This window comes from Elgaria multicarinata, chromosome 10 (genome assembly GCF_023053635.1).
Source record: "Elgaria multicarinata webbii isolate HBS135686 ecotype San Diego chromosome 10, rElgMul1.1.pri, whole genome shotgun sequence".
NCBI classification, from domain to species: Eukaryota; Metazoa; Chordata; class Lepidosauria; order Squamata; family Anguidae; genus Elgaria; species Elgaria multicarinata.
In genome coordinates, this window is record NC_086180.1 from 78,954,428 (window position 1) to 79,242,785 (window position 288,358).

Sequence of the window (288,358 nt, forward strand, 5' to 3'; positions counted from 1 at the left end):
ACACTCTCACACACACACAGCTATGTGACTGGGGAACACAAATATGACTGTGGAGTGGGAGACAGGGAGGCAGTAGAGCAAGTCCTGGTTAGCTCACCCCGGCCTCAAAAAGACCAGAATATGGAGAGCCAGGCCAAATCTACACCAAGCAGATATGGCACTTTGAAAAGGTTTGAAAATGTGTCTAGGGCCCCAACAGTTGTCACTACTGTTATAAACTGTTTTAAAGCAATAGTGTAGATCCTGCCCTAGTGACTCCACACAGACAGACAACTCTCCTAACCACAGGAAGACAATGGGCATGTCTAGACCTAGGGATGGGAGGGGGAGGATCTTGCAATACGGTGATCGCGAGATCCTCCCCATCAGTCGACACATGGCACGCGACATCCTGGGTGGAAGAGGATGTCGCACCCGCCATTTTGGATTTTTTAAAAAATCTAAAATGAGTACATAAGGTAAGGTGTTTTTTTAAAAAAAAGATCCCACTCCCCCCAATGGTCACGGAGCTCCTGAAGAGCTCCGTGCCCCATGCCCGGTTCCCAGCTCCTCACGTTTACTCGTGAGGAGCCAGGAAGAAACCAGGACAGCTGCCCACACATCCTGTGGTCTTGGGACGATCCCAAAACGGCAGGAAAAGTCAGGATTAAAGCCATCCTGACTATCCCAGGGAAAGGGAGGGATCATCCCTCCCTGTCCCTGGGATCCCCTGTGCATCACGTGGACACACAGGGATGATCCCGGGGCGATCCCTGGGATAAGGCATGGTCTAGACATGGATACTTCTCTCTAAGGTCCTCTGAGGGGGCTGCCCGTTGGACTCAGTGCCTCACTCTGAGGATGGGCCCCTCAGAAAAAGAGTCTCCCGGCTGTTTTCCTGTGTGCGTCAACACTTCATGATGGGCAGGTGGCAGCAGCAGTAACAGCAGCAGCCAGGGAAATACAGCTGGTGGATCGAGTGACATACCACACATTGCCCCTCCCAATCTGCTGCCTGAGGCAAGGTTCTTACACACAAACATAAGAAGCTGCCTTATACTGAGTCATACCATTGGTCCATCTAGCCCGGTATTGTTGACACTGAGTGGAAGCGGCTCTCCAGGGTTTCAGGCAGGAATTTCTCTAGCCCTTCCTGGAGTTCAAAATATGGCAGCCAGGTTGGTCACCAGTACATCTAGGGGTGAGCATATTACCCAAACATTAAAATCACTCCACTGTCTGCCAATTAGTTTCCGGGCAAAGTACAAAGTGTTGGTCATTACCTTTAAAGCCCTACATGGTTTGGGTCCAGGTTACCTGCGGGATCGCCTTCTCCCATACAATCCACCCCACACACTCAGGTCCTCTGGGAAGAATTTACTTCAGTCAGCTAAAACTAGGCTGACATCATTTTCCCAGAGGACCTTTTCTTCTGTCGCCCCCAGCTTGTGAAAAGGCCTGCCGGAGGAGATTCGTAAAATTAACTCTCTGTGTGATTTTAAGGCAGCTTTAAAGACTAGCCTTTTCCGGCAGGCCTATCCAGATCAATGTAAAATCAAGAATTTTTAAGATGTATTGATTCCTGTTCTAATGTTGTTTCCCGCCTCGATCCAAAGGGAGAGGTGGGTAAGAAATAAATATATGATGATGGTGGTGATGATGGTGGTGATGATATTGGGGATCAAACTTGGGATTTTTTTTGCATGCAAAGCAAGGACTCTACCACACTGAGCCACAGCGGCTTCCTTCACCTTGCCTCATACAAGAGCTGGCCCTGATCTAGGTCCGGCTGGCAATTTTGTCCTAGGCAGCAGTGGTATGAAAGCAGAATATAAAAGGCAGGAGCCACACTAATGCCTTATAGCAGTATTGAAGTGCACTGACAACTGTTGGGGCCCATTGACACATACCATATACCACTTTCTTGGTGCTATATCCTGCTTGGTGTGGCTCCTGCCTTTTACATACCACTTTCATACTGCAATATCCTACTTGCTGTAGATGAGGCCTCTGATTCAAGTTGGGCTAAATGTCTCCCCCACTTTTACAGGGCAATTTGGGTGGGTGGGGGGAAGTATGCAGGAATTTTCAGAGGGGTTGAATTTTAAGAATGTTCATTGTTTGCCTTTAAATATGAGATGGCCAAGGATTTTTTCCTATCCTTTTAAAAAAACAAAAACAAAAAGCCTAGCTAAGTTTTTTTTTTTTTTTTCCGCATGACAATTTTGACCTAGGAATTTCATTGGTCTTCTGAGAATGGCCAAGCTGCTACATGAAAAGGCAGCAAGGCTTTTTTTTTTCATTTAAAAGAAAGGAAGGAAGAAAAAAGGAGAGAAATTCTCAGCCACCTCATATTTAAAGGTAAGAAATTAAAACTCTTAAAATTCACCCACGACCCAATGTTTAATCCAATTTGTCCCTTGAAAATCCAGCCCTCCGTGTATGCTTTTAGCCCACACCAATTGGATAAAATTTTTGGGCTGGATACTTCTGATGTAACTAATTCTGAACCAATTCTGATGTTGAGAGCTAGGCCTTGGCTAGACCTATCTGAAAGTCTGGGGGAGAGGAGGGGAGACCTTGTGTTGCAATTAATGCAAGATCTCGCCCCTGTTTACACGTAAACAGGCACGACGACCTCAGGAAGAGAGGCGTTGCGCCTGCCATTGTTTTATGTTTTAAAGGGGATGGAGTGCAAGTACACTCATGCACAAAGGTAAGTTTTAAAAAAATTAAACTACTTTCCCCACTCCCCTCCCCCTCCCCCCGATGGGCGCAGCTCTGCGTGAGTAATCGCGTGGAGCTGGGTAAACCCACAGAAATGGGCCACACTGTAGAAAAAACAGGCCCAAATGGGAGGGCTGTATCCCGGGGCAAGGGAGGGATGATCCCTCCCTGATCCCGGGATCCCCTGTGTGCCATCTGGATGCACAGGGACGATCCCGGGGTTTGCACCGGGGTATAGCCTGGTCTAGCTAAGGCCCTAGTGTGGTATGAGAGCCAATGTGGTATAGTGGTTAAAGTGTTGGACTGGGAGTCGGGAGATACAGGTTCTAGTCCCCACTTGGCCATGGAAACCCTCTGGGTGACTTTGGGCCAGTCACAGACTCTCAGTCCTACCTCCCTCACAGGACTGTTGTTGTGAGGGTAAAATGGAGAGGAGGAGGTTTATGTATACTGCCTTTGGTTCCTTGGAGGAAAAAAGGCGGAATATAAATGAAATAAAGAAAGAAAGAAAATAAAGAAAATATGAAGACAAATTATATTGGGAAGGTATACCAAATTAATTCTGAAAGCTTTTAAATTTAAACTTGTTCTGGAAATCCTTATAAATGCCCAAAGATTATCAACTGACTTTAAAAAGGTCCTCAGTGAGATTAAACTGGAACGTAGGAGGATGTAATCCATTTCAGGGGAACAACAACACACCAGAACATGTAAGCACAATTGACTTTGCAGTGGGATGAAAACTGATTAATTTCTTCCTTCCAGTGGATTGCATTTTCTTCCTGTATTACTGGTAATTTTTTACCTGAAAAGGATGACAGTCTTTCATGGCTGTTAATCTCTATTTATTAATGGAATGTAAAGCTCCACGAGCATTTGAAATTACTCAATTTCCTGGAAGGGAATAAAAATGTATCTGGAGATTTTGTCAGATGACTATTTTTGATAGAACTCCCTGTGCACCCTGTACGAACTGAGTTACAGTTTCAAAAAGGTTGTCAGGCTGCTTCAGAAATCTGATAACACAGGGCATGATTCAGCCAAAATTAAGTATGTTTAAAGACGTGTTAATAGGGGAGCTAATTGTGTGCATGAATCTATGAAGCTAAAATCCGTAGACTTTGGCTGGGTATTGCCCATACTGTTGGATCTTTTTTATACTGGAACCACAATGAGGAATGCCTTAGGGATGCATGAGAAATCCATTTCAGTTCATTTTTTAAAATCAGGATTTACCCGGTTCACACTTTACAGACCAGACACAAAAACCTGCAGTTTTTCCCCTGCGGGCTTCCGCCAGATAATCCCCATGCCAAGAAGCAAGTGGGGGTTTACAGCAGCAATCCACCCCTCCCTGAGACAAGAAAAGACTTAAAGCAATGGAGGAGGTGGCAGCAGCAGCTCAGGGAAGAAAATAATTTGTTTTCCTGAAAGGTAAACTCTTCCTCCCATGGCAAGGCAGCGTAGGGAATTCTGGTAACCATTCCGCTCACCGGCCTGTTCTCCTGCCCTTTGTCTGGGCAGACGGCAACCAATTGGGGGTCGCCATCCACCGGGAATGCCCCTGGAGCAGCTCGAGAGCGAAGACAGACTGCCAGAAGAGCCAGGCTGCCTTGCTCTGGCTGAAAAGTCAGGGTAAGTCCCTGACTTTTCAGCCACACATCTAACCGACGCCACACAAATTCAGAGCCATCCCGGGGCAAAGAAGACATCAAGACAGCCCCACAGACACGAACATAATCTATGGTCGAAGTCCCTACATTTTTGTATCATTGCGATATGGAGGATGCTAAACTCCAAATCATTCTTTGGACAATTTCTCCCAGCAGGTTCATATTTACCCCAATGTGAGACAGAATGGACCCCATTGGATGTCGTCTGCCACCCCCCAAGAGGGGGATGTTGGAAAAACTCATCATTCGTCTACATGAAAGATGCTAGTTGAATAATTCTCTTAACATGAGTCCCGCTTGGGATATACTGGGCTGGTTCTCCCGTTAGGCAGATAGAGACAAAACACAAAGACAGGGGCAAAAAAGGATTACAATTTCCATTTCAAATATATTCATTAATATAAGCAGTCCACATATCTTGAAAGTTGTAGAAGATATGCTCAAATGTAGCAAGAGCAATAAGATGGTCAGTCTAATGAGTGATGGATGGTAGGTCTTTTTCTTCCCAAGCTTGGAGTATGTCTCTATGCAACTGTAAACATTCAGTATTTACTTTTGCTGTCCATCTGTTAATCCCTACATCACAGGGATGTAATTGACAGAGTTGAGTATGCCATACAACCTGCCCTGCATCACTTAAGCTAGCCGGCTGTCTTCAGATTGAGTGGTGGGTGCTGTGCCTCACCATTGTTCAAGTAAGATTCAAGTGCCAGTCCAGGTGGCTTCTGTACGCGGAATCTAGGTGTGCCATCTCGTCCTTTGCCTCAGGCAGAAAATGTCAATGGACAGACATATTTAGTAGTCAGTTGTGTCCAGCGCATTAATGACACTCTTTTGTCTATGAAATCATTTTTTAAGTTGGCCCCAATTAAGCTAAATGTCATATTAAAAGTTCAGGAGCAAATTAATTACACTCTTCCACACTAATTGGAAATGCAATTTGTTGCAGTGATCAAGGTTAACTCATTGTTTACACAGGTAATTCTTTGACACAAATTAGAAATTCAATTGAGTTAGAAGTTACATTCTACTAGGTGCACATTTCCCATTAAGGCGAGTGCAATCCTAAGCATGTTTATTTAGAAGGCAGTCCTTATGAGGTCACTAAGAACTACCCTTTAGTAAATTTGTCTGGGATTGAAACCTAAGAGTTTCACACATGTCAGCTCTCCAATAATTATTTTGTTTATTTTCTTCTTGTTTGTTGGTGCCCTGGTGACCGAAGACCAGACTGGACCAAACCAGCCAAATGTTTACGCAAAGTAACTGCCACTGGCTCTCAGTAGTCAGTCTTGACTGTAGGGTTCCAACCATCAGTGGTATCAAGGATGCTACAGGGCTGGCTCTCAATTTGTGGCTCCAGAAAGATCCCCCAAACAGTGGGGGAGGAAGACCTCATTGGTCCCATTCTGCTTAAACATGGTGGATGGAGGACTTTCTCCGAATGCTGCCTCTGTAGGAGGCTTGAATGGTGGCAACAAGGGAGAGGGCCTTCTCAGTAGTGGCCCCCCAACTGAGACCTGCCTGCTTCCACCACTGTTATCTTTTCAGCACTAGGTTAAGACTGCCCTTTACTCCCAGGCATTTATGTCAGCTGCCTTGAACACCCAGGGAAAAGAATCCCTGCACATTATCTTAGCTTTCAGTGTTTCTTCAGATAGACTGGCCCTAATTGGTTTAGGTCTTTAATGGTCAAGACCAACACTTTGATTGTTATACTTCAAAGCATCTGGATGGCCCCAAGTTGTTTGCCCCAATGTTTCAGCCTAAAATTGCCATCAGCTCCAGCCTGCATAGCCAGTGGTGAGTGTTGGTGGGAGTTCTAGCCAAAACATCTGGAGGATTACAAGTTGCCCACCTGAACCCTAGCCATGGGCCTTCAACTTGTGGGTCAGAATCCACTATTGGGTTGCAGCCTGACCTAACATGGGTTCCAACTGGAGCATAAACACCATACAAATATATTGGGGTGGGGGGAGATAAAAATGTCTCAGATAAAGGTGGGTTAATTGTATGAAAAAGTTGGAAACTAAACCCTAGGTCTTGTGGAAGGATAACACCTCATCACTGTCCATCCAAAAAATTGAGCAGTGCATATTGAAAAGTTAATAGGAGAAATAGCCTCTCCTCACCCCCATTAGGTTCTATATTCTGTGCGAGCAAACACTTTTGCTCTGGACAGGGGGGAAAGAGTTCCTAGAAGACTCGGGAACTCTTTGAAAGTTTAATTTGCTCCTCGAGAGGCCTGACGCACTACGAACCTAAGAAGCTTCCAGCCTTAATGCGCTCTCCTTCCAGATTGCCAACTCTAATTAAAAGCAAGCTCAATCTTACTAGCTCCTCTATGAGCTTGCATACAATCAGTTACATTAGCATGGACCTGTCAAAACGAATATTCAAACCTGCCTAGTGAATGAATGAAGCAGTGCATTCTCACCCTTTGTTCCATCCACTTTTGTCACCTAAATTAATTATTCAGGCCCTTTCATGGTGTAACTGGGAGTCTGGCAGGTAATACATTTTCTCTTTAATGAGTCTTTTCCCCCCAGCTAGTTATGTCATGTCCCTACTTTTTCAAGGGAAGCCGGCTGGGGCGATCGGCCCTTCTCTTCTCTGACTGAAAACACCATTGCATGTGCTCTCTCAAGTATTTGCAGGTGTGAATACAATTTCTTTTTCTATAATGTCTATAAAACTATTCATACCTCTTATATCAGGGGTAGAAAACATGGCGTCCTCCTGAAGTTTTGAACGACAACTCCCACTAGCCCCATCCAGTAGGTCGCTTACCTCAGTCCTATATCTTCTATAAAACGTTGTTAAATGTTACATAATATAAGTGGGATCTGCAACAAAATGTTGCAGTGCATCCTCACTGTTGAAAATGTACTCCCATTCAAGGTTCCTACTAGTGAGCCATGTCTCCTCCACCATACATAAACTATTAGAGCCTCAAGCCAGACATTCCATTTCACAAACACACACACACACACCGGGTTTTCTTTTCAAATAGGCAATGAAGACTGTGTCACTATTGAGTATGCTCAGTCCACATTGAGCTGATTTTTTTTTTTGAGGTGCGGGTGGGATTTGCCTCCGATAGCCTTTTAAACAAGATTTTGTGTATTTCTGCAAACCTAGGGGGATACTCCATGGCCTCATTTTGGCTCCATTTCTGTCAGAAATTACCATATGAGTTTGACATTAGAGAGAATGATAACAGACATATGATCTCTTAGTATCTAATAGAAGATGTGCAAATAACCAAGTATAAAATACCATTGCATGCCAGATATCAAATACCCTAAGTAGGCCATTTTATGTCAGATATCAGAGTGTCAGATACAGGCATCAAATCACCCGAGAATACGTGGCAACCATTTGATCATTCAGAGAACATCTGGAAGAATAGTCAAGATCAAAAGTTGTAGAGGGCAATTTATGGGAGCAAATTTGTTTTCAGCATTACCAGGAGGAGATGGAAGGACATTAAAAGTGCAGGTGTAGCTGATAAAAAAACTCAAAACCCTCTTAAGTATACACTTCAACAGCATAATATTTATGTTACTGGCAAAATCTTAAAATGAAATTACTGCCTTATTAAATTCAGAACTTGGCAAGCACTAACCTACTTAATTATGTTTATGAAATAGAACAGTGCTTGTCTTCAACAGCACAAGACTTAAGCAGAGCTCTTGTGCATATATATATATATATATATATAGAGAGAGAGAGAGAGAGAGAGAGAGAGAGAGAGAGAAAGAGAAAGAGCGCTAGTGCAAGCTGGCTCTTTTTCCACTAAAGATTTTGTTCAGTGTCACTGTCTGACTTTTAAAAGGTAGATTTACACACAAAAGGCTGCAATGAAAGCTTCTTCCATTTCTTTCATGAGTTGCATATTTCAGTGGGTTATAAGGATGATATTGGCCCTGTTTCTGAAAGATGTCCAGACAGGGCATGATCCACACTCTCTTCCCACCCCTGTAAAAGAGATCAAGGTTCATAGAGAACAACAGCACACACACTTTGCATGAAAAAGGTCCCAGGTTCAGTCTCTAGACAGTACAAGGAAAATCTCATCTGAATCCCTGGAAAGCTGCAGCCAGATGGTGGGGTCAATATACTGAGCTACATGGGCTGTGGTCTGACTTGGTATAAGGCCGCTTCCTATGTTCCTAAGATAGACTGACCATATGAAAAGGAGGACAGGGCTCCTGTATCTTTTTAACAGTTGTATTGAAAAGGGAATTAAAGCAGGTGTTATTTGTATATATGGGGAACCTGGTGAAATTCCCTCTTCATCACACCAGTTAAAGCTGCAGGTTCCCTGCCCTCTTTTAACTCTGGTCACTCTAGTATAGCTCCTGCACCTTTAACTGTGGTGATGAAGAGGGAATTTCCCCAGGTTCTCCATATATACAAATGACACCTGCTGAAATTCCCTTTTCTATGCAACTGTTAAAGATACAGGAGCTCTGTCCTCCTTTTCATAGGGTCACCCTACCTAAGAATGTGTCTTGCACAGCACCACCTGGGATGAATGTTGCATACTTGGTCTTTCACTGGGCAGGAAAAGGAGACATAATTTCTCTTCAGACACATTTGTTTCTGACTGTTACTGATCCAGGATGGGACTTTCATGAGACTGCAGGTGACGTGTTTGAAGTTGTGCCCATATAGGGAAGGAATAAGTGAGAACCTATAAGAGACGGGCCAAGCTACACAAGCATTTTATCCTGGTATCGTTAACATCTGTTTCACTTGTACAGCATGTGACACGCTCCCCAACTCATTGTCCTGATACTATTTCTGTTTCAATATTCCATTTCCCCCAAACTACTTTCATGATTTGTGTGTGTGTGCTTGTGTCATTGCAGTTTCTATGTGGTACCAAATCATGTGTGTTCCAGTCTAGTGGTATTGTAACTCTTACCAGTAGTGGTAGCTTTAAAGCTGTAGAACTTCATCTTTCTTCTTCCCTTCCTCGCTTTTCCTCACACAGATTTTGATGGGATTTGTGGGTAAGAAATCCATGATTCTCTTTTTCCTTTTCCTTTTCACCTTACACCACAGGGTTGCACAGCTGTGAATAACCACACAATTCATTTCAGACCTGCATTCCTGCACAACTGAAAAGGGTGTGCTTGCAGTTACCAGACTTTTTAAAAAAGAAGGGACCCGAGAGCTAGTGTGGTGTAGTAGTTAGAGTGTTAGACTGGAACTCAGGAAATTCAAGATCTAGTCGTCACTCAGCCATGGAGCTCACTGGGTGATTTTGGGCCAGTCACTGACTCTCAACCTAACCCCACATGGTTATTGTTAGGATAAACTGGAGAGGAGGATGACCATGTAAGCCACCTTGGGTTCCTTGCAAGAGGAAAAAAGTGGGATATAAATGTAATAAAAATAATAATAAAATAAATGGTAGCACGTTCTTCCACATGGTGCTGCATGGTAGCACTATACTAGGGCTTGTGGCATGTACTCATATTATAAAGACAAATGATAAAACATGTGACCTTCCAAACTCTTATTTCTCCTGCAGTTGCAATGCTGTGTTGTGGTGTATGGTAATTGATCACATTATGAACACAGAAGCTGCTGCACTATGCTCATTAACACGTGACCATCAATTGCACTGAAAAATAAAACGAAATGAAATGAAAACAAGTGAAAGGTGCTCCAATTTCAATTGCAACTAAGCAGAGGTATTGCTTACAATATGAGTTCATTTGAAAAGTTATAGAATTTCTGTGACACTCTTGTTTGGGATTATGTTAGCTTTTCAGAAGTTCATGAAAGCTCCAATTAGTTTAACGGTGGTCTTATCTAGACCTAAGGTTTATCCCGGGATTATCCCTGCTCATGTAAATGACACACAGGATATCCCGGGAGCAGGCAGGGACAACCCTGGGACAATCCTGGGATAAACCTTAGGTCTAGCGAAGGCCTATGTTCCATGTATTTCCTCAGATGCAATTTAATTCATGAAAGATACTTCCTTATTTTCTCTATAACTTACGTGATTAATACGCCTTCTTGAGAATCTCAATTTTCAGAGCTCTAGATAGAGGCGAACTCATGTTTAGCAGTCTAAGATTTGCTATTAGCTTATGAGTGTTATTGCAGTTCTAATTAGTTTGCTTCAATCATTTAAGCCATTTTGGGGGCTATATAAAGACACTGATAAATGTAATGTCATGATGGCTAAGGTTAGTTAATTATATTTGGAATAGCAACTTGGCAGCAAAATGTCCTGTACCTATAGAAAAGAAATGAGTCATGCTTCTTGACAATTTCTTTTTTTAAAAAAAATCTAGGCTACACTATATGCTTGTTTATTTGCTTGTTTTGTGTGTATAATTGAAGGATACTGAAAAGTATTCAGCCACTGCTAAGACAATATCCTAATTATGACTTTGTTCTGGATATATAGCAATTTTTAATTAGACCAAGACTCGCTTCCAGCACTAGAACATTTTATGTTTATTTTTAAAAATAGGATTACCAAATATTGAATTTTAAAAATACTGGTTCTCCTCTCCTCACTTGTGGCAGGGGGCAGGTGCATAGGCAATACCCCGGTTCACCAGTGAATCGGGGGCAGGCTAAGTGCAGATATTTTATTGGTGGAATTCATACCGCAAGTCTCCCCAGTAGCAGAAAGATGGAGAACAATCTTATGAATGGATAACAGTCTCCTGTGTGAATAGATCAAATGTGGATGCACTACAGATGCGAATCTGATGCCAATCCATATTTCAATGTGTATCCAGATCTGGATGAATGTCATGGCCTGCATATTTTCAGTAAGAATGTTTAGTCCCATAAATATTCGGTTGAAGATTATAAATGCACATCCCCCTACTTTTAGTAAGAAAGTTAAGTCCCATAAATATTCTGTAGAAGATTATAAACGTACATTTCCATATATCCCATCTTATGCCAAGAAACATACACAATTCCTTCTTGTATGCTAGTTTAGTTTGGTCAAAGCCAGACTTTATCCAACTTCAGTGCAAGATCATCTGGATTATCTCCCCATAAGGGAAAGAAGAACCCCTCTTTAAATGTAACCGCTGTTGGTTAAAAGATTTTAGAAATGATAGGAAAAACACCCTAAAGGCATTCTGAAAACTGCAAGGTAGATTTTTTTCCCCAACTGACATTTCTTTTACCCTCATAAAAAGCAAAGTGCAGTTAGATTTTTATTGCACATTGTCAGTACTTATTGTACAGTACATTCATTGAAATGAAGTTTACAAGGTGGTTGGGGCACCATTCCCAGGTATTGTGTATTTCTGAAATGCAAGAAAAAAATTAATCCTTAAAATGATGCATACAGAGTTTCAGTTGTGCAATTGATATGGCTTTGGAAGTTTAACAGCAACCATTCATTAATGATAAGACTCAAGGCAATACCAGGCTGAAATGTGTAAGAAATAATCATTTTGTAATGGAGTAGCATCAGGAGAGGGAAAACAGATAAGAAGCCGCTCATAAAGTGGTGAATCTGTCGGCCTAAATGATGGAGACTTTGGGAGTTATGAGGAATGAAGGGCTAAATGCTCTTAGAGCTGTCGGATTGATTCCAGACTGGGCATCTTGGGATCTGTTAACTCAAAAAGATTGCACTAGCTCCCTTGACACGGGCATTTTCAATCCTTGCAATAATTTAGGATCAGCTCTTAGACTGTAGATCACATAAAAGTGGAGATGTGCACCTTCTCCCAACTTGAGAAATGTCTCTAATTGGTTGGATCCAGATAACAGAGATGCTCTGCAAACAGCTGGTTTCTTTGGTCTTTCAGACCCAAACCTGACTGGACCGGAGGACACCTTTGAATCACCAAAAAAAATAAGACAAAAGAGAATGCCAATCCACATACCATTTGTATGTGCTAATTTATATGTATTGATGCAAATTTAAATACAGTATGTATTTGGCACCCCGACTGTGGAATGCCCTCCCCTTGGAGGCCCGATTGGCGCCAACATTGATTTCATTTTGACGCCAAGTAAAAACATGGCTTTTTAACAAAGCCTTTGATGGTTAAACTCACTGGCACATTGTTTTAACTGTTTTAACTGCATCTATTGCTTTTAAATTATATATTGTTTTAACTTGGATCATGGTTTAATTTGTTTTTAACTGTGTATATTTATTGTTTTATACTGCATGTTTTTATCTGTACACCACCCTGAGATCTTAGTGATATAGGGCGGGATATAAATATTTTAAATAAATAAATATTGTAAACGAAGGCAGGAGTCAATCTGACCTCCCTGCAAGGTAGGCCTGGGACCAACCAACCGGGGAAGCCAGAGATTCCAGGAATAAAACACACACACACTCAGCGTAAGGGCCAAAGCAAGTTTATTATAAATCAGCTAACACTAACACAAGGCTTTGGCCTGAGGTAGCAGCATGCATGACAGGGGAAACGGATATAAAAAGAAGGGAAATAAGGGAAAGGAATTAAAGGGAAGATTACAAAAGGAGAAGGCACAAATACACAGTGCTCCATTTAAAACTGACAAACATACAGCCCTCCCCTAGCCATAAAAGCGGCCAGCCTTGTCTCAGGAAAACCAGACCTCTAAAACATAAACAAAGACTCTAGCTTACTCCAAGGAACCATTCTAGGCGGCTTTTGATGTTCTTCCTCCAAACCCCGAAGAGAAGACCCCCTCCTAGGCAGGATGCCTCTTTTTATCCCCTGGTGACTATAGGGCCTCATGACCCCGCTGAACCAACCTCTAACTCAGTTTGGCTATTAACGCCCCTCCCTTCTTGGAGAAGGCTTCGCCCTCTCTCTCACACTGAACCCAATTATCCTAACGACTAGGGAGATAACCTGCAGGTGCAAGGCTCAATCTGACCTTGGAGTCTCTTGGAGTCTTGGCGCATAGAGTCCCGGACTCCCACCTCCACTTAGCATACCATTGTGGCTACACAACACATACCAGAACAGATACACAGCAGAAAGAATAATACAATTAAAAGCCCATATACTTAAAGAGCCAGTACATTTCATAAATCAGCAAAACCCCATGTCCTTCACAAATATGTTTCACCATAGTGAGGAAGACTGTGAATAGGTGGCCTAGGTGCTTTGCTCAGTCTGCTGTCCAGGTGTTAACTATTGATGGGCAACTTCAAGGTTCTTCAAGGCTCTTCCTTCTGGTGTTCTTTTTTTAAAAAAATATCTTTGGACCAGACTAGGACTGAACATTCTTTCAAACAAAGGACAGCTCTCTGGCAGCTCTTCAGTTAGAGGATTGTTCTCTGTAAAAGAGGACATGTGGCCATCCTATACTCCTTCATGGAGCCTCTGAATGCTCACTCAGAAGCAAGGGTTGAGCTACCAAGCATGTACCCATCCTGCATTCTTTCAACATGTGAGAAGGTTCAAGTGGTAAGACCCTCCCCCCATCCTGTGAACTTCAGCTTGTATTAAGAAGTCAGTTCTCTTAAGAGAAGATTATTTGGCATTTCCACCTCTAGATCTGAGTTGCCTAGCAAACTGATGCAACAGTGGTTTGTTTTTTTAAGAGGTCCTAATACCTATTATTATTATTATTATTATTATTATTATTATTATTATGAGGTCATAATACCTCTGGAAACAAAGCCCTATGAGGAGAGACTGAAACAACTGGGCATGTTTAGCCTGGAGAAGAGAAGATTGAGGGGAGACAAGATTGCACTCTTCAAATACTTGAAAGGTTGTCACACACAGGAGGGCCAGGATCTCTTCTTGATCCTCCCAGAGTGCAGGACATGGAATAATGGGCTCAAGTTACAGGAAGCCAGATTCCGGCTGGACATCAGGAAAAACTTTCTGACTGTTAGAGCAGTACGACAATGGAACCAGTTACCTAGGGAGGTTGTTGGCTCTCCCACACTAGAGGCCTTCAAGAGACAGCTGGACAACCATCTGTCAGGGATGCTTTAGGGTGGATTCCTGCATTGAGCAGGGGGTTGGACTTGTTGGCCTTATAGGCCCCTTCCAACTCTACTATTCTATGATTCTGCCTAGATCTGGCACAGAATTGTTATAAAGTGAGATACCACAGGTCATAACATTGAGGTGTACCCCCACTTTCTCTTAGTCAAATAAGAACTATTAGCCAGTTGGAATTGTGCTATTGTACGAATCATTCGAAATGCAAGGTTCATAAATGTGAAAGAATGTATTTCATATACATGGCCATTGCTAATTTGTCCTCCATATCAGACCATTATGTAATGCAGAAATCCTGTACAGTCGTTACCAGGAGGCTTTTTAAAAAGGGAATCTATCCCCCAGGATGAGATGTCCATGTGAATAAAAAGTTAATCAGAAAAGTAGACACAGAAAAGTACAGACAGGCTGATGGGAAGTACAACATGTCATGCTGCAAAGCACCCCTACTCAATGGCCAAAAAAATGTCCCATGCCCTCCCTCCCCAAGGAGATGTTCTTCATGTTGCTCTAGAGTCCAATTTCAAACAAAGGGTTACCTCCGAAAAAAAGGATACTAAAAACAACAACGCCCCACCTCTTCAAGGAGTGCAGTCTTTTAGATGGTAGATCTAAATTTATCGGTAGATCTACATTACTGCTTTACGGCAGTATTGAAGTGCACTGATAACTGTTAGGGCACAATCCACATTCCATGTACCACTTTTATAGTGTTATATCCTGCTTTTCACTCCACATTCGTAATGATTTGACACGAGGTGTAGTTCTGGCCTCGGAAATATAAATAAAATGCAGTTAGCACTAATTGGCATGTGTGTTTAATACAGAGGTTTTCAGCTATGGTGGTAAGTATCTTAGGCCTTAGCTAGATGGGGCTTTATCCCCGGGCGATCCCCAGGATTGTCCCTGTGCATCCATATGATACACAGGGGATCCCAGGATCAGGGAGGGATGATCCCTCCCTTGCCCCGGGATCTCGCCCTCCACTTTAGGGCCGTTTTTCCATGGCCTTGGGTTGAGCCCGAGACTGCGGAACGTGCGGCCGGGTGCCGCGGTTTGTCCCGGTTCCTCACGTTCCTCACAAGGAGCCTGGACTCGTGCATGTGGGTGGGGTGGGGTGGGGTGGGGTGGGGTGAGCAGGAAAAATATTTTTTTTAGAAAAGGACTTATCTTTTGCACATGAGTGCTTGTGCACTGCTGCCTCTTTTTAAAAAAAATGGCGGGCACGATGCCTCTCCCTCTGAGGTTGTCGCGTGCTGCGTGTGAACAGAGGGGGAGATCTCATGATAAAAATATTGCGGGATCTTCACCCCTTCGTCCCGCTAGACCGCTGAGGCCTTAGAGAACTCACGTCCAGAGGCAAATTGATCCAACATGCTTTATTCAGGCATTCTCAGCCTGATTCTTCCCTGTTTCAATTTGGACCACATGAAGTCATTGAAGTGGTGGTAAATTTTGAAATGGAGGCTCTCATCATGACAACCCCTTTAGCCACATCCCCAAGGAGCATCCCAAAATGCAGGCAGCATGTTGATCCACATCAAGAAACCAGTTCTAGTAGTTTTATCTCCACCAGGAGCAGGGTTGTTGTTGTTTGGCAAAGATAATTGGTCTAAACTGCCCATCCAAGAGCACGTCACCTGAAATATTTTGCATTGTTGGTAAAATTCATTCTCTACCCTCCCCGTCCCCCAGCTAGTGGGAAAATGGCAGCTAAGGTCAGTTGGATCAGGGAATTCTGAGGGAGGTGGCAAGTGACATCAGCATTCCTGCTAATGAAAAAGTGCCAGGGTAGCATCCCTACAAGCCCCGCCTCTGCTACACATCTGCTTGAGATTCCTTCCCATGAAGAGTTGCCCTGATGTTTTAGAGAGTGACGGAGCAGCTTCAGAACCTTAGGGTTACCGTTTGAAGCTTTCTGGCACCTGAATATTTCACAAATAGCTCATGTCAGGAGGAGCCGTAGCTTGGTGGTAGAAGGTTCCGGGTTCAAACTCCGTTATCTCTTGGTGGGGTTTGGAAGGAGTCCTGCCTGAATACCTGCCAATCAGTGTCGACAATACTGGGCTAGGTATGACTCAGTATAAGGCAGCTTCCTATGGGCATGGCTACACCTCCTGGCAGAGGGGGGAGGATCTCGCACTTGCGCTCAAGCTAAAAAGTAAGTAAAAATAGAAGCCCCAACCCAGCTCCCCTCCCCCGATGGGCACAGAGCACTTGAAGAGCTCTGTGCCCTGTGCCTGGTTCCTGACTCCTCGAATTTACTTGCAAGGAGCCGGGACGAAACCGGGATCACCCCTCCCTTCCCCTGGCATCCCTTGTGCATCATGTGGACGCACAGGGATGATCCCAGGGCGATCCCCAGGATAAGGCATGATCTAGACATGCCCGGAGTGTGTTTCCTATCAGGATTGCAATGCTTTGTTCAATTGGATGTCTTTGCGGGGGACAACTGAACCCTCCCCAACTGAAACCTATCATCGTGACTAAAATTCTCTATTCAGATATATATTTGATTTTCATCTACACTTATTCATAGAATATATATTAGAGTAGGGATTAAACTGTGTAGAAGGGGCTATTCCACTTGTGATTTATATGTCCCGTGACTAGCGGAAATAGATCACGGCAGAGTTTTTACCAAACATTTCCTTTTCACTAATACATGTGAGAGAATGACTCATTCTGAATAGGAATATATTAATGGAGTTGCTATCAGCTTCTTGTCAGGCAAGAGAGCACAAAAAGTTAAATTAGCTGTAACTGTGGTTCATGGAGTACATTGTAAAATTGAACTTTCTGTTTGTACCTTGGCTTTTCAAAGCTTTTGCATTAAAATGTATGTGAAATTGTGTGGCAAATTGCATCTAAAGTACATAAACTTAAGCAAAATGTCCTCATTTAAGACTGCTTAAGCATAGACTAATTCCATCCCCATCTGGGCAAAGTGCCATGTATTTGAAAATGAGAATCATTCTAGAATATTGTTAATACATACAGACCTAAATTTATTAATTTCTAGTATTTCATGTCAAGCTAAGTTAACTGATAAGGAGATTTGAATAATGCAAATTTAAACATGCCTGAACTACAAAAAGGGGAAATGGAGGTGGTATTTGCAAGATAAGTACAATTGTATCTTATAAAAAGCCTTTGAAGGTGGCTATTACAAAGCACTGATAAGAATAACTGCTGGAGCGTTTCACGGAGAAATCGATTCCAAGCATTATGCTAAAAATGTTAGACTGAAGGTTACCCTACTTAGCTTTCATGGTAACTTGGTTTGTTTGTTTTGATTTATATCTCACTCCGTTTTACAGGGCCTGATCAGTGTACATGAATAATATTTAAAGTTGAACAATAAAAAAAAGATGGGAGGTAGAATACTTTTGTAAGTCAACTTTACAGTATGAAGCAGTATGCAAGTATGACTAATGAATAAATAAATGGTGGACTACAACCATCATCTCCAGCCAGCATGATACATCGCGGCCCAGTCAGAGGAGGACCTGAAAGATTCAGAGGGCAGAGATGGCTGGGTCCTTAAAACTCCCTAGGAGGCTGTCTCCAAAGTACAGACTCCACTAGAGAAATCCATGGAATAAGGACCCCATCCCTGGTTCTAGAGAATGTAGCTCTGCCCCCTCCTTGGACACAGAATACTCCTCCTCTGATTCCCCTACAATTCCAAAAGACCCTCCTCCAAACCCAGAAGCCCCAGGAGATGTTTCAACCTGCTGGAGCATGCCACATAATGGAATGTCAGTCCTTTAATTTCCAAGCAGCTGGAGCTCTGTAGGATTGTGGGCTTCTTTAGATTAATGGGAAATCACATTTCCTTACTGGGCCTTTGTTTCCTGTTTCTCTTGCACTGTCTTAATGGGACTGCATTATGCAGCTGGAGAGGGGTGACCACGTGGTCTGGAATCGAAAACTTCCCCTCCTCTTGCTGCTCATAGCCCTGAATAGAACAGCACCTCCTAGCGAATGATTTGTAGTGCAATTCCCCCTGTACACAGTTGGAACACCAGAGATATTTCAGCAGCATCGAGTATCACAGTTCTGTTTTCTTTTTTTAAAACCAGAATTACAGAGGGAAGGCACTTAAGGTGTGCAGGAAGTCACCAACGTCATAAAAAAGACCCGTAGAAACTCCGTGAGTGACCAGTGACGAGCACGCCTTATTTCACTCATGTGAAGAAGTCCTATATCAGTTCTCTGTTATATCAGTTAGCTGGAAGTTAGTGCTGAAGCCACTGATGGTGCTATATAAATAAATAAATAAATAAATAAATAAATAATAATAATAATAATAATAATAATAATAACTGTTACCACCGAATATTGAATCTTTCTCACCAGATAGAGAGAAAAAAACTAAACCATGACTGTAATATGTTGTCACATCTTGGGATTTACTGCAGCATTGGGGCTGTGTTATTTTCTCTGACTAATGAGAGAGACCTGAGTTGCAAGCGGGGTCTCTGCTTGGTTGTTGTTGTTTTTCACATTACAGTTAGAAGTACTATTTCACGACATGTGAAATCCATGACAAGGGATCTAAGGGGCATGAACGCATATCTACTGTAAACAAGGCTTTAATCAGATACTGAGAAAGTAAGCTATATCTGGGGATGGGTGTGTGTGGACATGGTGGAGCATATATTTCTTGCTAAACTACCAAAATCAAAATCTTATTTGACAGTGTATATATATATAGCAGAAATAATAGTCTAGTCAAAAGCATGAAATGTGAAGCATGTCATTTTGCCTCCCCCAACACCCCTTTTTTTCCTCTGCAGGCCATATCTTTTGCTTGCAGCTTAGGCAAAGCATTTAAATAGCTGTAAGAACAAGATTAGATTACATGCAACCTGTCAAAGATGTTCTGGAAATGGCTAACTGCTGTGGATGATGGTTTTCAGTTCCCTTCCCTTCCTCGTGGCCAAGCTTTCTACAGGCCTGATGCTCAGAGTAGCCCAGGAATGGAGGGGCAGGGCCTCTGTCCCAAGGACGGCCACATATGAATTGCCCAAAAGCAGGAAACGCATCATCAACAAGAGCCACAACAGGAAGGGGACAAATGAGGGCATCGATCTGCATAAAATTTGCATATGCTAATTTATACGTATAGATGCAAATTCAGAAATGATGTATCCATGCAAATTTAGTAATAATTATTGTAATTTAAATAGCAATGCAGTACATCTCTCCATGGTGTGGAGGACTGTGACCAAGTGTCATTGTGTGATAACATTAATGCGCCCTATATGCCCTGTCATCAGAGGACAGTGTGGTCCACTCTAATCATGTGGGTAGAAGTTGCACATATGAACAGGCACAGCATGCAATCAACTATGGTTCTAGGGCTCATCTACACCAAGCAGGATATTCCACTATGAAAGCGGTATATAAAAGGCAGGAGCCACATGACTGTTTTATAGCAGTATTGAAGTGACACATTCCATATACTGCTTTCATAGTGTTATATCCTGCTTGGTGGAGATGTGCCATGGGCCCCAACAGTTGTCAGTACACTTCAGTACCACTATAAAGCAGTAATGTGGCTCCTGCCTTTTATATACCACTTTCATAGTGGAATATCCTGCTTGGTGTAGATGTGTCACGGGCCCCAACAGTTATCACTATACTTCAGTACCACTATAAAGCAGTCGTGTAGATCCTGCAGTGCACTTCAATATCAGCATAAAGCAGTCGTGTGGCTCCTCCCTTTTACATACCGTTTTCATACCACTTTCATAGTGGAATATCCTGCTTGGTGTAGATGAGCCTCTAGTAACAGAAGAGCTGAAGCTCTGCTCTAATATGGCAGTTATATATATACACACACAAATTAATTGCTGGGGAGTTTTGTTTTATTTATTTATTCATTTATAAGAACATAAGAAGTGCCCTGGTGGATCAGACCAAGGGTCCATCTAGTCCAGCACTCTGTTCACACAGTGGCCAACATTTCTAAACTGTGTGTTTTGTTTGTATTTTTTAGGGGTGTGCACGGACCCCCCACTCCGCTTCACTTTCAGATCCGCCATTTTCGGATTGGGCCGCTCCGCCACGCCCCCACTCCGCCTGTGCCCACTCCGCTCGGAGCTCCGGATCTGGATCGGAGCTCCGTTCCCCCCCCATAGGGGGGGGTTACCGGGCCCTGCTGCCATCGCCGCCCATGCGGTGACAGCGGCAGAGCCTGGTAAGGGACCAAGGGAGAGGGGGACCGTACCTGCCTCCGTCAGTGGTCCGTCGCCGTCTTCAATTGAGCCCGCGGTTCCACCAGGAAGTCTGGGCCGCAAGCGGCCCAGACTTCCTGGTGGAACCGCGGGCTCAATTGAAGACGCTGACGGACCGCGGACGGAGGCAGGTAAGGGAGAGGAGGGCGGGGGGGTTTTACCGGGCTCTGCCGCTGTCGTCGCATGGGCGACAGCAACAGCGGCAGGGCCCGATAAACCCCACTTACCTTTCCGGCGGAGCTCCGGATCGAGGCGAAGGATCCGCCTTCACCTCGATCCTCTCCGCCACGCTCCGCTGGCCCCCCAATCCTCTTCGCCTCCGCATTAAGGGCAGGCAAAGCCCCCCGCTCCGCTCCTGCTTCTCCGGTCCGATTAGAAGCGGAGCACATCCCCAGTATTTTTGTTTTAAGTTTTGTATATTTGTTTTTAATGTTCACTGTTTTTAACTTTTGTAAACCGCCCAGAGAGCTTTGGCTATGGGGTGTTATATAAATGTAACATAACAACAACAACAAGCGCCATAGCTGAAGCTCTCTGGGCAGTTCACAAAAATTCACAGCCAACATGAAAAATGTGATATGTTCCTCTATCTAGGATCGCGAGGCTTGCACTGACATGTTCAAAGATTTGTTTTTACATACCAAACAGAACGATTCCTACATGGACAAATCAACAAATTATTCATAGAGAAGAAACATTTTGGTTGCTTAATTGCAGATGTTCTCATTTGCTCAGAACTAGCGTTTTCTCTCTCCCCACCCCCCACCCCAAAGGGAAGCTGAAAAGTCAACACCTGCTATCATTTCAATCAGATGGGGGGGGGGAAACATCCATCTAATTAGGACTCCTTCTAAATTACATTCTAATTAGAAAAGGAAGATGCTCTCGGGAGAATAGCTCCCAATGCTTTTGGTACATTTTTGGAATCTGCCAATGTGTTTGCAGATTTCAGAAATAAACTTAACTGGCAAAATGCTGAAATTTGGCACTATAAATAAAGCTACATCTGTTAGAACAAAAACGCTTCACAAATCTGTTCTTAAATCAATCAGCTGATCAATGAGCAGTTTCATAGCCATCAGTGCAGGGTTTTCTGGAGCAGGGATATATGCAGAAAAGGAGGAGCAGGAGTAGGGAACCAGCTTGGAAAAAAAGCAACCTCAAAAGTTTGTTAACTATTGAATAAACTTATCTGACAGTTTTCAGTGAGAGTATCTTTAGATCAAGGACAGGGAATTTGTGGCCTCCTCAAGCTCCAGATGTTGGTGGACTCCAATGCCCATAATCCCTTGCCATTAGTTAGGACTGTTGGGAGCAGATCCAATAATATCTATAGGGTCACAACTTTCCCACCTCTGCTTTAGATGTTACAACAATGCAAAGCATGTAGGAAGCACAAATATCGAATTCTTCCACATCTCCATCTTACGTGAGGATGTGAATTGTTTCTTTATGCAAGGACAGCTCACACATGGTCCCACAGAGAGAGACTGGAAGATCTCTTCCAAATGAAATGGAAAGGCCAAAGAATAGGAAATGAGGTGTATTTGCACTTCCAGTTCCTTTTATTTTTTTAAGATCTGAAAACATCGGTAGCTGCTCTGAATGTAAGCAGCCAGAGATGGTTGTGAGTAATTCAGCTTAAAGATCTAGGAACTCCGTTCCTGTAGCCACGCAGATAATTTCTGCTAGAGTCTTTTGCACCCCTTTCTCGCGTTTGTTACAGGGTTAGTTCCACTTGTAACACTCCTGTGTTTTCCTACCACTTTCCTCTGATTTATTTATTTATTATCACAGAAAATCCATTATGGAGAGAAATATGTCTAATGTCTTCTGATTGAGTGTTAGCAGCCCTCTGTTTGAAGCTTAATCTGCTGGTTTTCATCATGGGTAGATCATTCTCTTCTGCCTTTTTGTAATTTTTGCTATGGTTTCTGATCAAAGGTTTATTTTATTAAGAGCTAAAAAGTTTAACAAAATGATGGATCTGAGAGAAGGGGGAAAACCCAAAGGTTTTCTTTTTTGTACAATTTATTAAAGCAATGGAAATTTCAACCTCTGGGAGCTACATTCTGAACACAGAGTTATGGAATGAAATATTCACAGAAGTTCATCATGCAATCTTAAGACTACACAATTGCGATGCAGTGTGACAGGTGAAACATGCTGAGGGTCCATTTACTAGAACTGATAGTTAGGAACAAAGGGACAGCACAAATAGAACTAGATAAAATTGAAATAGGTAGACGGATTCTTTATATGCTGTTCAAGCCTGTGGAAATTAACTTTATTTATAGAGTGCTTTTCAAACGCTCACAGCAGTGAACAGTGCACTTATACAATGAAATCAATAAAATATAACAAGGACAAAACACAACATAAATCTGTATTTCAAACTCACAAGAGTATGACCATCTTTCCATGGTTCCTGCAAGGAATGATCAAAAAATACTTTAAAAATGTCTTTTATGCCAGCCATTTTGCTAACTGTTGTCTCATTATTAGCTCCAAAAATATTAGCTTGCTATCAAAGAGTTTAGAAAGAAGGGATGTGGGTGTATGTGAACTGATAACAGAATTCCTTCAATAAAGATCACTTCATTTAATGTACAAGACCACCTCCAAGTCTCTGCAGTTTTACAAAAGGAGAAATCAGTAGGTGTTTTTGCAAGTTGAAAAACACGTTAACTTGTTAAGTAGAAAAAGCTCACACTGCACCACTGACATTTACCACATTAATGACTGCTAAATATAATCTCATGCTAGCCTCCTGAAATGGATGACTTAAATTGTATCTGTGTGGGCATTATGGAACATAGCTCTCACAACAGCAACAGCAGAGCAAAAAGCATGTTAGTTACAGTAGGTTAATACACCATGATGCTGATGCTGATGCTGATGCAAAGTAAGGATGTAGGTCTTATGTTCAAAGTGCCATGCGTTGATAGGCAGAGCTGAAAGTATACATATAACAAATGGAAAATACAAACGGAGGACAAGTCTACATCAAGCAGGATATGGCACTTTGAAAACGGTTTGAAAAATGTATATGGAGTGTGTCCTGGGCACCAACAGTTGTTACTACTGTTATAAACTGTTATAAAGCAGTAGTGTAGATCCTGCCCCATGCTCATAAAAGATCTTATTTATAATATTTATAATATGCATCCATTCATGAGTGAAATGAACATACAATTCCTATGTTAGTCCAGTTTGAGAGGATCCTAGACAATAATGTCCTTTAGTTAGAAAACTATGAAAACTCCATAGACAGCACAAAAAAACCCTATTCATGTCTACGTAGAAGTAGGTCCTATTGCTTACAAGGTTGCTTAGTCCCTAGTATGTGGGTATAGGATTAGTCTGTCTAATTTTATCCTTTTTCCTCAGCTACTTCCATTATAATGTCCCAGTAAGACAGTATTTCTCAAGTATTTTGAAATTTCCTGGCCTGCTAACTCACTGTAATCTCAGGATACCTCATAGAATATTGCTTTTGGCTGCAATTCTATTTACCTGGTGCTTGTACCTATTGAACTCAATGGCATATACTTCTGAACAGACAAGTATAAGCTTCCACTCTTGACCTAGCAGTTCTAATGTGCAGTAATCTATTAGTAGATTACGACTCAGGCAGGCTGGTGGCAATATATTCTGAACATCAGAATATACAGAGAACCAGAGCGGGAAGATACTATTGTCCTCATGTTCTACTTGTGGGCTTCCCAATGGCATTTGGTGGGAACAGAAAGCTGGAGTAGGTAGGCTGATCCAGCATGTTTTTCCCCTCATGTCTGCTGCCCCCCCCCCCCCGCTTACTCACCCATTTCTAGAAATACCCCCAAATTAGCATTAATGGTTAGCTGAGCCTTGGAACCCTAGGGCAAGTCTATACCACAAGGGTGTAGGGGGAGGATCATGGACCTACCAGCTTTCACGATCCTCCCTGGGTGTCCAGACGGCTGTGCAACATCCCGGAAGGATGTTGCTGCTGCCATTTTTTTTAAAAAAATGCACATGCGCTCCTCCGCGAAAGGCAAGGAAAAAGAAAACCCGGTCACCCCACCCCACCCCTGATGGGCACAGAGCACCTGAAGAGCTCCGTGTCCTGTGCCCGGTTTCCATCTCCTCACATTTACTTGCGAGGAACCAGGACAAAACTGGGACTGCCGCCCACACCTCCCAGGGTCTTGGGACAATCCTGAGGCCTCGGGGAAAAATGGGCTAAAAGCCATCCCAGTTATCCTGGGGAAATGGAGGGATCATCCCTCCCTGCCTCTGGGATCCCCTGTGCATCATGTGGAAGCACAGGGATGATCCTGGGATGATCCCTAGGATAAGGCGTGGTGTAGACATGGCCCAAGGCTGAAAGGTAGAGTGAAATTTCTAGTCTTGATGGATCAGGTAGAACACTCTTAAAATCCTGACCTATCTTCAATTTACGGGGCAGACACACACAAATGTAAGCCTACATACTTCAGACATTCTGTTTTTCCTTAACTGCAAACTTCCTGACCCATTTCACTGCCAGTGCACACAGTCAAAAGCCACCTCATTCACAAATAGGGTGGCCAAAGGCAGAAGGGGGCAGGCCTCCTGTACTTTTAACAGTAACGTGGAAGAGAGAATTTCAGCAGGTCTAGCTCACTATGCAAACTACACCTGCTGATATTCCCTCTTCTGCGCAACTATTAAAGGTACAGGAGCCCAGTCTTCTTTTGCAGCAGGGCAGTCTAGGGCCTTAGCTAGACCTAAGGTTTATCCCGGGGTCGTCCCGGCCTGCTCCTGGGATATCCTGTGTGTCATTTACATGAACAGGGATGACCCCGGCACAATCCCGGGATAAACCTTAGGTCCAGCTAGGGCCTATATCATGAAGTTGTGTTGGTCCTTACTCACAACTGTAATGAAGCCCCAGTTTGTGAACCTGCATTTCACATATTCGTTTTGCCTTGAATCATCCTCTCATATTTTTCCTCAGCCCGTTTTAAATTTTAAACAGTCTATAAAATGCCATGTACTTTGATGTTGCTATGTAATTAAATACTAATAGCACCACTACTATTATATTGTGTTGTTAAAATACATTGATATTTCCCACTTTTCTATTGTTCTTGGATTCCTTGATCATGTAAGCTGCTCTGATAATTCATTGAAGGGTGGTGTAGAAATATCCACATAAACAATAAAATAAATATTTATAATGCTACACAGGAAATCCCTGTCCATCACAAAATATTTGTGGCAGGAGCTCCACGTGTGTATTAGAGCCAACATATCTGCAACATATTTATGGATCAAGATGGAAAATGATTTCTCAAAATTACACAACCTTAGCCTACCACTGTGAATGATAAAAGAAGCCCTAATAGTAGTAATTGTGAAGAGGCATAGGAGTTTAACACCACATTTGTTGTAAACAGTTGGACCAATTCTGCTTGTTCTTCTTCCTTTAATGAGTGTGTGCTCTGGAGAAGGAAGTTGTAAATTATCTTTCTGTTTTCCCCCCCATCTTTGAAGCCTGCAAGTATTGAATTTGCTCTCATCTGTTCAGCTGAGATCTTATTAACTACAACATAGGACAGATTTGTTGTAAATCCATCTTGCCAGAGATTTGATAAATTCCGTACATGTTGTATAAGAGATCTTTTATTTGGTTTTTCAATATCTTTCTTTGAAAATCGCATGTACCCCCAACTACATAATCCATTTTGATGCAGCCTGTACAGGTAGACTCCACTATGGGTAATTAGTGTGTGAGTGATTCTCCTCTTCTGATCTTACATTAGATTGAGGAGCCGAAATAGATTTTCTAGAGTGGCTTGAACAATTCCATGGAGTAATTTAAATCCTTTTGTGAGAAAATGTTACTGGACATTGAACAATAAGGGAAAGGAAACTACATAAAAGAAAGTAATCTCAACAGGTTATGGTTGTACTGCTTGGATACAGCCATATTTACCTGATTTTTACACTTTCTTGTTTTTTTATCAGGTCAACAGGATTTGCAGGTTTAGATAAAATCTACAAAATCTGTTTGACCAAAGATGATAGTGATGAAATAGGCTCAATAGCTTGATCACACCACCTTCAACTCTCTGAAAATGTTTGCCCCTCTCCAACCTAATTGAATGCCATGATAACAAAGGAATAAGGAGCATTTAAACTTCCTTGGGCTTGTTAAAATACTTCAGTGATCACATACTCTGACAGGAAACGGTAGGAAATGAGGGATGTAGAAATGTTTGGTTTAATATTTACATGGCTCCAAGGGAAAATAAATAGCTAAGAAAATAGATGCTCATAGTAAAACTGATGTTTTATTTTGCTATAGACAGCTAAGTGGAAGATGTGGGCTATTAAGGCAGATGTTAATACTCAATATTCAACAAGAAATTGTCAAGAAAATTGCACAGATGCAAAATTATACATTTCCACCAAAGCATTCTTTTGAGTAAATTTGCAGGGTGTCATTCCCACCAGAGAAGAGATGTAGCATACTTAGTTAGGTTGCAGTCATGTGGGTAGCCAACCCACAGGAGTGCCATGTGGCTCAGACAGGTGATCAGGTCAGGTGACTTTGGGAAGCCTCACTTGTATTGTATTTTGTTTTCATGTTTTTAAATTGTTGGTTGTTTTTATGCTTTTCATGGTTTTAATTTTTGTGAACCACCCAGAGAGCTTCGGCTATTGGGAGCAGGCCCCGATGTTACTTCTGCCTGCTCCTGTCCCCTCGGTCCTTCTTCTTCCCCACAGGGCCAAGATGGCAGTTTGCCCTGTGGGGGGGGGAAGAGTCCAGCAGGAGCAGGCCCCGATGTTACTTCTGCCTGCTCCTGTCCCCTCGGTCCTTCTTCTTCCCCACAGGGTAGGGTGACCATATTTGGGAAACCAAAAAAGAGGACACCTAGTGTGTGTGTGGGGAAGCAGCTTTCTGAGTCCTGCAGAAAGTACGTTATTCCCCCGCCATCTTAAAGAACCCGATTGGAGTGGAGGAGGGGAAAGGATTTCATTCTGCACCACCACCATCCACTCCAATTGGGCCCTTTTCTATAATGTCCACGAATGACCCACTTTCCCCTTTAAGACCTCAATTGGAGCTCGGGGTGGGGGAATGATGTGCCTCAAGAAAGCATGTCATTCTCTCCTGCCATGCTAATGGCAGCCTTAAAGGGGAAGGTGTGTCATTCCAGGACATTATTGAAAATTATAGAAAATCCCCCCTGACACCATGGAAAGAACAAAAACCAGGACAAATCCGGGGAAATCCTGGCAGTTGGTCACCCTACCACAGGGCCAAGATGGCAGTTTGCCCTGTGGGGGGGGGGGAAGAGTCCAGCAGGAGCAGGCCCCGATGTTACTTCTGCCTGCTCCTGTCCCCTCGGTCCTTCTTCTTCCCCACAGGGCCAAGATGGCAGTTTGCCCTGGGGGGGGGGGGAAGAGTCCAGCAGGAGCAGGCCCCGATGTTAATTCTGCCTGCTCCTGTCCCCTCGGTCCTTCTTCTTCATGTGGTACTTTGTCAAAAGCTTTGCATGAGTCAAGATATATTATGTCCACAGCATTTGCTCAAAAACAGAATCTATGGTGGGTTAGCATTTCGTGTGGCAGAAGTCCCCCAACACACACACACACACCTTTTAGCTGAGTTACTGCACCGAGAAAAAAGGCGTCATATTGTCTTGGTGTGTTGATTCTGTCCAGAGGACTAGGAGAAATCTGACAACACCAGTATCTGATCTGGACGAAAGTGGTGATAAAAGCGGCACTGCACCTTGAGATGAGGAACCAGAGATGAAGTGTGTAAAGCACGGTTAAGTGCCTTGCGCCTTGCAGAGAGGATCTGAGGCCAAATGGGTTGCCCACTCTTGTTGTTTTCCACAAAGTTGGTTCTGCAGAGACAATGAAGCATAGATTTTCAAAGAGAACAAGGAGTCTTTTGATGCACAGTGGCAGAAGTTTTCAAAATAACGAAGCTATTCAATAAAGCGGAGCACGAAGAACGTTCACATTAAATTCTAAATGCATAAAAAATAAACAGGAAATTCTGACAGTGGTTGATTCATGCAGACGAAAGGTTAAAGAGAACAAAATAAATCTTCAAATAGAAATATGGTTATTTAGATGTTCACTGTGTTTGTATTCTACCCTTCCTCAAGGTTCGCAGCTAGCCACATTGAAGCTATTGTAGTGCATGTGGGAGGCCTAGGTTTGAATCTTTAATTTTGCATGAAGTTCACTCAATGGCCTTGGGCAAGTCACTAGCCAACAGTGGATCTTTCTTGGAACCTTTCAGCCAGTTAGGCTCTGATAACAGAAGTGAAACCTGATGGGTGAAAACATTCCAAGCTGGGCAGGTTGTGGGCAGGGAGAGGATTCAACCCTCTCCCCCCCCCACCATCAACATGCCTCTTTGGCCCTTTAAGTTGCACCCTTGCAAAGGATTAGTTATGGCACTGTTTCTGCATGTGACATTAAGTATATCCTTGGGAGGACACAAACATGCCATTTCTGGTGAACTGTTTTCAGGTTATACCCCAGACTTAAGGATATGTTGAGAAACATAATGAAATTACGAAAAGGGACAGTCAATATATGAATCATTCTGCCTCTTCTGCCTTTGCTTCGTTCTTGCCTCTCCAATTTCTGTTGGGTAAAACAGACGTGGAAGTGCAATGTCGCAATGAAACTTCTCGTGGGGTATCCAGAGACAGAAATTGGATTCCATCTGTTTGATCTTACCAATGAACACAAAAATAGCTGCTGGGAGAAAATCCCCCACATTCTTCCCATTTAGTCTTGGATCCAGAGATCTGTGAGCAGAGGCAGAGGCTGCACATACACACACGCAGTGGGAAGTGTTCACGGAGACCCTCACCTCCATGTAGCTTCTCACCCTTTTGGACCGTCTTGCCCAGTTCTTGGCCTGGTCTGTCTGGTAGAGTTTTAATAGTTAAGAAGACTCTTCTGCCTGAGGAAATAGAAGGAGACAAGCTCTGGCATCAGCATAAAGGTACATATGTCATATGGAGAAGGTCCCTGGTCCAGATAATGGTTGATGTGCAAGATCTCTGCCTGAAACCCTGAAGAGCCAAAATCAAGAGCAGACAATACTGGGCTAGACAGAGAACATAGGCTGAAATGAGGCACCTTCCTATGTTCCAAAAATGGACAGCAGCAGCAAAAATACAGCAGGACTGAAATGCCTATACAGGTTCCAGGGGAGGACCATTACCTCTTCTCAATCATCCCACAATGCAGGATATGGAATAATGGGCTCAAGTTACAGGAAGCCAGATTCCAGCTGAACATCAGGAAAAATGTCCTGACTGTTAGAGTGGTATGACAATGGAACCAATGACCTAGGCAGGTCATGGGCTCTCCCACACTAGACGCCTTCAAGAGGCAGCTGGACAACCATCTGCCAGGGATTCTTTAAGGTGGATTCCTGCATTGAGCAGGGGGTTGGACTCGATGGCCTGATAGGCCCCTTCCAACTCTACTGTTCTATGATTCTGGACAAGTGCAGCCTGGACACAGAGAGGCCTGGTTTTCACCGCTGCTGATATGTCCACCCCACACCCTCTGTATGAGCAGTTGCTGTGATAATGACAACCTGCCAAGACTTTCTATGCCTGAGTTAATATGGATTTGCCTTAAGCCATGCCATTCACTCATTTTTGACACATCATTCTTTGGAGCTGTTAAGTATGTGCCTAGGCCCACATACTCTGTAATAAAGAGATACGTTTAGACTGCAATGATAAAGAATCTAGGATGATGCTCTGGTCTACAAGCCAATTGATCTGGAATGCTCAGATTGATACAAGCCAATGGTCCTTGGACCTTCTTTTCCCCCTAAGAAGCACAGTGTTCTAGCTACTCTACTGATGCAACTTTAAAAGACATGATGTTGTCCCAGGATTGTAGATCGAGAAGTGGCTATGAAGAAACCACATAGGCAAGGCCAATGACATGTTTCCTTCCAACTTATATGTCATCCCTCTCATTGGGGCAATGTTTTCCTAGGAGGAAATCATGGTTTTGGGCCCTCCCGCATAGTTCCTTCAAGGACACCTTCCTGCAGCAGTGCATTGAACCAGAGGTCCACACCATTGTGGATATGTTGGATGTGAATCGAATGGTAAGTTGATAGCTTTTCTTATCTGCCTTGCAGATCAAGCTACTCCCTTAGAGAATTGCAATACTGCAAGCTTCATGGAAAAAAACAACTCTGAGATATACTGAATTCCCCATCTTCATACATAAAATTAATATGACAAGGCTGTTTCAAAACATACGACCTTCTTTGTTTCTGGAGCAGTCAACTAAAGAATCTTTTTAACCAGGTTCCAATTTAGTTCTCAATTTTAATTTTAAATTTGGAGAAGAGTTGTGTCCCAGGTGGTGGTGGCTTTTGGCATACATTATTATTTGATTATATCATAAATATTTATATATTAATAAATCTAGCAATTAAAAAGTCATCTTCTATCAAGCATAACTTTTAAAATAAATCTTAAGTAAAAAGTGAAAGCACCATCACTGGTATATCTATCTTAGATAATGTTATGTTATGAATTGTACTGAATATGTACATTATATAAAGTCTTTTTTTGTCATCAGTGATTTAGAGAATTTAATTATCTTGTTCAAAAATGTATAGTCAATTCTAACTGGAAGTGCCCACAATCTTTTTTTTTTAGCCTTATCTTGTCAGTTTCAAGTCTTCATATCAATGCTTTTAACGACTACAGATCTCTAAGGATTAGGCACATAAACAAAACTTGCCATGTCCTTTGATGCTGTGAGATAAAGAGTCCACTTGTTGTACAATAGCAATGTACTTGCCAGTTGCCCAGCCTTATCTATTAGAAAGCATAAATCAAATTAGTGTATTTTCAGGCAGAAATTAACTCTGCTCTTTTTCAGTGCAATATAGATAAAGTGAGCTGCATGAGCACTGGAGCTAATGAGATTTTACTGCTCTTCCCTCTTTTGTATCTGGTCAAGAGGGCAGGGCGTCTGCAGCTTTAACTGTTGTGATGAAGAGGGAATTTCACCAGGTGCTACATGCATACAAATGACATCTGCTGAAATTCCCTTTTCTATGCAACTGTAAAGATACAGGATACTGTATCTTTAAAAGATACTGTTGCACCTGTGTCCTGGTTGTGGGTTTCTAGCCGACAGCTGGTTGACCACTGTGTGAAGAGAGTGCTGGACTACATAGTCCCTTGGTCTGATCCAGCAGGACTCTTCTTGTGTTCTTATGAGCACGGTCATATATGCAGCCAATTAGGAACACTCCTCTCAGACTCCACCCACGTCTCCTAAAGTTACTGAGCTACTTTTGTCTTCTCTTCCCTAGACCCATAGTTTCCTCTGCCACCTTTAAATTCCTTTTAGTCCTTCTCCCATCCTCATTCCTGTGGTTGAGCCGGTGTGATGATTCCAGTGTCGGATTTGGACTCTGGATGTCCGGATTCTAGTCCCCCAGCTTGGCCATGAAGTTGACTGGGTGACTTTGGGCCAGTCACTGACTAAGGTGACCATATGAAAAGGAGGACAGGGCTTCTTTATCTTTAACAGTTGTAGAAAAGGGAATTTCAGCAGGTGTCACTTACCTGGTGAAAAGAAAAGAAAAATCTTGTAAATATACCAATGCTAGGGGGTCATAGTTTTAAAAACAAAATGCTCCTTTTGATTTTGTACAACTCAATGTACTTGTTTCATGTGGAAGGCGTGTTAAGCTAGGGTGACCATATGAAAAGGAGGACTTGGCTCCTGTATTGAAAAGGGAATTTCAGCAGGTGTCATTTGTATATATGGGGAACCTGGTGAAATTCCCTCTTCATCACAGCAGTTAAAGCTGCAGGTGCCCTGCCCTCTTTTAAATCTGGTCACTCTAGTACAGCTCCTGCAGCTTTAACTGTTGTGATGAAGATGGAATTTCATCAGGTTCTCCCTATATACAAATGACACCTGCTGAAATTCCCTTTTCTATGCAACTGTTAAAGATACAGGAGCCTTGTCCTCCTTTTCATATGGTCATCCTAGTTAAGCTGAATAGAACATGGTTGCCAGATAAATTTGTCTGAGCATAAATACCAATGGAAGTCATTTCAAAGTTGGGTTGTTGGGTTGTTTGTTTGGGGATGGGGGGCAGGGGCAAGTCCTCTGAGTCATCAAATCAACTCCCCAGAGAAAGGGATTCCACTGCATCTCTAACTGTGTTTGGCAGCAAAGTCCAAATGCTGCTGGATGAGTCAGTTAGCTGATGCACCCATGTGGAAACTTTTCCCGTTAGCAGCTGTGAATGATACTGTGCCACTCTAAATCTGCATCAGAGCCTTAAAGATGGCTGCAGGCTGGAAGAGACAGGAATGATCTCCCAGGCCCAGCCACAAGCCTGGAATGGACTCTTGCCTTTTCTAACTGCAGGCCTACCATGTCCTTTTTTATGGCTTGGCAGTCATTAACCACTGTGGGCTTTTCTCCTTCTTTCTCCACTGCTTTGATAAGTGAGGGAATGGGGGAAGAGCTGTGACAAATATTTCTCCCAGAAGCCTTTGCATCTGGCAAGACTCCTGAACCAACCGGTGGAAAAAAATAACAATTCTATTTGGGATAATTATTTGCAAGGTTATTGGTGTTTCACATCTTTCTCAGAAATTGCTACACTTTCCTAAGCTACGATATTCATAAGGAAGCAATGGAATATTACCATATATTCCTGTATTACGTTTGAATCAGTTTGATCCTATCAGAAACACTTGGGCTGACATGCCATGACTTTTCACTGACCCAAGAGCCTGCGATGGGGTGTGTGGGGAGAGATGACATTGACATTTCCCCAGCAAACCTCAGGAAAAGCAAAAGTTTACCACCTAAAGCCAGGAAAAATATGCCTCAGTTAGGGAAGTGGCAAAAATAGAAAAGATGACTGATTCCTGGACTATTCTACATGTTCAGCATATGATGCAAATAAGTGAACATAAAATATTGTGCAAAGTAAACAGAACTAAGAAACACTTTAAATTATATGGAATAAATACATCACGCCAAATCTAATAAGAAATTATTTAAATATAGGAGAGGCAAAGTATAAGCACTTAAAAACCAAACATCAGTTCTCAACAGGGCAGGCATACCATCAGTCCTCATGAGAGACTGAAACACCTATCTCAGACTGACTTCTCTGCTCCGTTTTGCTTCCAGCTTAGACATGTCACTGGATAAGATGCCTTAATCTTTAAAGGCAATGCTCCTAGAACTAAGAACATTTTTTAAATTGTGTTTTGTTTGCAACCACTAGGTATCCTTGCATTTTTAATGCTCTCTTATGAAATGTAAAAACTACTTAAGATTTTTAAGTGAACGATGACAACCCATGCCTAATCTCAGAGACCTATATTGAAAAAAAAGCCTTATGAATTCCATGGTGCACTTTGTCCCCAGAATATGGCACGGGATATGTTATCTGGAATAAAGCTATTGAATGGCTACTAGTCCTGACAGCTAAGTGCAACCTCCAGTATCCGAAGCAGGAAGCCTATATACAGCAGGTGCTGGGGAACATGGGTGGGAGGGTGCTGTTGCACCATGTCCTGCTTTGTTGGTCCCTGGCTGACAAGCTGGTTGGCCACTGTGTGAACACTACTGGACTAGATGGACCCTTGGTCTGATCCAGCATCAGGGCTCTTCTTACGTTCCTATGTTCTTACCTGCTGATGCATGATCACGCTACATACAGAAATCTCAAATCATAATATCCCATGGCAAGCTTCAGCATTGCCTCTGCAGGGTTTCGGGGCCCTAACAGCTACCCAAAGATGCCAAGTGCTGATGCTAGCCCTATTCCCAGCCCTATTCCCTTAGCCAGATAATACAAGCAACCAGGTTACAAAGTAATTAAATGCATACCTGGGGAACTGACAACTTGGTAAAGGGTTATCTCAGGGAAACCATTAATCATAGTGCTTCAGAATACTTTGGGGAAACCATAATAGTGCTTCAGAATACGTACTGCGAATATTAATAACTATTCATTTGCATTCATCAAGAGGCAGGAGTGGGCAAAGGGAACATTAGGGCCTGCTCCAGTCGGACTGCCCCACCCTTAGGAGATGAGATGGGGAACAGGGCCATTACACCTGCCCTGCTGATAGTCTACTTAATTTTTTCCTCTTCCCTCCTCATCCCCTTTTCCTTGTGTGTCATGTCTTTTTTAGAATGTAAGCCTGAGGGCAAGGACGGTCTTCTTTGCTGATTGATTGTAAGCTGCTCCAGGAGCCATTTTTGCCTGAGGAGTGGGATGAAAATACTATAAATAAATAAATAATATATAAATTCCATGTAAACCATTTAGTTGGCTGATGTGTGTATGTCACAATCTAGGAAGGTATACTGTATGTGGCCACTGGTGCTGGAGGCAGGTTTTAAGACATCCTGTGGCATCTAATCAATGAGATTTGGGTACAAAAGCCCATTTCTATGTACACATTACCCTTACTGGATAGAGGTATTCATATTTAAATGAATAGTTATGAATGAATGGTTAGATTATAAACTACTTCATGCCAAAAGTACTCCAAAAGACCGACAACCCCCCCATAAAAATCCTTTCAAATCTGAAATTGCAACATTTTCAGTTCTTTGATACTGGTTGTTTCACCACTATTGTAATGAATTTACAAAATGGATGGAGAATATCCATGTGGATTTTATTCATTTTTAAAAAAGTAAAGTCAGTATTTTTTTTTTTTTGAAACAACAACGAATAGCATTTTTTCTTTGAAAAACAGACACTGAGGCCACCTTGTGGTTAAACCTAAGTACTTCTAATTCAAAATCAAAGCAGAAATCTCTTCTGCTCCAAAGGTTTCATCATTTTGACCGTATTTAAACCAGGGATGCTTTTAGGATGCTTTTAGGAAGTTTTTTTTTAGGGTGTTTTAACAATGTATACTATGTTTTTAATCAGGATTTTATGTATTTTATACTTACTGTTGCTGCCCGCTTCGATCAAAATGGAGAGGCAGTTAAGAATTATTATTATTATTATTATTATTATTATCTTTATATTTTCAGAAGCTATTCTGTTCTCCTGACCTGACTTTCCCACTCTTGTGCCCTCCACTTGTGTTGGCCTGCAACTCCCATCATTCCCATGGTGGCTGGGGATGATGGGAGTGCACCCCAACATATCAGGAGGGCACAAAGGTAGGGATGGTTGCTCTAGATAGGCAGGGGCGTGGAAGTGCATTTTGCCACATTAATGGACCCTCTCATAAATGGTCAAGCCCCATACTTAGGGTTGCCATACATCCCGGAAAACTGGGAATGCCCCGATTTCCAGAAGATTCTGAAATGTCCCTACCGGCTGGGCAAGAATCCCGGATTCCTGGTGCAGCTGGCCAGAGAAATTCTGACCTCCAAAATGGTGCCTTGAGCCTGCTCAGTGAAGCGGCAGCAGCAGAGAAAAAGACGCATCAATCTGGTCCTTTTTTCCAAAGCATCACTGCTGCTCCACAGGGTCATCTGAGTCACTCACCGTGACTCACCTCATTGCATCTGCGGCTGCGTAGAAGAGGAACAGCAGCGAGGAAAGGCGCATGTGCTCTCCTCAGGCTACCTGAGTCCCATGCCATGCAAAAGAGTTTGGTGAGCTTTGGCTGGTTGTGGTCAGACCTTTAGGGTAAGCCCGGGGCAGAGCTGCTGGCTAATTTGTGGGGGAAGAAAGAGAGTTCTGTGGGGGACAGGAGGGAGCGAGCGAGTGGGGGATGAGGGGGTGAAGGAGAGGAAAGGAGAGAGGGGAGAAAGGAAAGTCACTCCCCCCAAAATCTCCTTTTAAAAATCCACCTCCTTGGATTTGGGTTGCAAGCCTCAAATTACTTGGAAGTAAGTTGCAGTGAATTTAAGACGTCTGCTTTTACAATTGTTGATGTTTTAATTGAAAAATTGGGCTTTCCTTAGACCTTTACTTTATTGCTCAGTTTTTAAAAAAATCCTAGCCCTCCCCCTCCCCCCCACAAATTCTCCCGGTTTTGTGGCTTCAGAAAATGTCAACCCTACCCACACTGGATCATCTAACAATACAATTTTCTCAGTTAATGGAGCACATGCACTTAGAGATAGCAGGAGCATTACATGAAAAATCCACAGAAGAGATGTAACATGAAATATGAAATATCTCTAGTTCTTACAGCTGAAGAACAATGTTCTTTTTCTTGTGGGTGAAACTGTGGGTAGACTCTTTGCTACGCTTCATTTAAAACATGTCTGCCAATAATCCCTTTGGTGACTGGATGTAGCCTTGGGCTTGAAGTTAGTTATCCCTGATATAAGTTAATGATGAGCTAAAGAAACGGAGAGGATTTTATTTTATTGATTGGAAGTTGGGAATGTATCTAGAACATTTATCTTGTTGGGATCCAAGAAATTCTGATCGTGCAAACTAGTTTTGGACAAAAGGCACACGTGCAAACGCGCACTCCTGGACACCTACGTGGGTTGAATTCCTTCCACAGTGAATGTATAGTGACCAAGGCAGGATCTACATTACTGCTTTGAAACAGTTTATAACAATCGTGACAACTGTTGGGGCCCAGGACACACTACAAGTACAGTTTTCAAACAGTTTTCAAAGTGTCATATCCTGCTTGGTGTAGATCTGGCCCAAGTCATTCCACTTGTTACAAACAGTGGAATTTCCTTTTTCAAAAAGGAAATTGAACTGCACAGTGGTGTGTGATTGAACATTGTGCACAGCACTACAACACCACATTTTCCTTGTGTGCATGCACATGCTTTGTTGCTTACAGTCATATTTGTTGACCCTTAGAAAACTACATAGAGTAGCATAAAATGTTGGGAATAAGATAGCACTAATGCAGTATTATGTCAAAGCATCACAAGAAGAGGCAGCATGAACTCCAGCAAAACTTTATTTGGAGTGAGGGATATAAAACAGCCGAGGACAAGAGAAAAAAGGATAGATGCACAAAATAAAGCAGTCCCTGATAAAATTGTCATAGTGGACATTTTCTGGCATCACAACCCTTATCGTAACATAGACTATTACACATGACTTCTCAGGAAACGATCCCCAACGTTCAGAATGATTTCATTATCTAGGAAACACTGGTGAACACTCTGTGGAGAGTTCAGCGGACTCCACAGGTAGTGTCTTTGGCTAGGGGAGGGAGGGCAGGGAGGAATTGGGCATGCTTGAACAGACTTTGAGGTTGTAGTGGAGCCTGGACTACTCATTTTACTTTTCATATTATCATCAGTCACTTTTTAACATCAGCCAACACGTAAAAACTGTTACATGACCTTAATAATGAACTGCACATATGTTCTTTTGGAACTGCGTGAACTGCACATTTTGTGTCTGGTTGCACATTTTAAGAAGCCCTGCTACACAGAGCTAGGGTAAGGCCTTACGCAGAAAATGTAGACATAGAAACTGTGCCCAGCAAATCTACTTGACTGGAGAAGGCCTTCTAGATTCTTCTGAAATGGGGTGGGGGTGAGGGGAGCATATTGACAGAGGCTGCAGGGCAAAGTGGACTTACTCCTCAGCAGTATCCAAAATGTCTTCCCTGAATTGTCCCACTGTACAGTAAAAACTAGTAAACCTGCACCCGCCTCCCAATGCTTTAGCCAATTAGCACCAAGACGCTAGGATGACTGACAAACACTTGTCCAAACATTTGGCACTTCTTTAAACATTTTTATGATAATTAAATTTTGTTATAAAGTTATTTATTACATTAAACCTACAATCCTATGCCCATTTACTTGGGAGTAAGCCCCACTGGATGTACTTCGATGTAGACTTATTGAAGACTAGCTGTATATTTAGGATTTTGCTGTCTTGATGTGGGGCCCCATGGATCCTTAGGCTGCCCCCCTGCCCCCAGTTTACAGGCCTGGCACAAGAATGCATTACTGAGCAAATGAAGAAACAGGCAAGTGTCTAACACTAAATATTTTTTGAGGGATACTATAAAAGTGAAGCGATTACAAAATTATTGTTAAAAAATCAATCATTGAGTAAGGGCAAAAGAAAATAATAATACTACACAGGCTTGGTGGGTTGTTGCTGTTTTCAAGTCAAGAAATTGTGTTGACATCAGCACAGCCTGATATTGTGGGTCTAGCCATGCGTTTTCCTCGCCAGCATTTTGTTCTCCCACTTGAAGCGGAGATCTTCCACGAGATCACTTCTGCCGCTCTTGCCGAGATAGCGGGAGAGGAGACGGAGCTTGTCGGCCGATCTGGGAAGATTCCTTTTCCAGAAGCACAGGAGCTCGTAGATCTGCTCAGTGAGGTTATCAGGGCACTTCAGCTTAATAAGCTGAAGCGTGCTTCGGTGGAGAGGGAGGGAGAGAGCGAGGCGTGAAGCGTTCTCTTCCGACAGCTCTTGTGACAGCCAGTACAGTAAGTTGTCCCACATTGCCTCTGTGAGTCAAAATATTAACTTATAAAGACATTCTTTTTTTTTCCTTTAAAGAAGACAATGAATCGTATTTCAAAGGGTTCTAAGAATGATAATTGTAAAAGACTGGATAGAAACGAGGCCTAGTCATTCATTCCAGGAAGAAAAGTGTACAGATACAAAAGAGATGTAATGACGATCATGTAACTGCCATGATTAATATTTGTTTTGCAAATAGCAACCTGATTTGGAAGGGCCTGATTTGGATCAGGACTACAGAGGTCTCTCTCTCTCTCTCTCTCTCTGTGTTACATTTTCTTCCCCACCCCACCCTCCAGATTCAACAACAAAAATCACACCACTGTCAGTTCCATGATTATTGCCACATCTGTTTGCCCCCCACCCACCCCCCATGTTATATGGTGATGCTTTTCATGGCAAGTCCTTAGCAAGCCAAAGTCTCCATCAGAAGGAGAATCCACATGCAGAGTGCCTCCAGAGGCTCAGACAATGGTAAATCGAAACGGAGAGGGTTTTGGGCAATGAAGACGAGAATGATCCTAGCAAAGGCTCCTCGCCTTTGCCTTGACTTAAAAGGAGAAATCGTGACTATAGGACACTTCCTCCAGACCCCTTGAAACGCAAGATCTTTGAGCCTTTCAGCTAGGCCCCTGTCCAAATAGGGCATCCCTGTTTGGCCCTCCAGCACTGACAGTTCAACCTGGGTGATGCTTCTGCAAACCCAACCCCACATCTGTCAGGTTTTCATAGAAAGCTTCCAGCCTTCCTCCTTACCAAGGCCAATCCTGCAGGTGGACTCCCCACTGTTCTGCTCTGAGAATGCTGACGGAGGTCGACTCACCCAGATTCTGACATTCCACAGGCCCGGACCCTTCTAGACTACTTCTGATCAAATCCTAGCTATAAACTACAAGGCCCATTGCAGTGCTGAAGCTAGGCCCTGACATTACCCATGCCAAGTGTGGATGAAGCCACATAGAACCTCCACAGAGAGGAAAACATGGGACAAGAGATGGGATAAAGATCATGCTCCTACCTGCCATTTTTCTTCCAGAAAACGTGCCTTCCCACTTTGCAGTTGAGAAGTGGCAAGTGAGATTTGAAAGCATGTGCTAGCTGAGTAACGTGTAGCTCCTTTCTGGGGCTGCAATGTTAAACACTCATAGGATCACACTGCATGCTGATTGCTGAGGTGGAGAGGGGAATCTTCCTTACCTGATGAGTCAGTTGAGATTCTTTTCGTGCTTTGTGGGCGGCTGATCAGCTTTTCATTCTGTACAAGGAGAGATATTCAGAGGGGACAACATATGACTGAGATCGGAGGAGTGAAAGTTAAGCAAACAGTAGTTGAATTTACTTTCTGTAAAGAAAATCAGGGCAAACGCCAAACCTTTTCATGACCATGATGAAGCTGGCAGAAGAAGATACACTTATTTATTACATGTTTATCTCACTCTTTCCTCAAGTAGCTCAGTGTAATGTGACTTGATCACACGATATGTGTGTGCATCCCATTTTATTCTCATAACAGCCCTACAGGACAAGTTAGCCCAAGGTAGAGAGACTGGCACAAGATCATGCAGTGTGAGCTTCCAGACTGAACAAGGATTTGAACCCAGGTCTCCGCAGTATTATTATTGTTATTATTATTAATTTACAAAATAGAATAAAAACAGGATAAAAACATATTAAAAGTACATATTAAAAGAAACAAAGTGCAAAATAAACTTGTTAAGGGAAGGCTTCCTGGAACAACAACATTTTCAGGAGGCATCAGAAGGAATACAAAGTTGGCGCCTGCCTGACCTCCAGAGGCAGAGGGGGCCACCACACTGAAGGCTCTTCACTTGGTGGACTCCAAACGGGCAATAGGTCTATGTGGAACCACCAGGAGCATGCCCTCAGATGACCTCAGTGATCAGGCAGGTTGATAGGGGAGAAGGCTGTTCTTTTTTAAATGGATACTGTTGTTTTTATGTTTCTGATGTTTTTTTTAAATTTTGTATACTTTTTAATGTTTACCATTTTTAACTGTTGTAAACTGCCCAGACAGCTTCAGCTATGGGGCGGTATATAAATGTAATAAATAAATAAAATAAGGCGCTCTCTCAGGTATCCTGGTCCCAAGTTGTTTAGGGCTTTGTACACAAGTACAAGAACCTTAAACTTGGCCCGGTAGCGAATAGTCAGCCAGTGCAGTTCCCTCAGCAGAGGAGTTACATGCTGGAAAAGGGCAGCTCCAGACAACAGCTGATCTGCAGCATTCTGCACTAGCTCCAGCTTCTGGAGCAGCTTCAAGGGCAGCCCCACATAGAGCACGTTGCAGTAATCCAAACTGGAGGTTATTAATGCCTGTATCACCATGGCCAAGCTGCCTCTGTCCAGGAAAGGCCGTAGCTGGTGAACCAGGCGAAGATGGTGAAAAACCCTCCGAGCTGTACCATCTCTTGGAGCTCTCCCAGATCCTGATCAAATCGATTGGTGGCATCCAATAGGGGGCCCATGGGCACGTTCAGCCAGCCCCATCAGGCTCCAGTCCGCACACGCCCAGTTCCACCAGCCCAGGTCCACAGGTGGCCGTGATATAGCGTTTCCAGGGGCAAGGCCCAGCATGAACAAAAATGTTGGTTTAGATTGTGCTTTTCTTCCAGAAATTAGTGTTTTAACTTGCAATGGGGCTTGTCCCTGGAAGCTCTATTTTGTGGCCGTGTGAAGACGTGGGCTGGTGGGGACTGGGCATGCGCAAACTGTTGGGGCTGGCTGCACATGCACTACTCCTGAGAGCACAGTAAGAGGTGGCATCATGTAGAAGTATGAACATTTTTAAAATTGGGTTTTTAATCTATTTGTTTTTACGATTGTTGAATTAAGCTTTTACTTTAATCTTGGTTTGCTAGCTGCCTTGAGCATCATTTTTTTTAGTAGAAAGGTGGAGTGTAAATCCAAGAAAGAAAGAAAGAAAGAAAGAAGTTTTGGATTGTGGCTGATGGCAGCTGACTGGTGATGTGTATAAAACATAAAAACGTTTTCTCATCCCTTTGTTGAGAATGGAGGGGTACTTCAGAATATAATAACTCGCATATATCATTGCACACTACAGGGTAAGCATGTGAGTAAGTAACTAACCTTTGGCAAGGTTAGAGCCAATTTGCAGAGGGGGGCCTGATGCTGGTAGTCTTCTAGCAGAAGAGGTTGTTCCAAGCTCTTGGCAATGTCTCCTTTGCTCACTTTGTAAAACAAGGCCGTTCCTTTGTAATGGGGTGAACTGTAGTTGCCAAATTCATCCACTTCCTTGATGTGGAGGGCAAGCCGTGGCTTCCTTTGTGCATGGAAAGTAAGCTTGTAGGTTCCCCCAAAGGCCATCCCATCATCTGTAGGTATGCAATGCAAAAAGGACAAAGTTGCTGAAGTTAATGCTATTGATGGATCATTTTTACTTATTCATGTGTTTATTAACCACTGTTTCATGAAAGGTTATGTGCAAAAACTAATAATTTGTGATGCTGGTTTCCCTAATGGAAAATCATGATGGACAATCCCAACATGACGAAGCATGGAACACAGCTCATTTTCTTCACCATTATAGTGGGAATATAATGGATTATAATGCTATCTAGAAGTGCTTAAATTTAGCTGGATTTCATCTCTTGTCTTTAGGAATAAAATCCAATCAGACTTTTCAAATTTACATCATGGGGACAATCCAGTATCACCAGCAACTGCATAGCTGCCGCCATCTCCTTCACCATTTCAGCGAGGGTAAAATGGTTTCTTGTTTCACAAGAACTCTCGCTGTGCCCCTTCCCATGCTTCCAGTTTAATACACTATCATATGAAAAGCTATTGTACACCTATGATCTTAGGGCCAGGTCATGCATACGTGTCCATATGTAACTCGACCCTTCCTCAGTTGCTTTTGCAGTGCTCGGATGTATGAACTGTCTGCCTTGAAAAGTATGATGCCTCAAGTGATACAAAGCTTCTTACAGAGAGGTTGGAAGCATGCTGGAATCAAAGCAAGCTACTTCTTCAGAGCCTGCGAAAAGAGGCTTTGGCATGTTAATCTGCACAGGTCAATTAATAATAATAATAATAATAATAATAATAATAATAATAATTCAGACATCTTCTTTAGATATGTGGTTAAGGGCCCTGTGCATGATAGAAAAGAGCCCTACCACTCACAGCATGCCCCAGTAATAATCAGAAAATAATGTATAGTAAAAATTATTATGGTCTTTTTTCTGCTGCTGGTTTTGTGTGTTATGTTATAAGTTGGAGGGATGTTTTTAATAGTTTTGAGCCATGTAGCTGTTAGACTTCTGTGGGAAACTGATAGAGTGCTTTAGAAAGGTGGGGGGCCCTTATGGAAGGAGTCACTCAGATTGTAGTGTCATCTTGGTGGGCTGAGCAGTGCTGCCCTGTTTGGACATGGGCATGAGTTACTGGCTGAGCCCCTGTCTGTCAAGTGGCTTTTAACAGGCTTATACCTCCCTTTATAACCTGGAGCAAAAGCGAGGCGCCTTTGCTAGGATCATCTTTTGACTCATGGCCTGAAATCCTTCCCTATTTGGATTCATCATTGTTCGGGACTTTGAAAGCAGTCTGCGCATGGACTCTGTTGTATTGGACATTGGATTACTAAGGACTGTGCTAAGAAAAGTACTGTGAGGCTTTTCATAGACTTGAGCTGGCATTTGTTGTGGATTGTGTATTTATTGTCAGCTCAGTGTATGGCAAGCTGGGATTGGCCATTGGACAGTTCCTCTGCCAGTCTCAGGTGGCAGGGAGTTCCCCGTGCAAAAGTATGTTCACAGGAGTTCTTGTGCCTGAGATTTTTACCCACCCCATGATCTTGTTTAGGCTTTGGCCATGTTCTCTGAGTTACCAACATGTGGCGCGTTTGGACTAGTAACCCTTCTCCCATTTATTTCAGAAATAATATATTTAGGATGGAAGTTTTAATCTTAGTTAACTTGGATCTTAGTTATCTCCAATATATTTAGAGGTCCCTCATAATATGAAGACCTTGGCTTGTTCCTAAATCCGGCACTGGGGAGAACTGTTAGAAAAGCTACCGATATCAGGAATGAGGAAAGATTTTTTTAGGTTGGCTCCATTATATGGAATGTACGTATATATTCCGGAACACTTTACCAATTGACATTAAACAGGCTCCAGAAGTTCTGACATTCAAACGTCTTCCAAAAACTCATCTCTTTACAGATACTTTCCCTAAGATGTGACCCATCCAGCTATGGGTTGTTGCACACAGTAAAGTGTGCGGTTTTATTGCTGATGAATTTGTGTTGTGTCATTTTTATTGTTATATTTATTGCTGGGTTTTTCTTTATGCCATTGTATTTTATGCTCACCACTTTGATACCTTTGTTGAAAGTGCTGAATACATTTGAATAATAAAATAAATAAATAAATAAATACTGATTTACCTGAAGCACAAATATTTCCACTAAATTTAAAATAAACCTTCTCTCCTTCTCTCATGAAGAACTGCTGAGAGGGATCTGGAGGCCCGGAATATCCCTCTTCACGCAGACTCTGCAGTTCCACGTTCAGTTCCTTTGATGGAACCAGTAAGACAACTATCTTGTATGGGTCCTCTTTTCCCCGATACAATACCACTTTCACCATGGTGTTGTGGATGGCTTGCTCTAGATTCCGAATAAACCGAACCAGATGCATGTTGTCCATGGCAGAGGACAGGCGAATAATAATAAAGCTATGGGTTTTTTAAAAAAATAATAATAGAGAGAATACTTCCCAATGTTAATAGCTACTAAATAGAACTGGAAAAAAATTAGACTCTCTGAACTTTACTTTCAAACACTAAGCAATTATATATGTAAAATAAGTGAACAACAAAACTGAAATATCTAGAATTGTTTCGTTAAACATTTCAGCATCCATCTTCCTCCGTAAAACACCTGGAATTTCTGATCTCACTGTTTTGGTTTGATCATTCTCACAATCTTGTTTTGATCAACATTCAGTCAATACAGTGGACAATAAATGGAACAATTGGTTCCAAAACATTTTAGTTTCGATGGCCCCCAACCTCCCTGACTTGGCAATATTTCCCATGGAGCAGGGTTGGGCAGCCTACAAGCCTAGGGCCATGTGTGGCCCTCAGCTTAATTTCATGTGGCCCTTGGCCTAAGTTCAAAAGCTCTCTCCAGATGTTTGAAAAGCATGTAGGGACCACATACTGGGTGGGGAAAAGCACGCTAGCTTTGCATCCTTTCCATCACCTTTCTTAGCACCCTCCACATGCAGAGGGCCAGGTGAGGAGTGATGGGGCCATACCTGGCATGCAGAAGGTCCCAGGATCAGTCCCTGATATCTCCAGGTAAGGCAGGAATATTCCTGCCTGAAAGCCTGGAGAGTCACTGCCAGTCATTGTCAACTATAGTGGGCAAGATAGGCCAATGATCTGACTCAATATAAGGCAGCTTCCTAGGTTCCTATGACTGTCTCCAGAAAGGAACTTCCTCCATCTGTGGAGGCTCTGCCCAAGATTTAGAACTCCAGACAATCAGGCTTCCAAATCGCACATAGAGCTTCTATGGCTAGAGGAAGCTTCCCACTGTTAAAGTCACCCTCTACACATGGAGAGTGACAAGGACAGTGATGGGAGTGATGGAGCTAGCATGCTCATCTTCACTCCCCCTCCTTGCACCATAGACTCTACAGGGTTTTCAAATGCCTGAAGAGGGCTATAGACACATAGACTTAATCTGGAAACTAACACATTTTCTAGCAAGCCTTCGATTTTCATTATTTAGAAATTGCTTGCACATGCCACACCCATTGAAATTATTCCATCCTGGATGTTCTTCAAACTGTAACCTTGGCTCACAGCATTCCTGTGAAATTCTAACTGTAGTAATCCAGAAGGCAGAAGCCAAGTGACACTACCACTAACGGAAATTATGCTGTGCTGGCGTAAATGCAATGCCAATCCCTGGAAAACCCATTGCACCAGCAAGAACAATTGGCATTGCGCTAGCACAACGTAATTCATGTTAGTGGTAGTGTCAAATTGAATACCGGATTGTGATCTATAACTACTGATTCGCAATATTTATATACTGCTCCCCTTTCAGAATTTTGGAGCGGTGGGCAAATAAAATAAGAATAAATCCACACATGACCTGTTAGCTGGGCCGGATCTACACTACTGTTTTAAAGTGCTAAGCACTTTAAAGCAATAGTGTAGATCCAGCCCTGGTTCCTAGTCAACTGCTGTTTGGCCACTGTATGAACAGAATGCTGGACTAGAAAGAATCTTGCTCTGATCCAGCCTGGTTCCTCTTTTGTTATTATGTTCATAAGTTTACTGAAAGCTTTTTTGGACTGCAGAGTGAGTCAGTAATTTCATATTTGTCTACCAATTTGATTTTGTTCTCACCTGTCTAAGGGCTCATCCAGTTCAAATGACACAAGTCCATTCCGCGCATTTCTCACCGTGATGTCATCCAGCAGTGCCCATTCCTCGTCTCTGTATCCCAATAATTTCAAAGATTCATTGAGATTCTCTCCATGTTTTCTTGAGGGGGCACTTATTGCTCTGGATAATCACAAGACACTATTTATTTATTTTAGTTATACCCCACCACTACATTTTTTTTTTAAAAAAAAATCCCTACTGCTGAACCACAACATCACAACAGTGTGGTCTGGTGGTTAAAGTGTTGGACTGGAACTCAGGAGATCTGGGTTCTAGTCCCCACTTGTCCATGGAAGCTCACTGGGTGACACTGGGTCACTCACAGACTCTCAGCCTAATCTACCTCACAGGGTTGTTGTTATGAGGATAAAATGGATTATGTATGCCGCCTTGGGTTCCTCAAAGGAAAATAGGCAGGATATAAATGCAATCATTCAATTCAATAACCAAATACAAAAGATAAAAAATATTTTAAATATATTTTAAATATTATGCAAATGAAACCATCGCTAGACTTTCAGTTAGGAAAAATATGTTTAAATAAGAATGTCTTAAGCAGATGCTGAAAACAGAACAACGTTGCCACATGCTGGACATAAGTTGTTAAGGAATTCCGCAGAGAGGAGGGTAATACATTAAAGGCGCAATCCTATGCATATTTAGACAGAAAAACGTCTGCCTTTTCCCTCCCTGTCACAATATGTGTAAGACTGCACCATAAATAAATACAAAACAAACAGACATCAAACAGAAAACCCTATGCCAAGTGGTCTTTGGGGAACTACCAAGAGTCCTTCATCCAATGAACTCAGTGACCAGACTTATAATTTAAAAACAAAAGTTGGAGGAAAGTAAAACACTTGTGTTCAGCTTTAAGAATCTCCTTCTATTGAATGTTGGCCATATTATTCTTTTGACCCAAGTGAAAAGACAACTATTTCTTAGTAGGTGCTTGTAGCTCTTAGTAGTTTGTGGTGAACACTAAATATCCCCTTAATTGATTCTAATGGCCTTTTAGGCAAGTATCTATTTTACTGAAAACCCATTCTGAAAGATACCTGATTCCACAGCTATTTATAGGTTGGGTGCTCAAAGCTTTATTTTTCAGTTTAATTAGAGAAAGAGAAAACAATCTGAATTTGGCAGCTGGTTGGGAAAGGTTGCTAAGAGATTTCTGCCTAGCTCTTGGAGGATATCAAAGTCCAGAACTGATGCTAGATTAGCATTAGCAATGCTGACTGTTCTTGCTTGCTTCCCACCTGCTCAACATGTATTTGTGTAAATAAACAGATTCTAAAAAACAAAAAACCACATGCTTCTACTTTCGAGAAGACTGACTTGGTTTCGTTGCCTTAATTTCATCAAAGTGGTTTTCAAATAGTACTGCAGAGAACACTGTAGTTCTTCGAAAACTTACCAGGGGTTCCTCAATGAGAAGATCAGCAGAGGTATTATTATTATTATTATTATTATTATTATTATTATTATTATTATTTGTATCCCGCCTTTTGCCCAATACTGGGCTTCAAGCATCTCTTTAAAAATAGCTTGTTCACCAGTACCAATGTCCACCCCCCACCCTGCAACATATAGTACAGTGGAAGCCACTCAGTTCACGTGGGCAATGATGAGTCTAAGAAGTCCTCCTAACATATCCCAGAACCCTTTGGAAAGAGCAAGCCATGAAAGATAGTTAGGTTTTCCTTGGCAGTAAAGTCAGCATGGAACTCTTCCTTGAAGTTAGATCCTTTGAAAACCACCATTTAAGGACCTTTTACAAAATGGGTCCTTCCTGTCTACAGTGAGACAACAAAAGCTTGCACTGTTTCCTTGCCCTTCTGTGTTGCCCATGAAGATGACTGTAAGACCCATGGCACAAATGCTATCTGTTCCCTTGAACGTACAGAACGGCTCCATCATATTGATCTTATATTTCTGGAGACCATTCCCACTACTTTTCTATTACTAGAGCATTTTGGTTCCAAAAGGTCCTCAAAGTAACTTCTAACTATAGTGATTTTAACTACATTGAATAGTATGAGGCTCAGGGAGGAACTATACATTATACTTAATATAGAGCTGATGGAAATCAGATGTTGAATTTTATCCTCTATCCCCTATACATTGTGGGTTCATTTGCCCCATGGTGAGACATTATCATCTGTGCATTGTCCCACCTCTTCTCCATATCATTGACTGCTGCTGGCAGGGGTGGGTAAATGCACAACCTGATGATATCTCAGTATAAGATGAATGGTCCTACACTTTCTCCGACACTCAACATGAAGATGTTCTTTGATTGGCCCTCAGAGCAAATGCCCACAAGAATGGTTGGGACTAGAACAGACACATCATTTTCAACCAGGTACTCATGATCATTTCTCACCGAAAGTGATGCGCAGTTGAAACCCTCTGTATAGAAGCACTCGTCGTTCTCCCACAGTCTGTCTCATCGCCCTCTCTCTTCTTCTCTTGTTTTGGAGGACAAGGCAGAATAACTGTGATGGATTTGTTGAATGGCTGAGATGAGGGATGTTGCAGATGCACCAGGGGGCTTGTAGACACTACCGAATGATACGTATCGTGCTTGGTTTTTAATATGGAAATGGTTGATGGCTCAATGGGTTGCACCTGTGTATAATTGTTATTGTTACTGTTATAATGAACATGATCTGTCATTCAATGCAATCAACCAGGCCCGATGTCAGGGGTAGGCGCTGTTGGGCAGCTGCTGATGGACCAAGCCCTCTGGAGAGGCTACCAAAATACTGGAACACAGGTTGGTGTGGCTGGCACCCACCATTCAAATTTCCCCAGAATGCTCAGGAAGCCCTCTTTTGTATCTGGTCAAGAGGACAGGGCTCCTCCAGCATTAACTGTTGTGATGAAGAAGGAATTTCACCAGGTGCTGCATGCATACAAATGAGACCTGCTGAAATTCCCTTCTCTATACAACTGTTAAGTATAAAGGAGCCCTGTCCTCCTTTCCATATGGTCACCCTAGCTCTGCAGTCCATAGACGTGGTGCTTTTACATAATAACATACACAAAAGGTGCTGCTTGCCTCAAAGGAGTCTACAGTCTAAAACCTGTCCAGTGACTAGGGTTGCTTTCAGAAGGGAAAGAAGGTGGTGGGGCAATCCCTAATCCCATCCTGCAAAGCGGCCAGCTTCAAAGTCCTTCTGCCACTGCTTATAGTGGGGTTGTGATTCCATTGTGGGTTTTAGTCAGAACTTTAAAGGAGCTATCTGGTTCAGCACCTTGGACAGATCCTTTAGCATTCTGGCTTATTCTGACTAAACCCCCACCGGAATCTGAACTACCAGCCTCAACTGATCCCTCTCCTTTTTGCCTCTACATGTAACTGAGGCCAGATGACACCCCAGAGATCTGGATTTGGACCAGGGACCATCAGCTGCCACTTCCTAACATAAAGTTAATGCCAAGTTAATATTGATATGCACCAACAAAAATGATCACCTTGCAATGTTGCTGTCAGGGTTCCTTCCTATGACTTGGACCCCCTGACAAACTCCTTAAGGGTGACTTCCTTCTTAACCATCCCACCTTCCTTCTTTTTATCTTCCCCTTCCCAGTAACATGGGGTTTAGGCTGTAGACGTGGGGTGAGTAGCACTCCAGACACTTGTGGCTTAACAAAACAGTTTACTAGTGAACTAAAATAAGCAAATTGCAATTAAACATACTTAGTCAATAGAGCTGAGTGATACAAAAGGCAATAAAATAAAATAAAAGTTGGAAAAATGCAAGTTCTTTTACCCTAAGTTGCACCTGGACATCTTCAAGCTGCTTCTTTCTGCTCTTTCCTTATAGTCTGGTCTTTCTTTGGCTCTGGCTGTCTGGCTAGCTCTCTTCTTTTATCCCCTCTTTCCCCAAAAATTGAAAGTGCTGTTTCAGTCTTGACGAAATGAAACTTAACTGAAGAAATGAAACATAACTAGGGAATGAACCTTAACCAGAGAAATGAAACTATTCCTCTTAGGGATACTCCCTCCAAACAGAAAAACTCCAGGCCTCTAAGCCTGACTCTATTACCTTGTGTCTATAGGCCTCAAACCTTCACAGTTGCACTCTTGCAATGTTGCCAAATCTGCCCTTTCCTGTAATTTGAGACAATCATATTCTTGAAATAAGTCATGATGTAGTTCTCCAGTTATGTACGATAAAGCTCAGTAACTGAGCAGAATTGTGGCCATGGGCCATGATGACCCATCACTCTGATGCTCAGCCAGGGCCTTCCCTTCTCTCCAAGCGAGGACATGGTCTGAGCATGTCCAAAAGGGAATCCCCCATCTGTGTACAGTGCATTTCCTTCCATACTTATGGCAGATGGGACTAAGTTCCTGCAGGGGATCTGCTGAATGGAATGAATAGCAAACTTCTGCTCTCTTTTCACTGCCTACTGTAAAGCAAAACGCAAAGAAAATATGCAACAGTGAATAAGAAGAAAATGCTACTGCACATTCAACTCAAGGATTAATTTTAGGAAAATTGTCTGTAATTGTTTTGCTAATGAAATGCCCACCAAACAATGAGAAGATCTACAGATTATTGCTTACTTCTCTACGCCAATATTAACTATGTTGCCGTTGCTTCCAGTTTTTTTTAAGCAGGGAAGTCGTAAGCCTATGCGGCAGGGCCTTGCTATTTACTGTTTTACTCTGTACAGCACCATGTACATTGATGGTGCTATATAAATAAATAATAATAATAATAATAATAATAATAATAATAATAACAATAATAATAAGTCTTTCCTCATTTTATTAGATGTTGGTGGGCTTAGAAATTGGCCTGATATGTGGGTTGGAATTAGTGATGCACGGATTTGATTAAATCCATTCTGTCTGTACTTTGTGGATTGTTGGGCGTCCTTCATTCCATTGTTGACAGAATCAAATTTTTTAAAGGGATTTCGTTCCACTTGTGCAAGTGCACATTAGTGTTAATGTGCATTACTGCAAAAGCACATCTGCGCTAATGTGCATTAGCCCCAATGCACATTTGGCTGCCTATACGTTTCCGAGCCCAATTCAAGGTGCTGGTTTTAACCTATAAATCCCTACATGGCTTGGGACTGCAATACCTGATGGAACGCCTCTCCCAACATGAACCTACCCGTACACTGTGCTCAACATCTAAGGTCCTCCTCCGAGTGCCTACTCCGAGGGAAGCTCGGAGGATGGCAACAAGGGAAAGGGCCTTTTTGATGGTGGCCCCCCGACTGTAGAATGATCTCCCTGATAAGGCTTGCCTGGCGCCAACATTGTTATCTTTTCAGCGCCAGATCAAGACTTTTCTCTTCTCCCAGGCATTTTAACAGCATTTTAACAGCATTTAACAACATTAAGTTTGTTTTTAATGGACCCCAGAATTGTTGTTTTTAAATGGATACTGTTGTTTTTATACTGTTGTTTTTATGTTTCTGATGGGTTTTTAAATTTTGTATACTTTTTAATGTTTACCATTTTTAACTGTTGTAAACCGCCCAGAGAGCTTCAGCTATGGGGTGGTATATAAATGTAAAATGTAATAAATAAATAAATAAATAAATAAATAAATAAATTTGCACTCATATAACAAGTGCAAATTTGCACGAATCTCCCCACCACCACCACCACAAAGGACAAACCAGTCTGCAATTCCACGATTTGGAAAAAGCTGCTCTGCTACATTTGAATCTCTTGCAGATTTCCCAACATACCTAGTATATTGTATTTTGTATTTGTGTTTTAGATTGTTGGTTGTTTTTATGCTCTTCATGATTTTAATCTTTGTGAACCACCCAGAGAGCTTCAGCTATTGGGCGGTATAAAAATGTAATAAAAAAATTAATAAATAAATAGTAGGGACTGGTGTAACGGCTGCTGTTGTAACTGAAGGCTCCTTGAAATGAGCAAGGTGTGGGGAGCTTATTTCCCACTGTAAATCCTGTTGGGGTGTGTGTGTCAGCCATTTGGAAACACAGTTGACCTGAGTTAAAGGTTGTAGGTTAACCAAATGCAGTACATGATCAATGTCTTGGTTGCTGACATTACCTCTGCCACCTACGCCAGCAAATAGTTTAAGAGGAGATAGCCGTCAGACAGACAGACAGGCTCACAAATATGTGGGACATTATCAGAGAAGTTTGCTCATTTGAATAGAGGATAAAGAGTTGCTTTTCTCCCGGGAAGAATTCAACCATGCAGGAACTGAACATTTGACGTTCTCTGGTTATAATATATGTCCAAGAATTCTTTCCTAAGCTTTTGCTGCCACCCAGGGATGAAGTGAGTGACAGCCTCTGTTTCTCAAGAATCCTTTAAACAGAAGTACACACACACGCACAGCTAGCTGCTATGCAATAAAGGAAGATGAGCAACATATTAACAGCAGCGGCTTTTAAGGTCCCCTTCAGACATCGTCTGAAATCCATAGAAATGGATAAATGGAGTTTAGCATCTCTTGGAGTTTGTGTATCTTGGAGAGCAGCCTCCTATCCTACATGGCAAATTCCTTTTGAAACTGAGGGGGCTTTCAAAAGCAGATTGCAGAAATGTCTGGTGTTCAAAGAAGAAGGAAAGGCAAAAAATCCCCCTGGGCATGCCCAAACCCTTGAGTGGACTTAAAGTAGCACTTTTGATCTTTGTTATGGTGTTGTTCCTGAGAAGGCTGTGCTAGCATTAAAGGAGCCAGATTTGCACACATTACTCTTTCTGATTACTCAAGTGTGAATATGTTCACCTATACCCATTCTTTACTTGCACATCTATCTCTCCCATCAAGGTAAAAAATTAAAGCATTTCCCCCAGTATTTCCACAATTTCCCCAATATTTCCACAATTCTCAAGAGTTACAGTAAATACTTTTCAAGCATACCTTTAGGTGCATTTTTACTCGGGAATTGAAAGTTGATGGTGGGTAGCAAAAGGAAATTCTGGGATCCATATTTAGTTTTCGTGAGAGACCTTTCCTTGGAATGGTGAATGTTTCCGTCTTTAAGCATGAAACCACAGAAAAAATGCCAAGCTGACAGGTTTTTACCTCAGCAAAAGTCCCCTGGATGAAAAAGAAGGGGGGAAGCTATATCTGAGAATGGATTGTGAATTTGGGTATTGGAAACAAACCTGAATCAGGGATATGAATGGAAATTAACTTGCCAATTACGACCATTGGGAAAGACTGTTTCTCTAATGTGTTTCAGAGGAACTTTAACAAGCAGACAATTCACGTTTACTGCAGAGATATGGGTACTGCTTCTTGTGGTGTCTTCCCTTACTGCAATGATAACATGAAACAGCCATTGTGGAGGCCATGTCAGGCCTGATGTCAGCTCTTGGTCTCCTAGGGCAGTTGCTGGGGCCCCAGTACCCCAGTGAGGCTTACCAGTGCTAACTCCTGGCTAGAGTGGCCACTTATGAACTGTCTCCACCTCAAAAGAAAATGTATCACCAAAGGAGAGGACAAAATTTAGAAATAATTATTTTAATTTCAGTAGAAATACAGTACATCTCACCAATATGTGAAAGACCTTGACCAGGAGACCTCTCTGCCCACTTTTTCAGCCTGCTGTCCAGGTAGGTGCTGTCTGTTGATGGGCAACCGTTCTTATGGTTCTTTATTTTTCAACTGGAATTGGACAGGAGAGCCCTTCAAACAGAGAGTGCCTTCAAGTACAGGATAGTCTGATGGCAGGTGGCAGCCCTTCAAAGGGAAGACTGACCTCTGTAAAAGGGGACAAGATGGCCACCCTATCTGGCTCAGGTCCACGCTACCTGGCTCAGGTCCTCCACATCAGGCAGTTGGGTCCGCAAGCTTCCATTTCAACAGGCACTCTGGGGTGCTCTGGGAAAGCAACAGCTGTTGTCCACTCCTGCAGGGCTGCTGCCACTGTCAGGAAAGCCTGATGAGGACCGACAATATAAGAGGGTGGCCACAACAGGGCACTTTTCTCAGCCCCCCTCCAAAACGTAGAGCGGTCCTTGACCTGGGCGATGGTCCTGTAGAAAGAAGTCATAGAATTGACCCTGCCTGTGTTGTTCCTTCATCTATGTCGTTGGAACAGCTTGGGAAGAAGCAATAGAAAATCAAAGTCTTCTGATTTTAAAACTTTTGGTTCAGAGTTAATGACAACTTCATTATTATTTTTAAAATAAAAATAAAAATCTGTGCCATTCAATAGAAGGTACTCACCTTATTTTCTTTTAATGTAAGGATCTAATATAATAAATAAGAAAAGAAGTTGGGGTTCTGTAACTTTTGCTTTTTATTGCCCAGGAATGGAAGTGTGGTTGTCCTGCATCCCACCTGCATCCTTGGGTGTCTCCAGGGGGGATGTGTTGTAAAGGTTAGTGGTGGAGGAGAGTCTGGCAATGATGCATCTCTGTGCTGAATGAACGATAGTGGGGCCATTCTACACATTACATGCACTATAAATGGCATCTGGGTCTATAAATGACATCCAAAACGGCATAAATGCATCTACAAATGGCACCTGTTTGGTCTGTTACTTCTGCAGTAATATGCAGTATGACTTATCATGTGATTCTCCTGGATGATGTGGAGAACGTCTATAGTAACACAGAGCACTCTGCACATGTGGCACCAGGCTCTGGAGTGAAAACTCTCCACCTGTTTTGAAAGATTAGTTTGATAAAAGAAGCGACACATTACAATTGTGTTGCAGTAAAGGGTCACCACAAAGTTCTTATTTCATTTGGGCTCCGTGTGGTTCAGTGGAGTCAATGGCTTTGTTTCGTTCGGCTAATTCAAAGTAGGAAATCATTGCATCCGAAGCCTTCCAGCCTCCCCCAACTTTAAAACTGCACCCTGTTAAGAGCTCACTAACCTTGTGGTTTCCATAGTGCCCTTCCAAAGAGACGGGAGTTAAATAACGTGACCGGAACTCCGCATCCATCACCTTCACCATGATGTCTTTGTACATTCCTCTGTAGCGTGAAGTAAATGGGATCGCAAGGGTGATTGGAGAAACCATCGGTGAGCCATGCTGCAAGCACTCAACACTGACGACGTTGCTGACCAGCTCTTCTGAATCGTCCACCACCAGTGAACTTAAATCATTGACAACCTTGATGACTAGATTGCCTAGAATGCTGCAAGAGGCTGTAATGGAACAGGCCACTTCAGGTTCACTCGGACCATTTGCTTCCATAAGAAATCTGCAGACATAAAATGACATGGTCCATATTTGCAATAACAAAGAACAATGGATCGGACAACTTGTAGCTGGCACAGTGGAAAGACTCAGAGACAAAGCTATGAATCAGGAAGATCTGGATTTGAATATGGACTCTCTAGGTGGCCTACAGCAATCCACTCTCTTTCAGCCTCAGCCCTCTCCCCCTCCACCGTCCATCTGTAAGAGGATAATCAGAGTGGGTTGTTGTAAAGAATACAACTAGATAATGCATGAACACTTGGAAGTTGTTTTATTATCATCTCCATCTTAATAAATGTAATTCAATCCCAATTACATTTGATGATGATGGTAATGATCATTTATTACATATCTATCCTGCCTTTCCTCCAAGGAGCCCAAGGTGGCATATATGATCCTCCTCCTCCCCATTTTTACCCTCACAACAACAACCCTGTGATGTAGGTTAGGCTGAGAGTCAGTGGCTCAGTTTACACAACACTTTTCTCTACTCAGTGTGAAAACTCACTCAACAGTGGAGTTTGCAGGGGGTACTCACCACACAACATGTTCCAACTCACACCATTGTGTGGGTGTGGCCTCTTGTGTGTGTGGTGGAGTAAAAATCAATGCAGTATTTGATTGACAGTTCCTCTGCCATCTCTCCTCCCTCGGTCCTCCTAATGGTATCCCATCAACCATTGCTGGGGGAAAAAAACCCATTCCAGGCAGCTCTCCTAGAGCAGCACTCCCTCCTTTTGCCACTCTTGCCAGGGAACTCTATGGCCACTGGGAAACTCCACTTAACTCAACAGGAAACTCCATGGAACCCTCCATACAACATGGAAACAACAGTTGTGCAGGAATTCTCCTCTGCACAGCGTGGAGATTCAGGGTGGAGTCCACCTTGGGGTGGAGCTTTCCCTCCAGAGAATACTTTTCTCAACAGTGGTGTAACAACTCCACAGTGGAGTTGTTACACCAGCGTCGAGAGGAGTGTTGTGTGAACTGAGCCAGTGACTGCCCCAAAGTCACTCAATGAACTTCAAAGTTGAGTGAGGACCAGAACCTGGATCTCCCATGTCCTGGCCCAACATTCTCACCACTATACTTCACTGAATAATGATAATAATGATAAAATCCCAATTAAACCTCAATTACATTTTACATTTCAAAACAAATCCCTCTTTCTTTTAAGTTTATAAACCACAGGATTCAACTACATTTTTATGCAACAGCACTGCACTTTTAAAAAATATTATTTGAAATATTCTTTAGGGTACCACCCTCTGAAGGCAGCTCAAAGGGTAAATCAATCCAACAATATACATCAGAATAAATAAAACCAGTGTCAATAATAAATTAGACATCCCACCACACACACACAAAATACAAAAACAGAAAAAATAATTGCAGTCAAAATCAGCAGCAGTCTTGTAAAGAAAAAAACACAGCCCAAGAAAAGGCCACAGGGAAGACATGAGTCTCAAGGGCTTTCCCAAAGGCCTGTGCTACTCTGGCTTGCCCTATGTCAGTTGGTAATAGACTCTGGCATTGGTTTAAATTTGAGCTGCCTGATCTTGCCAGTGGCCAAATGTGATCAGAAGCAGGCTTCACTGCACATACCCCTAGTTGGATAGGAAGTCATTTGCAGAGATGGGTGCCAGGCATGTGACTCCCCGTCTCGGTACAGCAGCTTGGGCTGCACACATTTGGCACTACTTTAAAAATTCGAATCCTGGTGATCAGCTGCTTGCAAGGAGAATCATGAGGATGAATTCATCCCCCAACTCCGATGTCATTGGGGGTGGTGAATCCGCTCTGGGTTTCAGTCCTAAACATTCAGAACTATCCAAGGTGCAGAAGCTTGGCTGGTTTCAGTCAGAATCAGTTGTGGGTAGTTCTGACTACTGACTACCCCACTGGCATCAGAGCCACCAGCCTCCACTGTCCCAACATTTACTTACTGCTAAACAGCTGATAGGCAGGATTCCTTTAATTATTATTTTTTAAAAAATCATATGTGTGCTCTGTGTTGGTTTGGAATCGGAACCTATGGCTACAGGTTTTGAGCTAGACAAATTGATTGAATGACCTGCATCTTTCTGTTGGGAAGAAATTCCTCTGTATGTACGTATGTATGTATGTATGTATGTATGTATGTATGTATTATGTATTATTGCATTTATATCCCCCCTTTTTTCCTCCAAGGAACCCAAGGCGGCGTACATAATCCTCCTCCTCCCCATTTTATCCTCACAACAGCAACCCTGTGAGGTGGGCTGGGCTGAGAGTCTGTGACTGGCCCAAAGTCACCCAGTGGGTTTCCATGGCCGAGTGGGGACTAGAACCCGGATCTCCCGACTTCCAGTCTGACACTTTAGCCACTTAAGCACACTGGCTCTGTGTTGCACCTATACTCTACTCTTCGCCATAGGGATGGGTGAGTTCATAGATTTCAATCAGGTTGAGTGTGCAAAGACACTGGGCTCCATCACACTTACTCCCCCCTTGATTTTCCTCCACAATTTCTAGCTCCGTTTCATTAGTGCGTCAAGCTAATGGCCCCTTTCACATGGGTTTGTGGTATCACGCTATACTGATGAAACTTCCCATTCGCTTATTTGCTCTTACATTCCACCCCTTCCAAACCCATCCCTTCTCCTTCTGCTTCCAGTTCATTGGTTATAACACTGTTATGGCTGTGGGCTCCTTCCCCCCCTCTCACTCTGGCTTTGTTGTCTAGTGATTTACTGACACAGTGCTGGAGGAGGAGAACCACCTCGCCCTCCCCTTTTATCAGCAAGCTCTCCCTTCAAAGCATACACCCCCACAAAGGAAATAGCGAGAGAACTGCACTACATGGGGGCTGCAGGGTGCTTTTATTCCATTTGGGGAAAATAATCCAGACTTTCCCCTCTCTAGGAAAACACGAAAAAGGGAGGGGAAGAGGCTGGGTGTCTATAGGACAGGCACGACATTATCTGAGGGCCGCAGTGCAAAACTGCAAACCAGGCATAACAAGAGTGTGATAAAACACTGGTGTGATGGAGCCCACCGTTGGATTGTGGTGTTCATCCATACACCTAACATCCTGACTCTAGTTGTGGCTTGTTATGGAAAACAAAGAACCTACGTAAGGTCAAACACTCGCTATACCCCCAAAAGCTACTACTAAGGTTCCAAAGAAGACTGTTTGCTCTTACTCTTTGTTGATCCAGCCCTCTCCATTGTCCTCTTCCTCCAGCTTACCAGCGGACAGGTCGATGGAACTGTTTTTAGGTAAGTCTTCTGACCTTGTAGAGTTTTCTGGGTTGCTTTGGGCACTTCCTTCATTTCTCTCCTGCTGATTGAAATCTTTGTGCCTCCTCCCTGGCTTTGCTATCAGCCTGCGATTCCCATTTTCTTCTGGCTTCAGGGCTTCCTTTATCTCTGCCTGCTTTTCTTGATTGGGATGCATCTGCAGGTGGTTTATCCTGCTATTCTCCACCACTCCGGACCCAACTGCATTTTCCTCCTGGCCTCCTGGAATGTCGTCCAAATAAATGTTTTCTGAAATATTATCAGCTGAAGATTTCACTGAATCTTTGCCATTGTTCTGACTTGGTATTGTAATTGATTTCTCTGGTATACTTTGAGATCCATTCTTCACAAACATCGGAAACTCCTGTCCTTTGCCACTTATTTCTTCATTTAAGGTGACAACCATTTTAGTTTCCTCCACATGGTTTCCTGTTAGCTGGCTTCTGTTCCCCTCCTCACGCCTGGGGGAAGGTTCATGGAATGGCTGACTTACACATGCTGGTACCTGCATGCCATTTACTTCCCCTCTATCAGCATCACACTCACACATCCCAGGTACACAGGGAGCATGCTGACCTTGATTCGTATTTCTACGGCTCAGTTCAAGCAGCTCGTTTTGGGACCCTCCAAAGTGTCTGACAGCATGTAGGATGTGCTTGCTTAATTCCAGAAGCCAATCTGCAAGGCTGCTCCCCTCTGAGGAAGCAAACAAAAAGATAGTCCATGGATAATATGTTGGTTTCTCCCCCATGAGCATTACATTGTGTGCACTTTCGTTTGTACGTAGTGTTTATCAGATGTCAAATCACAGAAGGTCACTTAGATCCTGTACGATAGTTCCTTAGCTATTTTTTCTGGAGGCTACAGGAACGGTAGATTTAATTAAGCCCCCTTTCCCCCTAATTAATAGAAGATTGATAAACAAGAGTGCTTGTAAATCTATCTCCATCTATGTAGCCCATCCTGTGTAGTATTTCTCAGAGATGATAGAACGACACAGAACATTGAGACCTGCCAAATAATTGGTAGTAATGGCAGGGGGCTAGATCCAGATTTACACTGGACCAACTGTGCTGGTGGAAGTAGAATTCCCATCCCCTGCTTCCCATGGCAGCCCATTCAGCCCAAAGAAAATGCTACACAGGGAATTAGGAGACCGTGTTGAATAAGGTAAGCTGTGGTGTGTGTATGTGGGGAAGGGGGATCCCCCTAAAGTTGTGTGGAGGAACCTTCTGCAGTTGGACCCCTTCTTCTTGCAGAAGGCAGATCCTGGATTCAACCCAAGATTGTCCATGGAATATTAATGCCAAATAGATCCACATTTTAAATCTTGGAACCCTAACCATTTTATCTTACGCAGGTTTCTGTTGAATTTGGTTCTAAGTTCAATGAGTCTTAAAGCTTCATCACACCGGGGGTTAACATGCTCCCTACCTCGCTTCTCCGCAGGTGTTTTCCTTCCTCAAGTTACTTCCTCTTTCAAAAAAGAGGAAGTACCCAACGAGCAAGAGGCCCATTGAGTCCGCTGTTCTAATGGCGCTGCTTCTCCTGCACACAGCAGGAGAGAGCAGCAATTCTGAGTTTAAAAAAAATCTGACTTAATGAGGTTTTTTTTTTTCACGCAAGGAAGGGCAGAAGGGGCGCAGGAGGCAGATGCTGTCATGTGATGGACCTGAGCAAACTGTGAGTGGCCAGTAACGAGCGTGCAATAAAACACTCATCGGATGGAGCTTTTATACCTAAGCAAATGTGCATAGGAATGCAGCTTTAATTTATCTGGATATGTGTCTAACTGAGGCTTTTGCAATCAGGCCCAGCTCTGTAATTTTAGATCTGGTTTATCAATACAGTATGAAAAAAAGCGTGCAACACATCATTATAGAGTTAAGTATGCAAAGCACTTTTTATTCTTCAGAATCTGTAGCCTCGATTCGCTTTGCCCTTCTGACTTCGGTAACCCAATTTTATAACACAATGGCAGACTCTGTTCTCATCCCTCATCTCCTCCTTTCTCCCTGAGTCTTGTCGAGACGTCCTTTTTTCTTGGGAAAAGAAGATAAAGAACGACAAAGAATCTGAAAAGGAACAAATGCAGATCAAACATGCACAAGAGAGTGGGCGAGAGTCATTCTTTTCCCACAAGAAAGCTCTCTCTGTTGGTTCCTTCATTGGCTCCTGAGGAACTGTAGGTTTGTGATTCAAAAGCCAAAGAAGAAAGGAAGTTTTGAGTTAGAACTGCATCGCTCTATTATGTTATCTGTCTAGATGCTCTATGGTTATTCTTAGGGCTGTGCACAACTCTCCAGACTATTTCAGCCCCAAAGCTTGAGGTGCTTTTGGGCTGCCCCACCTCCCTACAGAACCAGTCGAAGTGAAGATCCATCTCCCACCCCGAAGCAAGTCAGCCTTTGCAGCTGGCCAGGAAAGTTGGGCGCAAGGCCAACCAGGAGTCTGCTGGACTCCATGCCTCCTTCCCTGCCCCCTAACCTGTAGCCACTACCACTGCCACCCACAGGACTTACCTTTGCTGTCCATTAGAGCTGCAATTTAAAGGAAAGATGGGGGCTGGTTTTTTCCATAGATATATGGTTGTAAACTAGGGAAATGGCCCTTTACAGCTGCCATAGTTTGCAGTCATAGATCTATGAAAAAGAGAGAGAGCCCTCGAAAACACATACAATTGAAGAAATTTTGTAGCGCATGGGACGAAGGGGTACGACTGGGAAGAGAGGCTGCATGAGTAAATGTGAAACAGCAAAAACCTAAATGCAAGTTATTTGGAGTGCATGTTTAGACAGAAATAAATCCTACAACTCCAAGTATTCTCCCAACCAGCATTTAAGTTATTAAATCATTTTAAACAAATAATATTACTTTAAACATTGAAAATAAGGGACAAGTAGGCTTGCCAACTTTGGGACCAAAGCCTGCTCCAATGCTTAGCAGATAATAACAGTGGAGGCTGGTAGCTCTGAATTTCAGTGGGGCTGTAGATCCATTCCAGGTTTCGGTCAGAACCAGTTAGAATTCTAAAGGAGCTACCCAAAGTGTTGAACTCTATCCCCAAGATTGTTTCAGCATCTTGGGTAGCTCCCTTAAGAGTTCACAGAGTGAATTTAAGCCCGGCCAGAATCAGAGCCACCAGCCTCCACAGGCTAATTGCGATTTCCCAACAAAAACAGACTAAAACAACTGGGCATGTTTAGCCTTGGGAAGAGAAGGCTGAGGGGAGACATGATAGCACTCTTCAAATACTTAAAAGGTTGTCACACAGAGGACAGCCAGGATCTCTTCTCGATCATCCCAGAGTGCAGGACACGGAATAACGGGCTCAAGTTACAGGAAGCAAGATTCCAGCTGGACATCAGGAAAGACTTCTTGACTGTTAGAGCAGTATGACAATGGAACCAGTTACCTAGGGAGGTTGTGGGCTCTCCCACACTAGAGGCCTTCAAGAGGCAGCTGGACAACCATCTGTCAGGGATGCTTTAAGGTGGATTCCTGCATTGAGCAGGTGGTTGGACTCGATGGCCTTATAGGCCCCTTCCAACTCTACTATCATATGATTCATCAGATCAAATAGCTCTTCCGCCATTAAATGATACAGAAGATTTGAGAAACAAATCACACTTCATTTACATATTTAAACAGATGCTAAGGCTTCAGGTCATGTGTGCATTCGAGGAGATGAACAGGCTCCAGCACATATTAACAATTTACAAAAATAGAGCTACTTGCCTTGCCTTGAAACCTGTGGCCAATCTTTATCGCAGAGCATATTCAGTAGCTGGTAGGTATTTTGAACAATGTTAGTTGTGTGCTCCAGTTGTTGGCTGAGGGCTTTGACGAGGTCCAGAAGAAGAGAAGTCAGTTTTGGAATATATGCTGCTATCTTCTCACTGTCTTGACAGTGACTTTTGAGAAGAGTCTCTCCCAAAGTTAGATTGTGGTGAAAGATCCGTTCCAGGATTTGATCTAGATCATCAACGGCAGTTTCCGTGGCCTCCATGTCAAGCTCTGAAACAAATACTGAACAGGGCTGTTGTTTTCCTTTTACTGCAAAGCCTGAGAAATATTATCCACTTGTCCTATTGAAAAATGAGTACTTGGTGATGAAACACTGAGTTGCTGTTGACGATTAAAAAGTTACTAGGTGACAAATAGGTGTGGCCTTCCCAGAACTAGAACGGAAGTACAAAGGACTAACACCTGACAAGAACTAACATGATTTAAGAGTGTCCATGATGCCTTAAGAGGTTGATGGACAACACTTGTTAATTGTGTCTTAAAACTTCCATTCCAGTCCACAAACCATTTAACTCAGTGTAGTTAAGGAAGCATGCATCAAACTCCCAAGTGTGTTTGCTTAGAGAAGTCCTTTTGGGCTCCTGTCTTCCCATACATGGTTCTTGGTATGCATATTGGGTCTTCACATGCTGATAGACAGACTTCTCAATGACTCCTCTAGATAAAAAAGAGGTCCCTCAGGGTCTCCCTCTGTCCAGAACCACTCTAATAGCAAACACGGTGCCCCTGTGCTGAAATAAAGCCAAAAGGGAGCAGGGTTCCACTGGAGGGGCCACAGGAGCCATGGAATGATGTGTGTTGAGGGGCCAGCCCTACCAATAGGCAAAGTGAGGGGGATGCCTCGGGCAGCAATGTCATGACAGGGCAGCAAAGTGTTAGTTCTTTCATTTATCACCATTGTATTTTTACTGCCAGCATGGTGAGAGGTGTTTGTGGGATTTTTCTGCTTTGCATACCGAAATAGCTTGGCTGGTTTTCGGCGCTATACACCTTCACTTGGGAACGTGTGCGTAGGGTAACGTGTACTGCTCTTTTTCAGGCAGCAAAATATCTCAGGCCAGCCCTGGTCAGCTGGAAAAGAAAATTGGAAAGGGTGGGTGATTTGACTTGCTTGAGCTCTTCAAGTTTATGGTATCCTAGGGGAAGGCATAGCTGGCTGGAACCCTGAGCAGGAGCACTCCTATTAGGATGTGAAGAAAAATTGCAATCATTTGTTGCGGTCCCCACAAATGTAATTCAAAGGAAGAAAATAATTTTAACATGCCCTGACACAGGCTGTATTTGGAATGGGACATTACTTTGGCTAAGAATCAGGAACATAGGAAGCTCCCTTATACCGTTTGCTCATCTAGGGTGACCATATGAAAAAGTGGACAGGGCTCCTGTATCTTTAACAGTTGCACAGAAAAGGGAATTTCAGCCTGTGTCATTTGTATATATGGAGAACCTGGTGAAATTCCTTCTTCATCACAACAGTTAAAGCTGCAGAAGCTATACTAGCGTGACCAGATTTAAAAGAGGGCAGGGCACCTGCAGCTTTAACTGTTGTGATGAAGAGGAAATTTCACCAGGTTCCCCATATATACAAATGACACCTGCTGAAACTCCATTTTCAAGACAACTGTTAAAGATACAAGAGCCCTGTCCTCCTTTTCATATGGTCACCCTACTACATGAGGGGTGGTGAGACCCTTTTAGCCTGAGGGCCAAATTCCATTTTGAAGCAGCTCTTGGAGGCTGCATTCCAGTGGGGTGTGGCTAAAGGTAAAGGGGCGGGCCCATAATAATAATAATAATAATAATAATAATAATACAGCCTCTTTTGCTTCTTACTACCAGTAACTAAATCTTTCAGAGGGCAAATAATGCACAAATGTCAGGACGTCTTTGTGCATACAAAGCACATGCTCTATCTCTGAAGTACAGATGGCCCTTGCCCAATATTATGTGAACATGTAAGATTTTACATTTACATTTAGATTGTCTGAATATATAGGACTGATGTGCAACTGGAAACTACTGTGGGTGTAAATCTCAGAAATGTGGAGGCAAGGCTCCAACTGTCCACCTGTTGCTTAAGTAATTGTGCTTCGTCTGTTTCAGTTCTTCAGAATGGAAAATCTGGAAATTGACAAAACACCAAAGAAAAGGCTTTGCAAATGGTGCCCTTTGAAACCAATTTTTAAATAAGCAGTTGCTCCTTCTTGTGCCTAGAAAGAAAGAAAAGTATCTTCCCAGTGATGTTAACACTGAAACTCGAGGCAATATCAGATAATAACATCTCTGGGGTGTTCAAAGCTGTCCGCTGATATTTGCAAACCACAAGCAGTCTGGGAACAGCGTTCGCTCTTACAATAATGTTGTCTTGTCCCTCTTGCAATATCAGAATTGCATCAGGTTCATGAAATACAATTTCCTTTCTGATTTTTGTTAGATTCTTTTTGGCTTAGCCCTTTCTGCAGCATGAGTGAATTTACAGCATGCTGAAACTTCCATTCAGTTATGGCAAGGAATGACGTCTTCTAGGATCTGATAAACTACGCTTTCTCATTTCTACAAAATTGAAGAAAGTATGTATAAGCTATTGTGCAGGGAGCCAAACCATAAAATAACCTTCTACATGTAAGTTTCTTTCGAATGCGTTTGGTACAAAAGATACAGCAGAAAATATGTACAATGGAGGCACAGAAATATATGGAAGGCCATTTCATGAGTTGCTGCTAGATTTAGATGGAGGAAAGAAACCTACAGAGAAGGTCTGTATTTGAGATCTGCCACCTATAAGATCATAGGATATGGTAGAAGCCCCACTACACAAGTACAGCGTGAGATATACCACTGCCATGACAGATCTGCTAGTGAAACTCCTAAAATATGCAGGTGGAACATTCCACAGGTGCAGTTGTTCCACCAGTGAAGATATGCTGAGGAAATGACTCTGTAATTGGATGAATAGGGGCAGGACTGGTATGGCACAGGGAATCACACTTATGCTATATCATACCTCATCTATGCCCCTAGTGATGGCACAAATCTACACCACCTCTGGTTCTGGCTCAAGGGCTTTCTGCCCCTTTGAGTACAATAGGAAGAAACAAACTTAGAAAATAGCCACTCCCATATCAACTGCCCTGCCCAATAGACTGTAGGATATGGTGCCACTCAGCAACCAATCACAGTACACCACCAGCATATAACACCTCCCCCACCACAGATGACAGAGTGCATGGCATGTACCCTCCCTCCCTGCCTGTCCCCACAGAGCTGATAATGGGGAACTATGGGGAGGGAAAACGGAGAGAAGGGGCACTTTGCACACACAGGAAGCACTTTGCACAAACAGACTGCAGTGGGGGCAGCTTGGCATCCTCTTTGGTATTGTGCATCTTGTGATGCAGCAGTGTAATGGAGGTGCGCCCAGTCATCAGGAGTTCCTTGGCTGCCTCTCCATATGGGCAGTCATTGCTGGCATCATTGCTAGCATGGTCCCAGAGTGGTGCTATTTTCAGGGCTGCTGTGGCCCTGTCTTATCATTTCCCTGGCATTTTTTCCTGGTTGTGTGATTCCCCAGCCTGATTTAGTTATAGAGAGAGGGACCTATATTTTATAGGCCTTGTTGCCTGGGCAATCCTCCTATATACTAGATTTTGCTTTACTGTTTTGATTAAATGCAAGCCTAGTTAAACCACCGTTGCCAACCTTTGAACAGTCTCCTGTAACTATGCCTTTAAGGGCCAATTGATTGCAGCCCTTAGGTAGTGATAAAGCTTATCTCAAGGCCCTTAGGCCTTAACTGATTCTGGCAAACTGCCGTTCAAAGTACAACAGCAAACCAGGCTAAGTTTCTCCCCATCAAGCAGCAGGTATTTCATTACAAAACGTTGCAGCTATACTTTTTAGTCTGTAACATTAAGCTCCATGGGATTTACCTAAATAAATAAATAAATCACAGTACACATGTTCTATTAAATAATGATTATATTTTCCTGTCCATACTCTTGCATGTCACATAGCAGGATACTATGCTGGTTTACTTTAAAAAGGGGTGGGCAGAAGAGAGATTGGGACCAAGTGGTAGGTCTCTTGGGCCGGATCTACACTACTGCTTTAAAGCACTTTATAACAGTTTTACAGCGCTTGGTGATTTGTGATAGATCAGCAAGGGATTTCAACTCCCAACTATTTAACAATAGACATTTCTAAGCCTAAATGAAACAGTTGGAGTCTCTGATCTGTAATAGCATGTAGATTGGTATTTATGTGGGCAGCTCATCCTGAAGTTCTGGTGCACACACAAAAAGGAAATATATCCCCCAAACCTGAAGAGAGCTCTTCCATTGATTTAGAAGTCCTCGAGTTTGAGGGGACTTACTCTCAATAAGTCCATGTGAGATTTCACTGAAATCCTGTGTATGCAGCAAGTCCTTCCAACTTCAATAGGACGTACTCAGAGCAAGAGTGGGCAGAAAGTAGGTCTCCAGAGAATTTGGGACTTCCAACTGCCAGCATTCCTGACCATTGGCACAGGTGGCTGGGATTTCGGGAGTTGAAACCCAAAACATATGAAATCTACCTTCTGTCCATCCCTGCTCTAGAGCACCCAAATTTGGTCAGAAAGTGTTTTTTTTCTTCTTTAAGAAACCCAACCTGGCCTGTTTACAGCTTAGAGATCAATAATACTGCCTGAAAATGTCTACAAGTCATGGTCCTGTTAAAAAGCACAGCTGCAGCAGTCAGCTTAATTACTAAAGAGAGTGCGTAGGAACTGTTAAAGCAGACATTATTTTCAATCTGCATCCAAGTCTTCACCCCACATTTGAACCTTAAAGTAGGTGCAGGGCCCCCAATCCAGTTCTTAAAAGCCCCCAACCTCATCTACTCTGGAATAAAAAAAGATAAATAAAAATCTATATATAGTTGCTAGACAGATTTAATGTAATGTCTGTATTGGCCCTACAACAGCAGCCTGGCATGCTTTAGGCTACAAGAAACGCTTCACCTGATGGATTTCTGCATGGCTGGCTACTGTGAAAGGCAGAGGAGCAGAGCCAGCAGCAAAACTGCAGCCCGATCTGGAAACAAAGGGTAAAATCCAACGTAAATCCCATTTAAAATAGACCCATTGAAACAAAAGGGACTTGATTTAGTCACTCATATCCCATTCATTTCAGTGGGTCTACTCTATGTAGGTCTTACATTGGCTTTTATTGCATTTATATCCTGCCTTTTTTCCTATAAGGAACCCAAGGCGGCGTACATAATCCTCTCCATTTTATCCTATCAACAACCCTGTGAGGTGGGCTGGGCTGAGTCTGTGACTGGCTCAAAGTCACCCAGTGGGTTTCCATGGCCAAGTGGGGACTAGAACCCAGGGACTCATCTACACTAGGGTGACCATATGAAAAGGAGGACAGGGCTCCTGTATCTTTAACAGTTGTGTTGAAAAGGGAATTTCAGCAGGTGTCATTTGTATATATGGAGAACCTGGTGAAATTCCCTCTTCATCACCACAGTTAAAGCTGCAGGAACTATACCAGAGTGACCAGATTTAAAAGAGGGCAGGGCACCTGCAGCTTTAACTGTGGTGATGAAGAGGAAATTTCCCCAGGTTCCCCATATATACAAATGACATCTGCTGAAATTCCCTTTTCAATACAACTGTTAAAGATACAGGAACCCTGGCTTCCTTTTCATATGGTCACCCTATCTACACCAAGCAGGATATTCCACTATGAAAGCGGTATATAAAAGGCAGGAGCCACACTACTGCTTTCTAGCGGTATTGAAGTGACACGTTGACACCAAGCAGGATATAACACTATGAAAGCGGTATGTGGAATGTGTCAGTGGGCCCCAACAGTTGTCAGTGCACTTCAATATCGCTATAAAGCAGTGGTGTGGCTCCTGCCTTTTATAAACCGCTTTCATAGTGGCATATCCTGTCCCAGATCTCCAGACTCCTAGTCCAACGCTTGAGCCACTACACCACACTGTCTCTCTCACAAACAAGCAAAAGCACCCACTTCGTGTCCAGCTTGGAAAACGCGATATCCTTCCGAGGCAGCCTCCCCCTGAGCTGTCGGACCTCACCCCCCATCAGCCCCAGCCAGCGTGGCCAACGGCCAGGAAGAACCGCCGGAGGGCCCCGTGGTGGTGGTGGTGGAGGTGGAGGGGAAGCTGCCCCGCAGGGCTCCGCGGCCACCTTTTGCCTGGAGCAGATGCCTCTGCGGCGGCTCGGTTCCCTCCCTTCGCCCGAGCGCAGGGAGGAGCAGCCGCCTCCCGCAGCCCACGCTCGGGCCCAGGGCGCAGGGAGGCCACCTTCCGCCTCTGCCCGTCCTTCGGGGCTGCTTGCTGCTCCGCCGGCCTCTTCCTGGAGCAACTTACACAGTCCAGGCTAGGGAAGGAACGAATCAGAAAGAAGGTGCGAAGGAGGGAGAAAGAAAAGAAACGGGAGGGGAGGGAGGGAGGGAGAGAGAGAGAGAGAGAGAGAGGACTTAAGAGCCACTTCCTTTCTCCCTGCGAGATCGCCGCTTTTTAAAAAGTCTGGAGGTAAGTTTGCAAGAAGCGGGCGGAGGAAAGACTCGCTCTTAGCAAAGTCTCTGAAAAGTTCTTGTAAGTTCTCTCTTTCTCCCCTGCCTCCGTCTAGGGTGGGGGAAACCTCTGGCTACGTGTGGTTTTCGCCTTCTTGAAATCAGACTCAGTTCCTTCTCTTTTCTCTGCCCCGGCAGGGAGATTCTGCGGGGGGGGGGGGCATTTAAATCAGGAGGCTGATCGCGTCGTCCACGGGTACACCCGCCCCCCGTGTATTGGGGGTAGGGGGGTGGTTTCTGGAAAGTCACCCATTGCGAAGGGGTTTGGGTGGGGAGAAGCGGCTGATATTACGAGACGGGTTAATTTAGGGCACGGTTGAAAAAGTCAGTTGGCTTCGTGGTTTGCCGTGGCAAAGCTAGTGGGCGTTAAATGAGCCGCAGCTTAACAAATGTTACTTGTTAAGTAGTTTTCTTCTTAAAATCTGAATGTTTTGGCCCCCTTCTAAAGCTTGATTACAAAACAACAACAACTACTGCTCTGTTTTATTCCCAATGCAGCTGTGTGGTTTAGAATGTCCGAAGCTCTTCGCCTACATTGTCTCAGGAGTCCTTAAAACAACCCTGCGAGGTAGGCAGGTGGTTATTATTTTCCCCATACGGGAAGCAGTGAGGCTGAATCTGAGAGACAGTAGGTTTCTTGAGGTCACAAAGGGCACAATCCTGTACATGTTTAGACAGGAAAGAAAAACCCTACAACTTCCTGCATTCCCGAGCCAACCGTGCTACAATTGTTGGGAATTGTAGGACTTCTTTCTAAGCAGGGGTAGGATTGTGCCTTTAGAGAGTTCACTGCAGAGACAAGATTTCAGCGGTGTTATAAAGCCAGTGGTTTCTAAAAGGCATTTAGGGTTCACTTCATATATATATATGGCTGTAGCTTTTTATTGGCACTATCACCTGCACATCTTTTAAGTCAGTGCTTTTCCAATTTCATCTATATATGTTGTGAAAAGCTTTGCCTGTTTGCGTTTGTGTACACCAAGCTTTTGATAAAAGTAGAAGCAGAGCTATTAAAATAAGTTGGCAACCCGTACTTCGGGTATTTGGCATTCAGCTGAGCTAGCGGATAATGGGAATTACAAGTTTAGGCAGGTATGTTCAACTTTCTTCAATGTTTGTTGTAACCATCAGAGTATCTGAAAATTGAGAACCAGCCTGCTTGACCTGGTTAATGAAGGCTTTTAAACAGGATTTAATTTGCTTCAAGATTCTCCTAGAGCTCAGCATGTGTTTGCAGTGCTGGAATATATTCATTTCATTCATTCATTTCTTATATTTCTATACCGCCCAATAGCCAAAGCTGCCTGAGCAACTTACAAAAATTAAAAACCATTAAAAATATATTATACAAGTGTAAGACATTTACAGACAAACATGGAAACGGAAAGCACACACGCCAGCAACGTATAACTAAAACAATTTCAAACAAGAGAGCCAGTGTGGTGTAGTGGCTAAAGTGCTGGACTGGAAGTCGAGAGATCCGGGTTCTAGTCCCCACTCAGCCATGGAAACCCACTGGGTGACTTTGAGGCAGTCATAGACTCTCCGCCCAACCTACCTCGCAGGGTTGTTGTTGTGAGAATAAAATGGAGAGGAGGATTATGTATGCCGCCTTGTGTTCCTTGGAAGAAAAAAAGGCGGGATATAAATGCAATCATAAAATAAATAAAAAAATAAAACGATGATATGAAGTAGGAATATAGGAAATAGGAACATACAAAAGTGTTCCAGAGCAGGTGCAGAGTATGTTTGGTTTTTGCTCTGGCACCACTTTTTCTACATATGAAGCATTGGCTTCTGGATTTGGGGCGAGGGGGAGGGCTGTGAGTCTTGAAAGCATTGTAAGCGATCTCGTTGCATTGAGCAGGCCCGTACATGTGGCGTTCTGGCCTTGGAGAGCCGGAGGTGTAAATTGCCACAGGCAGCAATGTTGTGGCGGCAGTTCAGCATGTGCTCCTGCCTCTCCTTTGCTCTGGATGACTTGCTGCTTATTCATGGTGAGCTGTCTCTTTAATGCCAGTTTGTTCCTCTTCAGGGACTGGTTTCGCAAGGTTTCCCATCAACATCGAGCCCTCCCTAAAGGCTCCCCAAATGCCATCCTCTAGATGGGTCTTGACAACGAGAAGAAGCCCTTATAGCCCATCTGCCATTGTTCCAGGATTCTTAGTGTCCTGTTAATTGTGAAATACAGCTGACTGTTCATCTGGCAGCAACTTTTATAAGCTGTTTCTCATGGGGGAGGCAGGATTATATGGTAAACACCTTTCAGATTTTCACGCAAGTGCTTAGTTCAGGGGTACAGAAACTCTTTCAGCCCATGGGCCGAATTTCGTTTTGGAGAACTTCTGCGGGGGGCATATTCCAGTAGTGGGCAGCGCCAAACAACAATACCAGCATATTTTAGTTTAAAGCTCTTATCGCCTGTAACAAAAGCCTTAGGAGAGGCATTTCAGCCTTTTAGTATAGGGGCAAAACTGCAAAAAAGTCAGGAAATCATTGGACAATCAGTGATTGGGGGAAAGTGTGTGGAGGCAGGAGAAGAAGGTTGTGCTTTCTAGGGAACCCCGGAAGAGCTGGACCCAGGGTTGAGGTTATACACCCCTAGTTTAACTGAAGCAGGAAGAGAATCGTGTCTCGCTGTTCCTCTGTAGCAAGTGTCGTTCACAGTAAGTGGGACAGAACAGATGAACATGTTCCAAATATTTGATTCTTTCCTTAATATCTTCTTTTTTTAGCATTCAAAATTTAGCAGTGACATTGTACTGTAGTGATACATTAAATATATATTTTTCTTTTATCCTGTTTGGGGTTGTGTCTTATCAGCAATTCTATTTATATTGCATTTTGTAACTGGAGGATTGACTGTCTATGTTATTAGTCCAGTTGTTGATTTTTTGAAAGGATCTCTTTCCAATTGCTAAGCTTCCCTCATTTGCCAAGGATCTTTCAAAAGTCACGTTTCAGCACCGGTTTGGAGCTGGTCTCAACTTGGCAATGTGAACTGGTGCAAAAAAAGAAAAGGGGGAAAAAAGAGTACAGTGTAGCTAGAACTGCTTTGAAGGATCCAAGCTGTATTAAAATCAAATTCAGCTTTCATCTGTGATGAAAGAATCTTCCCTGTATAGCACTTTTACGCTTCACTTTATTTTATTCTGACAGCTGGACGGCCTTGTCCCACACTTCATTATCTGCTGCAGATGGAAGTGCTGTTTTGTACATCTCAGCACTAGTTAAATGTCTATCATTATGATGGGTGGAGTCTTGCCTCTGCGTAGAGGGAGTTCCAAAAGTCCCTAGGAGTGCAAAATGCATTTATGGGTACAATTATCCAATGCATTTATGCGCTTTGATGGATTATTATTTTCTCCACCCAACGTTCTTTTCAAAGATTATGCAATGCATGGTTGGCACTATTAGAAATGCTGCAACTGGTACAATATGGCTGGGTAAATTCAATCTGTTTGGCTTTGTAATCAGCGATATTCTGTTTACGACTCTCAAACTTTATTATAAAAAGTAATGAGTAAGATTCCAGTTTGACAAACTTGAAAATGGAGAAGCAAAGTTAGCGCTAGGCTTAGTACTTGCTTTCTGCCTAGGGAGGGGCCTGAGATGGGCCTGGTTCAGACAACACGCTAAACCACGCTGCTTAACCACAAAAGCATTCCGTTAACCATTTTGTGGTTAAGCAGCGTGGTTTAGCGTGTTGTCTGAACGGGGCCATGAAAAGGACTAGGGAGCCATGGTTTCTGCTCATGTAGCTCTGATGGCCAGAGCTGACACCTTCAGTTTAGTTGTCTGCAAATGCAGCCTTAAGCAATGTCCTAAACACTGTTAGGAGAATAACAAACACTTTGGTTACATGGATGCAATTGTGTGAAATTGAGTTCTGCTGCTAAGCTGATAAGGCCATTCCTCTCTTGCACTGGTGCTAGAAATTCTGAAGAGGTGTGTGTATGTTTGTGTATATTAGGGGTGGAGGAGCACCTTTCTGAGTCATGTTATGTGCTTCCAATGAGGAAGTCCTTGAGGGTGTGTGTACAGGTGCCTCTAATACCTATTCACCATTGTCAGTGGACTGGTTGCTTGTCAGGGACAGGGGTGGTTCATACATGTATGATTTGGAGCTGCTTCCCCCAAAAGCACTGGCAACGTTGAGATGCTCTCAGACAGCTCCTTCACTTTTGAATGGTTCAGAAACTGCTAACCATAGTTTCCTGGTTTGGTCGAAATGGCAAACCGTGGTTAATTAAAACAACAAGGAGTCTTGTGGCACTTTAGAACAGTGTTTTTCAACCTGGTGCCCTGCAGAGGTGTTGGATGTATAGGCTGTAAATTATGGGAGTTGCAGTCCAACATCTCTAGAAGGCGCTTTTATTCTGGCATGAATGCTCCTGGACACTGTCTACTTCATGAGATGCATGAAAGCTTATGCCAGAATAAATGAGTTCATCTTTAAGGTGCCACAAGGCTCTTTGTTGGTTTTGCTGCAACAACTATCCCTCTGGATATGGTTAATTAGAGGCTTTCAGGTGTAGTCACGGCTCATGTAAAGGAAAAAGACTCTTTGGTGTCACAGGGCACAGTCTTTTTGGATTGCTGTCAGCTAGATGGAAGCCTCTGATTTGGGAAACTTTGGAGTATCTGGTGCTGTCCCAGTAGGGAGGGAGGAGCAACGGAGGCAATTTTTGCCTCTTTATCCTCCGTTTTTCCTTTTACCAACTAGAGAAGTCTCTGATCCAGTCTAGTGGAGGTGCGTTGACAGGGGTGACTGGAGAGTCTAATGGAGGTGCAGTGACTGGAGAGGCCATTTTTTCCCATATCCTGGCCTCTCTTCTCCCCACCTGCTGGAATGCCCCTCTTTTGATCTCTCTGAGGTTCTCCCAGGCTGCTTTTGGAACCTCAGAAAGTAGCCAGCACATTTATTTTCTGTGAGGGGGTGGGAGGGATAAGGTAGTGCAGCCCACTCCCTCCCTGATGTCATAGCCATGTCTACAGCTTCAGGATAGTAACTCTGATAGGTTCCCAGGCCTCTGGGATGCTCTCCAGGGAGCATAGCATTGCTCTCTTCTCTTATTATGTATTTTATTTATTAATTACATTTCAGTCCTGTCTTTCCACCCAAAAGGGAGCTCAATGTGGCTAACAATAATAAAATGCAGATTAAAAACCAGAATATCAATTAAAACATAATATAAAGAACACAAAAGTTCAACATTGAATGAAATCAAACCGCACCCAACAAAATAAAGTGCACCCATATCCTATAACTTATGAAGTTGAGAAAGGATGGTGCGAATGCAGCCACGGTATTTTAAGATGGCATTGTGTGATGTGTGAAAGGTCTGTCTGCCGTGTGAGATCTGTGATAAGCTCATTTGCATGGGGAAGTCTATGATTCATGGGATGTGTGAGAACAAAGCCACATCGTAGTTACTGCTTAAGCTCATTCACATTGCCAGAGCCACTGTGGTATAGTGCAGGAATGGGCAGAAGGTAGATCTCCAGATGTTTTGGACTTCAACTCCCAGAATTCCCTGCCAGCATGACCCAGCCAGGAATGCTGGGAGTTGAAGTCCAAAGCATCTATTTTCTGTTCACGCCTAGTGTGGGGGTTAGAATGTCTGACTAAGGCTGCGGAGGAGACACAGATTCACATTCCTATTCAGCCATTAAGCTCACTGGGTGAACTTTGGCCAGTTTCTCTCCCACACACCCACACACAGCGCCTAATGTATCTTCCAGGGCTGATGTGAGGATAAGATGGGAGGGCGAGGGAAGTTCCTTGGAAGAAAGGTAGGACAGAAATATAATAAATAAATCAGGGGAGATTCTATCTAGAAAACTGTTCAGTTGCTGAACAGGGGATTATTTTAGCTGCTTTTCAAATAATAATAATAATAATAATAATAATAATAATAATAATAATAATAATAATGATTTATTTATTACATTGTTATACCGCCCAATAGCCGAAGCTCTCTGGGCGGTTCACAAAAATTAAAACCATAATAAAACTACCAACAGGTTAAAAACGCAATTACAAAATACAGTTTCAAAAGCACAACCAGGATAAAGCCACACAGCAAAATTGATATAAGATTAAAATACAGAGTTAGAACAGTAAAATTTAAATTTAAGTTAAAATTAAGTGTTAAAATACTGAGAGAATAAAAAGGACTTCAGCTGGTGACGAAAAGAGTACAGTGTAGGCGCCAGGTGGACCTCTCTGGGGGGCTCATTCCACAGCCGGGGTGCCACAGCGGAGAAATAATAATAATAATAATAATAATAATAATAATAATAATATACTTCATGTTAAATCCATGTTTCCATTTCACTTTTGGGGTAAGATTCTTTGCAAAGTTCAGATGCCTGCGCTTGGATAGATTCAAAAGCAGAATGCAAAGAAACAGTGTATTGCATCATTGTCACTTTTAATATCTCCGCATAGCCAGAAATAGCGGGGCTGTTCAAGAATAAAATAACAATACACTATCATAAAAATGACTTGCACAATCATAAATGGCATTATACAAGCCCAGCTGCAGGACACGGACAGTTACACAACCCAAGATGGATGGAAGTCGTTCCTCTTCAGCAAATGATAAAAGCCCTGTTGGCCTCCTCACGTGATGAAAATGGTGGTGGTGGGGGAGGTTGGCTCCTCCCCTGTTGCATTTACATTTCTCCATCCATTGGAAGGCAAACATCTGCAGCAGTGTGTCTGCTGAAGTAAGAACAGAAGAAGAGCCCTGGTGGATCAGACCAAAAGCTTATTTGTGAAGCCCACAAGCAAGACATGAGAGCAACGGCAACCTTCTGCTCATGTTCTCCAGATCACTGTCTCCGACACCAGAGATAATATATTGCCATTCTGATTAGCAGCCATTGATAGCTTGTGTGTCCCTGGTTGGCAGCCCGTTAGCCACTGTGTGAACAGAGTGCTGGATGAGATGGAGCCTTGTTCTGATCCAGCATGGCTCTTCTTCTGTTCTTATAGCTACCCTGGTAGGCTTTCTGCACGATTTAGACCCTTGATCGTACAGGTGGTGCTGTGCTGCAGCTGTTTGCCTTCCGACGTGCCATTTGTAATGGAGGAACTGTAGCTCAGTGGTAGAGCATCTGCTGAACTTGCAAGTGGCTTCTCTCTCAACCTCTGCTCACTACCCAGCGCCAGAAAGAAAGAAAAACTTCCGGCACTTGTACCTCAGCTCCCTTCCTCTGTCCACCCAAGGCTGACTGGAGAACAACAGTCCACTTATTTGTGAAGAAGAGAGTCGCTGAAGGGAAGGGCGCTCAGCAGAAAATTCTGGAGAACAACAACAGCCAGAAGTCTTGCCGAACTTTGTGCCATAATAAATTTGTTAGCCTTTAACAGCCTTCCCCCATCTGATGCCCTCTAGATGTGGTGAACTGCATATCCCATCATCCTCAGCCCTTCTGGCCATGGTCCAGGTACTTGGGTGGTGATGGGTTAGTTTTTATTTATTTATTTATTTATTACATTTCTATACCGCCCAATAGCCGAAGCTCTCTGGGCGGTTCACAAACCCCCCTAGGTCCACCGAGACCCCTCATTGCTCTAGTTGCAACTGGGCTAGCCCTGTAGAAGAAAAAAATGGAGTGAATTTGTGGGAGAAGATGGTGTCTCAGTATTGACCAGCTCAGGTATTGAAAACTGGTCCTTGCTGGGTAGTGTTCTGGCACAAATAAAGCCCTTTGGCGGGGGTCAGGGAGTGGTCAGTGCAAGGAATGAAGCACCTGCCTTTGGCAAGAGAGTTGGAGAGTTTTAACGTGGATGCATAATTAAAAGAGCTGCAAGATGAGAGTCAGGATGGAGGACTAGGATTGGAGACAGACTGCTGGAAGAGCCCTCTGTCGTAGGACCCTTAATTCTGTGTGGAAAGGAGCAGGCTGCACTTGCTCAGTGAAAAGGGGATGAGATTCTGCACATGCTCAGAGGTCTTTTTAGTAGAGTCTCATTCAGTAGTAGAAATAATGGTTGGTCACCAAGGCTGGACCAGTTTGTGGATCCTCTGCAGGACTTCACTGGTGTGATGGGTGGTTCCTCCATCACACAAGAAGGATACACTGGCTATGTACCTTTAAGAATCAAATCTTGGTCTCCTGAGTGTGGAAATTAATCTGTAGGTAACATCACTAAACTATAGCAATTAATGCAGCATTTCTGTTTATATGACATTTCTGTTTATTGTTACTGGGGTTTAACTAAAGTCTAACTATCCCCCCCCCAAAAAAAGTAGCAACTGGCATCTTATGGCCCTTCAGATGTTTTGGCCTACAACTCCCATCAGCCCTAGTTGGCATAGCCAGTGCTGAGGCCTGATGGGAGTTGTGGCCCTTGAGATGTTTTGGCCGAAACGTTGCCTAGCCCTGCTCCAAAGTGTGGTCGAGGCTGGATGAAAAGCTGTCTACTGTTAAGAGCGCCTCTTTCTGATGGCACCCTGTAAAGGAATCCTGACACATGCTAACATTGTCCAGTATTGTTCTGTGGCTGTCATTTGAACTCTCAGTCAAGTGTCTGAGCAATATTTTAGAGATTTTGAGATGTGCAGGCCAGTCCTTCAGACAGGGAACAATGCATGCACATCCTTTAAGACATTCAATTAAAGACACCCCACCCCAGTTTCTGTATTTGCTGTGGAGTGGAGATATTAGGGGGAGTGAAAGAAGATTCAAATTTGATTCCAACAATTTATTTATTTGATTGATAAGGAAATGTTGCTCATGGTGGCTAGCAATAAGAACCTAAATGTAAAATTAAAAGTTTGTTATAACAGTAATAAAAATATATTACAGACACAAAAAATACAACAAGAACAACAACAATAATAAATTTATTTCTTACCTGCCTCTCCCTCTGGATCGAGGCAGGGAACAACATTAAATACGACAATACATAAAACCGGTTAAAAGAGACTAGTCTTTACGGCTGTCTTAAACTCAAAGAGAGTATTAAGCTGACGAATCTCCTCCGGCAGGCCATTCCACAGTCTGGGGGGCGGCAGAAGAAAAGGTCCTCTGGGTAACAGTTGTCAGCCTAGTTGTGAATGACTGGAGTAAATTCTTCCCGGAGGACCTGAGTGTTCGGGGCGGATTGTATGGGAGAAGGCGATCCCGCAGGTAGCCTGGATCCAAACCATGTAGGCCTTTAAAGCTTTATACTTTATACTTCACCTGGAAACTAATTGGCAGCCAGTGAAGTGATTTTAAAGTTGGTGGTAAAAGAATAAAAACATCACCCAACCCAACAGATCAACTTACATGCCACAGGCCTACTTGAATACAAACATTTTTGCCTGCTGGTGGTAGGACAGAGAGGGAGCCAACCTATCCTTCCTCTACAGGGAATTCCAAATCCTGGGACAAGCCACCAAGGTGCTCCTCTCTTGGGTCCTCATCAAACATTGTACTGGCGGTTGCGGTGAGTGAAGAGCTCCCTCAGACTGGCTCATATAGGAGAAGTCTTTCAGATAGCCAAGTCTCAATCTGCATAGGGCATTAGAGGTCATAACCAGCACTTTGATTTTTGCCCTGAAGTAGATGGGAAGCCAATGAAACAAAGGAATTGTGCTCCTGTAACTGGCTTTTGTCGATAACTGGCTGCAGCATTCTGGACCAGCTGAAGTTCCCAGTATTGTCATACGTGGGGTTTTCCATAGTCTAGTTTTTTGTTTTTTAAAAAAATCTTTTTGCCCTCAGTTTTTGGTATTTTGCTTCAATTACTACTTTCTCTTCTGCATACTGTTGCAGGCCAAGGTGTCTTGAAAAGAAAAGAAAAGAGCTATACAATAAGGAAGTTGGTCATTAGTGTGAAAGCTACCTGCCAGGACTGAATTACCAAACACTGGTGCCAAATTTCTTGCACAGTCTGTATTTACTTGTAATCAAATCCTGTGCTGCGCCCATGGTTCCCATGGCTGTGAACATAATTGTTGATCTTGCTGAAGGGTTTCCATGAAATAAACCACTGAGATGTTCAAGGGTCTACAGATGTTGGCTTGGCTTACTATAATTTGTAAACCACTTTTCTGCAGTAGCAGGAAGAACCGTTAGCACAGCAGGAAACTAGCGCAATCCAGGAAACTCTTCAAAACGACCACTTCTAGAATGGGACAGGTTAGCAGAATTCCTTCCATGAGCTCTGCTGACCTGTCCCATTCTGGAAAAGTTAGTTTCTGGAATGGGAAAGTAATGTGAAGTCGTTTCAGTTGGCTATGTTTAGGCTTTGCTACCATTTTGAAAGTAAGTTCCCAAAAGCCTATTGTCTTCGTGAAAACAGATCGTTGGGAGTTAAATGCTAGGAGGAAGAGTACCATGTATTGGAAATCCAGTTTTAAAATCTCCCAGTGCAAGATATGATGTCTGTTTGCAGATGTCTATTTGCCTTAGGTTGATACTTACCTTGGCAGTGAAAGTATTAGAAGGGCTTCAAAGATTGTTCTTTATTAATAACAATGGAAACACTGATCTTGGGATACAGAAAAACTTTCTAACATATAAATATACATTCTCTTCCCCACCCGTATACTGTAGGATTTGAAGGAATATGACATTTATATGTGGTGCTACTACTTGTGGAAGACATTACATTCTACCCAGGAGGGCTGAAAGAGGAATTTTGTTTTTATTCTGAATATGTGTGTATACTGTTATGCCTCTTTGGAACTCTGAGAAAGAGAGTGAGTAATGAGGTTGCCAGTATGTCATTCAGGGACATTGATGTGGATATCAAAGAATTCTTAGATGGCATCAACTTGGGACAATATGTTCCGAACTTCCAAGACTTTGGTTACAATACTTTGCAAGACTGTGCAGGGATAAACAACCGTGTGCTTCAACAAATTGGAATATCTCCTACTGGGCACCGCAGAAGAATTCTCAAGCAGTTGGAGGCCAAGTTTGCAAAAATGCTGGAAAAATCTGCATTCGCTGAAAGCCAGAAAATGGAAGGTGCGGAGGAGTTAGGAAATAGCCGTTCCCATGGACTCTGCCATAGTTCCAACACACACCTTCTGAATCCAAATGAGGTTGAAGCAACTAAGTTGGCATCTGGTGAATGGACAAATACGGCTTCTGGCAAGAACTGTATGTGTGTAGGAAATCAAGGACTTTCAGACCATGAATCCTTGGAAGTCGTGTCTTCAGTTTTGGGCTCTTCTAACTCAACCTGTCAGGACTTGAACTCCTCAACAGAAATTGCTGCTGTTCCAGGGAACACACCAAAAAATGTGATGTCTGAAAAGATCTCCTGTATGGACAATCTGCATGACAAAGGACAGCTGGAAGCTGTTAGCTTTCAAGCATGTGTTGCTGCCAAAGAAACATCATTGTCTCCTTCCTCTGCTTCCTCTGAAATGAAGTCTAGCCAGGATGAGTCCCTGATGCTGGCAAGTTTGGCTGATAGTCCACCCAAGTCTCCGTTCATTGAGTTTAAAGGTGAAATGGTGGACAATGACTTGTATAGGACTGGTGGTCAGAGTCCTACCAAAGCAGCTTCTCGAACAACACGCTCTTTCATGCTTAGGCATCGTCCTGTTCCAGAAATCCCTGGCTCGTCTATGCCTGCAGCTTCAACAAGGTAAACTTACTTAAATACTAATGAATGCTAAGTAGGGATGGGCAAACTCCCTGCATCTGGATGCTTACCCCGCTCATTGGGCCATGAAAGATTCTTTTGAGGCAAGCCGAGCCAGAGGAGTGCTTGACAGCTGTCCACCTTCACTTCAGAAATTGCGCCTTTCTCCTGGTTGTGTGGCCGTAAAGATGTGAACGCTTTGGATGGTGCACAATAGAGGCTCTGGATGAGGCTGGACAACTGTTGACCGCTCGTTGGGCCTCACAGGCACTTGGAGTACGGTCCGTAAATGAGTTGCAGGCACCTGACTGTGGCTGGGGCGTTGGACTCGAGGGGGTCCGTTGGAATCCTGGTCTCAGTTGGGCACCCCTGACATCCCTAATGCTAAGTATTATATAGAGCATTGTGAGTGTTCATTGGACATCATATGTACTCTTTCGGTGATCCTTCCAACCTTGTACATCTAGGCAATAGGTTTATCAGTATATTGTAGATAGGGAGGTTGAAGCTGTTTTGGTGGCTTGTCCAAGGCCTGCCAGTGATTTTGTGGCAGGGCTGAGACTTGAAGCAGGCGCTTCTTGGATTACAGCTCAGTTTCTTAGAGAGCAGCCCTATCAGAGCTGATGTCGTTAGGCACGGTTGGGCACTTGCAATGGCTTGCACCTCAGCAGCCCCCTCCCTGCAGTTGCTCCGTCATTTCAACCTGCTTGTTCACCTGCCTCTCGCTCTGGCCCAGGCAACAGTGGAGTTGAGGCCTCTGCTTGCTTGCTCACTGTGGTGACCAGAAAGTTGGATATGTGAGGGCCAAGGGGGTAAAAAGGGATCCCCCCTGTTTCCCCCTCCCCCACCAGGACCATATTAGTTTGTTTTTTTCTGAAAATTTGAACAGCTTTATATTGTAAAATATTTTCTTTGAGAATGATGAATAAAATATTTAATAAAAAGTGTTTAGATATTGTTACCCAGCCTTTACTCCCCCCAAAAGACGTAAAGGAGATTTAACATTTCTGGAAATAATGAAGACTAGGGGGAAATGCTTTTTTTATCCTCCCTGTAAGGTTCCCAGCATAGTTATTTCTTCCGTTCTGTGTTAAAATGATTGATCTAATGTATCATTTAGGGATGCTTGAAGAGGCTCACTTTCCCAACATGTGAGCAGAGTCACCATTTCATAATATGGAAGAAAATGTGGGTTCTTGACAGTTCAGGTTTTGTCCTGTAGGGTCCTGTGTTTCTGGACTTGTTCTGATGAGATCTTGCAGTAGTCAACTAATGTACTTGTTATCGAAAATCCGTATGTGAAAGAAACAGTGTAGGTTATCCCGCCACTGCCAGTAGATGTGACGAAACTAGAGATGTGAAGGCCTGGAAAAAAACAAACATTTGGGGGGGGGGAAAGTATTTTTCCCTAGGGTTGTTTTTGTTTTTTCCCCATAAAATTGAACAGCTTTGGATTATGAAATATTTTCTTTTAAAGGGATGAATAAAATATTTCAGACAAGTTATTTATGTCTTGCTCATCAGCTTTTACTTTCATCCCCACCAATGACTTCTAAAAACCATGTAATAAAAAAATTATAGAAAGGCTGGAGATATAAAAATTTCTGGAAATGATGAAATCTTGGTGGGGGGGGGGGAGGATGAACACTTTTTGAAATTTTTCTATATGTATCCAAAAATAGTGATTTCTTCCATTCCTTATTACAATTATTCCTCAGCGACAGTAATTCCATCTTACCCGTAACGGCCAGCTCACACCCAAGGAACTAAGGCTGGAGAAAGATGATAGTTCAAGATTATATATTACACACACACCCCAAACTCACCCCCACTGACCAGTCAAATTGGTTTGATGGAGCTATTGCCACCTGTTGTGTATATACTTGCTTCATTTGTTCTAATATCATCTCTGTTTGAATAGACTTTGAAGGACCCTTTTTGAAGCCCTACAAAATTTTGCAAAGCCTTTTTCATAGAGATGATGGTGGATCAGAAGAAATGAGTGCGCCCAGCCTCAGCGACAGTAATTCCGTCTTACCCGTTTTCTACACACTTGTGGGGTTGTGGGAGTTACCACGTGCCTCCAGCCCTGGGATCAAAGAATCATACCTGGTGTCCTTGCAGCTCTTATCAAGTCAGCTTTTGGGTTGGAGAGTAGAAGGCACGTGCTTTTGGATGACAGTGGGAGGCAACTTTCAGACCCCAATTTCTCTGAGTCACTTGTGACTTTGAAGAGAGGCAAAAGTCATTTTGTAGTTGAAGATGAGTAAAAGTGAAATAGGAGGGGGAGAACTATATTTCAGATTAAATGGTCTCCAAGCAGCAACACTCATATTTGGCAAAGAGAAGGGGCAAACATTTATATTTGTACTTTTGTAAACAGCCCAGAGAGCTTTGGCTATGGGGCGGTATATAAATTAAATAAATAAATAAAATAAATAAATAATGTATCTTTTACTGATAGTCATTTACAGATGCTCCAAGTCATGCTCAGTTTCTCAACATGTGAGAAAACTGAGCATGACTTGGGTCATCCTCAAACTTGAGTCTATGGAAGTCACTGCCACTGTTCTTAATAAAATTCCCAATTAGACATCATCACAAGAGAATTCTGTCTCGACTATAAAACCTTTAACTGCTGCCACTAGAATAAACTCTATCTAAAAGAAATGCTCAGTAGCCTAGTTCCCATGGCATAAGTATGGCATCGATGCTGCCAGCAGAGACAACCTTTCAAAAGGAACAAAAATTAAGGTGTTTATTAATGAAAATTATTTACACTGAAAATAAAACACTCTTCATACAATACCCTGAGATTGTGTAAAGGTTCTTAAATTAAATATGGACGCCTACTGTTCCAATAGGTGAGAGAGTCTTTCCCAGCTAAATAAAACCTTAGTAGTTTTTCCTTCGGATGAGATTTCGCTAGACTCCATCCCAAAGGAGGAGTAGGTTTAGAAATTTCCCTAAACTTCCTTACAAACAGGAACAGATGCTGTATTCTTACTGCTTCTTCTGTCTTCTATGATGATTCAGATCAAATGTTCCAGGGCCTACTCGCTGAAGCTCAGGAATCTAAATATATTCTATGTGTAATTTGTTTTGCTCATGAAATTATAATGTTTGATATAAAAATAAATATAGTTGATTCAGAAAATAATTACGCAATTACTGAGTTTACTTTTTAATTTTAATGATGATTTTATGAGCAAACCAAGATATACATAATTCCCCAACTTGGTGCCCTCCAGGTGTTTTGGACATGGTGATGGAGCAATTCAATATATTTCAAAAACATGGGGACCAGATGTATGGGAAATTTGGCCTTCTGTACCTCTTAATATATGCTTGGGTATGTACGTCTGCATTTTTTACTTAGGTTTGCTTGATACCTTCTAAAACAAATTATGTAGGTGTCACTCAAAATGTAAAAATCAAATAAAACATAATACAATAAAAACAAAGCATAGACAACAGTTTTTTAAAAACAACAACAACTGAAGACCCAGCACAAAAATGCAGTTATTGATGCATTAGCTAAAAACCACCATCAATACCACAGAACTAAAATATATGAAAGATCTTTGCAAATATAGATACTCCCAACATCTTAGATGTTCAACGGATTGTAAAATGCATAACTTGGAATCATAATCAAACGATTTTCAAAGTCTTGGGAAGATAAACAAGTCTTAGCAGGCACCAAAAGGATGTGTGGGTGTCTGGCTAGCCTCTCTAGAGAGAGCATGCCATAACGGGGGTGGGGGGAAGTAGGCGCAGGGGGGCACCACCGAGAAGGCCCTGTCCCTCATTGTGGCCCTCAAAACTTCAGTTGACGGGACACTTGGAGGAGTGCCCCTGTAGATTACCTTAACGCATGAGTAGGTACATATGGAGTTTCAACTCTTCTCATTCCTGCAGAAATGCTGCATTCATCTCTGCTGCAATTCTGGGGATAACTCCTCTTTAAACCCTTCTAACCCTCCTCTTTAAACTCCTCTTTAAACCCTTCTATCCCCCACACCCTACTGGGCTACCTGGTGGCAATGCACTGATCAATGCTGGATAACTGCCATTTGAATTTTCCCACAATGCACCTGAGATAGCATTACTCTAGAGCAGGGGTGAGCAGATAGAAGATCACCAGCTGTTAAGGACTTCAGACCACAGCATTGCTGCCCATTGGCCAGGAATGCTGGGAGCTGAAGTCCACCTCTCACAGTGCACAATAATATTTTTGAAGGGGTTGCATAGCAGATAGTGGGCCTTGCTGGGGTTCTGGCAGCTGCCCAAGGGTGTTCCAAAGAGATAATGGATCTCTTGTGTTCTGCAGCGCTAATAGAGCCTTTTGGCTTCTGGTGACCGTAGCCTGAGAAACATCACTTCTGCCAACTCTGCATCTTCACGTAGATGTACTCTGTTCTCCATTTTGGATGTTGCATGGGAAGGGTGAATAAAGACAGTCATGTTCTTTGCCATCATGTATCAAATTGTTGAGAGTGGGTAGACAAGTAGATATTAGGTTACTGTGAATTTTAAAGTAGCTTGTTCGCTCCTATATTATACAAACCACCACAGAACAGTATGTCTAAGGGCCTTCTTCAATGTTACAAGAAACACAGGACGCTGCTGAAAACAGCAGGCTTGGGGTGAGTTCCTCCACCCCTCTATAACATCTCGTTCGACGGGGCCCCATGGCCTGGCATCCTTTCTTGTGTGTTTCCTTGCCTCTTCCAGCAGCCACCAATACTAGGGATTGGGGGATGGGTAGGGTGACCATATGAAAAGGAGGACAGGAAAATTCCCTTTTCTATGCAACTGTTAAAAGATACAGGAGTCCTGTCCTCCTTTTCATATTATTATTATTATTATTATTATTATTATTATTATTTATTTATATAGCACCATCAATGGGAAATGCACATTGGAATAAATTTAGGACATGGGTTGGGTAAAGTGGACCAGATGTGGGCCGTGTGTGTCCCTTGCATTTGGTTAGAAATGTGTTGTTGTTTTTAAAATGGCACCCTTAGTGGCTACAGAGTGCCCAAACCATCAAAAATAGCTTGTTTGCAAGCTAATTTTGACTCATTTAATGCTCTGGAGACACTACAAGCACCATTGCCAATTAAAAATGTTTTGGGTACTTGTAAGGTGTGTGTGTGAGTGAGTGAAAATGGCCCCTTTATTTCTTGCAGCTGCCCACTCCTGAACTAGACATTTTGAAGGGGAAGAATGGTTCCGGATTCAGGGCTATCATTTCTGGCAGCAGACCTGTGTTCTTTGTCACCTATATTTCAGCTTGTCAGGAATTTGTGGTCAATGTAATTCTGATGAGTGAATGAGACAGCGGTGGACGCCTTTTGCAGCTTCAGTTCTTTTATTAAATGCAATGCATGAACATTACGGTTTCTTGACACCGACAAACTGCTGGTTTTGAAGCGCTGTTAACGCCTTTGCTTGTCTGTCAATGCTTGCTCCCCCCTCCTGCACTTTCTGTAAAATATCGAGCCCTTGTGTAGTGCATCTATCTAGTATTCTTTCATGTCTGGATTTTTAAAAAGATTGCTATATATTATTATTCTCCTTACGTATGGTCAGGGGACAGATTCCTTTCCCCCCCGACTTTGAAATTTGCCTCTGGCTTGTTTAGAACAGATTTTAGATGTCTGCGTGTCCTTCAAATTGTAAAGGAACTTTTGGGGATATGGAATGACACAGTGGTGTTGCCAGCACAGCTGTGAAATCTACAGAGAGCTCCTATTTTGTCACCCCTTATTTAAAGTGCGTTGCAGGTATAGAGAACATTGCTGTCATTGTAACTTAATACACAGTCTGTTATACAAAGCAGATATACTGAGCAGATAACTCTTGTGTTCCTTCTCTTCCCTCCTCTGCCCCAGCAATCTTCCAAGACAGCCTTCCCCAACCTAGAGCCCTCCAGATGTGTTCCACTGAAAAATCCATCCTCCCTAGTCATTGCTAGCTGGGGATTATGGGCATTGCAGTCCAACACATCTGGTGGGAACCAGGTTGAAGGAGAATGTTCAAAATCATACTGATAGGGATCTAGCGACTGAACTGTACATTGTTTAGGGCAAGTTGGTATCCTCCAGATGTGCAGGGAGTGCAACTATATCTGCAAGACACATTGGCCATGCTGGCTGGGAATGATGGGGGTGGCAGTACGACACATCTGGACATCATCAGGTTGCGGAAGGTTGACTTAGGGTTTAATTGGTTTCCATTGCTTTGATTAATCAAAACATTTTGATTTAATGCTGCAATCCTTTAAAAATTCAGGTTGTAACATACATAATTCTGTCTATTTCAGTGCATGTAGCAAGTGGTGATACAAATTTGAAGACAAAAACATAGGGCATATGTGAACTGCTAACTTAACTTGGTTTTAATACCAGTTTAATTGTTATGGTTTCTACCCTATACCACACCCTAAAATTCCCCCTCCCCTGTAGAAACATTGGTGATCTAAATTTGCTGAGGAATTTGTTAGGGATCTTTAGCTCTCTCCATGGAACTACTGCTGTCAGGGTATCCTGTGGCGAAGAAGTGACTACTAACCTTATGTAAAGGCCAAAACGGACATTACTTTAAATGTCTGTCTAGCAGATATGTCGTTTTTCTTTTTCATTTTTTAGGTGCAGGAGCCTCATCAGGACCCTAACGTGGGGGATAGAGGGACTTTAAAATCTGGATTGGGCCCCCCTTTCTGTTTCCAAAAAAAGAGGAAAAAATGCATAGCTGTTAGACAAGGAGCAAAACCGATGTACCAACTGCCCAGGCAGTTTGCTTGGCAAGGGGAAAAAGAGGAAGAAAATTATTGTAGGCCACAGTTCCCTAGCCTATCTTCCTCTGGATGCGTTGGACTACAACACCCATCGTCTTCAGCCAGGAGGTGTAGGAGAAAGAGGAAATAGATGCTGCTAAGGATGGAGGAAGTAGTCTTATTTCTAGTCTATGTCAGGTTTAGACCCATAAATCTGTTCCATCCCATTTATGCTTTATCTGTGGGGGGTTTTCTTTTTAAAAACCTGCACAGAACATCATATTTAATTTTGCATTTCTAACTTTATTTCCATGTATGTCTACGGTAGTTTTTTGGTTTTGTTTTTTTAAAATTACATTTCTATACCGCCCAATAGCCGAAGCTTTCTGGGCGGTTCACAAAAATTAAAACCATAATAAAACAACCAACAGGTTAAAAGCACAATTACAAAATACAGTATAAAAAGCACAACCAGGATAAAACCACGCAACAAAATTGATATAAGATTAAAATACAGAGGTAGAACAGTAAAATTTAAATTTAAGTTAAAATTAAGTGTTAAAATACTGAGAGAATAAAAAGGTCTTCAGCTGGCGACGAAAGCAGTACAGTGTAGGCGCCAGGCGGACCTCTCTGGGGAGCTCATTCCACAACCGGGGTGCCACAGCGGAGAAAGCCCTCCTTTTTGAGCTACGATGGAGGATTGTGTCGGAACATTTGAGAAGGCAGATAACGAAGTTCCAATCACACGTGTAGATCAGATCACGTTTATATTAGGATTTGCAAAGATCAAATTCCTCAAGCTTTGCTAGGCCTGTTGTGCATGCAAAGCTTCCCATTGCTGTCTGCGCTCCGTTCCTCTAGTGCATGCTCTGCAGCTCTTGTATCCAGGCTTGGAGGAGAAACAGCCTGGAGCTGAATGTGTGGGCGACTGGAGGCTCTCTTTGGTGGGTGGCATAAGCTGTGGAAAGACAGGCTGAAAATAAATCAGATGTTGCTACTACTATTGTTGCTGCTGCAGCAACTTGGATTAAATGAAGTCCAGTGAGGGTATGAAACTCACAGTGTGGTAGCTGTACATTTCATGTTGAATAGCGGTTGGTCATATGGGAGAAAGAGGAAGAGGAAACATAGAGCTCCTGTTTTCCATGACAGTCCCATTTTTGAATCAATACCAATCTAGTTCCAAGCCCAACGAGACAATTGTGGACGTCTTTTGGGTGTTAATCTTAGAATCAAACAAATGATGGGAATCTAAGCTTTTGAAACCGAGCCGATACTAGTAAAACTTTTGCCATTGTTTTTTGCTGTTATAAAGGCATCTTTTCTCGCCTGCATCAAGGCATTTCTTGCTTTTTACAGGAAAAGTCTGTAGGGAATTCTTACTGAAGCGTTTTGAAAACAGGAAATTGATTGCGAGTCCTAACGATTCCAAAGGATTGTCATGTTTTGTTAGGTTATGTTACAAAAGATGAATAGTTTGATACTGTCTCAGTGGTGCCTTTTTTCCTAGCAAGACTGAATGAAAAAATACTCTTCTTTTTGGGTGGGAAGGGGAAATTTTAAGAAAAGCAATGAGCCATAGTTTGCTAACAACAACAACAACAACAACAACCAACAACAACAATATTTCTTACCCGCCTCTCCGTTTAGATCGAGGCAGGGAACTACAATAAGTATAAAATACATAAAACTGAATTAAAAATATAGTATACATTATTAAAACATCCTAAAGACATCCTAAAATGAGAAACCTAACTGATTTGAGGCAACATCAAATGACATTCAGCCTACATGAAAAGCATATATTATGTTCGGAGCTGTAAAACGAGTTTTGCATTTTAGTTTATCAACCTAGCATTAGAAAGTTTACTAGGAGTAGAGAAGGGCCTAGAATCAACAGTTGACATACTTCTGCACTGGAATGTAGCAGTAGTCCGGCTGTGAACCCGCTGGGAGTCAGAAAGAAAATACTAGATCTGCACTTTTTCTTTGAGTCTTTTTTTTAAGGGTAAGTTTCTAGTCCTTATAATTGAAAAGATACTGAAACTAAGCCTAAATATATCCAGTTGCCTTTGTGCATATGTTACCTTTGCCTCTGCCCTCTCTCCTGTGCTGTCTTCCCCTCTGGCAAAATGTAGATTGTAAGCACATAGGAAAGGGCCTTATACTAGGAGTCTTTGTTAGGAGTATTATGCATGGCAGAGGCTTTCCTGGGCCTCCTGCAGAGGTCTTTCACATCACCTGTCACCTGATCATTTTAACTGGTAATTCTGGGGATTGAACCTGAGGCCTTCTGCATGCCAAGCATGTGCTCTACTAGTGAGCTATGGTATAGGCCTCCTCTTCGCTTATAGACTTCCACTCCACAGATGTTCTTGCCATGCTTTGATGGGGAGGGGGGTCCTACATAACACGCACAATGTAGGGCCTTCATTGCATGTCCCCGTTCCCTGCTTCTGTGATTAGATAAGGCTAGTTTTGAATGCCCAGATAGGACTGTTGCTGTTGTCATATGTCAAATACGAAGGAGTCAGGCAAATGCGCTACATTTGTGTGGTGGAATTGCCCTCAAGTTTCCAGATACTGGGATAGAGCAGGGTTGGACCAGGTGGCCTCGCATATTTTTTTGCCTAGCCAGCAGTAACGGTTTATGAGAGTTAGTCCAGCAACATCTGGAGAGCCACAGATGCCCATCCCTATGAAATTATAGTTGTTGTTCCTGCTTTTCTGTCAGATTGTGGGGGCTCTTCAGCACTCTTCACTGACACAGTCTGTGTGTGTGCTTTTTCTCTCCTCTGATACATACTCTTTCTTTGCTGCTTCTCTATTCGCTCTTCTCCCACAACCATCTCACTTTCTGCCCCCAAGCAGGGCATCTTTTCTATTTTTTGAAGAGGTTGGATATGTTGCAGTTGCACCTAGGAATGTTGGCAGAACCCAGGTTGGGGGTGGAGCTCAGCAAGTTTTCACCAACTCGGGCATCCTGGATGCCAGCTTGCGGATCCCTGAGCTGGCTTGACTTGGTGCGCACCGAGTTGGATAAGTTCTCGGCTTCCTTCTTTAAAAAAAAATTGTGCAAATCGGGATTTGTGCAAAATTGCAGCGTGGAATATTTATGTAAATCAGGATTTGCGCAAAAACGCTTCTGTAAATATCACAAATTCGCACAAAATTGAGGCGTAATTAATCTCGATTTCCATAGATATTCCCAGCTGTGATTTTGCCAAATCATGGTTCATGGAGAGAGAAATAGCACGAGCTGTCACCAGCACCAGTGGACTGTTGTGTGGCTCACACTGCACGCCCACTAGGGTTGGGTAACTGGCAGAGCAAAGTGTGACCAGACTGTTCACCCATCCCTAGGTATGCCCGATGTCTTGATTTTCCAGAATGCTTTGGGGCCCATGTGGGGCTTCTAAAGGCCCTCTGAAACAATGAAAATGGCAGGTGTGACTACAGTTTTTCCTGCAGTGTGGCCCACCATTTCTGAAAGGCTTTCTTTAATATATATATATATATATATATATATATATATATATACACACACACACACACACACACACACACACTTGGTGAAAGCATTTAGGGCCCTAGACCTGTGTCCAGTGGCACCACTGAAACTGAACGAGAGCAGTTGTTAAGTTCAGAAGCTTTTGATGAATGCCTTCCTTAAATAAATAAGTTCCTTGTGATTCCTCTGCTCCCTTTGAGTAGCCTGCCTTGCTTTCAGTCATAGAAGCCTGCCTTGTTCCCGGTCATTTCAAGTTCCGAAGCATCAGAATGGCCATTGTGATCTTGAAAAATTTGCCAGGAGGCAGGCAAAGTTTTGGAACAGCCGCGTTGAATAGGTCAGGTGGGTGGAATTTTGAGCCTGACTACTTCTAGGATGGGGTAGGGGCGGCTGTCGCTGATTTATTGGTGTTTTTTTAATAGCCGAAGGCATTTCTAAGAGCATCACCTCACTCTTCAAATTGAAACAGACATTCCACAAATTAAAAAGGCTCTCTTGTTTTCCAAATTCTGAGGTGGGGTGAGCCAACGTTCCAGATGGAACAGAGCACACACAGGCCACACCAGGCCCATGATACTGATTTGTGGAATGGCTCTACCAACACTTTTCTCTTCCCGTCGACCAACCCATAATGCATGAAGCTGCTTTAGACAGGAGGATGGTCTCCCAGCATTTTTGTCACATCTTCTTCTACTTCTCGTATGTAGGAGGCTGCCTTTTACCTAGTCAGACCAATGGGCTCTCTAGCTTTGGCCTCAGCTCTGCAGGGTTTCAGAGAGGCATCTTTTCCAGTCCTACCTGGAGGTGCTGTGGATCACACTGGGGCCTTCTGCATTTAAAGCAGGGCTGCAGAACCTCAGGGCCAGGGGCCAGATCCAGCCCTCGGGGGTTTCGTCAGAAAGCCACGCCCCCTTTCCACAATCACCAACTCTTTGGTGGTCTCCTGGCTTTTGTGCAGTTCCCTGCCCCCATTTTAAATGGTTGAAATGCCTCTCCTAATTACTGGCAGTAAATGCTTTAAGCTAAAATATCCTGTTATTTTCGGTATTTTGCCCCCGCTCTCCTTGCCGCTGCCCCTTCTGCCAGGCCTACCCTTATGCCTTCTGGAATGCACCTCCCGAGAACTTCTCTGAAATGGAATACGGCTCTCAGGCTGAAAGATGTTTTGCATCCCTAATGTGAAGGAGTCTCTCTGCTACTCGGGGGTTCTCCTTGCCAATCGTGGTGGCTACTGTTTCCCTGGAGCTCCATCCTAAAACATTACAGATGAGGCTGGATTGGAGAGTAACCAGGTCGCCTGTATGTGATGTTTATGGATTCCACATATCGCTCGAGTGCTCTGAGAAGGAAACAGCAACCATGATCCTCTAGCAATGTAAAACACACGGCATCCGTCTTCACCCTTAAGTGTGGTAGGAGTGGTTTGAAAACACATTTCTTTTTTAGTTTCCAGGATCTGTTTTCTAAGGAGCAAATGTCTGTTCAAACCAGCTCTGCCACAATGACCACAATTATGCTGTTACGTCTGCCTTCGTCACAAGATTGGACCTCCAGAACCTGAGCAACAAGCGGAAGAATGGTCTGTCTATTGAAGCTTTCTAGGTTACCCGCAAAAGAGTTAGCACTTTTTCTTTTGTGAGTGTTCTGGGGGCCGTTTTAGCATAGGAGGCGTAACTTACCAAATGCCTGAAACGTACATCTGTGCTGTGCGGAAAATGTACAAGATCATGGTTTTATCTGCCCCAAAGCAGGATGGCAAGTGTGAACACGTTAGCTCCGATTTTGTTGTGGCTGTTTTGGGATTATAAACAAGTTTGTGTAAAGCTTTTTCATGTGAAGTAATCTTTTTGACTTTTAAAGGCTAAGTTAACCTTTAGAGAGAAACTACACAATACACAAATTACATACGTGTAGCTCAGGATTACTTTTTTTTTTTACTCTACTGTAAGCCTGTACAGCCTTGATTCTAACTGGGACCACCACACTCTGGGAGAGGAAAATTAATCCTCCTGCCCCCTGTAGCAGCTACAGAGTGCCCAAAGGGACAAATTTAATTTACTTTGCAAGCTATATTTGACCCTTTTGGTGCACCATGTCAGCTACATACAGCATTTTTCTCCTCTGTTTTTAATAACATTATTTTTCTAGATCATCCCAAATTTGGCAGGTCGGAGGGGGCCATATGCAGCCTGTAGGACACTTGTCACCCATCGCTGGGCTAAACAAACCAGCCAATCTTTGTCCAGGTTTTATTTATAGTACATCCAATCTGTGTCCTCCTAATAAGCCAGACTCATAAACCAAGAACAAACCCTGAATGCTTGCTTGTTCATGGTAAGTTAGAATTCTCAGCCATTCTGGCTTACAGTGGCTGCGTGAACTGGCCTCTCTAGTCTTGGAGAGGCCCTATATTTTTAGTGCATTATTGCTGAAGGTATGTGAAGCTTACCACAATTTAAGGGAACATTTCCTTCTAATTGAACATGGGTCACTAATATACAAAGACGGAGATGCAATATTTTGCGAAGATAGGATTTTTCCAAATGGTGAGTTCACATCCCAGAATAAGTGTGCACTGTTTTCCATTCAATGTGCTATTGCATTTGGTGTTGAGAAGATTGATGTTCCTATCAAAGTGGTGACCGGCTTGCTATTGTACATGGTCACGGGCTGTTCTGCAAAACTGGACCATTAGACATTGTTCCCCACTCTGTGTAGTTGGTTTATCCGTGCAGCAAGTAACTGCTTTTATGTAGATCTGTTTGGATTAGGGTTGCTTTGTTCAGAACATTTCTCAATAGCTGCAAATATGCTGCTGTTCTCATTGGGAATAAAACCCCCTCAAAACGCAGATATTCATTGCATCCGTAATTAATCATTTAACCAGTTCTATACTGACTTCAGATTAGATGCTTATACTAGTTAAGTAAGATGTTTTGGATCAAAATATTAATTGTGATGGAAATAAATAAATAAATTCCACCTAGAGTATTCTGTATATGAACGGAATACAAATTGAATAAATAATAATAATAATAATAATAATAATAATAATAATAATAATAGGACATAGTGTAACTGCTAGGTTTATGTGAATGAACCAACTTTTTAAAGGTGTTTCAACTAGATATTTTAAGTGTATATTTCTAACAGAATAGGTAAATGGATGTTCTCCCTAATATTTCTTTCTTCCTCTTTGGTATCTTTACAGCTCCCTACAGGAAAGAAGAAATGTGAATGGTTTAAGTATCCCTTGTACTGAGAGTCATACTAAACAAAGACGTGAGTTGTACTTTGTGATTAATTATAAGTTATGCTGAGTTATCAGAAAGAATAAGTCAGAGAATAATAAGAATAAAAGCAAATCTGGTACTGAATTTCCTATTATGGCAATACAAAGTAATAAGGAGAATGTCAGGAAGGCGGTAATAATAAACAAAGGATCTTGCATTTCTTGAATCATAACGTTCTTATTTGAAAGACAGAAGTGTTAGCTTTGCTTTTATATCAATATCCACCTGAGAGCACAGTGCTGTTTGAGTTGTGATGGAGAAACAGGGCTGGAGATTTCTTCAAAGGACTAGAAAGGGGAGCTCACACTTCCCTCCCAGGGAAATTCATGTGCAGTTGCACTGCTGGCATGACTGATGTGTTTCCTTGTGAAGGAGATGTGCAAAATTTGCTCGGATAGGAAACCCGTGGAAACAGGATGTCTGAGTAACTTGTGTATTCTCTGGTGTTACTTTCACACTACAAAGCCGTTTGCAGTGTACTGTTCTGACGCAAGGCTGATTTGAACTTCTCAGTGGCCTTTAATCATGGCTTTCTTTGAGAAATGATTGTTGGTTCAATGCTGCCCATATATAACGCTCTAAGCCACCAAACAAAATATAAAGCAGGCAATAGATGGTGAATTCGTATATAGAACAGGTGGGGACGCAGGGGGTGGAGAAAGGTTCAACACCTTCCCACCCGCTTCTTCACTTTTGGTCAGCTCCTTCTCCTTGCTTTGTACTTGTTCTGCATGAGCGGCGTTCTAACATGTGGGTCCATAACTCTGTGCCATCTAATTAGACTCTAAGGAAAATGTATCTTGGCGTAAAAGCAGGTATTACTTTAAAGAGGTGTGTAGCAGCTGTACCTTTCTTTCGTGTACAAGCTGGTGTGTGAATGTGTATGATGCTGGGGTGGGGTTGGGGAGAAGAGATTTTCATTATGTTCATTTCATAGAATTGGAGAGGACCTCAAGGGCCATCTAACCCAATGAAGCAGGAAACCCTCTACCAGTTTCCCCCATCACATCTCATGCAATCCCCAATCCACATCCGCACTCCTAACTCACTGTACGCTTACAGTATTTGTCTGTTGCCTTCCTGCAGAGCGCTGAAGGCCACTCGAAAGCCAACTATTCAAATATCATCAAACCAAAACCCAAATCACACTGCAAATCACAAATTGGCAGCAATAACACAATGTGCTTTAAAAAAAAAAGCCAGCACAGACTTTAAAATAAAAGAAAGTTTCCCCAGCAAACTACGGTGAGTGATGGATGTCGACTGGCTCCTTCATAGGTGGCTGTTCCAGGGCTACTGGATTTGGTCCCCAGGCCTAAAGTCCTGTATCCCTGCTCTATCTGGTTTCGAAACTGGTTTGCTGTACATGCTGTGTGGGGAAAACCCAAGTATGAACCCCCTTGAGTGTGCACAGCTAAGTAATGTAGTCCTTAGGATTCTGGCTATGGTGTTTAATTTAATAACTGACAGTCTACCTGAGGGAAGAGAATTACGGGGAGTTAGCAGTGTTCAATCTACTGCTGTGAAGAGTTATAAACAGAGTTGTTCAACCACTTGGAGTGAACTTTTTGCTTGCTTCTACTTAAGGCATATCTGTACATGTTTGGGCAGTTTTTGTGCTTTGCAAAATAGCCCTAACGTCAGCTTTAGGCATTTAAAAACCATGAAACAGTTTCCCTCCTCCACACCTTGGAAACCATGAGACTGCTTTGAAGGCTGTGGTTTCCTTTTTCTGTGTGTGGGGTTTTTTTTGGGCCTCCGTTTGATTCTTTTAATGTTTAGATTTCAAAGTGTTTTGTCTTGAAAAATAACGGCTAGCAACTTTTTTCCAGTACTCTTCAAGGAATAATGAGTTTCAATTGATTGGCTGTCAAGATTGGGAAGAAAAGGAAAAGCTCTAATGAAACTCCCATTGAAAATAATTACAGGCCCTCTTAGTTTTAAGAGTTCGAGGAGAGATCCTTGGACTCCTAAGTCAAAAGGTACAAATGCTGTGGTGTTGTTGAAAAGCTGTTGTCTGTTCAATGACACAGTTGCAAGTGGGCACCTTGAAAACGTGGGTTAGAATTTCTAACCTCATTCAGTCCACTTTACAATGGCTTTCATATAACCCTGAAACCCTGGGGACGTCTACATGGGCACTTTACCCCAGGGTAGCTTCGGAGTGGCGGCAGGTGAGTTACATGATGCAGCCGCCACTCCGAAGGAATCCGGGGGCAAAGCCCCAAAGCTCCTCGCTAAAAAAGTCGGGGACTTAACCCGACTTTTTTAGCTCCATGCCTCTGTGAAGGCTTTTTAAGAAAAAAAATATTAAAGGGGGAAGGGGGTGGATGGGGGGGGGGGGGGGAGAGGAACGGGGCAGCCAGAGCGAGCTCAGAGGTAGGAGAGCCGGCTGCCCTGTTCCTCCCCCCTCCCTGGTGTTCCCGCCAGCGGCAGCTGGGGAGAGAGGAACAGGGCAGCATGGAGTCAGCTGCTGGGAGCACCAGGGAGGAGGGAGGAACAGGGCAGCCGGCTCTCCTACCTCAGAGCTCGCTCTGGCTGCCCTGTTCCTCTCCACTCCCACGTCCCTTTTTTAAAAAGTATTTTTAATCTTTAGATGCGAAGGATTGCATCTCCCCTCCTCCACCCCGTTAGCTGCAAATGCGATCCTTCACATTTACAGTTAAACAAACAAAAAACACGTTTCCCATTAAAAAACAACAGCACCCCACTTATCAGAGAGGAGGTGCTAGAAATATTGCATTAAGCATAGTCTGATTCAAGTTAGACCTAGCCCGTCTACACTTGTCTAGATGAAACGTAACAAGTTGGCAGAGATGACGTCAGCAGTCACGTGATGCTGTTGTTGTTACGTTTCTTCTGACTTTTAAAACCGTTCCACTTTCTGTTAAAATCGTTTTAAAACTAACAATGTGCCCCAACCTTTCGTTGTATTCAATGCCGTCTTTCAAAGTCATGTCTCGTGACCATGGTCTTTGCTTCCTAATTAGGACAAGTGAGGGCTTTTCTAGGGGAGGGAGAGCTGGCACAGCGTGATGAGGGGGAGGGGGAGGGAGGGCGGTGAAAGAGGGGACAGAGGCTTAATTTTTTTAAAAAACCGCTTATCTTTCGGGGCGCACGTGGCCCCTTTAAGACGCTGCAGGGCTTCCCTCGTCCCTACGCGTCGCCCTGCCTCCCTGCCGGCTTATCCCGGCAGGTCTAGCTCAGAGTCACCGGAAGAAGGAGGTTTACTTCAGAGCCGGTATGAGCATAATGAAGAATGTTCTAAAGAAGAGTGTGCCGGGGTAAAACGATAGAAGAAAAGGTATTTCGATTGACTGGGCTCAAGTTGCATTTTGTAACGTAGCAAGGGAGGACGCAACAATGCACTTAAACAACGGTGTAATGAATAGTGTAGATCCTGCCCAACATTCTAGCAGTATAACGTGGGAGGGGGTTTTCTGCTCTGTTCCGTTGCAGTTGGAAAAGGCAGTTAACTGCTCTTCTGTGGTTGTCGCGTGTTGTCTGTATTAAGGAAAGTACAGACTGTTTTTTTGTAGTCAAGTTATTTGTTGTTAATACTTTCTTCAAACTCAACATAAAGAAACACTTTAATATATATCCAAGGATATTACTTTGCTGCTATCTTTCTATATTATTATTATTATTATTATTATTATTATTATTATTATTATTATCATTATTTATTGCATTTTTATACTGCCCAATAGCCAAAGCTTCCTGGGTGGTTCACAAAAACGAAAACAATTCAAAGTATAAAACAGTATAAAAACATGATATAAAATACACATTAAAATGGATTGAAACATACCATACATGATTAAAACGTTTAAAACATCCCGAAAACATTCTAAAATTTCACTGGATAGGCCTGCCGGAATAGATCAGTCTTTATTGCTTTTTTAAATTCTAAAAGACTGTCAAGTTGACAAATCTCCTCTGGCAGGCCATTCCACAGTCTGGAAGCAGCGGAAGGAAAGGTCCTCTGGGTAACAGTTGCTAATCTAGTTTTTGCCAGCTGAAGTGGATTCTTCCCAGAGGACCTGAGTGTGTGGGGCGGATTGTACGGGAGAAGGCGATCCCGCAGGTAGCCTGGACCCAAACCATGTAGGGTTTTAAAGGTAATAACTAACACTTTGTACTTTGCCCGGAAACTAATCGGCAGCCATTGAAGAGATTTTTAAACTGGTGTAATGTGGTCACCCCTAGGTGTACCAGTGACCAGCCTGGCTGCCATATTTTGGACTAATTGAAGTTTCCGGACTAGGCACAGAGGCAGCCCCATGTAGAGCGCATTGCAGAAGTTGAGCCTCAAAGTTACCAGTGTGTGCACTACCGTCTTTAGGTCTTCCAACTCTAGGAAGGGGCGCAGCTCGTGTATCAGCCGAAGCTGATAGTAGGCACTCCTGGCTGACACATCTATCTGGGCTGTCATTTGGAGTGACGGATCCAGAAGCACCCCAAAGCTGTGAACACAGTCTTTCAGGGGGAGTGTAACCCCATCCAGAACTTGTTGACACACCTCCAAACCCAGGTTTGACACACCTCCAAACCCAGGTTTGACACACCTCCTAACAGAGTTATGTATAGAGAGAGTTTCTAATAGGAGGGGGTGCAGATGCTCCCAGGTGCCTCGGGTGGGCGTGCGTGGTGGCACCTGTAAACCTGTAACTGTGCTCCTTCCCATATAAACGCTGGGAAGGAGCATCAATGCAGCTGCACCCCGGCTCGCTCCGCCGAGCGCAGCAATGCCGCTGTCGTATAGACAAGGGCCCACACAGCTTTCACAGCGGCCCTGCGGATCACGCTAACCAGGGCAGGGAGTTGTATATATTGGACCATGCGCAACTGCATTTTCTTTTGTTGAATTAGAATTTTAGCAGCAGATGGAGGCCGAGTTAAGTGCCATGTAGCTATACATACTCATTTGCTGTATATAAAAGCGATCTCTCTTTTGCAGTATGTTTTTTATGTGGGGTGTCCAGCTGTTCTTGCAAGAGGAGGGCATGTCTTGCACTGACAAGATGCCCAGAGTGTCTAAGGCTTTAACATTATACACCAGGGAGGTAAAATCATTTTCAGCCTGAGGACCGAATTCCGTTTTGGAGATGCTCTTGGATGGGTGGGGCCCAAAAGAAGGGAGGGAGACAAAAAGGATGTGTCCCAAATTCCAGCATATTTTAGCTTAAAGCTGTTACTGCCAGCAATTAAGTCTTTGCACAGATATTTCTTTTCTTTTTTAAAATTACATTTATATCCCACTTCTTTTTCTCTTGCAAGGAACCCAAGGCTGTCCTTCTTTCCATTTTATCCTCACCACAACCCGGTGAGATAGGCTAGGCTGCGAGTGGCCTGAGTCACCCAGTGAGCTTCATGGCGGGATGGGGACTAGGACCTGGATCTCCCGAGTCCCAGTCCAACGCTCTAACCACTACACATACTGGCTCATTTTGCAATGGGGGAAAAACTGCACAAAAGCTGGGAAACCACCGGATCGTTGGTGGTTGGGGTAAAGGGGATGTGACCAGTTGGGGAACCTTGGAGGCCTGGATTGGGACCCCAGTCAGGCCAGATTTGGCCCCCCCAAATTAAAGTACCATTGAATTTTGTAGGGTTTACTCTTGAGCAGACATGTATAAGGTTGCACTGCAAGAAATGTGGGAGGTGATTTCCTTTGTGCTGAGACGCATTGCTTTCCCCCCATTCTGTTCTTCTTCCAGTCCTCTTCAGAGTTTAAAATGTAATTTTAAATGCTCAAGCTGGCTGTTTTTAAGGGTAGAATGTAACTGAAGTCCTATTCAGCATAGACCATTGAAATGAATGGGATTAAACTAGTCATGACTAACTTAAGTCCCATTCATTTCAATAGTTCTACTCTAAGGAGGACTTTAGTTGGATTTTGCCCATAGTTTTAAAGCTTGTGGTACTCATCTAACAACAACAACTTTATTATTTTATTTATTAAAACATTTGTATCCCGCCCTGTATCACTGGGATCTCAGGATCTCATTTGGATGATTTATTTAATCTCCTTATATTTTGAGCCACTTTGTGAATAAAGGCTTTGTGAGCCTTTATTGACTGAGCGTGGCACATGCCTGTATTCTGCTCCTGAGTATTGTACTTTTTTCATGCAATCTTATGCACATCTACTTTGAAGTAAGTCCCAGGGTGTTCAATGGAATTTACTCCCAAGTAGAAAGTATCAGATTGCGTCCTGAGATACTGGTGAGCCATTTTTCTCCCTTCAGCGATCGGTCAGCATTTTGTGACAGGTGAGCAAACTCAGTTCACAGTAGGCTGTTTTGGAGGGGTTCTCCCACCCTCCCTGTTTATTTCTGCAAACTTGGAATTCCCCCAAAACTGCCGATTCCTTCCTCTAATGCATCCATGGCGCCATTTTGGTTCTCCAAGCATCAGCCCTCACAGCCTGAATACCAGGGAATGGATCCAGGATCTGCCTTCCTCAGGGAACTCCACTTCTGCCTGCCCAATTGCTTGGCTTAAACCTGGATCCAATCCCAGAAATAGAGGGGACGGTCCCTTGACACGTTTGACTTCTTTTCAATGGGAGAAAATCAGACTGGGGTCAAACCTGTCTAGAATATAGCAAAAACACTCTAAATAACAGCAGAGATTACTATAATTCCAAGTAAGTGGAGACACTGAGTTTGAGCATCAGCTTTAGCAAAAGTTTTAATGAAGTTAGGCTGCATCCCTGGGGCTTGCTTAGAAGCATGTTCCAGTGAAACAAATGCCAAGTACACCAGATTAGCATTGGATAGCCTTTTTTTTTTAGTTTAAAGGCATATATTAAAAGGGACTGGTATAGGCATAACTAAATACAGGACTGTGGGCTTGATCACTGGGAGCCCATCTGCATGAATGGGTAGTGTTGGTATGCTTCCTGTGTTTTTAGTTGGCTTTAACGGAGAGATGATTGCTGCTCACTAGAAATATAATCATTCAGAACAGGATTGTATGCTAATCTGAAATCTCTTAGGCTGTCGGCATGCATTGCATGTTCGTCGATCCATTGATTTAATTATAAGATTAAACATTGACTTGCATGTGTGAATGAGCCATCCGAGACCGAACTGACCGCACTTCACGGCAACTCAGCTTCAGTACTCTTACCTGGGTCATTCCACACATTCAGCTACAAGTTATCACGTGTTAGAGAAACTGAGTGATATATGTGCACATCTGAAGCAACCCTTGTTTACTTTTAAAGGAGATCCCGCTGAAGAAAAGCCACCTCCCATATCTCCATACGGGGAAACCTTCCTAAACTGCTCAGAAGACACGGTGAGTTGCTATTTACTTAAAAAATGTCTGCCATTATAATAGGTGCGGGGCAGGGCAGTGGTGGAAGGGAAGGCTTGTGCATTGCAAAGGTGTAGTGTGTGAGTTAGTGCTCTGCTTATGTATGTATGTATTATTGCATTTATATCCCGCCTTTTTTCCTCCAAGGAACCCAAGGCAGTGTACATAATCCTCCTCCTCTCCAATTTATTCTCACAACAACAACCCTGTGAGGTGGGTTGGGCTGAGAGTCTGTAACTGGCCCAAAGTCACCCAGTGGGTTTCCATAGCTGAGTGGGGACTAGAACCTGGATCTCCTGACTCCCAGTCCGACACTTTAGCCACTACACCACACTGGCTCTCTGCTTATCAAGATGCATTGTATGTTCCGTGGGAGCAAAATTTGTGAGAATTGGGCCACCCAATATCCAATTCTCCCTCACTGCAACTGTGTTGCCTAATGCAGAGTTTCACTTTGTCACATAAAAGGGAGTGGCATCCATTCACTTTTATGGGTTAAAGCAGCTTTCCCATCCTAGTGCCCTCCAGATGTTTTGGACTTCAAGTCCTATCAGACTAGCCAGCATAGCCAATGGTCAGGGATGCTGGGAGTTGCAGCCTCATCCACATAGCCACAGCCTGTATTCTGTTTCTTGGTCACACAAGAGTGTGACTCAGTGTTGAGAGAGTGGCATGGAATGCTGTGTGTGTGTGTGTGTGTGTGTGTATAATCTTACATAAGAATACGGTAGTGTAAGCCTTATTACTCTATATCTACAAGACCAATTTTGCTAATTTTTGTTTTCAGTTGAAGCTTGAGCAGTGTAGACATGCAGAAAAATTTGAAAGTTTGTAAAAGTTCAAAGCTCAAGCTTTAATAGCAATTAATTTTCACCATGCCAAATAGGCAGGGCAGCCTTTCCACCAGTGGGATAATGGGGCCATGCCGCACGCACATTTTTTTTTGTGGGGGGGAGGCGGAATCACTATGCATGAGCCACATTTGCATAATTCATCAGTCCCTCTTTGGTGAGGAGACTGAGGGGCAAAAAAGTGGGGAAGGAGCAGGTCTGCTAGCACTCAACATGACATGGGCGTTACACACACACACACACACACACACACACACACACATATATATATATATATATATATATATATATATTAAAATAATCACAGGAGATGTACAGAAAGACATGCCTAGTTTACAGGGTACAAGAAGGCTGCACTCAGGAGAATAGGAGACGTTCATTCTGACTGAAGTGGGTATTTTATATAACCATCTTCACTAAGCAATGAGGCTTGCCCTTACGACGCCAGGATTCTTGAACTGGGAATTTCAGCAACAGGATCCAGGTGCCTTGCTGTCTGCAGTGCCTACCGGAGAAGGAAGGTGCTGGCTTGCTCTTTGCTGTGCTGTAATGCCTCTGCTGTGGGTGGCCAGAGGGTGATATTGGAGCTACCAGTTGAGTAGGAATCAGGTGGCAGTGGGGGGGGGACCAAGAGGGTTCCCTACTTGATCCTATAAAGCTGCCAACTCAACAGTCTGAGGAACTCGTCACTCAGGTACAGACTGATCATGGACTACCTGTCTCTGCTTGCTGCAGCCTGACAGTGCTGAAAAGACCCAATGAAGTAGGAAAAGCTTTCTACTATTTTCCTAAATATTTATTAAGGGGAAAAAATTGAGATTAAATGGAACCCAGACTCCTATGTCATCCTAGTATGTTGCAAGTTTTATTTCCAGGGTTAACAATTGAGAAAAGTGAACTGAAACAATAATGACTCTGCAGACAATTTGTATTACTTGTTTATCTATCTGGTGTGTGTGTGCGTGTGATATATCACCCCCCCCCCTTATATATAGGATTGTGTGTGTATATGTGTGTGTGTGTTGTGTGATATATTAAAAAATAAATTTGTTGTGTGCTTAGCTGTAGAACTGAATAAGGAAATTGGGCAGGACATGGGAGAACAGAAGGTTTCAATTTATAGGAGGGATGCCTGGAGATATGTATTAATGAGGCACTGGGGAATTAGAGGAGGAAGATAAATCAGCTGGAACTCAAGGCCCTCATCTGTACTGAAAAGTGAGCTTGGATGTTAGAGATACTGGACTGTGATTTCAACAGAGAACAGTCCTCAGACAGTTCTTTAGGTGACATAAAATCCCTTTGTTTAAGATGCTGCCCTTTTAAGTGGCTGATTTACATTTTTGGGCTGGTTTCTAAAGAGTTACTTGGGATAGGATTTGCCCAGTATGATGTTAGATTTCCCCCCTTCTTTTTTGAAAGCCTAACCCCTCCTGTGCTGTATTACAAACTGTTTTTGAAAGTGCCCGTTGGTTTCAAAAGGCGTTTGCCATCTGGTATGGCATAATCCCCAAATCCTGCTTGGATGGGCAGAAATAGTTTAGGCAGCACTTTGCCTTGATTTTTTATGTCTATATCGATAGTCACGAACAGTGTAGTCCTATCCATGTTTACACCAAGTCTCGCTGTGTTCAGTGTGTTCCCAGGAAAAGGTGCATAGGATTGCAGCGTAAATTATAATGTCTGCATCTGTTGAAGGCAATAAGTTCAGTATCCAGTGATAATTATAATATTGGAGTGGACCAGCTGAGCTATATTTATGGGCAGAGCTTCATGATTTCAAGTTGCTTGGGCAATCCTGGGGAAGATTCTTTTTTTTTTTTTAAGGGACATGGTATAAATCCTTAAAATAAATGAAGTGGACATTTTCAACCAGATTACAGCATCTTCAGTTAAATTGGGCAAGAAGGGATAATAGCACACACTCTGTGTGTGTGTGTGTGTGTGTGTGAGTGAAAGAGAGAGGGGTGGGTGGGTGGGTGGAATGGACTCTCCCATTGGGTGGTGGCATTTATTTATTTATTACATTTTTATACCGCCCAATAGCCGAAGCTCTCTGGGCGGTTCACAAAAATTAAAACCATAATAAAACAACCAACAGGTTAAAAGCACAAATACAAAATACAGTATAAAAAGCACAACTAGGATAAAACCACGCAGCAAAATTGATATAAGATTAAAATACAGAGTTAGAATAGTAAAATTTAAATTTAAGTTAAAATTAAGTGATAAAATACTGAGAGAATAAAAAGGTCTTCAGTTGGCAATGAAAAGAATACAGTGTAGGCGCCAGGCGGACCTCTCTGGGGAGCTCGTTCCACAACTGGGATGCCACAGCGGAGAAGGCCCTCCTCCTAGTAGCCACCTGCCTCACTTCCTTTGGCAGGGGCTCACGAAGAAGGACTCCTGTGGATGATCTTAAGGTCCGGGCAGGTACATATGGGAGGAGGTGTTCCTTCAAATAACCTGGCCCCAAACCGTTTAGGGCTTTAAATGTCAATACATTTGTCAAAACATGCAATACTTTTATTTAGTATGTCTGCAGAAGTACTTCCTGGGAAACTGTCAGCCCTATGAATAGGGAAATAAGTGCCTAGTCATTGTGGGTTTGAGTAGGTTGATCGAACAGCAGGTGGAGACCAGTTCCTCTTCCGTATTTCCTATCATTAACAGAATACTCTTATTTTTATTTTACAAAGTGGGTGTACAGTCCGCCCTCATGACTTCAGGGTATACAGTATGCCCTCATGACTTTGGACACCAGAATAGATGTCCTGCTATGTAATGCCTCATGTTAGACTGTGCTGTGTCAACAGCTATGGTTCAAAGAACAGAAGCTCTTTTCTGGCTGGGCCTAGTTCTCACAATGTATTTTATTTAGTATATGTATATTTAGCTGAATGTATGTGTGTGGGTTTGTATGTCCAGAAATGTTTACCCACTTCTAGATGAGCTACAAACTTGACATTTGGGACACTGATAGGTCTTCCTGTACAATGGACCAAAAAAAAATCTAAAACCCCATTTTTGCAGTAGAACTACTTTTAAACACTTTAAAACAAATCCTACGCTGAAGCCTACAATTCCCAGCGACTGTCAAGGAAGCTCCTCTTAGAGGACGGGGCTGTCTGCGGACTGCCAAAGGCATGATGGGAGGTGTAGGCATTTCAGAGATCTTGAGATTGCGTGCGGCCATGTGGGAGATTGCCTGAGATCTCTGAAATGGCTACATATCCCAACATGCCTTGCCCAGAGCAGCCAACGTGCACTGAGAGCCACTTCCCTCCACTCCTCAGCGATGCTACCCCTTGAGAGAGCAGTGAGGAGCAGCATCAACAACGAGTAGAGGGAAGTGGATTAACATTATTCGGGGACTCAAGCAAAGCCGGGAATATCTGCTAGTGCTTTATAAATGTAAAAGATCTAGAAAAATACATAAAATAGGACACATCAGAAACGTCACTTCTGATGGGTAATTGTGAGATTGTGGCAATGGTGTCAAACTCTTCTAGCTCTCCGAAAATGATACTCATTTTTTTGACATCTCTTTTTCCAGGAAATCTGTGGCACACAGGAAAAGAGCAGAGAAGAGAAATGCATTCAAGGGGGCAAGCTTGTGAGAAAAACAAGGTATTGGATGAAAATTCTTAATTGTCCACACCTAACTCTCATCTCTTGTTTTCAATAATACCAATTACAATGTGTGGTTCAAAATCAGGATTTCTAAGAGGGGTGGTTAATTGAAGAGGGGAGGTTAATTGTGTCTTGTTGACGACTGTATATATGTATACAGTTTGAACATGTTTTCCTATGTCAAGGGCAGGCAACTTGTGTCCCTCCAGATGTTTTAGTCTAAGTCACAACATGCCTCACCGCTGGATAGGTCTGATGGGAGCTGTAGGCCAAACTATGTGGTGTGCCACAAGTTGCTCACCCCTGACATATAGAAAGACCTGCAGGACCCACGCTGTGGCTCCAGAATGGTGCAATACTTAGATATAGCTGAACTCCTCCTCCTCTCTTTTTCGAGAGTGTCCTGTTCTGGACCAAGCAGAAGCCCACATGACTGAGTACCAGGCAGCAAAGTTTCAGGGCAGCAAGGAGTCAAGGTAAAGCAGGCCGGATGTTGCAGCACCCAGGAGAGCTCCTAGTGAGATCTTGCTCCCAGAGATCTGAGACCAAACTGAACCCTAGAAACATATAGAAATAACTTCTTAGTGTTAACTAGGGAATGACCTATCCCAGCTTTCCTCATCCTGAAGCCCTTCAGATGTTTTATACTACAACTCCCAGAATTCCTGTCCATTGGCCATGCTAGCTGGGGCTGATGGGGAGTATCTGGTTGGAGAAGGCTAACCTATCCAGACAATGAGGTTGTTTTCTCTGTTCTTTTTATATCTATGTCTCTCTCCATCCTCCTTTTTTAGCGATCTCATTACATGTCTCCTTTCACCTAGTTGTCAGTTTTCTCCCTGCTCAGTCAGACAGTATTCTGTTTCATTGAATCCCTTTTGGTGGGTGGGGTTCACCCCACTTACGTTTTTCTTAAGGTTTTTTTTTTGTATCCCTACAAACCTTAGTCTGGTGATACCTCCATCTTGCGTGGGTGTTGCACAAGCATGGGAAGGCTAGAATCAGGAACAGATGGGATGATATCCAGTAGGTCTTAAGTTAGATTTCCTTTCCTTTAGTCTATGGGGCCAATTTAGTACATCATTGTTTGGCATTACTTAATACTATGGATGGATTTTCTATTAATTTGAATTCAGCTGTATTTTGTAAACTGTTCTACACAGTTAACGTTTTCAAAATCTAAAAAAAAAAAAAAAAAAGTATGATGCATCTCACTTGACTCTTCCCAAACAAGCCAGAGTCATTAGTCAAAAACAAACCATGGCTTATGACTCTGTCTTGTTTGGGGAGATAGTCAAGCCAGTGTTCCCAGTTTGAGAATCAACAATAAACAAGCCATGGATGGAGGACCCGTGGTTGGGTTAGCTGCTCTCACTTGCAGGAAGAGTCATGCGAGACCAATTTGTCTGAGACTATCAGCATGTTGCTTGATACCAATAAGCCATGATGTGCAAACCGGAGCACTGTATAGCCTTTGGCTGTTTATTGCATCTGTACAGGATGTTTTGCTATTTTATAAGCCAATTGTTTAAAATTAAATTTTAATGCCCTGTCGCAGAACAGCAAGATTGACTGAATTAAGTAACGTTACTTTTTTGTTGTTGTTTGCTTCTTCCAGTGCTCTTAATAATAATCAAAACCAGTCAATCTCTGAGGATGTAATGAAAAGTGAATCAGTATCCCAAGAGGATAAATCTGCCCCACTAAGCAGATTCGTTGGTGAATCTGAATATTTCTCAATGAAAGAATGTGCTCGGTACGGACGAAGAGGAAAGTATAAAACTACATCAAAAAGCCTTGGTGGGTTCAGAAGTGGGCATCTGGACCTCAGTGCTAAAGAGCAGATGTATGGCAGCGTTGAAGAATTGCCCAGTAGCCCCAAAGACTCAATCACACCCTATGCCTGCTTTTATGGACCAGCAACAAAGAAGGTTAAAGAAGGATGGCTGGATAAGCTCTCTCCTCAGGGGTATGTTATAGAACAAATCAATGTTGCTTAATACAACTTCATAACATGTAAATGTTTGTTGACCAGTCCTGGCTGCATTCAGATGTTATAATAAAGCAGGGTTCCAGAGAATCATGGCTTATAGTTTATGAACAATGTGTCTGTGCATGCTGTCTGCTCACTCCCACTCAGCTCCTCCCCCAAGTGGCAGTGGCTTAGCAAATCATGGAGCCTGGCTGGTTTGTTTATCATAACACCGAATCAGGAACTCTGGTTTGACTCTTCCCAAACAAGCCAGAGTCATTAGCCAACAACAAACCATGGTTTATGACTCTGGCTTGTTTGGAGAGATAGTCAAGCCAGCATTCCCAGTTTGAGAATCACAATAAACATGTGGGAGCAATTTGTCTGAGCCTATCAACACGTTGCTTGATCCCAGTAAGCCATGATGGGCAAACCAGAGCACTGTTGCACTGTTTGTTCACAAATATAGTAAAACCAGTGGACTACTAGTGTAATTTTGTGCATGCTTTCTTTGAATTAAGTTCCACTATATTCAGTGGGGCCTACTGTCAAGAAACATGTCTTGACATGCAGCTGTGTGCGACTGAATACCAGTTGCTGGGGAACATGGGCAGGAAGGTGCAGTTGCATTCATGTTCTGCTTGTGGGCGTCCCAGAGGCATCTGATTGGCTACTGTGCGAACGGAATACTGGACTAGACAGGCCTTTGGTCTCATCCCCCAAACCAAAAAAGCCTGCAACTTCAACTGATGGTGCTTAGCACCATGTCTAGTTCAGCCACAATAAGTGGTTGTTTTAAAATTATTGACAAGAGGGACCTGCAACAAAATCTTGCAGTGTGGAATATTTCTGTTCAGTAGTAATTCTGTTCAGGGGCATTCCACCCGCACCCGCATTCCGCCGTCTGTATTCCTTTTCTTTGTTTTCTGCAACCACCAATGTTGTTTATTTATTTTTCTTGATTTGGTGGTGGTGGTGCGTGCGTGTGTTTAGCATCTCAACTAGCATTGCTCTTTTTTATGTTCTTAATTTTGGGGGGGTTGTTTTGCTTTTCAAAGAACCTTTTCCCCCCTTTCCTTGTATGCAGAAAACACATGTTTCAGAAGCGTTGGGTAAAATTTGACGGTGACAGCATTTCTTATTACAATAATGACAAGGTAAGCTTGCATTCCTTGAATAATATGTACTCAGCTATCAGGGGACTGTTAGCATGGACATAGTTGCAGCTTACTGGTTATGCCTACATCTAATCTAATCCCTCCTTCATCTGATGCTGGTGGAAAACCTTTTTTGCATTCTTGCCAAACGGTTCGGTTGTCATTATTCTTTGAACTGAGTCAGTTAAAATTCTCGGCAGCGCGGACGCTGAAAGTGAAATCCTTTCTTTTAAGCGTTATTCTATAGCGTTATTCTCAGAAGCGTTATTCTATAGCAGTCGGGATGTTGAAGTGATTTTAAAAACAACACAAAATATAGGCCATTTATTTTTTTGCTTTTTGTTAGATGCATTTCTAAATATAGGGGATTGGGCAGATGGGAAAGGTGAGATCATGGAATCCTAAATAGCACCTACCTATGCCAGATGCTTTCTTGCGACAGTAATGCAGCTGCAATACCAAATCTAGTCAGTAGATGCCTGCAGACACCAGCAGATGATTCCTGGAAGGAGAGCAGCTGACAGGAATGTTTTAAGTGAGCTAGAGCGGTGTGATGAAAGACCCAGGAAAGATGCTTCCTATATGGCAACCGGGTTTTCTCTGAAAAATCACCAAAAGTTAAGAATGTGTTTGAACAGATGTGCGTGCCACATGCACACCTGCACACCTGCTTGCTGTTTTTGCTGATATGAAATCCTGACTTCAAGCTGCTATAGTGAGATCGGTTTGCGTAACCGAACAGACCCATTCACTGAAAGAAAAAACGCAGCAGCGTTTGGTTGTGTTTTTGGGGAGTAGACTTTTAGTACAATCTTTTGTGCTTCACAACAAAGCCTCATGGGCCCTGTTCAGAGATTTTGAAGCGTGGTGGGTGGGCAGGGCAGGACAGGGCATGGGAGATTGTGCCAGCAACCGCCAGTTTGACCAATGCATGTTCATAACCCTGTGGGGAAGAAGAAGCAGTGAGGGAGGCAAAAGCAGGCAGAGAGAACATCAAGGCCTGCTCCAGTTGGGCAGCTTCCACACACCCCAGGCTAACGGTCATCATCACCCTGTGAGGAAGAACAAGGAACAGTTAGTCTGCCTCTCCTTTGGAAGATGAGAGGGGGGAGCAGGGCCTTCCCACCAGCCCTGCTGAATAATCTTCTGAATTTCTTTTTCTTTTCCCTCTCTACCCTCCCCATCCCCTTTTCCTTGCGTGTCATGTCTTTTTTAGAATGTAAGCCTGAGGGCAGGGACTGTCTTCTTTACTGATGGATCGTAAGCCGCTCCAGGAGCCTTTTTGGCTCAGGTGCGGGATAAAAATACTATAAATAAATAAATAAATAAGAGTGGAAGAAAAAAAAAACCTGAAGTGGTGAGTAGGGGGCAGCTGCTTTAGTGCCATTTTGGAGATAGTAACTGCACCTTTAAGAAGGCTTACAATTACAGTGTGTCTTGTGTCTGTATTGGGGTGGGTGGGGGCTTTTTACCTTTTTTCTTTGTCTGAAAAAATGTTCCTCATCAAAATGCTTTTTTAAGCTGGTGGCAGCTGTCGCCGTATGGCAACAGTGGACCTGGGGCTGCCACTAGAGCACCTTTATTTATTTATTTTGATTTATGTCCCACCTTTCCACCAAAAAGTGGCGCTCAAGGCTGCTAGCAGTAGTAAAACCTGGATTTAAGCAAAATTTAACAACACCATGGGGGGAAATAAATGAAAAGCCCAGTTACAAATCCAACAGTTAAAAAAAGTAGCAGCACAAACCATTAAAAAAAACCAAACCAAAACCTTTCAGTCAAAGCCCGCTTGAATACGAACATCTTTGCCTGCCAGCAGAAGGGCATCAGTGAGGGATCCAACCTAAACTCCTTCGCCAGGGAGTTCCAGAGCCTGCGAGTCACGCTTTTGGGGGTGGGGGGAGGTCTTAAAAAGAAACTTCTTTTTAAAATAAATTTTATTTTTTTATTTTTTTATTTATTTATTACATTTATATACTGCCCCATAGCCGAAGCTCTCTGGACGGTTTACAAAAGTTAAAAACAATGAACATTAAAAACAAATATACAAAAATTTAAAAGCATAAAAACAGCAATATCCATTTAAAACAGAAGCCACCCTTTCCCCTTGCTGGAATTATAAGATCTCTCTCTTATTCAGGTTCAGCCTAAAATGCCCCCCCCCCCCCACTCCCACAATTGGCCGAATCATCTGTGAAATAAATTAAAGGAACATGAGAATCTGCCTTATACAGAGTCAGACAACCGGTCCATGTAGCCCAGTCTTGTCAACACTGACTGGCAGTGGCTCTTCTGGGTTTCAGGCTTGATTCTTTCCTAATCATACCTGGAGATGCCTGGGATTGAACTGCAGACCTCCTGCATGCAAAGCAGGTGCTGTGTTTCTGAGCTGTGGCCTCTCGCATGCCAGCCCCAGTGTCTGCTTGCTAACTGTATGCCTATCTGTGTGATCTTGCAGGTTGAGCGATTGTACCCAAAGCATAGTTTGCCATTAGCATGGGTACTTGTCATACCCAAAAATGGATTCCCCCCCCCCACACACAAACTAAGCCCATCTTGTACTTCTTGTGCCTCACACGTGCCTCTTTCTGTTTGTGTTTGATAAAGGAAGTGTACTCCAAGGGAATAATCCTTCTTGCTGCTATGTCGACAGTCCGTGTCCATGGGGACAACAAGTTTGAAGTTGTTACGGCACACAGGATATTTGTCTTCAGGGCTGAAAAGGAAGGTAAGAGGCCCGTTTGAAGGGCAGTTGATGGCTGCTGCTGCTTGATTATTTTTCTATTCAGGGATTCTAAGTGATGGGTTGGAAGTGTCTCACTGGTGGCTCCCACTGCCAGGAGGAGACATTGTGGGTGATATTTCTTAAGAAGCTGTGGAGGCGTGTGTGTTTTTCTAGTTCAAGTGGTTTTTTTTCTAGTTCAAGAACAAAATGGGGGAAAATTGCTCGTGGGTTACCTTAGTAACATGTTCAAGATGCACTGTGTAAGTTTCATATTTATTCCTTTACTGAACACGGACCTCAAGAGGTTCTGGCTTTATTAAGTTCCTTGGGCTTAAAGAAAATGCACAGGAAATTTGTCACAGAGTTTTCTTTGAAGCTTTTGGATAGCTTATCTTATGAACCCCAGTAGATGGTGTCGGGTGTACCATACAGCTGCTGTAGAGTTGGATCTTTCTCTAGAAACTAGAAGACTTCTTGATTGATGGTCCTTGAAGGTTTTCCTGTAGGCCAAACCATTCCATATAAACCAGGCAGCCGCCAATGTCCCGTCTTCTTGTCCTGTGTTCCACAGGAACTTTGGTGAATAGACGACCAACCAAGGGCCACGGTGTCTATGTAAACACTTGCATAATATATGCTTGTAAGGATAGAAGTAGCTGCCTCAGAAAACAACAGCCACACATCTCCTCTCCCCTGGTAACATGTGAGCAACAAAACCAAGGCTATAAGACGGTAATCAGGGTTGGTGTTACAGGTTGGCATCATTGGGCATCTGCTAAGGCCCATGCCTCAGCAAGAGAGCTACTGCCAACCCCCACCACTCACTGACCTTGCTACTACCGCTACTACTTTCTGTCTGTTTGCCTGCTCTCCTCAAGCGAGTGAAGAATTACAGGAGCAAGGAGAAGGAGCCTCTACTTCTTTCTGCCTCTGTGCAGTGGTGCTGAGAGCAGGAGAGGGAAAGCAGATAGGCCTTCACAACAGTGGCAAAGAGGTGGGCCCTCTCAGGGAGGGACTCCATTGAGGGCGCCTTGCCCAAGGGCCCCTGAAAATCTGTTCCTTACACTGAGGACAGCCGCAGCAGAATGAACAAACACAGGAGGACGGGCTCTTTTGTAAGTTCTTCGGTGGCAAAAAGGTGCTTCTAAAGCATTTAAGCTAAATGTGCTTTGGAATTACATTCTTACATCACAGATATCCCTAATTTGTGCCACCACAGAAAAGGCCCTGGCACTTGTGGCCAACCTTCAGACAATGGGAAACACAAAGCAGGACCACAGTAGACTCTTTAAGTCAGCCTTCCCCAGGCTGGTGTCATCCAGATGTGTTGAACTGGAACTTCCAGTGTGCCCCAGTCAGCCTGGACAGCTGGAGGTTGCCACGTTCAGAATGACTGCTTTAAAGGGGAGGGCACATTTGTGTGGGTGGACCCAATTCTGAAAGTACTGTGCCTCAGGCCTAGGGCTTTAAAGGTGAAAACCGGCATTTTCAGTTGAACCTGGAAATGGCTTGACAGCTACCGTCGATGATACAATCCCAAAACTGCATAGTGTGATCTGCCAGCTCCAATCAGCATTCTGACAGCTGCGTTCAGGATTCACTGAAGTTCCCAAACTCTTTTCAAAGGCACCCTTGCAGAGAGCATGTTGTAGTCATCTAATATGGAAGTGACCAGGCCTCAGATGGCTGTGCTCCGAGCTGGCTTTTTAAGGAAAGGGTGCAGCTTGTGCACTTAGCCAGATTCCTGTGGCCAGTGCTGCGACACGGTGGCACCCCTTACTGCATGGAGAAGAGGAAGAGAGATGGCGCTTCTGTCTCCAGTAGAAGCGTTAGGCTCTTCCAGCCTAACTTTCCCATTGCTTCTGTACCTAGTCGGGCATCTGGAGATGCGTGGGTGTGGGAAAATTTGTTTTCCTGTTTGACAGGACAAGACAAACAAGCGACTTACTAAGAACTTGCAGGAGCACTGAGATAGGTTGCCACTTGGTATATGGCCATCTGTACTTCCCCAAATGAGCCAGTGTTTAGACTGAGCATTAAAATGACTGCTTCATCACACCAACTAAGACCTATCTAGAAGACCCAGGGGGGCTGCTATCCAGAAGTGCCTTAAACTGCTCCAGGGTAAATCTTTATGTAAACACTGTACGGGTGCCTTTGTAAAGAGACTGCACTTCTCTCAAAACAGGATACATATCAAAATCATGAATGGCTATTTTTTCTTTTTTAAAAAATGCACCACCCATACTCCATGAAACCAAAGAATTTCACTCTGAAAAGTCAGTTGTAATTCCTGTGGCTCAGTGGTGGAGCACCTGGTTTGCACGCAGAAGGTCTCAGGTTCAGACCCCAGGGTCTACAGGTAGGGCTTGGACTTTTGCCTGAAACCTGGGAGAGCTGCTGCCAGCCTTTGTTGACAATACTGGGCTTAGATGGACCAATTCAGAGTAAGTCAGCTTTCTATATCCCTATGTGCAGTGATGTAGACTAGGGGCAGTAGCCAACGGTAGTCCAATGTGAACAAGGCCATTCACTTTGGTGGGCCTACTTTGTGTCAGAGTACCATTGGATACTGCCCCCCAGATGAGCTGGTCTTCCATTTTGATCATTCCCTAGGAAGCATTGGCCATGTCACTATACCTGAAGGGCGCCTAATAGGGAAAGGCTGATGTACAGTTCCCTCTAGCCTAAATTAATCTATTGGCATGTGAAGTCTACTACATTTGACTATAATGGGAGAAAACAAAAAAGACCCCCCCCCAAAAAAAAAATCTCTCTGAGAGAACTTAATGATTTATACAACTTTTAGAGTACAGTCATGGATAAAATAAAATAAAAAAGAAGTCATGTTTTCAAGGATTTCTATGAAATGGTATAAAGTGGAGTTTCTCTGGACCTTCTTTAGCACTTATTAACACCACTTAAAAGCTGTGCTTCCAGCCATCTGCTCTGAGTCACTGTTCATTCTAAACCTGGCAAAGAGCAATGGCAAGTTGATGCCTTGGGTGTGAAGATCGAAGAAAATCTGATTTAACCTTACTTGTGACTTCAGCACACATAGACACACACAAATGTAGAGATACCGATAACGTGTTGTCATTTCTTTTGCAGTGTTTCTAGCCGTTATTTTTTTTAGATACTTGAAAGCAGGGCTTAAACCCAGCAAAGGAGGGCAGAGTAATTTCTTCTCTCTTCATTTATTAACCTTTTAGACGTTGTGACGCAGAATCGATATGTAAGATGACTGTGTATCGTTTGAATTATTTATGGAGGTGGCGGTGGAGAGGAGGGGGGGGGAATCAGATAGCCAGGGAATAATAACAAGGAGCAAAGTTTGAAACACTTCAACTATTGACCTCTAAAGTTTTACTGGCGACAACTTCGCAGGATTACCAGGGAGCCATGTAAACATGGAATCATTTGTATGTGAATCCATTTGTGGAAATTGCATGTCAGGACAACCTGTCAAGGAATCATAATGGGCAAAGCTGGAATACTTTCCATTGCCTCGTTAGGTCACCCGTTCGGCACTCCGTAATGCATATGCAATATTTTGATACTAAGTTTTCAAAGGTAGGGTGGAACCACCTCTCCTTCTTTTAGATGGGGGTAGACAATGTGGTGCCTTCCAGATGTTGGGGACTAAAACTTCCATAATTCATGGCAATTGGTTCTGCTAGCTGGGGCTAATGGCAGTTATAGTCCAAAACACCATGTTGCTTATTCCTCCCTTAGATTAGCCTTCCTCAGACCTCCAGAAGTGTTGGTCTGCAATGCTCATAATCTCAGGCCAGCCATGGTGGCTCAGGATTATGGAAGTGGTGCCCTGCAATACAGCCGGAGCGCACTAGTAGGGAGAAGTTTGCCTTAGATCCATAAGTGATGGACTGCTCTGCCTCCCTTCTTTTATGGAGGTGATGGTGTAGAGCTGTGCCTTGTCATGCTGTCCACATTATTCAGTGCTCTCCTTAGTGAAGTTGCCTGGTCTTCCATAGTCAAGTTGAAAGGCATTTCCTGCTCAGTGGTGTTTGCTTGTTATGCTGTTTTGCTGTAGTAGTGCCAGTGACTTCACTGGAATTGATTGTTCTATGCCTCTCTCTCTCTCTCTCTCTCTCTCTCTCTCTCTCTCTCTCTCTCTCTCTCTGTGTGTGTGTGTGTGTGTGTGTGTGTGTGTGTGTGTGTAGGTGGAACGTTCCTGTCAAAAGTGACTTCTACAGGCACTGGCTCTTCTAAGTGACATTTAATGAAAATATGACATGTTATATTGTGGAATGAATTGCGCATTATATATCTGTAGCGGTTTCACATGTTTTGCGTTTCCTTGCTTGATTTCCAAATACATCCCTTGCCTTTCAACAGTGTCCTCAAGGCTTACGATAGTAATAATGAAACAGAAAATCGTGAACAGAACCATTGCAAACTTGACATTAAAATCCTATTTAAAAGTTGCTTGCCTCAATGTACAGCTCGTCGCTTTGTGACATTTTTGTCCCTTTTCTCAAGATGAAAGAAATGACTGGATTAGTACAATACTCCGCGTTTTGCATTCGCAACCTGAAATCTCTCGAGTGCGGACCACTGTTCCTCCTGAGAAAAGTGGGTATCTGGAACTGAAAGGATACAAAGCCAAAATATTTACCTTGCTGCAAGGGCACAATGTGTGGATCTGCAAAAATGACCAGGTAACCATGTTATGTTTTCTTGGCTACATGTTCACAGTGAAATGCGTAGTCATATTAGTGCTCCAGATGAAAATGGGTCATGATACAAGCAGCCAACACATTTGAGCTGCTTTGTTTGTATGGGACAAGTTAGTTGTGACTAATTTAAGTCCCATTGACTTCAGTGGGTCTACTCTATGTATGACTAAGTTTGGACCTAACCCAAGATATAAAATGAAAAATGATAGTTGATACATAAAACAAATCAGTTGAAAATACTTCAATAAGATTAAGAAATAAAGAACGTGCACCAGTTGAAACCTACTTCAGAGATGTCCGCTTTAAAAGTGAAATGCCTGTCTGAATTAAAATGTCTTTGCCAGTGGAAAGACATAAAAGATGGAGCTAGCTTGGCTTCCTTTTATTTTGAGACTTCTACTGTTCTGCCTGATTTAATCCAGTTTCTCACCCATCCCTTAAGTCAGCCTTCCTCAACCTGGGGCGCTCCAGATGTGTTGGACTCCAACTCCCAGAATGCCCCAGCTGGGACATTCTGGGAGATGCAGTCCAACACATCTGGAGCGCCCCAGGTTGAGGAAGGCTGCCTTAAGTAGTCATCTCATTGAGCAACTCCATTGACTTCTGAGACACACTTCCTTGGCCAACTGTATGGGGTAGAATCTTTGCAACCCCTCTCAAAATAAAGGCAGAGATTCTCAGGAGGCGAACTTTGTTGCCCCACAGAATCATGGGAATGACACAGATCTGATGAACTTGGTTCCAATTCATCTTTTTTTAAGGGCGTCAGCATTTAATTGTCTAATTGGTTAGATTAAAAGATTTTTTAAAAAATCCTTTTAATTGACTTTATATCTCTGATCCAGTAGATTTTTTTAAAAAAATGTTTAACATATGTGCTTAAAAACAACAGATGGTAACAAAAGTGTTTTTATGCTGTGTTTTAATGCTATGCTTAAATATTGTGTTTTTAATATTGTATTTTAATGTTGCGAACCGCTGAGAGATTCTGTTATATTCACCAGTATATAAATGTTACAAATACTAATACTACTAATAATAGGAATTCTCTTTTTTGCCCTACAGAAGAAGATGCTTCTTCTGAAATTATGCCTAGTACAACACATGAGAAAAATGTGTATCATATACTAACATGCAAATTCTTTTCTTTGCATATGAGTAAATGAAGGACAGCTTGTAATCGGCAATATTAATAAGATAAATAAAATAAGAATAGTTTAATTGACAGTGCAGTCTTGTATGTGTCTACTTAGAAGTAAAGCACCACTGAGTTCAATGGGACTTACTCCCAGGTAAGTGTAAATAGAATTGCAGCCTTAAGCTGTCTTGAATTGGGTGACAGCCATGGGGTTTTGTTCATTGGATACAACTCAGGTGACAGTAGAGTGCTCTAGTGTTCATTTTCTACCCAGCAAGGTATAATGTATACTGTTGATTGATGACTAGGTGAGTCACGAGTGTTGAAATCCTCATCTGTCCTGGAACTATTCCCTTGGCGTCTTCCAGAAGTTTATTTTCATGGTAGCATTAAGAAATCTGTCTAGACTAATCACAGTGTTGAAAGTAGAACAGGTCAAGTTGATATACTGATGACTATTAAATTTGATAGGTAAAAGTCCAATACTGTATTACAGCATTTTTCAAAAAGTATGAAGCTCAACATAATCTCACATCCATCCTGAAGTTTGTTGATAGTGGGACTTCATGTCTGAGGATAATTTCAAGTTTAGAAATGTTTCAAGGAAGATCTTTGGGCACAGATTGATGTTTAATCTGAGATCCTTCGCTTATACATTTTATGAATTTATTGGCTTATTTTCAGCTAAGCGCCCCGCACCCCCCAAACAGCCAACACATAAAGAAAAAGCCACATTAAATTTCACTAAGAAAATAAATCAGAAGAAAATACTTGATAAAAATAATAAATGGATATTAGAATGAGCTTCATATGACATATTATACCTAAATGAAACACGCTTAGTGGATTTGTGTGTGTGTGGGACAAATATAGGTTGACATTTCTTCTGATTTTTGTAATCACAGAGCCATTAACAACCAACTTGGGCAACTTTTATTTTTTAACGATGGTGTGGGGGAAATATACCGCAGTGCAGTCTACAACGAAGTGGTCTTCACAGTTCCTAAGGAAGGAAGAATGGGATGGGAAGACTTCTGCTTTTTCACTATTACTTGAATAAGCATCCTTATGATGCTCTGGTTTTTTTTTAAGGCATACACAAGTTACTTTTTCTCCCCTCCTACTGTATTTACATAGACAAAGTTTAGAGATGGGCAAAGCTGTTCATTTCACTTTCTCCCATATTCATTTTTTTAAAAAAAATCTCAAGTTTTCTATCTCCTTATTGAAGAAACTGGGGAATTTCGTTAAGTTCTTTTCAAACATTTCATTTTTTGTCCCAATGTGCCTCACTTTACACTCCAGTTGTTGATATATTAGACAACTGCAGGTCAGAAGGCCTTGCCTGTCTACTGAAGATTGCCCAAAGATCTAACAGTAGATCCGCATCTGCCTTCTGCCTGCATCTGATATAGAATATCCCAGATAAACTAGCCAGTAGCTTTCTAGAGAGGAACTAGTGTCTCTGTTCAGAAATAAGACAGGAGAATGCTGGGTGAGTGGTGGTGTGAATCCTATTCTGGTAGCGGTTCCATGAATAAAAGTGTTCTAGAAACCAGGAATAGACACTTTTTCCTTGGAAGTATGGGCTGGATATATCCAAATATTAGTTCCTAAGGCTCTGGAGCTCCGCAAGAACTTGAGCGTTCCTCACTTTTTGACTAGGCGAGGGAGTTGCTTGCTTTGTGAGATGAATTTCACCTGCCCTGGCAAGTTGCCTTTGCCAATTATCTCAGGGTAGGGCAAACCCCTTTAGACGTAATGAGTGAGCACCTTGCTGCTGGCAAAATGTTGTGTGTTGTTTTATCTGTTTCTGATCAGACCTCCATCTGGAGTTTGGCTACGCTGGAAAATACAATGATCAATACTACGTTAATTCATAGTGGGCTTAATGATTTAAAATGTAAGCTTGGAATTCATAATGTTCTGCCTTTAAGAATAAAAAGCCATTAGGCATATCATGAATTGGGTCATTGAGCCAACATAAGTGTTTTTCATGCCCATGTTAAAAATAATGGTTCATACATTAAGCTAAGTGAAACTTTATGTTCTCACCAACCTTGGTGACCACACACCAAACACCCCCTGTGTGTATATCTTTTGGCTCCTGATGCAGCCAAGAAAACTGCTAATAGCAGTGCAGGGTCAGTGACTTTCACTGCATCAGAATTGCTGTAGAGCATGGGCTATACCTTGACCCAAAAGAGAAGAAATAAATGTGTAAAAGCAGTGGAGCATCCAAAATAGATCCCAAAATGGAGAGAAATGTCTCAGGATACTAGAACAAAGATTTTATTTGTAAAAAGCGTTTTGGCCTATTTTTATTTTAAGGCTTTCTTCAGGGGGTTATAAAAACATCTGCAGAAATTCCTATAATAAATGTCTCCTACTACAACTCATTGGTGATCCTGTACCCTGAGTGCCATCTTGTCATCTTGATGTATGGTATTACGGAGGAGGTGGAAGGACTGAGCAGTGGCTGGAGACATGAAGTTAAAGTCTCCAGTGATCCTGTTGCAACCCAAATTGCTGGGAACAGTGAACTTTCCTTCTGTGCCCAGGTGATGGCTGATTAGTTGGACAGAAGGGGGCAGCATGGGGCTCAGGTTGCCCACATGTGCTTTGAAGTGTCACAACAAGGCTTCATTTTTGTTTGTTAGATGTTGCGGGGCAGGGGAATGAGTTGGTTCATTAGCTAACCAAATGTTAATGTTCAACAGTGGTGATCTTAAAGAAAAGAGAGAGTGAGAGAATAAAAATGAACAAAACATTGCCATTGTAAAACACTCACATACCAGTATTGCACAATAGAATGGGAAGAAAGATGACAGAAAGTAAGCTCTGAACTGCAGGGGGGAATTTTTTATCTGATTGGCAGTGGGAGAGAAGAGCAAATGGATGGGAAAGGGAAAGAGGGACTTGTGATTAGCATCTATGTACTTGATAGAGCTTCAGCTATGAGGCGGTATATAAATGTAATAAAATAAATAAATAAATAAATAGAGAGGCCAGAAGCATGGAGGCCAGGTAGGAATGATCAACTGAGCAAGGTGCCATTGGGTTTTCTATACTGGGTGGAGCAAGGAAAAAGAGACAACATTCAATAAATTGCAGAAAGTGGTAAGTTCAATTCTATTTGATTCTGGTGAATTCCGACTGCTTCTCCTCTGTTTGTTTAAGTACTTCAACATGTGATTGAGAGAAATTTGACGAGTTTTGATGAAGAGGAACAAATTTAATGAGGCCTGAAGCAGCTGATTTCATGAATCAGGTTGCTATGAGACAAATCTAAAGGGTGTGCTAGTTGGGGAAACAGATGAGCGAGGCCGCCAAAGACCCATTGGGACCCAGAGAGGAGCTGGCTACAAAGCCCTTCTGCACAGGCATTTATTCATTTACAATATTTATATACTGTTCCCCATCCAAAGATTTCGGAGCGGTGAACAAGAAATAGAATAAAAGATAAAACCATGGCTGGTCATTCAGGGTAAGCTTCCTGAAACGACAATGTTTTTAGGAGGCGCCGGAAGCAATACAACGTTGGTGCCTGCCTGACCTCCACAGGCAGGGAATTCGATAGGAAGGGGGCCACTACACTGAAGGCCCTTCTCCTGGTGGACTCCAGTCGGGCCATAGGTCTATGTGGACCCCCCCAGGAACATGCCCTCAAATGCCCTCAGAGACCAGGCAATGGGGAGAGGAGCGCAAGTGTTCCTTTCTGGTATCTTTCAGCTTCATAGAATGCCATTCTGAATAACGCCCTTAACCTTGGAGTGCTTTGCTGAGGTGCAGCTGGAAAGTGGATGCTGGAAAGCCAAATGGGCCCCATTTGCAATGGTGTTATTTATTCATTTATATTTATTTATTAAATTTATATACCCGCCCCATAGCCAAAGCTCTCTGGGCAGTTTATTGATGCTTCCGTTCATGAAACAGCGGCTTCTTTCCTTAAGGGAAAGAGAAGGGGAGAGAGGTGGGAATAACATAATGAAATGGCTAAATGTAGCTCAGACATAAGGCAATTACGTTGCATCAGTACTTTTGTTTATCACTGTAAATTCCACCAGAGCTTCTGAGAGCTTATTTCCTTCCTCCTCCCACCCCCTGCAGACATACCCTAAGAGATCATGATCTGTGACTTACGTTATACTAAACACCCAGCATAAATGCCCAGTGGGATGGATACCTTGGGGTTTGTCAAAGTGACAAGGCTGGATGGAATGGCTCTTTTTTCATGGGCCTTTGATTCTGTTATCTTTTCATTATTGCAGGCTGTTAAGCAAATGCCAGTCACTGGTATTGACTCTTCAGACATCTGAATATAAATGAACAGAGCCAGGGACATAATGTGATCACAATTGCTGGAGTCCATTAGCCACCCGAGTGTGAAATTCTGAATAAGTTCCCTTTAATTATTATAGTGTTCGGCTGCTGTACTACTAGGGAAGCCCAGCTGGGAAGGAATTGCACTCTCATTGTGCAAATGGGGACTGTTCGATTGTGCCAGTACCTTGGCCTTTGTGCTGCGTGTGCTATCTAGTTCGCCTATTGTTACCCCCTCTGGCTCATCGCTTACGTGAGATCATTTGAGATGTTTGATCCGTGTACTGTCAAGCGTGCCTCTTGAATACGAGGCTCAGTCTCTTGCTTGTAACACCCACTTGGCATTAAGGCTCCCTTCCTTCTTGGATGCTGGGCAGGGGGTTGCGGGCAGTCTCTTGCAATAGCCACGTAACAATGCTGAATTATTTTGAAGTTACATAAATGCCAACGCTTTCCTCTGCATGTTTTCGAGGGTATTTTCACTCTTATGCACACCGTAATTCTTTCCTCTTTTATGGCTGGGGCAGAAAACACCCTTGCTCTTCTTTGCGGTCTCTGTATGTCACACACAGATGGGCTCTGCGCTTGCACGGAGCTGCGTTCTGGAAACTTTTGTAATTGTGTTTTAACCTGTTGGGTGTTTTACTGTGGTTTTAATTTTTGTGAACCGCCCAGAGAGCTTCGGCTATTGGGCGGTATAAAAATGTAATAAATAAATAAATAAATAAACTTCTAAGGTTGAGGAAACACTTTTTTGGTGGGAACCCACCCCACCCACCCCGGACTCACCATGCATGTCCTGGCCACCTCCTCAGTTTATTATTTATCTATTTGTTTATTTAAAATATTTATATACTGCTCCCCATTGAAAAATTTTGGAGCAGTGTACAAGATAAAATAAAAATAAAAACAATAAAACAGTTAAAACAAAATTTAAAAGAAGCAAAAACAGAGATTCAATACATATAGCCAATAAATAAATATGCAATGAAATGTTTTAAAATGCAATAAAAGATTACACCAGTAAAACCTTCACCCCACAGATTATGCGAAGGTCGGAGAAAACACGGGGGATGGGGTTTGAGAGCTGTCCTGAAGACTTGCAAAGAAGGGGCCTGACAAACCTTGATGGAAACTAATTCTAGAGTCGTGGGACCACTGCTACTACTACCAATGGAGGCTGGTGACCCCAATGTCAGTGGGGCGATGAATCCACTCTAGGTTTCAGTCAGAACTCTAAAGGAGCTATCCAGGGTGCTTGGGATGATTTCCTGGGCCCCTTCGAACTCTATGGTTGCCAAACCAAGCAACCAAACAAAAGCATCCTTTTTTCAATGTGTACTTCACTTTGTCATTTTGGTTCTTACGTGGTGTTTTTGCCTGAATGCACCGAATTCTTAGATAAGGGATGGTGAACTTTGGGATTCTCAGGGAGCTGCTGTAGTCTCCAGACAGGACAGAAGTTTATGTTACTAAACACCCTGGCAGGACTCGGAGCTGCCCACTTGCATAATAAAGTTGACCCCAGGGAGCAGTAAAGAGCATATGTTAACAGCAAAGCATTGCAGGCATAATATTGCATACATATTTCATACAATCCAAGAATGGCAGTGGAATATCTTTATTTCTTACAGCATGAAACGTTTTTTTTTCCTTGAGTGATTTTTTTTAATGATCTATTCTATTTATATCCTGCTTTTCCCTTAGCATGCTTAGGGCAGCTAACAAAATTAAAATTGCCTCGAGCAAAATTACACAAGTGACCTAATTAGGCATTATCTTCACTGTGTGAAGTGGGAGAGTAGGGCCTGTCCCTTCCACAGCATTCCCGGTGGCCCAGCTGACCACATGTTGATATGTGGGGAGGCCTACATGTCCCGTTTCCCCCCCTCCCCATGTGTTGTAGAATCCTCATTGTGCATTATGGGGAAGTCTACACATGTAGAGCAGGCTCCCCTCTCCGGACATCCTCCCACAATGAGTGGACAGTGGCGACATGGCTGATGGAGATGTAATGGCAGGTGTGGGGCCAGTGGGTACTTCCACTTGTGAAGGATGTGAAGGCAGAGCCTGGAAAGTGAGGCGATCAATGCAGATTTGTAAGAAGTATCTTCTGATGATGTGGCAGCACTAGCCAAATAGGAAAAGAGCTTTGGCCATTGGGTGCAATGCAGAAATGTGATCAATCAATAACAATAAATAATCAGATAGATACTTGAGGGCTGTGGCTACAGTAGAAGTGACCAAGTGGCCACTGTCGCTACAGGAGAAGTGTCCAACAGGGATCTGTCCTGGGCTCTTCTTCCCTCTGCTGTTGCTGGTCTCCTTGCCAACAGCACTTGGAGGAGCCTTCTTGACAAGCTGCGGGCAGACATTTACCACAGCTCAATTCAAATTTGGCAGGGGTGGCAAGGATCAGATAAGGATCAGGGGCCTGATTTGACCTAGGGGATGCAAATTTGCTGCCCTTATGCTAGTTCAGAGATGGGCAACATGCAGCCTCCACAATTTCTCAGGGCTCCAACTGCCACCCGATACAGGCGACCCCCCATTAAAAACAACTGCAACAAAAAGACACCTGAGCTACTATGGAGGACTAAAAGGCCCAAAATTAGTTTGTTGGCAAACAAGCCAAAGTTGATCCTTTGGGCACTCCGTAACAACACTGGATGCCTTTTTCTTTTTCTATTTCCTCCCCCTTTTTGGAACCCACAGGGGGAGGGGTGGGGGGAGTGCAGCCCACAGTGGGGGAGATCTGGGGCCAAAAATGCCTCCCTAGGCCTCCTGAAGTTGCTAGACATAAGGCAAGGAAGCCCTGGGATCATCCATGTTATATAATATGCCAAAAGCTGAGAACAAGAATGATCTGTACCTGGAGCTATATTTGAGGATTCCATTTCTTTCTTGAATGGAAGCCTTCTAGTGTTCTCCAACTAATTTGTTGAATTTTCCTTATGCTGGTTTCTTTTTGTTCATCTTGTCTATGTAATTCAAACCATCACCAGTGACCTAGATTGGAGTCCTGACAACTTTCTTCCTTTATTCATACGTTATAGTTTGACCAGGTATATATATTATTGCTGTTTACCTTGCCTCTTAACGGATATATCACTGCCCAAGCTGACAAGTGATTATAGTGGCCATTCCCCACCCATGCAACTGATAAGGTGTGGGTTAATAAGTCACCATGAGATCTCCAGAGAAATCACTGAGTTTGCAGTGGAGTAGATTCATCAGGTACAAAACCATTGATTTAAGGGGGTGGGGGAATGGAGTAGTTGAAGGCAAAGGAAGAAAATTATTAGAGTCATAAATGTGGGTGAGGACTAGCTACTCAGAAAAGGGAGTAAAAAAATGAGTAATCCAAAGTAATGAATTGAGACAATGAAGAGTGGGATGAAAGTGAAAATGTGCATGTCTGTGTATTCTGACAATTATTGAGGGATCAAGACATAAGTGACATATCTTATGGTTTGATGCTGAGATCTGATCTATTTAAGCTTCCTGGGATGTTGTATGCTCAGTTACCTGAATCGCCTCTGAGCACAAAAGTGTATAGAAATTAGGAAAATTAGTCCCTGTGATTGGCAAGCAGTGTAAGGCCTTGGGATTGGTCAGGCCTGGTATAAATATTACAGACGGGTCTTCTGTGTTTCCTTTCCCTGATCCAAGTCCCAGTTTCACATTTGGTTGAAAGAATATCTCATGTTGTTGAGGTGACAAAAACCTCTGTCTGAGCAGCTTTATGCAATCGAGTTAATTAAGCTGGAAACATGCTAATAGTCTTAAGACACAAAGCAGTTGTCACTTTTGGAAACCATCCATCTATCAACAGAAGCAGGTTACTCTATCCCCCCAGGGTGGATGTGTCACATAACGCCAACCTTTCCCCTTGAATCCACAGGGTGGGTCTTTCCTAGAGCCAGTGTGGTGTAGAGGTTAGAGTGTTGCTTGGGAGATCTGGGTTCTAGGCCCCATTTGGCCATGAAACTCAGTGGGTGACTTTGGGCCAGTCACTGACTCTTAGCCTAACCTACCACGCAGAATTGTTGTGAGGCTAAAAAGGAAGCGGAGGAGGTCTATGTCAGCTGCCTTGGTTCCTTTACAAGAGGAAAAAAGGTGGAATATAAATGTAATAATAAACAATAGGTCCGTCACTGGCTCCCCAAACCCAGCCTTCCTATGATGGTCGACCACCATCACACATTTTCAGATGTGCCCCTCCAGATATGATATTTACAACAAACAGTGTTTGCTACCCTGCTTGTTTGAGCTCCTTCTTACCTGTCAAGCATTGCTCTGCTGGCTACACAGAATAAAGGTTGGGTGATTTTACTATGCCTTTGTCTTTATCTGGACATGTGTGTGTGGGGGAAACACCTCTGCTGATTAGTATGTACATTTACCTAGCACAGGGGTGGGCAACTTGTGGCCTTCCAGATGTTGTACTACAGCTCCTATCAGCCATAACCCACATTGTCAATGGGTTATGATGGATTGCAGTCTGACAACATCTGGAGGGCCACTTACCTCTGACCTAGTTCCATAGTTATTCAGGATCGGCTATGTAGAAGGCTACTTTATTTTATCTTGTACAGTACTTTATTTATCTCTGATCCGTTGTTGTTATTGTTGTTGTTGAATAGCATCTTTCTAAATTGGATACTCGTCAGCTGCCTGCCTTTAGAACCCAGGAAGCAATCTCCCACTTGCCACATGGGATAGCTAGATTTTACTCTACATGTATTGTTCTAAGTGTGTGTGTGGCAGCATCTGGAGGGACTATTTGCAGGGTGGTGGCAGAAAGATTTAAAGAAAGGAAATTGCATGGCTCTCAGCCCACCTTACAAAGCTGGTGTGCACAGGGTCTCCTCTATACCCTTCATCTCTTCCTTGCATGAATGTCGTGATGCAACTGATGGGTGGGCGTTGTGAAGTCTGGCATTTTTGCAGTAGTGGCTGGAAACTAAGGGTCATTTTTATTTTACCTTAGCATTATGGTGCACAATTCTTATGTCCTGAGGCCTGCATCAGGTGTGTACTGGCATGGCGGGTGCTGCACATGCACACACATGCATTCACATAGTAACACATATGGACACACCTTCTCTCACACATACACACACACACACACACATACACCATTCCCATGATCACCTCAGCTTCAAGATACTGAGGCCCCCTCTTAGCCACAGACACTCCAATGTAATCACCAAAGAAGAGGAAAAATGCCCTGGGAACAGGCTATAGTTCTTGCCATAGGGCAGAAAGCTTCTTCCTAGAGTGTTCTATGAAGTAGGCAAGAACCTTCAACCACTGCTTCTTGGGACACCCCAGGAAAGATGTTCCTGTTCTATGGCAAGAACTATAGAGCATTTTCTCTCCCCCCCCCTCTGGTTTTTTTGGCGGTGGCAGATGCTGGGGGTATGGGAACCATCAGACAGGGCTTGAGGAACTGCCTGTGGGCCACATTTTTTGTACCCCTCTCTTAGTGACAGGATTGCCTCTTCGGCATAGCTGCTTTTCATGGTTCTCTGATGATATGTAGTGGAGAAACAATACTTGTCCTGGTTATTTCCCACACTGAGCATGCTTATATTGCAAGTGTGAGATTTGGGAGTGGGCTTTATTAAACCTGACTTTGAGGAAGAAGAGCCCTGCTGGATCAGATAAAAACTTATCAAGTCCAGCTTCCTATTTCCCGTAGTGGCTGACAGATGCCTTTGGGAAACCCACAAGCTGGACATGTACACTTCAACCTATAGTGGTTAAGGGCATGAGTTAAGAGTTTGAAGTTCAAATCTCAGCTTAGTCATGAACTTACTGGGTAGCTTTAGGCAAGCCAATATTTCTTTTGGTTTTAGTCCAAACATGATGATTATGTTACTGGCTTATACTCCCAAGATTTGGATTCAGATCATGCTTGGGCCCGCGTTTCCCTCTCTCTCTCTCTCTCTGTCATCCTAAACCACTTTCACACGTGATCTGCGAATTCAGCTTTGAACCCATGCCTGGACGGTGAGGGTGATCTGGCTGTGACATCTGTCACCGCATTAATCGCCAGGGTTGATTAGGCTGATCTGGCTGGCTAGGCGGGTGTCCCATTCCTCCCTCACTGCTCCATGCATACCCCTCCTGAAGCTGCGCGCTTGGTGGAAGAGGACGACCATCCCAGATAGAAGGAGTGTACCATTCTTCAGACAAGGGTATACAATAGCTGTGCTCCCTCGCTAGTACCTCCAAACCAGCTCTCAAGATCCATTGCTGGACTATAGTGGAAGTTTGTCATAAGAATAGCTGAAATTGTGAAGTGCTTTGAACTCTTTGGAAATATACTAGAGGATCATTGATCTTGCTAGACAATGAAATTGTACTTCACAAAACATGTGCATTGAATAGTGTTTAATGTAAATAATAGGGCTGTGCATGGACCCTCCGAACCGCTTCATGGCCCAATCCGGAACTTCTGGATCGGGCCCGAACCGGTTCGGGCCTATCTGCCCGTTGCCCTCTCTGTGGAGTGGAGCGAGATCCGGCTCCACCGCTGTCGCCGCATGGACGGCACTAGTGGCGCCAGGTAAGCCAACTCCCCTGCCTCCTTACCTGTGTCCGTCACGGTCCGGCGCAGGCTTCAGTTGAGGCCCCGGTTGAAGCCAGAAGAGAAGGCCGCAGCCTCTTTTGGCTTCAAGCTGGGGCCTCAGTTGAAGCCCGCGACAGTCTGCGACAGAGACAGGTAAGCTCCCCTCCCCCCTGCCCCCTTACGTTGCACTGCCACCACCCACACTGCACCCCCGCCGCCAGGTGAGTCCCCCTCCCCCCCACTTACCTGTGTTCGGAGCTCCAGTTCGAGGTGAACCGCTTTGCCTCGATCTGCAGGCCCCCCGACCCGATTCGTCTCTGCCTTTGTCGGAGGCGAATCAGGCCACTCCGCTATTGCTTCTCTGAAGCGAAGCGGAGCACAGCCCTAGTAAATAATACTGCAATAGCATAACTTTCCCCTTTATGTTGCTTTCAGTAAACAGCCACTTTTGGCAAATACTATTTTAAATGATATATAAATGTCTGTGAAGTTGTATTTTTTTCCCTAAATGGTGAAGCTCATGTGCTCCATTTTCCCCTCCAGGATTTCAAGACTGGATATGGCATCACTTTAATCCCCATGAATGTGGCTAATGTGAGACAAGTAGACCGGACTGCAAAACAATCTTTTGAAATAATTACACCTTATAGAAGCTTTAGGTAAGACTGCCACCCGTTTGTTGTAGAAATAGATAGATAAATAATTGCCTAGAGTGTTTTGGAGACACATTGAGACCATCCACATGATGTAACGGCCATTTCTGTACAAGAATAGCTTTACCTCTAAAGCTGCGGGTGATAGGTCACATTATCTTGGCAAATGTATGTTCTCCAAGATGTATTTTCCGGGCTAGTATGAATGCAGGCTACAAGGGAGAATCGGTGGCAGGAGAAATACTTAACTCTTCCTCTCCGATTCACCCCAGCAAAGCTTCTGAATTCAGACCCCAACCGCAGACAGGGCTTTAGCCTTGAGGGCCATGTGGGGCCCGAAAGATCCCTCAGGGGTCTTGCACACCCCTTCCTGAATGTTCAGAGTTTTTTAAGACTCTAGTCTGTTTTAGTTTGCTGAGCTATAAGGAAAACGATGCTGGCAACATTCTGCCTAATTGCTCATAAAAAAATAAACTTGCTCTGACTTTCCCTTGGTTTTGGCCAGTAAGTGCAAAGGTGCTGGGATAACTGACAACCTCCAAATATTGTGCATGTTTAATGCAATTAAAACTCTCCTTTGAACATACTCACATGGGTTGGGACCACAATACCTGACGTAGTGTTCGGGTAGGTTCCCGACATGAACCTACCCGAACACTACGTTCAACATCTAAGGCCCTTATCCGGGTGCCTGCTCTGAGGGAAGCTCGGAGGGTGGCAACAAGAGAGAGGGCCTTCTCTGTGGTGGCCCCCCAACTGTGGAACAATCTCCCTGACAAGGGCTGCCTGGCACCGACATTGTCATCTTTTTGGCACCAGGTCAAGACTTTTCTCTTCTCCCATGCATTTAGCAATATGTAATGAGCCTGGGTCTGTTTTTTGGCTCATCATTTCTAAAGTTATAGTGGTTTTAAATGTATGTGCATTTTGCATGTTTTTGTGATTTTTAATTTTTGTATATTGTTTTTAAGTGTTTTATCTTATGTGAACTGGCCAGAGAGCTTCGGCTATGGGGCGGTATACAAATGTAATAAATAAATAAAAATAAATTTCCTGAGCTTATCTTCATGCCACTAAGCATTTAAAATTGCCGCCAAATAACCAAACAGACCCTATGAAGTTTGAATTTAAAGTAAAGACGTTTTGGGTGTATCCATGGGTTTCAGCTTTACAGCAGAGTCTGAAAAAGAAAAGCAGGAGTGGATTGAAGCAGTTCAGCAGTCCATAGCAGAGACTCTTTCCGACTATGAAGTAGCTGAGAAGATCTGGTTCAATGAATCAAACAGGTCCTGTGCTGATTGTAAAGCCCCTGATCCTGACTGGGCATCTATCAATCTCTGTGTCGTCATTTGTAAGAAGTGTGCAGGTAATTGAGATACTCTGGGGAGGGGGGCTCTGTCAAACAGCACATCTGCCTTAAAGGGCATGCCGTGACTCAGCCATGTTTATTTCTAATTTACTATAAACCTTTTCACCTTCTAATGGTTTGGGAATCATTTTTTCATAATGAATCCCAAAGGGTTATAAAATACATAAAACGATTTTCTCTAACTTGTGCCATTTCAAACACGATAGAATAAATGGAGTCAATTTTTTTTCTGTGTTGTTTCAACTGTTCTCTCTTTCTTGAGTGTGTGCCTTGAGTGTATTTTCACATTTGAGGGTTCCATTAAATGACATTAGGGTCAGTTAGACCCTAAACGAACCCAGCATGTTGAAAGTTTCTATTGACAACAGAGCAGTTATTTTGTATTGATGGAGCACTTAATATAAGGAGGTGTTAACCATTCAGTCTCTTTGTGTATATATATCATTTTGAATTGAAGGAAACACTGCATAAATATGAAATTAGGTTTCTATGGGATTTCATAGGAATTAACATTGTGGGTCTTTGAGATCCCATCCCAATATTAACCAGATTTGGGGTTTAGATAGATCCCAGCTTAATCATTTTTTTAAAACGATGTATTTGATATATCCCATTTATTGTAAAAATGAAAGTGGTTAAAGTACAGGAATACAACTTTGCAGGAGTAGTATCTGGGTTCTGTAATGGTCCTCATTGTTAATTCTTACACTATCTCAAAGACTCTTGATGGATATGATGTCATCATAGCCATGTGCTTTTTCCTCTAACTTAAGATCTCTGGAAGGTAAGATTTAAAGTAACACACATACACACACACACACACATTTGAACCCAATATATGTTAAATAAAGCATATTTTGCAAGCATAGAAGGTTTAAAGAGCAATGTTTATGCCTCAAAGTTAAAGCAGTTTTTAAATACTAGATGTTTGTAGAGCTGAACTATAATAGTTGTTCCAATGAATGAATTTCAAGGTAAAAGAAAAATGCGAAACCTTCCCTGCAATTAAATTTGATTACCCAAATGGAAACAAAATGTTGCAATCTCAGAATTGAAAACTTCAGACCTTTAATTTCAGTACGTGAGAAAAGTTCGAAAGCTGGAAATGAAGTTCAGATTTTAATGTCTGAATTTTAATATTTAAAATCTTGATTGTAAGATCTGGAATTGTGCATGTAAATTCAGAAGTTGGAGAACTTGTACTGCACCAAATTTGTTTCACTCAGGCTATAATTGCAATTAGAGCAGTTCTCCTCCTGCACAATAATATTAGCACCATGCGCACATTATAAGGTCCAAAAGAGCCCACACCTGTCAACTGCCTGTGCAACGGGCTCTTTCAGACCTTTTAATGAATGGATGAAGGCTGGCCATGTGCAATTCCGCTCCCCATGCCATTCTCCAAGACAACACACTTTCATTAGCATCTTAAAGGAGCTCTTCTATTTTCTAGAAGCCTTGTAAAACTTTTCTGATCCTTGTACTGCCGTTAAAGTTTATTGTCTGTCTTTCAAATTTCTATCCTTTAATTTTAATCCTGAAATGTTCTTCGTCTTGCTATTTGGTTCAGGGCAGCACAGATCATTAGGGCCCAGAGATTCAAAGGTCCGAAGCCTGAAAATGGATGCCAGCATTTGGAGCAATGAACTCATTGAGGTAAGAAAAAATTGGATGAAATGACGGTATGAGGCATGAGCTATAATAGTGGGAAAAGTGACCATTGCAAAGGTGTGTTTAATGGTACTTAATTTGTCTTTTTATTTGAAATTGCTTGCCATTTAATATCGACGTTGATCTGCTTGATAGTTTTAATAATGAACTTCCTTTTCTTTTCTTCTTTTTTATTGAATTATGTTGGTTTCACGTTAGGCCATCCTGAGGTTTCTCGAAATGGGAAATGTGGGCGATAATAAATATTAAATATATGCAGGCTTTGTTTAACCAAGCAAGTAGAATCTTTCCTCCTGTTTTAATAGCTCTGAAATTTTACCACACATAACTGAATGTATTTTCTACTATTTTCTTGGTTTCTGTGAATCAAATGCTTTCTGAACTGACCATCTATTTAACGCCAAGCTGTTTTTTTTAGACCTCGCAAGTGTTTTTATAATGTACCGTATTGACATAATCATTTTCTTTCTATGCTCACATTTTCCAATTTCTAGGATGTGTTGATTTGGTAAAATATCCGAGAACATAAAGAAAGTTCAGATGGATCATTGGTTTTTTTTGCATAGATGCCTCTTTATTCAATTGTGCTTTCTATTATTATCTTTCTCCGTTTTAGATACTGTGTTGGGATATTGCTAGGAGGTGTACAGACAATCATCTGTACGCTGATGATACACAACTATATCTGTCATCTCCGGAACTTTCTCCTGATGTTCACGATCGTATCTCGGCATGTCTTTCAGATATCTCAGCTTGGCTGCTTCATCGTCGTTTGAAACTCAATATGGCAAAGACTGAATTACTCATTTTTCCTCCTAAACCTTCTCCTCATCTCTCATTCTCTCTTACTGTCAATGATGTTACGCTTACTCCGGTCAAGGAAGCTCGTAGCCTTGGCTTTATATTTGACTCCTCGCTCTCCTTTATTCCTCATATTGAGGCAGTAGCTAAATCTTGTCGATTTTTCCTGTATAATATTGCCAGGATTCGATCATTTTTGTCTGTCTCTTCCGCCAAGACGCTTGTTCATGCACTGGTTATTTCACGGTTGGACTACTGCAATCTTCTTCTCTCTGGCCTTCCTTCCTCTCACATCAGTCCGTTGGTTTCTGTTCACCACTCTGCCGCAAAGATCATCTTCTTGGCTCGCCGCTCTGACCATGTTACTCCGCTTCTGAAATCTCTTCATTGGCTTCCAATTCACTTCAGAATCCACTACAAACTTCTCCTGTTAACCTTCAAAGCTTTTCAACGTCTAGCTCCTTCCTATCTCTCCTCTCTCATCTCACACTATTGCCCCGCTCGTGCTCTTCGCTCCTCTGATGCCATGTTTTTCGCCTGCCCAAGGGCCTCTACTTCCCTTGCTCGGCTCCGTCCATTTTCTTCTGCTGCCCCTTACGCCTGGAACACTCTTCCAGAACATTTGAGAACTACAAGTTCAATCGCAGCTTTTAAAGCTCAACTAAAAACTTTTCTTTTTCCTAAAGCTTTTAAAACTTGATGTTGTGCGGACTTTATACTGTTAGTTTACCCTACCCTGTGCCTGCTTACCCTACCCTGTGCCTGTTTGCATTCTCTTCCCCTCCTTATTGTTTTACTATGATTTTATTAGATTGTAAGCCTATGCGGCAGAGTCCTGCTATTTACTGTTTTACTCTGTACAGCACCATGTACATTGATGGTGCTATATAAATAAATAAATAAATAATAATAATAATAATAATAATAATAATAATAATAATAATAATATATGATGCAGTTCCACAAGAGCACAGAATGTGTTAAAAGGCCACAGAATTCAACTTTCATAAGCACTTATTTTAAAGAGTAACTTGCTAGCCCTTATGGCTGTGCTTGACAGAGTGTGGACAATGCCTTGGGGAGCCACAGGAATTGCTGAATAAGATGGTTAAGGCCTGGAGCTTCAGGCTCTGTGTAGCCTCTTTTTGTCTCCATGGCTAACAGTAGCAAAATAAATTATGGAAAATAAATGAATCACAGTTCGCTTAATTTGCACAGTTTATGCACTGGTAGAATTCAACTTTGATTGTCCTAGAATTTGAGTTATTTTGGTGCAGATTTTTATGTTGATTTTTATTAGTGTGGGGTACACATATGGCATTGTGGCTAGTTTGAGCTGTTGTTCATTTTTCAACTAAAATATAATCTTATGTATCACCTTCTCGTTTCTTCCCTTGTCATTCGTAACTCAACGTTCTTGCCAGAGAATACTCTTTCCAGTCTATCTGGATCTAATCAACGTTCTTGCCAGAGAATACTCTTTCCAGTCTATCTGGATCTTATGCTTCTTCTTCTTTTTTAATGCTAAGTTTGTTTTCTTCTCTCTGCAGCTTTTTATTGTGATAGGTAATAAGAGGGCAAACAGCTTTTGGGAAGGAAATCTTCAACCAGAGGAGGAATTGCTTATGGATGCTCCAACAGACAGGAGGCTAACTTTTATCACCCAAAAATATAAAGAGGGAAGGTTCAGAAAAACTACTCTGCTTTATCAACCTAAAGAAGAGTTAAATAAGGTAAACTTGGCAGAAATGTTGGGGTATGAGTATTCTTTTGTTTATTTTTGCTGCTTGTTTGAAAACTGCATTTTGGCCACTGGGAGGCTGCCACCGTCCTGGCAGGGGTCATAGTCCCCTTTTGAAAGGAAAAAAGGGCCACTGACCCTCTTTTTCCTGCTGCCATTTTGTGTGTGGTAATTTTGCTTTTTAAAAGGTCTTTTTTCCCCACTTTCAACATAGCAGCAAAACTAGGGGGTGGGGGTGGAAAAAAGGTAAAGGGCTGCATTTCTCCTGCAGGCCATGTGTTGCTCGCCCCTGCACTAAACCTTCCCCCTGATCTAACACAACAAACGGTTTCCAAAATGCGTGGTACAAACAGAGATTGGCCAATAAATTTAACCCCATTAAAGTCTCGGCAGAAAAAAACTGACAATACCCATCAAATTGCTAGAGGTCACTCATCAAACTTTAACCTCCTATAAGTAAGCAATTTCTTACCCTTTCTATCTCTAAAGTCGGCATGGAGCATTCTCAGAATGTACTCTCCTATACTGCCAAGCTTCAGATCAATTCTCTCTGATGTGTGCTCTGTTTAAGCAGTAGAACTTACTGCCCCCTTAAGTTCTGGTTGTAATGGCACAATGGGCTCATCTACACCAAGCAGATATTCCACTATGAAAGTGCTATGAAAGCGGTATATAAAAAGCAGAGCCACACTACTGCTTTATAGTGGTATTGAAGTGCACTGAAAACTGTTGGGGCCCATGACACATACCATATACCGCTTTCATACCACTTTCATAGTGTTATATTCTGCTTGGTGTAGTTGTGTCATGGGCCCCAACAGTTGTCAGTGCACTTCAATGCTGCTATAAAGCAGTAGTGTGGCTCCTGCCTTTTATATGCTACTTTCATACCACTTTCATAGTGGAATATCCTGCTTGGTGTAAATAAGCCCAATGTGAATTGTTCAACTCACCCTTAACATAGAGCCATAGCTGTGGCCCTATAATATTGCCTTTGTCATCTGAACAGGGTTAGCACATTAGCGCAGTAGGTTCTGTACAAGGTCGGTTACCTTGAATAATGTGTCTTGGTTCAAACCTACCAATTCCCCAAATAATTATAGTCCATTGTGATTTAATAACCTTATGAGGCTTGTTGTTTCTGAAATATAGCAGGCTCTGACCTTGCTGTATGAATTTCAACTGACTACCCCACTACAACGTGAAGAGACCAATAAAATTGCCAATTAAATTAAGAGGCATTAATCCCTTCCTGCTTGGCGTTCTGCTTGTAGCTCATGCTTTTCATCTTTATGATCAGGCCCTGTGTGCAGCAGTAGTTAAGCAGGACGTATTGGAAACAATGATGTTGTTGTTTAGCGGAGCTGATGTGATGTGTGCTACGGGAGACCCTGTATACAGCACCCCATACTTGTTAGCCAAGAGATCGGGACAAAGGCTGCAGATGGAATTCCTCCACCACAATAAGTTTTCAGGTACCGAGCTGCGCCAATACTTCCGATTCGTTCTATAACTTCATATGGGATTGGTATGTCATGTTTTATTATTTATTTATTTACAATATTTATATACCACTCCATATCTAAAATAGATTCTGGAGTGTGAACATAGGAATAAAGCAGTAAAAAGATTAAAACAACAAAGTGAAATTAGAATCATAAAGTTGGAAGGGGCCTATAAGGCCATCGAGTCCAACCCCCTGCTCAGTTCAGGAATCCACCTCAAAGCATACCTGATAGATGGTTGTCTAGCTGCCTTTTGAACGCCTCTAGTGTGGGAGAGCCCACGATCTCCCTAGGTAACTGGTTCCATTGTTGTACCGCTCTAACAGGAAGTTTTTCCTGATATCCAGCCGGAATCTGGCTTCCTGTAACTTCTTGTTCAATTTAAAATGAAGTGCCAATTAAAACTATGGCTGGTCAGTTTAGGAATGCTTCTGGGAACAGAGTTGTTTTCAGGAGGCGCTGAGAGCAGCACAGTGTTGGTGCATGCCTGTCCTCCAGGGACAGGGAGTTCCAAAGAGAAGGGGCCACCACACTAAAGGCTCTTCTCCTGATGTACTCCATCAGGCCTGTGGAATTACCAAGAGCATGTCCTCTGATGACCTCAGTGACTGGGCAGGTTGGTAAGGGAGGAGGCACTCTCTCAGGTATTTTATTATTGCATTTATATTATTGCATTTATATGCCGCCTTTTTTTCCTGCAAGGAACCCAAGGCAGTGTACATAATGTTCCTTGTCACTTTATCCTCACAACAACAACCCTGTGAGGTAGGTTGGGCAGAGAGTCTGTGACTGGCCCAAAGTCACCCCGTGGGTTTCCATGGCCGAGTGGGGACTAGAACCCGGATCTCCTGACTCCCAGTCCAGCACTCTAGCCACTACACCACACTGGCTCTCTTGGTCCCAAGTTGTTTAGGGCTTTGTATGTTAGTTTTACATTGATACAGATTTAAAATGATGAAATGATGACGAAATAGAGAAAATGTGGTAGCAGTCAGTGGTAGCTTTTGTTGAATTTTTTTTTATGTATACGGGATGCTGTGATTTACATTTGTAAGCTAGTTAAAGGTCATGAGCTTGGTAGAGCAGATTGCAAGAAACTCCTAATGATTCCCTTCTGTGTCCCTCTCCTCCATGGAATTGCTCTGTTACCATTCCATTTAAAATTATCTACATTAAGGCCATTTCCCACGCTAAGCAGAGGTAAATCTGGATTTGTCAACAAGGTCAAAAGGGACTTTCCCTGAATTGCTGCTCCCTCCATACCTATTTGTCTCATAAACTATTTACATGTTTAGGTGCACATTAAAAACATCGCAGGTATTCATCTTTTTCAAAATGTAACGTGTGAAATGGTTCTAAAATTCCAGATTGTGATACCTACTAGGTAGTAATGGCAATTTAGTCTGTTTTAATATTCTATATAAAAACAATTAAAAGATAAATGTACCTACATGCAAGATATTAAAAATAAAACAGCAGCAAAACAACAACAACTGAAACCCAGGCCAGAAATCCACAGAAAACTTAATAAAACATAATAAGCAGTGGCATTTTAAAAATCCAGACCATTGTCGTTAATTACCAAGTGAATTGGAATAAAAAGATTGTTAAGGTCACAATCCTATACACGCTTACCTGGGAGTCAGTACCATTGAACTCAATGGAGCTTGCTTCTGAATAGATATGTATGGTATTGCACTGTAAGACTTGTTTAGAAATCTCTAAAGAGGAAGCCAACAGACCAACCCATGGGAGGGGTTTCTACAAGGACGGTGTCACCACTGAAAAAGCCCTGTCTTGTTTGTCTAGCAGTTTGATTGATCTTAATGACTAGCCTGTGCACAGGGCTTCTGCGGAAATGCCAGCGTAGTGTAGTGGGAGCCAGTGTGGTGTAATGGCTAGAGTGTTGGACTAGGAGTTGGGGGATCCGGGTTCTATTCCCCACTTAGCCATGGAAGCTCATTGGGTGACTTTGGGCCCGTCACAGTCTCTCAGCCCAACCTACCTCACAGGGTTGTTGTTGTGATGAGGATTATGTATACCACATTGAGCTCCTTGGATGACGATGATGATGATGATGACATTTGTATACCGCCCCATAGCTGAGGCTCTCTGGGCGGTTAACATAGGATAAAAACACTTAAAAACAATATACAAAAAATTTAAATCTTACAAACTTACAATTTAAAACCAGAAAAAAACAAACCCAGGCTTATTACATATTGCTAAATGCCTGGGAGAAGAGAAAAGTCTTGACCTGGCACAGAAAAGATAACAATGGATGAAAAAAAAGTGAATATAAATGTAATAAATAAATAAATTTAAATAAAAAATCTAAGGGTTTCAGCAGACTCAGCAGTCTGTTGGGAGTGCAGGTTGTCCTTCAGATAATAGTTAGATAGTTCAAACTATTATAGGCTTTAAAGGTAACCACTAGCACTTTGAATTGGGCCTGGTACTGAATGGATGTCCTGTCCTCTATCACTTTCTTCCCACAAGCAACCAAGCTGCTGTCTCCTATACCAGCTGAACCTTCTGAACTGTCTTTAAAAGGCACTTTGACCCTGTTCAGACGACACACTAAGCCATGGTGGTTAAGCACTTTGAGCTAAACATTATGGCTTAGCATGTCACATGAACCATTCCTAACCATGGTGTGGCTACATATCCATGGTTTAAACATGCCCACTCACCATTTGCGGCAAAAGGGTTAGTGGTTTAACCATGGCTTAGTGTGTTCTCTGAACAGGTCCATAGAGTGCGTTATTTTATTTATTTATTTATTTATTTATTGCATTTATTACAGCCCCTTAGCTGAAGCTTTCTGGGTGGTTTACAAAAGTTAAAAACAGTAAACATTAAATACAAATATACAAATTTGAAAAACATAAAAAGCATAAAAACAGCAGTATCCTTATAAAAACAGCTATTCTGAGGTCCGTTAAAAAACAATCCCAGTTCATGTTATTAAATGCCTGGGAGAAGAGAAAGGTCTTAACTTGGCGCCGAAAAGATAACAATGTCGGCGCCCTGCGAGCCTCGTCAGGGAGATCATTCCATAATTGGGGGGGCACCATTGAAAAGGCCCTCTCCCTTGTTGCCATCCTCCGAGCTGCCCTCGGAGTAGGCACTCGGAGGAGGACCTTAGATGTAGAGCGCAGTGAGCGGATAGGTTCATGTCGTAGTAGTCCAGTCTCGATCTAAGCCTGTGTGATGGACAGTGCAACGTTGAGTAATTGTTATGATACGTTTCATTACCTTTACAGATTTTCCCAGCTACGATGTTCATTCAGACAATGTTTCCTGTCAAGGTTCTTCCTCCTCCACCTTCCTTTGTGACTATTTATACAAGCTTTCCTTCAGTGCTACAAAGCTGTTTACTGAGAGAAAACTAAAAGAAGGTATTCTAGTCTGTTCCCTGCTCCCCACTCTGGCCCCTTTGCTTAACTGGCTTTATACAGTGTTGGTAAGCTCAATGACCTTTACTGTTATATTTCAGAGCTTTAAAGGTAATATACGGGCATGGGGTGGGGAGATGTTTCTGTGAAATCGTAAATGATATTTGAGGGGTGGAGGAAGAGGAAGGGGAAGGGGAATTTTCTCATAAATAAAATAAAATTCCTTGTTCATAAGTTCATTACGACAAAAAAAAAAGGAGGTAGAAGGATTCAGTAATAGTACCGGTGTCACTAAGTACTACAGTTCTTTTAAAATATTGTTTCCCCTAATAAATAATAATAATAATAATAATAATAATAATAATAATAATAATAATATGTTACTTTTAAGCTGTACAATACCGTTCTTCTGTGAAACAGCTACAAGTCAAGATGGGGTGGCCCTGTCCTATTAAAGCATTTATCTATCATCATCTGAAACTATTACAGTGAAACTTAGTAGTCAGTCGTTACTAAGTTACATCTTGTTGATTTCAGTGTCCTTCTCTAAATATGACTAAGTCTGGATCCAACCCTGGGTTTATAATTAAATTCCATTTACTCGTTTTGTGGAAATGGGGCTGTATTGGTACCTTTTCCTCTTCCCTCCCAATCCCCTTTCCTTTTGTGTCATTTTTTTTTATTGTAAGCGTGTGGGCAGGGGCCATCTTAAGAATTATTTTGTAAGCTGCCTTGAGAGCCTTTTCTGATTAAAGGGTGGGATAAAAGTGCTAAAATAAATAAATAAAAATAATCTCCTTTTATGGGGCATCTTTTTCTGTTCAAATAATGTTCTATAGTAAAATAGAAGTATTAGGATATGCTGTGGGATCCTGTCCCTTTATAACAACTTGGACTGAAAGTACTATGTGACTAATTTCACATTACTGTACCACATGGAAAACCTCCTTTTTTGAAATGGAGGGGAGCTTCAGAAGCGGCCATATGACACAGAAGCCTACTGTTTACTGGGAGAAAGTAACCAGTGTTACTGCACGTGACCTGATATGCCGCTTCTTCATGAAAGCAGTAACATTAGAATTCTCTCTTAATACTGCAAGATGATAAGGCACCATTCAAATTCCAGCGGTACTTTGTAAAGCTATAGGCATGCACATACTCTAAGAGAAGGGGTGGAGTTATGAAAATGACCCCCTCATTCATTTTGCGTGGTGGAAGATTGTGGCTTGGACAAAGGATACCAGAGGGGGGGGGGAAGGAAAGGGAGAGTTGATTTGTAGGACAAAGATAGGAGCTGAGGGGTTGTGGGGAAAAGAAAAGGGGGGGTCTAGAGCCCACTGCTCATCGTAACAGGGCAGGCACTGTAATAGTTTCAGATGATGATAGATAAATGCTTTAATAGGACAGGGCCACCCCATCTTGACTTGTAGCTGTTTCACAGAAGAACGGTATTGTACAGCTTAAAAGTACCCTAGTTTTTCTTATATTTGTTACAAGTCCGTTATGCATATACCTTCTGGGAAAGCCTGATCTTTTCATGTTTTCTCAAAGCTTTTATTTGTTTCGTTGAAAGCTATAGATTGTTTTCCTTAGCCTTGCAACACGGAGTGGGCTTTCTAGCATCCCTTCGACCAGTGTAAAATAGATTGACTCTGCCTTGGCCTCTATTTCCAGTGTTCGGGGAGTGGAGCGGGGAGAGCAGCAGCCTTTTAGCTATTGCAAGCTATGATTCAACTGTTCATTTTGCAATCAACTTCTGTCAGACTACATTTTTGCCCTCGCAGCTTTCAATTCTTCTCGGTGGGTTTGTTTGTTTTCCTAAGGCATACAGTATGTGTTTCCCTCTCTTTTGTCTGTATCTTTATGGTTTTGGTAAACCTGAAATGGCCAGTTACAATATTATGCATTCAAATGCTTCTTTAAAAACAAAACCTTAATGACCCAATGAGGTTGCTTAAAGCATAAAGAGAAGACGGTATGAGGGAATATGGTTTCCTCTAATTTTGTTCTAATAAGCAAGCTGTGTAAGGCATCAAATGAGCCATCAGTTGATTCAAATATTTAAATGGGCCTGAAGATGTGTGTGTGAGAGAGACAAGGGTAGGGGTGGGGCGTTAATTGCAAACCTGAAGATTTCTGATGCAAGTAAAAGGTAGTAGCCATAGTACACAATGATCCCACTTGGAATGGCTTAAAACAGTGGTAGAGGATCTACACTACTGCTTTATAATGGTACTGAAGTGCACTGATAACTGTTGGGGCCCATTGACACATCTACACCAAACAGGATATAACACTATGAAAGTGGTATGAAAGCAGTATATGGTCTGTGTCAACGGGCCCCAACAGTTGTCAGTGCACTTCAATACTGCTATAAAGCAGCGGTGTGGCTCCTGCCTTTTATATACCACTTTCATACCACCTTCATAGTGGAATATCCTGCTTGGTGTAGATGAGCCCTGGCTCTCTGAGTAAGAGCACTGTGGCTACTTCTATGCTTACAACAGAATAAGATGGTAAGATCCTAAGATGGTGGAGTGGACGGCACCACTTCTAAGTGTCGTGTAGAGTAACCTTTTTGAATGCTCTGCACATTGAAAACAAACTTCCTTGCAAGTAAAAAACAGCAACTAAAAAATCTTTAGAGCGGTTCCAGCCTGGCCTGCCTCCTGTTGTGCACGTTGCTACTTTTCATGCCGGAGAGTGTTTTATTAACTATAGGCTCTCATAGTAAAGAAGATGGGGGATTTAAGTTCCGCAAGGCTCTTCTTCGTTCTGCTGATCTTGTGTCTTTCATTTATATTTTGCTCATCGCTGTGCGGTGATTGTTCTTTTGGTCTATAAATTCATGCAACTTTCTCTCTCTCTCCCCCTCCCCCCCACCCCATGAATCTAAATGCAGAGTGTAATAAGAGGTGGTGTGCTCTGGAAAGTGGCTTTTTGAGCTCCTATGAAAATGAGAATGCAGCCTCCCCTAACGGAATGCTTGATGTCAGTGAAGTCATCTGCCTTGCCATTCATAAGCCCGACTCCTTCTTGCACACGGGGTAAGTTCTGGCTCATCCAAAATTTAAACCATCTCAGCTCACCTTTTTAGAAATGTGTTCCCTGCTCTGTAGTCAGTTTTGGGACTTTGAATGCCATTTTATTGACCTTTACTTTATGTGCACAGTCCAGAGAGCTTTTGCGATGGGGCGCTAAGAATGTTATGAAAAAATGAAATAAAATAAATTTGCTTCCTCACACTGAAGTGCCACTGTTGTGGGCATGGAAAAATAAAACCACTTGATATTCTCTGTAATTTTTAAATGTGTGTAGGTTAGAAAAACAAACTAACTATTTGTTACCACTGCTTTAATTTTCTGGGCTTTTTCTCTTCCCTTCCATCTTCTGCAGCCAGCTAAAGTGCTGATGGCTACCTTTCTCCCTTGTGCCTCTCGCTGCCTCTCCTGGCCCTTTAAAGCCAGGATTGGAGGCTGAGATAGCCTAATGCTACTCTTTCCAGATGGGGAAATAGAATGGGAAACTATGGTACCCGGTCTGTGCATCGTCAAAAGCTGTAATCTCTGTGAAACATCTCTTCTGAAACATACAAGCTAATGCTGTGGGTAGTATGATGGGACCCTGGCAGGGATTGCTTAGCTTCTCCTGTATGGACTAATTATCAGCTGCAAATATGCCCCTATCTTATTCCCACCACCCACCCACCACAGGCTTAATTTTGCTTTTTGAGCCCAGCTGGAGAAGAAAATGGCATAGGCGGTATTTACAGGGGAGGATGAACAGGCAGAGTAATAATATGTCACCTTCTCCCACCTATCAGATGTCCCTTTTCAGTGCCCTCTGCCTTTGCATTTATTTTATGAGGCAAACACGGAGTTACCGACTTCATGCTTCTCTGGTAATGTCTAGTTCTGCCATCAGTCTCTGTATCTTTAAGGACCAAGCTACATGTAACTTTGAATATGTAGAATGCAGACAAAATAGTGCACAAGGCACACAACTACTGTAGCATAAATGTTCAAGTCAAAGACGGGGTGAACAGTTAGAACGAACCGAAGGTTTTATAATAAGGACAAAAATGCAACATTATTGAATTTCAGCATTATTTGTTCTTATTATAAAACCTTCAGCTCGTTATAACTGTTCACCCCGTCTTTGACTTAAACATTTATACTATAGTAGTAGTGTGCCTCGTGCACTGTTTTATCTGCATTCTGTTTATATCAACTACTGACTTCTCTATTTATACACTTTGAATATGTAGCCACTACATCTTTCTTTACTTCTTATTGTAAAGAAAGTGCAGGGCCCCGATCCTGGGGGTAGGGAGGCTTTAACCCGGGGGCTCCTCTATGGTCCTGATCTGCAATACCCCCCCTCCCCACCATGCCAGTAATTTTCCTTGCCGAAACATAATCTGTTGTTCTACTGGATCACTTTTTTGGCAAAGAAAATGAGAGGTGCAGGGCAGGGACTCCAATCCTGTTTGGGCCAACCTGGGGGTGGGCGGGCAAAGTGTTTAAAACCACTTAGTCTTCCTTTCCCCACCCCATCCCCGTGCGAGGGTCTCAGTCTGAACTGGAGGCCCCACAGTTGTTTTGCAGTGAGAAAGGCATAGCTGTGAACTCCATCTTCAAAGTAATGTGTAGCTACTTTGAGTCTAAGACTAGAGGAGAGAGCAAGAGGCCACGCATAGCCATGTGCTTCCTCTCTGGAAATAGCAGCCCTTTATTTTGCGTGCCAGTCCTGGCTTTAAGGGACCAAGACCAGGATCTAGGCCAGTGGTTCTCAACCTTTTGTATCTTATCTCCACAAAGAACTTGAGTCCCACCACAGTAAGAACAAAAAGGCCACTTTTCCCCAAGAAGGACATTTATATATTTAGAGCCGTTCTCTTATTATGTTAATCATTTATGGTAAGTTTGAAGGACATTAAAAATTGCAGTAGTATTGTTGGGAGTAAATTTTATTGCTATGGCTTCAAAATGCAACCAAAGAAAAATAATAACTACATGAATAGTTTAAAAGGTTACTACTTGCTTACCAAAAGATCACAGATGGATAATCTGTGGCAGGGAGGGTTGACAGGAGATGACACGTCATACTTGCAACTGAATATGGGGATCGAGAGAGAGGGAAATCTTAGGGATTGTTATGAAAACCCCACATTCCACCTAGATGACTTCTGTGCCCCACTGGTGGTATGCAAGCCCTAAACGGTTTTGGGCCAGGTTATTTGAAGGAACGCCTCCTCCCATATGTACCTGCCCGGTCCTTAAGATCATCTACAGGGGCCCTTTTCCGTGAGCCCCTGCCAAAGGAAGTGAGGCAGGTGGCTACTAGGAGGAGGGCTTTCTCCGCTGTGGCACCCCGGCTGTGGAACGAGCTCCCCAGAGAGGTCCGCCTGGCGCCTACACTGTACTCCTTTCGTCGTCAGCTGAAGACCTTTTTATTCTCTCAGTATTTTAACACTTAATTTTAACTTAAATTTAAATTTTACTGTTCTAACTCTGTATTTTAATCTTTTATCAATTTTGCTGCGTGGTTTTATCCTGGTTGTGCTTTTTTTTGTGTATTTTGTATTTGGGTTTTTTACCTGTTGGTTGTTTTATTATGGTTTTAATTTTTGTGAAAGGCCCAGAAAGCTTCGGCTATTGGGCGGTATAAAAATGTAATAAATAAAATAAATATATAAAATAAATACCAATGATCTAGGCGAATGGGGCAGTAGCTTGCAGAGTAGATGGCATTGCCAGCGATGGAAAAGTTGAAGAAAAAAGAGATGTAAACTCTGGGGTTGAATAAGATTTGCAATATTTAATGGTAATTTCCTCAATAAAAAATAGAAAATGCGTGGATTTAAAAAAGATAAATTGACGCAGCATATTAAAAATGCTGGAGTCATAGTAGAGGCGTCCTGGTCTCAGGGCAGAGGAATTCCCTGAGAGAGAGAGGTTGACAAAAAAACTGATTGTTGAAAAGCATTTGCTTTTATGAGTGTTGTTCTTGGTTTGTATTGTTTATTGAAGAGAAAAGGATGTTTATTTCTAAAGAAACATTTTCTGATAGCTTGTCCGATTTGTTTGCAGCTCTTGATGAAGGACCTAAGGGCCCGAAACGTCGAGCTTGTGTATGCGTCAATTTATTTTTTTTAAATTCACGCATTTTCTATTTTTTATTGAGGAAATTACCATTAAATATTGCAAATCTTATTCAGCGCCAGAGTATACATCTCTTTTTTCTTCAACTGCCATTCGTGTTTTTGTCCCCTTGTCCACTCAGGGATGGAAAAGGCCTTTTCAGTCACTCAGCTCATTGCTCAGGACGTGCAGCCTGTTTCCCTGAGCCAACGGGATGCACAAGATATTTTACCTGGGGATTTGAAAGGGCAGTAAAAACAGAGACTGCGCTGCCCACTCAGTGGGGCGAAGATCCGGGTTCAGACGGTGGATTTTGGTGCAAGTTAAGGAGGCGACTAATTTTGTATCGCTCTCCTAAAATTTGTCCTCCCCTTCAGTCAATAGGAAATGGATACTGCCTCCAAGATGGTTCTGCGTTCATGCTGTGCATACATATCATTCAGGGTACATGCTTGAGTAAATGTCAGTGCTGGGTATGCACATCTTGGAGATACCACTCCCTGACCATCCCATGATTGCAAACTGGTTTTAAGTGTCAGATAGGAAACTGCGTATGTGCCCTTAAATTTTTAAGTCAGTAAAATGCCTCCACCAGCTGCTGTGTGTGTGGGTGTATGTGTATGTGAATGTGTTATGTGTTTGCACTGGTGAGCATTTATACATGTGACAACTTATCTAAAATGCACTTGCACTCCTCTTCGAGCTGCTCACATTGACCCTAGGATTATACCCGTAGGATGGATGGATGTACCATGTGTTGTGCCATCTTGCAAGAGATGGCTCCCGTACTAGTAGTACTTCTCTCCTTCAGGGGAATGGAGTTGGGCTGGAGAGCTGGGTCCATGCCAGTGGAGGCTGGTGGTTCCGATGCCATGGAGCGGTGAATCTGTTCTGGGTTTCATCTGGAACAAGTCAGAACTCTAAAGTTCTGACTTGTGGGTTCAGCACCTTTGATAGCTCCTTCAGAATCCTGACTCAAACCCAGAGTGGATTTACTGCCCCCACTGGGATTGGCTCCATCAGCCTTCACTGGTCCATGCTGTGGGCTGAAGAAGGCACCATATTTTCTATTCATGGTAAAACGATACACAGATGATTTTAAAATTTATCTGTGTCCTTTATAATTCAGGAGACTTGGATTTTTCTTCAAAGGGAAATAAGCATTTCAATCACCAATTGGTCTTCCTTCCTTCCTTTCCTTCCCACCTCAAACCATTAACCCACACCTAGGTTAGCCCCATCACGTTTTTTTTTAATTTGCATGTTCACATATGGTTGATTCCTCCCTCCATTCCTGCTGATTAGACTGTCAAGTGCATATTTAATTTCATATTGCTTGAAAGCAAATAAAGTATGTATTTTATTTGGCATAACTCTTAATAACTTGTTTTTTTTCCTCCTGAGACTAGACAAAACAGGATTGAAATGCAGGGAATTCTGGGGGAGAATTGTACTGTTTGTTGCTTTTTCTATAAAGCTTATACTAAATAAAATTGACTCCTCTTGTCCTTGGTGATTTTAGAGTTATATTTACCTTTGAAATCTACTTACTGTCAGAACGTGTGTTTCTCTTCGGTGCGGAAACTGCTCGTACTCAAAGAAAATGGACTCGGGCAATTGCCAAGGTAATGTTGATAATTACCTGATCAAGTTAAGCCAAGAGCCTTTGTATTAAATATAAACTGGCATTCTTATCTTAGGATCTTGGGAGAAAGCAGGGTTGTAATGCAAGTGAATTTGGATCTTAAGAATGGGGAAATGTCTCTTTGCTTCTTAATGGAAAATATCTATTGTTACAATTGCTGCTAAAGCAACCATGCAGTGAGATATAAATCAAAATTCAAGTGGTTTTTTTTATTAAAAAAAGAATTTTATATTCTTGTACATGAGAATACCATTCTGTATTCAGAGGCACTGGTAGAATGCATTAGAAGCAATTGCCACCGTATATATATATTTTTTCTGTTGCTTGAGTCAAAATCTTAGCCTTCTGTTTAAAGCAATCCTAGAGGAGTATGTGTAATGGGCCTTTGGCTGCCCACAATCCTTTAAGAACATAAAAAGTGCCATGCTGGATCAGACCAAGGCTCCATCTAGTCCAGCACTCTGTTTACACAGTGGCCAACCAGCCGTTGGCCAGGGATGAACAAGCAGGACATGGTGCAACAGCACCCTCCCACCCATGTTCCACAGCAACTGGTGCACACAGGCTTATTGCCTCAAATACTGGAGATAGCAAACAACCATCAGGGCTAGTAGCCATTGATAGCCTTTGCCTCCAGGAGTTTATCCAACCCCCTTTTGAAGCCATCCAGATTGGTGGCCATCACTACATTTTGTGGTAGTGAGTTCCATAATTTAACTATGTGCTGTTTGAAGAAGTCCTTCCTTTTATTTGTCCTGGATCTCCCACCAATCAGCTTCATGGGATGACCCCGGGTTCTAGTATTTTGAGAGAGGGAGAAAAATGTCTCTTTGACCACATTCTCCACACCATGCATAATTTTGTACACCTCTATCATGTCTCCCCTTAGTCTCCTTTTTTCCCATGCTAAACAATCCCAGTTGATGTAACCTTCCCTCGTAGGGGAGATGTTCCAGCCCCAACTTGAGCCCTTGTATTTCAGAAACTCTCTAATTTTCTCTGCTTTAGGCTCAGAAGGGCAAACTTTGAGTATTTGTGGATTATCTGGATCTGTTTTTTGTTTGTTTTTTTGGATCTGTTTTGATTTGATTTCTACACTTGTTTTGAGACAGAAATGGCCTTGGTAAATCTGGTGGACAACCTGCACCAGAGCTAGACAGGAAATGCACATAACTGTTGGTTCTGCTGGACTTCTTGGTAGATTTCAGTACCTTTAGTTATGGTATCCTTCTGGACCACCAGACTGGGAAGGAACTAGGGGGCACCATTTTGTGATGGTTTCAATCCTTCCTAGAGATCAGGTTCCAGGAGGTGGTGCGGGGGGACTACTGTTCAGCTCTGGATAGTATTTTATGGTATCCCACAAGATTTCATCTTGCAGCCCATGCTATTTAACTTCTACATTAACATGCTGGGTAAGGTCATCCAGAGATTTGGGCTGTGGTATCATCAATATGATTCTGCAAAAAAAAATTCTGCTACTTGTTTTCCTACGTTCTTTTAATTCTATTAGGCCCCTAACAAATCTACTATTCTATTTTTCTATTATTTTGTTGATTCCAAGCAACTTGGGCAATTGCTATGTGTAATGGAAAGACAATATATAAATATTTTAAACAAATAAGTCAATATTTGGGCAGCAAAACCAATCTGAAATTTTGCCTAGCAACCCTCAGTAGTTCTTACAGCATTTAATATTGATTTTTAGTATTGATTTTTAAGTATACTTATTTTCCTTATTTTTGTCTGGTATAGCACTTTGTCCCCATAGTGGCCAAATGTCTTCTGGAGAGGGACTATGATGTGATTGGCCAGCTGTACTACAAAGACTGTCATAATCTTGATAACTGGAAGAAAGGCTGGTTTGCTATAGAGAAGTCAAGCCTGTATTTTTGCTTAGGATCGGAAAACTCTCAAGAGGATTCGATGCATCTCAGGAGGCTCCAGGAACTAAGTAAGACTTCAGCATGAGCACGTGTTAGAGCTATTTCATAGATCTTTGAAAACTTCATGTGCTTTAAAGAATAAGATAATGGCCCTGTTCAGAAGACGTGCTAAGCCACGATAGTTAAAAACGTTGAGCTACACACTATGGTTTAGCCTGTCCTGTGAACCATGACTCAGTATGTCCTGTGAACTGTTCCTAACCATCGTTGCTACATAACCACAATTTAAACATGGTCGCTAACCATTTGCTACAAAAAGGTTAGTGGCCTAACCATTGGTTAGCGTGTTGTCTGAACAGTCCTACAAAGGAGTGGTGTGTGCTTGTTTGTGTGTCTGGTTTTGGCTGCATAAATGCTTTCTTGAAATCTGTGGTTTCTACACACACCACGCCAGGACTGTATAAATAAAGCCGCCATGTGGGCAAGTAGTGCCAGCCCTATCATTAGGTGCAGTGAGATGGCCACCTCAGGCAGCTGACTTTAAGAGGCATCTTACTATGACTTGCTATAAACAAATGATTACAATACTTGCGTAGTGTGAGAACATGGCACTTACAAGGCTATTGTTTATATAGAAGAAATTTGTGGATGTTTTGGGAATATGCTCTGCATTTTTTTCTCATAACTGTACTGCAAAAAAAAAAAAAAAAAGGCTGATGAGACAGATGCACAAGGTTTGGCACCCAGAAAAAGAACAGCAAGGTGTATACTAGTTGATACACATGCCTGGCACTGAAGGTTGATGGAGTCAGACAGTTGCCAGGATCCTAACCTACTTCCCCAAAAACCCACCTCTCAGAAAGCTGCAGAGTCATTTTATGGGATAATCCTTTGGCATGAGCACCTGCCTCACCCGGACTAGCTCTGGCAACCAGAATGGAAGTGTAACACACACACACACACACACACACACACCAGCTAATTGCTGAGGGCCATTAAAAACTTGAGGAGGCACATAATAGCGTCCCAATGGTTGACTTTCTTATGGTAGTTGGGAAGTTGAACCTGAAAGATGCAGGCAGTAATTCCGCATCTGAAGATAACACGTAGGGCGTAGGCCCAACTTAGCACCCCCCTCCCCCAGATGTGTTGGACTGCAAATCCCATAATTCTCAGCCAACAGATCTGGAGGGCCCAGGTTGGAGAAAGTTGGCAAAGGTTCCAAATTGTGGAACTTTTTATGCATTACCGTATTTCTTCGATTCTAAGACGCCATCGATTCTAAGGCGCACCCCATTTTAGAGATGTTTATATGGGGAAGAAATATTCTGCCATGCATGGGGAGCGGATTGCAGGCAGGTAAGGGAAGAGATGTGGGTGGGAGCCAACCGGGGAGCACGTGCAAGGGCCCGGAGGCTTTACCAGCTGCCACCACTTCTTGCAGGGAGCGGGAGGGGGTCCTTCGCAAGGCGCAGCTGTGAGTCCCGGAGTGCGTCCTACCCGCTCCCCGGCCCAGCAACTCACCTCCTGGGTGTCGCCTCCATCTTCCTGGCCGGCGCTGCTGCTCCTCCTCTGCTGCACAGAACCAGCAGCCACAAGAAGCCGGCGGCGCCCGCCCGCCTCACACAACCCTCCGCGAGCCCTGCAGCGCCCGCCTGTCCGCCCCGGCCCCATGCACAAGGCGAGGCGCGCTCCAGGCCTGACCTGAATGGAGCCGCATAGCCATGCCCACTAGGCCCAACCGGGCCGGCTGTGCTCGTGGTTCGGCGGGCGGGGCCCGCTTAGTGCTCGGAGCTCTGTTGGTGTGTGTGTGAGCCCGGTTAGCTCTGGGGAGCACAAATAGGCCCAGGGCAGCCGCGGATCGTTGCTTAGGCCCCTAATCAGGCCAAGCACATTCCCCAGCCTACATGGTGAGTGCAGAGCTGCTTTGGTGCTCAACAAGCCCTTGAGCCACCTGGGCATCGAGAGCAGGGTGGAGGGATAACAGTGCACTTTGCAGGCGATTCTAAGACACCATCGATTCTAAGGCGCAGCGCGTTTTTAGAGATGTTTACATTGGGGAAAAAGTGTGTCTTAGAATCGAAGAAATACGGTACTGTCTTTCAAACAGGCTGTGTAAAATAAGCTTCTTTCATGGCTCAGTTTCTTCTTGTTCAGTGAAGTGATGAACTGGAGTGGAAATGTGCCTGTTATTTAATGGTCAGTTGTGCTGGGGGTGGGGGGAAATACCCACTTCTGCCACTTTTCCCTCAAACTCTTCTCTATTCTCTTTTAGAAATAATACAAAGAGGCCAAATGTCTACTCTGTATTCCTGAGCAAACGTACTACTTTATAACAAGCAGGGGAGTGTAGCTTATTTAAGGTGGATTTATTCATGACTCAAGAGCCAAATTATTTCTAGTCACTTCACCTGAACTTCCTTAATAGGAAACCTACCCATTGCCTTACTTCTCTTTGTTATTGCATTTAGAGAAGGCTACCTGTTTCATCTTTACTGGTTACTGACTTCTGTTTAATCCATTGCCAGAGATGAATGATATTAAAGCAGGTTTGCAAGTTCATCAGCTGGTGCTGTGTTGCCGTATAACATTCAATAGATTATTGCACTTTGTAAAAGTTGTGTGGCTTCACTTTGGCTATTATAAATGTGTGTTTTCCCCCGCCCCATTTTTCAGCAGTCAGCAGCGTAATTCAAAATGGAGAAAAAATAGATGTTCTGCTTCTGGTTGAAAAAGGAAGGTAAGGTATTATTATGGGTGATCCTAGCGATGGTGACTATTCTGTTTTTTATTACACAGAAAATTGGTAAATGTGGTTCTGACCATTGGAGAGATGAGGTGTGCCTGTATTTTCAAAGTATTTTCAGAGGTTCCACCCACCCACCTCACATTAGGGTCTTTGAAGCATATTCACACATTAGGCTATTTTAAATATATTCACACATGCACACACGTCCAAAAACGTCTTCCAGATGATGATGATGATGATGACGATGACGATGATGATGATGATTTCTTACCCGCCTCTCCCTCTGGATTGAGGTGGGGAACAACATTGAATACAAAAATATAAAATACATAAAATTGATTAAAAACATACAAAGCTAATACATTATTAAAATCTTGAAATCTTTTCAGACATCTTAAAATTCGACTGGGCAGGCCTGCTGGAAGAGTTCTAACTTTATAGCTTTTTTAAATTCAGAAAGACCATTAAGCAGGCCATTCCACAGCCTGGGAGTGGCAGAAGAGAAGGTCCTCTGGGTAATAGCTGTCAGCCTAGTTTTCGCTGACTGAAGTAAATTCTCCCCAGAGGACCTGAATGTGCAGGGTGGATTGTACGGGAGAAGGCGATCTCGCAGGTAACCCTGGACCCAAACCATGTAGGGCTGTAAAGGTAATAACCAACACATTATACTTCACCCAGAAACTAATTAGCAGCCAGTGAAGTGATATTGGTGTGATATGGTCACTCTTGGGTGCACCGGTGACCAACCTGGCTGCCATATTTTGAACTAGTTGAAGTTTCTGGACTAGGCACAAAGGTAGCCCCATGTACAGCACATTGCAGAAGTTGAGCCTCAGTGCATGCACTACTATTCGCTGGCAGTTGAAGTACAGTATCTCTCCAACCTCTTTTGTGTTCAAAAATTAGGGTGAGAGGGACACGTTATCTCCCAAATTGGGTACATGATATTGTCATAAGTGAGCCTGATCTGCTCAAAATGTTAACGATAATTGCTTGGATTTGGGGGAGAAACTGGGTCCCAGCCCTGACCTTATCATTCCAGTCCCACTCCCTAATGTCCATGCATTGAGTGGGGCGCATGTGAAAAGGAGCACATCCAATTGCTCAGGGATTCTGATTTGGGGAAATGTTTTTGTGTGTGCAACTGTATGAGTGTTGCTGCGCCTTTCACATGTCCTGCACAAACATTGGAGGGCAAGGCAATTGTTATTTACACAATGCACAGGTGAATAGGTCTACAAAACTCTTTTGTGCCATTCAAAAATTATACATGCATTTTGCATGGATGCCTAGATGCATTTTGGGGTGTAGGAATGCCCTGTCCCAAAGCCCCATGAAGAGAGACTGACACAACTGGGCATGTTTAGCCTGGAGAAGAGAAGATTGAGGGGAGACATGATAGCACTCTTCAAATACTTAAAAGGTTGTCATACAGAGGAGGGCCAGGATCTCTTCTCAATTCTCCCAGAGTGCAGGACACAGAATAACAGGCTCAAGTTACAGGAAGTCAGATTCCGGCTGGACATGAGGAAACACTTCCTAACTGTTAGAGCAGTACGACAATGGAACCAGTTACCTAGGGAGGTTGTGGGTTCTCCCACGCTACAGGCATTCAAGAGGCAGCTGGACAACCATCTGTCAAGTATGCTGTAGGGTGGATTCCTGCATTGAGCAAGGGGTTGGACTTGATGGCCTTTTAGACCCCTTCCATCTCTACTATTCTATGATTCTATGAAGATTTTTGCAAGCTAAGTTTTCCCAGTGAATGGGTGGCAGGGAGACAGCAGAGGGCGTGGGAGGGAGTTTCTGCTTACCTTGGTAGTTGTTCAGGCTGTTTGCAAGAGCCAGCTGTACAAATGTGATAGAGCACAAAGAAAGGAAATGCTTAGCGCATGCTATGTAAATATTGACTGAAAAATAAAAATGAAGAAAATAAATGTTCCAGAACATGAGTGTCTCTTTTGTTTAATATATCAAGCTGCCATATACTAAGTCAGGCTGTTGATCTAACTTTCGTGATCTGTTCCTACTCAATCAATGGTGGTGCAGTTTGAAGACTCCGAATCCTGCGATGCAGTGCGATGCTGGGCAAAATACGTACCCTCCCCAAAGCAAGGCTGTTTCCCAGCATTTCTTGAGATCCTTTTAATCCAGAGACTACAGTTGAGGTCTTTTGCCTGCCAAACTGTTGTTATACCATGGAACTTTGGACTTTCCCTTTAACGCAGGGATGGGCAAACCTTTTTATGTCAAGAGCCACATTCCCTCAGGGGATAACTTCTTAGGTGCCACCTCTCGAGAGCGGGTGGGCCTGAAGCCCAAAGTGGATACGGCCAGATCTGGCAATGGACCAGCCATTTCTGTCTCTCCCTCTCTCTAGTTCCATTCCCACCTTCCCTTCTCTCCCAACCATTAATCCCTCCCACAGCAATTCCATTTAGTTAAAAGGTCCCATTTGTCATGGGGTGGTGGTGGTAGTTTTCACCGGACATGGCAGTGCATGGGGTGGGGGGTGGGGGCAAGGCTTGACTGTTCCAGATGCCTGCCTCCTCTGCATAGCAGTTGGGCTTAGAAATAAAGCTCCTATTGGCATCGATGAGGCCTATATTCTTAGTGTAATTGTTGCATGGGGACAGGTACATGGTTGAGGAGAGGTCGCTGGCCAAATCCAAAGGTTCTACAGCTGGCAGCTCCCCACCCCTGCTTTATAGTTTTACTCAGCAGTTCTTGCGTGCAAACACATGAAGCTGCTTCATACATAGCTTGAATTTTCTACTCTGGTGGTGCTGTAGGGTGAAGCTATTGCCAGAGCAATGGTGATGTTAATAGCTCCTTTTGGTGTGAGCAAAAGAGAAAATCTAAAACGCTTCCCCAAGGGAGCTGAATGCGTGAGGACTAATGCCGTGGTGTAGTGCAGGTAGCACTCACAGGGTCGAAGTACCAAGTCTTTTTGATCAGCAGAGACAGTGCTAATGCTTCCTTCAGCCTCCTTGCTTGTAGGATGAGATATCAATGTAAATCAATAATAAATAAGTAAAATCTATCCCGCAGTGCTTTAGATCCCTTACAGTCTTATAAGTCTCTAACTGGAAAAAGGGGAGCTGCCGTTGTGTTCCCTTCACATAGGTTTCAGTTTTCGGGCAAGGAATCGACTTTCTTCTGTTCTTCTGTTTCCTTTGAATGGTGGCTTTCTCAGAAGCCGCATTTCAAGGTTTCCGTTCAGCTCTTTGTTAACCCATATGATAAAATCCCCCTTTTTTTTCAACTTCTCAGACAAACAAAATCCACACTGCACCCAGCTGGCAAACATAATATTGGAAGCCACGAAAGGGCTCATCTCAACACTTCAGTAACGTTTCGAATTGACTAACTGGGGATGTTTGTACAAAAAATCACAGTGTTATCTGCCTTCGACGGCTGCCTCGGCAGTCTGAATACATTGCTTCTGCAAACCTTTCCTTTGCCCTGTGTCCGGTGCATGACCAGCCAGCTTAATGGTTTCTCTTACAGTGCAATAGGTGCTCTTCATGGACCTGTCTTTTGAAAGAGTGGCTATGGAATTCATTGGTCAGGTTTCCTGTGCTTTTCACCAGAATGATGTACATTTAGGAAAACACAGGTCGAGAAGTCTGGGAAAATGCAGATCTAGATATCTGAGAACATGCCTTCTGCTCGAAAAGCCCTGCTGTTCACAAAGGTCATCAAATTTTATTTCTTTGCTCTCCTGGTGGTTCTGTTCACTGCTTGAGGAATCCTTTTAGATATAGCGTGGTTTATAAACTAACAAACTCAGCTTTTTTTTTTAAAAAAAGAAAATGATTCTTAGCTGGTTAATATACAGAAATGAGTTCCAAGTGGACTAATTTGACTGTGAAAATTAATCTGCGTGGAGACATCATAAAAAGGATGGGTTTGGAGCAGAGGTTATAGAGGGTATTCTGCTGCCCAACCTCTGACACCTGCCACTATTCTTCCCCAAAGCAGCTTGGGGGAATTGTCCAGTTGGTCATAGTTTTGCCAGGATCACCATGGAAAATAAGCTAAACAAAAGAACTTTATCAAAATTGCAAGTAGTCATATTAAAACCCCCACTAAGAACACGGGTATAAATCTATTGTCAATGCCATTTCCTGACCCCAAGCAGTGAATGTCCACAGAAAACGTCCACTAGCTGTGACCTCACTGCATCATGGTGTTCTGGCTTCTAATGGAAGTAATGCTTAGTAATTATTGAGCATACCAATTTTGCCCAATGCCACACTGCATCATGGGATTTGGAGTCTTAAAAATGCCTGGTTTGTTTTTGTGCCTGTGTATTTGACCATGGCAAAAAAATGGTGATAATTAGGAATTCAGTAAAATGTCAGGAGGTATCATGGCTCAAAAGGATTAAAATATCCTCCAAATACAGATGATATGAGAATTCAAATTTTAGTGAAGGGCAGTAATGGATTCCATCTCCAGGTGGAATGTGCAGCAAAAGATGCTACAGGACTCTTTGCTGTTTTAGCCAAAGGATAATTTTTCAAAGCTTAAATTTGAATGTACAATATTAACATTTTACCCAAATTGAATTTGTTGTAAACTTCAGTCATAAGACTAATTAAAACTTTTGTAACTAAGACAACCCTATGCCTAATGGAAAAAAAGAGCTTCCTACATTTTTTTGCATGCTTGTCTTGGAAGGCATCTGATAGAGACATTTATTTATTTATTCATTACATTTTTATACCGCCCAGTAGCCGAAGCTCTCTGGGAGGTTCCCAAACAAGACTTCAAATAAACAAAACTGGAGTTGGCATTTTAGTATGTTTAAGGGGAAAATATCTCCTCTTAGCTTTGGCTGTTGTGGGAAATAAAATCCATCCTGTCTACGCAAGTTGCATTAACTCCATTACAATTATTATCACGTGTCCTGTGCCCAACTAAAGGTTGCACCAGCTGGGCAGAGACTGTTGACTTGAGACTGTTTGTTTGTCTTGATTGTGTGTGGAGAGACACCTTGTGGTAGCGTAGGGTTTGTAGAACACGCTTGAAATAGAAGACAACTACAAGCTTTAAACAGGACCTTCACTTAACAGTTTCAGGCATCTTCTTGTTTCAACTAAAGCAGACAAAGTAAAAGAAGGCAAAAGTGAAACCCAAAACCTCAGGGGAGAGAAAGAAAAAACACAAACATCCCAGCTTCCTGTTCCCATGTACATTAAACATTTCATGGCTTCTCAGTCAGTCATTGTTCTCTCAATATAGTGGGTTTTATCTAATGGATGTTGCTCATTCCAACACACTTAATAACCATAGAAATAGAGAGATGAATAAGATTTCCTGCAGCGTAAAACTACTGCTGTGCAATTATGTATAGGCTGGCTTCATAGCATAGGTCACCTACCTTTTTATTTCTGCCTCTATTTATTTATAACCCAATATTCTCCCAAGGAATTCTGTGGTGACGTCCATGACTCTTCTCTCCCTTTAATCCTCGCAACAATTTTGGGTGGTAGGGTAGGCTAAGATATATAACGCCTGGCCCATGATCACCCAGTGACCTTTTTGGCTGAGCAGTGTTTTGAAAATGGGTCTCCCCAGCACTCGCCTAGCCTTCTAATCACCACACCATGCTGGCTTGCTGTAATCTATTCCTAACTAATGCTAATTGGAAGAGAAACGTGTATTACACAGTAATGGGCTATCCTGCACCAAAAAGACTGTCTACTTCTTTGTCTTTCATTCTCATAGAAAGAGCAAAGCTATCCTAGAGCAGGGATGGCATAATTTAGTCTTGCAAGATTTATTTATTTATTTATTTAACTAGAAGGACACATGTTTATAATTCCAGAGTTCTAAGTCCAGGAATTTATTCCGAGTACCAGAGCAGAAGTGGTTATCCTTCCACCCCCAGCTTTCTTGATTTAAGTAGTAAAATTTTGGGGGAGGAGAGTGTCACTTTGTTTCTTTATTTAAGAAATTCCTTATCCACTTTTCATCATTATAAAATAATCCCAAAGCAAGGTACAGTGCTGCCATTGTTAAATTCTTGGAGTCGGAAATCCTTGCCAATCTACTTTAGAACAACCAGAGATCTACCTTCTGCTCACTGCTCCAGAAATCGTATATTTTTGGGTGGAAAAGGTTTCTTCATGAAAAGGGACGAGCCTTCTGTTTCAAACTTTAAGATTTTACCTCCACCACCACCCCAGATTGAACCCTAAAAGAGAATATTTAGGCATGGCTTCAATTCACGAAGGGTGCTTCCACACTGCTCTAAAAATGCAGGGTTTGTTTTCACCCATAGGTTATTGCAAGTTCTTGAATTGGTTTGCTTTTATACATTTGTGTGAGACCAGTCTTGTTATTTTCACTGAAATAGGAACGGCTTCCTTTGCTTGCAGTTCTTTTTCCAAAATATTTTCCCCAAACTTTTTTTTTTTTTTTTTTGCAGAGCCTTATATATCCACGGCCACACAAAGTTGGATTTCACAGTCTGGCATAGCGCAATTGAAAAAGCAGCAGGTACAGATGGCAACGTGCTAGGAGATCAGCAGCTCAGCAAAAACGACGTCCCGATTATAGTGAACAGCTGTATTGCATTTGTTACGCAGTATGGTAAGTGGAGTGGAGCATTTGTTCAAGTTCCTGGAAATCAGAGATGCATCCGGGTAGTGTACTGGAGAAGCATCTATATCAGATTACATTACTTGGGCTTGAGCTGCGATCTGTAAAGACCACGCTTTGTCAGAGGTTTTCACTGTTACATTAGGTTGTTTGCGTGGCAGTATATTTTTTTAAGAGAGAGAGAGGGGGGGGATGCATCGTATTATAAGGAAATGAAAGCAGGGTTGGAAATAAAAATGTGCTTCTTGGAACGATAAGGGGGCCCATTTATTTTTCGTAGATGCAGGGTAGGATTCACTGCAAGATGAAGCCCAGTGTGGAAAGAACAGAATCCGTTGTTTTGTATCTATCTAGTTTTTAAACTTTGCACATGCTGTGAAGACAACAGCCTGTAAGACCATGGTTTTCAAAAGGTGTTTCAGAAGACTCTGGGGTTCCACAAAGTCCATCATGTGTTTCTTCAAGTGTACTATGTGTTCCTCACATGATCAGTAGGATGATCTTCCCTCTGGAAGAACATTGGGGGCTAGCAAGTACTCTTCTATTACTGAGCATCTCATTGAGGAATATAGGGTGGACTTTGTGGAACCCCTGAGTCCTCTGAAACACCTGCTGCATGCAAAAAAAAAACCACCCCAAAGTAGACCCATGGGAGAGGATTGGATGCACAGTAGTATCAGTCTTGGGGCATTGGGGAAACTTGAAGGAGCCTATAGTATAGGTCCTCACCAATTTTTCAATATCGGGCAGAGAGGGTCAAGTGTGTTAAAGCAGGTTTGTGTCCAGTTAAACACAGGCAGGTCCAGAAGAGCACGGTCACAGCAAGGTAAGGAACTGTCAGGACCCTGGACAGCGTACTGCAGGGAGTGTTTCCTCACAGGAAGAACTGTAGTTCCAGCAAGCAACTACAGGCGACTAAGGCCTTAAGAAGGATGGCAGGCCCCAAACTTTCAAAAGCTCTCCTCCTGCTAGCTCTAGCCCTTAAAGGGCCAAGGTTCTTTCTGTAGCCTCATGCTTCTGAGTGACCAATGGACAGGAAAAAGCTGTGGGAGAGTCATCCAGAGAGTCTGAGGTTGAAGGGAGGGCTACATTCTTGGGTCTGGAAGATATATAATAGGGTGTCAAGGGTTCTCCCTGAAGACGGGCAACCAGTGGCTTATCAGACTCTGAGTTCTTGTTGTGGTGGTGCTGAGCATGTGGATATGACATCAACAGACATTGCTAGTGCTCTTCAAGGTTTGGGTGTGTACCCTTTGCAACATAGGTCCACTGCACTTTCTCTGAGCCACTAACCCATGAGCAGTGGATTGGTCTTGCATGACTGTGAGGTCACTGAAATGATCCAACTGCATGGCAGAGAAATGCTGATTGTATGTGAAATGCTCATTTGATTGGCTCTCAGCCACCAAGCTGAGTCATTTCAATGTGTTTCCAGCTGCATACAAGCTACTCATGGCTAAGCAGTTCCCTTGTAGTTGACAAAATGTCTACTGATTACACCATACTGGGTACAAGTTGATGTACTTTGTTCAAGTTGATGTACAAAGAGTAACCTGTAAGTTAAAAACTTTGAAAGCATCCTCTAATCTCCAGGGAAAACTGGGACAACATCTATAGCTATATATGCATTCAAGGCTCCTTTTGGGTTCCCACCTCTTGTTTGCGTTGATGAGTTGCGGGGTGTGTGTGTGTGTTATTATATCCAAGTATCTTAAACTATTGTTAGATCCAAGTATCTGGCTATTTAAAGTATAATTATTTTTAAATTGTGTGTTCCTTCGTTTCAGGTTTGGGTAGCAAACGTATCTACCTGAATGGTGGAGACCCTTCTAATGTGAGCAGACTTCTAGAGTGCTTCAAAAAGGATGCAAGAAGCGTTAAGCTGAGGGCTGGAGCAAATCAACTGGAAGACGTTACTGACACGCTGAAATGTTTTCTGTCCGAAATAGACGATGCACTTCTTATGAAAGAACTTTATCCGTTTTGGATCTCTGCCTTAGGTAAAGCCCAGCATAATTGTTATGAAGCCTGAGAGGCATTGCTTGTGCGGCTATGAATGTATGTATAAAATAAGCTAGTTCCTAGCATTTTGGCACACTCCAGCTATGAAGATGAAGGCATGGGATTATGTAGGTAGCCCCACCCCCTTCTGTTCCCCCAAATGCACTCTTTTACATCTGCCTATATAAGCAAATGGCTATAAAGTAAAACATGGCACTGGGGATATTTGACCGTTTGGGTTCCATCCTCATTGATAGAGTGGCTACAGGGATGTGTGAAAGATGAGGTCCCTGCAGTCTACAGCCCCACCCACTATCTACACTCAAATTGTCATTAGGGTGGCATTTTGCTAGTTGTTTAAAAGTGTTAGAGTTAGGGTTATCCACCATTAATTATCTGCATGCCTCCTTACTTTGGACCTCATGTTATCCCATCTTCCTCCTTTTCACTTATCTAGCAAGAGAGAGATTGAGCTCTTTCCCTTCCACACATGCAAGATGTTCCTCTCTCTGTCTACCACTGAAATTGGGGAACAGCCTTCCCAGGGAAGCCCACCTGGTTACTTTTTTTTAAACTTAACTTTAAACATGCCTAAAGAACCTTCTTGTTTTCTCAGACTGTTTTATTATAATGTTGCTGTAGTTATATCCTAGCAAAGAAGATAAGGATATAAATATAAAATAGATATGTGTGTTTGTTTCATTGGGCAATTTCATAGAAAGTTAATAAAATCTAAATAATCACCCTGTTTGTCCTGAGAGTGGATCCTTGACGTTGCCCAACACTTTCTATTGATTGCCCACAGCAAGGAGATGTTCTGTCATTGGTTAGCCTGCTGTCTCCAAGTAGAGCTGTGCTTCTCAAAATCCACCACCCTATTTGTACATAGAGAAATTGGGGCAACCATTTCTCTGAATTTCTCTAGTGAGAGAAGAAATTCTTCCACCATTTCTTAGATGCAGGATTCATCATTAGCAGTGGCACCATTAACAGCTTGTTTCTTTTCCCATAAGTTCTGTTGTTGTTTGTGATGTAAGAGGCATCAACTACATTGGCTGCTTGGCAGCCATTTGCATTCTCTCCAATGCCTTGAACCTAGCATCGTTTTGGGGCATTGTGGGGGCATTGTCATAATGCCAAAATGGTGGAGTATATTTGTAGGAAATTCTGCCAAGTGGCCTTCTTTTTCTAAGAGGGTGAGAGAGAGAGAAATCTGCAACATTTTCAGCAACGTATCTGCAAATTACTCATTTTCTCATTGTAGAATCTCTGATATGTTTATCTAGAAGATCAAGGGTTTAGCAGAAGAAGGGCTCCACAAATTTTGGCAGGCCTTAGTAGCCAAAATATATGCACACTCTGGCCCTCCCTGGCTGGGGAAGCATGAGATCTGAGGCTATTTGAACAAGCCTCTTTGCCTGCTCCAGGTTGGGTGGAGGTTCTCTCTGTTGCAATGACATGGAAAACAGTGAGGTGTCTTGCTGTTTTCTGAGTTGCTCCAAGGTTAGGGAGTTCCTTTGTCCTGCCTCCTAGTCTGAAGGAAGCTGGAACTGTCCCTGAGATTTTGTTGAGGTTGACAAAGCAGCAAGGTGTATCTATGACATCTGTGAAGTCAATACAAGGTCAGAGAGAGTCGCTGCAACTCTCCAAGCACCAAGGAGAATGTCGCTTTCACCAGCTGAAGCATGGTTGAAACTTCATTTGTGGATCCAAGGCTGTGCACACATAATAATAATAATAATAATAATAATAATAATAATAATAATATATTTCTTACCCGCCTCTCTGCTTGGATCGAGGTGGGGAACAACAGTGAATATAAAACACATTAAAAACTGATTAAAAGCATAGCATACATGATTAAAACATCCTTAAAATGTTCTAAAATTTCACTGGATAGGCCTGCCGGAATAGATCAGTCTTTATTGCTTTTTTAAATTCTAAAAGACTGTCAAGTTGACAAATCTCCTCCGGCAGGCCATTCCACAGTCTGGGAACAGCAGAAGAGAAGATCCTCTGGGTAATACCCATCAGCCTAGTTTTGGTTGACTGAAGTAGATTCTTCCCAGAGGACCTGAGTGTGCAGGGCGGATTGTACGGGAGAAGGCGATCCTGCAGGTAGCCTGGACCCATACCATGTAGGGCTTTAAAGGTAATAACCAACACTTTGTACTTCGCCCGGAAACTAATTGGCAGCCAGTGAAGAGATTTTAAAACTGGTGTAATGTGGTCACCCCTAGGTGTACCAGTGACCAGCCTGGCTGCCATATTTTGGACTAATTGAAGTTTCTGGAATAGGCACAAAGGTAGCTCCATGTACAGTGCATTGCACAAGTCGAGCCTCAAAGTTACCAGATTGTGCCCTACCGTCTTTAGGTCTTCCAACTCTTGAAACAGAATTACAAAGCTGAGGAGGTTGCTGGAGGTAGGGCACGAAATAAAATATTACGCAGCCGCAGAGGCAAAAAACAAACACACAGCCCTTATAAAACTGTGAGACAGCCCATCTTGGTTGTTAATGCAGTAGTTCAAGGGGATGAATTCTAAAAATCAATACTGTGACCTCTTGGTAACCTGCAACAAGAGCTTCAGTTTTTCATTCCACCTGTTTGTCTTGTCCGTTTGTATTTTAATCGGCTCTGCTCATTAAGCGCATCCATGAGCGAACAGAGGAATCTGGCTTAATAGGTAGTTATCCTGGGCCTCACGGCCGGCGTTACTTGAATACGGAAGTTGCAAGACTGATCCTCATTGTATCCAGGATTTCCCCCCCACCCCTGGTTCAGATGCAGTCCACAAGTCTACATCAAAAGGGAATCATCCATATTGTGTCCGTGAAGGGGAGGCTGATTGGTTGAATAGTGGTTTTAAATGACTAGCTGCTGCTGAGATGGCAGATCAATATTCTTCTCTTTGGGGACTGCATTGTAGTTAATGTTGGGTAATTTAATTTTTTCCACCTTCCCCATCAGATACGCTGGATGAGAAAGATAGAGTGAGGAAGTACGGCACTTTTATCCGGACCCTTCCATCAGTCAATAGGGCAACTTTGGCAGCTTTAATGGAACACCTTTACAGGTCAGTGTGTCAGTCAATCAACTACAACAAGGCATTCTATCAGAGAGTGATTTGTAAGTGTTTTGTTTTCACTCTATCACAGCTTTTGGTGATAGTGAATGTCAAATACGTTATTACCGTTGCATAGATCTTATATATATAGGTTACATACAGAAACTTGATAATGTTCAAAAAGTGTCTCACGCATTACCTTGGCAATTCTTGAAATGTTGTTGTTGTTTTGCTTATCCTGTTTTGCAGGATGCAAATCCTTTCAAGGTGGGTTACAAATAATATCCAAACACATTGATAAAGAGTTTCAAGACACAACACGTCACCAGGATCTTTCCCACAAAGCAATTGGTGCTTGATGGCCCTGTGGGTGGGAGGAGGAAGTTATTACGGTTGTTGTTGTGATGATGATGATTTCATTTATAATAATCCCATAATCCCACTATTACTGATTCAGGGGTGAGGTAGATAAAATAATGGCTTGCCTGAGGCCATCTGGGGAATTTATGGTTGGGGAAAGATTTGACCTGGGGACTTTCTGGCTCCCACCTCCGAGGCACTACGTTGTGTCATCACTAGCCAGGGCAATGAGAATCAAAAATACTGATGATGACTTCCAGATGCTATTCGTTTCACTAGGTGATAGATGTTGTCATGGGTGTGCTTATTCTGCACTTGAAAATAATAATCTGTGCCAAGAAAACCAAAATCAGTGCCAAGGAAAGCTATCTCCTATAAAATAATTTGCATATTGGGGTAAGGGTTGCATAATTTGTTTGATCATGAGGATAGGGAAACATGCCCAAACATGCTGAAGAATATCTTCACAGCCAGAAGGGCTAGAAACTTGCTGAAATTCTTAAGAAGCTGTGTTCTGTGGTCAATATTGCATTCTGTGCTTGCATGGAATTATGGAGTGTTCATCGCCCTAGATATTGTCATTACGTGCTGTGTGTTTAAGGTGTTACTTTATTTAGATTTATCCCCTAGCCTTGAAATAAGTTATCCGGAGGCTTACAATAAGATATTTTAAACACCGTAAAATAACAAACATACTAAAATGAGCTAAAAACAACAACTGTATATTAGCATCATCCAAATAAAACAGCTCTTAAGTTGTGAATGTATGCTTGAAAGCATGCGTGCAATACCTGATTAAATCTCACAAGCTGGGAAGGGGTATTGATGAGGAAGATTTCCAGTGTTGGGAGCTTCACGTCCAGAGTACATCACTGTTTACCAGATGTTGTTGAGGGGGAATTTACATCCTGCATCTTGCTCTGCTTGTGATCTTCCTTGGTCCGTTGGCTGACCACTTCTTGGAACACTCCTGTCTGCTCACCTGATTTGACCCTTGTTCTGATCTAGCATATGCAGTTCTTATGCTGGGGGAGTACGTCACCATACTCTTAACAGAGATAAGCAGAACAGTCTGTTCGTGTTCAAAGCAGGCAACATGAGAATCCCAAGTTAATGAACTAGGAAAAAAAGCGAGAAGCATAATTTCATTATAATGGAAGCCGTCTTTCCAGTCGAGCTGTCCTGTTGGAAAGGCAGGCTATGCCCCAGCAGTCCGTATGTGTGCAGACCAATGCCCACTAAAGCATTCTAAATCTATTTATTAACTTTAAACAGGGTACAAAAGTGTTCAGAAATCAATCACATGGATCCTCACAATCTCGCAATGGCATTTGCATCATGCTTGTTTCAAACGAAAGGGCAAACCAGCGAAGAAGTCGATGTAATTGAAGACCTAATTATAAATTATGTGCATCTCTTTGATGTAAGTACCCAGCATGTTTATCTGATTTCTCCAGTAATATAATTTGGCAAATGGATGAAAATGTAAACATTATTACCATGCAACGTTTTGTCTCTGGTCATTGGTGCTTTCAGCAGACCCGTTCGGGTCTCTTGTTTCGCAGCCTGAAGGATTGTGACTTTAGAAGCTAGATTAGCTGTTCCCTACCTCCAGATGTCTTGGTTGACAATTCCCATCAGCCCCAGCTAGCAGGTCCAATGATTAAGGATGATAAGAGTTGTAGTCTAAAATGTCTGAAGGGTACCAGGTTGGAAAAGGCTGACTGGAAAAAGCTAAAACTCTGCTATGGTTTGCTGGGAATTGTTTTCCATGCACCCAAGATCATGCCTTTAGAAAATCCCATGGTGGTAATATTAAGAGCATGGTTACCCGTATCCAAATATTTATTACGGGTTGTATCCAGTGTTGTGTCTTCTTAGCACAGATCCATTGAAATGAATGGGACTTAAGTTCAACTAACATTGGATGCAACCCTATGGCTGTTGACATAGCTGCTATCAGCCATCAGTGTACATGGCAGTTTCAAAGTTTCGTAAGGGGAAAAGACAGGTCCTTGCCCACAAGGACTTTACAAACTAAAATCAGCAGCTGTGGAAAAATGAAGGGAAGAGAAGCAGAGACAGAGGGCATGAAGTGAAAAATCTATGGCTTACTAAACCCGAGGGGATGAGGATTATGAGGTTGATTTTTGGACATCTTGCATTGATGACAATGCAGTTCTCCCTTTATGAGAAATGCAGTTCTATATATACCATAATAGAAAATGATTAATTCCCATACTAAATCCTTAGTGTGAACACCGTTTTCCATTTTTTAATAATAATAATAACAATAACCATTTCAGCCTGCTAGAGGCCCTCAAGTTGCCTCACTGCAAAATGAATGTAATGAAAATCTATTATTGCTTATAAAATTTGTTAATCCTCTTTCTGCTTGCGAGGCACCCAAAGTGATGTACAAGTCACTGAGACCATAAAACAACAATAAAAATGTCAACAGCAGCAATAAAAGTGTGCAAAAAAAGCAACAGCTAAAATACCTGCATGTCGATTTAAAATGCCTGGGCGAATAACCAAATTTTGCTCTGCATCTTAATTCCATCTGTGAGGTGACCTGGTGGGCCATATTAATGCTGCGAGATAAACATTAGAATGTAAAATCACAATAAAACAGGCTGCAATTAAAATCAAATGCATGCTCCACCAGGACGCTGGTACCATGCTTTGGCACAGTTTCCATTTATTTTGATGGGATGTGTTCAGCAGAATTTCCTGATGGATTGTGCCCAAAGCTTGTAAAAGCAGTAAGAATTGAAGGGGAAGTCTCATAGTTTTAAAAGTAAGAGCTGGTTTCCTTTGCATGTGTAGACCAGGCTGCCATCTTACTCAACTATAGAGTCGGTGCGCGACCATTGCTTTCTGTGAATGGTGTAAGTGGTCAGAAAGAAGTTTGTAGAATTGTAAAATCATTTCTCTATGAACAGGTACATGAAGATCAAGTGAAGCAAATGGATATCGAGAATAGCTTTATTACCAAGTGGAAGGACACTCAAGTAAGTAAAGGTGAATCCATCCTTCCTTCCTTTGAGGGCAGGGCAGAGGCAGAGCACCTACGTTGCATGCGGAACGTCCCAGGTTCAATTCCCAGCGTCTTCAAATAGCGCTAAGAAAAAATCTTGCCTGAAGCCCTGGAGAGCTGCTTCCAGTCGGTGCTGACAATACTGTGCTAGATGGACTAATGGTCTGACTCAGTATAAGATAGCTTCTTGTGTTCTGTCCCCTGAGTGCTGGCATGCCTAAACTGTAAAGAAACTTTAAGGGAGCCAAGAGCCTTGTTGTACGATCACCAGCTTGATAGTAAACCAATAAAAATAACCAGAAGTAATTGAAACTTGAATAGTCTCAGCATCAGCTATCCAAAGAGGTACCTTGATAGGTTTGAGGTTGATATAAATCAGCATTCAGGGTAATGACAAGCGTACTTCTTCTCTAGGTCTGCAGTCTAAATCAAATTGCCAGAGGTTTCTTGCTTTCTCCCTGGGGCTGGCCAACGAAGGAGTGTCTTCTTCTGCATGCTCTTTAGGCTGACCCAGGGACTTTAGGCTGGAGAGGCGACACTTGACATCCAGTTTCAGAGATAGTTTTATGATGTTTTAGCTTGAGCTTGGCCTTGCCCTGTGACTGCTGGTCCCTGCTAGCTATTTGCATTCCCAGTTCTTCCATAACAATGCAATGACTTGGTTCACACATCACATTAAGCCATGATGGGTTGTTATCATGGGTAGTTGCAGCGTGGCTTAGCATGATGTCTGAACCTGGAACGTTTTCTTCTGTCATAGGTTGCTTTCACAAACAAGCCACCCTGAAAACCAATGGCTACTGGTAGGGTTGTTTATTAGAGTGGCTTGTTCTCAGGGTGGCTTGTTGTCACATCTGAACCCAACAGGGCAATTTTATTGTGTGTTGATGGGAATGGCTACAGAGCTGCCTAGAAAGAGCGGCAACCCCCCCTCTCCTTGTGATCTCATTAGTGCTGCCACCACCCTCTCTCATACCTTCTCAGTGCCAGCTGCCTTAGGATGGATTCCCCCCCACCCTCCATAGAAATCTTGATGAAGCATATCCAAATGCATTTGCTGCTAGGAATTTTTCAGCATTTTCTTCTCAGTTTTATTGCTCTGCCTTGAAATCTGTGCAATTTTTCCACTTTGTTTAATTGCTGTGCCATGAAATTTACGTATTTTTACCAAGCCACCTCACTTGTCTGCCTCGACATTTGGGTATGTTTACCCATTCAGTGCCTGCTCTGCCTTGAAAATTGCATATGTTTAGCGATCCCACTCACTACTCTATAGTCCATATGTATGTGTGACAGCTAACAACAGAGACAAGTGGAGGGAAGCCAGATGCATAAAGGGGCAGGGGGAACTGAGAGTGACTGGTGGCTGCAGGACAGAAGGAGCTTTAGAGGCAGGTGTTATTCCTTTTGTTGAATGTGAAGCAGCCTTTAAAAAACAAAAAAAGGGTATTTGCTAGCAAGGGAAGCAGGGAAGTGGAGGATGAAATTGAGAAGGCAGCCTCATGTAGAACACTTTGCAGTAATCTAACTTGGAGGTTACCAGATCATAGACAACAGAAGCCAGGCTAGCCTTGTCCAGATAAGGATGTACCTGGGCTACCAACCAAAATTGGTAGAAGGCACCCCATGCCAATGAAGCCCACCTGAGCCTCAGGTGACAGAGATGGTTCTAGGAGAACCCCCAAACTATGAACCTGCTCCTTCAGGGGGAGTTCACTGTACATTTTGCTTCTTTTAAAATCTATTTTAAAGTGTTTTATTCTGTTTTTATTTTATTTTATCCTGTACACTGCTCCGAAATTCTTGAATGGGGAGCGTTACATAATATTGTAAATAAATAAATACCGCAGATCGCTTCCTTTAAAGTGGCCACAGCTGCACTCCCCCTTCTGTCGTGGTAAAGCACTTCCCAAGAGAGGCGGAAGAATTCAGTTCACACTGCGAATCGCAGCTGTTGAAGTGGCAATTGGCACTTCAGAGGGGTTTTTGGCCCCTGTTGGCATCTGGCCTGAATGAATGCCAAAGGAACAGGGCCCTCTTTGCAGAGGCTGAAAGATTGCATGGATTGAGTCCCTTGTTTTGGCTGAGGGTGGTTGTATTTATCGGGCGGTGGTATTGATTCTGCGGAAAGGGCATGTTATGAATTTTAAAAAGAGAGAGAAACACCTAGGTTGGGCTGTACTTCCTGTTGCTTTATGCCAGCTAAACATTTCAGGTGACACTTGTAGCCTGTTTGTTGCATGAGACTGTGGCGTTACACCCCACAAGTCAGTTCCCTAATGTATGTCTAGGATTTGTAAGTCTATTGTGTTTAGAATGTTGACTGAGTGAGTGGAGATTGAATATCTTAGGAGGGGGGAGGAGGATATATAAGGGAATGACTGAGGGGATAGGGGTGGTTTTTTTTTTAAGTACTTTGGTTCGAGGAGAGAATTAGAAGATCAGGGTAAAGAGGGTTGTCTTTTGAGTGTAGTGTGCAGATAGTCAGTTGGTGTATATTAAACAATCTTGATAATAAAGAAAGTTCAAGAGTGAAGGTGTGAGAGAAAGGAAAGTGTGTATGAGAAGAGAGAAAGGATTGGATGAGAGGTTTTAACAAGGGTCTGAAAAGTTTTATTATGAAACAAAGTTTGTGAACATTGAAATAAATTTTTATTCAGTTTGTTTTACTACCACAAAAATCCCACCATTGATGGTGCTATTTAAATAATAATAATAATAATAATAATAATAATAATAATAATAATAATAGTGTCTCCTTGGCATTTATCATCTGCATGTGTATGTATATATATTATATATATATAATTTATTTATATCCCACCTTTTGCCCAATGCTGGGCCTCAGGGCGGCCTTACAAAGTTTAAAACATATATTGGGAGAAAAAAACCCCATGAACGGTTAAAATACACAACAAAATTATAAGACATTAACATAGATGGAGGGCCAGATTATTCTCCAAAGGCCTGCTAGAACAAAAAAGTTTTAGCCTGCTTCCGAAACCCATCAAGGAGGGAGCCAGCCTAGCTTCCCCGGGAAGAGAGTTCCAGAGCACTGGAGCAGCCACCGAGGAGGCCCTCTCCCATGTTCTCACCAAGCGCGCCCGTGAAGATGGTGGGACTGAAAGAAGGGCTTCTCCAGAAGATCTTAAAGCACAGGCAGGCTCATAAGGGAGAATACGGTCTTTCAAATAACCCCCGTTCTGACATTAATTGACCATCAGCACATGTAATTCACAGCGCATTATTTTATTCCTGAAATTATTCCTGTTTAACCCCTTTCTCCACATAGTTTGTAGAATGGTGGTGTTTGTCCCTCACCTCAGGCTCATAAAGTGGTGGCGCTTAGCTTGAGCAAGGAGTGTCCACGGACAGGCCTGTTGTAAAGAGCCTGTGTCGTGGCACAGAGACCATCTTCTCTCTATTAACCTTTTAGAAGCATTTTTTTAAAAAAAGTATTTAGATGTTGCCGTTCATTTTATACAATACCTCTTTATATAACGGTGAAAGGCAGTTAGCTATACAGTTATTAAGCAAGGTTTTTGGTGCGTTAGGAGCTGTAAAGCTGTCTTTTGAATTATTGAAAACGGAAAGCTTTTTAAAAATAAAACTCACTGAGCCCAAACTTTTTTTGCAACTCAAAGAAAAATCTCACGCTTCTCATGGTGCTTAAGATGACCTTGTTTTCCGTTCCAGTTGGCACTTCGTTAACCATTCTTCATTTTTTCCCTGCCCACCAAACACTTTGCCAGCTGTTTTTGTTTGCTGCTGTAATTTGCTGCACAGATTTTTTTCCCCCTCCGATGTGCGGTTGTTTACATACGCCCAGTGGAAATCAAATGTCAACTTCATTCCTTCCTCCAACCTTTTTTCAGTAATATCATCTAAAAAGCAAATTTTACTAGGAAATAAGCTTTTTCTGAGTCGTTGCCAGTATAATTAAGAAGCTTACTTCAAAGTCGCTTTGTAATGTTTTTTCCCTTCGCAAATGATTCCATTAGTTTCAATTCTCAGAGGCTGCTGTGACCTTAAAGTCCTAATTTCTCCATTATGTGGCTCTTTTAAAACATACTAATGTTGTGTATTTTAGTTACAAAATATATAGTATTTCTGCAGAAAGTTACTCGAACTATTTTCCACAACTTATTTCTTCTTTATTGCTCTACACTATATTACCAATAAATAGAGCTTTCATTGTGGACGCTTGGATTAATTTCTTGATACCACCGCAAATCTCTCCCCCACACTTTACGCACTGTAACAAAACTCTTAATGAGCAAAGCCCACATCCATAATTTTGTTACCTGTGTGGCTTGTTATCCAACTTCCATTTCTGCCTTCCCTGGGAAATCACAGCCCCTGCCAATCTGGACTGGTCCAAGTAGGCGAAGGAAATGTCCATAGCCTTTCATTCTGTTACAGAATGTGGTTTCATTTACCTACTGTTGACATTCGACCTGGTCTTACGAAGGAGACTTTAGCCCTCTTCCAGGTGTGTCAAGGCAGTTTTGAGTATGTACCTGCTAACCTCGCTCCCACATGCTGACAGAAAATTAGCGTCATTGTGAAAGAGGCCCCGGGCCTATATGGCTGTCCCCACTGGGCGTCCTGGTCAGTCAGGGTTTCTTTGGAGCCCTACATATGTACTACTCTACATCTTTCAGACCGACACTAATTGAATGTTGTCTGGTAGCTGGGACTGACTCATGGAAGGCATCCAGAATGCAGTGCTAGCTAGTGTATTCCCAGAAGCCCCTTCAGTCATTTGGCATCCTCATGAACATGGTACTGAACATCTGAAGTGAGCTTTTCCTTTGTGTTTTGGATGTTAGTCCTTTTTAGACTTCTTATATCACGGTGTCTTGGAAAGTTGAAATTTGGAAGACTCCATCTGTTGTGAAAGAACCTTAACAGTGTTGTTGCCCTCATAAGGAAGTACCTTTAACAATTTTGAGGCCCTCATGATGTTCAAGCATACACACATGCTTTCTGCTACTTCCTGTTCAGTCTGTAGTTATCAGCATTAATTTGTTCATTTATGTCTGGGAATGGACATGTTGCATTTGTGCTCCTTGCACATTGCAGTGCCCAACTCGTTGACTGTCTGGAGTTTTAATTGAACACTTAAATATTCCCTTAGCATGTAAAATGCCTTGCGACTTTCTAGGAGCTTTTAACATTTTTTTAAAAATGTGACAGACAGTATTCCGAGGTGTCAAACAATATCTCTGCACTAGGAGGTTGTCAAACTTTTCTTTAGAGGTGTTTTCCTGTAACTTGAAGAAAGCAGATGATCCACCCCAAGTTTAACTAAGATAAAGCAAAGGACTCACTTGGCCTTGTTTATACTTGTTCTTGGGGGGAAAAGGGTAGGGAATTCAATGAAAACATTAGGTGTGGGGCAGAAAACCCAAGTTAATGTAACTGAGGCCTCATTCTCACTGAGGGCTCATCTACACCAAGCAGGATATTTCACTATGAAAGCGGTGTATGAAAGGCAGGAGCCACACTACTGCTGTATAGAGATATTGAAGTGCACTGACAACTGTTGGGGCCCATGACATATACCATACACTGCTTTCATACCACTTTCATAGTGTTATATCCTGCTTGGTGTAGATGTGTCATGGGCCCCAACAGTTGTCAGTGCACTTCAGTACCATTATAAAGCAGTAGTGTGGCTCCTGCCTTTTATATACTGCTTTCATACCACTTTCATAGTGGAATATCCTGCTTGGTGTAGATGAACCCTAAAATACTAAACTTGTACTATTTGAACTACAACGGGGGGCACACTTCCTTCATAAAAATAAATAAATCATTGAACAGAGACAAGTAGCATTTCAGGAAGTGGCTCTAGCCTAGCCTTTCCCTAGCATTCTAGCTTTTACATTGAGGGGAACTTCTTCTGTGAAGAAACATCCTGTGAGCCTCCACCTGCAGTCTGTAGTGGTATAGCTGAGGCACCGGTTTTCAGTGAGAACTAGGCCTGAGGTGTGTTTGTGGGTGGTACATTTGTGTAAATGGGCAGGACAGTCCAGGAGGAATTATTATTGCCATTGGGGTTCTCACTGTTCACATTTGGGCCATGGATTTACTCAAATACAAAATCCTGGCATGTCACAAATGGCTATTATTATTATTATTATTATTATTATTATTATTATTATTATTATTATTATAAAAGATTATAGGGTTGGAAAAATTCTATTTAATTTGTTTTGTAACCGTGAAGTGGGCACCAGTGAGGTTAGAGGGTTGTTGTATGGCAGTCCCACCCGTGACGGAGGACTGCATGCAGCAGACGGAAGAAAGGAACAGTATTATCTCCTTAATGATTTATTTTTATACACTCTCTTTGACTCTAGGTTTCCCAGGCTGGAGACTTGTTAATTGAAGTTTATGTGGAAAGAAAGGAGCCAGACTGCAGCATTATAATAAGGGTTTGGATGGCATTTTTAACTCTTATTTTCTACACGCTTAAAACACTTCCAAAGAGTAGTCTGACCATAGGCATAACATTTAAGTTTAAAATTATATTTATCAAAGTGAGTTCCATTTGTAAGTGTGTTTATAACTCTGTGCTTCTTTTTAAAAAATTGCTTACATTTTACCTTCTTTTCTTTTCTTTTAATCATTATTAAACTTGGTAGAGCTTTGCTGATATCCAGCACGAAAGCACGGAAGTGTATATGTTGTATGCCTAATCCCCAGTCAATTGCTTAAAGAGTTTCATGTTTGCCAGCCTAGCAACTTTATTGGTGTGGGGAAAAAGAGACTGGGGAGTCTAAATCTAGCACCCTTTCCTCTCTCCCTCCCCTAAGCATTTGATCTGAGCCATTGCATGCACAGCCTTAACTACCACACAATGGTCTAGTCATGGGAGATTTTGTGTGCAGCTATTGCTTGTATTTGCAGTTACCACATGGCCCTGGCTGGATTGGGACACATTATCTATTCCTCATACCATTTAAACAAAAAGCGGCAGTGCAATGACAGTTTTATGGCCATATCAGTTTTGAAAGTGTAATTTTCTTTACTCCCACTGTACACAGAAATTAACAATTACCCAGTGATTGCTGTGATTACCGAACAGTACAAGGTCACTTCAATGTCCTTTCTCCTGACATCATTATTTTGAGCCAGGGGTACTTTGCTGGAAAGCCTCAATTCATTGCTCCTGATAATTGAGATTTTTGGTGCTTAGTACTAATCCCACTTTTCGATGTGGATCCTCTGCTCCGGTTTCCATGTGCAGCCGAGTGGTGAAGGAGAAGAATTTAAGCACCTGCCTTAACCAAGTACGGAGAGTGGCTTTGTGGTGATTGGTTGTGTTGTAATTTTAGACAGCATGCAATGGGTCAGCAAAAGCTGCAAAATATAAATAAATAAAGTCTGCCTCATTTTGTGACATTATTTTTCTTTCAGACTTTTACCATAGAATCATAGAATAGTAGAGTTGGAAGGGGCCTATAAGGCCATCGAGTCCAACCCCCTGCTCAATGCAGGAATCCACCCTAAAGCATCCCTGACAGATGGTTGTCCAGCTGCTTTTGAAGGCCTCTAGTGTGGGAGAGCCCACAACCTCCCTTTAGGTAACTGGTTCCATTGTCGTACTGCTCTAACAGTCAGGAAGTTTTTCCTGATATCCAGCCGGAATCTGGCTTCCGGTAACTTCAGCCCATTATTCCGTGACCTACACTCTGGGATATCATATATTTGATGCCAATATCAAATAAGTCCGTGACAGGGAAAGCGTGGGGCAAAATGCTTACAGGAGCGTCCCTCTTTAGTTTTCTAAAGTAGTATGAATCCTTCCCAATCTCTTCTTAATGATGACTTGGCTGGGTATGCGATAAATAATGAATGGATTTACAGAGTTGGATTCTTGCAATTGTCCTTACAAAAGGAGTTGGAACAGTTTTCCTCCTATGATTGAGAGCGTAAAACTCCTGCACAAATTAGAATCTTCTGGCCTCTTTGAATGATGCCTGCGGTCTTTGTGATCTTCAAAACAGGTATCTCCAATGATGGAGGCAGAGGAGTTGGCTAAGGACATATTGGGACTAAAAAACATCACACCCCACAAAGATGACGTGTGGGCTACGTTTGAAGTGATTGAAAATGGAGAACTGGGTGAGTGGCCTTCCTCTTTTGTTGCTGCATATTTCTGTGTATCTGCTCTTTGCCATTTTCTTCATGGAGAAAACTATGATAGCTTTAAAAATAATAATCCATAAAACTGTTCCAGTGAATATAAATATTAAATCTAAACAGAGCTGCTTCAGGGGCACACCATGGAGAGATTTCAGAAAAGGTCCAAGCTGGATCACATGCCTTCTCCATGCCTACTGCCATGATTGATAAGAAACCGTGGACCGTGGACCTCTTCTGCTCAGTGGCAATTTGCGGTCATTGGCATGAAGTAGCTAAAAAGCATGGAGGCCTTTCCCCCCCCCCCCTTTCTTTCTGCTAGTCTCTTTCATTTGCCTGTTTCAATCAAAACCTAAAAGCATAATAAATAAGATGCCATTCATGCAATGAGCAATTATGTGAATGGCGTTTTCAAAGTAAATAGCTGGTGTGTTTCCTTCCTATCCCGATTCAGATCAGGACCATAACAAGATGGTAGGGTGGCTTTAACCCCTTGCTCCTGATTTGGATTGGGGTTGACCCCTGCAATTTGCATTGGAAGGAAAGCTTCCATTGGTGTGCATGGGCACCTTTCTCCAAATGCTGATTGGAAACACAGCTGGAGGGAAAGGGTTAAAGCCCCCTACCCCTCCAGCCAGGGTTTTGATCCAGCTTGGGGCCCTTGTGCCTACTATTTGCTTTTAAAAACCATTCACTAACTATTTTTTAGAACAATGCCTTGTCTTGTCTAGCTCGACCCTAAAATGGCTACTCTCTCTCTATCCCTCTTGGGGTTAGAGGTGGTTTAGTGCCATCAGTGGATCCAGTGAACTGACTGTCTTTGTATCCGTCAGCAGCATGCGCCATCAGTCGACATACCCCAGGAAGAAACAGACAGGATGAGAGAGAGTAACTTAGCTTGAAAGAAAGAGAAGGGTGAGGAGGAAGGGAAACAGATAAAGGGAAAATAAAGTTTTGTTCGTGAAGGATATGGGAAACTTCCAAGTGAATTAATTAGCAGAACTGTTTGGGAGAGAAATAATAGATGGAATTTTTAGAGTACAAGATAGGTTGATGTCTTTGGTCTCTATCATACCAAGGTGATCTAATTCTCTGCCTCAGTTGTACCATACATGACTTGAATTCTCAAATATCTATCTATCTATACGTGCACACATACACACGCACACACACACACACACACACACACACACACACCATGCACCATGAAAACCACCATTTCAGGGATAAAACTACAGTAGAAGCCTTCTTTGTAACATGTCAACCATCTATGTAAAGGGGTGTGTGCGTACATTTGTATGAGGCTGCATTTCATCCTGTGATTCCTCACCTGCATTCTGAAGTGCTGCAACTCTGGTGAGATGACCTTCCAGGTGAAATTCAGTTTACTGTAGTCTACTTTTCAGAAAGTTTAATATATATATTTTTCACACACACACACACACACACACACACATCTCTTCAAATTGGAATTTGTTTAACTGGCTGAAACCAAATTCTGAGAAGACGAGTATATTAAAATCTTACATTTTCAAGAATGCAATTTCCTTCTGATATTTATTGCTGGATTGGAACAAATAGTTCTCTCACTGTTTACTGGCAAACACATAATGACCTTGGGAGCAGAATAATGGGATATGTAAGTTTGACAGCTAGATGTCTGAAATATTGGAACTGAAATATTAAAGATCAACTAAATTATTTACATATGGAGCAGCAGAAATAATTGCTAAAATTATCTGGCCTTATACAGGGAGCTTTCTATAAAAATGGGATCTGTAGTATATAATTTTTGTTGTTGTAATTTCTATATGATGGATAGTTTGCAAATGAGGTATGTTGCCAGTAAAATAACTAATGCGTTTCAATAGAATGATTTATGTACCGTGTAATCCATTATGACAGATGGTCTTCAACGTAACTATAAATAAAGCAGTAGGTGTTTGCTCTGGGAGCACACATCGTATTGGTAGATGTGCCTTGTTTTGCTGCCTTTTTCTCCTGAAGCTTTTGCTTTAAGGTGGAACTGAAGCTAAGTCATTAACTCTTATACAAAGATAATGTTCATTAGACCATAATATAACCTTTGGAGGAAAGCTGTACTAAGGGTTAAGCAAAATGATCTTGGGGATCTCCAATTTTATTTAACAAAGACATTACTTTTGCAACATTGATGCCTCCTAAGGTGGACTTTTTCCCAGTCCCATTCTGTAAAATAGCTTCCTCCAATCTGGGGACTTCCGGATGCGTTGGAGTTACAGCCCAGCACAACTCGAGCGCACCAGATTGAGGGAGGTTCCTGTAAAGCTTTAGAAGCCATGCCTGTGTTAGGATGCTGCCATCCCATAATGAGAGTTTCCCTCGCCAACTCGTTCCAATAGACACTGGTGATATGGGGTGGGACTGCTCCATGTAGTAAGAATTGGAGAATCTGTGGAAGGCTTGCAGATTTTGATGGCATCTCTGCACAAGAGTAACATGTGCTTGACTCCTAAGATGGGTTCAGTTTGAGTCGAGCCCTATTTGGTTGTTGTGACGCACAGAACTATATGGCGTGGAGCAGGAGAGTGGGGCTGGGCCCATTGATCCCATCATTGCATCCCCTGCTAGCCCTGCCCCTCACTTTTCATGCTTTGGGGTGAGTGGGGAAATCTGAAGAGGGGAGTTGGCTCAACCTCCATAGGCTCCTCATGGGATTTAGAGAACACGCAATCAGGATTCTCCATCGTGTGGAAGCCTATCAGGTAGAGCAGGCTTCCCCCCTTCCAACACATTGGGTTAATTCACCCTCAGGTCTTTGTGATGCGTGCCGGCCGCCTTTTTAATACCTATGGGTTGTTTTAGGGTTGTGGGTCGTTTAACTATGGCAACAACCCATCCTTGCTGGGTTCAGATGGTTCCACACAATTTATTTATTTATTACACTTATATACCGCTCCCATAGCCAGGACTCTCTGGGCGGTTTACAGAAATTCTAAAATTGAGGTAAAAACAAGTATACGAAATTTAAAACTCTAAAACACAGAACATACACACATAAAGCATTAAAAACCAATTAAAAACTAAAGATGTGGGTAATTAGGATGTGCCGCCATATGCCTGGGCAAAGAGGAAAGTCTTAACCTGGCGCCGAAAGGATAGCAGCGTTGGCGCCAGACGAGCCTCATCAGGGAGATCATTCCACAGTCTGGGGGCCACCACCGAAAAGGCCCTATCCCTTGTTGCCACACTCCGAGCCTCTCTCGGAGTAGGCACCCGGAGGAGGACCTTAGATGTTGAACGTAGTGACCGGGTATATTCACGTCGGGAGAGGCGTTCCGTCAGGTATTGTGGTCCCAAGCCGTGTAAGGCTTTATAGGTCAAAACCAGCACCTTGAATTGGGCTCGGAAACATACAGGCAGCCAGTGCAAGCGGACCAGAGCAGGTGTTATATGGTCAAACCTTCTGGTTTGACCATGTAACAATACTGCTTGTATGCCCCCACCGCAGCTTGCATACTTAAAATGATGGCTGGCTCACATCACCGTGGGTGGCTTGTTGTGATGTGTGAACAGGCCCATGAGAGTACTGGAGAGGGGGGCAACAGAGGCCTAAGACCCCTTCTGGATCAGACGAAAGGCCTGTAGTCCAGCATTCTGTTCCCTCAGTGGCCAACCAGATGCCCGTGGGTCAGGCCCAGTGAGACAGGATAGGGCCATGTTGTGGTACACATAATTTCCCTCTGTGTGTGTTTCATGTGATAATTTGTAAATCCACACACACAAAAAGAGCAGTCAGGGAACATGTAAAGTTTGCATTTGAGGTGTGTGCGCCCTCACACACCTCAGAGTCCCAACATACCTGCAGTCAGGATGATGTCTGGAAGAGAAGGGCACGCAGGGGAAGAAATGCTGTTATTTTCTAGGCTCCATGCTTTTTGCAACCCTTACGTTGACATTTTCTGATTTTTAAGTGCACAATTTCTGTCTCGATTACCCCATGTTCATTCAATATTATAGGTACATGATCCTCTCATATCACTAATGGTCCATCTAATCCTATAAAGAAAGGAATGATTTTACTTGGGACTGAATCATTTTTATGTACTGTATTAACCCTTTTTGTTTCAAATGTGTATGCTGCAATCTACATTGTATACGTAAGAAACTCAGATGCTAATTGTGTTTTGATAGATAGCTCCATTTGGTCAGACTATAGAATCTGACTTCTGCAATGTAGCAAGATTCACTATGAAAAATGTGGCTAACGAAAATTAAGAATGTAATATGGTCTAGATCACAAATAGTTTTTTTTCTGGATTTCTCTCTCCTCCCCCACCCACCCCAGAACGCCCTTTACATTATACTGAGAATGTTCTAGAACAAATTCTTCATTGGAGCTCTTTGCCTAACCCTAGCAGCGCATACCTTGTAATAAAGAAGTTCCTGACAGTGGATGCAATGAAACTGTGTGAAGGTATGTAGAGAATTTTAAAAATTGTTTTTAAAAAATGTAATACTCTTGTGTCATTACCACCAAAGCCCTGCATTTATCAATCCTGATTGAGCTTTCAAGTTTCAAAGGGGTTCCAGTGACATACGTGAATCATGAGACCATCAGAATGAAACTGTAATCCTACCATAATAATCTGCTAGGTGGGATCGATAAATTAACTGCAGAACACTGTAGAAGTTTGTTTTGTTTCAAATTCTGAGCAACCGCTAATCTTAATACCATACAAATATATGCAACAGTGAGGTATGTCTGAATCTTGGGAACAACCAAACATTATTTCAATAAATAAACCAGGGAAGAATCCGTCAATGCCTTACACCAGGTCAGATAGTGTGTCCATCGGGCCCAGTCTTTTGTGTTGTGACTGGCAGGGCAGCAGTCCTGTTTCCTCATTTTGTCCATAAGTGACAATGTACGTGGGGGACAGAGGCCCTTTCTACGCCTCCCAGTCTTCCGGGAGGGAGGGGGGAGGATCTCGCAATATTCTGCTTGCGAGATCCTCCCCCTGGATCCATACGCTGCATGACATCCTAGGAGGAAGGAAGGATGTCGTGCCCGCCATTTTGTAATAAATAAATAAATAATGGAGATGAGCACAATTGCGCTCCCAACAAAAATGTAAGTTTTTTTTTTTAAAAAAAAACTTGACCCCCTTCCCCTGATGGGCATGGAGTGCCCGAAGAACTCTGAGCCCCATGCTCATTTCCCACCACCTCGCATTTACTCACGAGGAGTCAAGATGAAGCAGGGACAGGTGCCCACACATCTTGCGCAGTCCCAGGATGGTCCCGGGACCGCAGAAAACCTGGGAAATTCCCATTTTCCCAGGGTTTCCTCATGGTCCTCCCTGGTTGACCCCAGGATCCCCTGTGCATCATTTGGACACACAGGGATGACCCCGGGGGGACACAACCGTGTAGAAAGGGCCAGAGTTATAGGAACGGGTGGCTTTAGGAGACCTTCTTCTAAAAGCATGAATGAGAACAGATATGTTCTAATAAAGAATGTCCTGGGCCAGATCTACACCAAGCAGGATATAACACTATGAAAGCAGTTTGAAAATGGTATGTGTCATGTGTCGGTGCACTTGAATACCATTATAAAGTAATAATGTAAATCCTGCCCTGCTTAAGGTACATGTGTGCTTAGACAGAAACACACACATACCTTATGGCAGCCTTGCCCAGCCTGGTGGCCTCCTGATGTTCCCCGGACCTCATGGCCAATGGTCTGGAACGCTGGGAGTTGTAGTTTAAAACACTGGAGGGCATTATTATTATTATTATTATTATTATTATTATTATTATTATTATTATATTTATTTGTATCCCACCTTTTGCCCAATACTGGGCCTCAGGGCGGTATTACAAAGTTTAAATACATTTTAAAACTAGGTTGGGAAGTCAGCATGAAGAACTTGCTATATAAATGTACTCCTCGATGGTTGCAGAGCAATATCTGAGGGAGCATCTTGTTTAGCTGCAGGATATCCTGGAAAGATCTGTGGCACTCTTGTTAAAAGCTATGAGTCAGTCAAGGGGCTGGTGGGGAAATGGTGATGGTGGCTGGAGTTCAGGGAGCTCTTCTTCTCTTCGCTGTGAACACCTTCCATGAAAAGAAGGGCAGCATTAAAGGGGCTGAAATTTAAAATCATCTCACGGATGATTTTTGTGGTGAAGGAATTTATTCGACCCCTGTATTTAGAGCTGTTTAATTGCATGTCAAAACCTATTAAAACAGCTGTAGAGGTCTAATATTGGAACCAAGCCGCGAGTGAGGTAAATGGACCAGTAGTCTGACTAAGGCGTGAGTTTACGTGAGATGAAAATGCGCCCCTTTGTTTTCGTCATGCCCATTAGCACATTTTGGGAAACTGCCTACATGCCCGGGATTTGGCACGATCTGTGCAATGCTCATATTTGGTCCGAGGCTAAGATTTGTGAAACGAAGGAATCACGTTCTAATAGCTGACAGAATCTAAATCATTTTAAGAATGTCTTTGAAACTGTCAGCAGGATTCACTTGGATCTTGTAAATCACTGAACCTGGTTTCCTCACGGTGTTGTGGAAGTCCTGCTTTATATACAATTTTAAGGGACAATAAAGTTAGATTATAGGCATGATGAGCAAGATAGATATCGAATATTTTTAAGGAACGTGTCAACAAAACCTTTTTCTTACGGGCTTGACGTTGGCGGGGGATGAATCTTAATGGAAATGCTGTTGAAGCTGGCAATATCTGGTGTCAGATAAACGCGTCAGGGGCTTGTAATGTTAGCACCTAAGGAAGCTTTATGAACCCCTTCAGCTCTTCTCCACCTCCAAGTTTCAAATCTGAGCTGGAGAAGCATATCCAACTCCCCACCCTTTTCCTATCAACTCCTGATTCCCAATCCAACCCTCCAACTTCCCTTGAAAGACTTGCTAGCCCAAATTGTGCACTGCCGCAGCAAGTGGGGCAAAAGAAGGTCTGAGGTCTCCACATACCCCTCACTTTGGTGTCCTGAATGCATCTAGACCTTCCTCTTCCCCTCTCCTGGCACGCCAAGGCTGCAGTTCCCAATGCAGGCCAGTAGGGGAATGGGGATGAAATTGTGGTTCCCGGAGAGGGTGTTTTTGAGATCAAGGAGTGATGGTAACATCTTAACATTGGATTGTCTCAGAAAAGAAACTCAAAGTATTTCCGTCCTTGTTGCTGTTGTTGTTGTTGTTGTTGTTGTTGTTGTTGTTGTTGTTGTAATAACTCAATTCAGACAGGGGTGAACTTGATCTTTTTCAAATTTGCAGTCCAAAATGTGGAGGGTTATTTTGCACCAACTTGTAAACCTCAGGCTATAGCAACCCTACTAGTTTTCAGGAAAACTGAGCCATCCTGATGCCAAGTCTCTCTTTACCCAAAGGTTGAGTGGCCGTTCTTAAAAGTGGGTATTGGGAACACACTTTGAAAACATGTGCTGCTCGTTGCCAGCTGGGAAAAGCAATTGCAGTGGTCTTTTCCATATAATTGCCTGATGCCCTGTCCTTCTTTTCCCCCCCCGATGCCCGATGCCCTGTCCTTCTTTCCCCCCATCCCCCTTCCCCGATGCCCAATGCCCTGTTCTTCTTTCCCCCCATCCCCCTTCCCCGATGCCCGTGCCCTTTCTTCTTTCCCCACCTCTACTGCCGGGTCCGGCCTTTCCCCCGGCCCCTATCTCCCCCCTCTGTGATTCCCCTGGCTCGATGGGCATAGCGCTCCTATGAGCGCTGTGCCCAGTCTGTGGCTTCTCCTGGCTACTCGTGAGTAAGCGAGCAGCCAGGAAAAGCCACGGACCCTGCTAGACTTTCCACAGTAAATCCACTTATCCTAGCTTAAGGGAGGCGTTAGCTCGGCCTGACCCCGGAATCCCCTGTGCGTCATCTGGATGCACAGGAGGGAGACCGGGCCTCACACTACGCTAACGCCTGGTCTAGCAACAGCCTCAGACATAAGCAGGGTTAATGGAAACAGTTTCACATCCTGGTTTGTGGCCAATGCTTAGGTATTGAGGTGTAATGCTTAACCATGGTTAAAGGGTGGTAATGCTTAACCATGGTTAGGGGAAGGTGAGGGGGGGGAACCCCTGCATGAGAATGATGTCTACACAGGGCCACAATTCCAAAATAAATGATAGCAGTAAAATTATTTTTATTCTTTTATTTTGTATTTGTGCAGATTAATGTTAAGAATGTATAAAATTCAGTACTCTGTATGGTACTTTAAAACCAAAAAAACAATCTGTGAACTAAATGCTCTTTTTATCATCTTGACAGAGACGAATACTAAAGGCACCGTAAAAGCCAGCTATCTGAAATACAAAGAAGAGCCATCCAAATTACTGTCTGGAAATAAGTTTCAAGACCGTTATTTTGTTTTGCGGGAAGGAAATCTCCTCCTCTACAAGGATATGAAGGTATAAATGCCTATATTGAGCCCTTTTAAATCACGAGCAATTACAATTAAACACCTTCCCTTTTACGTAGGGTGTGACAATTGACAGGGGATGTGTTTTGTTCTACTTGCCTATGTGGAAAGTTAGAAAACAGTCTGGTTTATGCCAGTAGGATAAGTAAAGAAAGGAAGGTTTAAAAGGGATGTATTCTTGCTTTGTGCAACAAGGCACTTTAATGTAGCATTTAATTCAAACACACTTGACGAGTGAATATAGAATGTATTGCCAACACTTTTAATAGGGACCTTGCTTATTTGTGAGCTTGAATAGTCTGTTTGTTTAAGTAGTTCAGGCGGCAAAGAGCTATTGCTTTATTCCATGCTTGCTGTGTATGGCACCATCAATGAGCCTCTTCGAGCTAATGCATGAGACAGGCAAGGACCTAATCTGAGCAAATTACAGTGTTGGATCCAGACAAGAGGGGAAGCAAAAGCTGGAGAAAAGGAAGGAGGGAAATTTTCAACATCAAGACAGCAGTGAAATCCAGTTGCATTATATGCTGAAGATAATTAAGGAGCAAGGGCAGAAGGGACAGAAATCTCTACAATAGCAGGTTTTAAGGAAGATTGGAAAGTGTGCAGATAGTCCTTTTTAGAGATACTGTAGAGTCACACAGTATTGTAAGACTTGGAAAAGGTGCAGAAAAGGGCATTGAAAATGGTCAAGGGCCTGGAGTGACTCGCCTTTGAGGAAAGGTTACATCTGTGACTGCGAGGCTTAAAAGAAAGGCAAGTAAGGGGAGAGATATAATAGGGGTGTACAAAGTCTTGTGGAGAACGTGGATAGGGTAGTTCTCCTCCCTTTCTCATGAATACAAGAAACTGGGTCATCCCATGAAGCTGGGACAAATGAAAGATAGCATGACTTCATCCAGTGCATAGTTAAACTATGGAATGTGCTGCTAACTAGTGATGACCACCAATTCAGATAGTGATGACTGCCAATTCGGACAACTTTAAAAGGGGATTAGACAGTCACCAGTCAGATGCCTTTTGGAAGCCCACAAGGGCGATAGGCTTCCTCTGCAGTTGTTCCCCAGCAGCTGGTATTGAAGAGGCATGCTGGAGATAGCACCTAGCCATCAGGACTTATAGCCACTGATAGCCTTACCTTCCATGAATTTGTCTAATCTGCTTTTAAAGCCTTCTATGTTGGTAGCCATCAACAACTGAAGTGAAATAGACAGAAGGTTGACCACTCTCTTGACCAGTCAAGGGTAGATGTCTTTGTATTTATATATGGGATGTCTAATCCAGAGGCCTCCTATGACCTGCCAGGCACATTTTACATCCTTATTCTGTGGCTTAAGAGAACTGTAGGCCCTCAGCTCTCAAGGGCATCCCAGTTCACATGTGGCAACTAACAGATTTAAGGTGCAATCCTATGCATGTTCAGGCAGGAAAGTGTCCAACAACTCCCAGCATTCCCAGCCAGCTGGGAGTTGTAGGACTTTTTTTCTGTCTAAACATGCATAGGATTGCACTTTAAAGTATATTTCTTTGATTTTTTTCCCTTTTCTTTTTTGTTTTGTTAGCAGTGTTCCACCAGATTGTACTGACTTTCATTAAAAAAAAACACTACAAAACGAAGTGAATTTTATTGTGTCTTTCCAAAGAAGATAGCCTTTTAAAAAAAAGTTGGGCAGCAAGTTTGAATAGTGTTAAGTATTTCCCCCCAAATTTCTGTTTAGTGCTATAATCTAAAAGTGGCACATTTGTGAGAATAAGTTGGCACCTTTAAAACTAATGCACATGTAACTGTGTGCATGATTGAAGTCCTAATTAGCAATTGGCAAATGTTTATCATACGTTGCCGTAAACTTTGCACTTCTTACCGTTAAACTATTTCCATTCATAAGGTTTTACTTAAATGTTCCACATTCGTGTTGGTGTGTATGAGTGCATGGGGGGGGGGGGGGAATCTTTTATTTTTTTTAAGAAACGGAAACCGCCCAGAGAGCTTTGGCTATTGGGCAGTAAAGAAATGCAATAAATAAATAAATGCTCCACTCCCAAATATCTGAATCGTGTAGTATTCTCATGTCATTTAAGGTCTCCAAATCTTTCAAGGGTTGTGGGGGTGCCCTCTGTCAGGTCCCCCCTCTGTTTAAGTTACTCCAAGCTGTAATGTCACTCTGTTGTTGAATAAATCCCTGCTCTTCTTCCACATTACTGGGTTGTCCTTCATATACCATATTTCTTCGATTTTAAGAGGCACTTTTCCCCCCATATAAACATCTCTAAAAATGGGGTGCGTCTTAGAATTGCGGGTGCGATTATTATTTCTTAGAATCAAAGCTTTTTTTCTGTTGGTACTGAAATTAGTGAGCATCTTACAATCGATGGTGTCTTACAATCGAAGAAATACGGTAGTAATGATGTCAGGATAACAGACCAATCAGTTGTTAACTGGATATTACAGAGGGGTGATCTCAGGGGTGCCTCTTTAGTACCATCACTATCAAATTCTTTGTACTGCATGATTCTACACAAAGAAGGCTAGATGGATGTTAGTCTGCATTTTTTTTTTAAAAAAAATATTATTTTCTTTGTTTAGATTTCTGTTCTGTCCTATCTTGAAGGCTCAGGCTGGCTTGTCTTATTTCTAGGCCGTTACATATCAATAAATACATTATATCCCACTCCCTTGGCCTTTCTTTCCCCCTTTTATTTGTTAAATGTTTCTTTATTCCCAACTAGAGTACTTAGTAGCTTGTTTCAAATAGGCATGTGCTCCGCTCTGATTAGAAGCGCAGAAGCAGGTGTGAATTGGCCTGCTCCGCCTTGCCCAGAGGCGGAGTAGAAGTGGACCGCGGACCCCTAGAAGCAAGGCGAAGAGAAGCGCCCATTTTCGGAGCGCTCCGGTTTCCGCGGTCCAATCCGATCGCCATCTTGAAACATTTCGCCCATAGGATTGCATTGCGGAAAAGAAAGGGGGATAACTGTGTTGTTTTTGAAGCTATCTTTCTGAAAATTCTTGTGCTTGGAGAGTCGTGGATGGGGGTCATTTTGAGACTACTCTCAGTTCTCTGCGTGCTGTGGTTCGTGTGCTAGAATATTTTTAAAAAACCGGTGGGAAAATACCTTTTCCGAAGGGCTGAGGGGCAGAGTCAACTCCCGGTCATGATCACATGATCCCAAAGTTGGAGGAGGGGATAGGCAAAACGGGTAACTTGGGATTCTGGGAACTTCTCTTTCTTAGTCTGAACGGACTTTTCCCAGTGTTTTTTAAAACAGTAGCCCCACCAAATGCACAAACACAACCTGAAATCATATACTAAGCCAATAATAAGAGATAGAAACACAGCACTGCTACCCACCCTAACTTTGGGGAACAACTGAAAAGATGTGGTGCAAGGGGATGAGCTCCCCTAGGGCATCCCATGTGGACGTGCCCTCACTCTCTCCTGTACTTGGAGGGCAATCAGAGCCCTCCAAAGAGAGTAACCCGGTGGAGCAATGCCTATCATGAGTTGAAGTGAGAGTTCTACTCCTCAGAGCTCTCGTGGTGAAGCAATGGCTTTCATGAGTTGAACTGGCAGCTGCTTCCCCCTCCCCTGGGCATGTCCCCCTATTGCTGGTAAAAGACAGATATAGTCTTTTAAAAAAAGTTCTTGTTGTTTATTCAGCAACACTGCTGCTTTTAATTCCACCCCTCCTTCGTTTATTTATTTATTTATTCCATTTTATATGCATTACTAGCTTATCCTTGGCTCACTTCCTTATGCCCCCAGAAATGTCTGCTGCCTGCCTGCCTTCCCTCTCTCCTCCCCTGTCTGCCTCGCAGGGATGTTGTGTGTGTCTGGCTTTGACTCAGGGGAGAAGTCCTTCCTGCTCTCACTTGGAGTTTTGGAAGTTCCAAATCCATTTTTCAAGTGTGGAAGAAGATTCATATAGGTTTATCTCTACTTCCCAATTCATGGCATGTTGGGATTTCTTTTGAAATGGCCCCATTGAGATGTCTGCAGGTTTAAGCCCCGCCAAAAATCAGGGGATGATGGGACTGCCTTGAGTCTTGGCGTGCGTGTGTGTCCCTGGATAAGCTATCATGGTGGCGAGTTTGAGGTTTTTAACGTGCAAATTGACGGAGCTATGGAAAGGGGTGTGAATGGGGTGCCCGATTTTCATAAATTCCCAAAAATTCAGGGGATGATGGGATTGCTTTGAGTCTTGGCGTGCGTGTGTATACCTCCGTGAGGTGTCATGGTGCCAAACGTAAGGTTTCTAACTTTCACAGAAAAAAAGTTGTATACTTTTTAAGCTTAATGCAAGCCTATGGGGGGGGGGAACGGAGCTCCGATCCGGATCCAGAGCTCTGCAGCGGAGCGGAGCGGGCATGGGCGGAGCGGGGGGCGGAGCGAAGCAGAGCGGGGGGTCCGTGCACACCCCTAGTTTCAAACATGCCAGTGCAAATCATCCAAAACAGATGTCAGCAAAGATGTTACGTTTGTTTCATTATGTACAATATTACATTAATTGCCTGAAAATGCTATATTATGTTGCTAAGCTTATGATTTTTTTTTTAAAAAAAATAAACTTTGTTCATTTGTGCATGCTTAGGTTAATAAGTACATTCCTTTTTGCTTGAGTGAGCGCTTTTATCACTGTGGTAGAATTGGGTTAGGAATAATTTTGGAAACACAGTAAGGCCAATTAGCAAGAAAGTACCAAGTGCAAAAAATAAAAAGAACTTTGAAATGAGCTGCATTTGCCGAAAGTTGTGTGATTCTACTCAGCTGCCATCCTGAGAGAGGTGGGGGGAATTTATGGCATTGCGTTCAAGAGGCTGGAGGGGTTGCCATTCAATTGGGTTCCACTGTTGTTGATTCCCAGTGGATATCATCTACTTCAAGAAAGAAAGCTGCATAATGGTTTATGGTGGAGATTTAGTCTGTCATATCCTTACAAACAGGTCAGTGAAGGCCTCTTCTGTTTAGTTTTAGACTTCTCCTAGTATAGGAATTCAACTTAGAAGAAAGTGTTGGCTTTTTCAAAATTTCTGTGGCTTTATTTATTTATTAGACTTTTAAACTGCCCACTAACTTAAATTCTCTGGGCGTCACAAACATAAAAGGCAAATGATAAAATGATGACCAAAAGCAGCACATCATAAAACCAAAATAAAATAAAAGCAGCAAAGAGTAAAAGGCACTCCAGCACATAAAACTAGGGATGTGCTCCGCTTCTAATCGGACCAGTGAATTAGAAGCGGAGCGGGGGGCTTCGCCTGCCCTTAAGGCAGAGGCGAAGAGGATTGGGGGGCCGGTGGAGCGATCCGGAGCTCCGCCGGAAAGGTAAGTGGGGTTTACTGGGCCCTGCCGCTGTCGCCCATGCGGTGACAGCGGCAGGGCCCGGTAACCCTCCTCCTCTCCCTTACCTGCCTCCGTCCGCGGTCCATCGGCGTCTTCAATTGAGCCCGTTCAATTGAAGACGCCGATGGACCGCGGACAGAGGCAGGTAAGGCCCCCCTCCCCCTTGGTCCCTTACCGGGCTCTGTCGCCGCACGGGCGGCGACGGTGTCAGGGCCCGGTAAACTTCCCGCCCTCCTCTCCCGGCCTTACCTGGCGCCACTCCCCTCCACTGCGGAGCTCTGCGGCGAAGAGGAGCGGAGTATGGGCGGAGCAGCGCGGAGCGGGCCGACCTGAAATTTTCGGATCGGCCTGCGGGGCGGAGCAGGGGTCCGTGCACACCCCTACATAAAACCAGTAGCAATGAAAGTACAGGGTTCTAAGGACTTTAAAACCAGTTATTAAAATGCCTGGGAAAATAAGGTCTTCACTTGACACTGAAAATACATATAGGTGCCTGGCAAGCTTCTCTGGGCAGGGCATTCCATAGATGGGGTGTCACCACTGAAAAGGCATGTGTACCTTTTCAGTGTACTTTGTGGATTGTATGAAGTTGATACTTGTGTATTCATGAGTTACCCTAGCTTCTGTGAAGTCGTCTCTATCTTGGCAAATTCCAAGACTGTATTCTTTACATTTCAGGGTTTTCCATCTCTTCCTTTTTGTCATTTTTTCAATACCGTCAGTCATTACATCCCAAAATCTCACCTTCATACAGCCCCCCCCCCCCCGTCAGCTGTTCCTACAGTAAACAATATGGTCACAGCAAGAGAAACAACAAGATTCCAACTGAACTGCATCACAGGCGCAATTGGTTGCCACTTACATACGCATAGAAAAAGCAAACACTGAAATTAAGTGGGCTGTAATGAAATGGCGAGATGGATAAGCAGATAGGGCTGCTTTGCTGTAGCATTTCTACTTAGACGTTTTTAGTCCACTGATTTAGTCATTTCTGAACTCAACAGAGTAACAAACCTGAGAAGGTGCTGCCAGTCAAATCGCTGAAACTGTATCTTGGAGTGAAGAAAAAACTGAAGCCACCAACCAAGTAAGAAAGAAGTTGAGAAAATTATTTTTTATTTATTTGTTACATTTCTATCCTGCCTTTCTTCCAAGGAGCGTACACAATCCTCTTCACCTTTTCTATTTATTCGTGCAGTTATCTGGTGAAGTAGGTTTGGCTGGGGGTCAGTGACTGGTCCAACACAGTGGCTTCTACACCACAATGTAATGTGGAGTAGAACGTGGAGAAAATAGGGTGTTGGTTTCTTTTCAGCCAGAAGTATTGCTTTCCTGATGACTGATAGCAAAAATAAAGAAAAAACACACACCAAGGAAGCAAATCTATATTCATCCTTTGTTCTGTGTTAAATTACAGCCCCATAATATTTGTTGTTCTTTGGCCAAAGATAATCATTTGTTCTGTTTTAATGCTTCTGTGTTTAGAAATTACTTTATTGAATGGCCTTTTCTAATCTCAGTGTGGCATCTCTTGTGGGCTATATTGGTTATGTGCTCAAATTGGTGCATCTGACCTGAATTCTAGTGATAGGCAGATGTTCCCTGTCATAACACCCAGCAAGAAAGTCAGCCAAGAACAGGGACATCAGACTGTCTAAACCAGCCTTCCCCAATCTGGTGCCCTCCAGATGTTTTGGACTGCACCTCCACCATTCCTGACCATTGGCCATGCTGGCTGGGGCTAATGGGAGTTGAAGTCCAAAACATCCAGAACATGTTTGCAGTGGTATTAATCCTCCTCGTATTCTCAGTGAGAGGAGAAAAGGGGAAACTGCTATTGTCTGCACCTTCCCTCCTTGTTTCTGAAGAAGTGATTAAAAAAAATTTCAGGTGCCAGCTCCTCTCACTATCTGGTCTGTGATGTAATTGATCAGATTAGGTTTGATTTATCTTCTCACTAAACAACCAAGAGTCATGCTGTTGCCCTTATTCAGCCTCTCTGAATGTTGACACTGAAGGTCACTGCCCTTCAGTATTGCTGTTGGCATCCAAGCCAGCATTAAGGAGCCGTTACCCGGAAGTGCCTGCCGCAGTTCTTACAGTGGGTGAAGGCATTTCCTTTCCTGGGTCAAGGAGACAGAAGGCCTCAGAGTTCCTGGAAGTACAACTGAGGAGGATGTGGAAGTGTCTGTCTTCTACAGATAGTCCCTTTCTGGATGCTGCAGCTCTGTGGTGGTGGTTGGAGCAGAGAAGATGCTCTTGCAGCTGCTCTTTGGACTAACCAACATTAGTGAAAATGTTGGTGCCAATGTAACATTAGCCGTAGCGCTGAGACTACACGAGAGTGGACAAGAGAGGGCAGTGGTGCATGTTCCAGTTATTCTGGGTTTTTCTTGGCAAGTTAATCCATATTCAGACATTCTTGTTGTCCTGTTGCAAGGATTCCAGCTGACTTGCATTTATATCAGCCTGCCTCTTCCACTTGCAACGTGTGAGTTGGGTTAGGAGAAGACAGAGACATTTGTCCAGAGTTGCACTGAGTAGGGGCAACCTTCCTTTTGCCTTGATGCTGTCTAGAGCAGGGATAGGCAACTTTTTGGGGTCATGGGAACGTTTGGCGATGTGAGGAACTGGCCTGGGCACCACCACAAAACGGCTGCCATGGGAGATGTGGCAAAGGACAAGTAACCTTCCCATAGACTGAGTATTAGGCACAGGAGGGATGTGATACTCAAACACACTAAACAACTCCTTTGAATGCACAGTTTTCAGCACCAACAGAAACCTATTTCACAGCAATCCCAGCTGCTGGGAAGAAATAATAATAATAATAATAATAATAATAATAATAATAATAATAATGGTTGGGGAAGAGCACCTTGGTGGGCACCAAGAAAGGCGTCCAGGGGCGCACTGATGCATGCTGGTGCCACATTGCCTAACCCTGATCCAGAGAATAAGCATATGGTAAATGGAAAGAAAATTAACACAGAGCCCTCTGTAATTTGATTATTGCTTATTTCTGTATGACTACCTTAAATTTACTGCACTGTTTTGAACAATGAATTGTCTGGAGTGTTCTGAACAATGAAGTAATGATTTGGCTTTCAGAAACTAAATTCCTGAGTGCATTACTGCTTGTGTTTGTTAAGTTCCTATACAGTAAGTGTGTGGTTTTGTGTTTGCAGTTGGGGTCTAACGTTGTATTCTGAAAAGCATCACTGGTAAGTGGTTAGCATAAAAGGCTCCTCCCTCCTCCTTTATATTTGGAAATCAGTGGCTATGTGTGCTGGTAGTGGTGGTGGTCAAAGTTGAAACTGTAATGTTAGGTACACCAGTTAATATTTCCTTGCTGCAAAACTGCAGTTCAGGAAACTTAGCAGTCATGAGACTGAGTGGTGTTTTCCCACCCAACTGGAGTTTGTGGCTTTCACATATTTGTGTGTTTATGCATGTATGAATGTAGCCTACATGATACTATCCAGTTTTAGCCTCACAACAACATAGTGAGGTATAGGCTAAGCTGAAAGGGAATTATATGTCCAAAGGAATTCATGGCTAGGCAGATATTTGAGACCAGGTCTTGATTAACGTAATTAATTACAGATATGGCTCTTTTCCCCCCTCCTAATTTTCAAAACTGAAAATTGATTGGCTTTAGTGATACTATAATTTATCTACTGAACATGTTGAGTAATACATTGATCAGATTAAATCCATGTCTACCCCACACTCTTTACTGTTTATTTTATTTTATTTCTGGATAATGAGGGATTTGTGGTTACAAAAAAATATACCAGCGAACTAACTGCAACCTGATTGGTATGGCAATGTCCTTTGTGTTGCTGGAACTGAATTCATGTTAATGTATATCTTCTAGGTATTTATGTTGTGATGGACAAGAGTCTCAGCTGGAATGGTTGAGCAGCATTTTTATTGCACAGGTATTATTCTTTTCTTATTGTTCATACCAACATTTCTCTGAGCACTTGAAAGTGCATTTGGATTTTAATGCATGTGAAATATGTCTTTCTACATGTGGGCATACCCACACCCACAGATTCATTTAAGCCATAAAAAAATAAGTAAATCTACCTATTCAAAATTCAGTGTAAATTGCCACTTACACAATCAAGACCTTCCTAAATAAAATCCAAGTTTCAATGCAACTTGGATTAATTCTTTCTAATATCCATAACCCTATTTATGTAATATGTCCTGTTTGATGTGAATTATCCCATATTATTTGTCCAACTAGGTTTAAAGCACTTTTTCTTATCCTCCACCTTTTCTGTCATTTATTATAACTGAGTGTTGAAAAAAACATCAACACTCAGCTGTAATCAGCACTCAGCTGTAAAGGTGTCTTGTAGCATCTTGAAGACTAACAAATTTACAGTACAAACTTTCATTTCATCAGGTGAATTGTTGATAACACATACATTTGACCTGTGCTTGTTGATGTATTATTGAGGGATCCCCAAGCCCCTAACCCCGTAATAAATGTGAAATGAATATAGGGCAGTTAAGTTTGTTTGGATGAATAAACTTTCTGTGTCCCACTAGAGACGTGAAGGGCTGAAAAAAAAACCCCAGAAAATTTTTAAAAAGCCCTTTTTTTCCTGAGCGACTTTTTTTGAGTCCCCCTCCCCCCCAAAAATTGAAAAAATTGAACAGCTTTGGTTTACGAAATACTTCCTTTTAGAATTTATATATTTATATATTGTTACCCAGCTTTAATGCTCCCCCCAAATGATTTCTAAAATCTATGTAATAAGAACACTTTTACAGAAAGAGTAAAGATGTAAAATATCTGGAAATAATGAAGGCATGGTGCAAATTTTTTTAAAATCCTCTCTGTAAGATTACCAGCATAGTTAGTTCTTTCATTCCTTACTAAAATTATTGATCTAAAGTATATTTTACTGATAGACATTTATGTTCAGTTTCCCAACATGTGAGTAAAGTCACCATTGTGCATTCTTGACAGTTTGGGTTTTGTTCTACAGAGTCTTCTGTTTGTGATGCTGTAGAAGTTATTTAATTCTAATCTATTCAGACAATAATTACAAATTTACTAACTGAATTTACTTTGAAAAGTCTTAAAATATAATGATAATTTTATGAGCAAGCTAAATTGTACACAAAATAACTTTAGGAACAGAAAGACTGCTTTATGTTCCAAAAGCAGCCCTCTCTGACCTTGTAAACTATGGATGTTTTGGGGTACAGTGCCCAGTATTCCTGACCATTGGCCATGCTGCCTGAGGCTGATGGGAGTCCAAAATATCTGGAGGGTTCCAGGTTGGAGAAGGCTGTCTTAAAGCAACAAAGTGACTTTAGATCTGTAAAGAGTGCTAACAAAAAGTATTACTAATTTTTCAATTTTCCAAGGAAAAAATGGGTGTCCCCCCCACAATGGTCTCAGAATTTCTGGAAATTTTGCATGTCTAAGTTAATCTTTGTGACCTTATAGATCAGGGCTACCCAGCCTTTTTGGACCAATGGACACAATTAGGAATTTGAGAAGTCGCTGTGGGCACCACCACAAAATGTCTCCCTTGGAGGATGTGACTAGTCACATAATGGTGCAGGGGGGCAAGGCTGGCTAATCCAGTGAGCTAAATTGGTGGTAGGGAGAGAAATAGTGAGGCTACAGGCTGGGAGGGAGGGAGAATTTGCAAGGCAAAAAGGTAGATGAGAAATATCTACCCTGAAAAGTCTTCTCAGGTCTTCTCAGAAATCAAGTCTTAAGAAGGCCAATATCCTATTTGCCTCTTTAAGAGAATCAGCTGTTAAGAAAAAAAAATTGGGATGTGGAGAACTCATGGGGATTAACATGAATAGTGTCAGAATGAATAGGTTCACAGGCTACTGATAGTGGCAGCATAAAAATCACGCTCCTCTAGCGTAGCAATTCTTCTTCTTCTTCTTCTTCTTCTTCTTCTTCTTCTTCTTCTTATTATTATTATTATTATTATTATTATTATTATTAATTTATTTATTTATATAGCACCATCAATGTACATGGTGCTGTACAGAGTAAAACAGTAAATAGCAAGGCCCAAGAGCACAGGAGAGAAAAACTCTAGAGACAATGGTGTGAAATATAACTCAACAATCACACCAACAAACTGAAATGTCACCCTAGGGAGACAATCTGTGAATTAAAAAAATTGCATTTTTGTTTGTGCAATTTTGTGTTTCTTTTTGTTCTCATTTGGGCAAGATTTCTGTTTTCTGAAGAAATCCTTCTTTGCCTCTAATAGTTTGTCTGATTCTGCTCATTAATTATGATGGTGTCTTCTTGGACTTGCCTATATCTTTCCTGTTCTGTAGTATATTCTAGCTGAATAACCTCCAAACTTTCTGGAGACATGACCATCTTGATTTTTCTTTTCAGTTTCCTTTTTACCAGTCCTCTCTCCCTCTCTCTCTCTCTCTCTCTCTCTCTCTCTCTCTCTCTCTCTCTCTCTCACACACACACACACACACACACACACACACACTTTTTAAAGTGCCCTCCTTTGAAGTCAAACGTGACTGTCCTGGACTTCATTAGCAATTGTCAACTTACATATACATTAGCCTGGTTCAGACAGCACACTAAACCATGCTGCTTAACCACAAAATGGTTATTTTGTGGTTAAGAAGCATGGTTTAGTGTGCTGTCTGAACCAGGCCATTGAGTTTAATTGTACTGTGGTCACAGTTTCCAATCAGTTCAATGACACTTATGTCTTGCATCAGGTATTGAATCTACTTAGGATTGAGTCTAGGGCCACCTCCCCTTTGGTTGATTCCATGACTAACTGTTCCAGAACACGATCATTTAGGATATCTAGCAATGTAGCCTCTTTACAGACATTAACCAGTCTATGTGAGGGTGATTGAAATCATTCATTACTGCAACACTTTCTCCTTTGCATACCTCCCTGATTTCATTCTTCATCTCAAGATCACCCTGATCATTTAGTCAGGGGGTAGAGAGATGGTAGTAATAGGTCCCCAATACTAAATTATTTTTGGGACTGTATTGTCACTGAATGTGATTCTGTGGAGGAGTCTGTCCCATCTTTGACTTTATGCCCTCTTTGTCATAGCACCCCCAGTATTCCCTTCCTATGGAGCAGATGTGGGCAACTTGTGGTCCTCCAGACATTTTGGCCAACAACTCCTTCACCATCATCTTTCACCATTGGCTGTGGCTGATGGGGGTTGTAGGCCAAAACATCTGGAGGGCCCATCCCTGCTATAGAGTTTGAATTCAGCAATAACTGTATCCCATTCTTTCCATTCCACGAGTCTTCTGTCACACTCACTATATCCATGTTCTCCTTCAAAACCAAATAATCCAACTGGTCCATCTTGTCTCAGAGGCTTCTAGCTTTAGCACCCACACAGAGTATCCCTTTCCCAAATGTCTCTGGCATGTACATTTTTACATGGGTCCTTTGGCCTCTTTGGCTGTCTGTCATGTCCTACTGTGTGCTTTTTGCCTAGTTCTACCACATCCCCATTTGGATTATCAGAACCATTTTTACCCTGGAGATCATTTATCCTGAACCAGATGTTTCTCATCTCCTATTGGCTTGCTCCAAGAGTCAGTTTAGAATCAACTCTGCAATTTTTTTGGGTGTGTGTGTGTGTGTTAAGCACCAGTGATTGGTAATGAGCATGTGAAGGGGCTATTGAGAGAGCGCGCACGAGAGAGAAACCTACCCCCTAGATGGCAACTTGCATGCCAAGTACACAGCACGGGCTACTGCAATTTCATCTTCAATCTGGAGTAGGCTTTACACAGGAGCATATGTACACATATAGGACTTCTTCCACTGGGGTGGAAACCCGAGAACCCTGGTCCATCAGGATTCCTGTCCTCCTTAAGGGAGCCTCATGTATACACATCTGTGCATGTATAGGACCTCTTCAGACTGATGCTGATTACACTTTGGCTTGGGCCTGGCCAGTGTGCACACCAACCTCTAGAGTAGGTGTGTTGAACCTCCTTCAGCTCAAGGGCCAAATTCATTTTCAGAGAACCTCTTGGGTAGCTTTCCAATGGTCAATGGGGCCGAAGGTAAAAGGGGGCATGCTCAGCATATTTTAGCCAGTGTCTAAGCTATAGGAGAGGCATTTCAGGTTTTCTGAATGGGGAAAACCATGCAAAAGTAGGGAAGCCATCTAAAATCAGTGGCTGGAGGAAAGGAGGTGTGGCTGTCTGGTGAAGCCGGAGGGCCGAATTTGGCCCATAGACCTAAAGTTCAGCATCCTTGAACTAGGGAAGGTGCAAGCGGGTTTGTTCTCAATAGCCCCTTCACGTGTACATTACCTGAAAAGGGCTGTCGAAATAAGCATATTTCTGTTGTTGTATTTTAAAACACAGCCATGTTCTAAAACACACTATTCTTTTTGTATACTAAATGGTTTCCAGTTTGTAGTAGGGAATGTCATTGATATAAGTCAAGTCTTCTTCCATAGCACAGTAATATCTGTCCACCAGATGGAATAACAAGAAAGCAGTCTATTACGAAAAATCCCAAAATTGGTGGCTTGCCTTTAATACCAATCCAACATGAAAGAAGTACTCCAAAAGCTAAGGCCAACACATCAGAGGTAGGTTGCTGGCTAAATTCGGTGATCAACATTTGTATTGCTCACTTTTTGCATAATACTTCAGTGACAATTAGAACATAACATATTTATTATTTATTTGTGATATTTGTAGACCGCTGAATATAATAAAAAAAACCCTCAGCAGTTCACAATAAGTATTAAAATACATTTAAATAACAATATTAAAAATTCAACATTCAAAACACAACATTAAAAGCACAAAATTGCAACAACTACAGTAAAAACAATTCCAGGAGCAGCAAAATGGAGCAGTATGATTAATTTACTTACAACTCAGGGAAAACCTGGGTGAAAAGTTGTGTTTTCAGGAGGTGTTTAAAAAATGTCACATATTCTGTCTCCCCAGCTGCACGAGGGGAGGGTTTTCCAGAGGGTGGGGAATGCAGTTACGTGGAGTGTAGTTATCGGCACCACACTCCAACCTATCTTAAAGAGAAATTTAATAGTAAAAAATGGTATCTATAAACTGAAGAGGAAAGAAGATAATACGCACACTAAATCTATTCTGTATGAAATGAGCTCTTTATATTATCATTTTTGGATTTCTGATATAGTATGTTGATGTAAGTTTATGAAATGTTTTTGTGAGATTCATACAACTATGTGGGAAATGATAAATAATTCTGTTTATTTTTTGCCATTTTTTATTATTATTAAACAAAAGCCTTAACTGGTGGAGGGCAGAGGCATCCATTGGAATTAAAGTTATTCAAAGGCCCTAACTATTTTTTTCCTGTTCTATGTCACTGCTTATTCCTGGCAGAGCAAGGCAATTCTTGAAATGTACATCCTAGAATTGCACTAAATAGTTGTAGTGGTAAATTAAGCCTCTTCTGTCTGGAACATAACAGACATATATTTCCATTATAATGTTGTTTGACTTGAGGAAGGAATTGGTTGGAACCATAGCAACAGAACCCTACTTGTATTCCAGCAGACATTTAAGGTCCAATGGGATTTGTCTCTTCAATATATATGTCTTCCAAGATGAATCTTAAGCTCCCACTAGGAGATCAGTTGTGTCTTTTGAGTATAAGTATTCAATTCTATTTCTAGGCGAGGTAGGGAGAAAAGAAAATTTATTGCTCTGTCTTACCCATCTACTTGTCTAGAAATCACCGAAAGCATATGGGGACACAACAGATGGCTTGTCTGTGTAGATATGGTTCATTTTTGAGTTGCCAGTTTGGGAATAGAGAAGAAACTTTTCATACGTGATGAATGATAATGCTGAGAACATAAACTTCTATTGACTTTCAAATGTTTTAATTCTTTGGCTCTGATCTCTCTGTTCTTCTTTCTCTATGGCCCTTCTCACACTTTCTGATCTTTGTGTAACTTTCTCTTCCATAAACCCTAAATTAAACCTTCAATTCTCTGACATCATTCCATTTTCCTTAGTAGTCCATCCCTAAAAGTGGAGCTTCTTTACCAGATATTCATCTGGGTCCTTCTTTTACTGTTGTTCTAAACTTATTTCAGCTTTTCACTTTGGCATATTCAAAACTCTTCTCCCTCCCCTGTCCTTTTTGTGTTTAGACTGGAAGCCTGAAGAGCTAGCTGTACGTCATATAGTTTCTATAGGCACTCGAGAAATCCATAATATTAATAATGTAATGGTCTCCTTCTGATTTCACATCCAAAGAATGGAGTAGAGAGGGAGAGTGCAATGAATCTCACGCAACATTGAAATTAATGGGGAAGAAAGTTTTGCTTATGTTTGAGTGTTGGATTGATCTTAGAGCTCTTGGACATTCAACAAACCCTATTGCTTTAAAAGAGGTGAACGTTAGGTAATTGTTTGGGAATGTATTATGTATTCAAGTCAATTTCTTCTCTTCAATCAGAATTCAAGACTGGAATCTGAAAGTGAAGACAAGAAGAGTTTAAAGGAAAGAGTCTCAAAGGTAGCTCAGTGTTTGGAACGCAAGGAGGAAAAAGCTCGAAGCCGTGCAAGAAAGCATCGAAGCCTAATCTGTTTGGAGGACACGGGTGAAGATGTCGTTGACTTGCACCAAACACTTTACAAGGAATCAAAGTCGCCAAAGAAAAGTGAGGACAAAGCCAGTCGGGCTCACCTGGAATCTGACAAGCAGCTTCCGGCAAATGTTATTCAAGAACTCCACACAGTCTTGCAGAGGCACCGAGCCGTTCACGAAGAAACGTCAGATTTGTAAATCAAGGACATGGTTGTTCTAGGAAATGAAATAGGTTGTCTTTTGTACAGTATACAAACCATCCAATGTATTTATATGTAAATGTTGATCTAAAAGGAAAATGGGTGCTATCCACTAATCTGGGGACAAGTGTAGTGATGGCAACATTTGGGTATTGTGGCTACCACACCCCTTGGTTAGATTTATATTTCAGGACAGCAAGTGCCAACTTCCTAAGCCCAGGTGTATGAAGAAGGTGACAAAACCTTGCTGCCCAAGGGCCTGGACTTCATCAGCTTAAAGTATAGGAGATGACCTGAGGGTGAAGAAAAAGATTCTCATTTCCTCTAAGAGATGGGTCTGCTGCTACCTATTACTCCCTCTGGCTCATGTACATTCTGTAAAGACGACCCAAGGACAAAAGAAGATGCATCGACAATTCTAGCTTATGTTTTCCTCCCCTATATTTCTAAGATTTCTATAGCTCACCGGGGGTGGGACGTTGGCAGTGGGCTATAGTCTTGGAAATAATTGAGTTGTTGAGCGTGGAGTTGGTCATCCTTTCTCTAGTAAACACTCTGTCGCTTTCCGCACATACGATCAAGATGGATCGCACCCAATTATGTATAGAGCTGGGAGTGGAAGACTTAATTTGAAGAATAAACTGACAGCTGCCTAATAGGCCACAATCTAGTAAAGCTCTTGATGTGCGTCTGCTTCTATTTTGAGGTTGTGTGTCATTCCTCTCGGATTCAGAAATGTGATTCCACCCAACCCCTGTTTCTGTAGACAGCGCCATACTCCACACAGCAAGCGGGACTGCTGCTGCACGAACACCAACATTTGGTGAAAGAAGCACTGGTGTGCCAACTGTAGTCCTCTTGTTGCGTAACAAACAACTGTGGCACATTTTTTTAAAAGCTCTAAGAAGTTTGCTATATAATTTGGCAGTTCAAAGAGGAGGGTCTGATGGACTGTGCACTTCTATGCACCATTAATGCTCTTGTTCCCTATCATGCGTTGCAAACCTGCCCACAAGCAAGAATGATCCCAGCAAATTCCATAGAGTGACTTGACTACTAAGAGTAACTCAGAAGTTGTTAATGTACTATAATGAGCCACTATGTGCCGCAGTATTAACCTGTAAAAGACTGGCCTACACAGGCAGCAGAATGGAGTGTGAGAATCCTGAGATTGTATAGCACACTGCAGCACTTTAGACGTCGGAGCAATACATTTAAACAACAACACAACCCCCTCTGCTAGTAGGAAACAAGCATATCAGGGGAAAGGTTCTAGTCCAACCCACTTTCTGCTGTGCTAATTTACTACTAGTTTTGTTTTGGGAGGGGGACCACCCCCTGGCATCATTCACTCTCCAGAGCTGGAACAGTTCCCCACCCCTGATGCAAATAGTGCTGTTGTATGTAAATTTAAAGGTGGAAGACAAGCATTCACTGAGGTATTGTGGTGCCACAGGATGTTCATGAGCATTCAAATTTTTAAAGGGAAATTATCAGTACAGTTGACAGTGCATCTCCTAGTGGGGAAACCATTTCCCGTGGATAATTTCTGCATACTAACCATAATTTTTAATTATCTAACGTGTCACAATGAGACCTATCTAAATGCCATTAGTATATGTTGTCATAAAACAATGAAGAATGGCCAAGTGCGTGGAAGTGAAAATGCCCTTCTGAGTTATACAGTGAGCTGGTTGGACTTGGGATACCTCTTCCTAATATCTTTGTAAGTAAAATCAGTGGCCATTTTTAATCTACTTGTATTTCATTTCTGATCAGGCAGGTGTTCTTCTGCCACCTCTGTTGTGGTATCTCACTTGCTTCTCATGCTGATTAGCAGTGAATCAGTTCAGTGTGAAAAATGAAAGCTGGCATTTCATAAGCAAAATCCGTAAATTGTCGAGTCTTGGGGGTTTAGTTATCCCCCCTCCCCGGTGGATATATTTTTAATTTTTAAAATGTCTTCTGGAAGATAGCAGTCATTTAGGAATGAAAAGGAGGCAGTAAATTCCTTCCATTACCAGACATGCATGCCTGTGCCAAAAAAGCAAGTGTCCCTGGGCTACCTGGATGGTAATGACAGGATATCATTGTAGGTCAAGTCTACCTTCTCTGTTCCAGCTCCTTGCTACCACTTGATCTGGAAGAAGTTTTGAATGCTACACAGGGTTGGGGGGATACTGCTGAATGAGATGGGATGGGATGGCATGGGATGTGGGGGGAACAGGAGACCCCACCAGAATTGGTGGAGGCATTTTCTGTTGAGCTGATCAGTAGATGTGAAGGGAGTTTGCAAAGGAAAAAGCTGTTCTGTTAGGTGATAGGAAAGTGTCCTATTTATTTTTTACTTATTATGTTCCACTTTTTTTCTTTTGCAAAAAAAGAAAGAAAAACAGCCATCAAGGTGGTGTTTAACAATTGAAACCCATAAAACTAAAGGGCATTAAAATAGATTAAAACAATCTATAAATTTAAACATAATGTAAAATGCTAGATTAAAGAGATGCGTTTCCTCCTTCCTCTTCATCTGCTCAAGACAAGGTGGAGGACACACTTTGGGAGAAACGAACACTGCCATTTTTCTATTTGTTGGATTCCTGTCATATGAACCGGTAGCTGCAATAGGCGCTTAGAATCTGATACATGTGGTATTACATTTAGAGTTTGCTGAGTGAGGCAGGTCATAATCATTGATACACACTTGCAGAATGAAATTAATGGAAGCTGTGCTGATATCAGGGTGGGTTTCTTTGTACAGTGATATGTTATTTTGAGTACTGAATAAATAATAAGTATTAATATTAATAGCATTTAAGAACGTTGGAACAGATGCTATTTTCATTTGATTAAATGGAAGTCTTTGTTTTATTGATGTACAGTTTTGTCACCTGTCTTGAACCTTCAGGATGGGGCTATAAACTTTTTTTAAAAAAAATTTATTGGGAAATTAATGTTCCATGTAAAACAGATCTCTAGAGAGTAAATAGTTTTTTTTTCCTTTTAAACTGGTCCTGTTCTCTGCCCTAAAAGGATGGATAATTAGAGAAGTCCTTGAATCTACCAACATAAGTCAATAATTGAGGGTTCCATGCAATATTGGTCCTACTTAGAGTAGCCCTACTGAAATGAATGGGGATTTAAGTTTAACATTGGAAACAAGTCCAGTTGTCATAATGCACTCGTCCTTTTAGGGCTTTTGTACATCATGTGACAAAGCAGGATTGGGTAGGACTAGATCTATTAGTGGCTGCTTGAACTGTTATCAGCAACTCCTTGACCATTTCTTGCCAATTATATCAACATCTACCTTTCTATAAAATGGTATTCTGTAGCTATGCAAAGGGACCTGCTATAAAACGGGTGGGAATTGTGGGATAAAGCATTAGCCCTGAGAACCTGAAAAAGCCACTCGTAGCTATTGAAGCCCCACCCAGAGCATGCGCACATGGACACACTGTGTTCAGGCATTCAGGTGATCTCTGGATTCACTGACTCCAGTCCCCTCAGTTCAGACCTTACCATGTTGAACTGGCAAGGTCTGAACAAGAGTTCTGTGTTTGTTCACCGGAATGTGAGTAGAACACTCAGCACGATTGCAGACCTTGCTTGATCAGGGTTCCTGATCCTCCATTTTGAGTGCATACGTTCAACTCAACATGCATAAGAACTCCTGTTCAGACTTTGCCAATTCAACACACAGATGTTTGTACTGGGGGAGAGGGGGCAGCACATCTAGAGATGTAGGGGTGTGTGGCCAGCATATACACTGTCACACTGAGCCCTCATGCATTCTTCTAAACACCTGATCAGAACACCTGATTCTCTTGTTGCAATCATACACATATCTACTTGGAATTCTGAACTGAGATTACCTTATTTTTGTTTACAGTCATTACTGACTTGGTACTAAGTGGTGTTTATGCTAATACCATGTGTTTTCCCTTATAAATTATACCTTAGTAACATAGACAATAATCCTTTTTACCCCCTTTTAAATCTCAGCATTAACTCACCCAGGACTGCAAACAAGTTTACATCTAATCATTATGAGTAAATTGAAGTTGGGTCATTCCATATATGAATAGGTTTAATGACTTGTTTTCTTTCCTGCCTTTATTTCCAATATGTGCCAATTTAATTCAGGTCTTCATTATTTTCAATATGTGCCAATTTAATTCAGGTCTTCATTATTTTGCTTGGGTTTAATATTATTGGCAGTCTACAATCCTAGACATGCTGACAAAGGAGTAAGCCAACAGTGTTGAATTTCAGGCCGCAGGCCAAACCTGGCCCACTTGTGGTTCCATTCTGATCCTCTGGGGTTCTCCAAATCTCCGTGTTCCCTTTCCTTGACTGCCAGTCCTGTGGTTGATTCCTCGCTTATGCACGATGCCCCCGCCCCCATTCTAAAATTTTGAAATGGCCTTCCTAAGGCTTAGTTATGAGCTGTAAGAACTTTTAAGTTAAAATATTTGGTCTGTTGTCTTTGGCCCCACCCACTACTGACAAAAATCTCTCCAAAATTGAATTGGGTCCTCAGCCTGAAAGAGGTTCCATCACCCCTGGAGTAAACCCTTCTAAACTCTGAGGGTTTAATCTAATCCAATCATGGGCATAGCGCCCATGCATGGAAGGATCTGAATTAGGAGACCTGTTCTCCATGATCCCTTAGTGCCCAAGACTATTATAGGGAATGGGAAACCTCTATACTTTCACTCATTCCTCCTCCCTCAGAATGGTCCAGGAGTGTAACCATACTTTCCTCGACAAAACAAGGAGGAAGGAGCAGTCAAGAATATGGAAGATGCACACAAATTTTCTGTTTTGCATAATGGGCCTGGTGCACTTAATAACGCTGGCTTTTGTTCATAACTGGGCTCAGCTGAGTGATATTTTACTTGGTGATTTCCAATGATGACAAAAAGCCCTATTGGTCCACTCAGAGCCAACTGAGTGCAATGGGGCCTGTCCCCTTTCCAGTCCTGTGAACCCCTATGCCCCTTTACCTTGGAGCAACTGTGGAGGGAGAGCATCTCTTTATCTTTCCCCTGTTAGGGAACTTTTTTAGGGAAGTTACACGGCTTGGGACCACAATACCTGGCAGAATGCCTCTCCTGACATGAGAGTACATGACGCTCAACATCTAAGGCCCTCCTCCGGGTGCCTACTCCAAGGGAAGCTCAGAGAATGGCAACAAGGGAGAGGGCCTTTTCAGTGGTGCCCCCCCATTATGGAATGATCTCCCTGACGAGGCTCGCCTGGCGCCAACATTGTTAACTTTTCAGCGTCAGGTCAAGACTTCTCTTCTCCCAGGCATTTAACAACATTTAACAGAATATGCTGAGTTTTTTAACTGACCCCAGAATAGTTGTTTTAAACAGATATTGCCTGTGTTTGTATTTTATGCTTTTTATGCTTTTAAATTTTGTATATTTGATTTTAATGTTCATCGTTTTTAACTTTTGTAAACTGCCCAGAGAGCTTCAGCTATGGGGTTGTATATAGATGATGATGATGATGATGATGATGATGATGATGATGATGATAATGATACATCTGTGAGGAATCCTGGTAAATGTGATTTTCACAGCAGCCCTGACGCAAGCGCTCTTGCAGCCTGAGGCAAGACAGAACATGTGCTGCCTTGCCTCCTCTTTACCTTCACCACCTGCCGCTTACCCTGTTGTGCGCTCCCCCTTCTATTGTGCTGTGCTCTGTCCCCTCCCCTCGTATCCCCTTCCCTTTTCCTCATCACGCCTCCCACCCCTTCTGTTGACTGCCACTGTGTCGGCTCTCTGGAGAGCTGCACGGCCAGAAGACGTGGCTGCGTGGCTCTCACAAGTGCCTCACAAGATCTTGCTGAGAGGATTCTCCATGTGATCCAGTGGGTGGGTGGTTCCGGGCAGCTGCCACTCCTATGTTTCACTCTGAGGATCCCCTCAAAGTGAAACAGGGAGCAGACAGATGCTCCAGAGAGTCCTGCCATCTGCTCTTGCTGTGGCATTTGCCTCAACAGGAAAGTGGGACTGGCAGAGCTCTCTGGCGCACCCTCTACCATTGCTGTAGAGCAAATGCTACAGTTGGAGAGTCACTGGCAGGACTCGCTGGAGTGGCGGTGAGCCCTCCTGGCCAGGGTGGTGGGAGCCGCCTCCTGTGCGGACTGTTCCTGTATCCCATGGTGCCAAGGATGGTTAAAGTTGGGAATGACAGACCTTCCTCTCTGTCAGAGCAGCAGCCATATAGGTTGATGGGAGGGAAGGAAGCTTTCTTCTCCAGATCAGATTAAAATATGGGCAGGAAAAGCTTAGAGTGAGAGAATAAAGCTAGCTTCCTTTTAAAGGTGAGCAGAAAGAGTCACAAAGGATTGTATCCTGGACCAACAAATGCCAAAACTCAATGACATCTCTAGTGCTGTGTTCTCATTGACATGCTCAGGAAGGGGGTAGAGTTCAAGATTAAAATAAAATCCAGGTTTGGACCCACCTTGTGAGCAGAAAGGCAGAAGAATTTGTTTTTAAAGGCCCCTGGTTGTACCACTATGCTGTAGCAAACACAGCAAAAGGACATGGCCTTTATACTATGCCAACATCCTATGCTTGTGGAGATGGGTATATTAAAGAATCATGGAGTTTGAGAGACCCAGAAGTCTAATCCCGACTCCTATTCATCAGACACACGGTGCATGTGTCAAGGATGCAAAGCTGCTCACACTTCGTCACCACTAGAGAGTTGTTATATTGCTGTGTAAACACTTCTTTGCCAATGTGAGATGACTGGTGCTAAAATTAGCGTTGGCCTGATCCGACCCCTCTAAGGTTTGTGTGAACTCTTGGTGCTAATGTGGGAACTGGGATGATACCTGCATTTCCCCATGACCCCGTGTTTGCCCCCATGATGTCTAGGTGCAGAGTGCAGACAGTGTCCTTGTTATTAGGGGACATGTGCTTCTTTTCTCTTTGTGATCCACGTCCTCGAGCGAGGCTGTAATGGAATGCCTGGGGGTGTGTGTCTCTGTCTGTCTCCTTCCTCTCTTCCTCCCATACCTTTCAGCCCTGAGTGGGCAACATGTGTTCCCCAGACTTTTCTGCAGCCCCTGCTGCCCCCTCCAAATTGCCACTGCATTTAGGTGGTGTGGCGGTGGGGGAAAGCCATGCTTTCACTTTAAAACAAGGAGTGTATGGGGACCACATGCCTTGTTTTAATCCATGTTTGTGCTCCCTTGAGGCTTCTAGGAGTGTGCTTCTGCAGGTGCAGGTGCCCAACACAGCTTAAAGTGAAAATGCAGCTTTTTGGCTGCCTCATTTTGGCAGTGGTGTGTGTGGCCCATGGAGGTGGAAAATCAGTCCCTGGACCCTCAGAGGTTGCCCACCACTGATGCAGAGCACTGCACTGCTGAGCACCACTGACACAACGGTGTGATCTAAATCTCTTAAGTTGGTGCAGCATCAGGTCCCATGCTCCTCATGTTGATGTGGCACATCAGCAAACCATTTCTCAAGCTACTTAGACTCATAGAATTGTGGAGTTGGAAGGGACCCCAAGGATCATCTCATCTAACCCTCTGCAATGTGCAGGAAAACCAATTAAACCATCCATGAGAGGTGGCTATCCAGCCTCTTCTTTAAAACCTCCAGAGATGGAGGACCCACAACCTCACTAGGTAGACTGTTCCACTGTTGTACAGATCTCACCATCGGGACGATTTCCTTATATTTAATTGAAATCTAGGTAGCTGTAACTTATACCCATTATTTCAGGTCATTCTGTGCCGTCAGTTCCAATTCACAACCGCTTTGTTGGAGGTATGGAATGGCTCCTTAATCATCTGAACTCTTATCACATTAAGCAATTTCTGGTCAAGTTCTCACTGCTGAAGTAGTAAACCTGGGGCTGGGCTCTCCCACTTCAGACCAGTGGTGGCTGGTGCCCATTGGGGCAAGGCACTTAAATGTAGGCGGAACCAACTACAGCATGAGTTCAAAGCAGAGGGGAGGGGGAACTCAGCCCCAGTTGTGTGTTTGATGCCCTGCTTGCCCCCAAAATACCAGCTGTCTCTGCTTTAGACTGCCAGGGGAGGTTGTGTGTGTGTGTCCCACAACTAAATGCTGCTCCCCTCTACATAGACAATTAACATATCATGGAGGCTAGCCTTGCCTTGCCTTCTATTCCAGTACCTGCCAGTTTTCTGTTCTTGGGAATCATTTTGTGGGGGAGCATTCCATGGTGTCTGTACTTCCAAACTTAAGAAGTGTAGGTGACTTTTATTGTGCAAAATGTGAAGGAAAATAGCTGATGGATACGACACAAAACAAAGACCTGACTCTTGCTGTGACTGTTTTGTTCACATACAGCAAACGAGCAAGGCAATTTTGGTTGGATCTAAACTTACGTTCGGGCCCCTGAAGGTTAATATGTAGCACATCAAGCATGTTATAATTGAACTGTAGGGAAACAAATTAAAATTGTAATGAACTCTGTTCCCTTTGGAAGTAAAATTAGGTACATCATTACCGGCACTGGTAGAGTTCTCGATATTATGGTCTAATCAGCACTTAATAGCCCACTCTCCGTGGCTCTAATTTCACATAATTAATGTGCATGAAAAATCAACCATGTATTCCGTTTCTATACTGTGTGTTGGAGAAAGTAAGGATGCTAATAAACATAACTTCGTTTTGGCCCTTCCAGGTTCTTGATTTCCAGACATGGCTAGAAAATGGCTGACAATCCCTTTTAGTCTGACTTAATGAAATTCACATAACAGTGGGCACAACTCTGCAGAATGAATGAGGAATGAAGTAATAATCCATACAGTTCCTAATCTTATCAATGTCACTTTAATTAGGGTGACTATATGAAAAGGAGGACAAGGCTCCTGTGTCTTTAACAGTTGTGATGAAAAAGGAATTTCAGCAGGTGTTATTTGTACATATGCAGCACCTGGTGAAATTCCTTCTTCATCATGACAGTTAAAGCTGCAAAGCCCTGCTGTCTTGGCTAGATACAAAGGAGGGCAGGGCTCCTGCAGCTTTATCAGTTATGATGAAGAAAAATCAGTGGACAAATGAATCTGCTTCAAATTTGGCATGTCTAAAGCCCTACCTAAAACCTATCACAGTGCCAAGTTTCTTCTCTTTGTCTTTAAAAATGATGGGGCTGTAAGTATTTTTTTGTTAATTGCCACTAAAGTAGAGCTGCCCTTTGAGTGGGGAGGATGGGGAAAATCTGGATTTTTCTTCAAAGTTCACAATTCCCTCCCCCCCTTTTCCTGGATTTGTTACCCAAAACTCTGGCAAATCTGAGTTTTTCCTGTCACATGGTCACCCTAATTAACACCATATATTGTTTTGCATTCCCAGCTACCCCAGACAGTATAATTTGTTTATTTATGAATAGACATAACACTCTACAAAGTTTGAGATCCCAAACAATTGGGAATCACATAGCCAGTTTGCAGTCAGGGCAAGACACATTGCCCTTGCTTGGAATGGACATCTAGAGGAGTTAGCTGTCTCCCTGACAATTCAACATCTCACTTTGAATTGGTTTTCTGATGTCACCTTACTGGTTATGTGATATTGTCATAAGGGGGCAGTTTTCATGTTGAAAATCTTGCTATTTTGTCTACATTTTCCCCCTCTAGCTAGGAACTCAAGGCAGCTTGCATAGTCTGCCTCCTCTCCACTTTATCCTCACAACAAATCTGTGAGGTAGGGCAGGTTGAATCAATGACTGGCCCATATTCTATTTTTGTTGTCCACACTTGACAGTGTTGTTGGAAAGTGTCTCTTTTTTGCTTTTTAAATTGAAAGACAGTGTAGCAATGTTTTTTAAATAAAATAAATGGCCTTATTTCATTCTTGAATGCAGCTCATCTCCAATGTTGTTTTCACCGGGTGTAAGTCAGAAGTATCTAGGCGATATTCCATTTTTCTTCATAGGTAACCAACTCCCTCCTCCTCACCCTCACAGGGATTATGACGCTCCATTATAGAATTTTATGCTTGGCGTGCTAACAAGGGTGACTCATCAATCATTCCACTCGATACTTAGAAGCTAGCAACATAGATAATTTCATAGTCAAATGGAGAATTAGTAGATCTGAGCTTTGGTCTCTCGGTGCATTTAACATTTCAGAGCACTCTGGGAGTTGTTAGGTATCTTCTCTGGTAGAAATTAAAGAGGGGGGAAATGAAATCGCAAATGGCCACTTTTGATTGTTGTTAATGGTGAGCAAGGGGAGAGAATGAATGCAAGCGCTATTGACAAGCAGAGATAAGTGTCTCACCATATGGATTGTAACGTTTTAATTATATCCTCCTTTCTTTCTTTCTTTGTGTATGTGTGGCAACTTTTAGTGGTAATAATTTTTCAACTAATTAAAGACCAGCTGCTACTTAGCAAGCTCGACAACCCAATTAGGAGTCCAGAACCTGGTAAACAACCTTTAGTGCCAGCCAGCTCACTGAATCACCTCCTGTCACTGGCATGGAAGTCATATTTTTGTAACTGTTTTGTAAATTCATCTCGTTGTTGTTACTTTTCCTGGCTCTGGCAAATGGCGTCCTTTGGAGCCATCTAAAACAGTCTGACATCATCATATTGGCATTGTGTTTTAAGTATAATGCCAGAAATCTCTAACGGCCTTCTCTATTTTTAGGGGTTTGGACTGGCTCCCAAATAGCTGTCATATTGTAGAGAGGTCTCTGTCAAATTCTCCATCGATCCTGGGGGAGAGGGGCCTAGAGGACACCTTGCCTCTGTCCAAGTGGAAGTGAGTCAGTTGACAAAGGCAGTGCTGCAGTTCCTCCAGGCCTTAGTTCATTCAAAGCATGGCACCTTTAAGGAACTTAATCGTTGGCCAGAAGAATGACAGTGGCACATCCTTAAATATACAAGAAATTACCATGAATACTAAAAAATTACCAAGAATACTAAAAAAAAGTGAATGGAATTCCTTGACAAACAGTCCTCTCTCTCTCTCTCTCTCTCAAACAAATGGTTGCTTAACTGAAATAGTACACTATCTGTTCAAGACATGCTGTTTAGCTTGGAAAAAAGGGTGAGTACAGGGAGACATGATAGAGGTGTACAAAATTATTCATGGTGTTGGAGAATGTGGAAAGGGAGACATTTTTCTCCCTCTTTCATAATACTAGGGTCTGAGTCATCCTATGCAGCTGATTGGTGAGGAGATTCAGGATGGATAAAAGCCCCACTTCTTTTTCACACAGTGCTCAGTTAAACTATGGAATTCACTTCCACAAGATGTGGTGATGGCCACCAATTTGGATGGCTTTAAAAGGGGATTGGACCAATTCATGGAGGATAAGGTTGTCAATGGCTACTAGTCCTGATGATCATGCCCTACCTCCAGTATCAGTGGTAGTATGCCTATGTACACCAGTGGCTGGGGAACATGAGTGGTAGGTGCTATTCCCCCTCATGTCTTGCTTGTGGGCTTTCCTCAGGTAGCCAGTTGACCACTGTATGAACAGAATGCTGGATAGGGCTTTTGTTTGATTGTGCACAGTTCTTGTATTCATTTCAGTCACTCAAATCCAATTGTCATCTTACAGAAAAAAGAAACAGACAACAAAACTTTTCTCTGCTAGTTTGTTTCATCCGTTCACATTTGCTCAGCAATAAAACATTCCTTATGTTGAGGGGAGACACTACTTTGTTCTCATTAGACTTTTGACTCATGCAGTCAAATATGCCTCCTTTAAATGGCTTCAGTTCCAAAGTGGGTTGTTTCATTTCTCTGAAGTACCTTAAAATGCCAAATGTGTAGCAAAACAAAAAAATAAAATAAACAAGTGCAATCTGGCCAAATCATCATTCTTTTCTTCCAAAAAATATATATTTCCCCAAAGGATATCAGGGGGGAGGGACTTCTCATTAATACTAGGTGGAAGGTCAAAATTTGCATTTTAATAAGATACTTTTGGGGGAAAATCTGCCAATATAGGCCAAAAGGGTGATATTAAGGATGCTGTTCATCTTTCGTGTTCATCAATCTATATTACTTGCATGTCTTGTATGTATGTCAAAGATGCTGTAATTTTACATTGTTCTGAAATAAAATCAACAAGAATATGTTTCTGGTTTGGTAAAGTAATCAAGGAAATGACTTGTAGCTGTTGCTCTTGGTTACGACCTTTGCTAGATCTGTCCAGGTGGAATGAGAACTTTGTCATCCCAATAGTGGATGGAAAAAGCAGAATTCAGCTATTGACAGATTTGCATTTAGTTTATGGATTGAGGAATAAGAACGAGGTAATTCCTTCAGAAAAGTCTACAACCTGAGAGTGGAAGAAATCCCATATTTACTGAAATATGTATTGCATTTCCAGCAGGTTAACCCCCCCCCCAAAAAATAGTTTCTATTATTACCTAAACTCACAAGAGAATTGAGTTTGAAAGATGTATGATGATATAACTCAACTATAGCATTTGGGACTCTTGTAATATTCCTGTTACAACCCTTTAACATCATTAGGTTTTGGAAGCCTGTACCTTGATGACTTTCAAATTGTAGGAAGTTTTATATTTCCTGCAGTGTCTCAAAGAATGTGAATTTGATCCTTTTTTCCTCTTTTTTAAAAATGTAAATAATGTAGGGTGACCATATGAAAAGGAGGACAGGGCTCCTGTATCCTTGTTGTATTGAAAAGGGAATTTCAGCAGGTGCCATTTGTATATATGGAGAACCTAGTGAAATTTCCTCTTCATCACCACAGTTAAAGCTGCAGGTGACCTGCCCTCTTTTTAATCTGGTCACCCTAGTATAGCTCCTACACTTTAACTGTGGTGATGAAGAGGGAATTTCACCAGGTTCTCCATATGTACAAATGATTCCTGCTGAAATTCCCTTTTCTATGCAACTGTTAAAAGTTACAGGAGCCCTGTCCTCCTTTTCATATGGTCACCCTAAAATAATGCCAATCTATGCCGAATTGCTCCATGTACTTTCAGGACAATCCCTTTTCCTATGACATCGCTGCTTTACAGCTCAGTTTTATAATGGAGAAAAATGGATCAGTGGTATACACTAGCATGCCCATTAATGGCTACCTATGATGGATCATTCTACCCAAATACAGGTAGCATTAAACAAATATCAGTGTATCAGCAGGAGAAAAAACGTACTGGATGGCATGGGAATTTAGGAAAGAAAAGTCCATTTTAGAAGCACAACAGGCTCACATAAGAACTCACAGCAGTGTGTTCTTAGTTAAGGTCTGACAGGGAAAAAACCGTTCTACCATTATGAAGGGGTAATTTGGGGTTGGTCATTCTAACATTCATAAAAACAAAACTGATTCATCAATCTTCCTGAAATTTAAATGTGCCAGAAAGAAATGTCGGTTTTACATAATCTGAAAATGTCAAGAAGATTGGTGAAAGATTGAGGGAAAGAGGCTGCCTCCCTCAGCAAAGACATTTCCTTAGTGGAATAATCAGTGGCTTCTCAGAAGTAAGTTCCATTGAGTGTAATGGTCTTACTCCCAGGTAAGCGTGTTCAGGATTGTAGCCTTTTAAAAACTGCCTGGAACCTTGGCAAGGGAGAGTGAGAGACACTACTGAGAAGTTCCTTTCCTTTCCAGCACAATAATCCTGCAATTAACAACTTGCTTGCTGTGTGTGTGTGTGTTCTTTTATTCTTCATGTGGTCATTGCTGCTGCTTGATTTTTGATTCAATCCAAGGCATGTCTACTCAGAAGTAAGTTCCATTGAGTGCAATGGCTCTCACTCCCATGCACTAGCTTGAAGGGCTGTGTGGATTTTATTGTAGTTCTCTCAGAGAGCTCTGTGTATTTAGGGACCATGGGTTTTTGTGAGAGAAAGGTTTAAGCTTCCTCCCTGCACTAGGGTGACCATATTTTGGAAACCAAAAAGGAGGACAACATGGTCACCCCCAAGGGGGCATGTCCAGCACCGAGGGGGCGTCCCCACCCAAACATAGCCTTGGTCACATGTCTGATTTTACAGCACACATTTAAGACAAATCTGTTCTACATTACATCTTAATGTTAAAATCACTGAAATAAAGAACAAGTGAGAGATTCAATGTATCTGAAATTAACTTCACTCACTCCTACTTTTGTAGGTTTGGCTGTACTTTGAAGCTTTTGCTATACTCTGTGTGTTACATTCTCCCCTTCCCTCAAATATCTTTTCTGACTGTATCTTCACTCATTGCAAGCTGCTGTTGTTATTAACAGGGTTTGCTACTGCCCCAAATCTGTTTCAAATTTGGTATGGCTAAAGCTCTACCTAAAAGCTATTGTGGTGCCAACTTTCAGCTCTTTATCTTTAAAAATGACAGTTTAAAAAATAATAATTTTAAAACCTCATTTTTTAAAAAATTCCAGAAAAATCAATGGATGAACGTATCTGTTTCAAATTTGGTGTGGCTAAAGCTCTACCTAAATCCTATCCTGGTACAAAGTTTCATCTCTTTATCTTTAAAAATGATGATTTAAAAAATAGTAATTTTAAAACCTCAATTTTTAAAAAATTCCTAAAAAATCAATAGATGAACGAATGTGTTTCAAATTTGGTATGACTAAAGCCCTTCCTAAGAGCTACCATTGTGCCAAGTTTCATGTCTTTATCTTAAAAAATGATGGAGTTATAAGCATTTTTGTTAATTCCCATTAGAGCTGCTCTTTGAAAGAAAATCCGGATTTCCCCTCCCACTCCCGGATTTGCCACTGCATGCAATACTCTAGATAAGGCCTAACCAGGGCCGAATAGAGAGGAACCAGTACCTCATGTGATTTGGAAGCTATACTTCTATTAATGCAGCCCAAAATAGCATTTGCCTTTCTTGCAGCCATATCGCACGGTTGGCTCATATTCAGCTTGCGATCTACAACAATTCCAAGATCCTTCTCGTTTGTAGTATTGCTGAGCCAAGTATCCCCCATTTTGTAACTGTGCCTTTGGTTTCTATTTCCTAAATGTAAAACTTGGCATTTATCCCTATTAAATTTCATTCTGTTGTTTTCAGTAGGGATGTGCTCCGCTCCGATTAGGAGCGTAGAAGCAGTAGCGGATTGGCCTGCTCCGCCTTACCCAGAGGCGGAGTAGGAGCGGACCGCGGACCCCCTAGAAGCAAGGCGAAGGGAAGCGCCCATTTTTCGGACCTCCGAGTTCAGGCGGAGCGCTCCGGTCGCCATCTTGAAAACATTTCGCCATAGGATTGCATTGCGGCAAATAATCGCGCATAACTACGTTGTTTTTGAAGCTATCATTCTGAAAATTCTTGTGCACAGAGAGTCGTGGATGGGGGTCATTTTGAGACCACTCTCACCTCTCTGCGTTGTCTGGGTCGCGTGCTATATTTTTTTGAAAATCGGGTCAACCGCGCGGCTCAAACGGCGTTTTCGGCTTTTCGCCCATAGGATTGCATTGAGGGAAAGAATCGGGGATAACTGGGGGCGGGGTTAAGCTATCATTCTGAAAATTCTTGTGCACAGAGAGTCGTGGATGGGGGTCATTTTGAGACCACTCTCAACTTTCTGCATCGTACGGGTCGCGGGCTAGAAGTTTTTAAAAAATCGGCGGGAAAAATACCTTTTTCAAAGGGCTGAGGGGCAGAGTCAGCTCCCGGTCATGATGATCCCAAAGTTGGAGGAGGGCATAGGCAAAACAGGTAACTTGGGATTCTGGGAAACTTCTCTTTCTTCATCTGAACGGGCTTTTCCCCGTGTTTTTTAACACAGTAGCCCCACCAAATGCACAAACACAACCTGAAATCATATACTAAGCCAAGAATAAGAGATAGAAACACAGCACTGCTCCCCACCCTAACCTTGGTGAACAACTGAATAGATGTGGTGCAAGGTGATGAGCTCCCCTAGGGCATCTCATCGTGGACGTGCCCCCACTCTCTCCTGCACTGGAAGGCCATTAGAGCCTTCCAAAGAGAGTAAAACGGTGGAGCAATGCCTATCATGAGTTGAAGTGAATGGTCACTTTTCAGTGGTGGAGCAATGCCTGTTATGATTCGAAGTGAGCGTTTTACTTCTTCTCAGAGCTGTTGGTGGCTGTCAGTGTCTTGAACTGGCAGCTACTTCCCCCTCCCCCGGGCACGTCCCCCTATTGCTGGTAAAAGACAGATATAGCCTTTTTAAAAAAATTCTTCTTGCTGTTTATTGAGCAACACTGCTGCTTTTAATTCCACCCCTCCTTTGTTTATTGATTGATTTATTCCATTTTATATGCATTACTGGCTTATCCTTGGCTCACTTCCTTATGCCCCCAGAAATGCCAGCTGCATGCCTGCCTGCCTTCCCTCCCTCCTCCCCTGCCCACCTCGCAGGGATGTTGTGTGTGGGGTGCCCGATTTTCAAAAATTCGCCAAAAATCAGGGGATGATGGGATTGCTTTGAAACTTGGCGTGCGTGTGTATATCCCCATGAGGTGTCATGGTGCCAAACATGAGGTTTCTAACTTGAACAGAAAAAAAGTTGAATAATTTTTTAGCTATCAATGCAAGCCTATGGGGGGGGGAAACGGAGCTCCGGATCCGGATCCGGATCTCTGGGCGGAGCGGAGCGGAAGTGGGCGGAGCGGGGGCGGGGCGGAGCGGCCCGATCCAGAAAATGGCGGATCTGCAAGTGAAGCGGAGCGGGGGGTCCGTGCACACCCCTAGTTTTCAGCCCAGCACTCCAGCCTATCAAGTTCACTTTGAAGTTTGTTTCTGTCTTCCAGGGTATTAGCTATCCCACCCAATTTTGTGTCATCTGCAAATTTGATCAGCGTTCCCTGCACCTCCTCATCCAAATCATTAATAAAAATGTTGAAGAGCACTGGGCCCAGGACTGAGCCCTGCGGTACCCCACTCATTACCTCCCCCCAGTTTGAGAAGGTTCCATTGATAAGTACTCTTTGAGTCCGATTCTGTAGCCAACTGTGAATCCACCTAATACTTGTTCCATCTAGCCCACTTTTGGCTAGTTCATGGGGCACTTTGTCAAAAGCTTTGCTGAAGTCAAGATATATGACATCCACAGCATTCCCACAGTCCACAAGGGAGGTTACCCAATCAAAAAATGAGATCAAATTAGTCTGACAGGACTTGTTCCTGACAAATCCATGTTGGCTTCTAGTTCTTTAAGAACTGTTCTTCTGGCCTTAAGTCAGAAGAGCAGAGGAGCTTCTCCCACATGGTCATTTCCAACCCTGCTCCAGTAACATGAAAAAGCTTGCCTGGGAGAGGCTACTAATAAAGTTCCTTCCTAGAAAAGAGGGCTGTTTTGATGGCACCACATTGACACCATGTTGCCCCTAAAGCCCGCAGTTTTCCTCCTGCAGGGTTGCGCTTGGTAATCCTCACACCAAGGAGGGAGCACAGAGTTTCCAGTGTCCTCCTCCCCCACCCGTTCCTGGCTTGAGGACCAATCATCAGTCCAATAAAAGGGAGGCACCAGTTGAATTTGCAATTAAAAATAAATGCTAAAGAGCACACAACTCTACAAACAATATTATAATGCGTGACAAACCATAACATAGGAATGATGCAATTAAACAGAAAATAGTAAATTGAACAAGTCTACACAAAACATGCTAGACACTCAGTATGAAATGAAGACATAAATAAAGTGCAAAAAGCAATGAGGTTTGACAGCTGGGCGACAGTGAGAACATGAGAGCATGCATTGAACACAGGTTTTCTACAAGATAGGCAAAGTATAACATGCACCCATTTCAGTCCTGTTTTGCCATGTTTTGGCTTCTTCAGAAAAGCAATATAATCTGTGAAAAACAAAAAAAATGCATAAGACAAAGTTATTGGCAAATAGCAACAGATAAGGCTCAGAGACTTTTCTGTTAGGACTCACTGCAATTCACAAGCAATGTGGTGGGAGAAAGGGAAATTTGAAACACCTTAAGTAATCTTTCTGTCCCAGAATCTGTCCCACCCCAGGAAGTTTGGCTGCAAAACAAATACAAAGTTTCAGAAACATGATAAAATTAACAACCTAATGAAAGAACATTAAGAAGCTCAACCCTCAATCCCAAGCAACTCTATTGAACAGATTCAATGGTGGCAAGTTTTGCAGACAGGTGTGTTCCTTTAGCCTTTATCTACCTGTATCTTAAAGGTACAGGTAACACTCTAGTCCAGACTAGAACAGAGGTAGTAACCCATCCTGTAGCTACTGAGGTAAGTAACAAACAGGAAGAGGTCACCTTACAGGATTTCTCTAGCAAAACTCGAGCAACATGAGGTAGCCTTAACCCTGGTCTTAAACCAACACGTGTTTTGATAATGAAATAGTATTGTGTCTAAAGTTATATGGGAAGCACTGCAGAAAGTTATTTGATTTAATTCCCTCCTGCCCTCCCAAGTTAAGGGCATTTCCCTCCTTCTGCAGGGGACAAATGGTCTTGTGGAAGGGAAGGGTGTGATATTCAGCCCAGCTTAAATAAAATCAACAGCTTCAAAGTAACTTAAGAGTTTAGGAGAACACAGAATTAAAATGGAAAATCAGCCGCAATAATTAAATTATTTTTTATGTTAAATGGGAAGTATCCCTCTTCCATATGCATGTGAAGTGGGCTGTTAAGCAAATTAAAGCAACTGTAGTTGCTGTTTCAATTCATTCCTGTGCAAATATAATGTATGTATCCATTCGTTCATTCTTTAGTTGTCAAGGTGGTTCAGAGCAAAAATAATAATAATTCCTAAAAAATATAAAACCAATAGGCATAGCAAACCAAAACAAGAAAATACCAAAATCAATATATGTAATTGTTGGAAAATCACACTCTGAACCAGAGTTGAGCAGAAGTAGCAGCGGCTCTCAGTTTAGGATGCAGCAAAGACTTGATGAGGCAAAGGATTCTTTGTAAGTTAAAAGCAAACCCTTTACTGACAGTTGAAATAATTTAGTTATGGCAGCATATATACAAATACTCACAGACGATCAATACACATCAGCATACATCAAGATGGGGTAAGATGAAGAATAAGAAACATGAAAAACACAGCTACTTATATAGGCAGTCCTGTACAATGATGCAATCACTAATTGATTAATTGCAGAAAATGCTTCCATATAAGAATTCAATAATTCAATAACTGTCCAGCTGAGACCTTGACATTTAAGGGAATTGCACGTTCTGCTGACTCCTCATTTTCTTCAAGATCCAACACCCCTTCTTTTGATTTTTACACAACAGTTTTTACAACACAACACTTGTACAGACATTTACATTTCATCCTGCCTGAAACCTAGTGTTTCACAAATCTCCCTGTGTTTTTTTGCTCCTAAAGGTTTTGTGAATATGTCAGCAATGTTTTCTTGTGACTCACAATAACACAACTTCAGAGTTCCACTACTTATGTGTTCTTTCACATTTTTGTACTTAATAGCAATGTGTTTGGATTTTGACTTGAACATGTCTGCGTTTGCCAACGCAATACATGCCTGAGAGTCACAGAACACTGTGATTGGCGTTTCAATTTGGGTTTTGAAATCCTTTATTAATTGCATTAACCAAGTGATTTCTCCACACAACTCTGACAGTGCCCGTACTCTGCTTCGCAGGAAGATATGGAGACAAAAGCCTGCTTTCTGGACTTCTAAGAGGTTAGTGCTTTTCCTAACATTAGCACAATTCCAGACGTTGACTTCCGGTCTTCTATACAGCCTGCCCAATCCAAATCCACATAACTCAAGAGCTTTTTATCTCTCGGCAGATAACTTCAAACTGTAATTTAAGGTGCCTTTGAGGTACCTTAACACTCTCTTGGTTGCATGCCAAGCAGGCACTGTTGGCTTGGCAACAAACCTGCTTAAGATAGCAACCGCAGCAGACAGATCTGGCCTTGACCAGCTTTCCAAAAACAATAACATACCCACCACAGAGTGATACAGGCTTGGATCACTGAAACTTTCTCCTTGCAGGTTTTTCTGGATATCCAATTCCATGGGGCTTTTGACCCCTTTGCAATCCTGCATTCCACAATCCTCTAGCAGCTTTAGAATTTTTTGCTTCTGACTGAGCAAAAACCCTCCATCTTCTGCTAGTTTAACTTCTACTCCTAGGTAATTCTTCACTGGACCTAAGGATTTCAAATTATACCTGCTTCCAAGCTGATTTGCAACTTTCTGGACCTCTGCATCACTAGGACAAGCAATCAAAACATCATCAACAAAAAATTTGAGAGCGTTATAATTCTTATCACTCCCCTTCGTGTACAGACACGGGTCTGCCAGGCTCCTTTCAAATCCCATCTCACTTACCAAAGTGGTGTTTTGGACAGAATTCCAACACCTGGCACTCTGTTTAAGGCCATAAATTGCTTTCTTCAGGAACCAAACTTTGTTGTCATCTGACTCAAAACCTTCAGGTTTTCTCATGTATATTTTTTCCTGAATTGGAGCGTTCAGGTATGCAGTTCGGAAATCTTATTGCCTAATTTTTAACTTTTCTTTTGCTGCAATAGTTAAAAATAATCTTAAAGTTTCTGCTTTTACAGTTGGGGGAAAATGATGTCATAGTCTACCTCCTTAACTTGATTAAAACCCCTTGCGACAAGTCGGGCTTTGAATTTTTCTTCCCCTGTCTCTAACTGTTTGCGCTTAAAAACCCATCGACACGTTACAGACTTCTGCCCTGGAGGCAAAACTGTTTCTTGAAAAACTTCATTGTCTTTTAGGCTATTCAACTCACTTTCCATGGCTTCTAGCCATTTCTGCCTTTCTAAAGAACCTAATCTTTGTACATCTGCATAAGAATTCGGCTCAAAGCTTATATTAAAGTCTTCAGAGGCAAACCACTTTGGCGGGACTCCTTTATTTGCTCTCTGAGCGCGAGGGGGGATAAATGCCACCTCCTCTTTCTGTTCTGGCTACGTTTCTAACTCTGATCCGGCCTCTGTTAACTCCTGCGGTGTTCAATTCAATAACTGTCCAGCTGACACCTTGACATTTAAGGGAATTGCACGTTCTGCTGACTCCTCATTTTCTTCAGGTCTCCAGGTAATTGGAAAAATAGTGGAAAAAGAAAAACCAGATCCAATCCAGGATCCAACAGTAATAATGAAACAGAATGAAGCTGAAGTCAATAAAACCTTTATATTTTTTAATGTACAATATAACACATTGTTACTCATGTTAATAATTTTTTTCATACATGCAGTACATTGCGTCATCACTTCAAAAAACAGGCTGTGCTACTGCTTGGAGTCAGGCGTGTGTCAGAAAGAAAGAGAGAGAGAGACAGAGAGAGAGGCAGAGACAGAGGCCTTTGCTAGACCTACCGTTAAATCTGTGACGGAGGAGGGGAGAGCCCACGATGCAACTATCGCGGGCTGTTGTGCTAGTCCAGACGTTACGCTCGTGCACACAGGTAATTTTTTAGAAATTAAATTGATTTTCCCACTCCCCCCACCCTGCCCCCGATAGGCGCAGCACTCCTGGAGAGTGCGGCTCCCAGCCTCGCACGAGTAATCGCGTGGAGCCGGGGTCAAGCCACGGAAACAGGCCACACCTTCCGCGGTCCCAGGCTCAGCCCGGCACCATGGAAAAAGCATTCCCAAAGTGTAGGGCTATATCTCGAGGCAAGGCAGGGTTGATCCTTGCCTGAGCCTGAGATCCCCTGTGCATCATCTGGATACACGGGTGATCCCAGTTATAAGCCAGGGATATAGCCTGGTCTAGCAAAGGCCTGTGGGGCCGATTTTTCCACGGTCCCAAGCTGAGCCCAGGACCGCGGAAGGTGTGGCCCATTTCTGTGGATTGACCCCAGCCCCGCGCAGTTACTCACAGGTAGCTGGGAGCCGTGCATGGGGCGCAGCGCTCCCCAGGAGTGCTGCGCCCATCGGGGGCAGGGTGGGGGGAGCAGGAAAACCAATTAGATTTTTTAAAAAACCATTACCTGTGTGCATGAGCGTTCGTGTGCATCATCCCTTTAAGAAAACAAAAAAAATGGCAGACGTGACTGCTCTCTTCTTGAGCTCACCACGCGTGATGTCTAGACTAGCACGACAGCCCGCGATAGTTGCATCGTGGGCTTTCCCCTCCTCCGTCGCGGATTTAACGGTAAGTCTAGCAAAGGACAGAGAGAGAGAGGGAGAAGCCCCAGTTGTGTTTACAGCCTAAATAATTGCAGGTCATCATTCCCTCTTCAAGACATCTGCCTGGTGTTCTTCATTAACGTTCTTAAAAGGGCGAAGAAAGATCAACTTTATAAACAAAGTTATAAAGGAAAAAGCATTAGTTCTCATGTGGGTTCAACTGCACTGGCAATTAGGGCTGGATGAGAATTTAATTGGGTCTCCATTTTACTGCAGACCTATCCAGTTGGCCCCCTCAGACCAAAACGCATTCCAGAATCTGCACTTTCTTGGGCAGCTGAGCTAAAATTCCATCAATTTAAAAAAATCTGTCCCCAAATTGTGCATGTTTCAAAAGGCATGTCATGTGGGCAAATACACGCACCATCGCTTTATCTGATGGGGAGAGCAAATGCATACATGTGCACCTTTGGAAAATCCGCACACAAAACAAACCATGGATTTGTATCCTGCAGATTAGTACAAAAATGAGTCGGAATGATTTTTGGTGTGCAAATCCAAGAGCCTGTTTTGAAAAACGACTTCACAGCACCGCCCGCTTATTGTACAGTTCATATTAGGGGTGTGCACGGACCCCCCCACTCTGCTTCACTTCCAGATCTGCGATTTGCAGATCGGGCCGCTCCGCTCTGCCCCCGCTCCGCCTATGTCCACTCCGCTCCGCTCGGAGCTCCGGATCCGGATCGGAGCTCCGTTTCCCCCCCATAGGCTTGCATTAAGCTAAAAAAGTATACAACTTTTTTTCTGTTAAAGTTAGAAACCTCACATTTGGCACCATGACACCTCACAGAGGTATACACACGCACACCAAGACTCAAGGGAATCCCATCATCCCCTGATTTTGGGGGAATTTATGAAAACCGGGCACCCCATTCACACCCCTTTCCATAGCTCCGTCAATTTGCACGTTAAAAATCTCAAACTCACCACCATGAAAGCTTATCCAGGGGTGCACACACATACCAAGACTCAAGGCAGTCCCATCATCCCCTGATTTTTGGGGAATTTATGAAAACCGGGCACCCCATTCACACCCCTTTCCATAGCTCCGTCAATTTGCACGTTAAAAATCTCAAACTCACCACCATGATAGCTTGTCCAGGGATACATATGCATGCTGAGACTCAAGGCAGTCCCATCATCCCCTGATTTTGGGGGAATTTATGAAAACTGGGCACCCCATTCACACCCCTTTCCATAGCTCCATCAATTTGCACGTTAAAAATCTCAAACTCACCACCATGAAAGCTTATCCAGGGGTGAACATGCACGCCAAGACTCAAGGCAGTCCCATCATCCCCTGATTTTTGGGGAATTTATGAAAATCGGGCACCCCATTCACACCCCTTTCCATAGCTCCGTCAATTTGCATGTTAAAAATCTCAAACTCGCCACCATGATAGCTTGTCCAGGGATACATACACACGCAGAGACTCAAGGCAGTCCCATCATCCCCTGATTTTGGGGGAATTTATGAAAACCGGGCACCCCATTCACACCCCTTTCCATAGCTCCGTCAATTTGCAAGTTAAAAATCTCAAACTCACCACCATGAAAGCTTATCCAGGGGTGCACACGCACACCGAGACTCAAGGCAGTCCCATCATCCCCTGATTTTTGGGGAATTTATGAAAACCGGGCACCCCATTCACACCCCTTTCCATAGCTCCGTCAATTTGCACTTTAGAAACCTCAAACTCGCCACCATGATAGCTTGTCCAGGGATACATACGCATGCCAAGACTCAAGGCAGTCCCAGCAGCAGAGCCCGGTAAAGGACCAAGGGAGAGGGGGACCTTACCTGCCTCCGTCCGTGGTCCGTCACCGTCTTCAATTGAGCTGCAAGCTCAAACGACTTCCTGGTGGAACCGCGGGCTCAATTGAAGATGCTGACGGACCGCGGACGGAGGCAGGTAAGGGAGAGGAGGGCGGGGGGGGTTTACTGGGCCCTGCCGCCGTCGCCGCCCATGCGGCGATGGCGGCAGAGCCCGGTAAGGGACCAAGGGAGAGGGGGGCCTTACCTGCCTCCGTCGGCGTCTTCAATTGAGCCAGCAGTTCCAGCAGGAAGCCTGGGGCGCAGGCTTCCTGGTGGAACCACGGGCTCAATTGAAGACACCAATGGACCGCGGACGGAGGCAGGTAAGGGAGAGGAGGGCGGGGAGGAGGGTTACCAGGCACTGCTGCCGTCGCCGCATGGGCGACAGCGGCAGGGCCCAGTAAACCCCACTTACCTTTCCGGCGGAGCTCCGGATCGAGGCAAAGGATCTGCCTTCACCTCGATCCTCTTCGCCACGCTCCGCCGGCCCCCCAATCCTCTTCGCCTCCGCCTTAAGGGCAGGCGAAGCCCCCCGCTCCGCTCCTGCTTCTCCAGTCCGATTAGAAGCGGAGCACATCCCTAGTTCATATCACTCCCCAGTCCTTGGCTTCCTCTTAAGAAGCCATCACCTCTAGTTACATTTAATGGCAATTCATGGTATCCCAAACTTTAAAATATAAGGATTATCGAAATACGTTCAGTACCGTAAATGCTGAGTCAAACAGGCAACCATCCCTTCAAATTGACACTTACTGTTGAAGCAATCTTTTCAATAGACTCCACCAGTATGTTCTGGATGTTATCCTAAGTGGGATAGACAGAGAATATCTTTTAAGTCCCTCTAGTACTATTAAGAAACTTGTCAAAATTTTGTAATGTGAAGATGTGAAAAGCTTACGGTGCAGATATGCATGACTACTCGGAAGTAAGCCCCAGGGAAGTTATTTTCATGTAAGTGTGTGCACATTTCCAAACAGGGAAAATGTACACTTATTCAAGCAAGAATGCAAATGCCCCCACACCACATTAACCATGGTGTAAAAATGTGTCCTTTTTGAAAAATGCTCATTTTAAAGTGTGCATTTTTCAAAACGGATACACCCTTCCAAATGTGATGGCAAGCTCAAGAATGCACAAGTTTGCATTCAGGGTGCTTTCCTCACATTTTCACAGGTGAAGGAAGTTCTCATACATCCCTAGTATAGGATTTCAGCCTTAACTGGTAAAAGTGACTTTTTACGTAGAACTTCCCTAGCTAATCAAATTGTATAGTGATGTTAATCGACAATTATGTGCAAGTATGAAGAAGCCATCAGGGATCAAATACCACGAATAGGATATCCCTATGTTACATCAATTCACAAATGAACTTCCCAGTGCCTGCACACTTTGAAGCTCCTTCAAGTCATCCTGCTAAAAAGCCCTCCAAAGGCTGGCTGGTTTGCCTGCCTGGCTATGACCACATAAACAAGCATCAGGCAGGCCATCATAATACATGATTAGTCATCAGGTTTGTCCTGGAAGCTCCCAATTTATGCTGGGGGTGGGTGAGCAGAACATGGATCTCCATGAAACACTGAAGTCAAAACCATCTGGAGATCTATCTGCTGGCCACCCCTGATGTACAGAGCCCCAGTTCAGTGAGTGAGTGAGGAGAGACCATAACTTCTCACACATGCTTATTGTGATGGCTCACAGTTCTTCCCAAATGCATTATCTTTCTGACATGATACCTGATGAGGTTCTGGTGAAAGGACCTCCTCTGAAGCGTATTTCTTCAGGACTTTGAAAACGGACTCTATATGGCGAGATGCAATAAGCCCGATGGCAGAAAGAATGCCTTAGGAAGAATCAGGGGTTATTCAGTTGATTCTTATTTCCTTGAGAGTCTGAAAATTATTTATCTGATGTATTTTCAAATTATTGTCTCCCAAAGTGGCCCACAACAATTCAAAAGAGGGACAGTTCTTGCCATTAGGTTGCAAAGTAAAGAGACAATAGTGACAAGGAGTAGAGGGAAAATGTATTAAATACCCAGGTCTGATTAAGGGGCGGACTGCTAATGTGCACACATGGGGAAGCAAGAGGAGTATTTAATTGGCAGTGCAGTAAGTTCCCTCTTATCAGGTGCCTGGATGCTGAAGGAGGGGGGGATCTCAAAGGATGTAAATTCCCGCTTGCTGCAAACACAGTCACAATCCGAGAGGGTCACTGTAGCAACATTTTGAGGGCCTTTTCAAATCATACCAGGATGGAAGGCAAGAAGCTAAAAGTGCAGGATGGTTTCACATTGTAAAATATTAATACAATGCATGTATCAATGTTATGTATCAATGCATGTATCAACGTAACACTTTAATAATAATGATTATGCTAAACAGAGCTAAAAATAAATATCACGGTTCCAAGCCTGACAGCTGTATTCCTCTCACCTCCTTATCTGAAGGTTTTGTCAGCAATGACTGCAGGAGGTTGCCCAGAGATTCCTCAACCAGGGCATGATCTTCTGAGGCATGGAGAATGGCCCCGTAATATTGGTACAGGAAGAGCTGCAAGAAGGAGTGGCAAAGATTGCATTTATTGGGACAGCAAATGTAGATAGACTCCATTACCTCATGATTTCATCTTGCCCTAAAGAAAGTTGGATATTACTATTATTGTACCACCATTACATCTGCATGGTAGTTTACAAAGTGCAGGTTTTTGTCAATATACAATCTTTATTTTGACATAGGGGAGATAACAGAAGGAGGGGAGGGGAGGGGAGGGGAGGGGAGGGGAGGGGAGGGGAGGCAGGAATGAATGAGCAAGACTTCCGTGTCATGTCAATGTCACACACTTAAACTTAGTCATAGTTTGACGTGGGAACTAAACATGCTGTATAAGCACTAGTCTGTACCCCTGTTCATTTGTGAAGAGAAAAAGACAAAAAGAGAGACACCTCCCTGCTGCTCTGGACCAAACCTCATTATCAAAAATAAAATACAGAAGCAGATACTGGCTCTGCATCTAGAAATACATGTCCAAACTGGACTATTCCACCTTGCTTTACGGTGAGCTTGGTCACCATAAACTTTAGACAGCTTCCACTGACCTTTGGCAGGGCAGAATCCCTTGAGGTCTTTCCCTCCTCCCTGAATACTTGGTGGAGGATTCCAGATAATTCCTTCTCCTGGTGGTAGTGAAGGGATCTGGCGCCAAGCTGTTGGAAAAGAAATCAAGCCTTTCACCATTCATGGATGTCTAACCCTCCCACTGTCCGAACAGGCTTGATCCAGCATTTCTTTCCATTGCGCCCTGTCATCTTCTGTTCCTCTCTTTTATTTTGGATTCCAATCTCAGGTCACGGTGCTCTGAGGATGGCCATTGTATCCCTGACACTGAAATAGTCATTCCAGACTACCACCATGCTTAGGCTGACAGGTTCTGGCTATGCCACAGTCTACTTCACAGGTTCTAGTCAGAGTAGGCCTCCAGGAGGGCATGAGTTACACAGGGACTCTTCTCTATCATCTCAGGTCTTTCTCAGTTACCCAGCAAGCCTAGTTCAGAGCTCCACATTCTGATCAGCAGTCCTTGGCCATGCCATGCTGGCACAAAGGGGGGAACCCCTCAGATAACAGTGCTGTGGAGATGCAGGAGTCCATCAAAACAGAGCTGCCACTGATGAAGATGGATAGTTTTGCAAGGCAGAAGTTTCACCTGCCATGTATTTTGCCTCATAAGACAAGCAAACATTTTATCTGTCCTGGGTGTAACATCAATATGGCTTCCCTGCCATAAATGGGCCCCATCCTGGGCATAACTTCCAGAATAATTTATTAAATTGACCATCATGTAGAGAGAACCACGAAGTTCCCAATTCTATGCTTTGTTCTCTGCTGTCAACGTTAAACCCAGCTGAAAGCAACCCAGATGCAAGAGGTGGAGATCCTTCCTTACCCTCTTCAGTTTGCTCCTCCATGCCTCTGCTTTTGAGGAATCCTCCTCTAAAAGTTCTGTGGAAGAAGAAGAAGAAGAAGAAATGCATTGGTTAGGAATATTGTTCTATTGGACAAGATGGCTGTGAGGTTTTCTTTCTAAATCAGACCTGGCAAATCAAATAACTAACATGCCTGACTTGTAAAATAACTAAAATGAGCTCTGCATGAAACCTCCCATTTACAATATGTCTGGGAGCTTTAACTGACCCAAAACAATGTGATAGGCTGTGAAAAAATTGGGTCCCATGTTAGTACTCGCTATGCTTCAGGGTTAAACTACACGTCACATTAACTAACTAGTGTGCTGCTCCCCCCTTCTATTATTTATTTATTTCAGAGTAAACACACTTCCTGCAAACTGGATTGGAACTGCAGTGTGTGGGGAGGTTTAATTCTTCTCTCACCAACTGGGCCCTCTGATGAAATCACCCCCATGTGGCAGTTAGCAGCAGTAAAAAAAAAATCCTCCTTGACCCTCAGTGAGGGAAACACAGAGCAGGCTGCTGTGGGAGATATTAATGGGCAGGCAGGTTCCTATGGGAGAAGACAGTCCTTGAAGTATCTTGGACCTAGCATGTTTAGAGCAACTGAATGGGCTTGGAAACCAAGTAGAAGCCAAAGAACATGTAAAATCAGCATTTGTATGCTCCACATGGCCAGCCCCAGTACAATCTAGCAGCTACTTTTGAACCAGCTGCTCGTTCCAAATACATTCTAAAGGCAGGCCCACATTGAGCGTATTACATCTATCTAATCTAGATACCCTTGGCAGGAATTTGCATGAATTAGCTTCTCTTTGCCAGCTTTCTGTCATTTTCTCCCACACTGATTTTATTTTATCCAACTAAGATACTTAACAATAAGAACTAGAAGCTTAGTTCCTTTTAAAAGTTGGGTCATGCCCCGCTCTAGGGTCTGGAAGATCCAATTGAAGATAGCAAAGGCTTCTTCTCATTACCCACTGATTCTTCCTTCTATTTGCTCGACTTCTGCAATGTGCTCTATGTGGGGCTACCTCTGTGCCTAGTCCGGAAACTTCAATTAGTCCAAAATATGGCAGCCAGGCTGGTCACTGGTACACCTAGGGGTGACCACATTACACCAGTTTTAAAATCTCTTCACTGGCTGATGATTAGTTTCCGGGCAAAGTACAAAGTGTTGGTTATTCCCTTTAAAGCCCTGCATGGTTTGGGTCCAGACTACCTGTGGGATCGCCTTCTCCCGTTCAATCCACCCCGCACACTCAGGTCCTCTGGGAAGAATCCCCTTCAGCTAGCAAAAACTAGATTAACATCTGTTACCCAGAGGACCTTTTCTTCTGCTGCTCCCAGACTGTGGAATGGCCTGCCGGAGGAGATTCGTCAACTTGACAGTCTTTTAGAATTTAAAAAAGCAATAAAGACTGATCTATTCTGGCAGGCCTATTCAGTGAAATTTTAGAATGTTTTCAGGATGTTTTAAAGATGTTTTAATCATGTATGGTATGTTTTGATCTGTTTTAATGTGTATTTTATATCATGTTTTTATACTGTTTGTTTTATATTTTGAATTCTTTCAGTTTTGGGGAACCACCCAGGGAGCTTCGGCTATGGGGCGGTATAAAAACGCAAATAATAATAATAATAATAATAATAATAATAATAATAATAATAATTGCTTACCGTATCCTATTTGCCCACATAGTCTGTATTCCATATTCCTTCCCAACCCATCTAGCCTTTCTTCCTCCCATAATTCCTATGGTAGAAGCGTTGTTTTATTGTGTGTGTTTTAAAAAATAAAAACATTGTGAAAGGTTTGTTTGTGTCCACTGAAGCTATAGCTAAGACGTTAGAAAACAAGCAGGATATTGCACTATGAAAGTGGTATGAGCGAGGTGATGTTTGCCTTGTCCTGGACGGGGTTGCACTCTCCCTAAAGGATCGGGTCTGTAGTTTGGGGGTGCTCTTGGATCCAGAACTGTCACTTGAGGCACAGGTGAACTCAGTGGCAAAGAGCACCTTTTATCAGCTTAGGTTGATATACCAACTACGCCCTTATCTGGACAGAGATAGCCTAGCTACAGTTATCCATGCTCTGATAACCTCTCGTTTGGATTACTGCAATGTGTTATATGTGGGGCTGCCTTTGAAAACGGTCGGGAAGCTTCAGCTGGTACAGAACAGGGCAGCCCGTACTAACAGGGACTGGCCGGCGAGATCACATTACGCCATTCCTTTTACAACTTCATTGGTTGCCAGTCCAGGTCCGGGCCCAATTCAAAGTGCTGGTATTGACATTTAAAGCCCTAAACGGTTTAGGGCCAGGTTATTTGAAGGAACGCCTCCTCCCATATGTACCTACCCGGACCTTAAGATCATCTACAGGGGCCCTTCTCCGTGAGCCCCTGCCAAAGGAAGTGAGGCAGGTGGCTACTAGGAGGAGGGCTTTCTCCGCTGTGGCACCCCAATTGTGGAATGAGCTCCCCAGAGAGGTCCACCTGGTGCCTACACTGTACTCCTTTCGTTGCCAGCTGAAGACCTTTTTATTCTCTCAGTATTTTAACACTTAATTTTAACTTAAATTTAAATTTTACTGTTTTAACTCTGCATTTTAATTTTATATCAATTTTTCTGCATGGTTTTTATCCTGGTTGTGCTTTTTATACTGTATTTTGTATTTGTGCTTTTAACCTGTTGGTTGTTTTATTATGGTTTTAATTTTTGTGAACAGCCCAGAGAGCTTCGGCTATTGGGCAGTATAAAAATGTAATAAATAAATAAATAAACACGGTATATAAAAGCCAGGAGCCACACTCCTACTTTATAGTGGTATTGAACTGCACTGACAACTGTTGGGGCCCATTGACACAAACCACATACTGCTTTCACAGTGCTATATCCTGTTCGGTGTGGCTCCTGCCTTTTATATACCGCTTTCATGCCACTTCCGTAGTGCAATATCCTGCTTGGGGTAAATTAGGCCTAGGCCTCAGTGAGCTGCACACATATGAAGAGATTCACTGCTGCTGTTAAGGTAATATGAAATCTGTGCTCCTGCAAATAAAGTGACATGGTGGGAGACCCTCTTCTACCTTTGTAGGCAAGTGTCCTGAGCACATTCCAGGAGCTGCAATCTGATAACAGCTGGCCCTGCAAAGTCTCCAGCAGCTTGGTGAGGACTTCTGCTGGGATGTAGCTCCAGAGGGCTTCGATGATGGCTCCAGCAACATCCTTGTACAGATTCTGAAGATCCTACAGCACAAAGAGAGATCGGCATACCCTTTTGGGAACCATCTAAGGCAGGCCTCACAACTTTGGATCTATCAAGCTAATGGAACCCCACCATCCATGTATTGTACCGCATCAGCACCTTGGCAGTCTCCCTGCTTGCAGTCCTAGGCAGGCAGCAAGTTCAGGAGATTTCTCAAGCTCATCATGGGCCACCATACAGGGCAAATGGGGTACATTAAGCTTAGTGGGTCACAAGTTGCATAGGCTTCATCTAAGGAAGAAGGGGAGGAGTTTCAGAACAGGTTAATCAAGTGGCAATGTTTGGAATAGGCTTACATCAAAGCAGGGCTCAGGCCGCGAACCTGCATTCCAATATCAGTGGGCCTTATGAAAACAAGGGGTAGGAGGTGGGAAAGCAAGCACAGAGTGCTTTTTGGCCTGTAATTGGCATGGCTTTTATCTTCCACCAAATACCCCCTCCCACAACACCTTATACACAGATCTGGGTTTATGAAGAAGATTGACAAGTGAACCAGAGTAGCTGAGCCCCCACACCCATCAAATTAATGGGTGTGGCGGCTCAGCTAGTTAATGTCACAAATTAAGCAGTGTGACATTAACTCTCAATATTAACATGGACTCTGTACGAACCTCCTTGCAAAGTTCTTTAAATTCATCCAGGGACCACCATATCAATATGAACATGTGGAAACAGAACCCTTGTTTCTCTCAGTGCATGGCTCACCAAATCATATGCATGTTCCTCCAAACAATTTGGACTGGTGAGACTGCATTTTTGGAATGAGGAGGCATGCGTTTTTCACAGAATCTCCAAACAGGCCAGACTACATATGAATGTCCAACCTTGTCATTGCGATACTCACTGTTTTCTTATGAATGTCCTCCATGGCAAGATGGAGCAGGTTCATGGCCAAATTGCCACTTATTTCCCTGGCAGACTTTATAAAAGATGGCAGAAGTTCATTAATACACATCCGGTGTTTTGGTGCGATCTGCATAGGATTAAAAATGAGTAAGAATTCAAATGAAATAAATAATTTCTCAGTTTGCTTGTATGTGTCCGTGTCTCCAAGAGAGAAAGAGGGGGAAACACCAAATCCAAGATTTCTATTTGCTAAAAAACAAAAACCCCACAATAAGAAAGGTCTAACCATGCAATCCCATGCCCAAGTGAGCCCATCACGATCAATGCATTTTACCCCATAGTAGCCATGTTTAGGATTAGAGCCTAAGAATAAAAACAAAACATTTAAACATTTTTTAAAACAATGGAAGTGGGTGTTAAAATAAAATAATAGTGCCCCAGCTCAATATGGCCTTAGCTAGACTTAAGGTTTATCCTGGGATCGTCCCTGCCTGCTCCTGGGATCCCCTGTGTGTCATTTACATGAACAGAGATGACCCTGGGACAATCTTGGGATAAACCTTAGGTCTAGCTAAGGCCTATGTCCCCTTGAACTGAAGGGGATCATCCCAAAAATGGGTTGTATGCAAATGTAAAGTCACAAAAATGAATTTAAAACAAAGCTTCTAAAGAGCAAGTGGATTGTGCTGCCAATGTGGCTGGTAGTCTTTTCTGCCAGCGTGTAATTCGTCTTTTCTTTGTAGGCCAAAGAATCAACCAATACTTTTCTGTGAAAGGAACACTCATCCAAGGTTTACAAAAAGCAAGGAGTTGTTCAGAAACTCAGTGTTGCCCAGTATGCAAGTAGAAATACCATATTAAAAAGATTAAGAAGAGTTGTACCCCGTAAAACTGCTGCAGGTAGTTACAAGCACTCCTTAAGACCAGCACAGGCTGAGCGATGCTCATGGTCCGTAGGCTGTCGGCAGAATGGGCCAAGATGTAGGTGTCACTTGACCCCAAATTCTGGAGGTGCATAAAGCACAGCTGTGCATCTAGGAAGAAAGAGAAAACAAAAGACCTAAAGCCCGTCTACACTTGTCTAGATGAAACGTAACAAGTTGGCAGAGATGATGTCAGCAGTCACGTGATGCTGTTGTTGTTACGTTTCTTCTGACTTTTAAAACCGTTCCACTTTCTGTTAAAATCATTTTAAAACTAACAATGTGCCCCAACCTTTCGTTGTATTCAATGCCGTCTTTCAAAGTCATGTCTCGTGACCATGGTCTTTGCTTCCTGATTAGGACAAGTGAGGGCTTTTCTAGGGGAGGGAGAGCTGGCACAACGCGACGAGGGGGAGGGGGAGGGGGAGGGAGGGCAGTGAAAGAGGGGACAGAGGCTTAATTTTTTAAAAAAACCGCTTATCTTTCGGGGCGCACGTGGCCCCTTTAAGACGCTGCAGGGCTTCCCTCGTCCCTACGCGTCGCCCCGCCTCCCTGCCGGCTTATCCCGGCAGGTCTAGCTCAGAGTCACCGGAAGAAGGAGGTTTACTTCAGAGCCGGTATGAGCATAATGAAGAACGTTCTAAAGAAGAGTGTGCCGGGGTAAAACGATAGAAGAAAAGGTATTTCGATTGACTGGGCTCAAGTTGCATTTTGTAACGTAGCAAGGGAGGACGCAACAATGCACTTAAACAACGGTGTAATGAATAGTGTAGATCCTGCCCTACAGCAAGTGACACTAACAGATCAGTTACAGAAAACACTTCAAGGACTTCTTGTTCAACAGGACAGCGTGTCCTTATCACATCTCGTATGTGCACTTCTACCTCCTTTTCTAGAAGGATAAGTAACAAGTACTTGCTTTTTTTTAGATCTCTCCTACCTTAAAAAGATGCCTGTGACCCATAACTCTCATGTTTTCTACCTTCAGAACTTAATGGCTGCTATCCCCCTTTCATGGAAGGCTGCTCTTGAAGACTGTTCCAAAGCCTCAGCTAATACAGAATGTAGTGACACAGTCAGGCCTGGCACCAATACATGTCATCTTTGTACAGATGATGGGGCATTGGGGCTCCAGCAGTGCCCACTCCTAGTCTGGGCCACCCTTCAATTTAATTTTGTATTAAATGGGGAAACAGTGATCGTGTGTGTGTGTGTGTGTGTGTGTGTGTGTGTGTGTGTGTGTGTAAGAGAGAGAGAGAATTCATGAGTGTGTGAGAAATGAATGGGAATTGTAGGTCTTACCCCACCCACCACTGCCATTCTCACCATCAACCCTTCTCACTCGTGCAGCCCTTGAACATTTCATCAAGGGCCAGTACAGCACTCAAACCCAAAAAGTTTGCCTAGCTATTCCATAAAATGGACAAGTTTGTTGGACTATCCCTGCAATTTAATTTTGTCACCATTAGAATGATACAGCCCTGCCCCTGTTCAGGCAAAATCTGAAACATGGCAATCTTAAATTGGTGAATGAATGGACAGGTGGGGCCCATTTGTGTACTCTCTGGGCTTAGTGATTCTCTTCCTCAAAAAGCCTGACAAAACACAAAGGCTCCCTTACAACAACAGTGTCTCTTGGCATGTACAGACTACCTCTGTTCCTAGAAGCAGAATTCAGTGGCTAATCTGCACTTGTAGCTGAATTTTGCAAGAGAGGTCTGGGGACCTCCTGGGATCTAGCCACGTTCTGGCACTTTCTGCAACATGATAGGCCTCATTTAATGTTTGCAGAAGCCACCCACAGTAGTGCAGGGCAATGATGTGATCAGATTATGTGGAATATAGTCAAAAGGTATGATTTCTAGTTTAATAAAGCACTGGATGCATATCAAATCTTATCCCAAAGAGACTTCCTACTGATGGAATAGCAATTCAAAGGTATGAAACCCCAATTCTGCCTAAGCCAATCCTTAGACACCAGAAGTACAAGACTTAGATACTCACCAGATACACCCAAATCATCCTTTGGATACCCATGGGGACTCCTCCAGTTCATTAGCCTTCTTAACGAAGAGAAAAACCTGCAGAAGTGTTGCAAAATGAAACATGTGTAAAATGCCACAGTTGTGATGAGAGTTGCTGAAACCCAAAGAAATGTCATAAGACATTTTTGTGCAATGAAAGTAGATCAAGAACTTCTTTCAAAATTTCATATCAGCTTGTGGAAACAAAGAAAGAAAGAAAGAACGCTGCTACTTAGCACCAACACCAAATTGATGCTAACCAGTTGGCCCTCCCTTCCACAAAGGATTTCCAGAACCAAATGTAAGGCCAGAAGTGGGGGAGGTCCATCAGCCTCCAGGACCCAGTTGGGTGCTGTCAGCAACCCTAGTGGAGACCCCTCTTGATTGCTGCACCATATTTTATTCCAGCCTTCCCTTATCATCCAGGCCTCGTCTACACCAAGCAGGATATTGCACTATGAAAGTGGTATGAAAGTGGTATCTAAAAGGCAGGAGCCACACTACTGCTTTATAGCGGTATTGAAGTGCACTGACAACTGTTGGGGCCCATTGACGCATACCATATACTGCTTTCATAGTGCTATATCCAGCTTGGTGTGGCTCCTGCCTTTTAGATACCACTTTCATACTGATTTCATAGTGCTATATCCTGCTTGGTGTAAATGAGGCCCCAGAGTGAAGTCTCTGTAATAGCAATAGATGCTCAGACCCCCTTGGCAGCAATGTTAGCTAAAACCTTGGGAAGCTTCCATTGATGGGCTTCTTCTCTGTCAAATACGTGGTCCTATACAACCAGTAGGAGAACCCCTTCCATTTCAACACAAAGTATTGAAGTATTAAACTATCACCATGATGATCACAGTGAGGATAAAATAAATTAGTGTCACGGTATGGATGTAGTTTTGAAGACCTACAATTATAGGCAGACCATGACTAAGAAACTTCCCTTGTATTGCTTAGAGTATGGCTGTAAAGGTGAATTTCATAACCATTTCAGCTGAAGTCTCGGAAAAGTCTTCCTTATATGATAATATAAAACAGAAAATGATATTATCATGTGGATCTGGCTTTCCAAGATCACAATGCATATTTAACCATATTTAAATCTTCAATATGGTTTTGTGGATCTCACCAAACACTCTCATATATATGGTTGGCTCTTTGATGGGAAAAGTTTTTAAAATGTGTATTAATTGCCCTTAGCTTTGGTGGGTTATGAATTGGAAATCCAATCTGCAAACCAGCCCTATGGTAAAAGTTAATATAGCTCCAAAATAAACCTTTTTCAATACCTGTTACGAAGACCCATCTTTACTGCATTCAGACTCAGTCTGACTGTAAACTGTCTTTCACTTTGCCAGAACTTAAAGTGTATCCTGATTGTGACATCATCCATGATATTCAAGCATAACATTTGAATATCTATCCAAGCCTGCTAGCCACAATGATGTAATAGAACCTCTAGGTTCCGAGGCAGTATGGGCCAGGGGAGGGGGGGGGGAGTCAGGAAAGGGCAGTTCCATTTATGGCCTGTTTGAGAACTTCTCAAAGGTATTGGCTGGCCACTGTTAAAAAATGAATGATGGACTACATGGACCCTTGACCTGATCCAGCAGGGCTCTTCTTAAGGAGGTAGGACAGGGGCATGGAGAAAGAAAAAGGATGGATTATAGGGATTGTAGAGAAACAGGATCAATCACTGTGGGGTTCTCAGGGAAAAAGAAAGAGAGCTGCTTGTGAGAGGAAGCGGAAGCATAGAATAAAGACATGGACACAAGAGCTTGGGTTAAACTAGGATCTCTTTCTTAATAATTAGGTAGATTCATCCCTCCCTGGATCTGCATGTGAAAGTGTGGGAATTAAGTCCTTATCTCAGGCCACTTGCCTGGCTTATCGGCGAGCCACTCTCCAAAGCAAGGGGTCGGGAAATCCTGCTCCTTACTTGTGTGACACTTTATAAGTGTGGGGAGACCACCCTACGACACCCTCGGCCACTGCCATAACGACAGCAAGTAGGTGAAGATAGGAGGGTCTCCAAAGGCATACCATATCCTGCCATGGGAGCCGCATAGACTAGGGTGACCATATTTTGGAAACCCAAAAGGAGGACAACATGGTCGCCTCCAAGGGGGCGTGCCCAGTACCAAGGGGGCGTGCCCACCTGAACATAGCCTTGGTCACATGTCTGATTTTACAGCACACATTTAAGACAAATCTGTTCTACATAACATCTTAATGTTAAAATCACTGAAATAAAGAACAAGTGAGAGATTCAATGTATCCGAAATTAACTTCACTCACTCCTACTTTTGTAGGTTTTGCTGTACTTTGAAGCTTTTGCTATATTCTGTGTGTTACATTCTCCCCTTCCCTCAAATATCTTTTCTGACTGTATCTTCACTCATTGCAAACTGCTGTTGTTGTTAACAGGGTTTGCTACTGCCCCCAGATCTGTTTCAAATTTGGTACAGCTAAAGCTCTACCTAAAAGCTTTCATGGTGTCAACTTTCAGCTCTTTATCTTTAAAAATGACAGTTTAAAAAATAGTAATTTTAAAACCTCATTTTTTAAAAAATTCCTGAAAAATCAATGGGTGAACAGATCTGTTTCAAATTTGGTGTGGCTAAAGCTCTACCTAAATCCTATCCTGGTGCAAAGTTTCATCTCTTTAACTTTAAAAATGACAATTTTAAAAATAATAATTTTAAAACCTCAATTTTTCAAAAATTCCTAAAAAATCAATGGATGAACGGATCTGTTTCAAATTTGGTATGACTAAAGCCCTTCCTAAGAGCTACCATTGTGCCAAGTTTCATGTCTTTATCTTAAAAAATGATGGCGTTATAAGCATTTTTGTTAATTCCCATTAGAGCTGTTCTTTGAAAGAAAATCCTGATTTCCCCTCCCCCTCCAGGATTTGCCATCAAAACCCGGACAAATCCAGGCAGATCCGGTCATATGGTCACCCTACCCTGCACTCTTTCTTTGTCCCCAAATCCCCCTCACCCTGGGTAATTTCTTTTAAAAAAATCTTCATTGATTCAAATGGATCCCTGTTCTGGAGTTAAAGCAGCAAACTGCGACAGCTGTGAATTTCTGTGACCTGTGTGTGTGGACAAGTAATCCCCTCAGTGTGACTAGACCTTACCCCAAGACCCTACCACAATTCCAAGCTATGGAATTGAATGGGAGTGAAACTTTAGTTCATAAGCACACCTGGCTTTCCTTGAGGGCAGAGAGTTTTGCTGCCTGAAGTTTGAGAAGCAGACTCAGCCTGGATTTTGCCTCCCTTTTGAGATAAGAAGAGTCCTCTTTTCTCCTTTGGAACATCTTTTCCTTTGACTTTGAGATTATTCGGGGCTATCTTTCCCAAAGCCAGTTTCTTTGACCCAGGCAGGAACTACACTACTGCTTTAAAACAGTTTATAATGGTATTGACAACTGTTGGGGCTCAGGACACACTCCACATACAATTTTCAAAGGGTTATATCCTGCTTGGTATAGATCTGGCCCCAGGCACCTGGGTCCTGAGCAGCTTGGTGCATTTTCCACCCCGTTTGCTTTTGCTCATTGGTGAAGGTTGGGCTTCACAGCACTTTTCATTTTAAAATATTTTCATCACACTCTACTTGGATTAATGGGGCCTAGTTGCTTTTGGCCATTTATGAATAAATAAATACATGACACCGCATGAAGCACAGAAACAGCTCTTTTCCAGTTGCTACCTGAAACAACTGTGGAAGAAGATGCCAAGGAAGCTAACCTTGAAGGAGAAAGGCAAGGCCTGTTCAGCACAATGTGAAGCTCAGGACAAATTAAAGGCTCAGAGTAATGAAGAGTCATAATGAGCATATTGATTCCAACTGAACATTTCATCAAAGAAAAATGCACCACTGAAATTAAGTTCCAGGCTTTTAATTACAGTTGCAGGCCTGCCTCTCTCTCTCTCATATATATATATATATATGGATGGATGTCTGGAAATGACTACCCACTTCCAGATGAGTTAGAAACTTGAAATTTAGCATGCTGATAGGACTGGCTGTACAATGTACCAGAAAAATCTAAAAACATGAAATTTGGGGGTTTAAGTATTTTTAATAGAATTTAATAAAAAAAAAACTGTGCTTATGCCTACAAATCCCAACATGCCTTGGGCAGAACTCCCAGCATGCCTTGGGCAGAAGGCCAGCCTTACCAGCCTTTGTGAGTGTGTGGGCAAGTGACTTCTGTGTTTTCTGCGACTGACTTCTCTGTGCCTTTCACAACCCAGATTCCTAAAGTCAGTCTCGACCAGTCAACCCAATTCCACATAAAAGGCAACAACCCACATAAATGGGCTGGGTCCATTTGCAGTGCCTGCTCCCGACCTCAGCGTGGTTTTAAAATCATAAGAAGATACAACAGGGAATGCAGCACAGCAGAGCTCTATTTTTGTAAATTGGAGATGCACAGCTGTGCAGCAGCAAAGTAAGGAATAAAAGCTCCTTCCATAAATGTGCAGTTGCAGATATAAATTGGGGTGAATTAATGCAGAATCAACCCTGCCCAGCTTCTGGCAACCAATCAGGGGTTGCCATCTGTGATGTTCAGCTGCCTTATATGATGTAAATATATATACAAAGTTATTGTTTATATTATGTATAACAGCGGTCCCCAACCTTTTTGGCACCAGGGACCAGTTTCGTGGAAGAAACTGGGGTGGGGTTGAGGGGATGCCTTCACATAATCAACCCCCTTTAATACCTGTTTTTTGTATTAGAAACAGGAAGTGCAGCTAGACTCTCAATAATAATTGAAAAAAAGTGTCTGTTTAAGATGAAAAATATCACAGGAAACATTTTCATTTTGTTCAAATAAAAGAAAACAAGCAGCCAGGCTGCTGTTTGCTGTTGTTGCGCTCGCTGAGATATGGGCGGGAACTACCTCATGGTGGCCAGGCTGGACCTACCCCGGGGTGGAGAAGAGCCGTGGAGAGAGCCGCCTGGGGGGTGGGACCAGGGGAGGAGGATGGGTCCCTGCCTGCAAGCGGCTGCGGCCAGGGTCGTGCCCGCCTGGTCCCCGAGAGGGAGGAGCTGAGCTGTGGCAGCAGCCTCCCCACCCCTGCCGCTGTACCCGGAAGCCACTCTCCCACAGCGGCTCTAAAAGCGCCCCCCCTCCAGCATCCCGGCTTCGCTTCGGCTGGGTGGGCGCCCAGCTGAAGCGCAGCCGGGACGTTGGAGCGGGTGGGCGGCTTCCGAATGGCGCGCCCGGAAGTGGGTGGGTGAAAGCAGCTCACCTGAGCAGCCTGGTTCCTAATAGGCCACAGACTGGTACCGGTCCGTGGCTCAGGGGTTGGGGACCCCTGATGTATAAGGTTCAGGAAAGAAGTAGGTCTCAAGTTACTTACAATTAGTAGAGGGGGCTTGAATGCCTGAGTGTTGATTGGATGGTTGAGGGGGAGTGCAGATTGGCTGAGTAAGAGTGGGAGGAGCTAGAGAAAAGTATCTACATATAGTTAAGTGAGTGAGAGGAGTGGGTAGATGAGTCTGTAGAAGTGTCAGATGAGTCTGTAGGGTAGGAAAGCTTGAGTGTTATGAGAAGAGAGTGAGGCCAAATCTACACCATGCAAGATATAGCACTATGAAAGTGGTATATAAAAGGTAGGAGCCACACTACTGCTTTTAGAGGTATTGAAGTGCACTGACAACTACTGGGACCTGTTGACACATACCATATACCATTTTCATACTGCTATATCCTGCTTGGTGTAGGTCCTGCCGTTTATATACTGCTTTGATAGTATTGGTGTAGATTAGGCCTAGGAGATACAGTAAACTTTATCCCACGTACCTGCTTCCCTCAGATTATCCCCATAGCACTAAGATTTTGCGGTTGTTGTTGTTTTTGCTACTGGGCAACAGTGATCCTTTGCATAACAGGAAGTGAGTTTAAGGGGGGAAATGTAAAAAATCATTAAAAAATCAACGGATGACCCAATTCAATTTAAATTTGGTATGCTTAAAGCTCTCTGTACCAATTTTGGTGTCTTTATCTTTAAAGCTTACGCAGATGTAAGCATTTCTTTAAAATCCCGCTCCTGCACCCCACTGGCAAGTAGGGGCTAAATATGGCGAATCTTTTTGCTTTATTGCACAATTAAGGCAGGATGCCTGGGAGTACTTAATAATCAAAGCAGATTATAAGGTGGAAAACTTCTGAGTCCTTTGCATGCAATTCACAGTGATTGCACAGTATAATTCTGGTGTGATAAAGCTCAGTGTGTGGGTTAGAATTCTGTGAAGTGAAGGTAGATGTGGGATAGCGAGAAGTGGATGATTTTAGTAGTCTGTAGTGGAACCCTATAATAAAGAAGTGACTGAAGCCAATACACTTTGAACCTTGTAACCATACGTATTTGAACGGAGGAAACCATTAAGCTTATACACGCATTTACTTAAGTTAGGGCTTTGCTAGACCTACCGGGTGTTCCGTCGTTGAGGAGCGGTGAAAGCGTATTTTCCCGTTCAGCCGTGATGCCTCATGATCCACACCTTCCTTAGATTTGTGGCGGAAGTTTGCGCCGGTTGTGCTGCTGCCACCTCGAGCACGGCTGCGCAGCCACACCGGCCTGATTTCCGTGGGTTTTTTTTCCGCTCGCCGCACGGTTTGCGCAAGTCCGAAAGACCGCAAACAGCGTAGATCGCTTGCGCAGCTGTCAGCGATGCCGCCGCGGCACCGGCGGCACCAGTAGTGGCAGTGCCAGCTGAAGTGCTGCTGCTTCTGCTGGTGCTGCTGCTGCTGCTGCTGTGTACCAGCCCCCTCAGGCACCAGCGAGTGCCAGTGTTGAGGGTCAACATTGATGCGGTCACTTCCTGATGGGGGTCGTGGCGGGTGTAATATGACCCGAGGTCAGTCGTCTGCATGGGCACTCTGTGCCTACATCTCCCATCATGCCTCTGAAGTGTCGGTGGCGATGACCACCTCTGTGCCCTCCCCCCCATCCCACGGACCCAACCCACATCTGGGCGTAGGCATGGCAGCAGTCCAGAAACAGTTGCGCCCTCTTCCAGCCGCGTACCCACACCAACAGGCACACAGCCCTTCATGCCTGGACCGTCCCCCTCAGTCCCCGCTAGCCTTTACATCTTCGGCGCAGCGTACAGCACCGCCATTATGCAGCCGCTGTGGCTGCCCACCGCGAGGAGTCACCAACTTCCCATGACTGTTGGATGCCCGCCTTTCTGAAAAGTGACCCACACAGAGGTTGAAGTAGAAAAAACAGGCGCACATCCCCCACCCATCCCCAGCAGCACACCAGCCACTTTTCCGGTCCTCTGGTCCTGCGCAAACTGTCACTGTGGGAATTTAAAAAAAAAGCCGCTCAGCTGCACTGCCCCAGCTGGCGGACTGGGCGCCAATGGCGGAGGCGGCTTGACCGAAGCCGCTGGCCACTCCCCTTAGCACGCCTTTTCCTGACAAGTGCGGACCGCAGTGACCTCACATCCTCCCACACTTACTCCGAATTAGCGCAGGCCGGCAGGAAAAGGCGCACTAGAACTCACTTTTTTAAAGTCGGGAGAAAGAGGCTTCACCGCAGGATAATGACGGATCCTCGTGAACGTCATCTGGAAGCCTCGACACGACTGCGGAAGGTAACGCGCGCTACAGCCTCGTCTAGTAACGCCCCTAATAATTTCCAATTATATTTACAAACAAGTGGTGTGGTCTGTGGAAGAGTGTGAGGAGAAAACAACAAATGGTGGCAGCAGTATGGGAAACTGAGGGCTAGGTTTCTGGGCTGTGGGGCCTGAAGAATAAAGGTGAGACAGGAGCGGCAGCAGTAAGCCTAAACCCTCAAACACGTCATTAGCGCAGGGGAGATTAAAGTGGTCCTAGGTGCTAGTGGCATGGACAGTCCTGTTGGGTGCTTATGGGTGTCTGAGGTGAAGTTGAGATGACACTGGGGGGCAGGACACCACACCATCCACTCCTGGCTCAACTCTGGTATGTCATATAACTGACCCAGCACCACTGCGCAGCTACTGTGGAGCTTAGAAGTCGTATAGACAACCCCTAGGTGTGTGTTTAAAGGCTGCCTCAAAAATGAATAGATAGTGTTATGCTCTTATTAGAGGAATCCTCCTCAGAGGAAGACTTAGAGCCTCCAGAAACCAGGCAGGCCACTACATCAGTCACTGGTACCAGGCCAGGAGGAGCCTGGGCCTTCCAGGGAGAGGGCTCCAGGTCCTTCCCTGCCTGGAGGATGGGACTCTGACCCTAGAGCAGTTGCTGAGCAACCCCCTGACCCCAGGAGCTCTGTTGCCTCAAGTGACAAACCAGTAGGCCTTACAAAGATGGTCTTCTCAGAAGAAAGCGACACTTAAGCAGGGCTCTGGCCAGAGAGCTTCAGTGGACTACAGCTAAGCCTGGGTGAGGCTCAGCCGCCTTTGTGGTTAAGAGCCTGCAGTCAAAGCTTGCTAGTTGCTGGAAGTCATGTCTCACCAGCTTCTCCTGCCTTGTCTCCTGGTTTCTTGACTCCTGCCCCTGTGCTAGTTGGACTGCTGTTTCACTTTGCTTCTGGATTATGTATGGATTGGACTGCCTAACTGTGATTTGACCCTTTGCCTGTTTGATCACTCCTGCTTTGCTTGAACTCCCTTGAACAGAAACCTGTCTGCTGGAACAGTAGCCTGGGTTATTACTTGGCTTTGTGGTCAGCCCTGTAACTGAGACTGTTACAGCCAACACAGGACAGATAGTGGTTTCCGTTGCTGGGAAACATGTAGATTTTAGCATGCAAGCTAAAGTACTACTGGTAATATGCTCCTATGAGGATGATGAAGTTTCCTATTTTCGAAGGCCACTCTCTAATTTCTGTCACCTGACTCTGGTAAATTTATTATATTTACTTAGCCCCTGTCTTGACGGTGGCGCTTTGGTGCCACGTGGCACCCACACTCGTGGTCCTTCCCAACATCTGCACAGGAAGGAATGCAAGTGCGAACTTTCTCAGTGTTTAAAAGTTTTTTTAAAATGGGGGGAGGAAAGGAATGGGGCTGTTCCTCATCCCCTTTTAATTTTATTATCTGTATCTCTGCAGCTGCGAAGATACAGATAATAAAATTAAAAAGAAATGGGGGAAAGGAACGGGCAGCCAGAGGGAAGACATGAGGAGAGGGGACTGGGGTGAACCACCTCTCCTCTCCTCCCTCTGGCTGCCCATTCCTTCCCCCCCTTTTTTATTTTTACTATCTGTATCTGTGCAGTTGTGTTGATACAGATAATAAAATTTAAAAGGGGGGGGAATGGCCCCGTTCATCTCCCCCCCCCCCGATTTTTTAATTTTACAGGCATGGGACCACCCATGGCGACTAATCAGGGGGTGCCATGGGCTCTGCTGCCAAAAAATTCAAGTTAAGTGCCCAACTTTTTTGGAGCGGAGTTTCCAGGGTTTGCCCCCAGATGGCTTCACAATGGGGTTGTATCATGTAGGTGACTTGCCACTACTGCGAAACCACCCTGGGGCATACCCTTTGTGTAGACCTCCCTTAGTCTTTTTTGCAGAGATTTTGAAAACTCTTTTTTTTTTAAATGGTCTTAGGTGAGTATTATCTAGCAACTCACACAGTCAGTCCTTCCTCACAGGTTTCTAGAAGTGAAGTCTCTTGAGTGGGGATTGTCACATCTTGACTCTAGTACACATGCATGCCACTACAATTACACCATAAACTGGTGCACAACTTCCACCCCAATCTGTCTATCCAGATTGTAAGCATGTTCCTGGTGGTTCCACATGGACCTATAGCCTGATTGGAGTCCACCAGAAAAGCAGCCTTCAGTGTGCTGGCACCCACCCTCCTAAAAACTTTATTTCACGAAGCTTTCCATGGTTTTTATCGTTACTGGATTTTTATCAGAACTTTGTTCTTATTAAAATTGTATTCTTTTTTTATTATTTTTATTTTTATTATTGAAACAACAAACACAAATCAAAATCACTTAATACAAGATATTATCATACCTTACTATCATATATTCAATATTAACCTATTAAACCTAATATAATAAACATGACAGTGCTCCCCCCACCTCGGGATCTCATTCTTGTTTCCAAAAACTCATAGTTTCATCTGTTGGTGGAACCCCCCTTCCTTTAGAAAATACAAACTCCAGGAACTTTTTCCATATACTCTCAAAATCATTCGTTTTTACTATGCCTCTTTGCATTTTTATATTACATGTCAATTTATCGTTTATAGCAATGTCCCACACTTCTTTATACCATTCTTCAATACAATAATCTCCTGTAATTTTCCAATTCCTAGTTACTATCAACCTCGCAGCTGTCAGTAGGTTCGTATTCTTAACATGGTGTTTTTATTCTATTTGTTGTTTACTGCTCCAAAATCTTTGGATGGGGAGTGGTATATAAATGTTGTAAAATAAATAAATAAGCTTATCAGAGCAGTGTACTTAAAATAGCAATATTTAAATAGAATATTTAATTTTACAATCACTGGATCTGGCTTTGCAAAATTACTGAATCTCTAGTCGTCTATCTACATATCTATCTGAAGCATTTTTAGGTCTACCCTTCAGCCAAAAAAGCCACCGAGAGCAGCTTGCAAAGATCAATAAGAAGAAAGTCCCTTCTTTCAGGTTTACAAACCAAAAGCTCTTAATGGAAAAGTTCTTGTAAGTTTTACTGACCTGCCCTGCTTTGGAAACCCTAGAGGTGTAAATGGACAGAAGACTGCGAAGTTTATGGACAGAAGACTGCAATAGTGGGAAACAGTGGCTCAGGCAACAATCATTGTGGCAATAGGGGTGTTACAAATGCACAAGCCTGTCTCCTTTTCATCAGTGAAAACATTGGGAGGGTGTTGTACTAAAACATTTTGCAGCAAATCATCATGTTGAAGGAAGTGTGCTCGCATCTTCCATGATACGCATAAGTAAACACACTGAGGGCTTGCCTTCCAGGGTTGCCAGGATCCCACGGAAAATCTACACGAAGCAGTTTAAACGCTTGAAATGTGCTGTCATTGCCACATGGTCTCCGTTCTGTTTGTTTTCAGGAAATTCAGAATGACAAGTGGCTTCCGGTGTCACTTGTGACACAATTTTTGCAGAAGTTAATTGAGGCATTATTTCAAAGTTGAATGTAGGGAGGGGGGCAAGGGAACTTGTCTTGAAACTACTCTACAATCTCGAGGATGGAAGGACTGGATTCTTTCCTAATATCAAAAAAATACAAGCCATAAGAAGAGCTTTTTGTGTTGCATTGGAAAATCTGCATTGCATTTTTTTAAAGCAGTAATGAGCTCTCTCTTCTCATTCATTTCTCTCTCTATGCAAAGCAAGTTCATTTGTATAACGATGAATCCTAATGAGATGACTTCCCAAGTTTGTAATGTGAAAATGTTGTTTTTAGAAGACCGCACACATACACAGACATATCACTTGCTTTCCATTAGTGGAGTGTCATCTGATAGTAAAGCGTCTTTTGCTCATCTTGCTTCAGAGCATTTCATAATGATATCTCTGCCAACTACAAATGGCTTATGCACTTTCAATTATTTCACAGTGTTTGACCTGGAGGACTCCACAGGAGTGAAGAGGCAAGGAGGTAGGGTCTGACGCATCATGAAAAAACAGGCATCACAGGATGCCTGACAAGCATCACAGGAGGAGGAGGAGGAGGAGGGGGGGATTGCATAAAATTTGCTAATATTCATTCTCTCTGTACACACACACACACACACACAAATCTCACTGTACTGGAGAAGATTGTGAGCAGGTGACCTACGTGCCTTGCTCAGTCCAGGTGCTGTTGATGGTCAACTTCCTTCTGATAGTTCTTGATCTTTAAAGTGGACTGAGATTGGACAGCCCTTCAGACAGATGACTCTTTCAAATAAGAGGACTGTCCTCTGTATAGCAGGATCCATGGCTGCCCTACAAGGAACAATATGATTTCAGAAGGATGGGTGGAGAATCAGGGCAAGGCTCAAAGGCCTGCTCTGAAAAAAAAAATCCAAGATGAAATTGCAAAGAGTATTTAATGTGGCTTATGTGTTTATGCTGTGTGTGTGTGTGAGTGAGTGGCACGGGTTAAAGTGAGTTGTCAAAAAAAGTAGTTCACCTGTATCAGCTTAAAAATGATGCCTATTTAATTAGTATGAATAAACTTGGCACCCATGATCTACCTGATGAGGTCTACAGTTATGCAAAATTTCAAAGCAATCTGATCAAAATTTCCACAATGTACCCTCCATGCACCCACACTTCTTCTTGGTCTTTCAGGCCCAAATCCATATGGGCAGGATGGAGTGTCTTGGACCAGCATAAATGCCACATATTATTGTCCTGGTCCTGTATGCAAGTTGTAAGCAAGCGCAATTAGTGGAATTGCAGATCACTGATCACAGGGCATGACAGTTAAGACATCAGTATTTGCTTCTAATTTCCTGGATTTGTGAAACTTGAGCCAATGTGAGATAGTCTTAATGCTGATCTTTAACTGGTAGGTCTTTGAAAAACCATTGAATAATATATATATATTCAATTAACAAAAATATATATTTTAGAATCATAGATTAGTAGTGTTGGAAGGGGCCTATAAGGTGATAATCTAAGCCTGCACTTTATATTGGGAGGGAGCCAACTTATATAGCCCTGGAGGACCAGCCCTGGACAGTAAGATGTGCATCTGCATGCTGATATTCACTGCATTGCATCAGTCGCTGCTCCACCCACACCTGGTCTCCATGTCAAGGTGAGAGATGGCACACAGGAAAGGGATTCTTCTCTCTTCCTCAATGCTATTTCAGTCCCAGTCCCAGTTGAACGTATGTCCTGCTTTGTTGGTCCCTGGTCGACAGTTGTTTGGCCACTGTGAACGGAATGGTGAACTAGATGGACCCTTGGTCTGATCCAGCAGGACTGTTCTTATATGAACTGGTACCTGGGGCAAAGTGACTTAATGAGCATTAATTGTGATGCAGTTTATCAGCATTTCAGTTTTGAAAGTTCTGAGACATTGATTATTGCTTCTCCAAGGTATAGTACAGGCATGGGGAACTGTAGCTTTCCAGCTTTCCAGGATAGCCACACACCCTTCTCGTAGCCATGCCCACTTGCCTTTGATTGGCACTTTGATTGTCTTTCAGAATCATCAACTGCTGTTCATTCCTTCCCCCCACCCTGTCCACCCCGTCCGCCAGCTTTAAAAAACAGTGTTTAAAATGCCGGAATACAATCTAACTTTCAACTTGTTTCATGCATCCTGTGACTTTGTGCATTTCCAGAGCAAACTGGAATGGATGTTTGGAAAAAGCCAGATGGGGTTCCCATGACTTAATTTCCCCATCCCGGATCTCTCACCCACCCACTCCTGGTCCCAGCTACGTCCCCCAAAAGAAAGGCTTTCTTTCTGTAAGTGACCAAAACCTTTGTTTAGAAAGTGTGTGTGTGTGTGTGTGTGTGTGTGCGTGCGTGATACTTATAGCAAGAACTTATTTGTTCTGAGAATTCTGCTTGATCATTCTGCTAAATTTCTGAAATTTTCAGGATATTTAAATGGGTGCATGCAATTTGTTTTGTATCGGCAGCTTGGATTCCTGCAATAGACAGTGTAAATGTAAAAATGACTAGGAGCATAAACTTATCAGAGCTATCCAACGTTCTGTCAATGAGAGGCAGGCACAGCAGGGGGATGGCGTAGGCTTTTACAGCCTCCCATTCCTCCAATTTTCTCATTTCCTGCCAGACCAGACAGGCCTCTGTCTACTGGACCTACCTTCAAGTGGTTAGGATGGGCAATGGAGAGGCTTATGGATCCAGTGGATCCACGTCTCTCCTTTCCTCACCAACTGTAACATTCCCTTTCTCCGCTCTACATCCTTGTCTGAGGCTGCTGTTGGTGACCTCAGGAGAAAAGATACTGGCCCCATTCAGAAGGCACTTTAAACTACAGCTTTAACCATGGTGGTTAAGCCAGAAAGCCGGGCAAAAAGCCTTATTCACCATGGTTAAAGCCATGGTTTAAGGTTGTCTTCTGAACACGGCCTGGCTTTCTGGCTTAACTACCATGGCTAAAGAGATGGTTTAAGGTGTCTTCTGAATGGGCCCAGTGTTGGTGATTTCTGCGGCAGCTGCATTGGAGGGAGAGTAGCAGAATAATCTGCACTTGGATTCCTGCCCTTGAGGTCGTGGATGTGTCTACCCCAGAGACAGGTGGGAATCGTCCTTAGATGCTGTTCTTTACCTTTGATAAATATGAATATATTAGATGAGGAAAAAGTACTAGTACGATACCAGGGGTGATGAACCTCTTTCAGCGTGAAGGCCAAATTCCATTTTGAAGATGCTTTTTCATACTATACTGTAGCTCCTGGAATTTTTCTATAAATACTTATTCAAGCTCACACCTTTCAGAAATCAAATGCAGATGAGAAATCATACACATTTATTTTTGGTTCTAGTCTCGTTATGTTTGTCATCTGATATAATCCTATTTATTTTGGTGGAATTCAAAGACATCCCTTTAGGATACTTCTTTTTTAAAAACAAAACAAAACCAACTAATGTCACTTAGTCATTTTTACATTTGCACTGTATGTTATGGGGTGATTCATTCGCTGTCATCAGCTTGACTTTGCAATAAAGGAACAGCACAATGCTTTACATTATTATAGGAAACTCTTCAAAACCAATAAATAATATATTACTTCTTAATTATTTAATATTATTTAGTAAAATTTTTATGCAGGCTGGAATATTAATGTGCCATAAACAAATGTAAACAGCCCCATTTTAATTAAAATACTTTTGCAAAACTTACAAGTGAAAGTTCTAATGCATACAGAGTGGTGATAAGCAAAAAGCAATCAGTTAAACTCATAATAAATGCAAGGAACAGTTGAAATGGTAGGACATTAAACTTAGCATTATCCCCATGAATTATACAGTTTCTCCTTCCAATAACAGTATGAAGAAATCATGACAATTTGATTCTATTTATTTTTTAATAGGCAATGTCCATTTCTCCATACTTTTGGAGACACTGTTATTAAAAATGGAAGAGATTCGTATTTGCTGCAACAGAATACTGATCAAATCACTTGGGAAATTTGGATTTCATTTTAAATTACAATTCAATACTCCAAAGGTAGGCTGTTCACATCAGGTTTCCCCATTAGAATTGGTGTCCATTAATGGCCCTATTTGTAAAGACACCTCCTCACACAGAGTGCTTATGTGATTTGCAGTCTCTAACAACATTGACAGACAGAATTAAGGTTTGTAATTTCAGTTGAGTCCAAGAAAGTGTATTGCGTTAAAGCACAGATTGCATCAAGTGAAGCCATCTTACCATTTACAGTTCTCACCATCTTCTATAAATATTGGGAACTAAATAGAAAGCCAAGCTGTTTCTTGCAGGAACAGAATATGCAGTGCTCGGTTGCTTCACTCATACATGTATTCCCACACTTGGTAACTCATGGTCGAATGCATGGACTGGGTCTTGTGCAAAGCACTGAGATGATATGAAAATTCTATCCTTGGAGTAAGTTCTGAAATGGCTCATTGATTCTGTGGTCTAGTCATCTGGGTGAACAATGTGTGAATAAGTCCATCATGGTTGAGTTCTGAGTTGGGATGAGTAAGAGGCACTGAGTTAGGATGAGTAAGAGGCACAGAGCTGGGTGACTTGTGGCCCTCCAGATGTTGCTGGACTGCAAGCCCCATCTGGCCAAGCCAGCACAGCCAGTGGTGAGGGATGATGGGAGTTACAGTCCAACAACATCTGGAGGGCCACAAATTGCCCCACACCTACATAGGAAGATAGGAACCCACCTTATACAGAGCCAGATCCTTGGTCCATCGAGACTTGTACTGTCGACACTGACTGGCAGCAGCTCTCCAGGGTTTCAGGTAGGATTCTGTCCTAGCCCTACCTGGAGACGCTGGGAATTGAATGTGGGACTTTCTGCATGCAAAGCAGGTGTTCTGTCCCTCACTTCGTGAATATGCTATGGCCCCTCCCTTTGTGAATATGCTAAGCTATGGCGTCTTCCTTAGAGAATACCTGTGCTGGTTTGGACAATTTCCCTTGAATTGAGAGTAAAGTATCTCATGAGCCTAACTCTAATAGTTTATTACATTCAGAAACTTAGTCTTCAGAAAGCATTCTGAAAGTCTGTGAAAACATAATGTGTGTATGTTTCCCCAGAAGCAAGCTGAGTTTACTCAGGAATTTACCAGATATATTACTTGGGTGTAAAAGGCACACACATCTTTTAGAGAGCAGTCCTATGGATTGTGCTCCCCTTAGAAGGAAGCTTTAGATCTCAGGGGCTTCCGTATATCCAATGCTTACTTTGGGGGGGGGGGTTACATTCCATTGAACTTGAGAGTAACTCTAAATAAACATACATAGGATTGCATTGTTAATTTATCAATACCACATTCAGCTTGTTCTTCACAGCCCATTCTCCTTTTGTCTATTTGCTGTGGATAAGCATGTCCCCATGTGGAGAAATGTAATGGACATAACTGGCAGCCATTTTCACAATCATGTAGGGTGGTCATGTGTCCTCTTTTACAGAAGGCAGTCCATTATTCGAAATGCTGCCAGAGGAATGTTCTCTATTTGAAGGTACCTTCTATTTGAAGTGCCTTCTTGTCCAATTCATGATTTAAGGTAATGAACCATGTGAACTGTTGGACATCAACAGTTGGCACCTGGACAGTAGGCTGAAATGGCAGGCACCCAGATCACAGCCTTCCATGGAGAGGTGCTCTGTTTCTATTTCAGTTATAAAAGTAATGTCTCAATTTGCATCTATCCATACAAATTAGCCTATGCAAATGTTATGCAATTCACCGCCCTTTTTATTTGCAAATGCACTTCCTCTTTTTGGCAATTTGTAAGTGACCACCTTATAACCATGGCATTTCTTTTCACACTTTCTTTTGATTCTATTCAGAATCAGCCAGTTTGCATATGATGGATGTCCATGTGAGGGTGTTCCTGAGGATAACAGAATAATAACAATGGTCATCGTTATTTATAAAGCAATTCAAAAACTAGGCTAGCTGCTGCAGAGATATACAAACAGAAGGCAAACCCATCCGCCTTGTTACAAGTTAATCTACTCACGTATAAAAGAAAAAGAATGAAAAAGACTAATATGTGAACCAGCCCACAGACGACAGCATTAGTTATTCTTGCTTGTTTTCCTGCGGAAGATAAGATAGTCCTTAACTGTTCAGATCATCAGGAAAGTGTGTTTGAACAGATAAAAGGTTGTCAATGACTCTGTTAAAAGATTAGGGACTCTGGCGGCTAGAAGTCTCAAACATGTGCAGGAATTCTGAGTTCACAGATGAAAGGACAAACTATTTGATATTGGTACCCCTTAGGACATCTTTTATGGGCAAAGTAGTCGTTCTGCTATCCTTATGAGTGTATGCAGGAATATACCTGAAGGTCATACTTGATTCTGACTGCTGTTTTTCTCTTCAGCACATGAAAAATATTTAATTCCTACCCACCCCTTTTGCCGTTGGGTTGCTATTAAAGATAGCAAAAGATATGACTTTGACTTGAACTTGAAAGTTCTCAAAATCACTCTTTAGATTTGTATCCCCTAAACATGTAGCCATTTTGAAGTCCTCTTTAGAAAGAGGAATCAGGGAGAGTCCTTTCATTTGCACTCAGTTTTAGAGATTCTTTCCCCCAATAAATTGCAGTCAAAAAGCCTTGGCTATATTTTGAATCACTGGAGTCCTCTGCCTTAAAGACCATAGCCCCCAGTCCAGTAAAAAGTTATACACACGTGCCATTGAAATCAATGGGATTAAGATGAGCCCATGCTGGATCAGATGAAGGGTCTATCTAATCCAGCACTCTTTTCACATAGTGGCCAACCAGCTTTCGCCAGGATCCCACAAGCATGACATGGGTGTTGGGTCCTAATTCCAGATATGAACAAACTGAAAAGCATTTTTCCCAATACAGATCTCTGGAGACTCCAATATATACTTCCCTCCATTGGGAGAATTTACCATTTATTCCTACTCTCTGCTTTCTGTTCTTTAACCAGTTCCTGATCCCTAAGTGGACCTCTCCTCTTATTCCATGACTGCTGAATTTGGTGTCTTTGGTGAGGGGCTTTATCAAAAGCCTTTTGGAAGTCAAAGTAAGCAATGCCAACCAGATACCCTGTCTACATGTTTATTGGCACTCTCAAAGAACTCTTAGTGGATTAGGGATTAGTTAGTCCCAAATGAATTATGGCTGGTTTTTTGTTTTTGTTTTTTTAAAAGATTTAAACAAGATTGCCATTCTCTGGATTTGAGTGTATTATGGTAAGGGACCATAATTCATTACTTCCTGCACACTCAACATGTCAGGTACAGCTTCAAAGTCAGAATTAATTTTTATGCAATTCAAAACTTCTATGGCCACAGTGCTCTTATTAGACCACTTTCTTCTACTAGTATTGGTGCTAATTTGGGTTAAAGTTATGTTTTAGGCTACGTGTTAACCTTTGCTCATCCCAAGTTAATATTTAATGACAACAATATTAGAAAATAAAACAGGGAAACATTAAAGCTGCATGAGCTTGGGCGAAAAGTTTACATTTCATTTCCGAAGTCATAGATCTTAAGGGGGGAAATTTAGATTTGGTCCATATATATTGTTGAAGTGTATTATGCCAGTCCTATATTCTCATAGACCAAAAGGTGGGATATAAATGCACAATACGTTTACAAATAAATAACTAAAGATATGTCATGGTTGTGCTTACAGTGGCTTCACTTACAGAGGCATTCTAGGTGAGTCAAACTCAAGATGTCCATCATTTATTATTTATAGAATGTATAAACTTCTCCATACCATGAGATTCTGGAGTGGTGTACAATAAATTAAAACACAAAATACAAAAGTTACAGTAAAAGCAAACAGCGCACTAAAAACAGGGGCTGGAATTTACTCAGCAGTCAGGAAATGCTTGACGAAAAACAAAGGTCTTCAGCAAACACTGAAAACAAAGTAGCATAGGTGCTTGCCTGACCTAGATTGGAAGGGCCATAAGGTGGAAACTGCCACACTAAGGGCCCTACCTCTGGTGGTTCTTCGTTGCAGTCTCTGTGTATCACACATATGTGCTCTGTGCCTATGCTGAGCCTTGCTTCAGGAAACTTCTACAGCTGAGATCGTTTTGGCGGGAACCCTCCCCCACCGTCCTACTGCACATGCTCCAGTGGGTTCCTGCTTTCCCCTCACCTTCAAATGCAAGGTTTAGAACTTTACCCGTACTTAGGTGACTGGCTCATAGTATCTCAGGGCCTTGCTAGACTACCAGATAATCCAGTGGGGAGTCAGGGCAAGGCCGCGCTGCAGCTAGCATGCGCTGTCGCCCCTAGCTAGACGTAAACACGAGATGGGGTAAGGGAAAGCCCCATCGCATGCTCCAGTTTTTTTCCTCTTAAAGGGTCATGTGCGCACCAACGGAAAAGTAAGTAGTTTTTTTTTTAAAAAAATAAAGGGTTCCCCACTCCCCCTGCCCCTGATTTCCCCCCCACAATGTCTGATGCCCCCCTGCCCACTTGCTCGCCCATCCTTCCCCCGCTCGCCTTGCCCTGTCCCCATCCACCATGCCCGTCCCCGTCCACCATGCCTGTCCCCATCCGCCATGCCCTGTCCCGTCTGCCATGCCCATCCCCGTTCTTCTTCCCCTGTCTGCCATGCCCTGTCCGCGTCTGCCATGCCCTGTCCCCATTCTTCTTCCCCGTCCGCCATGCCCTGTCCCCATCCACCATGCCCTGTCCCCGTTCTTCTTCCCCCGTCCGCCATGCCCTGTCCCCATTCTTCTTCCCCCCGTCCGCCATGCCCTGTCCCCATCTGCCATGCCCTGTCCCCGTCCGCCATGCCCTGTACCCGTTCTTCTTCCCCCATCCGCCATGTCCTGTCCCCGTCCGCCATGCCCTGTCTGTGTCTGCCATGCCGTTCCCATTCTTCTTCCCCCGTCCGCCATGCCCTGTCCCCATCTGCCATGCCCTGTCCCCATCCGCCATGCCCTGTCCCCGTTCTTCTTCCCCCCCATCCGCCATGCCCTGTCCCCGTCCGCCATGCCCTGTCCCTGTCCGCCATGCCCATCCCTGTTCTTCTCCCCCCCATCTCTCCTGCCAGGTCTGCTCTTTCCCCCGGCCCCCATCTCCCCCCCCCCGTGATTCCCCCCCTGGCCCGATGGGCACAGTGCTTCTATGGAATGCTGTGCCCAGTGCGTGGCTTCTCCCGGCTACTCGCGAGTAAGCGAGCAGCCAGGAAAAGCCACGGAAGTCGCTAGACTTTCCGCAGCCCCGGCCTCAGCCTGGGGCTGTGGAAAAGCCAGGCCATAAGCGGATCCGCTTATCCTGGGTCAAGGGAGGACTTAGCCCAGCCTGACCCCGGGATCCCCTGTGCGTCATCTGGATGCACAGCAGGGAGACCGGGCCTCACACTGGGCTAAGTCCTCATCTAGCAACAACCTCAGTCTTTGAACCAAGCAATAAGAGATGTGCGCACAGTTTAGGCTCTACTCGTGGAGCTGGGTCTTCATCTGGATCTCTTCATCTGGATCTCTTCTTGATCATCCCAGAGTGCAGGACATGGAATAATGGGCTCAAGTTACAGGAAGCCAGATTCTGGCTGGACATCAGGAAAAACGTCCCGACTGTTAGAGCAGTACGACAACGGAACCAGTTACCTAGGGAGGTTGCAGGCTCTGCCACACTAGAGGCATTGAAGAGGCAGCTGGACAACCATCTGTCAGGTATGCTTTAGGGTGGATTCTTGCATTGAGTGGGGGGTTGGACTCAATGGCCTTATAGGCCCCTTCCAACTCTACTATTCTATGATTCAGGTCAACACAGACAAATCTACCCTCATATCAGCACATCGGATCCAGTTCATTGGAGTGCTGCTGGGATTCTATGGTGGGTTGGGCCTTTCTACCCCAATTATGAGCAGTAGCTATTTCAGACCTTGTCTCCTTTGTACTGGAATTCAAGCAAGTGTTTGCTTTCACCCTTCAGAGGCTTCTTGGTCTCATGGCTGTGACAGTATACATAGTCAAGTGGGCTCAATTGCATATGAGACCGTTGCAACAGTTCCTGCTCCTTGAATTCAACAATACCATGGACGCCTGAAGGGTACGTTTATACTTACCCACAGATGTGCAGATGTCACTGAGATGGTGGTTGAACCTGCACAACCTGTTGGGAGGCATGCCATTTGTACAGTCTGGACCAACAAGGACCATTCTAACACATGCATTGACAAAAGGTTGGGGGGCTCATTGAGATACACTGACTGTACAAGGATGGTGGTTTCCAGCAGAAAGTACTCCCCACATCAATATTCTAATTCATTTATTTATTTATTACATTTTTATACAATTTTATACAATTTATTACAATTTTATTCTAGAATTGATAGCAGTGCAGAAGGCGCTACGATCGTTTGAGGTCTCACCCTATCCAAGTTCTCTCCAACAATACCACAGTAGTATGGCATTTGAACAAGGTGGGGGAAACATACTTGTCTCACCTCCTCAATCTTACAATGGAAATATTCGAGTGGACTATCCCGAGGGACATATTATTGTCAACTCAGGATATGAGTTGACAATAATATGTCAGGGGAACGGACAACGGACAATATTGTGGGAATGGACAACCTTTTAGCAGATGAACTCAGCTGCAGTTTCTGAGACAGTCATGAGTGGGAGATGTCACCTCAGATGCTGAGAATGACTGTTCAACCCTTGGGGCAGACCGGTGATAGACCTGTTTGCCTCTTAGTGCAATGCAGTTTGCAAGAAGTACTGCATCTTAGCAGGGATATGTGTCTCTTCCTTGGGAGATGCTTTCACAAGGCCATGGACAGAGGGCCTCTGTTATTTGTTCCCCCCATTTCCTTTACTAGTGAAGGCAGTTGCCAAATTAAGGACAGAGCAGATGCAATCCTGATAGCTCCTTGGTGGTCAAGACAAGTGTGGTTTGCTCCACTCCTCAGACTCACCAGAAGGGAAATCTATCGGCTGTCCTCAACACCAGATCCCTTTGAATGGCTAGCCAGGGGAAGCAGAAGCAGGAGCCTGGTTCTTGGGCATGGTGAGGCAACAGCAATGGAGCTGGGTAAATAGGAGTTTGGGCCCAGGCATGATCAAAGCAGTTGTGATGGTGGGAGTAGCTTGTGGAAAGGCAAATTTAGGTCTTCTGCTCAGCTCCCACAAAAAATGGGAGTTGGCCTTTCCCTGACCACAACCCTTCTCTGTACATCTGTATGTTTCATAATGGCATTGTGTGTTTCCATCTCACCTGGTGGTAGCTGGTGGGTGGGAGCACTGATGGTGTAGAAATGTTACATCTCCACTGGAGCAGCTGCTGCTCAATTCCAGTGGCCTGAGCAGGCTGTGATATTGTGCTGGGACGGTGTTGCACCTCTTCCTATATACACACATTTCCCCATCTGGTGGTTTACAGGATCAGGCCACAAGCCTGAAGTTGCAAAGAAGGCCCCATGGAGATCCTACCCACAGAGCAGACTAGCAGTCAACTTCTTAACAAACTCCCAGGAGGTTCTCTTAGGCCCAGTTCAGGAATCCCATGGTAGTGGACTGCCAGTGTGATCACAATCCAGCTGAAATCTTGTGGAAGTGCCAGTTGAATAAACCAGTGACTCCATAGGGGGGAGGAAGTTAGACATGGAGCTACTATGATTTATGAGACCGTAGTGGTGCTGTTTTTGATCTGCAAAAGTAAAATAGCAGCAGCTGCTCTTCCACCCTTATTTTGAAGCGCCATTTGGCAGTGGTCAGTTTCCTGAGAAAGTGATGGATCTGCAGGGATCTGCTTTGCCCTCCTTTAATTCCCCCCCAGAGCTCCAAACTCCCTGTGGCATGCTGGAGTGATGTTACATCCAGTGCACTGTACGATGTTAAGATGCCGGACAAGAGGCTGCTCTGAGCACTGCTGTTGTTGTCCTTCAAGGCTGGACCTTGCTGTGTTTGGAGTGGTGTTGATTTTACTGCTAGCCCCTGCTGCCACAGTGCTTAAAATATTGCTTTGTTGCTGCCATCCCCCTTCACTGTCAACCTTCTAGGGTGGCCAGCCATGTGCCTCTTTTAGTCTTCTATTGCATACCAGAGTCTCCCTTCCAAGGCCGTAGCAGTGCCATAGAACAGGTAGGCATAATATATGAAACGTGAAACTCTTCTTAGATTTTGTCCTGAGGGGGAGCAGGGCAGCAAGCCTCTGAGAACAGGCAAGCTCCCAAAACACAGACAACAAAGCAATTGTGCTGGTCCCTGAGATGGAAGCATTTCTTGATTATAATAAAACCCTTCTTCAGTGAGCTCTTTCTTGTTGTCATGATTGATATTGGAGCATTTACTAAAATACCAGGTGGTCCAAGGGTGATTCTGTTCTGATTCTGAGCCTTCAGCATCTTGTCAGGTCCTGCTACTCTCACCTTTTCTCTACGGAGGTTTGTGTCAGATTGTTGCCACATGGGACTTCAGTGTTTCCCTATAAACCACCCCCTTATCCTTTCTCTGTTAATTTATGTCAGGTCAACAGTCTGGCCTTGAATTGCCTGTAGTGCATGCATATGTCTGACCAGCTTAACATTTTTATTTTCACATATCAGCAAGGGACTTTCCCGTAGTCCCATGACTGAAATGTACCAAGTGCTACATGCAGTCTGTCATGCTGGGCGGCCCCCAGCGTAATTTCTGCGAATGATAAACGTCGCTGCGTGCTACGAGGTGATAAACAGATTCCATCATCCAGTCACACATTTCTCTCGCACCTTTTCCTGGAACATGCCTTCTTTTCTAGCCAGTTGCGCTTATGGCTTGAGCTTGTATGAAATGTGTCCTTTGATTTCAGCAAATGAGAAAGATTCCTCTCGATCAACCAGATTATGGAAGCTTCCTGGATAAGTAGAGGATCGGGAAATGAGGGATGTCCCCCAGGTTCACCACCACCAAGATCTCTTGCCAAAAAAGGGAACTATTGCAGGGAGCCATTTACACCCGCCAAGAAAGCTGTGTTACACTGATAGGCTACAGCAGGTCAGGTGATACTGTGCCTGGCCCCTATAAAAGCTTCCATATCAGATTTTCTCCCTAGTCAGAACAACTGCTAGAAGATTTTCTTTTGTTTAGTTAGAGACTACCTTCACTGTATCTTCCTTTGTCTCACTCCGCTCCCAGTCATGCAGGAACTGAGTGTGGCAGTAGTACCTTTCCCTTTCTGAAATGTGGATAGAAGTTTATTTCTCTCAGATAAAGACCTTCTAAACAAGTAACTCAAGAACTATGATTGGACCCCACCCTTGTGGCCTTTAGAAAGGGTGTGAAGATGCATCTCTTTTAACAGGTGTAGCTGTTTTAATGGTTTACTGTTTTAAACGTTCTTTTTGATTGTTGTGTTAAGGTTTTATTATTTTAAACTGTTGTACAGTGCCTTTATGCCTTCTTTTTTAGCAAATGAAGTGCTGTATAAATGTTAATAATAAATGAGTAAAATAGACCAGAACAGCTATGGTCAAGTAAAGAGGATAAGGCCCTGGGAGGTGGCCACTTATGAAAAGATTAAAGGCGTCACTGAAAAGGTGGGGGGAACAAAAGAGGTAATCAATTTGCATGACATTTGCATATTATAATTTAAATGTGCACATGCTCATCTACCTCCAGTCGCAGAGGCAGTAAGCCTATGTAGACCAGTTGCTAGGGAACATGGGTGGGAGGGTGCCTTGGCACTTGTGTCCTGCTTGTGGGTTCCTCGTTGTGCTGCGCAAGGTTTGGCTTTCTGAAGCTTTGGCGTCCATTTTATGAAAAATCCACCATTTAGTGCACAGCCCTAGTCCGAAGCAGGAAAAGGCCTACAACTCCCAGCATACATTGCTAGGGAAGGAGGGACTTACCAGGGTCAAGGAATAGCAGTGCTCATGGCCTCACCACTGCCATGCAAGTTCCTCAATGGGCTGCCACACATTCTGTGAGTTCCCAGCATCTTCTTGCTTCCCCTGAGAGCTGCCCGCTTTTGGGAGCCTATCCTTTACCAGCAGTGGGGAGAAATGGGCAGCTCTCAGGGAACCTGGTGGCTGGGGGAGTGGGCGCTTGCGGAATACGTGGCAACCCATCATGGCGGCGAGACCATGAGCTCCCACCATTGCCAGAGCCCTGTAAGTCTGTCTCTCCCCCTCCATAACAATGCATGCTGGGAGTTGTAGGCCTTTTCCTGCTTTGGACTAGGGCTGTGCACTAAATAGGGGATTCTTCATAAAGTGGCTGCCAAAGCTTTGGAAATCTGAATCTGAAGCTTGCACACCCCCATTGCCTGGTCAACCGCTGCTTGGCCATTGTATGAATAGAATGCCGGACTAGGTGGATCCTTGGTCTGATCCAGCATGGCTCCTCTTATGTTCTTATGCAAATTTGGAAACAATAAGTATAATGTAAATGGAAATACAATACCTCTCCCTATAGTGGAGAAGACTATGACCAGGCAACCTGTGTGCCTGCCTGGTCTGCTGTCCAGATGTGAATGGTGGATGGGGCCCTGCTGTTCTGCCTTCCTATGGCTCTTTAGACTGGATTTGGATTGGGCAACCCTTGAAATCGAGGAGGACACCTTCAAATAGAGGACTGTCCTTTGTAAATTAGGACACTTTGCACCCTAAAATCAAGCCTTAGTGTGGTGACCCAGAGTTCATCATAGGGTTTGGATGTTTTTCATATGAGTGAGAGAAACACACTTTTCTTTCTCACCGTATGTATGTACACTTATGAATGGTGTTCCTTACCCCCATAGCATACAAAATAGCTTTAACTATCATATCAATAAATGTATTTGTTGTTTAACTGCCTCTCTCATATTAGCCATGTTCTGTCACAATGACATGGTTAAGTGGATCTAGTTTCTGAAAATATTAAGCAATATTTAATATTAGCTGTGAGATTTCTGTTGCCGTGCAGGGGAGGTAATTAAGCATGCCAAATGAGTGGTGACAAAGACAAGGCATGTACAAATTGAGAAATGGTTTATTGAGAGTTCAGCATAATAGCTGACACCCCTCGTAAGGTCAGCTTTTGCATATCACAGACAGATGAGCTGTGTCAGGCGTCCCTCGTGCTGCTAAGAACGGGTTGTTTAGCATTTAATGGAAAACTTGGAGGCTGCAAAGAAATAAAACGTATGACTGGCTGGGGGCAGTTGCTAGAAACTCTGGCTGTAGTTTGACCTCTCCCAGGAAGAGGAGAAGGAAGCACGTGAGCGAAGGGTGAATATGCCTTCTCCCTGTGCCCCACTCTCCAAGTGTAGAGGGGCTGGCTTGAGGCAAACTTTGAAGCAATTACATCTGTGTCTAGGAAATGGTACTACATAAATAATTTTCTGTAGGGTTGTGCTTCACCTCGGTCCTAAAGCCTGAATCAGAGCTGAAGCAGACCAGTTTGGCCTGAATCGGCTTTAGGATTGGATTTTGGGTCCAAAGCAGCCAAACCAGTTTGGGCTGGTTCAGCCCAATGGTCAGCAACTGCCATTTCCAGCTACTGTAGTTTACAACACTAAATCTACAGCAGTCCAGAGAGGAGGTTGGGCGGCTTGCCAGTGCGTGCAGAAACCTCAGGTAAGTCTTCCTCCCCTCCCCTCCCAGGGGCTGCCCCCCACCCACAGGACTTACCTGAGGCCTCCACGGCGCAGCGTAGTTTTCAACCCTAAATCTACTAAGCCTTACGAGAGGCACCCCAACCTTTTAGAATAGGGAAAAACATGTAAAAGAGGGGAAACCACCAAATGGGGGGGGCCCTCTGTGGAACCCTGGAGGGCCAATTTGACCCACAGGCATGCCGGAATTGGTCCCTGGTCCTGAGAGTCTATACCCTGCTCTACTACATACTCTTTATATGTGGTGGGGCTCCTGCTCTCTCACTCTCACCATGCCCAGAACTGTGAATATGAACCAGAACCCAGGTGTAGACCTTTGATTTGAACTTGAAAGTTAGCAAAATCACTCTTTAGATTTGTATCCCTTAAAACACAAGCTATTCTGAAGTCCTTTAGAATGATAAATAAAAGAGTCCTCTCATTTGCTCTCAGTTTTAGAAACTCTTTCTCCCACTTTGACTTATTAGTATGTAAATGTTCAATAAGATCAGTTGCAGTCAAAAAGCCTTGGTTATATTTTGGAAGACTGGGGTCCACTTCATTAAAGACCATAGCTCCAACCTAATAAAATGCTATACACACAAGTGTCATTGAAATCAATGAGATTAAGATGAGCCAAGCAGTAAGATTCATGGGACGATCTCTGGTTCTAAAATGAGAGAGGTAGAAAAATGTCTCCCTATCCACATTCTCCACACCACGCATAATTTTGTAGACCTTTATCATGTCTCCCCGTACCATCCTTTTTTCTAAACGAAACAATCCCAGCTGTTGTAAGCTTCCCTCATAGGGGAAATGCTCCAGCGTCTTGATCATTTTAGTTTTTCCGTCCTGCACTTTTTCCAGCTCAACAATATAACATGACTGCTAAGTTTGCTAAGGAGTCTTTGGTGGGGGACTTTATCAAAAGCCTTTTGGAAGTCCAAGTAAACCATATCTACTGGATCACCCCTCTCTATGTGTTTATTGACACTCTCAAAGAACTCGAAAAGGTTAGTGAGACACAACTTACCATTGTGGAAGCTGTGTTGATTCTTTTTCAGCAGGGCTTGTCCTTCTTTGTGCTTACTATTTTTTTCTTTAATAATTTTTTGGCCTGCTTTTCTTGAAGCCTATGCATAACTCTCCTCCCTTTTTTATAAATGGTATATCTGATGTAAAAAAAGGATGATATTCCTATGTATAGTATTTCTTTGGTTTCCCCCCATATTTTTTTTTTGGTTCTGTTACGTTAACATACACATTTTTTAAAAGGAAAAATAATAATTCTTCAACCAATTAACTTAGAATAGACATTAAACTAACTGGCCTGTAATTTTACAGAAACCCCTTTTGTAATAGGGGACCCCATATTACAAAATTAATGTTACATTGGCCATCTGTTGATACTCTGGTATAAAGGCTGATCTTAGGGACACATTGAATATTTTGGTTAAAAGATCAGCAATTTCATACTTGAATTCTTTGAGAATGTTAGGTTGGATACCATCTGGGCTTCATGTTTTATTTGCTTTTAATTTATTAATAAGGTTGAGAACTTCATCTTTTGTCACTGCTATTTGCTTCAGTTCCTCAGACTCTCTTCCTGAAAACATCACTTCAGGCACAGGCATCTGTCCTATATCTTTTACATTAAAGACCAAATGAGAAGCATTTATTCAGCTTCTCTGCAATCTCTTTATCCTCCTTAAGTACTGCTTTAACTCCATTGTGATCCAATGGTCCACCTGCCTCTCTAACTGGTTTCCTGCTTTTGATATATTTAAAGAATTCTTTATTATTGACCTTGATTTTGTTAGCAGTATGCTTTTCAAATGCTTTTTTGCATCTCTTATTGTCTGCTTGCATTGCCTTTGGGGGAAAAAAGGGGGGAACTCCCTTTTTTCTCCATCACATGGCAAAATTTCCATTTTCTGAAGGAAGCCCTCTTTTCTCTAATAGCTCCTTTAACTCTGCTTGTTAACGCTGCTGGTGACCTCTTGGGCTTGGTGCTACATTTCCTAACATGTGGTATACATTTTAGCTGAGCTTCTATTATTGTGGTTTTGAATAAGCTCCTAGCAATTTGAAGGGATTAATCCTCTTGACTCCTCCTTTCAACTTCCTTTTTACCTGTTCCCGCATTTTAGAGAAGTTTCCTCTTTTGAAGTCAAATGTGACTGCATTGTACTTCTTGGGCAATTTTCCACTTAAATATCTATTAACTCTGATATCACTGTTGACACTATTTCTAATTGGCTCAACAACATTTACATCTTGTACTAGGTCTTGGGCAACACCATGTAGCATTAAATTCAGGGTCACCTCCCCTCTGGTTGGTTCCATGACCAACTGTTCTAGGGCACAGTCATTTAGGGCATCCAGAAATTTAACCTCTTTGTTATGGCTGGAATATGCATTTATCCAGTCAATGTCAGGTTAACTGAAGTTACCCATTTTTACAACACTTCCTCATTTGGAGGTTTCCCTGATTTTGTTTTCCATTTCAAGGTCACCCTAAGCATTTTGGTCTGGTGGACGATAGCACGTTCCTAGCACTAAATCAGTTTAGGAGCCAGGCAGTGTCACCCACAATGCTTTGTGGAAGAGCCAACTGCTTTTAGGTGTTCTAGTCTTCTTGACAGTATGCCCTCTTTTACATATAGAGCAACACTTGCCCTGGTACGACCTCCCATGTCCTTTCTGTAGAGTTTATATCCAAAGATGACTATTTTTTCCATTCCACCAGGTCCTCCTCTCCACTCCTCCTCCTCCATTTTATCCTCACAACAAATACCCTTTGAAGTAGGTTAGTCCGTGAGGTTCATGGCTGAATGGGGACTAGAACCTGGTCCCCATTCCAAGTCCAACGATCTTTTGCTGGAGTAGCATGCCATATGCTCTGGGGAAGTGGTCATTCCATAGCATTTGGAAAGAAATTATAATCATACCAAGCGGCACTCTTTTGCTTCCTAAATGCACACCCCTCCTCCACCAATCTATTATGCTACCTTGATTTTTTCCCCTTTTTTGCCTCAGAAACATCAATTGCAATTCAGATTTCCTATTCTTTTTTGTAGGACAGAAATAGGACTACTTAGCTTTTAAAATGCGTTCCTCGTGTTATGAAATTCTGTCAACCTGACAACTTGCTCTAACTAATGCTGACATTATACTAGAACTAGTCAGTCTTCAAAAGTTTGTTCCCAGATGGTTTGAGAGAAGTGGCATCTATTGGCAGAATGGGATGGCCCAAGAGCCAATTTGGCCTCTGCTGAAGTCCTAAACACATTTACCTGGGAGTAACCCTTGTTAAATTTAATGGGGCTTATTTCTGAGTAGACATGCATAGGATTGTGCTGTTCATGTCACTTAGTGATGGGAAAATACTGCCCCTTTCCTGAGATGTTTGTGTGCAATGAGTTCCCTCACATGTATGCTAATGTTGATGGTTCTAGATGAGAAGCATTGACCTCAGGCCCAATAGCCAAGTTCAGCCCTCCTCATGTTCTAGTCTGGTCCTCCAGTCAGTGCTGGGTCCAGGTTTTTGAAGGCCCTTGGGCAAGACACCTTCAATGGGCCCCTTCTTGCAGTGAATCTCCGTGGTCACCTCCATTGTCATTAACCACAATTGCTCTTCATCCTCTTCCTCAACATGGCTACTTCTTGCTTGCTTGACAGGCAGAGAACCAGGGAGCATGTAGACAATGGGTTCTAGTGCTCTTCCTTCTCCCCAATCGCCTGGGGCCAGATCTACACCAAGAAGGGCCCAAACAGTTGTCACTACTGTAATAAACCATTATAAATCAGTAGTGTATATCTTGCCTGGGTCAAAGCAAGAGGCAGGTGAACAAGCAGGTTTCGTGCTGTGCTAAAAGTTTCAATTATTCTATTTTCGGCATTTTGTAGGGGTGGGGGAAAAAAAACTCTGGTGAAAGAGACTGTGAGAGGTGAGACCTTTGGAGAATTTTCTTCTTGGGGAGGTGACATGGTTTCTACATACCTTTTAAAATGTAGACAGTTTTGAGTTATCAATAATAATAATAATAATATTTTTTTTAAAAAAAACCCAGCACTTGCAGGAGCCAAGGAGTTCTTCCTGAATGCCCATTGGCAAGGTCGAGGTCACGTGGTCTCCAAGAGGCATTCACTAAGAACTGCCAGGCTCCTCCAAGTGCTGGAGGGGGAGAAAAAAGGATAAAAAACCGAAAGAAGACCCCTCAACAGTCAGATTCACTTTAAAAAGTATGTGGAAACCCTGACCCCTTCCCCAAGGAGAAAATTCTCTCTCTCCCTGCGAAAGGCAGAAAAAACAATGCCTCTTTCATAGGAAGTGAAAAAGTTCTCAAAAATAGAATCATAGAGTAGTAGACTTAGGCCTACAAGGCCATCGAGTCCAACCCCCTGCTCAATGCAGGAATCCACCCTAAAGCATCCCTGACAGATGGTTGTCCAGCTGCCTCTTGAAGGCCTCTAGTGTGGGAGAGCCCATGACCTCCCTAGGAAACTGGTTCCATTGTTGTACTGCTCTAACAGTCAGGAAGTTTTTCCTGATGTCTAGCCAGAATCTGGTGTCCTGTAATAGGGGGCAGGACTAAGCAGGTTGCAATGGTGAGGATGAGGAGCGACTCCAGGGTTGTTTCTTTTGTCAATGGACCCTCAGCAGGTGGCCAACCATGCCAGCCCTATTTTTAGGCCACACCCACACTCCCACATCAGCAGATGTTTCCTGCTTCCCACCCACCTCCACCCCAAAACATTTGGTGGCATCCTGGCATTTGTGTGTTTTCCCCCATTCTAAAAGCTTGAAATGTCTCTCCTAACACTTAGCTAGTGGAAGTAATTGCATTAAGCTAAAAGAGACTGGCAATTTTTGGTATGCCCCTACTACTGCTGGTTTTAAATTGTTTTGTTTGAGTTTTCAATGGTTTAATCAATTTTATATGATTGTGCCAGGTTGTGAGATATTTCTAAACGGTTGTTTTTATACGGTTGTTTTTATGTTTTTGATGGTTTTAAATTTTGTATATTTTTAATGTTTACTGTTTTTAACTTTTGTAAACCGCCCAGAGAGCTTCGGCTATGGAACGGTATATAAATGTAATAAATAAATAAATATTTTGATGCTGCCCCCTTTTGCTTTTCACCATCCACCCTCACCTTCAGCCCTGCCCACCCATGGAATGTGTCCCCCTGAGAGCTTCTCTGGAATCATATTTGGCCCACGGGCTGAAAGAGGTGCTGCACCCCTGCTTTAAATCATGGCTCTGTGTGTATGAGAGGGAACTACTGAATTTCATCCTAACTCAAATTCATGTGAGATGTTGAGAAGTGATTTGAACAGAATTATTTCCAGAGTCTAAACAGGATGTTTTGGAATCTGCCCCATGAATACTGCCTCCCCCAGCAACTTGCTTCAGATGAGGGGTTTTCATGAGGACTGCAGCACAGGGTTAAATTTCCCCCTCCATGCGAGCTTTGATTTCATTAATTATTAACTCCTCACCCCACACACCATGGCTGGTGCAATTTACATTTAACACCCCCCCCCCCAAAAAAAACCCTACAGCTAGCAGCAAAGATTCATTTAACTGTCATGTGCGTTTTGCCCCTCAGCCTGTAATAGAAGCACTCTTGCTTGGGACTTCAGTCACCTTGGTACAGGAGCCTTGTAGTTCGGTTCAGGAATTGTGGTGAGGGAATTTTCGAGGGTGGGGGAGGAAAAATACACTTCCATGCAAGGTAGCAAGTGATGGAGGGGAAAAAACTCTCTCAGGGACCCTGCAGAGCTGTGTCCGTTTGGAGAAGACAGTACTGGGCTACCCAGACAATATTCTGGGATCATATAATAGGAGGTTCCCCAAAGCCAATTTTCCCTTTCCTACTGTAAGTTCTTTGGGGTTTGAGCAGGCTAATTTCCTTTTTCTTTCTCTCCCTCACCACACTCAGTTTCCTTTCTCCCCCACACTCCCCTGAAATAAAAGGTGCCTCAATGTTCTTCATATCCTGGAAGCTCACAGGGCACTTTCTTTTTCTTTCTTTCTTTCTTTCTTTCTTTCTTTCTTTCTTTCTTTCTTTCTTTCGGGTTTTAAAAATTTATTGGTCTTTTAAATAACAGGCGTATGTACCTCTGCAACTCCCCTGAAGATGTAGAAACAATGGAAGCTGGTGGTTCTGATGCCAACGGGGCTGTGAATCTTCTCTGGGTTTCAGTCAGAACTAGCCATAACTCTCAAGGAGCTATGCAAGGTGCTGAACCCTCCTAGCCTCCAAATTAAAGCACTGGTCAGGCTGCTTGAGGAATTCCGTCTTTGTCATGCAAACTAACCTGATCTGCCCTTCCCAGACTAATGTAATCATATTTCAGGTTTCACCCTTCTATGAATTTTGCGATGCAATGTCTGGATCCAAAAAGTATCAAAATCTGTTGAAAATGTCTATTTAGGATAATGTGCACATAAATCCACACATCTAGATAAAATGTTTATAAATGTGTATTTTGTAGTAGTAGTGTTTATTTATTTATTACATTTTTTATATCGCCCAATAGCCGAAGCTCTCTGAGCAGTAGTAGTAGTAAAGCTAGTAGTAAAGCTTTATTGTTTCTACCAATGGTTACAATAAGCATAATAATAACAATGCTAAAACCAATCATACATGCAAGGTCAGAAATTTTGCTCTATACATTTGGACTGTAAGAGCGAAGTTGGCCACTGCCAACATGACAGTCTTGTTATTGCATGTAAAGAAAAAGTATATTCTTTCTGAATCGGACCAGCTGGACTTAATCTCAAAAAAATGATCTAAATATTTAGAATGAATTTCAGAATAGATCGGGCAGTAGAACAAATAATGAGGCGGATCCTCCACTTTGCCACTATGGCAAGGGCAAAGTCTCAAGGCATAAGGGATTTTATTAAAACGCCCTTCTAGCACTGCTGTTTTCATTTATTGCATCTTTAATTGTGCAAGAGCTGATCTAAGACGAAGGTTAGAAATTAGAGTCAAGTAGCGTTCACATTCCTATTATTATTATTATTATTATTATTATTATTATATTTACAATATTATATACAACTCCCCATTGAAAATTTTGGAGTGGTGTACAAGATAAAATAAAATAAAAACAGAATAAAACACTTTAAAATAGATTTTAAAAGATGCAAAATGTACAATAAACCGTGGCTAGTTATTAAGGAAAGTCTTCCTGGAATAATTACGTTTTCAGGAGGTGCTGAAAGGAATACAAAGTTGGTGCCTGCCTGACCTCCAGAGGCAGGGCATTCCATGGGAGGGGGGCTACCACATTGAAGGCTCTTCCCCTGGTGGGAAGCTTAGTCTCTGCAAACCAAGGTGCTATCTTATTACTTGAGACTGCACAGAGATTCATTTGAATGAAAACACTATAGACCCTCTCCTTAAAGACCTATTTCAGTACCTATTTATGTTAAATTCCCTCCGATGCAGTGGTGGGTTTTTAAACAGCCTGCACACCAATACAGAAATGAAACTGAACAGATTTATGAATGAAAACAAGCAAATTTGACACCGAGCAGAAATAGACTGATCCATTCGGCCTCTTTAAAAGAGGCGGTAATTAGACCACTCCTAAAAAAGCCAAACCTGGGCAGGAAGATGCTAAAAACTATAGGCCGGTGGCAAACATCCCTTTCTTGGGCAGGGTGCTTGAGCGGGTGGTTGCAGGACAACTCCAGGCACTCTTGAATGAAACGGATTATCTAGATTCATTTCAGTCGGGTTTCAGTCCTGGTTTTGGAATGGAAACTGCCTTGTTTGCCCTGTGGGATGACCTCTGCCAGGAGAGAGACAGGGGGAGTGTGACCCTGTTGGTTCTCCTGGACTTCTCAGCGGCTTTCAATACCATTGACCATGGTATCCTTCTGGATAGGCTCTCTGAGCTGGGAGTTGGGAGGTACTGCATTGCAGTGGTTCTGCTCCTACTTGGATGGCCATTTTCAGAAGGTGGTGCTGGGGGATTATTGCACTGTGCCATGGCTCCTAAGTTCCACAGGGCTCTGTTTTATCTCCTATGCTGTTTAACATATACATGAAGCCGCTGGGGGAGGTTGTCCGGAGATGTGGACTGAGGTGTCACCAATATGCGGATGATACCCAGCTCTACCTTTCCTTTTCATCAAACCCAGGTGAGGCAGTGGCTGTTCTGAACCAGTGCCTGGGCACGGTAATGGACTGGATGAGGGCTATACTGAGAGTCAATCCAGACAAGACGGAGGTACTGTTAGCGGGTGGTTCATCTGTCTGGCAAGGTGATGTTTACCCTGTCCTGGATGGGGTTGCACTCTCCCTAAAGGATCGGGTCCATCGTTTGGGGGTGCTCTTGGATCCAGAACTGTCACTTGAGGCACAGGTGAACTCAGTGGCAAAGAGCACCTTTTATCAGCTTAGGTTGATATACTAACTACACCCTTATCTGGACAGAGATAGCCTAGCTACAGTTATCCATGCTCTGATAACCTCTCGTTTGGATTACTGCAATGCGTTATATGTGGGGCTGCCTTTGAAAACGGTCCAGAAACTTCAGCTGGTACAAAATAGGGCAGCCCGCCTACTAACAAGGACTGGCCGGCGAGATCATATCACACATTCTACAACTTCATTGGCTGCCAGTCCAGGTCCGGGCCTGATTCAAAGTGCTGGTATTAACATTCAAAGCCCTAAACGGTTCGGGGTCAGGTTATTTGAAGGAACGCCTCCTCCCATATGTACCTGCCCGGACCTTAAGATCATCCACAGGGGTCCTTCCCCATGAACCCCTGTCGAAGGAAGTGAGGCAGGTGGCTACTAGGAGGAGGGCTTTCTCCACTGTAGCACCCCAGTTGTGGAATGAGCTCCCCAGAGAGGTTTGCTTGGCACCTACATTGTTTTCTTTCCATTGCCAGCTGAAGACCTTTTTATTTTCTCAGTATTTTAACACCTAATTTAACTTAAATATAAACTTCGCTGTTTTAATCTCATATTTTAACCTATATTAATTTTTGCAGTGTGGTTTTATTCTGGTTGTGCTTTTTATATTGTATTTTGTATTTGTGTTTTAAATTTGTTGGTTGTTTTTATGCTCTTCATGGTTTTAATTTTTGTGAACCGCCCAGACAGCTTCGGCTATTGGGCGGTATAAAAATGTAATAAATAAAATAAAATAAATTCATCCATAATTTTTGATCGAATGATTGTTTCACTTCCTAAATGGCCAAAAACACAAGGTATAAATTTGAAAAAGGAATATTGAAAGAGCTGTGTAGGTTCACAGTGATCTTGCAGTGCCAGGCTACATCAAAAACAAAAACAAAATAAACTTTTTTCTCCTCTGGAAAACTAACCATAATGCCATGTTATAAATTGCTTTTGAAGCCCTATTGCAAAAGCAGTTTGCTATGCTCCAAGGAGAGCCGTCAGATGTGGGGAAAAGAAAAACAACCCTGAAGTCCCATTGAGCTCGTGGGAGTAGTTTCATGGTTCTTTGGGTACTGGATTGCCAATATAAACCATTCAATTAATAATTAAAAAAGAAATGGTTATGGTCTATTTCCTAGCCTATTCTGCTTTAGAAGCCACTGTGTGTCTGGTTATTGCAGAGTAAATTAATCCTGCACAATCAGGTGGAGAAGAGCCTTCAGCTATGTGTATTTGGGATGAGGAAGCCCTGGCAGAAATCTTCTGTGTGACAATAACGGCTTTTCAGTTTGTTTTGTTTTACTATGTGAGAATGTCCTTGTCTCATCTGTGAAATTTTGGAGGGCATGGTCCTAAGGACAGAGTATCCGATCAGCCATCCTCTACATGTTTCAGATGACTGTTACACAGAACAGCTCCTTCTCTAATATAGCATCAATTCCCCTTGCAATTTTGGGGTATTCGTTTTTCAAGTTGAAACTGTTGTTAGCTCACTCACACCCTTATAAAATGGTTAATGGGAAGATGCTAATAATATTCCCTGACTGAACCAGGCTGGAGAGCTGTCCCTTTCAGGACCAAATCATAATAGATGAGAAGAAAGTGAAAAAGAAAATGCAGCAATAGTAAATAGGTTTCTATGATAAATTGATTCTCCACTGGATGCCACTGTTGGCCCACAAAGCCTGTGCTGAATATGGTTTCTTTGGCAGTCGAAATGTTTCTCCTGAAAAAAACAGTTGATATTTCCTTGACTCAAAATTCCTGCAGGGAAAATGTCTGATTGTGATAGAAGGCACTTCAAAAGGTGAACACTTATTCTGTTAACTAACTGTGCATACAAATGGGATTCGCACAGAAATGTTAAAAAAAAGAAGAAGAGAAGAAGCTTTGCTCAGCTCTAATATTCTTAGATGGCAGAGAACACATCTTGTCTCAATAATCTAATAATAATTACTGGTTTGGCGTTTTCTTTTAAAGGGGGAAAATGAAGCAAAAGAACAGAACTGGCCCACCTTTTATTTCTTGGAAATATTACGTTTCTGTTAGGCCCTTGCCTGCCAGTTCATATTTCAATTTCTACCATTTGAATTTATTTGTACATCTGTTTGTTTGTTTTTCTTTAATTGGGTGAGCTCTGGCTCTTCTGGTTTGGTAGTCCTGGAGGAAAAGTAAACTTCTGCTTTTCAAGAAGCTTCTTAGTTGATCCAAAAAATGATCTAAAATGAACAAAAATAGATTATGTATGTAAAACATAGTTGTGTGAGTGCATGGGGCTCAGAATAGTTCTGCCTCTCTCCCCACCACACATCTGTTTTGGCTGTCTCATGGCCACATAATGCACAGTGTGCACCAGGCAAATCACAATCTGAGCAAGCCGATGAGTATGCAGACGGCTGAGCCTGGTTTGATCACAACTCTAGGGTCGAGGTGTTCAGAATAGAGCTAGGCCCATGTTTGAAGCTTTATAGGTTCAGGTGGAACAGTATTGGTCCTTTGTGTCAGGCTAGTACAGGTAGGTACATGAACCAAGTTTTCAACTTCAAAAGAAGGCGTTGCGTCTTGATACCCCAAATTATGAGCACAGCAAGAGTCCAAACCAATCTAAGAGCCAACATACTGGTTGAAGCTATCCCAGTCTGGCCTTCCAAGATTCCCCAGATGGCTGCTCCCTTTTCAACCAATGCTTATAGTTTTCCAGAATCTGAATACTTCCATCTCATTCTAAAAGGTTGAAATGCGTCTCTTAAGGCTTCACTACCGGCAGTAAGAGCTTTAAGCTAATCCCTCTCCCATAATACCACAATCCGGGGGTATCCTATGAAGCTGATTAGTGGGAGATTCAGGATAGATAAAAGGAAGTACTTCTTCACAGCACATGGTTAAATTATGGAATCCACAACCGCAGGATGTGGTGAAGGCCACCAATTTGGATGGTTGTAAAAGGGAGTTAGAAAAATTCTGGAGGAGAAGGCTATCAGTGGCTACCAGTCCTGATGCTTCTATGCTATCTCTGGCATCAGTGGCAGTAAGCCTATGTACACCAGCTATTGAGGAACATGGGTAGGAGGGTGTTGCTGCACTGTGTCCTGTTTGTGGGTTTCTGGTCGACAGCTGGATGGCCACTATGTAAACGAGTGCTGGACTACATAGACCTTTGGTCTGATCCAACATGGCTCTTATGTTCTTATGCTGGTGTTTTGCCCCGCTTCCTTTGCCTTCGGCCCCACCATCTTTGTGTTTAGCCACACACATCTGTGGAATGAGGTTCCTGATAGCTTCTCTGGAATTAAATTTGGCCCTTTGGCTGGAAGAGGTTTGACACACACCCTGCTGTAAATGGTACACAAATACATGCTCAGCACGGGGAGATGGATTATGAAAGACATGAGATATCACAAAATATTGAAATATTTAGCAGGCAACCTTTTAATGGGTAAGTAAATACTGGGGTTCAGGGCTGGGGATTGATGGGGAAATCAGAATCTGAGCAAGCCAATGAGTATGCAGACATCTGAGCCTGGTTTGATCTCAACTCTAGGGTCGAGGTGTTTAGAATAGAGCCAGGTCCATGTTTGAAGCTTTATAGTGTCAGGTGGAACATTATTGGTCCTTTGTGTCACCTGACAGCTGCTGAGCTAGTAGCTGGCTTCTGGACAGCAGCAAGCTTGGTGGTGGTACCTCAGCACAGTAGAGAGGAGGACAATGACTCCTTCTTCTGGAAAGCTGTTGTAATTACACAGAAAATGAAAGTAATATGCCAGGGTTTGGTTGACAGTTCCTTGGTGCCTGGCATTGCATTCCCTTGTCTGAGCTAATTTTTTGTGTAACTAAAACATCTAGAACTGTCCTACCTAAAGGGGTAATGTACCAACATATCCTAGACATTTTCATTAATTAAATTTGCCCGATGAGTCCTATCTCTTGCAGCAAAGCCCTGGAAAGATTTACTCTTTGGCTCAGTCAATATTTGTCTCTATTCCCTCAACATGGTGTTATTTAAGAATTTATTTACTTTCCCCATATTGCTGTAAACAAAGATAATAAAGACAGGAGTTGGCAATAAAGGGACACCTGGAGGGGGAGAGATTGCCTTTAATTTGGCTAGACGCTTTCGATCACCTCACTCAGACGCTGTTGATTTTAAGAACAATTAGATATTTTCATCCATAATATTTTCTCTTTCAAACAAAACAGCTTTCAGGCCGACCCTTGAGGCTGGCTGGGTGGGTCAAGAAACCCTTTTGTAGACACAACATTGGATCCTTCAGCTGGATCCTTGTTGGTTAAATAAATACAAGGAACACTTTTTTTGGCTGAAATAGCAGTGAGAGGCAGCCACTGTAACCATGTCTCTTTCAGGACATGTTGAAAGTTCCCAACATCAACACTGATGGGGGAATGAAGACTGCCTTAGATGTCACCATTAGTGCTATCAAGAGTGTGGAGGCAGTGATGGCACCAGGTTTTTGGGGGCTGTTAGACAATGGTCCCTTTCCCTCAGTGAGTCTATCTTCACCACTATTGTCACCAGCTGTTCTTGGTCATCATCTTTTTTCTCATTATTGGAACCACTTTCTTGCTTAACAGGCAGAGAGCCAGTAGACAGTGGTGTCCACTGCTCCTCCTTCACACCACCATTGTGTTCCTGGGCCAGAGCAAGAGGCGGGTAAACAAGCAGGGTGCAATGGTGAAGATGAAGAGCAACTCTAGAGGGCTCTTGTCTGCTGGGGTGTGGGCCCTCAGCAGTGTCCAACCATACCTGCCCTTTACATAAAGAGGTGGTATGCCCACATGGTGCTGAAGAAAGCAGCCATCCACTTGACCAAATGAGCTGGTGAACTTGCTGAAGATGAGATGAAGGAAGCTAGCACTGACCATGCAGGTTTACTGCCTGTACAAGATCCTCGGCGCTTTCCTTAATAGGCAGAAGGATGTCATGAATGAAGCATACAGCTAGGTCTTGGCTGGTCGACACACTTGGTTGAGGATCTGGAGGATCTGAAGAAGATCCAGGCATGTACCCTGGTCTGTGTTGCTTCTGGGTCTGACTGCTATAGCTACTACACCAAGACTGCCACAGCGGAGTTGTTTCTATCACATTTCTTTAAGTGCAAATAAGAAGTGACTTTCCCTACTACCCTCCCTCCCTCCTTCCCTAATGTACAAAAGTGAAGAGCAACCTTGCACTTATCCCCTCCACTGTGTATACCAGGGGAGGAAGTACTCAAGCCTAGGAGCCAAATCTGGCCCTCCTAGGGTCTGGATCTGGCCTTCTGGTTTTCCCCCCCAGAGGGCCAACTCCCTTCCTGCAACCAACTTGGTGATCTCCCATCTTTTGTGCATTTTTTCCCATTCGAAAGGTTGAAATGCCTCCCCTAAGGCTCAGTTACTAGCACTATGGGCTTTAAGCTAGGGAGGAGCAAATTTACCCATGCCCACCTGGCACCCTGCTCACTGATCCCCTGCCGGTCACACTTCCTATATGGCACACAGCATGTGCTGTACAGCAGTCCGTGGCCCCTGTGGGTGCCTGTAGCGTGGCAACCAACTACCTGTCCCCTCAGCAAGCTGACACTTCTCCTTAAAATGGCAGCTCATGTTTTCTGCGTAAATTTAATGTTACGTAAATGGCATCTGTAAGGGGGCCAGCTACGCAACATTTCAGGCATAAATGGACCATTTATTCCTGTAATGCTGCATAGATGGCTCCTTTACAACTGCCATTTGCACACTGCTAAATTGACAGAAAAAGATGAGCTGCCATTTCTATGCAAAATGGCGGCTTGGTGAGGCAGTAGGCGCTGGTTGCCACGGAGGCTCACAGACCATGCTGCGGCTTGTGCTGTGCACCGAACAGGGATGGGGACTTGTAGTGGGGATGCAACAAGCAGGACAGCTCATTGAGCAAGGTCTAGGAGGCCAAGCTGGGGTGGGCGATAGAAGTCCCTATTCTCAGGCTCTTGCGACCTCCCTACTTTAAGCTCCAAACTGCTGAGGTGTTGTTGTTGTTGTTGTTTGTGTGGTTTTGGCCCATCACCTTTCAGCCCTGGAATGCAGCCCTCCAAAACTCCGAAACTGAATTTGGCTCTTGGGCTTAAAGACGTGCCCCACCCCTGATGTACACAATGTGCAACGTGTCCATGTTACTGAATCTATTGAGAAACTATTCTTGTTCTTCCGATGTGATCCTACTTCTTCCATGAAGTTGTTGCTTTTTTAAAAAAATATTCGTAAGCCCTGTTTAGTTACTCCTTTACTAGCATGGTTGCAGCGTGTATAGTGGTTGTTCTCAGCTTAGTAAAAGAATGTTTGGACTTCCAACCATGGGGACCACTTTAGTGGTGCAGCTAGCAATCACAAAAGGGACTTAGGAGCCAAAAACCTAAAAGAGTGTCTCCTCCACCTCTAACAGACCTGTGCTTTAAGACTGACCAGGGAGGCCTTGCTTGCGATCCTATCAGTAGGCAAGGCCTGTGGTGTGGTGTCTCAGGGCTTTCTGAGTGGCTAGGGTGGCCATATGGAAAGGAGGACAGGTCTTCAGTATCTTTAAGAGTTATATGAAAAGGGAATTTCAGCAGGTTGACCAGATGCAGAAGAGGGCAGGGCTCCTGCAGCTTTAACTGATGTGATGAAGAGGGAATTTCATCATGCTGCATGCATACAAATGACACCTGCTGAAATTCCCTTTTCAATACAACTGTTATTGAAAAGGGAATTTCAGCAGGTGTCATTTGTATGCATGTCCTCCTTTTCACATGGTCACCCTATGAATTCCAATTATGTAATTCCCTGCCCCGGGGAAGTGTGGTTGCTTTTAATTATTTAGAGAACAATTAAAATCATATTTGTTCAGCCTGATTTGACCCTGGATCTTACTGTTTTAAGATTGTATTTGCTGTGTTATGTTCTTAGTTTAGTTATATGGTTGATGCTTTTAATTATATATAAATGGTTTGGGTGTTTTTTTTTAAAAAAAATGCATACTACCTTGGAGTCCCTTAGAAGGAAACACTGATGATGATGATGATGATGATGATGATGATGATGATGATGATATTTCTAATCTGCTCAATAACTAATGTTCTTTGGGTGGCTTACAAACAGTTAAAAGCTACAATGCCATAGAACAGTTAAAAATATAAAATAAAATACAAATATTTAAAAGAATACAATACAATGCAAAACAATAAACAACACAGGAATGAATAAAACAGCCATAATAACCTAGAATTAGGTCTCCAAAATGCCCGGGGGAAAAAGAAAGGGCATTGCCTGTTGCCAGAAAAATAACAATGTAGGTATCAGGTGAACCTCTTTGGGGAGTTTGTTCCATAAGCGGGGTGCCACCTCTGAGAAGACCTTCTCTCCTATAGCTTCCCAACTATGTTCCTATGGTGGAAACACCTGGACAAGGGCCTTGGAAGATGACCTAAGGGTCTAAGCACATACGTATTCAATCATCCTCGTTGTCATCCCCCTGGCATAAGAATCAGCCCTTGGTGGGGATTCAGATGTGTGTGTGATTCGGTCTGCTGTCCCTCTGATGTCTGAAATCAGAGCTAAATTGTTTAAGTTCAAGTGCTACTGCTTAACTGGCTTGTGGATTAGAGTCAGTGTCTGTCTTTCAAGGTTATGGATATAAATTCCGTTTGATGGGCTGAGACATAATAACTCCTCTTTAATCACTGGCTGTGGTATTGCTGGTACTTCACTTGCCGTTATGGATTTAAGAAGCATTGTTCTTCCAAAGTAACCTTTCCATAAATAGAAGAATAGGAGATGGTTAAATATGGGTACTTTAAATGGGTCTTTCACATGCCTTCTGAATTTTAAACCTATTAACTAGACAATGGTAGCCCTACTTGCAGACTGCTGACTCTCTCTCTCTCTCTCTCTCCCCCTCCCTTCCTCTCTCTCTCTCTCTCATATATATATATATATATATATATATATATATATATCCTTTTAATCCCCATAGAATTTCAAGGCAACATCATGCATATTATGAATATAGAAAATGTAACTGAGATCACTGGTCAGTCATATTGAAAATTAGATTTAATTCCCCTATTCCATGAGGTAGGCTTAGCTATTCTAATGCCTCTTAAAAAAGAAAAAAAGAAAGTAGGAAGTCCTACTTCAGTATTTCTCCCTATGCTGAATTTAAACAACATTATATTATTTTCACCAAAAGTGTCACGGATCTTTTGCATAAAAAAGAGCCTCTGTTGTCTGTCTGAGTCTGTCTTTAAATCATTAATTCAAAATGTTGTACTGCCAAGCATATCTTGTAGGACTTTCTGAACTACCATGCATACTTTACAGTGTGCCTCCTCGTTGGCCTTACATCAGCAGAGGAAGCCTTCTTGTTTTGCCCGTGGTAGGTTCATTTGGCTGGCACCCCAAAATCAGACCTCTGCTGTGCAACCAAAATGGCAGCGTCCTCTCTCTTCGGAGATTACCAGATTCCATATCTTTAGCAGGCTTGTGGAGACATTTTTATTTTGTCAAGTGGTTAGTTTAACTATCTTCTATAATTCCTGTGTTTATTCTATAATAGTTTTTTTATCTTCTCTCCCCATTCCTTTTCCCTTGTATTTTAGTTTTTAAACCTGCAGACAGGGATTGTCTTGTTTTACAAGATGTTCAGGACACGGAATAACGGCTCAAGTTAAAGGAAGCCAGATTCCAGCTGGACATCAGGAAAAACTTCCTGACTGTTAGAGCAGTATGACAATGGAACCAGTTACCTAGGGAGGTTGTGGGCTCTCCCAAAGTAGAGGCATTCAAGAGGCAGCTGGACAACTACCTGCATTAAGGTGGATTCCTGCATTGAGCAGGGGGTTGGACTCGATGGCCTTATAGGCCCCTTCCAACTCTGCTATTCTATGATTCTATGATTTTTCAAATAATAGGTTAAGATTGCTTAGCTAGACTTACCTGTTATTGTGCGATGGAGGGGTGAAGATCTCATGATGTTTTTATTGCAAGATCCCCCTTCTGTTTACATGTGGTGCACAACAACCTCAGAGGGAGAAGTGTTGTGCCTGCCATTTTTTATTTTTAAAGAGGCAGCAGCGCATGAGCACCCGTGCGCAAAAGGTAGGGGTTGTTGTTGTTGTTGTTGTTGTTTTAAAAAAATTTCCCTGCTCACTCCACCCCACCCCCGATGGGCGCAGTGCTCCTGAAGAGCTCTGCGCCCCATGCGTGGGTCCTGGCTTCTCACAAGGAACCGCGAGGAGCTGGGACAAATTGTGTTGCTCGGCCACACATTTCATGGTCTCGGGCTGAGACCGGGCCTAAAGTGTAGGGCAAAATCCCAGGGCAAGGGAGGGATCATCCTTCCCTGATCCCGGGATCCCTTGTGCATCATGTGGATGCACAGGGACGATCCCGGAGATTGCCCCAGGATTTCACCCCATCTAGTTATGGCCTTAGATTAAATATGTTTGGTTAGCATTTCTAATATGTAAGAAAGTCTTTCCCAACTAAATAACCTCTCAGTAGCTCTCCCCTCAGCTTGATTTCCCTAATCATCCCAGGCAGAATCTACACTACTGCTTTATAACAGTTTATAATGGTATTAACAGCTGTTGGGACCTATGACACATTCTATATACCATATTTCTTCGATTGTAAGACGCCATCGATTGTAAGATGCACACTAATTTCAGTACCACCAACAGAAAAACAACAACCCTAAGACACCCGATTCTAAGACACCCCCCATTTTTAGAGATGTTTATATGGGGAAAAAGTCTGTCTTAAAATCGAAGAAATAGGGTTCCATTTTCAAACCACTTGCAAAGCGTTATATCCTGCTTGGTGTAGATCTGGCCCCAGTCAATCCCTCACAATCAGGAACAGATGCTGTACAGCACTTTTCCTCCTCCTCTAGCTTTTCCTGCTGCTGCTGCATTCTAGGATGATTCCATTTCAAGGACTACAACCTCACAGTACAGTTTCCTAGAATCATAGAATAGCAGAGTTGGAAGGGGCCTACAAGGCCATCGAGTCCAACCCCCTGCTCAAGGCAGGAATCCACCCTAAAGCATCCCTGACAGGTGGTTGTCCAGCTGCCTCTTGAATGCCCCTAGTGTGGGAGAGCCCTCATTAACCAGTGAAGGTTATTATTATTATTATTATTATTATTATTATTATTATTATTATTATTATTTATTTATATAGCACCATCAATGTACATGGTGCTGTACAGAGTAAAATAGTAAATAGCAAGATCTTCCAGTAAGATTCTCTCAGATGTGAAGGGCTGCTCCTTTACTGGCTCTGATCTCCTCAGCCACCAGCTCTCTTCCACCTGACTACACCAATTGCCTCTAACCATGTACCCACTGTGCTCTGACTAACTGGCCTTTTTCAAATCTCTTGGCCAGAACCATCTAGGTAGCAATCCAGCCTGTTAACCCCCTTGAAAAATCCATACAAAAGCAGCATTGCCCCCAACCCAGACATTTTCAAACGATGAGCTTGAAGCTTCTCTTCCACAACAACCTTAACCAAGTAGGAAAGCCAGGCTTCTGGCCTACTTGGTTATGTTAGGGTGACCAACTGTCAGGATTTCCCCGGATTTGTCCTGGTTTTTGTTCTTTCCATGGTGTCAGGGGGGATTTTCTATAATTTTCAATAATGTCCTGGAATGACACACCTTCCTCTTTAAGGCTGCCATTAGCATGGCAGGAGTGAATGACATGCTTTCTTGAGGCACATCATTCTCCCTGAGCTCCAATTGAGGTCTTAAAGGGGAAAGTGGGTCATTCGTGGACATTATAGAAAAGGCCCCAATTGGAGTGGATGGTGGTGGTGCAGAATGAAATCCTTTCCCCTCCTCCACTCCAATCGGGTTCTTTAAGGTGGCGGGGGAATAATGTACTTTCTGCAGGACTCAGAAAGCTGCTTCCCCACACACACACTAGGTGTCCTCTTTTTTGGTTTCCCAAATATGGTCACCCTAGGTTATGTTATGACCTGAGTGAAAATGCAGTGATTCTTCACAGAGCCCATGTGTGTCAAGAGGTTGTCTCTGTGCAACCAAATAATAATAATAATAATAATAATAATAATAATAATAATAATAATTTTTATTTGTTACCCACCTCTCCCTCTGGATCGAGACGGGGTACACCACAAATGCAAACACCATAAAAGACATATAACTAATTAAAACATTTAAAACTAATATATTATTAAAAGCAGCACATTATTAAAAAGGCATCTTAAAATTCAACTGGGTAGGCAGTATTGCAGTATTTCACCAGATAAATTGGAAGATTTCCCCCATGCCATCTCCCCTAGGCTTTGGAAGTATTTGCTGTGAAAAATGCCTACCCCTGCCTCAAAATCTACATGGCGAGGTGCTTGAAATGAACAACTTGCTTCATAGAGAAGGCCATCACGAGGAAGAACTGAAAATAGTGGCAGCCATTTTGTATAACACCAGCGGAAATGCAGCGATGGCCATTTTGTATAAAGCAAGTGGAAATGCAGATATAGGAAGGAACATAATTTACGAGTTAACATTTTGGCATTCTGGAATTCAGCACGGACAGTCTCTGTGACAAAAGCAATGCAGATATTTAATTGGGAAGGCACAGTCCCTTCCTGGGATGTAATTGACTACGAACTCCTGCTGCATAGCCTCTGTTTGTTTTAACAAGGCTTATATGGCAGTTCCAGCCAAATGCGATTGGGGGAAAAAGAAATGGGGGAATTAAAATTGTCTTTGTAAATCCGCACAAGGGCAATGCAATATAAGTGACACAAATGCAAGTAGAATATGAGGATATATTTTTTAAAAATTATTATTGCATTTATATCCTGCCTTTTTTCTTCCAATGAACCCAAGGCGGCGTACATAATCCACCTCCTCTCTGTTTTATCGTCACAACAACCCTGTGAGGTAGGTTGGACTGAGAGTCTGTGACTGGCCCAAAGTCACTCACTGGGTTTCCATGGCCGAGTGGGGACAAGAACCCAGATCTCCCAACTCCCAGTCCAACACTTTAGCCACTACACCACACTGTGTGTATACGTGTGTATGAATGAGGCTTGATGCCAGGATGATAAAAATTATTATTGGCAGGTCCACTAAAAGAATGTTTGGAAAGCCCAGCGACTTTTTCAGGCACTCTTTTTTTTTTAAAAATGGCAACTTTGAGGGTTGAATGGCAATAAATACATTCCCACCCCTGTATATGTACTCTGTATATGACTCTGTATACAGCCCTGTATATGACTCTGGTGATTTAAAAGCAAAACAACTGATATATTTAAAGTGTAATTGTACAATTCATTGAAGCCCTAATTTAGGGTGACCATATTTTGGAAACCAAAAAGGAGGACAACATGGTCAGCCCCAAGGGGGGGTGTCCAGCACCAAGGGGGTGTGCCCACCCAAACATAGCCTTGGTCACATGTCTGATTTTACAGCACACAATTAAGACAAATCTGTTCTACATAACATCTTAATGTTAAAATCACTGAAATAAAGAACAAGTGAGAGATTCAGTGTATCTGAAATTAACTTCACTCACTCCTACTTTTGTAGGTTTTGCTGTACTTTGAAGCTTTTGCTATACTCTGTGTGTTACATTCTCCCCTTCCCTCAAATATCTTTTCTGACTGTATCTTCACTCATTGCAAACTGCTGTTGTTAACAGGGTTTGCTACTGGCCCCAGATCTGTTTCAAATTTGGTATGGCTAAAGCTCTACCTAAAAGCTATCATGATGCCAACTTTCAGCTCTTTATCTTTAAAAATGACAGTTTAAAAAATAATTTTAAAACCTCATTTTTTAAAAAAATCCTAAAAAAATCAATGGATGAACGTATCTGTTTCAAATTTGGTGTGGCTAAAGCTCTGCCTAAATCCTATCATGGTACAAAGTTTCATCTCTTTATCTTTAAAAATGACAATTTTAAAAATAATAATTTTAAAACCTCAATTTTTTAAAAAATCCTAAAAAATCAATGGATGAACGGATCTGTTTCAAATTTGGTGTGGCTAAAGCTCTACCTAAATCCTATCATGGTGCAAAGTTTCATCTCTTTATCTTTAAAAATGACGATTTAAAAAATAATAATTTTAAAACCTCAATTTTTAAAAAATTCCTAAAACATCAATGGATGAACAGATCTGTTTCAAATTTCGTATGACCAAAGCCCTTCCTAAGAGCTACCATTGTGCCAAGTTTCATGTCTTTATCTCAAAAAATTACGGAGTTATAAGCATTTTTGTTAATTCCCATTTGAGCTGCTCTTCCCCCCTCCCCTTCCCGGATTTGCCATTAAAAACCTGGATAAATCCGGACAAATCCGGGCATATGGTCACCCTAACTGAAACTGGTAAAACTTATCAGGAGAAATGGGACAAGCAAATGCTGTGTAGCCCCACCCCTGACATCACATCACTACATAGCTTCACCCAACAGGGTCCATGGTACAGAGTGAACATCTGCCATGGGGAGGTGATTCAAAGTTCTGAATTGTTGGGGGCCTTCTCTGTGTGTGATAGCTGCCTGCTTAAGGGTGGAGCATGGCCATTTACTTCCTAAGTCAGATTTCAGGTGGGGCAATTGGTATCGCCTCCCAGCTCCCAAATATTTAAAACCAAAGTTATGCAATTAAGCCCTGCCTTCCCAGCAAATAACAGCCCTATTTTCCAGAGTTCTGGCTCCTGTGGAGAGCCTCCATGAATATAGGAGACTCTCCTCTTCAGACTGCTGCCCTCCACGAGTTGAGGGTGACAAATGTAAAGAGGGAGAGGAGTGGGCCTGCAGTGCTCCTTCCCTCATGCATTTGCCCTTTTCAGGTTCAGAACACCTGAATAGGGCTAACGTTTCTCTCACTAGGGCCCAATCTACACCAAGCAGGATATAGCACTTTAAAAAACTCTATGAAAACAGTATATGTAATGTGTCCTGGGCCTGAACAGTTGTCATAACCATTATAAACCGTTATAAGCAGTAGTGTAGATCCTGCCTAGGAGTTGACAGATAGTATCATTGGCCCTTTGAGGACAAAGGGAAGTTGGGGTGCAGAAACATCATTAAATAAACCATTTTCTCATGAGCTAATGCTGCAGTTTATTTAAAATTTAATGATTTTTTTTTTAAAAAAACACCCTGTAAGGTTATATTTTTGCCAGTGCAGCAAAGGTATACATAATTTATATCTTCTTGTTTATGCGCCTAACAAATGTGTTTTCCCGAGATAAGGGGGCTTTTTTCTAATACCTGTTATTCTTTGCATAGCAGAAGTTGTGTGTATGTGTGTGTGTGTTTTTAAAGGTTTATGAACATTACTTATTATGACTGATTTGCTAATGCTTTAATGCTCTTTATTTACCTTGAGGCCCAGACCCTGTATTGCATGCCAAATCCGAATGCTTATGCAGTTCATTTGATGATCAGCAAAGATCAGCGTGCCTTCAGATAACCCACAATCCCAGCATGGGATGCAACGTATTAGCACTGCATTGTAGATTTAAACTCCATTAAGTCAGAGCCTCCATTCCTTGTTTACGGGTGTTTAGGCACTGTGGGAGGCCGAGCATGGAAGCTTCTGGGCACAGGATAGTCTGCCTCATTGCTCATGGCCAGCTTTATTGTGATATCTTTGAGGTATCGTTTGAAATCTAATGTAGAAAGAAAAACTAAGCGTATTAGGGAGGGAAAGACTGTCGGAGTGCTTATGAATAGGCATGGGATGGCCTGGTCTGGGAGGTGATGAGCTGAAACCTTCACCCAGAGCCAGTGAGAACTAGGCATGTGCTCCGCTCCTATTAGAAGCACAGAAGCAGGAGCGAATTGGCCTGCTCCGCCTTGCCCAGAGGCGGAGTAGAAGCGGACCGCGGACCCCTAGAAGCAAGGCAAAGAGAAGCGACCATTTGGACTTTGGAGATAGATTAGCATTTAGCTTGGCGCATGTGTGTGTGTTTGTTTGCTTCTTTCTGACTTTTAGCTTAGTTTGCTCTATGTTTTTTCCTTACTTTGATTTAATATAAAATTTATTTTTAAACTTTGGAGTGTGTGTTTGGTTGGTTGGTTGGTTGGTTGTCCCCCCCTCCCCTCTCTTAAAGCCTGACTGTGTTTCATCTTCCTTCCTTCTATATACCAAAAATACAAAAAAATACAAAAAAAAAAAATATTATTCTCTATTTCTTATCTCTGTTACTTGGACTCTGTGTGTGACTGTGTGATTGTGTGAGCGTGCTGTGTGTGCAGTGCACTGTTTGTGAAGTGCAACAGCCACTGATTGAGCATTTCAAATCCTGTTTGGGCAAAGCATACACACACTTCTTGTCCCATTTCCCTACATACAATAGGATTAGACACATGGATTAGCTTTCATGGTGCCGAGTTTGAGGTTTCTAACATGCAAAATGACAGAGCTATGGAAAGGGGTGTGAATGGGGTGCCCGATTTTCATAAATTCCCCAAAAATCAGGGGATGATGGGATTGCCTTGAAACTTGGCGTCCATGTGGACACGTGGATAAGCTATCATGGTGCCGAGTTTGAGGTTTCTAATGTGCAAATTGATGTAGTTGTAGAATGGGACAATTTGGGGTGAGTTAAGCCACGCCAAAAATCAGGGGATGATGGGATTGCCTTGAGTCTGGGCGTCCATGTGGACACATGGATAAGCTATCATGGTGCCGGGTTTGAGGTTTCTAACATGCAAATTGACGGAGCTATCGAAAGGGGTGTGACTTAGGGTTATGGGTGGTGCGTTAGAGGTTAGAGCCGCGCCAAAAATCAGGGGATGATGGGACTGCCTTGAGTCTGGGCATGCGTGTGTGTCCCTGGATAAGCTCTCATGGTGGCGAGTTTGAGATTTTTAGCGTGCAAATTGACGGAGCTATGGAAAGGGGTGTGAATGGGGTGCCCGATTTTCATAAATTCCCCCAAAATCAGGGGATGATGGGATTCCCTTGAAACTTGGCGTGCATGTGTATACCCCCATGAGGTGTCATAGTGCCAAACATGAAGTTTTTAACTTGAACAGAAAAAAAGTTGTTTACTTTTTTAGCTTTCAATACAAGCCTATGGGGGGAAAAAACGGAGCTCCGATCCGGATCCGGAGCTCCGAGCGGAGCGGAGCGGACATGGGCGGAGCGGGGGAAGGGCGAAGCGGCCCGATCTGAAAATCACGGATCTGGAAGTGAAGCGGAGCGGGAGGTCCATGCACACCCCTAGTGAGAACTGTTCTGGACACCATGTAGTACAAGAAGGAGCTGCAGTAAAAGGTTGCAGTGCAGAGTTTTCTGGTTTAGGGTTTCATGCTCTTTTGCAGCCAGCTTGAACGTTTGCAGGGCAGTCCTTTCCATCCTCTCCCCTACACGCATACAGATATGCACAGGCAACTCGCTTGGAGCCTCCTCAAAGCAACTGAGTCCCTGCATGCCTGAAGAATTCCTTAAAATATAAAAACAGACTTAGCAAATCGTTTGTTTTGCTCTAATGTAGGGGTCCCAACCATTTGGACCCAGGGGCACATTTTGGATTTTTTTTGTGGGCACCATGGAGGATGTAGCTAGTCAAATAATGGCTGCTGTGAAGGCCTGGCTAGTCTAGAGGTGGTGGAGGGGAGGCAAATAGCAAATCTGGAGGCTGGGTGGGGGAAATGGAAGAGTTGCTTCTTCCATTCAGACATAGGTTTCCCCTATGATCTCTCTCTCTCCCCTCACAGCCTCTAGCCTTGCTATTTCCATCTTACAACCCCTTTCCTCATTATTTCTTTCTCCTCCCATCCTTAGCCTTCTTTCTCTCCCTCCCTAGCCTTGCTCGTTCTCTCCCACACAGCCATTTATCATGCTGTTTCTCTCAATTCCCAGCCTCTAGCCTCACTATTCCCCCCATCTCTTTACTCCATGGTTGCTCCGCCTCCGTAGCCTTTCGCCTTTATTTTACTTTCTCTTCGTGCCAACTGAACTGTTGATCAGTGGCAGGTTTGGGAATAGGAAGAACCTGGCACTCTGAAGTTTTCAGATGGATGATGATGATGATGATGATGATGGGGGCTGGGAGCGAAGAACTGTGCAGGTTCCACTCTGGGGACCCCTGCTCTAATGCATCAGGCAGGAGTGACTGTGGTGGAGTATATAAATGTTAGTTATGTGCTTCTACACTGAAGGAATACATGAGGTCATCTCAAGCCATCCTCCCTAGGGTCATTGTGTCCACAGGGTCTAAGATTACTTAGCTACACCACATAAAAGTGGTACAGAGAAAGTGGCACCTGGGGCAAGAGAACTCATAAGCAGGACAATTTAAGGTGTTGGTCCTTAACCCCTCTTTTCTAAAAGAGGCCTTGCAGGAAAATGTATTGCAGAATTAGTTCTGAAGTCATTATTTGCTAGTTTAATGATTCACAGGCCTTTGAACAATAAATGATCTGAAGTTCATAACACCATTATACTAGGTTAAGATTCTGCATTCATGTAACGTTACATGAATAGCAAGTATAACATTCTATCTTGATTATTTTTCTGTCAGGTACTGCATTAAAGCCAGGAACCTGGCAGGTCAGATGCTGGCTCATTGGTCCCTGGGTAACTGGGGCTGGTGGTGGGAGGAGGGAACCGCGGTCAGTTGTTGTAGGGTGAGCTGCACCATAATACAGAATTCTTCCAGGCTGCCGAGTTGGGTGACAGCAGAGATCCAAACTGGAGAAAGTGAACAGGGAGAAGTTTTCTCGCTGTCTCATAATACTAGAACCCAAAGGGCTCATTCCACAAAGCTGATTGGTGGGTGATTCAGGACAGTTAGAATACTTCTTCATACATCACTTAAACTATGGAATTTGTTTTCACAAGATATAGTGACAAGGGACGTATGGATTTCATTAAATCTGTTCTGTCTGTGTTTTGCGGATTATCAGTTATCCTGTGTT

At 42.9% G+C, this 288,358-nt stretch overlaps 2 protein-coding genes across 2 annotated transcripts; one reads left to right on the forward strand and one right to left on the reverse strand.

Annotated features, from left to right (window-relative positions):
* Window positions 1–38,752: 38,752 nt before the first annotated feature.
* Window positions 38,753–62,994, reverse strand: DTHD1 (death domain containing 1). The gene is made up of 10 exons (XM_063135118.1): window positions 62,724–62,994; window positions 58,889–59,681; window positions 55,374–55,704; window positions 53,405–53,584; window positions 48,910–49,154; window positions 46,485–46,643; window positions 44,506–44,795; window positions 42,182–42,426; window positions 40,271–40,328; window positions 38,753–39,057 (listed from the first exon to the last, which is right to left on the reverse strand). The coding sequence occupies exons 1-10, from the start codon at window positions 62,992–62,994 to the stop codon at window positions 38,753–38,755; spliced, it is 2,877 nt and encodes a 958-aa protein (XP_062991188.1).
* A 6,160-nt stretch (window positions 62,995–69,154) lies between these two features.
* ARAP2 (ArfGAP with RhoGAP domain, ankyrin repeat and PH domain 2) lies at window positions 69,155–200,555 on the forward strand. The gene is made up of 33 exons (XM_063135445.1): window positions 69,155–69,213; window positions 79,943–80,987; window positions 94,497–94,567; window positions 101,813–101,886; window positions 106,312–106,385; window positions 108,007–108,357; window positions 109,448–109,517; window positions 112,125–112,245; window positions 116,746–116,924; window positions 129,527–129,642; window positions 130,803–131,002; window positions 132,576–132,661; window positions 135,028–135,210; window positions 136,519–136,693; window positions 139,990–140,124; window positions 143,024–143,168; window positions 147,787–147,889; window positions 149,665–149,863; window positions 152,472–152,535; window positions 158,984–159,147; window positions 160,944–161,156; window positions 164,130–164,235; window positions 165,862–166,009; window positions 167,532–167,600; window positions 173,995–174,069; window positions 175,645–175,762; window positions 180,108–180,236; window positions 184,065–184,204; window positions 190,559–190,641; window positions 192,743–192,778; window positions 193,435–193,498; window positions 198,036–198,170; window positions 200,039–200,555. The coding sequence occupies exons 2-33, from the start codon at window positions 80,110–80,112 to the stop codon at window positions 200,366–200,368; spliced, it is 5,034 nt and encodes a 1,677-aa protein (XP_062991515.1). The 5' UTR covers window positions 69,155–69,213; window positions 79,943–80,109; the 3' UTR covers window positions 200,369–200,555.
* Window positions 200,556–288,358: the final 87,803 nt, after the last annotated feature.

Excerpts from the sequence above, each read along its gene's own strand:
- DTHD1 (XM_063135118.1), bottom strand. The coding sequence starts at position 62,994 with ATGGAGGCCACGGAAACTGCCGTTGATGATCTAGATCAAATCCTGGAA. Across the intron at positions 55,705-58,888 it reads GAGGGCTGGATCAACAAAGA|ATTTCTTATGGAAGCAAATG; the intron begins GTAAGAGCAAAC and ends TTATGTCTGCAG. Across the intron at positions 40,329-42,181 it reads TGGCTCTAACCTTGCCAAAG|AATGAAAAGCTGATCAGCCG; the intron begins GTTAGTTACTTA and ends CTCCTTGTACAG.
- ARAP2 (XM_063135445.1), top strand. The coding sequence starts at position 80,110 with ATGTCATTCAGGGACATTGATGTGGATATCAAAGAATTCTTAGATGGC. Across the intron at positions 112,246-116,745 it reads CTTCAGGGCTGAAAAGGAAG|ATGAAAGAAATGACTGGATT; the intron begins GTAAGAGGCCCG and ends CCTTTTCTCAAG. Across the intron at positions 159,148-160,943 it reads TGCATTTGTTACGCAGTATG|GTTTGGGTAGCAAACGTATC; the intron begins GTAAGTGGAGTG and ends CCTTCGTTTCAG.